Genomic DNA, 288,358 nt, shown 5'->3' on the forward strand with positions numbered 1-288,358 from the left:
AAGTTTGTAGAAAAGTAAAAAACATTAAATACATTAAAAAATGTGAAAAATGTGAAAGCTTAAGAGAAATAGGTTTGACGAAACGTAAAAACATTAAATACATTAAAAAAATGTAAAAGAAGCAGAACAAAAAGCTATGAAAAAATTAGAAACGAACATACTTTATATTATTTAATTAAATATAAATGTCGTCAACTAAGATATACAACACAGTCATAAATTAGTAACGAAGAAGGGAAGTACAAAACAGCATATAAACTAAACGCTTAAATAAGCTCATCTAATTTTGAAGTTCGTGAAATGAAAGTGATAATTTTATAGAACATTGGTAATTAAACAAAATGCAAACGCTAAAATACGGCTGTAATATCACCAACCTCTGATTATGGTAAATTGGCAAACAATACACCTATACATAATTACAGATCAGTAAACAAAATTAAACAATATCCTTGTTTACAGCTGAAAATAGACACTTAATGATGAGAAATAAAGAATAGAAAATATAAATGTGCTTTGAGCTACTCTACTTGATAATCTTCATGTCATTATGAATAATATACAAATAGGCAATGAACATTTTTACTTCAGTTATAGAGGTAAGGTGTGTGGCTATCTTCAAGATGATTTTTGTAGATGACCATTTGGAGAGCACTGTCATATTCTATACATTTTTTGTTTTGTCAAGTTAAATGCCTCCCTAATTTATATAAGTTACTTTTGCAAATCAGTTTACAAAAAAATAGTTCACTAAGTGGTCAAAGGATAGCATATTTAAATACTTGATATCTTTGATGACAAGATAATAAGGATCACATTGATTTAGTTTTCCTATCATAACTATCTCTCTAAGTTATGCGTCCCTCAAAGATTCACCTCAGACGGACTTCACTGTTTATGAATACAGCCCATAGTGAGATAGCAAAGTAGCATTACGAGAGCCAAACGACGGAGCTAAGAGAGCGAGAGACAAGAGAAAGCAAATCAAAACAGGGCACTGAGCATAAGAGAACGGGGGATGATTATCTCTCGACAGCATCCCACCAAACCACCCGGAGATTGGAAGCCACCGACTGCTCAGCAGAAGCGCACACCGAAGAAGAAATGGCTCTCCGATGTTGCGTGCCCCCGGACCAACGCTGCCGGAAAGGTGTACCATCGAAAGCACAATTGACACCCGCGAACCGCTTACATGGTCGCCCTCACGCCGCCATCCCACCTGGTGGTTGCTATAACCTCCCGTACATGTTCTTCCCCAGCGTACTAGGGTATCTCCAAACTCGCCTCCAAAAGTGGCGTGTGTGCGCGTGGGCGGTATGGCGTAGGTTGCGTTGTATCGTACCACCTCCCCCCTCCCCCACCACCCTCTTTAGGACAAAATTCGCTCGCCCTCAAGTGTGTCTGCAGCGCCCGAGGCGCCCTTGCACGGAGAGAGTGTGTACACGCTTGCTGCCGTTTGGCTGGCAGCATTAAATATTTAGCGATTTCGGTCGCTTCGGAAACCTGCATCTGATGACGCATGGGAGAGGGGGGGGGGGGGGGGGCGGAACGCGATGTCTGCCGTTTTCGTCAGCAGCGTTGGCGAAGGTTACGGATGCGTGTTTGTTCTCCTGCCTGACATTCCGCGGACAAAAACGGAAGAAACTGCATGCTGCGACATCGCTGGAGGAGGCGCTCCTTGTTTGACTGATTTTTTTTTTTGGAGGTCGGTTGTTTGTTACCTCTTAGCCTCTTTTTAGCTTGTCTTTTTGACACATTTGTTTAACACATGTTTCTGAGAATGGGGTGAAAATTATGTCACGTTTTTATTGCAACTGGAAATGATTTTATTTTGAATAATACTAGCTAACTAATGAAGAATATGATACATAATTAAATACTCAAAGTACTCGACGTAAATTAAATGCTACTTTTAGTTTGACGAAAAATATTCCAATCTCTCCAGCTCGGACAGCTCTCAGACATGCGAGAAATACTGGCCAAGCAAAATTAATCGTTACCTCCGCACATAGCCCAAACAACGCCCGGCGGAGTTTGGCCGTAAAATAGAGCAGCAAAAACAAAACAAACAGACTACGAAGCGTCCCGCATCCAACAGCAATGGTACCGGGGCCATGTGGAACCGTCGATCTTGCTACGAGTGGCTTTCGTGTAGGAAGCGATCAGTCCCAAAATAGAAATAAATCCGATTTTCTTATCTGGCGGCTCCGAGCAGTGGGCAATATGTGTGTTCGTGTGCGTGCGTGTGTGTGTGTGTTGGGGGAACGAAAGGGGCGTTGAAGGCTAGAACAAAAAAGAAAAACCAAAAACCCTATTACGTTCTTGCTGCTCTGCTGGCTGTGATCTCTGGGTACGTGGGAAAGGGAACTGTAAAACCCAGAACTCACTCCCTCTAGTGCGGTCGTGACTGTAAATGGTAAATAAATCAGCAAAAGTGCGTTGCTTTGATTGCGGTTTCCGTGTCGATCGGTTAGCGGAATGAGCGTGCGAAACGATTTGCAAGCCGTGCCGGGTGTGGGTATGGGTACGTTGTTTTACATTGAACTAGTCCAGACTGTTTCGACGGTCCTACCACGCACATTACATGGAATGTAGCCTGGGAAGTTGAAATTGTGTCACTCAATTAGTGTTGTGAGAACGTGTAAGGCTTTCTTGAGGCGTTCTTGGGAGTTGTTGGATTTTTAATCAAGGTCACTTTCTATTTCAAGACTATCACCGAAATATGCGACAACATTGTTTTGTATCAGATGCATTGGAACTTGGACGACTTCAATCATATGAACGGTAATAATTGCGCAGATTTTGAAGAGGTTTTGGGGACATTAAAAGGATGCTATTTTTGGGAAATATCAGGATTTATCTTGGAGTTGAACATGTTGAAGCTTATGCTAGTCAAGAGAGTGCATTATAGCCAAACACCGTACTTGGAATCACATCATCAACACTACCTCTGGTCGGCGGCTGCTTCAAGAAGTCTGCAGACGCAGAAAGTAGAAAATTGGAGCAGTGGGGATGAAGAACTCCCCAAGGATCGAACAATCATTCGGCACTTGGTGTGCTTTGTGCCGGAAGCAGTGACTGCTGCTGTAGTGCTCCAGAAGGACGCCCGAGAGGGAGAGAGAGCATACCGGGTTAAGTTAATAATCAAGCTAGAACTTTATTTCAAGTACCTCGGTACCTCCTTCCTTTTCGTTTCTTTCCTCATCCACGCCGGGCAAGCGAAATGACCAAAGCAAAGCTTTTGTTGAAAAGTTGCCACATTGTTGGGAACGGAACACGACCGTCTTGAATGAATTCTTCGCTCAGCGGTGTCAAAGGGCAACCGTTGGCCCCCCGTAATTCCTGCCGTCCTCGGCATCTTAGGGCTACGCGCTTGGCTGGTGCCACTCCAGCAGCAAAATTATACTGCCGCATACTTGCGAGCCGCGCACACTGAAGGGTCTTATGCAAGCGAGGTCTTTTACATTAGATCCTTTTACGGGCACACTGCTCCTGAAAGCCTCAGTACGTCCGCTCCCGGATCTCGTTCCCGGGTCTCGGTTGTTTGCACTTGGCAAAAGTATAGGCAGCAGTGGATGCTGCTGTTGCCCAGGCTGCCTGCTAACGACTCAAGCAGCTCAGCGGTACGCAAAGACTGCCGTGCCGGTGCCGGTACGATAATGCTGCCATGGATCGCTTCAGAGCGTGACGCCAGTGTGCGGCGAAGTGGAAACAAATTACTGTAACATTAATACCTAAAGAATGTGCAAGCGAACGTGCGGTCACACACTCGGTACTTATGGGTTTGGCCCGTGCCCTCTCCCCTTTCGGTGCACGTGTAAGGGATAAATTTGTGATGATTATTTAGCAATTAAGAGCATCCACCTCACTGTTGCTATAAAGTATACAGTCCCGTTTTATAGCGTACGATGGAGGTTGGGTTTTTCCATGAGAGGTGTTCTCCCACGTACCAGATGGATCAATAAGGAACTAAGGTTTATGGTTCGTGTTTTAAGCCGTTAACCGATATTTTACGCAGCTCCATATTTATTCCAGGAAACATTATAAATTTGAGCTTAACACGGCTAATGATGTTGTTATTTTTGTTGCTGTTGTCACAACTGAATATATGCATTGTCATTTATAAAGAAGTTTTAATTTGAATTTTCAGAATTCAGATTCGATTATAGGTTGAAATAAGAGTTGAAAAGAATTGAACTTTGACTTTTAGAGTCTTATACTTAGCGTAGTGGCGATATGCCTGAGGTATGGTTTGTAGAGTAATCACAGCTATGTTTGGTTATTTTCTATAATTTTCCGGTATTAGAATATCCAGCCTTTTGCCTTAGACATAGATAACTGACGTAGAGAAATTATCAACATATATCATAAATTGGTCAATATCAAAATCGACACTTCTATCGTACTGCAAGGGATACTCAGTCACTGCGAGACATTAAAAATAATGCCTATATTAGCAACAACTTGCAACGCCACAAACCAGCAGTAAGCTAAGTGTGAAAAAAGAACACACCCAACATTGCTGCTTCTGGCATTTTGCAGCAATCTTCCTCGATGACTTTCTATTGCAACAAATTTCCTGATTTCCCGTTTGCACTGTCTACGAATCGATCATGTTCATGGTGTGCCAACAGTACCAACCGGGATCTTTTGTAGAATGCACTTCACCCCTATTCGAAACGGTGACCAACCATTAGATCTTCATTTGCTGGATTGTGCACGTTTTCACGTTCGCTCTCCATGTGAAAGGCTGGGACCGAACTGCCCGAAGATTAATGCTTCAGCATCCTACACTTCTGTCAGGCGCTCCCTTTAACTCCCTCCCCGTTCCATTTCACATTCCTTTCCACTCACCATTCAATTACATTGTCCGCATTGTCTGCGTTGAAAGTTCCATGCGTGCTGCGGTACTGCAAATCGGTGCACTGTGCGCTACCACATTGCCAAACTGCCGGAACTGTCTGCCAATAAATTCTCGAATATAATCACCGAAAACTGGTCGCCCCGGCCGGTACGGTAGGCGCGCGAACCCGGCTTGATAAATGGTGATGTTGGCTTAAACGGTGGCTCATGCGATTGGAGAGGTGCGTCCATGGGAAGCCGGACTTTGCAAACGCAAATGAACCGAATCCCGATACCGTTCCCGACCGTTGCTGTGCTTGGAGTTTTGCAGAGCAGGATATAAATGTGCTGTGTGCTTGGAGTAGACTAGGATATCCAGGCATTCTGGAAGTGATAACAAGAATAACAGAAAAAAACGGATGAAAGGGTTGAAGCGTTTAGGCTTTGTTCTTTTCTTTTCACTTGAGTCCTATTTGGGCAAATTTACGGCATTGAATTTGGCCCTGAATGGCTTAATTACTATTCAAGATAGAGGATTACTGTAATCTTTTCCAACGTGCAAAGTATATTTAAGAGGCAGGAATACAGTTACCATACATTAATTTAAACACTTTCAAACTATTTCACTGCTATCTATATCACAGTATTCTTACAGTATTCTACTTCATGCTTCCGAAACCACAACTCGTCTGCCCTAGCATCATACCGCAGTCTTGGCTTTGGCTAAGACAGATTCGGGAAGGGGTCCCGTGGTCTTGAGATAAAGTGTGAAACCCTGTAAAAATATATTATTCCTTTTTCTATATATTAAGGCAATTTTATATTGCACAATATACGATTTCACTTTGTGGTTTGGTTTGAGGAGTGTAAAAATTGAAAAAATAAATAAAAATGGTCAAATTTTTATTAACATATAAACCCAAAAACCAATCATCCATTTTACGATCCATAATTTCGTTTGATTGTGCGAACGTAATACGAAGAATTTTCCAATACCTTCTATTAACAACTCTAGCTAATCCAATGAACTGTCTGAAATGCTTATTGTTTTCTTTTTTTTTGCAAATATTTATAACCAATTTCAAATTCACATCAAACCCGTTAGAACACGTGTCGAAAGTAAAGCTTGTAAAATAAATTCCCCTTTATCCTGATCCGATCAACCCGATCGTTTGCCCGAAAAACTCACACGACAGTAATCCTGCTTTATGGTCGATAATGGTGCCACACTTCACTCGTAAATTAATAACTTTTCACATCGAGCAAACGAATGCGTGATGGGGTTTTCACTGCTAGGGTTCATTTTCTCGATTGCTTTCCGTAGAAAACAAAACTGTCGTCCTGCAGCCGAAAAAAGGACACGGGACTGTAAAGTCTACCCAGCGAATGAGTTCCCGTTTCCTTGCCGAAAAGGAATCAAGTAACAAAATGTAGGGGGACACCGAAATCGATCGCAAAATGGGCAGCAAAGGATGGTACATAAAGGAAACAAACCAAAAAACAACATGAGGAAACTACTTTGGCCTTAATTAAAAACTTTCTTGGCAACGGGCACTCGGACACCCGCCTTACCGTACCTGGACCGGGCCCCGCTTCCGGCGTAGTGTATCTCCCTGACGCGTCAGACTGGTCGCAACCGATGCCAAAACCCTGGACGCGCTGGTACGTGTGATATGGGACGGTCGTTTTGTGCCGTCTAAACGGCGGCACTGGATGTAAAATTGGCAAAACTATGCATAAACTTATCTATACGTTTTATTAACGATGGCAGTTTTATGCCCGCCCGGTCGATGGGATGCATCTGCCCGAAGGCCAAGAATTCCAGCGGAAAAAGACGGAGAGAGAGAGAGAGAGGATCCCGTGGAATGGCAAGTTTGCTGGACGGTGGTGTGTGCATCGTTTATCCAAACGTTTCGAAGTACTTTGAACAAACTTTGCCCAGACCTCCGGCTTCTTGCTCGCTTGTTCCAAGAACCTTCTTTTGCCGTGCTGCTGTGCACTGCAGGGCTCGAGACGACCTGTCTGGATATTGCCCCTACACCGTCGTCCAGCAATCTGTCCGACGTCTTGAGCCACGGCGACTGGGGGAGGTCCTTTGGAGCACGGAAAATGTAACGCACCTCACACACACACACACACTCACACCACCGCTTCTCCTCACAGGGGGGACGATCGGCAACAGCAGATCGGCGGGAATGGAAGCAAGAAGCAGCCAAAGCAGCAGGTAATTTATGCAAAGCAAGATACTCGACGAAAACCCGGGCGAATTTACGATTCTCTCGGTCAAATGTACCGTGACCGGTTTGTCGTTGACCGGGGCCAAAGAGGAGCTTCACAGGTGAAGAAGAACCTCACGGTGGAAAGGGACCGAAAACGGGGAGGTTGGGTTTTGGCTTTGACTTTTCCTTGAATCCTTTGCGTAGTCCGACTTTGCGTCGCTACCGTGTAGCGTATTGTTTGGAGCAATTAAATTCTCGTTCAGTGTCCAAGAGAGCATAAACACTGGAGATGTAGTTAATGCTCGCTTCTGCTTCAGGTTTCTGCAGAAGACCGCCATGTTGTGTAGGTGGTTGTTTGAAGAATTAATATGGCCGGCAGTGGAGTGGGCCGAGTGAATGGCGTTCGCTTTAACGAAAGAAATATAATCAAAATGTCGCAAAGCATTTAATATTCTGCAAATGAAAAGAACTTCCAGACAGTCCTTAAATTAATTCTGCGGAGGGAAAATATGATTTAATAAGAAGCTTATCAAGAAGAGTTTTGTGATTGGCTCTCAAACATTTCATAATTTGCTCCACAATTTAAAATACCCCTAGAACTATGCAATTGTATATGCAAAGGAGCAGTCCCGGCAAAAGCTTAACACTTTTAGAATCTCTATTAGTGGAGTGTTCCGGTAAATAGTTTTTAATACTAAATAATCGGTATATTTCAAAGAAGCCTTTGATTCTGTCCTTTGAAAAACTCTAGTATTTTAGGGATCCCCAAGGACTACTTACTGAAGGCATATTTGAGAGTTCTTATTTATTTAGTTCGTTAATAACGACGACGCTCACGGAATGCGGACATATTGAACTTGTACAGGTCATAGGCGTGGTTGAACGCGACACACATAACGTTAAATGTCTGAAATTGGTTCGATAACGTGAAATATGGAAAGTTTGATGTGGTCTGAGGGATCTTGTCGGTGCAGAATGGATTAATTAGCATAGTATACTAGGTGCGTCAATCGTGTTGTTAAGGAGACTGTCTACAAAGAGACATAAGCCTATTTGGTTACGAGTGGCTAAAGACTGAAGACTAATAGTGGACAGCTAGCTTCGTTCGAAGGTCGAGGGTCTCCAGCCCTCCAGGGAAGTAGCATTATCGCATATCTGATAACCTTTCGCTGTATCGATTCTAGACGTGCAGACGATATGTCTGAGGAAGGGCTCCGTACTATGATAGCATATTCAATAATTGGACGAACAAAAGAACAATACAAAGCTCTAATAATCGTAGGGTCGCGGAATTCTCTCGTCATTCGTATAATTAAACCTGACATTTGGTTTGGTCTTGATATCACAGATTCACATCGTGTTCTAAAGCTGAGACGGCTGTCAAGTAGTATACCCAAACCGTGAATGGAATTGGTCCTTTCTAGAGTTTGATTATCTATGCTGTAATTAAAGGATAACGATTGTTTAGCCCTAGCAAACGAAATAACACTACACTCATCAACGCACAAGGATAAGGCATTATTAGTGCAGCACAAGTTGAAAACATTTGATGCTTGTTGGAGACACCTGCAGTCTTGTAAATCCTTCGCCATAGCGAAGATTTCATCAGCGAATTTCAGCATTCCAGAATTTCTTCATGCGAAACATACAGAACCTGAATTAAATTTCAGGAGTTTAACTACCCGTGGTAAAGACTGGAAGGCTTTTACTGAAGGTGTTCAGCATTGTTTGAATGTCTTGTTTGCTAGTGACAGGTAATTCCAAGTCATTCAGACTACATCCTTATCTAGGAAAAACGATTAGCTACGGAAGCAACAGAGTAACCAGTAACACTCAGGAACGGGTCATGATATCGTTAGTTGTACATGATATGACGTTTTGATTAAGGTAAGCTTTCGAGATTGGGTATGATAGAGTAAGATCTCAACATGTAAATTGCATGATGTCAAGTCCGCTCAACCATGCAAATGAATGAGATTGTTTAAAGATGAATGATATTGTTACTAGAATGCATTCGAGTAACTATTTTTTGATAACGATAACGGTCCAATCATGTGGTGCATTAAATGAGTAAGCTAAAAATGGAAAATCGGATAAAGCAGCTCGTTGGGAACAAAAATCCACCAACCAAACGTTAAATCACGCCTAGAAAATCCATATCAATTAGTTCCATATCTCGCTTATCCTTTTCTATCCCTGCCTCGCCCTCTCATTCTCCTTTCTCACCTACACCTAACGGAGAAAAATTATTGCCATCTGTAAAATTTAAGACCACATTAATTTTCCGACCGTGGTGCCGGAAAATTATTAATCTCTTTGGCCGCGCGCGAAAAGTTTGGCCCGGCTCCAAATGAATTGTTTCCGGCCGATGCTGATTGCTTTATTTCCCATTTACCAACTTATCATTCGAGAGGCGACGTTTGAGCTGGAGGAAAAATGAATGCTTAAATTTATTGTTTTCCCCGTTTGTGTTTTTTTGGGTTGTCATTTTTTTTTTTTGGCAATTTTTGCCCTTTTGTTATCATTATTCGACGGTGATGCGTCATATGGGCCAAGAGGGCGGGTGAAGTTGCTGCGATAATAAAAGAGAGTGTTGTTATTGCATCAAAAACAGCTCACTCCCGCCTCGCTTACCGTTTAACCCGAAATCACTCGGCCACTCGGGTCTGATTATCGCGCTCGACCGTTAATGCTTGTTGAATTTTATGCACGCACTCTTCAACCGACATACATCCCAGCTCCCGTTTCGAACCCCTCCCATCGCAAGGAAGGGTTATGTGAATTTTAATAAAATTTAATTTTAATTTCATAACCGTCAATAAAGATCAATCAGCTCAATCGATGGGCACAGCATGAGTCTTTCCATCGTCTGATGTATGCTGACACCAAACGGCATTGGAGAAAAAAGCTCCACGCGACCACAATAAAGCGTGTGGGAAGTGGACCATTTTGCTACGTCCCATCCAGTCCCGCTCCCTTGTCCCTTTCCATTTGCAGCAAAAAATCTATACGTTTTTCTTTTTCTCTTTTTCTCCCTTGTTTGCTGTCATCAAGCGACAAATCGATTGTTGTGTATGGTGATGAAAATTATACAACAAATCAATGAACAAAAACACACCCATACACAGAAGGAGAAAGCAAATCAACCGGGCACTACAATCGTATCCGAGAGTACAAACTGAAGCACCCATGATCGGGCATAATTGCGAAATTGGATTCATTATTCACGCTTATCGCACGCAGCAAAGAGATTATTGTTAAGAGAAAGGGGACAATGGAGGGGAAAGAGCAGCTGAAGTGAAACATTAAACTAGCGGCAATGCAAACACTCTGTTGCAAATCGGAGGTGGAAAGCTTTGGAAACAATAAACTCTCATCGAAACAACAATAACTAAATACAGTCAAATCGGACAGCATGGCATGCGATTGCAGCGACTAGACAAATTTGTCGCTGCAGTATGCAACTGGGATCGATTTCCATTTGCAGCATAAAATGTGCCCCTCGTGAGGGGTGGTGGTTGCATACCGTGTATCAATCTAATATGTGTACCGTGTGCAAATATTTGCATCTATTAAGCACTCATACGCGTATCACATTTACATTTGTTCAGTGCGTGCGCGGAGAAGAGTAGTAGATGCAGTTTAGTGTATTTTGTTTTTGCTTTCTTACTGATCAATTTGGCTATCTTTTATTTGCTGTGCATGTGTATGTGAGTGTGCAAATTTTGATGCTGGAATTGATATTAATTTAGCAGACATCGACATAGCAGAAACGGATGAATTTTGAGCGGTGTGCTCTGGTAGGAGTGTATACAGCAAATAACATATTGCATTAAGCCTGTCAGATAACGATTGAATTTGTTTTCAAATTAATTGGCATGTAGCCGTCATGCGTTATTGCAAAACTGCACAATAGCGTGCACCATGAAAAGGCTATGAAATAATCACATTTGATGTTACAGTCGTTGCCGCATATTTGCCCACCAATTTATCAATGTTTGTGTCTAAAGCATTATTAATTTTGGTCTGTAAATCGATTGATTTGGTTGGAATGTTCTACTTGGTTGCCGAAAATATGTGTGTGCCTCAAAATTCATCAATGAGTTATGGGACGTAAAGTTATGGGGTTTCATTGTATTACAGATTTTTTTCATAAATATACCATAAAAGTTATCACAACTCTTCAAGCTGAACTGATAATGAATTAAAAAGCAATGAAGCAAGCACCGTTGACCTACATCAGCGATGTCTAACTCATTTGACTCCGTGGGCCAAAATGCCTCTTAAAAAAGGAGCACGGGCCGCATCCTAGTTTTTCTTTGATATTATGGTACATATGATACAATTATGATACAGATATGATACAAAAATCAGATCGTTAGGAGTTCTTTTGGAATTTTATTTTTGAATAATAGTTACGTTACAAAAGTTTAAACTTTATACCTCTGATATTGGCCTCCGATATTTGCACAATTTGCATAGTTTTGTAGCAAGCTAACAAAATTCAGTGCGCAAAAATAATGGCAAAAAATGACCATAACTTATAGCGATGGTATATCCAATACAAAGTAGTAAATTTTATAACGTAAAGTTGATATTGATTATCATTTTGATTATCAATATCTTTTAGCTGGCATTGATTGTAAACTGCATTAACGTACGTTAAAACAGTGAATTCTTACTTTTGATACTGTCCAAAGTCCATAAATAGCTACAGATCGGTTCGTCCAGTTCAGTTCAGATCTTCATTTTACAGTCGGGGAGTGCAAGGTGTTCATACAAGTCATTAGTAATCGTTACACCCTTCCTTCCAATCTCCATCATTCATTATGACGATCAAAACCAGAGTCATCATAAGGCCATCTGTAGTTTATCTAATCACAATGGTCTTGGAAGGTTGCCTCATAGACAGCTTGAGATCGTTTGTACAATCCGATTAAAAGTAACACGTCTTAGTGCTGATATCTGATTTCTTCTGATTTCTAAATGTTTTGCAGAAGTATAATGTCGTAAGCTGCAACCATACCTAAAGAGGTATGTAGTAATGTTCAAGCACAACATACAGATGAGTAAGACATTCACGATTTAAAGAAATGTTTATCAAATTTATTTTACTAACAAATGTATTCATTGGGAAGGGCATAATAGAATTTTCATTGATTTTAAACCATTTTACTAAAATTATTTGGAATTGAATGCTAAATTTCATCAAAATAAATATGGTTGGCTTTCCTTCTAAAACTTGGACAGTTTTTGGAATTCTGATCTTTTTTATGCATACATGCGTAGAGAAAAGGTAGGAAAACACACAGACAAGGTTTTATTACAAGGTTACTGACATGTACTATTGAAGCAGAAAGATGCTTCTACAAATAAATTTTAGCTCAAACGGTCGACTTCGCTGGCCACATTTGGTCCGCGGGTTACCAGTTTGACATCTCTGTTCTGCAGACAAGAATAGGAGCATTACAGTAAACAAACTAATGCACACTATCAAAAATAGGTCCGTTAGAGGCAAACTTCAGCGACATTGACTGTGTTACATCTCTTGAGCATGTCATGTTTGAGTATTTTTACTTAAATTAATGTCATATCCACAAAGTGTTTCACATTGAGCCACAAAACAAGGTTTTATCTGAACGACAAACATAGTTGAACTAATACCCATAGCTCATGTTTTACTTTGTTTTACGTTTGTATCGTTTTCGGCTGCGTCTAATTGAACAAAACCACAACAAATCAATCAACGTTTGTAAAACACCCCTGTAGGAGTCGAATGAAAGATATCCACTTCATGTTCATGGTGAAAGAAAGTTTCCACAAGTTTGAACCGTTTGTTTAACGCTACCTTAATTTTCAATTCACACCCAGAACTCCACAAACGCCAACCCATCACGCCCAGAAAATTAAGATATACTGTCTACTGACGGACACGCTTCGGGCAATCGTACGTCAAGGCAAGGCACCCACACATTATGACTTTCCCTGCCCTGCCCTGCCCAGCCCAGTCAGCAGCTTTCGCACACTTTTGCATGGTCAAATTTGGGCGATAACTTCACAATTTTGCCATCGCTACCATGTGGGACGCTCGGACGAAACCCACATGGAGCGTCAGAGAGTTGCAAAAAAGAGAATGGAACCCCCACTTGGACTAGCTAGGGTGAGAATGGTAAATAAATTTCCAACGTACCATCTTACGGATGAGGTAAAGCGGTCGCGATGCTTGTTGCATGTGTGTGTGTGTGCCATACCCTATCACGGTACAGTGAAAGCGGAAAAGCTTGCCACAGCTTGCACATAAATCCTGGCCCAGCGGCGGAACCATGTCTGCCCGTTCGGGGTCTGTGCAAACTGTGAAGATCTTTCCTGGTTTGGGAGAGAAAGAGAGAAATATGAGTATCAAGCCACACACACATACAAAAAAAAGCTGGAAAAGTGATTACGAATCGAAGCAACAAAAAATGCAATCTGGTTAAAACTCTATCCAAAAAAATGCCCAGCAAGTGGTGCAAATGAAAGCGAACTAAGTGAAAAGGATAAAACCCCAACCCTCCCGGTACGACTGGTGCAAGTGGGTGGACTCGTATGGTGAAATTAACACACGCGTTCAATGTGTTCGAATTCGGCGATTGCGTATGACGATTTTGGCGAACAATTTCGCGAACCGCGTATGAAGCAAAACGAGTGCAAAAGCATTGTGCAACCGTATCGTACGTGACGCGTACGTGGGTTCAATGTTCTCCTTTTTTTTGTATGCATTTGTGTGGTCACTTTTCCACACTGTACCGTAGCACCCGCGCGCCGTAACCCACAAACGAGTGAGTGGAAATATTTGCACAGCAAGAAAAGCTCGTTTCATAGCATTCGCTCGTTGTTCATTTTCTGGTTTTTCTCTTTTTGCATGTCTAGATGTTTAGATTATTCGGCGAATTTCGCACTTGGACGAAATGTTTAAATTCATTTTTGTATCAAAAGAGCTTAGTTGGGATTAGCTAGGGGGAGAGAAAATGCTGCTTACAGTATTAAAAGTACGATTTTGTTGCGCAGTTTGCATACATTGCAAAATTTGTGCACCTAATTGTATGCAATAGTGTCCCATAAAACGCTTCTGCTGACTTCTTGGTGAGTAGTTATGAGCACATTATCACCTTTTTAACCTGATCCTACAGTATATAATAATAAATTGCAGTGAAACTTATAATTAGAACGCATTTCTAGGCATTCATATTTTATTCGGAATTGTGTTTCATTTTTAATGATTTCGCCGTAAGATAAATCCCATACGGAACCATATTATTTTACACACATTCACCATGCTCACCATTTATCGTACTTCTCGGTAAATAATATCACACGCGCTGGACCATTTTCCACGTCCAGCATCCGTTTCCGACGATTTGCTCCGCCAGACATGGCGATTTCCTGCCTCCTCACGGCGCCAAAGAGGAAAATAAGTAAAGGTAAAAATGAGAAAATTATTCATCCTTGAAATTTACTTTATGCTCCGTTTGCGTTCAGCAAGCGCCATCCGAACCACCACCACCACCACCTTGCACACGGTGACAAAACCTCAACTGCTCCCCAAGAGTGCTTCACTGGTGTCATTTCCGGTTTCAGTTTCGATGATCCATCAGCTCAACGCCCTGCCATTCCCCCATCCGACAGGGAACTGGACAGCTGTGTAGAGAAAGAGAGAGAGAAAGATAGAGAGAGAGAGAGAGAAAGAGAGAGAGAAAGAGAGAGAGAGAGAGAGAGAGAAAGACAGAAAAGCCTCCACCCTAAAGCGTGGTGGGAATTAATCCGATCCGGTGCTTAACAGGATCATTGTCAATGTCCGCCGAGGCTTAGCCCGGTATTGAGTGTGGCGAAAAGCGAAGACAAAAAAAAACGCTACAAAGCTCCGTCTCCACCTTTCCAGCTACCTTACCCCCCGGGGGGATTTTTCAGTACATGCGCCGTCACCGGCGAAGCGTCATCCTGGAGTACATTTCGTCAGAAAGCCATTACCATATTTCTAATGCGGATGCGTTTCCGTTTCGTGCAGTTCGGTAAAAGTTGTGGCCTGCTTTTGCCCGAGGTGCGTTTTTCGTCCACGTCGTCATCGTCGTCGTCGTCGGTTAAAATAAAAGCTTTTTCAAGAGTTTCAGTGCGGGTGAGGATGAGGCGAAACGTAAAGTTTCGCAGCGATGGGTTTAAGCAAAAGTTATTTTTATGAAATTAAGCTTCATCGCATTCCATTCCATTTCCCTGCTAGCTGCAGGTTCCGGTGGACAATGCAAACGCTTGCCACGGAACTTAAACAGCACAATGGCCGAGCGTTGCTAAATGAACAGAGGGAAAATCTTTTTGCTTTGAGCGCAAAGTTTCGCATCGTGCCCATGACGAGTTTGCCTCGATAACAACAAAAGGAGCTGGTCAGCGCACTGGAGAATCACGCTTGGAGACAAAAGTTTTTGTTTGACTTTTGTGTGTTGGAAGGAAGATTTAATGCTGCACTTGTTTTGCCGCCTGCCGTTAAATGGTTTTTGAGAAGTGTCTGTTCTGGCAACAGCATTTTCACTTCAAACGTTTTGTTGTGTTTGTTTTTTCTATTCATCAGTTTCTTCTCATTGTTTGATGTTCTAAATTAGTTAAAACGGATGAGCAATTTATTAGTAGACCAGATCCAAAAAATAACCTGAAGCAATATCCTCACACCATTCGGCAAAGGTTTGCAATTACCCTCTATGCAATCGCAATAAGCAGCATCGTTTGAATGCAATGCTAGATGAACGTTCGCACAAGCTTCGGTGGATGATTGAGACAACTTAAAGTACCGAAAGCAATCCAGTCGAACGTAATCGGAAATTTAATTTTACGAGCTCAAACAATTTCATCCCACCCGAGCGACGAACCCTCACAGTTCCAACCCATGGTCTGCTCTCATCTGCTCTCATGCAAGGTAATGTATGAATTTTCATTAACTCGGTTTGTGGCATTCGCAGTAGAACGATTGCACCTTTCCCGAGAACCGAGCGGAAAAGCGTACGAGTGCCACACATTCTGGTACGGTGCAATCACTCGCTTTGCTCCATTCCGTGCTCGGTGCCGTGTCTCATCTGCAACCGAACGGTGGCTGCAACACTATTATTGAAAACCCATAAACCGCTGGCCAGAGTGATGTGAGAGTGAGAGAGAGGTGTAAGCACAAAGTAGCAACCGGCAGCTCGGCATTATCTCGCAAGAAAGGAGCATCAGCATCAGGGATGAGGAGGATGAAAAATGGAAACCACAGAACCCCGATACAACTCATACGACCTCTGTTTGCATCTTCACGTGTCCAACCAGGTACTTTGTGCCATCTTGCAAGTCAGTTTGGCTAGAAGCTAAGCCGGAGCTAGGACCGTCTTTAAGTTCGAAGTCTGGGCGGTGTTGTTTTTTTTTTGTCTTAAGATTTATGCACCGACATTTTGCTGCCAGCATGGAATGTCTGTTGAGGATAATGTCTGTTTGAGGTTTATCGATTGCAATATACAATGTGAACGGCTTTGGCACGGTGCAGGTGCTTGTTTTATCTGTACTTTATGTTGAAGAATATTTAGAATCGGAAACAAAAACTAGAACAAAGAGCCAGTGTTCATTTAAGTGTGTTGAGTCCATAGAGAGAAGAACGGTTAAATGAGATCATTTCGGAGGTTGTCCCCTGTTGCAGGTTAAACTTCTAATGTTCGAAAAGTCAGAGCAATAAACCGCAACACACGAAATCACAAACCCACACACACTTCCCGCATTCCCTTTATCGGAAATGCAACGGAACGCTACTCCCACAGGAATGGAACTCATCCTCAACGACGGTGTCGCTTCAAATCGGTTTACATTTGTCGCTTTTCATTGGCGTTGGTGTCCGAGTTTCCAGCGTGTGTTGCATCTGCACTAGTGATGGGTAAAGTTGGCAAACATCCGGAGTCGATTCCGATCCGACTCCGATAAATTCGTAATCGACTCCGGAAGGTAGATCCGCCCTGCATTATCCAGAGTCCTTCGGAGTTGCTCGGAATCGTTCGGAGTCGTCCGGAGTCGCCCGGAGTCGCCCGGAGTCGGAGTCGTCCGGAGTCTTCTGCAGTCGCCCGGAGCGGTCTGGAGTCGCCTTGTGTCGTTCGGAGTCGTCCAGAGTCGCCCAGAGTCGTTCGGAGTCGGAATCGTCCGGAGTCGTCCGGAGTCGTTCGGAGTCGGAGTCGTCCGGAATCGTCCGGAGTCGTTCAGAGTTGTTCAGAGTCGTTCGGAGTCGTCCGGAGTCGCCCGGAGTTGGAGTCGTCCGGAGTCGTCCGAAGTCGCTCGGAGCGGTCCGGAGTCGCCTTGTATCGTTCCGGTCCGACTCCGATAAATTCGTAATCGACTCCGGAAGGTAGATCCGCCCTGCATTATCCAGAGTCCTTCGGAGTCGTTCGGAATCATTCGGAATCGCCCGGAGTCGTTCGGAGTCGTCCGGGATCGCCCGGAGTCGGAGTCGTCCGGAGTCGTCCGCAGTCGCCCGGAGCCGTCTGGAGTCGCCCGGAGTTGTTCGGAGTCGCCCGGAGTCGGAGTCGCCCCGAGTCGCCCGGAGTCAGAGTCATCCGGAATCGTCTGGAGTCGAACGGAGCCGGGCTTCGAAACAAAGGCCTGTATACGAAGTGCACGCGTAAAGTGAAAGACAAAAACACAACGAAAGGAAATGCCTGATCACAAGCACATTAAATCATACGACCCGGGCGACTCCGAACGACTCTGGACGACTCTGGACGACTCCGGGCGATTCCGAACGATTCTGGGTGACTCCGAACGACTCCGGGCGACTCCGGGCGACTCTGAGCGACTCTGGACGTCTCCGGGCAACTCCGGGCGACTCGGACTCCGGGTGGATCTAATGATTCCAACTAGCCGGAATAGGAATCGGATTAACAATAGTCGGAATCAGATCGGAATCGTGGGTGCGCTCCAGAGAGCACATCACTAATCTGCACCATGCCAAAACTGCAGCCATATATACACACTCTGGGTGCAATACGCTTCGTTCCATGTAGCGGACACTGCTGGCCAGAAGTACATTAAAATTTTATTACAAATCGTAAAAACGCTACACTGGACACCCGAGATGGGAATGTGAGATGGGAAAGTTGTATCCATTTTGGGTGGGATTAAACTCGTGCTGGACTATCTCAACCGTTTGACTATTTGTTCAGCTCAAAAGCGAACGGGACGGTCTAGCTACTGTATTGAGTGAGCTTTGGCGGTTCCCGTTTGATTACTTTTCAATTTCTTTCTTATTTTATGTTTGATACACAGTAGCGACGGGTACGATAACTTTGCGCCATCGTGTCAAAAATGTACATGGGTTCGCTGCATTCAACCCTTATCGCGGTCCAGACCGTCAACCCATTTTTTCGGTCAGTCAATGACGTTGATGACTTCTTGCCCTTGCTATCAGTCTAGAGGCACCCAAGCACAAGGCTCCGTACGGCAAAAGCTTCCCATCCAACCCAGGCACCGCATCACTATTTGCCACCTTCGCATCGTACAGCCCAAAGCCCCAATCGCGAACGTTTCATCTTGGGATGCGCTTTGTTGTCTGCTGTTGTTGGACATCCGCCGCGCGCTATTAGCGAAACAATGGAATCATTTAACCGTACCTAAAACACCATCTACGGTTTCCAGTGGGGCAACAAAAGCGATGTTGCAGACCCGTGCAGACAGTATGGCCTTTGTCTGGCGGTGCAGAATGATTCGCTCGTGTGCGAGTGTAGAATGTCCCATCGGTTCAGCATAGTGAGGTCGGCGGGTGCAGGCCCATTTGCTCCCCTGCATAGTATGCAATTGGCATAACAGGCAATGTGTATATTTTGGCATTTTGTGGGTTCGATGGAGCGTTAAAATAAAATATTGAGTCATGTTGGAAGGCATTACATGCAAAAGGGAAAATGTACAAAAGGTATTAAAATATGGAAATAGCATTCAAAATAAAAATAAATAATTTCTTTTTAAATGGAACTGTCGCATCCATGTCAAGCAAGTAAAGTAAAAAATTTAAAATGCAATCCTCTCGACGCTAAAGCTGTTACATACATTCAGCTATATTCTGTTATAATATTTATAATAAACAATATGATATATTCATAGGATGATAATATTCATAAATAATAAACAATAAACAATAATATTCGTCATTTTTATGCTCACGTCATTCCAACCCAACACGATGTGATGTTTCTATGATGATGCAATACATTAAAATATTTCCAAAAGCAACTGGAGCGCGTAAAACGTTCATCAATAGAAAAAAACACATCCATTTTAAACATTGTACCATACATGCTCAACTAAAACTGCACAACACACAGTAGAGGCAAATCATAAGAAGCAAACGGAAATAAACAACCAAACGTGCAGCAGCAGCAGCAGCAGCATCAGTCAGTCCAGCGGACGAGAGCAAGCAACAAAAACAACACTCGGATGCACTGAATGCCATCGGAGCTGCATTGAAATGCATACCGGAGAGAGATGCATGTGCCCTACACTAAAAAGGAATAAAGATCTACCCTTTCCCCCCACCGAACGGTTCTAACAACGGTCGGGCGATTGAAAACTCCGACGGCTTCCTAGTGCAAGACAGTATATTTGTATACAACAGCATGTGGGGGACGAAACACGAAACTAACAGACTATTGAAATCATGCATAGATTATGAAAGTCAGCTACGTGTGTGCCGTTTTTATTCACACAATAGCATGCACGAAAGAAAGCAACACATAACAACTGCATCTCCCGAAGAGAGATGGAAACCATTGCGAGTGGCGGAAGGAAGGAAGGGAAGGAAAGCGTCAGCCAGGGAAAAATGATTTGTTTGTGTTTGCTAAACTTTTTAAGTGCTCTCCGTTACGGTAGTTGGTCCCGCACACTCTGTGCAGGGTGAAAAAATTAGCCTCCGCTGGCGCTGGGGTTAAAAATACATGCCCAGTTTGTGGTCGCTCCGGACAAACTTGCTTCCGTTCGCTGCTGCTGCTGCTGTTGGAGTGCCCAAACATAAAGACAAAAACAATATCCACGTACAATATGAAATAATAATAATCCCAGAGCATCTCGCGATTTGTCGCCAGCCAGGTCGTCGTTGGCTGTCGTTTCCGCCGGGGCGATAGCAGGAGGGTGGCACACATGTATCATACCAACTTTGAGCTTCCAACGGTACCAAGTCTGCACAGACACATTAAGTGCATTATTATCGTTCGCGATTCTTTCTGCACGGTGGGGATTGTTTGGGGGCGCAACCTTTTCCCCGGGAGTGGATAAGAGAGAAAAGAATGGAAAGAAAAAAAAGCAACACAACAATATGCTACAATGTAAGTGCATTTCCGTGCCAGCCTTTGGCCCGACCCAGTGCGCCACTAAGGTGCGAGCTCACGTAAGGTTTATGACCTTCTGCCAGTGGTACTTGGGAGGCTTTGGATGTTTTCTTTCGCTCTTCACTTCGCAGCCTCTTCTAGCATCTATTTATGCACTTGCCGGGCGTGTACACCTCTTTCACATGCCGGTTTTTTTCCCCCACTAGTTCTTCGCTCCAACATCATAATTCATCGCTCCGGGAGATCATTAGTTTTTGTCGCTCCTCTCCAAGTGTGCGGAGGAAGGACTGTGAGGTGGGCCAGAGTCTGCGAAGTACCAGGCACAGACATTGCCTACGCTGGTGAATGGAGATTATTTAGAGCACGGGTACAACAATAGTTGAACCTGGCAGGTACCACCCGCCGCGGAAGGGCGACTGACTTTACTTGAATTACAATTTTCCCTACACCCCCCCCCCCCCCCCCCCCAAACACGATGTTCCGCTGCAACTAAGGGCCAGCAGAGAGCATGAACATGATCGTGCTAGAATGAAGCCCTGCTTTTACTAACAATAAACATAACGCCCTCAAATAGACGTACACATTGGAGACGGCATTACACTTTCCATTCTACGGTTGAATGTGTACTTTCTCGTCTTAATGTGCTGTGACCCGGGCGCATGGGGAGGGAGGTATATTGCTGTCAAAGAATGGTGTTGGTGGTATTGATGGATTTATGGTGCGATAAAACCATCACAGCTGGAGCGGTGGGAAGCCAAAGGGAGTGGGGAGTCTGGGAAAAGGATTAAACGCCAATGGAGCGCGGTAGAGCAAGCGATCGGTAAAAGTTTGGGATTAATAGCAGCAGTTTGAACTTCTTTGGCAAACAATTACTCTTTTTAACTCGCGTTTGATCGATTTATTGCACACGGTCTCGAATTATGACACCCAATTATCGGCTAATGCTGTTTGTTTTACGGTTTGAAATGAGGCTCCAGCCCATCGGTCACGGTATGGTCTTCTACGAAAATTCTACCAGAGATTTATGTTATGTTATTAGCTGTTGATTGTTTTATTTTTTTAAAGCTCTTACTTCTTACAATAGGTGTTTTTTCTTAAAGGAATCCCTTTTTTGTACCTTACATACATTTTGTACGAACCTTCTCGAACGAAGCGTTATAAAGCTATTTAAACATAGAGATATTCAAATAAGGCTTCATCGATGAATAACGTATTGCTGAAACTGTCTTTTTTCGATAACATTCCAATTGCAATAGGTGCAGGTGAAGTTTCAGGGCCGATAAGGGTTGAGAATCCGTACCAGGGCCGATATAGGTTCAGTATCAGATCCTGAATCGGAATATGGTTCTGTATGTTCCAGAAACAGTGTGAGTACAATGAGCAGAATCAGTTCCATGGATTTAGAATCAGTTCCAGGGCTGATAAGGGTTTTGAAATCAGTAGTAGGTCTTGTACGGGCTTCACGATCAGTTCCTGGAATCATTATGGAAATGGATTTAAAAGTCGTTTGTTGAACATCTCGAAAGCGAAGGGTATTTGGAAAAGGTAATTAAATTAACTAATTTTAACAAAATGTTATTTTAGAAGATGTCCGCTTCAATTTGTGCAATACAAATTGCTTCCCCCAGTTGGAGGCATTTTGGAAATATTTTTTTGAATTACGATTCAAAATTGAATAGTGCATTATCGGTTAAAATTGGGCTTACAAGAAAAGGAATTGGTCTGCCATTATTTAAATAGCAGCAAATTGCGTAATCATTTCAGAAAACATGATAATTGTGCCGTCTTTATTGTGATCTTTATTTACAATACATGTTACGTTTCAAAATTCTTGACGACATTCCGATTATCCCGTAAGCGTTACGTTATTGCTGGATGACGCCTAATTCTATTCCGAGTTTTTATTGCCTAACTTTAGGCGTCATTACATCTATCTATTGTATACATATCAATTTCAGCTGCCGTATATATTCACCATCTCATTTGGGAACCACTTTACCTACCAGTCAGAAGAAAAGCCTTCGTTGCCACTTCATTAGAATCAACATCAAAATTTAAACACTAACCATTACCGGCTACCACTAACTGGTATGCTGCATTTTATGAGAACGAACAGAAACTGTAAACAGACGGGTAAGTTTTAGTTCACCCAAATGGCGCAAATGAAGAGCCGGTAAATAACAAACAGCTGCAAGAAACTAATCCACTGCCGATCGGTTCGAAGCACAACCAAATTGCTACCGTTCTGTTACTCTTCTACTGTTTGCCACTGCGCGAAGAAATGGCAACGCTCCATTCGAATGGATAATCGTCTGTAGGTTCAATAATTCAATGAATGCACACCAGGCATCAGGAAATGCAGCGATAGGAAATCGCCCCAAAACTGCCCTCAATTCATTCGATTTGGGATCTGTGCTCAGAAGAAGAAGATGAAAAAAAAGAAAACAGATTATCAATTCTTTTTGTTTAAAAGCTCCTTCTGTGCAGCTTCAGTGGAACAAGGGCCAACAACAGAGTGCCGCTGAGCTCTCGAAATTGGTACTAAAAAATATATATTCCAATCAGTAGCACTAACATTTTACGATCCACAATTCTACACCGGTGCCGCATTCATCGGCAACCCGGCTTGGTCTTAAACTCTCAACCCATTCCAGAAAGGCCTGGGACCACCCGGGATGCTCCAGGGAGGTGTGTGTTAAACCACCAACCCACCCAGACTGTTGCACATTCTCTCACACACAGCATGCAGGAAGTATCGATTTCCTCATTCTTTCTCTGCCCGGCTATGATGTTCCACGTGTCGAAAGATCGGTTGATGGAAAATGAACAACACAAGCACACACATTCACACTCACACTCGCAGATGTTCTTCCCGTTCTTCGCTCCCAATGCCCCCCAATTCCCACCCCGTGCCGAGGGTAAAACTAGTACGTCGTCTGCCGAGGTCACATATTCACACTGCTTCCTTCCGGACCGTATGCCCACTCCCCCAACCCACGGGGTGGGAGATTGTATTGAAACAAGAAACAGCTCTCTCTCACAATCGGTCAAGAAGATTCCGGTGTCGATGGTGTTGATGCGGGCAAACGGAAACTTAAAAACTCACCCTTTGTGTGTGTGTGTGTGGGGATAGGAGAGAAGAGGTTTCCTATCCTGTGCCGGGGTAATCCGCAAAACCCATTCACTCTGCCTCGACGAGGAGTGTGACGCTTTGAGGAGGTATGGGTCGAATGGGTCATATGTGTGTGTGCTGCAAAAACAATCAAGAATGCGAAACACTTATCCGAGGAACCGAGCTCCACTCTTCCGTTCTGCTCTTCGCTTCTGCCAACCCTTCGTGAACTATGTTCGTTCCTATTGCTCGGTTTGTGGAGAGTTTTTTCCTCCTTTCTTCTAAAAAACTCCTGCGACCATCATGCCTGAAGGAACCCATTCGACCACTTTGCACAAAGAAGCGCATCGCACCGTTGTTGCGAGAGGTCGTGTTGAGTTTGATCCGACACAAACAGGTCCTTGTGGTCGATCGTGTCAGTGGATGGTGTTTCGGTAAATGAATGTCTGAATGGTCGAAGAGGTTTCACACTTTTTGCAGCCTTTAACCCTCCCTCCCGTAATATCCTTTTGCTAGGGAAATTCTTCCTTTGAAGCAATGGAAAAGCTTGAGCTGAAAAAGGACACTAGTGGGAAGGGAGGAAGTAGGATTCGCATTCGCACCGGGTGGTTGTAATCGAGGCAGTTTGGAAACCCCTAGCAAGGTGGGGAGACTGGTCTCTTGTTTCGACCAGGTTGTTACTAGAGTCGTCACGTTGGTGAGGATAGAGATCGGAATTAGAGCAGGATGCGGTTAGCATAAGGCGTGTAATGTAATGGAAAATGAAAAGTAGGGCTATTTACTGATACCGGGGCTCTAATCAATCGATGCACTTATCCCCTCACTACTCTCACTACCCTTCGTTGATGGAGAGATACTAGAGTGCTATTAACATTCCAGAAAGGCTCACTATCCTTACATCCATTCCATCGTTGCTCAATATTGGCTTGATGAGGAATGTTATGGAAAACATACCAGATTCAGGTATAAATGAAGCAAAGGTACATAATAAGCTCTTTTGTAACCTTTCCTTTATCGCTTAATAAACGATGCATAACATCTTGAAGCCTTCCCAACATCTTTGTTCTCTTTGGAACCACAGGAAGTTCTATTGCCTGAGAAGTTTAGGTAATGCCCTTTTTTATGCAATATAAGGAATTTGAAGTATCTCGGAGCTCATTGGACATATCAGTTAGATTGCATTGCTCTACTTGTTCGCACAATTCTGAGATGATTTTTGAAGAAGACTTGAAATCCGATATGAGCTATAGAATGGAATTCGAAGTATTCGATAGTATCATCTTTTTCAGATGACTTACAGAATTCTCTTTCGGCCGACTCTGACTGCACTGCAATACCCTTTCTGGTTCAAGAACTGCACATGACCTGCTGCCTTCAGGACCGGCACTGGAACTATGCAGGTTCATGAACTGATGCTGAGCCTAAACCGATCCAGGAATGAAATACTGATCATACCGGTCTTCGAACTGATCATATACTAACAACGGTACTAGAACTGATACTGAAACCATACTGGCCCTAGATCCTATCATGAACCCATACCGGAACTGAAAGCTATCATGAACCCGTACTGGTCCTGGAACCTATCATGAACCCATACTGGTCCAGGAAATTATCATACACCCATACTAGTCCTGGGACCTATTATGAACCTATCCCGGTCCTCGCAGCTATCATGAACTTATAGCGGTCCTGAAATTGATACTGAATCCGTACCGGACTTTAAACTGACACTGAACCCATACCGGTCCTGGAACATGAATCCATTAATGCAGCGTATAAATTAGCATAGGAGAGAGCGTAAGAATTAGCGTTAGAAATAGCGTAGGAAATAGCGTGGAAAGTTTAGTAGAATATGTACAGTGAATGTGAGCAGAAAGTAATACGACTGCTAATGACTACAGGTTCTTTGTTTGATTTAAACATCGAAGATTCCTACAAATTACACATAGATATACCCAGGATTAGGTTCTTGAGTCGTCTCAGAAAGTCGTCTCCTGAACGAATATTAGTGCGGGTGAAGATAATACCTGGGCCGGTTTCTTGGTATAGTGGTATAGGGTTCAAGCCTTGAATGGACCTTGCCCCCATACGTAGTACTGACTATCCTACTAACGGTAACCAATAACTCACTGAAAGTCAAGCCCACTAGTGGTACAGACCAACAATGACTGTTGTGTCAAAAAAGAGGAATAATAAAAAAACAATACAATTACATAATTTCTCAAAACAAAAACGTAATTAAGCAAGGACCTTGTAGGCAGCACACCAGACAGTACAAGACTTGAATGAATATCAGCTTACCTGAATGCTATGTTCTCATTATTACTCCTACGTTGAATAGAAGATTCATTTTTTCTTACACAAAACCCATGAAATCTGCCCACCCAAAGCAGTGAAAAGATCACAGCTTTCTAAAAAATGATACAGCACAATCACCGGCAACTTCAACTCGTTACGTACGCCACACTGACACTTGCTCCATCCTCCTGGGGGCCCGGGGTGGCGCACATTTGTGCAGAATTTTTGTTTGCCCAACCTTGACACAACAGTGGCGCAGTGGTTGCTTCACCCCCAGGGGTGTCATTATCAAATTAAATGCAGCCCCAGTTGCCCGCCTTCAAACACCAAGCATTCGGTGGCCCAAAAAACGTGTGCAGAGAGTACCTTTCCCCTGTGTCACTCAAAAAAGCGTTGCAGCGTTGCGCGTCAAAAAACTTGCTCCACTGTGTGACTCCACTGTGCAGACAAAGGAAGTGCGGAGTAAAAAGTGTCCAAAATTTCATAAAAAATACCCTTTTGAAGGGGCAACTTCCCGGTCCTGCACCATCAAAGTGGAAAACCACTCAAACAAAGGCCTAGGGCTAGCGGGTGGCTCGCTGGACTCGGGCCGGTTTGACTTCCGGTCGGTCGGGCAGGCACTTCGCGCGCTCGTTGCCGTGCATCGCTGTGTTCCTCGCTGTTTGTTTTCGAGGCTCTGTGTGTTGACTTTTCGAGCGATGTTTGTAACTTTTGTTAGTGTCGCCCTTTCCGGTAACGCTTCCGGCAAAGGAAGTGCCCGAACGTCTCTCGCTCTGGCCCGCTTCCTCTTCTTTGACTGGCTCAACCATAAAAAACAGGGGACAAGCGAGAAAAACTAGAATCAAAAGAATCATTTTTCTTTCCCCCTTGCTTCACAAACTGGCAAAGAGATGGGCAGGAATGGGCACTAGTAGTAGCAGTAGTATTTCACATGATGGCAGTAATTGTGTTTGTATGTTGTGGGAGCACTCGTGCTTGTGTTGGCTTGTTTTTTCTTCTATCACTTCCAAAAAGGTTGCCAAGGGAGCCTTTTTTTGGAGGAGGAGCCAGCCGTGACCCACACTCCTGTCGATCCCATTTCTCATGAGGCTTGGGACCTTTGCAGTGAAGCTGTGAGTGTCGAAAATCCAACGAAAACTGTCACACTACACAATCGAGCGAGGGAGAGATAGATACACAGAACAAAAACGTTGGAAAGTTAGCTGGAGGAAATGAAAATAGATCAAATGAAATAAAAACCCTCCCGTCTAACGCTTCCTTCATGTCTTTCATCTCGGCGCGGGATGGTTTTCCACAGCTGGATTTCTTTTTTTTTTATTGGCTCCCGGCAGTGTGTGTGTGTTTATATAAAACTGTCAAGTGGTGCTGTGAGATGTGAGCTCCAGCAGCAGCAAAAACCGACCACAGAATTTCACACACATGAAGGAAAGAGTGAGTGAGCGCGCGAAAAAAAAACAAAGGCCCATCAAACCCCAGCTAAAAGCGACAAAGATTAACTTCTCGGGGAAGAAAGTCCCTATCGGTAGTCGGAAACTTTTCCCAACCGCCATGACAATGGAGGGCAAACAAAAAACGGCTTCAGTTGGAAACGAAAGACGTTAGAAACGGGGAGCGAGGTTTGTTTTGAAGTATTGAAAGGAAGGGAACCCCGAACGCTGAGTGGCATTTGTGCCATTTGATCGTGTGCGTGTTTTTTGTGTCATATGTGGATGAAAAATGAGGAATGAACTCTTTGTGTCCTTTTCCCGGTATCCCGTTCGCCCGGGAAGAATATGCTCCTTCCCTCACAGCAAAGCAGGAGAGAGCTGTTAATTAAGTGCACTTTTCCCCGTGCAGCGTTGCTAGCGGGTGAATGGGTAGGATCAATTATGTAGCACCAGAGAGCTTTTGCACAGGGACACACACACAGACAGGATGAGCTTTTCAGCTTTTCAGCTGCCAAAGTGCGGGGTGGAAAACTAAATCCAAGTTTTGCAAAGGAAAACTTCTTGGTGCATTGTGAAGATGGGCGGCAATTAAGAAGCATTACGAAGAAGTGCAGCACTTGCAGTGTTTAAATGGAATCGGTTTTCTTTTGAGGGCAATGGGTAGTGAGTGTGATTATTCAAAATTTGTGAGATAATTTAAGGAGTTGATTAAACAATATATATTAATGCGTGTATTAGTGAGCATTGGAAATAGAATGGTTTAAAATTTAAAACTTGAAATTTGAAATAAACTGTAGATTATAAAGACAACCAAATTTCATTTCGAACCTGTGGCTAATGGAATTATATTAAAATTATCTGTTTATCAAGAATGTGTCGATAGAAATCGATTTTATTTTTGAACATCATCATTTAATTATTACACATTGTATTGATTGCATCATTATAGAATATTATGAAGGATTCATAAATAGTCGTTTGATGAAATTAAATGCAATTGAACAACAGTAAAATGAACAAAGAGTGCAAAGAGTAAAAACATTATTCCAGAAGGAATATAGTATAACCCCTTTACTTCGTCAAGTCAATGAAGACAACATAGTTATTTTATTTAGAGATCGCGTTCTTCAGAGCGAGGAAACTCATTAACTCCATAATATATCGTGCTCAGTATACTTCGCAGCACTTCCCATATAAATATGAGGAATAATAATTTAAATTTTAGAATTGGCTCAGCTTCCATTTAGATATTAATCGTAGATATTAATTTTTGTAGCAAAGAAACGCGTCGTATTAGTAGGATCGTCGTTTGACGGAATGTGCTGAGCACGTAGTCGTGCTCCTGCTGCGATTTGTTGCCGTGGATTTGCCACCCATTGCGGTTGACGATGCGCGTAATGTCGTCGACGCGCCGCTTCGTCTCGACGAAGATGATTCGTCAAAGATGAAAAGCATCGAAATGAATCGAAATTTAAATGATCCAACTCGATCAATAACGAAGGTTTTGGAAATATATAGATATTGGGGAATTTTAGAGATTTTTAGTTGTTGCTAAATAGCCAAAGTCATTGTTTGGTTCATTGCTTATAAACTTATTTCAATGAAACACATTCGGCGGAAGGGTCCTCTAAAAATTTGTAAATTCATTGGATTTAATAGCATGCTCGTCATGGGTTCAAGCTTGATATGGACCTTCCACCTGTAATAAATATTTGACTGTCCGGTTATGTGGTACTGAATAACTCTTCAAACCCAAATAGAAGAAGAAGCACTTTGCAAAGTACACTAGTAGAATAAATCTTGGAAGTAGAACGTAGACTTTGCCGCACGGATGTTGTCTAACAGAACAGATTTATACTCCCATGCGAACATACGACTAAAGAGTTTGCTTATACTAATAAATTATATGCTAAACATCAATCACCATGCAAATGGTTAAAACATGAATTGGATACACCTTCCCTGCTAAGACCCTTCGATAGTGCAGCTTACTGAGTACTGTACCAAGATGCACACAGTATGAAGCTAACGATCCTTTTTTATGATAAAACAATTTAAGGACTAGACTGATCATTTTGAAATTAACTTCTCGACTAGTTCGTATGAGACTAGCTTTTCATAACTTTTTAATTCCGGTGATAAAAGGTTTTAAATTAGTATTTGAATTTTGAATTCAAGAAAGTCTAATAAGTGGGTGTAGCACTAGTATGCGGGACAATTATATTAAATAAAATAATAAATTTCGTCCAGAATAATTGTCAAGATGATGTGATCTGCAGCTCGGAAAGGTTTTTTTTCTTTATATCTCACCTCGCTTATTATTTATTGAAAAGAACTTTACCAATCAAAAGTACATTGTGCATAGCTTTAGGCGCTCCGAGCTGTTGAGCTGATTTAGATGCAGAACTGTTAAAAAACCAAACTTTGCAACCAAAATCCAATATTATACAAGCATGGTACCAGCTACAAAACACTAGAATAGAGCTGGAAAGCCTGGCTAATCCTCGAGAGCATCGAAGATTTAATTAAAAGAGTTTTTTCCGAATCATTGAAATGATGATAGCCCCAAATACAATGCTTAAAAGTTTATGAATGACCTTAATGACTGCATTTCATGTTGTGTCAAAATCGGTGCTGAAAAATAAAATTCAATGACGCACGATAATTAACGCACCCTCATAAGCTGCTGTCCCTTTGTTTCTGCTGGCTTCAAACTCACACCGAACAAATCGAACTTTTCCCCGTTTTCAAGTTTGTTAATGGTTTTTTTTTTGCTTTGTTTTATCTATCCCTCCCCATTTCATGGCACATTTTCCACACTAGAAATCCCATTTAGAAAGCTGCTTAAAATCAATTACCCTAGCGCTGGTAGGCTGCCTGCACTCTCTACATTCGTCTACAACAGCGGGACAACATGCCAAAGCCAATCGTTCCGCCTAATCCCCCGACCGCCGCCTGCCTTCCCCGCTGTTTCCCGGTAATCAGCTAGGATATCGTGCCACAGTTCGAATGGGTTCGAATTCCCAATCCGTACCACTGCCGATTTCGCTTGTAATCACTTAAATAATTCCACTTTAATTATCCGTACCACAAGGCACAAGGGTGCGCGGGTTCACCTGGAGGCCAAAACCAGGTCAGCAGTGAACCAGCGTTGTGGAGCATCAGCATGAATGTGCAAAGTAATGGCGCACAGGGCTGCGATTACATTGTGCAGTGTCGTCTTGCCGATCGAACATCGAGCGGTGGTTGCATCGGAAACCCTAGGTTGCATCCGAGGTTGGGGTTTAACAAGCGGAATAATCGAGCGCAGGGCTTTTTGTGTGGTGTGCGCACAATAGGGTTGTTGAGGTGGCGTAGAAAACAGTGTGCGGAAAAATTGCAAACAAAACTAGAGAGGAGAAATAGAAAGTCCAAATGAAAGGACTCGTACACCCACTGAGGCGCAGCTGATTCGCAAATGATGCTGATTTGTCGGTAATGTTGAAGAAACATTGCTCATAAATAGGGGAGATTGATAACAACTTATACTACAGCATAAAATTTTATAACATTTTGTTTGAAAAAAGATCTGCAATTATCTCTTTTTATGTAAAGACGTCGCATAAGCACATAGAATTAGTAATAAAACATGTTACTTGATGGTCCAATTAGGAACGGTGGTCCCTCTTGCACCAACTCACCCCTATTCAAGAGGTGCAATCAACCGTACAGCAGGAGTGCCTCATAATTTCACCAATCCTTCAACAAAGCTTCAACATCCCTAGAACTCCAACACACACACACAGCTCCAACCAGCATAACCTGCACAACGCAACAACAATAATGGGTGCAATCAAGAGAATGGACCTCTTCGCTTCAAGCGGAAACTTCTGCCTGCTTCGCAGCGCACTGGCGCACGGCTCGACTCGCTGACTTCATAGATTTCGCCGTCTCCCGGGGCAGGACTACGCCGGCCCATCACAGGCACCTTGTCCGGGTTGGGATTAGCTAGGGTTTAGCTAAATGCCCCGGATACCACAAAACCGTGCTACACAACATACCAGCACAATGTTCACATACTTCCGTCCTTTGGCGTACCTTTGGCGTGCCCTTTTCGTTTCCCCACACAGTCTGTGCCGCAGTGCATCGTTGGTGGTGGTGGCTTGGGAAAGATTATGGAGCTAAGAATGTGCAACGTTCGCGAAAACCGCCAGCAACCGCCCACCAAACAATGGTAATCTAATTAAACGTACACAGACACACACACACACACACACACACAGATAGATGCAATGCCGCTGCAATGCCGCGTTGGGAAAGGTCGCTCGTTAATTGGGAAATTTATTGGGAAAGTGCACAATGCACAGGTTGAAAACGTATAAATTTATTACCAGAATGAAGTGTCGTTTAAACGGGGAAAATGAGGCCAGCGGGATAGTGGGCGGGGAGAGAAAAATGTGCCGCCAAATGTCCGGTGATTTAACTCCCTTTTTTTCATTCGCTTAAATGCATTCCAATTTCTGTTGGAATGACCAGTTTTCATTGAATTTGGAGCATTGCAGTGGGTGGGGGAGAGTGGGGGGATATTTCAATCGCTTGCGATTGTGTGCACGTGTGTTTGTTCAATTTGATCGCCAATCCCCAATCGCCAATCTGATTGATAATGGATGGTCTTTTCATTGTTTCAATTTTTTTCTGTAATTTTTTGCGTTGTTTTTTTTTAATTTAATTTAAACCAATTTATTTAATTGATTTAAAAAGTTATTCTTTATGCGTACACATTTGATACTGTTATTGATAGATGCTTTTGTTTACTTTTGTTTCCATTCACTCTTTCATGTCTTTCAGTTCAGTAATTAGTTAACTGTTGTTGATTACTCATTTTTTTTTTGGTTTTGATTGGCTGTTTTTTATAGAAATTTAAATTCAAAATTAAGTTAACGCGTTTCCATTTCTCTTCTTTTACTTTTTTGTTATGCTTACTTTTTTTGTATTTTCAGGCAATAATCAAACAGTATTCTACTTAATTGCTAGTTTTTGGTCAAATATTGTGAAAAGCTTGGGATAGTATTTAATAGCTATTTTTTTAATGTTTGTATGTGGTGTATGTTACTTATCGTAGCTTTTCTTATTGACATCTTGTCTCTTTGTCATATTTTGTATAAAATATCATATTCCAGGCAATCGGGCTTCCCGGGTAGCCAGCGACTTTGGAGGCTTATAACTTTTGAATGCGTAATCCAATATCGATGCAATTTTCTGAAGAAAATTTAATAAACTAATGCAGTTTCTATAACTGTGCATGGATTGGTTCAACTCCCTACCGTATTTATGTTATAGCTTAACAAAGTTGTAACAATTAAAAAAAAAACGTAAAACATTTTCTCCAGTTCCTTACAAAATTTTCACAGCACAATGCCTCTAGGTAGTTGTAAACACTGTGTATTACACGTGTTGCTTAATTTTTTTCAGAATTGTTTTACTAGTAATTAAAAAAATCTTTATCTTTTTATCTTCAAATAGGAACTAGTTTTAGTTTCTAGTTGAATAAAACCGTTACATTATGAAACTTGCTGGTAGAAAGACGTCAAAATCAAATAAACTTCACATATAATGTTTAAATTCAGTCTCTTTGCAATGTATTTTCGACATAACTTACCAATAGAGACCATTTTATTAAGTTTTTGCATTTGTCGCAATTGCGCATTTTATTAAATTATGATAAAAGGTGTGTTGTAACGGATTTCATTCAAATCGAAATTCTTTTCTATTTTTTATGGTTCATAGAAAAAATCTTAAAAATGTATGCAAGACTTGTAATGCATAGTTCTCACAACTACTAGAGCCATTTTGCTGTGAAAATGTTGTAAAGTACTGAAAAAAAAAGTTTTCAAAATTTTGTTTTTTTTTACCCATTTCAACTTTGAAAAGCTATAACATGAATACGGTAGCGAGTTGAACCAATTTATGCACAGTTATAGAAACTAAATTAGTTTATTCCTTTTTTTTTACAATATTAAATCAATATTGGATTACGCAGTCAAAAGTTATAAACCTCCAAAGTCGATGGCTACCCGGGTAGCCGGTTGCCTAGAATAGGGTTAAAGGCATTCTTTCCTCTTCAGTGTTTGTCACACTAAAATATGTATGCTATGATGTGAAAATTTATTTTTTTTTTTAAATAATACACGAATCTGACCCATAATCATTATTTAACGCAATAATTAATTAAATAAATATCAAATCATTATCTCAGCTGATAATCCAACTACAAACTTATTGAAAATTATGAAAGAAAATATCTAAAATCATTATAACTAAAAGTAATAAAATATTACATCGGTCAGTATCATTCACGCGATCAACCCTGATGCTGCACTTCCGATGGAACCGGTTTCAAGCGATACCATGATGATCAAGAAACGCTTCATGTTAACCCTTACGGCAAAGTTTCGATCTTTTCGTTCTAATTATTACATAGTTCAGCGATATTTGAAACGACTTGTTTCACAAATGGCAGTATTAAATAAAAAAAAGTCAGTAAAAGAACAAAATTGTGCTAAACATTTTGTTGGTGCTATGTTGTTCATAAACGCATTAAGCCAAATAGAATACGATCATCCCTTGCACTGCCTCAATTTCCCATTTGAACACCATTAACAGATCCCACCCGGTCCCGTGTGTCTTCCCGATCCGCTAACGACATCCTAATCGTCCCGGTCCTGTCTGACCGGCAGCATAAAGAAATCGCCCGCGTGTTGCCGCCCGCAAGTCATCAAAAGCCGTTACTTCAAAAAGCAGAGAAAAAGGTGTGCCCCGTCTATGCTGCAACAGACCGAAACAAGCATAACAACGTGTGTATGTAGCGAAGCAAACAAAAGCCCCGCACACACGCACACACGGACACGGAGCAATTAGCGTCGGTGTGGTGGTGTTGGTGCAATCGATCCGGGCAGCGGCAGTGTGTGGCAGCGCATACCATACCACGCCATACGCCCTGAAACGCACAAAGTGAGCTGCGGTCGCAACGCTGTGGTGTGTCTTTCTGGTGACAGCTCGTGTTTGGGACGGTTTTCTTCGCGTTAGTTGAGATAAAAAGTGAGTAAAACAATAGAGTAAAGGTGTATTTCGAAGGATAAAACGTGTTTCTTACGAGTGCAACATAGAAAGGGGAAATAATTGTGTGTAAACCGTCATGGAAAGTTAGGACACGAAGCGCACCTCGTGGTTCGTTCGATCACCTACCACGCCCTGTGGGAGAAAAGCTGTGCTTGAAAGTTAGCGAAAACAATACACCGCAAAGAACTGTGTGTGTGTGAAGCATGAAAGTAAAACGACAACAATAATAAGCAAATAGAATGTAAATGTGGTTCTTCTGGAAGATTCCAGTTGCGTGTAACATTGATCCTCTTTGAATGGAAAAGCGTGTGATCATCAGCAGCATACAACGCCCAACGTGTGTGTGTCAAAAGATGGCTTCATCCAACAAGCAGACAGGGCGCGCAACCGTTCGTCGCCTAACGCAAACGCGCGAGACGAGAAGGAGATCTTTTTTAAGTTCAAGAAGGTTAGGGGAGCGGATGATCATACGCACCCCGCGGCTCTTTTAATTAAATTCCGTGCCCTTAGTGACCAACCAACAAAACAGTGACGCATCGCACGGTAGACACGGGAAAGCTGCCGAACAAACGTATCCATCCGTCCGGCAGCAGCAGCAGCACACATTCTTGCCCAACACTTGTGTGTTTGCGACAACGAGAAAAAAAAGAAGATAAAACTTTACGATACATCGGTGTGTTGGTGTGGTGTTTGGTTAACCCAACACAGCCACAATCAAACACACGCAAAGTGCGCCCTAACGTCAGTGAACGGCTTGTTTATATCGCGCGGTAGATGGGAGAGATGGTAGTAGGCGTTGGAAAGTTGTATCCAAAGTGTGTCGGTGGCTGGATATTTCTAGTGTAGTGGTGGTTGGCAGTCAACAGGTGGCTCAATGGTCTAGGGGTATGATTCTCGCTTTGGGTGCGAGAGGTCCCGGGTTCAAATCCCGGTTGAGCCCAGATTTCCTTTTTGTTGCAGAGAGCCTAAATCTTTCGCTTTTGTGTATTTTTTACATTTCATATTTTTGCATTTTTGCAATGGGCACAACAGCGAAGAGATTCAATCAAAACAATACAATTCAAAACTTTGCCATCGTTGCTTGTGATGTTTGATTGCATTTTAAATTTATTTAGTTTTTGAAAAGTTGTGAAATACTTAAACGATGAAACACTGTTTTTTAGATAAAACGGTAAAAGTAAAGATTCGCCCATGCATGCCGGCTTACTGGTTGTAGATGCTAAAGAACTCGAGGGCTTAGGATAGTTTGTTATTGATATTTCCCATATTTTTTGTATGAATATTTTGAAATATATATATCTTTACACAAACAATTGAAATAACAGAAACGGGCAGCCACATTTTAAATAAAAAAATAGTTTTAGTAAATTGTGCTCAATCAACATATTGCATACCTTCAGGCGCTTTGTATAGCCAGCGAGGTTTGATCGTTACTTTTATCGATACAGCTTTATTCAAACGGCAGATAAGAGATCGATTTTTGATTACATTCGTCTGAAAATCAAGCAATTTAAATAATTGATCACATATGTAAGCGCCGTTGCGATAGATTCATATCAAACACTACAGTTGTATTCAAATTTCACACATATTTCCATGATCGGTAGGGGCGGCTTCTGTCTACCAATAGAACTTGAATCAAAAAGCCACACCAGAAGTGAAAGCAAACATTGATTCGACAAATTTCACATTCCCTTTTTACACATCGTGTGACACAGAGACCCATCGTGTGTGGCCAATTTATCGATGCACATATTTAATTGTTTCGTTTTTCGTTTCCCCCCCTTTCCTATGTAGCGTGTGCTCAAAGCCCCCTATTCCCAATCGGATCCTGTGGACGGTTTTGCGACCGGGCAGGTATGGTGTGTTAGGTTTACCATGTCCACCATCGAGGAGCGTACAGCGTACCTAGACAATCCGTACTTCAAAGGGCACATCTACGGGAACTTTAACCCGTTCTACGTGACCATCGCCGTCTGTACCGTGCTCGGCGTGTTCATCTTCGTGCTGAACATCGTGTGCGGCTGCTGCTCGAAGCACAAGCAGTACTGGCAGGACAGACATACGGGTGAGTAGCCGACGAGGATGGTCCATTGCAGTGGTCGTTGTGCTTGCATGTTTCATATCTCGGTGCGTATGTTTTGTTTTTTAGGCAATCGTTGGTTAGTGTCGTTTTGGTCGGCCACACCGCACAAGCAGCCGCCGCTCGATCTGACGGAGCTGAAGGACGCTAGCCACTTCCAGCCGGTCAATGTAAGTGAAGTTTAATGTTTAATTTTAGCGTCAAAATTTGTTTTAAGCGTTTGGAGCAACTCGGCGAAACCGGTCGCTCAACAGTTCCATCACAAAGGCCACCAATGCAATGGCATACCCGGCGAAAAGAAGGTACAGAAGCGATGCTAACTCACCCCAGCCAAGCGTTTCCTGTACGAGGATCCTTCGCCTCGCAATACCTTCCAGCTGATGCACGTAGATTGCACGCCAATAGTGCGCCAGCCCTGCCTGCTGCGCCGTGCCAACGAACTGGATCAGCTGGTCTGCGATCGGGCTGTATCGGAACACCGAAAAGCCATCCAGATGCTGCCGGACCGGCTGTTCGAGTGGGTAGTACGGTACCCGATAAACATCCGGGTTGACGTTCAGCAGCAGGTGCAGCAATAGTTGAGCGTTGCTGCACGGCATCAGCAGGGCGCAGCGACCGTTTTGCACGTTGTCCATGTGCTGGGCGTCCGTTTCGGGCACGATCAGCTGTCGGTGACGGTGCAGCTCGTGGTAGTAGCTGGCTGCATCCCGGTGTACCACTTCGAGCGGTACGGAGGTTCGCAGGAACTGTTCCACCGTCCGGAGGTGTGGTTCGTTGAGCGAAACCATAAACAGGGCGTGCAGTTTCCCCCAGTACGCTTCGGTCAGGGTGAAGAGGAGTACACTGCCGACGGTTAGTAGACGGCGCTCGGCGAGCGTGTAGCGTTGGGCTTGATCCCCAAACAGTAGCGTCAGCAGCAGAGCGTTGGGAAAGCGTTGCGCTTGCAGCCAGTTGAGCAGGAAGCTACCAGCGGCTAAGAGCCCACACATTAGCCACACGGGTCGGGTGAAGGGAAGAAGCAGAAAGTAGAACAGACCTCTTTTGGACACTTCCGGTAATACGACACAATCGCCGCTAAAGCTCCCGAACGCCACGGGCTTTAGCGTGTCGCGGTACGTGTCGTGGATTTTGAGTGCAATTTCATAGCGCGTCGTATTCGGTTGCCTGTCAAACAGTGCCAGCGCGTTAATGTGCTTGGCAAAGGCGACAAAGAACCATCGATACACACCAGCAATGCCTTTCTGGCTAACGAGCAGGAAAGGGAATTCCATGCTCGTCTTAATCCTCACCGGGAGACGGTCAAGGTTTCGGTTCCGATCGTGCGTTAGCCATGAACGATGTTTCGCACCCGTGCCCGTCACGGCGTACACCCGGCTGGTGTTGTAATCGCACACCAGTGTGTCGATGATCCCCCGACGGTATCGCACTACCGCCCCGTTCCGTATGCCGAGCGGTGGAAAGGCACGGAAAACGTTCACCAAGCTGGCAAGCGTTGGGCGATCGTTGATCGTTACGATGTAGTGGGCTGCCGGGTTCCAGTTCCGCCCGGCGGACACATTCTGCAGCAAGCCGTACAGATGTTTGCCCTCGATCAACGGTGCTACGATGAGGTAGACCGAGCAACGGTGCAGCTGAACGTTGCGTTGGACAGCGTTAAGAAAGACTCGGGGATAGCTGGAGAAGTGGCTTAGATAGCCGTCGACAACGGAGCTCCAGTAGGGATCGGTTGCGTGTGTGACGAGGCACAGCTCGTACTTGGCGGAAGGTGTTTCTATTTTATTAATACCCTTTGTGATGTTGACCAGTGTTTCGACTGCATTATTTGAAGCACAGCAAAGCTCCAAAAGCGATATGTTAAAAAGTAAAAGGCAGAATATTTTCACACACATTTTGATCCGCTTACTAGACACTGGTGTGCACAGCACAAAACAACTTTTTCAAGTGCTTTCTATCATCCATGGTAATGATCGTTCGCTTAATGCCTCATTCGCTGTAATTGGCTTTTAGCTTTAATTAAACTTTTCCACAACCGCCCGCAAGCAATTAGCGCAAAGTGAGTGGCAATCTCCATCACAAACACGCCGGCCGACACACCGTGCCCCGCCAGCAGCAAATAGTGTAACGAAATCAAGTCACGCATCGTCAACGTCTTCCGGTAGCGGGTCGAACGGGACCGCAGCGAATGTATCCGCTTCACGTACAGCCCGTGCCAGCAGTTCCACAACCCGGCCTGTGTAATGCGCCCAGCAAACTGTGTCAACTGCAACCGTACGGGGGAAAACTTCGATACGCTCCATCCATTGATACGCCAGCCGACAAACTCCTGCAGGATGTAGTAGCGCACCGGAAATTCGTCCTCACTTTCGTTCAGTATTTCGTGCACCAGATGCTGCGCATTGCCACAGTCGAGCAGCAGCGCATGCTGACCGCGTCGTACGTTCGCCAGGTACGTGTGCTTGTCGCTGACCAGTAGATTGTGGCGCAACTCTTCCGTGAGCAGCGTTGCGCGATCACGCTGCACACTGGGCAGCTCGAGCGTGATGCCGGACGCAGCAAACTGGCGGATCGTGGTCAGGTGTGGCTCGTTCAGGGAGCGGATAAACTCCGACAGCAGCCGGGCGGTGTAGGCTTCGCTGAGGAAAAACATTACCAGCACGGCGAAGAAGATGAGCCGTCGTTCAGTTGTTCCATAACTGTTCCGCGTGTCCTGGTCTCCGAACAGGATCGTTAGCAGGATGCTGTGGCCGAACCGTGCCGGACACTGGCAATTTAGCACGATCGTTGCACCGACGAGACAGCAGCACAGATACCATAGTGGAGCGGTGAACGGGAACAGCAGGTAGTGGATTAAACCGGCCTTTGGCTTTTCCGGCACCACCAGACAGTTGCCCGTGAAGGCGCCATCCGCCGCGATCGGTACACTGAGCGCGTTCGGTGCTTTAATGCCGAGCAGGATCTGGTTGTTGGTCGTATCGAACGTTACGCGCACGTTGATGTGTGCGGCAAAAGCGTCAAAGAACTGCCGGTACACACCGGACACTGTGTCGCGCGTGTACATCAGGTACGGATACACTACCTTCTTTTCGATCACGAGCGGCAGCTGATGAAGGTTGCTGGTTCGATCTGCTAGAAGCTGGCGATAGCGTGGAGATCCAGGGCGGAAGGACTGTATGAATCCTCGCTCGATGCTCGCAACAATTGCGGAATCATTGGCTTCCCTGTTGGCCACCACAAGGATCACGTTGTGCATGCCCATGGTGTAGAAAACTTTGAAGAGCGTTTTAAACTGATCCGGTCGCTCACTCCACCCCGTCAGCAGGATGACGTGGGCGGGCGTGTTCCAGTTGCTGTTGCTGGAGATTGCTTTTAGCAGCAGGAATAGCTGCCTGGCCGATGCGTTCGGTTCGAATAGGAGATAGAGCGAGCATTTGGGTAACTTGACGTCGGACATTTCGATCGATGTTAGCACTCGCGGATAAAGGGGGAACTGGTGCAGATAGGCCTGCAGGACATCGTTCCAGTGCGGATGGGTTGCGGACGTTGAAATGCACAGCTCCTGGCCGGCCGAGGGACGTTCGAGAAACTCTGCCCGAGTTGTCACGTGTCGGAGGGTGATTAACACTGACTGAGACAGTGTGTCGTCGCTTTGTGCCTGGAGGGCCATTGTGAGTAGCGCAAGGGCTGCAAACATGACTTTGACAACTGTTGGGGTAAAACTCTGATCTTTATTCCACAAAAGTCCTAATATAGCATACTGCGTGCGCAACTGCTGTACAGAATAGCAGTCAGATTTAATTCAATTAAATGGATCAAAATCCAATTTCTTCAATTGCCAATGATATTGCTTTTAGTGCCGGTCATTACAGATTCAACAATGTTGTAACGGCCGCTGCATGTGTGTCTTGTGCAATTATACCACAACAAATGCTTTATTTCGATCGATCTGTTTTCGAAGACTTGTTATATAAATTGCTCAGATATTTCCTGTCTCCAATATTTCCTTGAAGTAAGATTTCCCGTTTAAATTCCGGGTGCAATTTCTAGTTTTCCTGCAATTGGTGGGTGAAATTTGAGTGCATGAATTGTGTTATTTGATTGGCTATGCTAAAAGCTCTCCAGAGACCCAACTAATGCACCTAAGCACGATAGTCCCAGGGCGGACATAGGGCCTTAAAAATATTCTTTTTTTTTTAATTTATTTTATATTAGCGTTTTTTAAGGTAAATGAATTTACTGGAATGAAGGTAGCTACTTTGTTTTCAATCAAAACATTTTTTTTATTTATTTTTGTTGATTGATTTGATGATTTGAACTGGAGAAATGTGTCAAATTGTCATATGTGGAGAAATACAATAATTCTTCCAATTGTAATTATTCCAAAACAAACACTTGTAAACAGCAAAACAGCTCATTTGAAAAGGTTTTTTCCCCGCTCATTACACTGAATGTGGATGAAAGTTTAGTTTTATTGGCTGTAATTCGAGTGTTTATACACATTTTTTTAAAAAACAAACTGCAGAAAACTTGTTTAAAGTTAAATATCTCGATTATTTTTATCCTGCCATCTCCTGTAGGTGAAATTTAGCATATTATTGAATCAATATTTTGTTAATATTTGCTACAAATTGAAGCTGCCACTAGCTGCCCTTCTTGAAGTTGTAAACGTTTTAAATAAAAAAAAAATTCACGTTTTTATAATCTATTTTGCTTGCAATGTATGCGTGGGAGAGTAAAACTGAGTTGATTAAATCGTTTCTTACCACGAAGTTGCTTCATGTAGCGGAACTTGGGGCAAGTGTGCCACCTTAAGCATTTCAAGTTATAACTCATTAAAACATGTTTTTCAAGAGCCGATTTAAATCTCATAACCATTTTACATCTATTTCCTCACTTATAAATGAGTTTCGCTTGAAAAAAGTGCAAACAAAACAGTTTTTGAAGCGTTTTAAAAAGGGTCCAAAAAGACGTTGTTTTTTGGGCTATGGGGCAAGAGTGCCACTCGTATGGGGCAAGACGGCCACCTGGTTAAAATAACCGTATTTCTTAGATAATTGGAAATTATTACGTTTGTACCACTAGTGTATGTATTCCTACATGTATTTAGTCACCAATGAACCCTTTTTGACCACCAATTGTACCACAATATGGTTTGTTACTGTTCTGTTTTTCTGGCGTGGAATCCGCTCACAATAGCGCACCATTCCGCAGCACGCTACAACAATGTTTAAGTTTTTTTCAACTAACCCCACAAAAAATTTCACGTTTTCTCAGCTATATGGTGGTGTAAATATTTTCTCGGTTGATTGTTCGCATGATTTTTGAGAGCTTATTTGGTTGGTTTAAAAAATTATAATATTCTGCTCTATTTTGAAATTCAATATAAATAAGTTCAAAACAATGGGAAATATCGATTGGTCTATATGCAATTAGGCTCAGAATACTTAGTCATTGGAAAGCAACCAACTGTATACACAATTGTTCATTAAACTAAAGTTTTTAAGGAAAAATGCTTGGTGGCACTCTTGCCCCAAATTCCGCTAGGTGAAAGCGGAGCAAAATGGACATGTTACGGATTTTCATCTGTATCTTATTGGTTAGACTACTTTACACTGATATTTTGACGGCAATCGATACTTTAACGTCTTATGCATGGAACACAATCGGAAGTTTACGCAATAATAATTAACATAAGCGTTTAAAATGAATTTTAAAAATCAACGTCAAAAGTCGTGAAATTGTATTGTGCGGGGTAAAATGGTCTTTCTATGGGGCAAAATGGTCTTACACGAAATGGCAAAACACATCAAAACAAAGGGGCAAAATGGACCACAACATTGGACTTTAGGCTTTGGTTTAAGCTCTTGCCTCTTGGTAGAATTGTGAGAGTAAACAATGAAGTTTTGTATTTAAGTGTTTTGTTGAATAATTTAGCAGTACACTGCTAGAATATTTCAATAATTCACGTGTTGTCAGTAATTTTTCTTGTCGATATAGTATACATACAGCACAATTTTGATGCATGTACAGGTGTCCCCCGAGTTTCGACCTCCTCGAGATACGACGATTTTGATTTTTACAGTTATAAGTTGTAATTAAGAAGAAATTGATGTGTTTTTTGAATTTGTGTGCTGATCACCGTTACACACACAATTTCAAAAAATCCATAACTACCCGTTCTTGAATATCAATATCGTGTAAACGGCTTTTGGAGTAAAATAATACATTATCAAACATTATTTTAATAAATTACACAATGTCATAGATTCCGACTATTCAACTTCGGTTATAAACTCCCTATTCACAGATATTCGACATACGACTATTTCGGCCTTGCTTTGAGACATTTTTTCGATCCCAAATATAGTCGCATCTCGGGGGACACCTGTAAAGCTAGTAAATTGTAGCGACCTTAGCTTATACCACAGACTCATCATGTTGGTCCTGTCAAAACATACCGACCATTTTGCCCCAAGTGAAACATTAAAAAAAAACTTTAACTTTACATTAAATTAAAATGGTTACTTTTTTTACGTAAATCATAGATAAATAGCATGTGCTTGGATACACATTCATTTTTTCTCTAAATACGTGTTAAATTCTTACCAAAGCTTATTTTCGAGACGGTGAAAATGACATCGTTTCTAGCAAACACTTTATTTGCTAATTTATTCAATTATTTTGAAATCTTTGGTTATGAAACGTTCATGGTGGGCTTTAAACATTGTACTTGTTGTTTTTAAATCACTAGAAGTCATTATAAACGTGTTAATTTACCAATAATGCAGGTGACCATTTCGCCCCAACCAGATATTTTGCCCCAGGTTCCCCTACACTTATTTTGCATTGCTTCGAGCGTTCAAATTTAATAACAGTATAATAATTTACTACACTTTTCGATTGCAAGTGTTGGTACAGTGCACAAAAGAACACACTAAAAGCGCACACACATAGGCAAACGATACATAAAAACCATGGCAAAATCATCAATTTCCATCCACTGCTCTGAGGGGAACCACTGTGCGACGCGTCCTCTTACACCGTCGTACACATCCCATCATCACCTCCACCCCGAACACGATCGCGGCGCTCCCATAGCCCACCGTCAGCACGTACTGGAGCGATATCAAATCACCCATCAGCAACGTTTCCCGCTGGGACAGTTCCTTCCTGGCCACATTTCTCAACTTCTGTACGTACTGCTCGCGCCAATACTCCCACAGCCCCGCCTGCCCAATCCGTCCAATAAACTCCACCAGCTCCCCGGCAATCGAGCTAAACTTCGACACGGAAAACCCATTCATCCGCCAACCAACCATCTCGCCCAGGATGTAGTACGGCACCCGGAACACACGCGTGTCGCGCATCTCCTTGTGCAGCATGTACTCCGCGTTGCCACACTGCAGCAGAAAAGCGTTCCGTCCCGCCCGCATATTGCGATAGTACTCGGGCTCATCGAGCACTTCCAGATTGCGGTGCAGCTGCTCGTACCCCTCAATGTCCTCGTAGTGCAGCACACCGATCGGAACGTCGGACGCACCGAGCGCACGGAGCGTGCGGATGCGCGGCTGATTCAGCGACTCGATGAACGTGGACAGCAGCTTGGCGGAGTAGGCTTCGCTGAAGAAAAACATGAGCACGATCGCGAGAAAGATGAGCCGCCGCTCGGGCAGGGAGTAGCGCTCATCCGCCGCTTGATCGCCGAACAGCACCGTCAGCAGGATGTTGTGCTGGAAGCGGTGCGACCAGCGCCAGTTCAGCAGGAAGATAGCAGCAAGAAAGCAACAGCACAGATACCAAACCGGCGACGAGAAGGGCGACAGCAGAAAGTGTACCAGTCCCGCCTTCGGTCGTTCCGGCACGATCACACAGTTGCCGGTGAAGCTGCCGATCGCGTACGGTTGCGTGAGCGTTTCCCGGTTGTGTATCGTCATCACGATCTGCACGTTCCGATCGCCAAACACAACCCGCGCCTTGTACTGTCGGGCGAAGGCGGTGAAAAACTTGCAGTAAACCCCCTCGATCCGCGATCGATCGTGAATGAAGAAAGGAAATTCGGCTCTCCGAGCCACCACGATCGGTTCACTTTGCTGCAGTCCCAGGGAACTATGGTTCGCCAGCAGCTCACCCACATCGGACACATCCATCACGTAGTCGAGCGTCCGCTGGCGACAGTTGGCCAGCATGGTGAAGGTGCGGTTATGCTCCGGGACACTCATCAGCACCAGCCCGTGCCGTACGCCCATCAGGTCAAAGTTTTCAAACTGATTAAATATTTCGCGCGTATGCGAACGGGCATTGATGAGCACGGCAAACCGGGCGGACGGATTCCAGTTGCCGTTCGTTGAGAGGAACTGGATGCGCAGGAACACTTGGCGCGCGTGGGACGCTGGCTCGAAAAGGAGATAGAGCGAACAGCGGTGCAGGGGGATGTTGTCGCCCAGCTTGGTGCGTGTCAGTACACGGGGTAGCAGTGGGAAGTGGTGTAGATAACGCTCCAGTACATCGTTCCAGTAGGGGTCGTTTTCGGGCGGTGGTGCAATGCACAGCTCCTGTCCGGCGGCTGGCCGTTCCAGCGCTGTTCCCGGGTGTGCCGTAAGGTAGGCCAGCGATGCGAGGGCTGCATCCGCACTCGGGGAGCTGTCTGCCGCCAGCAGACCGAAGCGGACGAGCAGAAGGGCCCAATCGATCGGTGGTGGAACCATTGCGAAGGTTCGTAGCTTACTGTGGCTGAACTGAGCTGATAGTGTCCCCAAAACTCCCCCCATATTACCCATTGGCTTCTCGGGGGACTCATCGCGCCGTGTGCACTATCGGAGAGGCGAAAATTGGCCACCAGGGGAATGGATAGAATCGAAATTGTTGCACTACGGTTAAGCAAACAAAAGCGCGAGAGCTCTCCTTACATTGGAGGGAGTGGTGTTTCCCTTGTGGCGATAAGTTTCCCAATGAAATATAGAGTTGCAATTTAATTGTTCTGTTCGCCCCACATTGTAGGCCTACTTAATGCGAGCGCGATGCAATTTAATGCGCTTTTGCCCCTTTATCAAGCTCAACTCGAATTTCCCGTTCAGTTGGGTAAACTCATGGATCCTGGAAAAGAGGCTGGAATTGGTGGGCTGTGTTGGCCCACCTTGCCGCAAATCTCGTCCCCGGCCCTGTGGTGAACTAACAATTAAATGCGGACGGGGGAGGAAAACATTATTTAATTAAAATTCTCATTTTGTTTCTGTCTCTCTCCCATCCGTTGTCGGACCGAGTGATGTTGTTAATTTTAGTGTGTAAGATACAGGGTTTCCAAGGTTTTTTTTGTTGTTTTCCGAACTTCTTGGTTGCTTCCCATATTTTTAGGTGTCTATTTTTTTTTATAGAGACTTTGAGTCGATTGGCCTCATTTGCCTCTTTTAATCGGTGGATTAATTCTTTGTGTCTTGCAAATACCTTATACCGGGTAGTCTCGGTTTCTTAAAATTATGTGTAGATTTTATTTATAATGTTTGTCTGTTTTACATGTGGTTTTGGCTAGAGTTCTCTATAAAGGTTAGTAATACGAAGGAATTTTAAAAGTTTACGCTGGCAATCGATGTCCGGTGAGAGGATGGTGTCGATGCTGTGGTCCAATTTACAGGTGATGCATTACGCAGTGCATCCATGGCATTCGGTTAATATGTGACGGACGGTGATGTTAACGCCACAGACACTGCATAGTGGCGGGCTGTGGTGAGCCTGGTGTGTCCTATCCGAAGTCGTGATAGGATTCTCTGGTTTTGGTTTGATGGATGGTCTTTCCATGGTGGTGTTGTGGTCTTGATGGTTCTCAGGAAAGAGCGGCCGCTGCTAACCCAATAACCTTTCCAGGTGTTGGCGATGATGGTTTTGCTAAGTCGAGTAAAGTCACGGCAAGGAAGAGCGTTATGGCAGCAGGGCGGGTTATTATGTACTGCGTTGGCTAGTCGGTCTGCTGTTTCGTTTCCCTGAGTACCTGTGTGACCAGGAACCCAGTAGAATATGACTTCTGATGAATTCGGTATATTGCAGAGTAGTTGGATGTTCGGGTGCTTTCAGATTCAAGTGTTTGAAGGACACTTGCACTGTCTGTGAAGATCACGTTGGGTTTGTCTCTACGCAGACCTTTGTCAGCTTCAATAACCAGGGCTATTGCTTCTGCAGTGAAGATTGCGGTATGGTCTGGTAGTCGGATGGCGCTATTGCCAATGCTGGAGTAGATTCCACAGCCAGTGGAACCGTTTTGTACTGATCCGTCTGTGAAGATTAGATGGTGGTTATTGTATTTTTGCTAAAGAAGTTCGGCAAAATGACGGTTAGCAATGACACTATTGCTACCAGCCCGAAGCTGATTTTTGATGGTCCAGTCTATTTGTAGTGGGCGGCAGTACCAGAGATGACTAACGATTTGGATGAGTTTGGTGACTGAGGGGAGTGTTTGTTGGGTTAGCATGGTGTTGGTGGCCCTTTGTATAAGGGCATCGGCTTTGATATTTTCCTCCATCATTCGTCCTGCAGCTGCTGCTACCTTGTCGATTATGATGTGGTCCAAGATCAAAAGTCACACCTAGGACATCGGCTGTGCGTGTGTTAGGTATTACTTAGTTATTGTATGTTATGGGTTTTAGAATATGATTTTATGATTGCAGATGTGAACTAGTTTGGATTTGGAGTGTGAAAATGTGTAACCTGTCCAACGTGACCATTTCTGAACTATATTGACTCCTTATATCTACTCAGCATACATGAACTATATCATCAGCATACATGAAACATTTAATGTTACTAGGTATTGGGCGGAAGAGGAATTCTATGGGATACGATGAATACAGGGTTTTGTGATAAAACTCAAGACTGCGGGACACTTTGACGAATCGTCGTGAGTCAATCGCAAGACTGCGGAACGTTCCGTGAAAACGTTGACGATACCGAAAGGTGCGGATTTTTTATCGCAAGACTGCCGCATACTTTTTCGAGCACAGCTAGGATCTTTTAATTTCAAAAATTTTGGGTGCCTGCTGTTTGGGTTTTGGAAAAGCAAACTGTAATGGCTTTTCATTTTTGTGAATTAATTGTCCAATTAAAAAGCGTCAGATGAGCCCAACAAATTAAGCGAACCATTCAATACATTGTGGGAAACCCTGTAACGCTCTCCCAAATACACTGTAACGTTTGGTGATTTGGTGACAGGGTGAGAAAGAGGAGATGCAATTGCGGCCCATTTTGTGTGTGCGCCGATAGGTTGTTGGATAATGCGATCGGCCAAACTACTGCATCACGGCATCAAGGGAAAGGGGAAAACCAGGACTGGAGAGCAGGAAAATTGGCCAATGGCTTTTTGCAAGCGCTAAAAGGAGGACAACGCCTGCAACGCCACTGTGAGCCGTTTAAAATTTGTGACCCTTTATATTAGCGTGCTCGGGTTGATGGCGGTCACAAATGGACCAGAGAGAGAAACAGCACGTGGGAGAGAAGAAGGGAAAGGGGGTGTGAAAACAGCATATCGATTGGCTTTGTGTCGGGTCCGTTTGGCTGTTTGGGAAGCGCTAATGTTTTGCAAGTCACCACTGGGCGCCTGTTTTTTGTTGTTGTTGGTCACTATTCAATTACGGTAACACGTTCTCATCTCTACGTCGGCTTCCGCAAAAGTGTGAAGCGGAAAAGTGGATGACATTCGACAGTACAAAAGTAGGAGAATCTGAGTAAAAAAGAACACACTGTGCGAATGATGAAATCTTTTTTTTAAGGATATAATTATTATATATTTCAGAAATGAAGCATCTGATTTGAAGGTGTGGCAAGGTGGACTGCTACATATATTAAGCTCTAAACTCTTGATGAGTTGTCATCATTATGAATAGTGGTGAGAGCTCGGAATCGGACCTACTCGATTCCGATTCCGTGTTCGGAATCAATTCTGAAGCCAATTCCGTGTTCGGAATCAATTTCGGAGCCGATTCCGCAGTCGGCTCCGGAATCGATTCCGCGATCAGAATCGGCTCCGGAATCGCAATTGGCCCCGGTAACGGAATCTGAATTTACTCCAGAAATGGAATTACCTCAGAAAGGAGAATCAGGTCCTTGAATTGAAATAAGAAGTTTCAGAAGCGAAATCAGTCCGGGAATCTCTATGAGATTGGATCTTTTACAAGTAAATTTTGATTCTTTGTGGCTATCAATACGTAGCATCATTGGATCCAAACGCTTATGCTTATTGAGATCCCGAAACCGACTCCGTTTAGAAGCCGATCCTGATTTCGGAACCTAACCCGATTCTGGAATCAATTCCAGAGCCGATTCCAATTCCTAGACCGGTTTCGATTCCGGAGCCGATTTCGGAATCAATTCTGGAAACTGATTCTGGTCCTACTCTCCGGAACCGCTTCCAAAAAATTTCATTTTTCATATCACTAATTCTGTCCACAACTGAGTAAAGACTGGAAAATAAAAATCAGTACAAAAAATCGATAATCTGGTCGTTTAGGCATCATTGCACCACCATAGTGGGAAAAACGGTTACTCTGATATTATCACACAGGTATTATCAATTTTGATTCTGCCACCAGTTGGAGAGTGAGAATCGCCAGAAAAATTACTTAAATAAGAGCACAAGAAAGTCATGAACTATTCGACAGTTAGAGAACACGTTGAAATCTTCGAGTTTGAGGCTGTCACAAATTATGTTGTTCCTGCAAGATGCTGATCAGGCAACTGACGTTCAAACGTTCAATCTTGCCACGACTTGGATCACTTGCTTCTGCGTTCAATCAACAATAAGCAGATACGACATCCTTCAGGAATAAGAAGTAAGATATTCAGTCACTTTCCAAAACTTGATTGAATTCGGAAACGATTGTAGCGTTTGTCAAAATGAGATAAAATTGAAGTTTCATTTGATTTATTTTGAACATTTTGCCATATTGTACGCATAACTGATCAGGATACTCATGAAATAAATTAAAGCAACCGTTGTATCTAGGCAACGGCAACTATCGTGCCTCGTCGATCGAGTTTGGGAAAGTGGCTGGTTCTCTAGGATTGCAAAGATCGACGTTTGAAAGTAGGACTAAGAAAAATGGCTGAAATTCTACAATTCTAACAACAGCCAAACATGCTAAGGTTGCGAGTTTGAGTAATTTTCTGAAGTGAAATCCTAAGCTGTCCTTCCGTAAGATAAGAGGACCATCTTATCATTGCATATCAAGTGTCCGTCTTGCCTTAACATCCCACAACTGCTCTAAAACAACCTTACAGCGTTTTCTAGGAGTTCTCATAACTGTGGGACACTGTATTGACTCTTTCTTATTTGAAATGAACTTACTGTAATGGGAATTGGACTCTCTAGCACCCTTGTTCGACAAATCCAATAGGAATTTAAAACGAGCCTGTCCAAAAAGGGTGCCATAGAGTTCAATTTCCAACGTATGAAGTTCACTTCCAATGGGAAAGAGTCTACGAAGTGTCCCACAAGAGTCTAGGAAGTGGTTCCCTATGAGAACCCCTGGAAAACCCTGTATATGTATAATGAAACATTTTTTTTAAAGAAACTTTCGAGTTGTTACTCCTTTTCTGATGAAGAATGGACTAAATTATGGACTGCATTTATGGCATAATTGCTGTATTTATGCTTCTTTAAAATATATCTTAAGGTGTCCATCTTTACCTACTTTCCCTTAGGTTTTTAGTCTCTTCGAAATGAATTATCCAATTTTTGAAGCAAATTATTTCAAAAGATAAATGTTAACCATCATATGAGCATTGAAGTGATTGCACTTTTGCAACAAGCACTGTAAATAATCATTCTAACAAAATCATCATTAAATCACCACCAGCGCTAGCGTGTGTGTGTGTGTGTGCCGATCGTGCCAATAATGGACGCAAATTTTCCGCACCAACAAAAGCGAACGTGTTGCTGCAAAAACACGCAAAAACCCAGGGAGAGACCGAAATTGAAATTAATCCCATGCACACCGAAATAATACGGGGGGTGGGATTGACAAAAACGCACCGATGCTGCTGATGCTGCCATCGCGTTCGGGAATATTGGGAATTTGGAGCGCATAAAGCTGTGTGTGTATAATTGAACGAGTGAGGAGCGCGCCGCTGGAAAGTGGAGCAAATGGAGGCTTTTCTCGTTGGATTGCACCGGGAGAAAAAGGAGGCACCCATAATGGCAATTGCTGCCAAATGCCCGAACAGAGTCAGGATTGTTCGGATTGCGTTTTGCAGACGGAACAACTCCTTTCCGATTGGAATGGCTGCATCGATAGCATCGAACGAAGAAATATAAGCAGATGATGATATGCGTAATGAAAGGCAGTTATGCACACACACACAGACAGCTTGGCAGGAGTTTTCTAGTTGAGCCAAAATGGGGGATGAAGAGGAGGATTGCATTATTGAAGCGTCTTTCTTTCCACGATCGACTGTGGATGCGAACGATGGTGGATAATTCATGCAACGGCAAGGATATTATCGCACGGCTCACTGCTGGCTCAAGCTGCTGGATGTAGTTGAGTGTAGAGGAAGAAGGTCTGCTTAAAAATAGATGCTGAACTGCAAAACTTAAGCTTCGGGTGGTATCGAGTTGTAAGTGCTTTTAATTTTGCAAATGTAGGGGCCGGTAAATGACGTTTGATTAAATTTCTTCCGCCTTTTATCGGCATTGTGAATGCGTTTGTTTTGATTTGAAAAGCTTCCTCTTACTGCAAAAGCCAACGCAGCTGCACTTCCGATGAGACATGCGGCCTCAGCACAATTTTTCGATCGAAAAAATTCGATCGATCCGGCTGTCATTTTGGTGTCATTTGACACTCATTTCGCCGCCAAGGTGTTCATTTTACTGGTCTTTTTGAAAACTGGTATACCATGACACTCACGAGCAAAATGAACTATGCTACAAAAATTCGATCGTTCCGCTTTGTATGGCAAAAAATCCGCAACTCATTGAGCTGCGGAAATTTTCGAATATCAGAAAAATGCCATAAATCAAGGTTAATGGTTTTGAAAAACGTTATGTAAAAGCAAGTTGGTAATTGTTTTGGTTCTTTTTCAATATTTTGGGTGATAAAAATTATTTGTTAAATATTTAAAAAAATGGTTAGCCTACACTAAATACTGAACTCGATGGGAATCGACTTCATGTAGGAGTATGAAAGAAATAGTTATACTGTCAGTTTTACGTGAGCGCCTATCGAATTTTTTCGATCGAAAAATGGTGCTGAGGCCGATGGTCTCTTTTTTTAGTAGCAAATACCTTTTTTCTTTCTTAAGAACCCATTAATGTGTTAAACGGATTAAATAAATGCAAAAGCGTCACTAATCCAACTCCATCTTTCGCTTTTCTCACACACAGCCCGACGTCGAACGGCCGGTAGAGTATACCGTGCAGCATCACCGTCCCCAGTACCAGTATCCACCCAGCCGTGGTGCTTCCCCGCAGGGCTACCATCACCATCACCAGCAGCAGCATCACCGCGAGGAGTACGTCGAGCTGCAGAAGCGCGAAAGTGACATTTAAAAAGGCGGCGGCCAAAGAGACCCGCTGCTGCGTGAGCTAAACACGATGGCTTGGTTGGTTGCGTACCCGGCAGTGGCCATGCTGGCCATGTTCATCGTGCTGGTCATCATGCTGATACTCCGGTTCGGTGCACGGTTGTGTCAGCTGCGCCATCACACCCTGCCGGACGATCAGGATTTGCGCGACCAGGCGTACGATCAGAAGGTCAGCTACGCCTGACCGACGAGACCCCGGCATCTGAAACGCCATCAATGACGCCAAAATATTGCTGACGGGAGGGAGGGATGGTGTGTGGCTTCTCACTTTTTTATTGTATTTCCATTTATTTTTCACAATTCCACTAAGCAATGTTTCATTCTTTTTATAACGTGAATCTCGATTTTCATACCGATCGGTGAAGAAGAAACACAAATGATGCTTTTGCCCCCTTGCAGTTCGCTAGAGCTAGACTTTAGAGATGTGTACTACTAACCATGTGTAGTGTTAGTTACACATAGAAGATTATTCTTTTTTTTTTAATTTCCACAAATGACAGCTAAACGTAAGACTTGTAACTACTCTACTGTGCAACACATTCCGTCCAGAGAAGGGAAAGCTTCCCATAGTTTTAAAAAAGCCGTCCGTTACGAGCGCAACAATGTGTTTTTTTTGTAGAATGTTCCAACACAACACGAAGTTTTCCGAAACAATGCAATGCAGTTAACACATACAGAAAAGAAAACAATGTGCCTTTTATACACAAAACTTTACTAACATTCCTTAAACTTCCACTCTCACTCACACAAAACCAATCGATTTTTAGAACATTTGTACAAGAAGAAGCAATATGTAGTAAACGATAAAATAAATAAAAATCCTTTTTTTTTATTTCTACAAAACCCAACCCAGCGATTTGTCTTTCTTTTACCGGAGAGAAAAAAAGAAAACGCTTTCGCACAATAAAACACGGACCCGTTTTATTCAGTAAATATAATTTTTCACATTTTATTTCTCAACGTTTGTTTGTTTGTTTTTTTGTTTTGCGCATTTTTTTGTATACGCATTTTCTCCCTACCCTCCTGCTACAATTTTCTCTCCTCCTCCTTCTCCTGCTCTTCTTTTATGTCAAATATAGTTTAACCTTGTCTGAGTTTCATCATCTTTTCACCCTTTTTCATTTTCAGTGGATGTTTGTCTCTATCTCTCTTTGTTTTTGTTTTTGTATTCTGCTTCGTTTCTCTCTTCTTCATTATCTTAGTGCATTATTTGTAGTGTATTGATGTATCATTTTCCCTTTCCTTTTTTTTTTGTTTAACTTTTCCATTTTCCTTTTGCTTGCACACCGATGCTCCCGATGCCTTTCTTTTGTGTGTTCCTTTTCGGTTTCCTGTGTTTTGGTTGGTTCGGTTTGTTTGTTTTTGTTGATGTTTATTATTTTTTTCCTAACAAATTTTGTATTTTTCTTCTCCTTTTTGTCCATGGCTAATTGAAAAACCGAAAAATAAAGCAAGGACGCCCGTGTCTTTCGATTGTACCATGTGTTGATTATAGTTTTGTAAGTTCTAATTTTTCCTTCGCGTTACAGGCGCAGTTGTTTTGGTTGCTCAGTGGTGGTGGGTGGGAGTAGTGTTAGTAGAAAATTGCCAGAACAACAAAAAAAAAAACGCACCAACCAACTCCCGCACAATGGAAACGCGTACGTAATGTGTGTATGTGTTTCTGTACGTTATCAAAAACTGTGTGTCCATTCAGTCCGGGATGACCAAAAATAAAATGAGATCAGATCGCGGGTTCTTGCATTATCACAACGGAGGGATGATGATATTTACGATCGTTTCGTGCTTATGTCTGTGTGTGTGTGTGTTCGAGAGACAGAAAACGTAGAAAAAAAAACTGTTCCGGGTAGTGGAACAGAGGGGGAAGGGGTAAGATGCTTTTTAAAAACGTAAAACAAAACAGAAAAAAAAACAAATACGAAAAGCTACCATCGTTTCAGTGTTGCTACACATTTAATCATCATCGTCGTCGTCGTCGTCTTCGTGCGTTGCTGCCTTTCTCGGCGCGCGATGCTAGAGGTTCGCTTCATATGCTGAAGCTATCGAAATAGAATCTACACGGCCATATTACACATACAATATATTTTAAAAGGTAAGTATTCTATGCGTTATTTTTTGTTTTGTTATGTAAATAATATTTTTTTTATCGCGCCTTCTGCTTGACGCTGTGGCCTGTTGCACAGCAGTGTCAGCCGGCTATAATAAGAGTGTAGAAATGATTGTTGTTTTCTTATAAACGAATTCCAAGAGCGTTTGGAACAGAAGTGGGGGGAAAAGGTAAGGCAAAAAAAAGGAGAGAAAATTTTGTTAACAGGGAACAGAACGGAAGTAAAGTAAAAACAGAAAAGGAAAAAAACATAGAACATTATGAAAATTTATGAAAAGCAACTCAACTAGAAGAGTTCTATCAAAAAAGGTAAGCAAAGAATGAAACCAAAAAAAATAAAATAAAAAAAGCAGATAGCTTCCAGTTCTGTTGTCCGACCGGGTCGGTTCGCCAGTGGAAAAGTCCAACAAGACAATACATCAGGCCCTGATGGTGACAACACGACTGTGCCCAAACTGGAAACATAATTGCGCTCAACAAGCACTGCCTTTCCTCTATCTGTCTCTGTTCCACTTCATTTTTTGATCTACTTTCTTCGTTTTGTGCATATTTTCCGCCACACTTTTTCGCCTGTTTTCTATTCCATTTTTTTATACAAATATATCTCTGGTTTAATTTATCTTGTTTCTCTCTCTCTCTGTCTCTCTCTTTCTCTTCTGTTGTGTTTTCTTTTCGTTTTCAGCTACACCTGCACGTTCACATGCGGCTGCTGCGTATTATAATGCGTGCGCCCTTCTTACGCGACACGCGCTGCATCTCTCTCTCTCTCTCGCATGTGTGCTTGTTGTTTGCTTGCTTGCGTTAAATATTATTTGTCACAATAAAAAGTCTTTTTTCATGTTTTACCTTCAAATAACCAACAAACACGGCACAGCTCCACTCCGTCAACACCGCCGCGCCTCTCTCTCCTTCTTTGCCCAGAGTTTTGTCATTATGTCCTGTCGCGGCTTCGGCCCACATCCTCCTGTGTTTCTCTTGGAAGTATATGTATGTGTGTATATATATATTAGCTTTTTCCCCCTTGCCTCCACGTCTGCCATTGCTCAACGTGCGGGTGGTGTTGAGCGTGTTCCAATCTTCAACTTCAATTAACATTTTCCTCTCCGTCGCTTCGTTTTTGCGACTTTCAAAATGAAAACAAACACAAAACACATTTGCTTCCTTGTTTGCACGATGCCGATACTATTCCACATTAGCGTAAACAACCCGACATTGCAAGCTGTAACACATCACTTAGCGCGAGGGGGAAAGTAAGTCAACCTTACTAATCTACTAAACAACACCAGTCACTTGTCGCCATTAAAAGCTGATCGTCTTTGTTCGGCCCGCGACTAGTTGTTATTGTTGTTTTAGTTAAAATTCCACTGCACTTGTCTCTTACGAACAGTTTTTATGCACACAAAAAAAAAGTCAGCTGCTATGTGCACCACAAGTAGTTTTAAGTTAAAATAAACTTCAAATTTCTTCCCCAAAAAATCCAAAACAACACACACTTAGTCAAGACTTGATCGCACCACAAAAAAGGAAAGAAAAACAAGTGCTTTTAGAAGCAGCAGTCTTACGTTTGAGAAGTTGTACTACAATTTTCCGATACACATTTACATTCTATAGCGAGACAAAAATCAATTTCAATAACACAGCAAAACAATGTGGAAACAGAAAAAATTAAAAAAAAATATATATCCCAACTATACCTTTCTTTACTTTTGTTTGTTTCTGTTTTATCACCCTGTTGGTTCGCTTTTTCGTTTAAACAGAAATCCTTAAATCACCTAAAACGCCTATTTCATCTCAACCTTAAACTAGCAAAATACGATCTTTCTTTTTTGTAAGTGTTTCCATAACGGATCGTTTCAATTAACAGAACATCAGAACGTACACTATTTGCATACCGCCAGCATTATATCCCAGGAACTGTTAATGCCGTGTTTTGCCTACGTTGTGTGTGTGTGTGTGCAATAACTCGATGCACGAAACAAACAAACAAAAAAGCTACCATACTAGAACTCCATTCGGGGCAAATCAATTGGAGCCTAAATAAATCACAACTTAATCGTGGAACATTAAGCAACAAGCGGGACATAAAACAGGAAAGGGTAAAGCGGTTTGTAGAGAATGTTTGCACAATTATAATTCACCAGGATGCGGTGCTGCGCCCGCCCATCGGTTCAACTCCGCTCCAAAAGCTGGAGCAGATACAGTGAGCGAAGTCCGCCTTTTTCCTTTTTTTTTTAGTATATTGTTGTATCACAAATGATAGTCACACCACTTTGAAGTCGTTGTTGTACATACCGTTTTGTTGTAGTTGTTGTTGTTGTTGTTGTTTCATGCATTGTTTTACTATCGACTGTATAGATTCATCAGTTTTCTTGCGTTTTGTTTCTTTGTGTTTCGATCAGTCTATAACTTTAACACGCTTGCGTGACGCCTTTGCGCCGCTGTCAACAAACAATGTACTTTTTCCCTGTTTTCGAACCATTCGGTATGGTGGAAGATTGCCAAAAAAAAAAAAATAATAATACTCTCTCCTCCTTTCCTGCCACAAACACACTATACCACTCGGTGATTGGGCGAGCATTATTGGCGCATTATTTCATGTGAATTGCAGTTCTGCAAGAAAAAAAAAATAACGAGAGAAAGAGAGAAAGCTCATTGGTTGAAGTTAGAACCAAGTACACGACACAACCTAATATAGTAACTGTAGGAAAAGACGGAGAGATCGGACCGTTTTGGCGGGATTTTATGGGAGGGGGAGAGGTAAACGCGGGCGTAGAGAAAGAGCAACTGCACTGTACACACACACACGCACGAAAAGGTGAAAGGAAGATGGATGGAACGCTGCTGCACGCCAGAGCAGCAGCCAGCCTTCTTTCGCCCTTCATCCGGTGCAGCGTGTGGGGGGCGGCGGCGACGGCGGCGGCCATGCAGTGCCGGTTGGCCACTAGACGGAACCTTCGCTCGCTGCTACCAGCTCGGAAAATGCCTGATCGAGACAGTGCTTCAGCTCAGCATAGGTCACCACTAATACTGATTGTTCGTCACGGGACATAAGTTGAACCTGGGGCGGGAAAGAGAGACAGTTAACGAATGCTGCTTCGAAAGCTTGCAACAGCCGGTTGCAATGGTTACCTTTTCCATCGTGCCAGCATCCAGCTTGTTGAGGCACTGTACGATATGGGACTGGTTCAGCCACGGGCGGCCATCCTCGGTGACGGTGTGGAAGAGATAGTCCCGAAACAGTTTCAACATGTAGCGATCGCCTGTTTCCGACCACGTCACGTCCAGGTTTAGCCTACGAAAAGGGGGGAGGTGGGAAAGCGACGTATTAAATGGTGCCCGGTGTGTTCGACAAGCTTGGCTGTCGCTCCGTGCTTACTCTGGCCGTTCGTTGATGCAGCCGAGCTTCACGAGCAGCCGGTACAGTCGGCCGTTCTCCATCTCTTTCGCCAGTTCATCCTCCTGTATATCACATTGGGCTTGGAGTGCGTCGAGCTGCACGTAGAATCGGGCACCGATCATGGGCATGATCTCCGTCACCGAGCGGCGGGTATTCGTGTTCAGCAGACATCTAGTGGGACGGATTGGATCGGAAATGCGTTAAGGCGAACACAATCGAGAGGATTGGCCAACTTACATTAGAATATTTCTAAGATCAGAAGAGTAGTGACGGGAGACGAGCTCGACGCTGCTTTGAATTTGATCCCGCTGGACCGACTGTAAGGAACGGCAAGCTAACGCCAGTATTAGCTTTCCCAGTGCCAATAGATCCTCCTGAAAACAAAAACAAAGGGAAGTTAGTAAATTGTTTAAATAAGGAAGCAAACCGCCATACCTGCTGGTGATGATCTAACACCGTGAGCGGGTTTGGTTGGTTCGGGTCGAACGAGAAGATGTCCGATATGCCCACACAGCTGTACCGTATCCGTTTGCCGGTCACAATGATTTTCGTCGGATCTAACGTACTGTGTTTAGCACGAATTGGGAATGGAAAAAAATAGTACATTGTACAATCGCGCACGAAAATCTCACCCCGCAGACACGCCACTTACCGGCACGCTAGCCCGGCCTGGTGTATCGCACGCAGACCCGCACTCAGCTGTATGATAATTGACCATATTTCATTCTCTGGCAGGAGTGACGTGGCGGCTGTACGATGTAGAGAACTTTTGTGGCTACGAAAAGGGAAACAAAAATGGATATTTTGACCTGTTTGCACTCTGCGAAACGCGTATCAACATCACCGCTGAACCATACCTGAAGGGACGAGCTTCGCCGGCGAACGGGTCGGTGTAGCCGTTCGTTTCCGGAACGGATGTGAAGTACTTGGAGAGCAGCGTCTGTGACCCGGGATGATAGTCGTACACCATTACTAAAGCTAAAGAATGGAGAAGGGAAAGGTGCGATAAAAAAAAATAAATTACACAATCGATTCCACACACGAAACACGTTGAGTGTCCCCAACCACAACACTCACAATTATCACCGAAAGTTTTCGTGGTAAAGACTTCCCGCAGCTGCACAATGTTTGTGTGCTGCAGCTTCTTCCACTTATCCACCACCTGCACACATTTGGTGGACTGTAGACGGAAACCTGACGAGCAAACGAAAAAAAAACGGCAGTCAAAGGGGTTAAATCGTTCAGCTTGGAAGGGAAGCGCGAGCAACCGCACAAACTAACCATGAAGACGCCGCAGGCAGTACTTGACGCCGGTAACGGCATGCGTTGCCCGGTACGTGGACGACGGTGCCAGCTTTGTGTGCAGCTGTACCGACTCGAGCAAACACAGCGAGTGATAGTTTTCCACTTCCAGAGGTATATCTGCAAAACGAGTCCAACGCGATTAGTAGTGCACACTTGCGCGAGTACGATGTGGCCAACTTCGTACCTTGACCGTCGCTCTCGATACTGTTGATGAGTTCGTTTCGCGCTAAAATGTCGTTCCGCAGCTCGTCCTGCATGAAGAATGCGGCCGACACTTGTGCCTTCGATTGCATGTTGATCACGTGCGATGCAGGTCCCGGGTAAACATGTCCTGCGGCAAGAAAGGAGAGAAGAGGAGAGTGGGTACAAATTAGAGCTAATCGGTTTTGCTAATAAGTTCTCCTTGTCTTACCTGGATGGGTGTAACTTATATTAATTTGTGAGCTTGCTATGTGGACAAAGGAGTTATCAGTCGTGTTAACTGTACTGCTCGACGACAGCTGATGGTTGGCTGCCGTTGGATAGAAGTACGTAGTGCCACCAACATTTTCCTGCGGCGCGCCAGATGACGAGTGTTTAGGAAGAGAATTACAAGAAGCGTTAGCGCGGTTTGTTATTGATTGGACGACATGTGGCACGGACAAGAGTAGTGGGTGTATGCGTGTGTTTGTGTTTGGTTGTGGACAGGTTTATGCTGCAATTTTAGACCTATACAACAAAGGTGCAAAACCTTCCTTTCGTGGTGCGAGTTAATTAAAATGACCCTTTTTAGCATTTTCGACGTAATGTACCTACAGTGGCTTATCAAATTGATGATACTAGAATATTGTCGCAGTGTATATTTTAAATACATTGGCTAAAGTTAGATTTAAGTTTTGGTTTCCACCTTTTTTTCCATTTTGAGCATCAAAAGCACCCTGATATGAAGACCAACAATTTAATGTAAACTTAACATGTTGTGGCCGAACGTACCACCTTCAAGGACATAATTTAGTTATCATGTGCAATAAGGGTGCCTTCTCGCTCTACACAAAAATAAAAAAAAAAACTTGTTTTGGCCGATAAGCTAATACAGGGTTTCCCACGATTTATTGGTTGGTTCTCATCAATTTTTGGTGGGTTCCCATATTTTTTTGGTGCGTTCCCACGATTTTTTGGTCGTTTCCCAGAATTTTTTGGTCCAATTGTATTGATATCCAATCGGAAAATACCAATAAATTATGGGAACGAACCAAAAATCTATGGGATACGACCAAAAAATCGTGGGAACACACCAAAAAATCATGGGAACTGACCAATAAATCGTGGGAAACCCTGTAAGATAAGCCTTGTACCAATAAGAATCGAAGAGTATTAATTAAAATTTCCTATAGTGTAACACTCTAGCCTCATTTCAATCTACGAACAGCGGACAAACGCTGGAATGGAATAAGTCTCATCAAATCCTATCTTATTCCTGCATTTTCAACATTTCATTCTTCAATATTTTAAGCCCGGATTACAAGTTTCAGTGAAATTGAACGTGCCTTTTTGGGATTTTCTGCTATATTTCATGAAATATTAGTCACAATATTGCTTATCGTACACCAAAAGAAAATAAATTCAATTTCCCAACTATTTACATCTAATTCCCCAAATATAAAAACTGTAAAACGTATTGAAATAATAAATCACATATGAGCATTTCCTTGAGATTCCCCGGTTTGTTCGCGGTGAAAATGAATTTGAGGGGAATTACATGGAAATTCGTTGTATTAATTATTTCCAATATCTTTTACAGTCTTAATATTTGGGGTATTGAATATCCTTTCTTTTGGTGTACGATAATATTTTGATCAATATTCCATGAATTGTAGCAAAAAACGAAATTTCACGGTCTATTCTAGAGGTACATGTTAAACCAAGTAATTTTGATCCGAGTGGATCTGTAAAACAATTTACAGTTTACAATTTACAAACATAAGCAAACTGTTCAAATAAGACTCAAACATTTGTACGCACAGTACAGGTTATCATATGGAAGCATCAATTTTTAAAATTCACTGTACATTTTAACCAAAACAAAATTCAAATTTTATAATCATAACACGAACGACCTTAGATAATAAGCCACGAAACATCAAATCAAGCTCCAGATTAATAAAATCCTTAACAAACGGGTTTAAAAAGAATGATGGCCACATTAAAAAAAACAACAACAGCACAGCAAAAGCAAAAGTAGAGTAGTGGTAGTTTACTTGATGAATGTTGGTGGTAATTGGCGGTGGTGAAGGTTGGGGCGTAATACGGGGAGATGTATTAGTACTTTGCGGTGATTCGTTTCGCAGCATGTTTCGTCCTGTTTGGGGGGAAGAAAAAGCAAAACAAAAGAGAGAAGGTTTAGCAAAACAGGGTTCTCAACCTTCAACCTGTCCCGTTTACCCACTCGTACTTACCCTTGATCGGTGTGACCGCAAAGGCGGATGTGCTGCTCAGTGCACCGGCCAGTATGTTGCCCGGTACGGGTCCGCCGCCACCCGGCCCAACGTAGCCACCGTTGGTGACGACCCCGCCGCTCTTCACTACCGAGGACAGCACCGCCGCCGGTACGACGGTGGCCTGCTGGGACGGCGGTTGGGCGGCGACAGCGGCCGTACTGCCGTTGCTGCCGGCGCTACCATTGCTGCTGCTAAGTATCGAGTAGGACGAGTAAAAGTTCGGCGACGAGGACGTGCTCAGTCGATTGTTTGGAATGAATTCGGGCGACTGTGGTGTCACCTGAGAACAGAAGCGAAGCGAAGCAGCAAGTTAGAGGAAAATATTTAGCAAACAAACCGGTCCGCGAGGCTACTACGATCTATACTTGCCTGTGTTTTTTTGAGCGATATGGGAGAATCGAGCGTTATCTTGGAGAGACCCATCGGCAGTCCGTACGCGGCAGTCGTTCCGTTTTGACGACTCTGGAGAAAAGATACGATCGATGGAATAGGAATTTAGTTAACTTCCTGTGTGTGTGTGTGTGTGGTGTGTTTGATGTCCAGTCTTACTTACCATGTACGTTGCCAGCTTGCTCTCTGAAGGAACTCCATTGGAGGGAGAAAAGAATATTGGATCCATAGTCCACGGCGAGAACCTACGGTGAGGGGCGAGAGCGAATGGGAGGAAAATAGAGAAACATTAAATATGGTACGGAAGTGAAACAGATGTCAAGATAGCTTAATATCGTTTACAGATGTGGAATAACCTAACTTCCCCTCAGATGCGGTCATATCATTACTAGCTCACACATCTGGTGTCTGATTCTCTGGACAAGAGCAGCCTCACCAACGCCGACATGCTTGGAAGATCTGATGAAAAACTGTGTTTGGTAAAGCCATTAATTGCATCAGATCTTTAGCCCTCTTTAAGTTCGTCAGCAGAAGATATCCATATTCGTGTTCATGAAAGCCAAGATGACAATGATTTTCCTAAATCCTCTAAAGCGGAGAGCATAGAGGCTTTACCCCTCTCGTGGTGTGAGCTGAATGTGAGGCACAAATCGCTACCCCGAAAGACACAACCGGCAGGTGCAGCAGCAGCTGCTGACAAAACCATGCCCATCGCCAAAAGCGGTGCGAAAAAAGGTAAACCAAAAAAAGAGAATGTCGGTCACCGCCGCAGCTGCTGGTGGTAGTGACGGCGGATGCTTCAACGGTTACTATGATGTTGTCGCTCTACATTTTGCCATTCTGGGTTTGGAAGGGAGGGTGACGGTGTAACCGGGAGCTTCAAAGCTCTCTGCCACCGAAACCAAAGCCTCATCCCGTGTGCTGTGGAACAAGCCTACGCATACAAGCTCCATTTTGCCCTCCAATAATAGACACGAAATGAACACACATTGTTGTGACTTTGTGAGGTAGACGCGTAGGTGGCGTGCCTCGCTCAAAGGACGCCCAGATTTATGCATCCCACGCGTTTGGTTATGTTGCAGCAAATGGACGGAGCGAACTGGGAGCAGAGCAAAAACAGGATCAATATGTGGGTAGATAGTCGCGAAGACTCCCTAACAGCATATAAACACTGCTGTTGCACCACCATTCCCAACATCTGGGGGTTCTCGTTGGAGCGTTTAACCCTCCTGGCCGGCGTCAGCAAACAATGGGCCGAAACAACGCATTCAATCGCTTTGTGTCTCTCTCTTTCTCGCTCTCGGCACGTTGGCTTAAATCCATTAATTAGCCAAGAAAAAAAGGGGGCGATATCATTAGACGGAAGGAACACACGGACTACCACGGCCACACTGCAAAAACAGCGCCGGTTGATTGTGTTTTCGCCTGGGAAACAGGTCCGGCAAAAAGGTGTGTGCTCAATCAGAATCTGGTTCAATATACGGTCGCAAAGTGGAACAATTTCGCACTAATGAAATGATTCTTTTTGCTTGTTTACTTGTTCCTGCGAATGAAACTATTATTAAAAGTGCACTGTCAACACGTTGTCCTCTTTTCCCCAGCTCCCTTCTAATTGAACACCTTTTTGGCTTATTTATGTTTTCCAGCAAACGGGCATCTCGAACGGACGACGGAATGACGAATTCGGGGTTTCGTGTGTCCCCCCCCCCCAACCGGTGGCTGGCACACACGCGCCGACGGCAGCCATTTTTGTTTGCGTTCTCTTTCCGTGAAATAAAATCAACCCTTCGCGCTCCACGCTACAATCTCACGGACACGCACACACACACAATCACAGCACTGTATACAAAGAGGTGTTTTTGATCGTTCTAGCAGCCCTTCGCTTCTGTCGTAAAATGTAAACAACAAACAAACGCGACCAAGGAAGCGGAGCGTACGTGACGCATGAGCAGCTGACAGTGCACTATGGGTCAGTCGGTGGTCATTTGGAACGGGTAGTAAACTTTTCCTTTTTGAAGTACAACGAGGGTAAATCGTGTTCAAGTTTAGTTTTGTTTCGATAAAATTGTCATTTAAATATGCTCTAATAATACCAAAAAATGTCAATATTTCAACCCACTTTGCGACACCATTTTCGACTGCCAAAATGTCTTCCAGTGTCGAAAAATTAATTCGAAAAGTTAGTTGAGTGTTTAAACTTTCATAAATAAACCAAAAATGCATGAAAAAAGGAGGAAACGTTTTGTATGCTAAGTAAACAGACTCTACTAGCAGGCCTTTGGAACTTATTGAACTTCGGAGAGTACATTTGATCCCATGGATTGTTGAACGGAAATTAAGTGATTTGATAATGGTGCGCTTTTGTGAAGAAATGTGCAATGGATAAAAATAGTATGATGGAAAGACTGATTGAAGTTTGGCAACCATATTTGCTGAGAATAATGTTCAAAGTAAGATAAAAATCAAACATTTCCTCACGTGCCACTGATTATATGACGAGAGAAACCCCAGATATTGTTACTATTTAAATTACAATGATCTTTTATAGCGCAAAAATGCAGAAAATCCGTTTTTTGGCATATAACGATCTTCGCGATCATACCTGCCAATGCAGACTTTCGTGATAAGACGTTTTCTAGTTGGCATGCTCTTTAATTGAACGCTCGATTGTTTGCTAAAACAGTTCAATTAAAAACATGGCACTTGGAATGAAAACAGTATGGAAAAACATTGCACAAAAAAGGTTCTTCTAATGGCTTAAAATCCTACATGGACATGCTCTGGCCTATGTCCAGCCTTTCGAGACTTTTTCAGAGCATCACGTAGCAAGGACTACGGGGGGACGGTCCATATGAGGCTTGAAACCATGACGGGCATTTTACTATAAAGTCGTACAATTAGATGACTGTACCACGGGAGCGCTCTCATGCACAAAAGCACAAATTCTGTTGCTGTTTGGCAGGTAATAGAAGTTCAGCTAGTGAGTTCAGACTGTCAAGTATAAAGATAAGTTGCAGTCTTTTGCTACACATGAGGAGGATCTGGATGGGAATCGATTCTGTCCGGCTTTTCAGGGGCATAGAATAGGCTATCCGGACCGCGTACTAGTGAAATGATTGAAATTGTATCAGTTTTCAAATAAGCCATAGGTCAACATTAACCCAAACCTACGGAGGAACTGGATTGTGCTTAAAAAGTAGAACACTTACAGGGGTTTTCAGGGGTTCTCATAGTTGTGGGATACTTCCTTGACTCTTTCTTATTGCAAGTGAACTTCCCATGATGGAAATTACACTCTATGGCACCCTATTTGGAGGATCCTTGGAAATTCCTGTTGGATTTGTCCAACAAGAGCGCTATAGCGACCAATTCCCATTACATTTTAGTTCATTTCACGGAAAAAAGAGTCAATAAAGTGTTCAACAGCTATGGGAACTCCTAGCTACAACACCAGTAAACTTTAAACCTGTCAATGAATTCACTGCAGTTCTCTTCTTGTGCAGTTCACTAATGGTTTTTGAAAATAATTCCGTCCAACGTACGAAGAAGGCAAAATTGACCCTCACTTTTCAACGCCTCTCAAAACACATCAAAATGCAGCCTCTTCGAAGTGCGAGAATAAACCCCCGCTTAATGTCCCTCTTGGTGCTATTTCCGAGCGCATGGTGCAGTCAGTGGCAAGGTTCAACTGCGAGCATGGCTGTGGGGCCGTGTGTGTCGTTGTGCATACCACACACAACAAGAAACGTACCACACCACGACGGCGGCCCCACACAACACGAGAAACGATTTCTATGCATCAGTGTGTGTGTGTGTGTAAATGTTTGTGCGTCCAAGTGACGGCGTATGAAACAAGGTCAATGTACAAAACCATACCTGAGTGTGTTTCGTTATAGTTCACTTCTTGGCCACTGCTTCTTCGCTGACTCGCGCCGCGCTTGCAGAGGGAAGGGTGGCGCGACGATCGCCGCCCGTGCAAGATCGGCCACGGGGCACACGGGTTGGGCGGTGTGTAGGTGGGGAGGGGTGTAGCGGGGAGTGTAGATTTTGCTCGCTCGCTCGCGGCCTGCTGTCCCCGCTTGTTCCAGTTCGTCTGGTTTCGTCGGTACCACCTCTGTGCCCGGGAAGGGACGGAGAGCGTGGGACAGGGGGCGGTCGCGATTTTGAGGGTGGTGAGTGGCAGCAGGTCGTACACACGGTGCGGTGGGGCGCTGTTAGTAGCGGTTTTGCCCTCCACGTTTCACACACACACACGCCGCCGTGCGACAGGCGTGTGCCGCGGGCTGGTTTCCCCCTCACACCTCTTGCTTTGCCTTCCCTTTTGGCAACAGTACACCTAATTCGCTGTTGCGGTGGCGGTGGCGGCGGCGATGCTTTCTCTCACGTTGCTCTCACTTCACTTCTGGCTCGTTTCGGTCTCCTCCTCATCGACCGACAAACAACACACACACACCGTGTGGCGCCCCCGTGGAGGTGGAGATGGCGATGATGGAGGGGGTGAAGAAAGGTTGCTCTTCTTCTTCTTTTTCTTTTGCTATTGCCAAAACTTTCTTTCTCTCACTCACGCTCGAAACATATGCACTCACAAACACATAGAGAGAGAGAGACACACACACAAACATACACCTTTCGTCGTCGTTTATAAGTTTCGTGGCGCTAAACCGCTGCTTGATCGTGCTTCACTGCTTTCACAACACAAAACACAGCGGCGGTGGAAACATGGAAAAAAGGTGAACAAAAAGGATGAATAATAATAAAAATAATAAAGCACGGTAGAAAATTTCACATTAGCACATCAACGTGGGAGAAAGTTCCAAACAAAGGGAGGAAGCGAGTAGAACAACAATTTAGGTGCAAAATATCACACAACACACGCACATTAACGCACAACTCAGCTGACAATAATGTAGCACACTGTAATTTTTTTTTCTAAACCACCAAATCAAAAACAATAAAGAAACTGAAAAACAACGGTACTTTTAAGCAATCCTTCTTGACGCGATCAGTTCCCCGGGTGGAAAGAAGGATGTGATGAGAGCATTTTCTTTCGCCACTTTCATCCATCTTTCGGGCACACGGACACGCACACACACACACACACACACACACAAAACCAAAAGTAACCCCCTTCACCCCACAAACAGTTGCTCTCTTTCACACACACGCACACGCACACACTATCGTTCGCCAATATTTCCTCCGTCAGCACCTTCTCCAACCCAACACAACCAACAACAAAACCACGGTACAGCACAATATTGTGATGATGCTTTTCAATCATCAACCAAACGGCAGTAGGCGAGATGTGTGAGAGAAAGCGAGTACGAGAGAATGGGACAGAGAAAAAGCGAAAGAGATAGGGAGGGAGAGAGAAAGAGAGAGGGCATCCGCGTTCACTGCACTTTTTTCATCCCCTATTGCAGAGTATTGCACCGAGCGAAAGAGTAATGGGTTCGTTCTGAAATTAATTAATGCCGACTTCACTCCATTTTGACCATCGAAACCATCATTGCCCAATCTCGTGTGGGTGGAAATTTGTCCATTATTTTTTTCTTAGGTTTTTTCAAACCAACCCCCCTCGCCAACAGGTGGTAACACACACAAGCAGCACAGCAGCAGCAGCAATCAAGGGGGGGGGGGGGCAATAAAGAGAGCATTTTAATCGCTTGCGGAGAGGGTTGCTGGAGGTGGCGGACGAGGAGTAAGAGGAGGAGAAAGGGGAAAAATGGGGGGTGTGTGTGCGGGGGGTGTATGTGTGTTGTAAACAACCCCGTCCGGCTCTCCTTGCCTCGCGCGATAAGAAATCACGCCAACAGACTAAATGCAAGAGCAAAAAGAAGAAAACATTCATCCCTTCGCTGCTCCGCCTTTACACCCTCCTTTCCAGCACTAGGCGGCAGGGTCATTTCTTGGTCCAATCCCACCACCCAAAAGGTATGGGGCCAAAATTTTGAAACGCAGTATTTTGTTGCTTTGCGACCTCTTCTACATCTTTCACGCGCAAATCAATTCGCCTGCCTGCGGTGTGTGTGTGTGCGTGTGTGTGTTGGTTTGTTCCATGGTAAAGGAAAAATGCAACAATCACAACCTGACGCTGCTGTCCCTTTCCCGGCCCGTTGTTACCGTGTTCGTTGAGGGAGGGGGTATAGAACTTTCCCAACATCCCCTCGTTTCTACCGATTTGGAAAATACACACACACACACACACCAATTGGAGCGCACACCTCCAACCCACACACACACACACACGCTAAGCGCACGCACACGCACGAGCACAGCGCCATTGTTTGAACGAGAAAGACGTTCTCTATTGCTTCGACGGGGCAATGGAAAAGGACAAATTTAACAACGGCAAAAAAAAACCCTCAACCGGAACAATATGTTGTCAGTTAGTCGCCGTACTTCTCAACATGGCTGGCTGGTGAAACACACACACACACACACACACACACACACACACACACACACACACACACACACACACACACACACACACACACACACACACACACACACACACACACACACACCGGCGGAAAGAGGAACCACTGTTTTCCTTCCCATGTACGCCATGGAACCTTTGCTGCATGGAGGAAGAACTTGAAACGTCCATCGTAGCAGGCCGTACCCAGAGGCCCGTGTTGCTATGTTTCGCTTTTCTCGCAAGCTATTCACTTTCGACGGCCATTCGAAGCACATACACGCACACACACACACGCAGACACACGGTAGGCCCCGTGAGAGAGCTGAAACCGCTACGCAATTCGAAACGAAAACAGACCCAACACGGAAAAGAACGCGAATTGTGGCTGGAGGAAAAGATGAAGGCAAAATAACAACAACAAAAACACGTCCGTTGACACACACACACACACACACACACACACATGCGAGCACACGCGCGCAGACCGAGACCTCCTGCAACGGTGTTGAGCTGTGTGTGTGTGTGTATTTTTGTTGTGTTGTGCTGCTGGTTGGCCATGTATTTTAGTGCGTCGTTGCTACTTCGCACTTTCGACGGTGCGTCCTCCTTGTGCGCCCTTGTACAACATCACACGCACACACGCACACATGAACACACCACCGCTAGTACCTTTCCACCAGTCTTTGCGTACACATTACCCCCCCTCCCCCCACGAATACGGTGAGAATGCGTGAGACGACGCTTCTTGCCACAGCACAACACAACAAAATCACTTTGACCCGAAAAAAAGAAACAACACACTCTCTCGCACCACAAGGACACACTCATGCAAACCACGCACACACACACACATCCATCGGTCGCGTTGTGCACGTTCCTTTCCACCCCTTCGTTTTTCGTTCGTTTTCGTTGCTTTTGCTGCTGAATGCCACCTTACTGAAGGGCTGGGGAAATTAAAACACTTTCCACCGTGGGACGCGTACGTTTAGCGGGCATGGAAAATCATCACAAACACGCACACACACACACACACAATTCGATGGTCACGGTTTTCCCGAAACGCTCACCATTTTCGATCGCGCAGCAAAAAAAAGAAGCTGCACATCCGGAGAGCTGCTAGTTTGTCTGGCGCACACACCAAAATAATGCACGACTTGTTTGGCAAAGCGGATCACCGTTTCAGCTTACGATATGTGTATGCGTGCGTGCGTGTGTGCGACGCGACCTGTCAGTTGGCAGCTGAGCGGGTTGTCTCGCTCGTGCAGCCGCCTCCCGCTGCGGCCATCTCGCTTGCCCTTGAACCGTGCTGAGAGAAAAACGCGAGCAAATTCGCTCTCTCGCAAAAAAAAGTTTGTTGCTTCGGTGCGTTTATGGTGCCGTGTTGCAGGTCTGACGTTTGACGTTCAGCTGATGGATGGGATATTTTGGTAATTTAGGTTTTCAAATTGTGGCCGTTATTTGGAAATTGCCCACATTCATTCATATGGCAAGATAATCCTCTCGTAAAATTTAACGCGTTGTGTGATATCTAAATACCCTTTCGGGGAGCAAAAAAGAACCGTTGCAAAAGATGCATTTTCTTTTTTTTTTATTTGGAAATGGTTTATTATAAATTAAAAAATCTGGACATCATTCGTCACACATTTCTTTCTAAGTTTCTTTTGTTTTTACTTTTTAACCGTTTTCATTCACGCTATGACGGAACAGCCAGTTTGCAAATATTCTAATGTTTTTTTTTTTTGTTCTTCTTCGTGAATTACATGTTACGTCTCTTTGCAGCCGGCTGCGAATGCTACAATGCTGTAGTTTTATTTCCCACATTTTTGTTTAATTGATTATATACGAAAGCTTCTACAAAGTGTGTGTACATGTGTGGTTTTGGTTTGCATTTTGTTCCGGCAGCCTTCATTTGCGCCTTGTACATAGTTTTGTTGTTTTTTTGTCTCCCCATGTATAACTAGTTGTCCTATGTGCTCACGCCTTTTTATGACCGGCAAGTGCAGTCGTGTTTGTAACGAATAAACAAAGAAAGATAATATAAAGTATTGTGTAAATAAATTATAAAGTAGAACAATTGTTTTGAAGTATTGATGAAAATAATGTCTTTTAAATTTGAATAAAAAGTTGATAAATTGTCTAGTAAAAGAACTGAACATGTTAACCATCTAAAACTTTTGTAAAACTCTTATTAACTCTTGAAAAACAATGTAACGAAACAAATAAAACATACCAAACAGATAAATATCCCGTGAAACGTATCGATTAAATTCGTTCGTCAAATTCAAGCAACGGTTGGTTTGCTTTCTGTTTTGTGTGTGTGTGTTTGTTTGCACTAAGCTTAGCCGCAAGTACTACTGAAACTGTTTTCTGTTTGCCTGTTTACACGTATCAATAGCCAATGAGATTAAATGTTCGACTTTATAGCGTCATCCATCGAGTGTGAGAGAGAAAAAGTGAGAAAGTTCGCCCGAAACGCGTCCCAATTCGTCCACTCAGAGCTGAGCAATTCTATTAACCTGACTAAGGTATATGCGCATACATGTACTAAACGTGAACGGGAGTCATCACGACCAACCGTGCTCTCTCTCTATCTCTCTCTCCATCACTGTGTATTTGTTTGTTAGTGAACACTAGTCTACGACCGCAGCGAAATATGGAATTACATACAGCCCCTGTGCACGCACACACACTCATCCACGGCACGGGCTGGTGTGCCTTTGCTGTACGGGGTAACACGTGACAACGGGGTGGAAAATGTAGTAGAAGTAAAACCACACAACCACACTTTTTTTCATTTTCGGGTTTTCGGCACTCTCTTCACGCACAGACCCTACTAAACCACCGACCTAATAAGCCTAATCCTGGATTGAACAACGTTTCCGTACACTACAAGCAACGGTTTAGACTCCGCTGAATTGGCGGGCTACTTAGACTGTAACGCGTATCGGAGTGTAACGCATTGTAACGGTTATATTTGGATTTGAATTTCAGTAGCGGTGCAAGTTTGTTCTTAAAAAGATGTGATTTTGTTTATGTGAGATTATACGGATCTGGTTTCTGTTTTTGCAAGTCGTTTAAAACGTAGCTCTATCTTTTTGTCTTCTTCCCTATATCAGCTCCCGCTACTATCAGCTAGTGTTGCGCAGTGTGTGAAAGAAGTATAGCTTAAAATCGATTTACTCCGGAGGGATGAAATCTTGATCAGAGCGATCAGAGACACGGTGATGAAGCAACAACCGTACCGCTTGTTGTAGTAAGGATCGTTAAAAGGGTTCATACATGTTTTAGTAAATTAAGATCACCTCCTGCTCGTCACTCGCCAAGTACGTTGCTTTGGTTTCTGTCTGGGCGTTACGCTTTACCCCGTTTCGAAGGAAATAGTTTTGACATGCTGGCAACTCACACCAAAAAACAAACGTTCGCCATCACTTGGGGGCAGTTTCGTTATTCCATTTACCTTACCGTTTCAACAACCATGTTTGATCTCTGATAAAGAGTTGCTAATCTAAACAAACACGCCGTGGCGCCAGGAGAGGCGTTACACGCGCGTGTGACGAATTTCACGGGACTTGCACGGGAAATAGCATCCCTACATTTTTTTGCTACCCTGGATTACATGGTAATTATGTACGTGTGTGTGTGTCTGTGCATGTGTTAGTTCGGTGTGTATGTAGGCCTTATGGAAACATATATGCCAAAACCATGATAGTACAGACTGGTTAATGGGGCGCGGGGACTGGCTAGGGAGGGAAGCTTTTTGGTATTGCTTGCTCCCGAATTAAGTAGTGGGCCGAGCGGAAAAGGGCACTAGTGTGTGTGAGTGTGTGTCTGACTGATACATTATTTCGGCACCTTTCTGTGCACAATGCAAAGTTGAGCTAAGACAGGTGTAGATGTAGCTGTAGTAGTAGTAGTAGTAATAGTAATAGTAGCTGTGGTTTTAAACGTAACATTATTAGTAGAACTGGCTAGTGATCGCATGGAAGGACATTATTGGATCCAGTGCACCAGTGCTGTTCGCGGTCGATCACATGCAAGGAGGATCCATTGTGGAAGTATTGTGTCAAAACTCACACTCCTTTGCGCTCTTTTTTTCTCTAACTGCTGCTGCTGCTGCTGCGGCTGCTTCTTACAAACAAATGTTAAAGGAATGATTGAACCATTTGCTAAGGAAATGTCCCTGTTTTTCTTCAGTGTCATTACTATTACTTTTCCTGCATTCTTAAGATTAGTTCCCGTGCCCGTGTTCGTACCCGCGACGTTAAACCACCGATCGAGACCGTCCTTCCTGTTTTACGCTACCGTACCATACTAAACTCGATTACTTGCTTACGTTTACTTCTGTGTATCATTACTTATTGCAGTACGGCTTAATGCGCTGCTCCATTTTTCCTGTCCCTATTAGCTTGCCTAAGTTAGCTTATTAACTTTGTTTTATTTAACTTTTATTCCAGCTTGCTTTTACCTGTGTGTTTGCGTCGTTTCGTGATTCTGGTGTTCTATTTTTCACTTATGTACTCGTTTCGCATCTGCGGGTTTTTTTGTTTTTCTTTTTCTGGTAACGACTACTAAGAGCATCGAACAAACATTTGTACGAAATGTTAACGAACTTACGATTAAATAATTATTAGCCTATTCTTTCACCGACTTCTGTGGTGTCTAGTTCATCATGCCACTGTATTGATTTTGCACAAAGGTTGTTTCTATTTTTTTTGGGAGGAAAAAACCGAAAGCTTTGCTAGTAGGACCCGGGACCGAAAAGGTTCGTTGTTGTTCCGCGACTGTTCAAGTTAATTTAGAATAAAAAATTAAGCATTCACATTAATAATCAGGACAAAAGAGAGTCGTGAATATTAAAACGCTCTTCTCTTTGCACAATATTCCAACTTAACAGCAAAATTCTACGGTGTCTAACCCAAACGCTACTAACAAACAGAGAGCGAAAGTGTTTCCCTATGTACATAAGTAGTGGCTAACAAAACTGGTTAGACTTTTGCATCGTTTCCCATTGTCTGGAGACTGGCATAACCTGGCAATAGATAATTACGCAGTCTCCCCCCAAAAACAAAGCAGCCGGTCTACTAACGAATAACAATGCGCACGGGTGGGAGAGGAAAGGAATTGTGTGGGGCCGCCTAATGGTGGGGTATTATTGCTTCGATGTGGGCAGGAGAAGAGTACTCACAACGCCCTGTCTCCGAAAAATGTGGGATGAGCTGTCGAAAACCAAACTGATCTGCTCTAACGATGAGATCGCACATTTAGTTTCATACACTGCTCCAGCATGCGATTCGGAGCAAACAATCCGATCCTGCGCGATTAGCTGGTGCAGTTGGCTACTGTTTTGTTTTGCATTTCGTTTAACAAGTTTCTCTTTCGCCCTTCGCTGTCTACTACTATAATATTTGGTTTTCATTTATTAAAGATTAAACATGCACACTTACTGTTTTTTGTTTGTTTGTTTGCTTACGTCTTTCTTCCCTTTTCTGTTTTGTTTGTTTATATGTTTCGTTTCTCTCTTTCTCTCTATATTTCCACTTGCCTGTGTGTGTGTTGCAATTGCAAGCATTCCTTTGCGATGCGTGCAAATAGTGTGTTTTGTTTCGTTTACTTTTACTTTTACATTGGTTTAGTCTCACTCGTTTAAAAATCTAGAAAATATAACCATACACGTGAAACTGCTGACAGGCTGGCGTACCTACAATCTCTATACGCCTTGGATTTCGGCTTGCGGCTGTCTATGTACGGCTTTTTGGCTCTCTTTTTGTTTGCAAGCGTGTGCAGTAGTAAGCGCTGCTTGCTTGCTTGCTAGTGGTAGCGGCCTGATGCGTTACTTCCTAACCCTGTCCTTCTGTCACGCCTGCTGTATCGCTAGTTTGTTTGGTAGTTTATACCATCTTCCATCTTAGCTTTTTGGCATGGTTTGCAAATATTTATCATCTAACTGTAGTCGCTTTGCGCTACTTCACTGATGCAGTTTCGGTGTGTTTTTCTTCTTCCTGTTCGCCTTCTCTCCCTTGTATATTGATTCCGATAGCGTATGAATTCGATCCACAGTATGTATCGGTTATTGGTGAGCCCTGAAATAGTGTGTTTGCTTAAGTACCGGAACCTTCATTTGCTGAAGTCCTCTCTCTCTCTCTCGCTCTATCCATCGTACTGCTGGAACGCAACGCACGTGGAGAAAGAAACATCGCAGCAGCTCGTCTTGCTGTCTCACTCAAAAGGTTAGTTTGTTGCATTCTTTCATGCCTCTCCAACACGAACGGTCTGCACAGTACTAGCTTAGAGCGCAACGTCGCCCAACAAACAGCACACAAACATTGAAAGATCTATTCGAGACAAATTGATTGATTGTTCAAAAGGTTCTAATGGGGGGAATAGGTTTTTTTTTCTCCAATCATTCTGCGCCTTTCTCCCACAAACACACATACACAGCCCACAGTTTTGTAGCAATGTAATTGAGTCTACCGCGCCGAGAGACACTACCCGAGAGACAGGCACGCGACAAAGTGGGTGCAGCAGCAGTAGCAGGTGCATAGTGTACTAGGCTACTAGCTGTCGAGATCTGCTCCCGCCTTCTTAGCAGCTAGAAGTTAATGCAGCTTTATAGCGGCGCTTTCTACGGCCTATCGATTGAAGTAAAACGGGATAACCTGTAAACACGCACGTTTATACTGTGTATAAGAGGAGTACGGCTATATGGCGCGGGCGGTATATAAGGGAGAATAAGATACAATGTTTGCCATCGCTGTCTAACGGCGGCCTAAGTCAGCGCTCTTCTTAGTGGTAGAAGTAGTAGTCGATAGTAGCAATAGCAGTATTAGTAGTAGTAGTAGTAGTGCAGTTTGCTGTCGATGGTTTCGCTTGAGTGGTAATTGTACGCCGGGAACTACCTTGCTCTAACCCTGCCGAATAAAAAGCGCGTGGTTTTTTTTTGTTCTCTCTTTTGAGTTCGCTGCCAACTACCCTAACTCCCTTATTAACCCTACTCCTCTGGGACTGTCCCGGGTTCGGGTCGGTACAGTTTAATAGCACAAAGTGTTTGTGTGTATCTGTGTGTGTATGTGTGTGTGTGTAAGTAAAGTTGATTGTACGATCGTTCGATTCAACTCTCCGGAATCGTGCTCACCGGCTGACCAGAGCAGTGCGCGTGTTTGTGAAGTCCATCCGTCCGTCTGTGCAGTCCTTCCCGCCTTAGTCGTCCGGATCCAGCCCGATCAGCTCCGCCTGCAGCCGGCCCTTCGTCTTGCAGCAGATCGTGAGGAAGAGGAGCCGCACCAGCAGCCGGAACTGCTGCGACATGCTCGTCATGATGATGATCTTCCAGAACGAGTTGAGGATGCCGATCCAGACGGCGCCGAAGTGCAGCAGCGGATTGTCGATCGTCTCCCCGGACACCAGCTCGTAGATGCGCAACCCAATGTACGGTGCCCACGAGATCCAGAAGGAAAACACCAATGCGAACGACATGCAGTGACTGGGGTTCGCTAGGTTCTCGGCGAGCGCCGTGGCGTACTCCTTATCGTGGATCGGTGCACCCGATCGCACTTTGCGCATCATCGTGAAGATGTAGCCGTAGTTGTAGACGATCGAGATGACACTCGGCCCCAGGACTAGGATTGCCAGCGTTGCGCTGTAAGCCGCCATGTTGCCCCACTCGAGCATACAGATGTTGGTGGTTTTACTGTAGTTGGCCTCGTTGTAGCCGAGCAGCGGTGGACAGCAAAGCATGGCTGCCGAGATCCACGTGAACGCCATCCAGCATTGGCATCTTTATCGGGAAATCGGTGGGTTGGATGGGAGGGGAGAAGTGAAGGGACAGGGGATGGGGGAGGGTGAGTTGGGGTGGGTAGGGGAGGGGTTGTTACGAGTCAGACAGAGAGCGAGCAAGTGGGTGAAGAAAAAAAGCGAAAGGAAAACGAAAAAGAGACAGAGAGAGAGAGAGACAGAGAGAAACAGAGAGAGAAAGAAAGAGAGAGAAAAAGAGAGAGAGGAGTTCGATCCGTTAGTACGCTCTGTTCGGACTGGCTTCGCTTCCAACCAAGCGTCTAGGCATTAATCCCGAATACGAATACGTTAATTACGGATTAAGGAATAACGCAAAATACGCAGCATAAGGCTTATCATACAGAGAGATACGGTAAAGAATGCAAACACAAAACAAAAGGAGAAACAAATGAAGAAGAAAACACAAGGAAGCGTTGTCAAACCCCCGTCCCACGTGGCGTGACAGGTGGCAGTAGTTAAGTGGTGGCAGAAGTTAGTGTATGGGCGGCTGAGAGGGGGCCGAGGGTGTGTACGGCACAATTGAAAAAAAAAAACATCTACGCAGCGCAACTACAAACACGACAACAGCGCAACGATAGCGCACGCGGCCAAGCTGCGTGTGTGGTTTACAACGTTTACGTGGAACGCAAACGGCTTGCGCCCTGCGGGGGGAAGGGGGGTCGTGCACGTGCCAGGGTGCGGCGTGACAGGGGAACAATTAACTACCTCTACAAACTAAGCAGTGGTGCGAAGTTGTATCACTTTTGCTAAACAGAAAGAGTGTAGAACATATATAGGAGGGGGTATGAGGTCGCTCAAGAAAAGGGGTAACGGGCAAGTTGGTTGATGGAGAGCGGATTGTTGTAACAGAGTGTATAAAAATGTATTGTTTCTAGTCATAATGATGAAGAAACATAATTTTAAGGGATTTTTTTTTATCAGCATTAACTCTAAGGATAGTATCGCGCGTTGCTATTAGAGGGCGCCACCGTATGAGTTACTACAAATACAGTAGAGAATCACTAATGGAGTTTCAGCTTCATTGGCATTGTATTTGAATACATAATTAGTCAATCTCTACTGTACTGGGATTTATCTGAAACGGCGAATGATTTTCATTTAGGATTATTAAACATTTTGTACACTAATTCGTTGAATATTTTATGTTGAAACATATGTATATAAACAAGGTAAATAAGTAATGAGTAAATCATTAAGATAAAATAAGGTAAATATATTAAACAGGTGTGTTGATGAGAGTTTAACAGATCTAGAAATGTATTCATAGTGCAATTGGTCGTGCTGGATTACTAAATTTTGCAAGGAACTAAGTATACTATCTACGTTAACCTCTACTGCGATGGTGCGGACTACCCAACGGATCGAAAGGAAAACTATTTAAATAATACATAAAACAATATCTAAACCAATATAGCTCTACTTCTTTGTACAGCGAAATGATAAGGAAATGGTGCAATGTACTAATTGTTTTTTCTTCTTCGATAAGTAGCAAAACAAGTGCTACAAAAGCAAAGGAATTGCAATGTCCAAAATAGACCGCATTAAGAAAAGAAAGGAAACCAAGTTTACCAAAGATACAGGGATAGTTTGCTAAAACAGGAAACCAAACTGGGCGGGGAGGAGCTCATTTTATAAAAATAAAATATTTATATATATAGGGAAAGTATTCAACTGGCTAAAGTATTCAAACCTTCCATTCCTAGATATTAGTATTAGTATTGAAGGGGGGAGTAGAACATCACACACGAACAAACATCGATCAATAAAGGGTTTTTCCGTTCCGTTCTTTCATTTTCTCTCTCCCGTGTGCACCCTCCCCACGCACAAATGCACACATACACACACACCCACCCACCCACACACACACACACACACGCTCACACATACACACTCTCACATGCCCACATACACACACATATACTCGCACAAAATTTTAAAAGTAATGGCCAGAGCATTCCACAGTATTAGTTTTGCATTAGTTTCATTAGTTCGATTATTCGATTTTGTCGGTGGTGTACGTGGGAAAGGTGATCAAGGGAGGATGTACATGTAAGTGTGTAAATGCGTGTGTGTGTGTGTGTGCGGGCGCATGTGTGTGTGTGTTTATCAGTGTGTACAACAGGCCACAATCGCATGTACGCGATCGGTTGTGCAGTTGGGAGTTGCGCAAGTTGGTGGAGTGTGTCGCGCATCAAAACCGCAACCGCCATGCGTTGCCATAAAGGGGATGCCATAAATTGGAGTGGGTTTTAGTGTGCCATCCAGAGGGGACGGACCCGACCGAGGATGTACAATCATGGGAAAAACGGAACGAGAGAAAGAGAAAGATAGAATAAGATACGGCTCAAACATGGATGATACGGAGAGGGCGGGAGATGGGATAGAGAGAGAGAGAGATAACGCAAAAATACAAAAAAAAACGTTTCGGAAAAATGGAAAAACTAACAAGGTATAAAGAGAGATTGTAACAACAAAAACAAGAAGAAGAGGAAATACATTTTCCAACCAACCAACATTCAAAAACAAGTTGAAGTTTTTTAGAAGAAGTGTAACGCAACGAGATTACAAAACTGTTAACAAAAGTTATTTAACAAAGTAGAGATAACACATTGCACAAATTGTGTGAGAAAATCAACTTCAGTCAAGCATTACTTCAACCAAATGGAAGTTTGTCTGGTTTTGTATTCCACTATATAACACATAACCATTCATTCGCGGGGTGTCAACAAACGAGGGTGAGTATTTAGTTAAGAAAAAAGATGTTCAGAAGAAAACCGAAACAATAACGAAATATATATATGAAGAAAAAAAAAACACAACAAAAAAACAATCACACTGTGAGGTACGTTGCACAACTACATCTTACGATACAGTACATCACGCATTGGTACATATATAAGTCATAGGCACACACACACACGCACACACACACACGCACGACAGCGAAACAGTCACACCAAAGTGCGATGGTGTTGGCAGACGTCGAAAGGGGGTGGGTGGGTGGGAGTGTCCGGAATCTGGGACTCTCCATGGGAAATCGAGACCCCAACTGTGGGTGTTGAAAGTGTTGTGTGGTGATGAAGTGGGCGCGCAGTATACGTATTGTATCAGTGTATTGTATCATCGGTATGTGTGTGTGTGTGGGTAATTTTTGCTGTGTGTGTTGTACGCGCCAACTCAGTGGAGCTGTACAGTGGGATCTTTCATGGGGTATGATAGGGGTAACAGGGTGAAGGATCAATGGAGGGGGGGGGGGACATCATCATCGGTCACCGGTGAACGGTGCCGGTAAGTGGGCCGCCTGTCCACCGAGCCGGAAGTGCAACATTTACCTCGTCTTGGTTTGGATCGTTTCGTAGCGCAGTGGCTTCCGCACCGCCAGATAGCGATCGACCGAGATCCACATGAAGGTGTAGACCGAGATCGACCAGAGCGTCACCTCCAGGTAGCCGACCATCCGGCACACCACGTCGCCGTATATCCATTCTCCGCTGAAGGCCGGATACACCGAGAGCGAAACGATGAACAGACCGCACAGCAGGTCGGCGACCGCTAGCGACAGCAGGTAATAGTTTATAACCTCATGAGGTCCTGCAACGAATCCAAACGTGGCCGAATGACGCGATGTCCGATTTCACCGTCCGCTGCTACAGCAACTCACCCTTAAAGTTAAGATATGTAGCTACTACGATGAGGTTCGAGATGACGATGGCGACCGCTAGGATGAGGATGATCGTGGCCTGCGTGAGCGCCTCCAGGGTTGAGCCGGTTTGCAGGTGACTCAGCCCATGCATCGTAACTCCTGAAACAGAGACGGGCGAGATAAGCATTGCACCCTCGCCGCATCACTGCGTCACCGGATCCGGGAGGACGGTTACCTCAGCTCCGGTCATGACGTGGCGTCGGCGAAGGGGGCGAATGCGTACCAGCTCCGAACCGTCGTCGATTGTCGGCGGCGTTATCGTCCTCGTTGGCGTGGTTCGACTTCGGGCGTTCGAGGGCAGCCGCTCATCTATTGGTGGCACACACTGTTTCCGAGCTCACACATTGAGCGCACCACCGGGTACACAGGTGTGGGGCTTTTGTTTTTAGTACAGCAACGTTAGTGCTAACTGTAGAATCATTCACGCACCGCACGGTAATGGAAGAACGTTGGATTTTACTGTGAGAAGTATCACGATACTTTTACACCGTTACAGAGCTGTGAAAAAAGAAGAAAAGGGGTACAAACATATTTTAGTACACATGTTAGTACAAGATGTATTTTTTAAAGAACATAATACATAATGTAGTTTGAAGTGCCGGTCTGGTAGTGCAGTTATCAACTCGTACGACTTAACAACATGCCCGTCATATGTTAAAGCCCCGAATAGACCGTGCCCCCATACGGTAGGACTGACTCTCCTGCTATAGGTAATCAAGAAGTCACTGACAGCCAAGCTCACTTCACTAGTGGGTACAGGCCAGACAGGCCTTGACCGACAACGGTAGTTGTGCCAAAGAAGAAGAAGAAGTTTGAAGTCGATTGTATCGATGATAATAAGGCAGGACTGATTCCCATCCGGATCGTATCCTGAAGTAAGGCCTGATTATCCGGCTGTGTGGTACTAATAAGTCTCGGAAGCCTGTATAGGCCTGCATGACTGCGTAGATAATAAGGTTGTTAATTCCAACATGAAGCTTAGTAAATATGTATAAATTTATAACACCGCAATGAGACCATGAAACAAAAGTCAAAAATATTACTCCTCTTTACATACTGTTGTGGACCAAAATTGCCTAAAATCTTGATTTTTCCATCAATTTTTTGCACTTTTGCAGACGACCCTCGGGTTTCCGCATCAAAATTTGCTATTTGTTCTAAGAACGTTTCCGTTTTAGATCACAACAGGTTTTAGAACAGAATAGGCAAGACCAAAATGTCGCGATTAGTATCATTTTTTCTACGGTACTTGCATTTCGCGACGTTACGATCGAAGTTAGCCATTCATTCGTGCTAAAACGTTGGTTGGATTAACCGAAAAGGAATGTCTCCTCAAAAATCTTTGAAGTTGATTTGTTGCTCGTATAGATTCAGTTGTAGAAGGATTCAACCACCATATGCAGTACGCGCATACTTAACAGTTGCTTTAGGAAATAATGAATACGGGTGCAGATTAAAGAACAAAGCCTTGCACACACCATTGAAACAGCTTATATGAATAAGTGGTTTTCCAAATAAGGAGGACAAAAATGTAATAAAAATAAAGGGACAGTTTGAAAATGTTAAAATGAAAATAGTAAGTTTTGTAGTCGAAATTCACTGTTTAATTATTGTCTTTTCTGGTTGTGTCTCCAAATCAATGATCAATAGCAAACAACCAAATTCAACGTCTTCAAGTACGACATTCAAGGACCACAAATTAACAAATATTGTGCAGTTTGAATTGGAAAGGTGACAATTAGGTTATAATGTACTAAGAATTCGAAAGTGCAGAAGATAGACACTGTTTTTATTTAAGTGTTCTAACAATCGTTTCCTTTGCAAAAACCTTTCCTTTTATTTCGTTAACCGTAATTAGTTACTCTCGATTCAGTTCATTTCGTGCAGCTTGTTTCACAGCTACGTCATTCTGTGCACATTCAGTATTCCGCTGGGCTCACACCTCAACAAAGGTCGTCCATAGAGGACACGACCGCTGGGTGATGACCACTCGTTTGCATGTTTAATGTCTCGGAAGGCCATCTGGCACCATTTTTGGCTGCCAGACCATCGTCTCATTTGAGACAATTATTTAATCAACGTATATCTGTTTGCGTCTGTGTGCCAGCATGGCCGTAATACTAACGTGAAACGTAAACGTAAAATTGCTGCGAATATAGCGATTGAAATTAATTTTAACACAATCGGGTAACAAAACACTTCATTTCACCTCGTAGCCCGCCCCAGCCGACTTGCAGCAATCTTTCCCGTGCTGCTTCCTACTTCCAAGTCCTGCTGATAATCACCAAGACACATTGTAAATCATTGTAATTATGGCGCGAATATATTCCCCAGCACACGATAAAAATCTTTAAAAAAAAACCACCCCACCCATAGACTCCGTGTTGCAGCAGTCCTTCGCTTCGCAACAAAGCGAATGGTGGACCGGACTTGCAGCTGCAGCATTTACCTGGTCAACCATCGGAGGGCACTCGCGCTACCCATCGGGCTTCTACATCGAACAGGAAAAGTGCCGTTTCCGGTTCAAAAGCACTTAATGAACGGCTGGCATTAAATGCAATTGTATAATTGTTAAATTATTCATGCAAGCTTTCCATCCGTTCCCTTTTGCGGGATAGCGACCGGTGCACGCAGCCCCGCAATTCCTGGGCTGGCCAGGCAGGTTGGTTAGTAAATAGTGCCCAAACGGAGTAGCGCAGGAAACGGAACGAAGCAGTAAACGTACGCCACCGATGGTTTTACATTACTAACTTGGCGAACGTCGTGTAAAGGACTTGGAGCACGCGTCGTCCTGGACGGTCGCCTGGGCATCGATCTGGAGGTATGATTTTATTGCATTCTGGCACGCGCAATGTAAAGCGTATGTAGGGGGGAGAGGGAGGAAGGTGTTGGGCCACGTATTTCATGCCACGTACGTTCGCATTATTATGCAGCATTGGCGCGTGAACGCAAGGGGGCAAGTGAACGATAACAAGAATGAATTAGGTTAGAGGTGAGATATTTGGCCCCGGGGTGGAAGGGCCTTTTTTTCCTACACCCTCAATTATATAAGTGAACTAGCAGCCAAGGATTGATTTTCCCGGGGCTGCGATCAATAAAATTTGGCTGATTTTCGTAGCACCATATCGGGAATGGAAAAATTTTGATTGTAGAAAAGTGCCAACAGGGCATAAAGTGAGTATGAAAAATGATTTCCGTGCGGCAATCGAACGGGTGGCTATAAAAAAAAAGTACGCCATCGCACATCGCACTGCCAGCACGGATAAGGTTGATTTAATATCCGTGTCTCGTCAACGTCCAGAAGCGCGCTAGCGGTACGTCGACCGGCCCATAAAACATCCACCTCCCGGCTAGTGAACCACCATGCGTCTCCATCTAATATTAAACAAGCGTGGCACAAGCGTGGATGCGAAAAAAAATCACACACACACACACACAAACTGTGTGTTGAAATATGTTCTCACCCTTCCCAAGGTCAAACACACATACACACACACACACATACACAGGCGTATCGTTGTGTGTATTTCATCGCACCAAAAGCGACAGCAAACATTCGACCCAATCAGTTATGGAAAACAGTTTTTAGGGCAGTTTTTACCTCTTTGATTCAAACAACATAAAACGTCATAGATAGAGACGCGATTTGCTGACAGGCTCAGCATTTGATGTATGATTTGGGAATTGCAAAGCTACGAGCCGATACCGACTACAACCTTTGCCTGCATCGCTAGCTCAATTATGCTGTAGCTGAGGGAGTACCGTGGGAAGTTACATCGATATTTGCCTAGTTTTGTGAAATTCAGCCACCATCCTCTCTGTCCCTTTCTGCCCATGTTTGCATGTCATTGTGTGTGTGTCAAAGCATACGCTGAACAGCGTGTCAACATGTTGCGCCTCGGAAGAAGTAGAGCGAATCCCAAATTCTGCCCCCATTATGATAAACGCGTTCTGCCCCGGGTGTCGATTGTTGGCAGTTCAAATTCAGGAGCAGCAGCTGCAACAGCAGCAAATGCCTTGCCTCGATCGATCGCCAATTCGATCGATACACCGTGAACCGTGGGGAGATGTCCGGTACCACGTGTTTTTATACTGCAATGCGTTCTCCCTATTTTCCGCTAGCCACTCTCCCCGTGGCTGATCAAACAAAAGGGGTAGCTTTTTATGTAGTAAAATCTCTGTCCCGCAGCAGCAGCCGTTTCCGACTATCGATTTTGCATGCGGAAACATACACAGCAAACAACCTGGGAATGTAAACACGTGTTGTGATTATGCCAATTGGGGAATGAGGCCTGAGAACAGGGGGAAAGAGATAATAATGGGACGACGGTCTGTGACTGGTGTTGCCCGACTCGAATGCCGAGTGTGTGAACGGGTGAACGACACACGTGATGGGTACAGATTAATCATTCCTGAAGGTGTTTATGTTGATGAGTGAGGCTGAGGCTTTTTTATGTTTCGGTTTGTTTAAAAGCGATCTGGGCGTGCAGGTCCGATGGTAGAGGGGGGTCCGATGTGTGGGGCAAAAAATGTTAAATAAATAACTTTTTTTTTAAAGATCTATTGCATTTTAGAAGCCAGTACATGGTAGCTTAGAAAATTCGTTATGATATAGTTAAGGATCATCATTGAAGTATGAGCTTTGACGCAGTATGAAGAATTTCCAATACGATTTGAATAATTAAATTTTAAAATTATTCAAAATGTACTTCTACAAAGGTTTTATTTACACAAATAAATAAAATAAATAAATAATAAATAAATAAATAAAAACATAAAGTATTTAACGTTTAAAAAGCCATCACGGCCCGCATTTTAGACTCTTGAGAGCCACATAGGACCCGCAGTTTGGAGATTCCATGAATTAGATCGAAATGCATTAAACCAAGGATTTTAATCCTTTTTATATATTGTATCGTATATTGTTCAGATGTTTATTTTGCAAATAATGTACTAAAGGTATCAAGCTCAATCTATATATCCTCATTTAGTCTTTATACTAATAACTTTATTTTAAGGTTAAACAAATTAATTAAAGAAAGTGCTCCACAACTAGCTTTACACAAACAAATGCTCTAACATAAATAATGAATCTGTTGATTGTTTCATTACTAGAGAAAATGAGCACTGAAAACATAGATTCAGAATCACAGTTAGCAATTTGACGGTTTGTATAATATTTTTTGGACACAAATATTTTTAAATAAATTTTTACCACAAAGCTTCTTTAATTTCCTTGTTCATAATTTAAAGACAACCTTATCATGTATTTTGCGAAAGATTAAACGTATACTATGATTTACAAATTTAGGCGTCTCCTTCGATTATAGGTTTGTCAATTAAAAACCTGTCAAAAGGTTGACAAACTGAGTATATAGCTAATAAAAATAACCAATAACAGAGCGAAGAGACGGCAACACCATGCTCGATGACCCTGGTTCCTATATTGGTACTTCATCCATTAGAAGTGTATACATGATCGTACGCCCCCAAAACAAAAAAAAAAAATCAGGACAAACGAGGCATCACTGGATTGAATCGGATAATCGATTGTGCTATCACAGGGAAAATGCGAAACAATCGTTTATCAGTTGTTCCCAGGCTTTCCCGTTTTGGTATGTTTTGCTTTTCCCACTGCGGCTGTTGCCTCTGCTCACTGTAGCTCAATGACATGCGTAGCACGTGACCACAGTGCTATCCTGGGAGGAAGCAGCAGCCAGCCAGCCAGCCAGCCAGCGCCACCATTATTGACCTTGGCCTAAAAATGTTTATGCTATCTTGCACAACGCACACATACAGACACGCACAGCCTCATGTTCGCAGATAAGCGCTGAACGGCACGGGATACACCGACACGTGCAGGGTACATGGAAATGCATAACCACAGCACAACACAGCTACTCTGTGCCCCAGTTACTTTCTTGAACGAAACACCCAAAGCCCACGGCCCGAAAGCTTTTCCGTTTTACGGACAGCACACCCTTGCCCAGGTGCAACAAATGGGCGGAAATGAGTTGCGCCATTTTCATCCTTCGCTTGGAGGGAACAGATAGGGCGCGACAATAACAATGAGCGGAGGAGAAAAGCGCTTCAAGTAGATGGTAGAGGAGGCAACAGCCTTATCGGGAAGCGCCCACAGCTTCCGCCCTCCGTTGGGTGGGGCGCTTGTATCTGTCTGTGTGTGTGTGTGTGTGGGTGTGTGTTTAAGCGAGAGCACACGACTACAACGTATGACGTCAGACGCGTCGTTTATCCCCGGGGCCGCGCGCACATTGTTAACGCTCCAGTGGAAATTCTCATCCGTCGCGTAATGAAAGAAAGGACCGCTGGTGGTGGGGTTGCTGTTCCGTTACAGTTGCCGGTCGCTGGATGGTCGATTTTGCTGGATGCTGGCAAAATATGTGTGTGTTCAGTGAGATGGAAATTGCTCTCCCTTTTCGCTCCTTTTCACTCCCCTCTTACGCCTCTCGCGTGTGATGTGAGCTCGAAGGCACGAAGGACACACTCGTTCGGGCGCGGTTTAGACACCCGGGAGTGTTCACACTGAGTGTGTGTGTTTGTGTGTCAGTGTACGTGTGTGATATAGTGCTGCAGCTGAAGTTTACTAATTATTTTTAATTGTTCTCCGTTTTTGCCACACCACTTGGTGCGACATTTGTATGGGGCGATCGGGTGAGTGCAACACGAAAACCTATCCTTCCAATTTCCCACCTTCGCTGCACGGTTCTCTTTGGGCTAGGTTTGTACCTATTATGTGGCGTATTTTTTTTTCGCTCTCTCTTGTCCCTGTTATGAGCCTGCCGTCGCCTTTGTTATGTCACCATTTTTATGGGTTTTCAAGACGCTATTCAGAAATTTGCTATTTTAGCAAGGAACATAGGCGTCATTGAGTGCTGGTGGTAGTTTTGTAGCGTAAGGGATTTTTTTGGTATGAGTTTTATGAAGCGAATTTAAAATGAGCTATTTTGAGTCCTTTTGTCTGTATTGTAAGAACATATTCTACCTTAGGTAAAGCAATGAGAAAATCTTGCTGATCATTTCAAAGGCAAATTAAATGTAATAGATTATTCTGAACAAACCAACTAACTTCGACTCGATCAATACTTAACATGAAATTAAGCTCCTTTGTATAAATATTGAGGAAGGGATATTAAATTAAATGAATACATTAAATATAGTTAAATTTGACTCATTCTCTTGTTGGCTAATAATAAATTGATTTATTAATCGTTTGATGCAATAAGCATCATATTTCAGTTTGCTTTTTTTTAAACGAAATTTCTTCCAAAACCTGATGTTTTGTTTGATATATTATCTCTAATCATTGGCTCTAGAACTTACTCTAATTCTTAGTTATCCATAGTATAGCGCACCTAATATCCCACGTTTGAAATTCGATTTTTAAGTTTTAATTTACATTTTATTATATTTTTCAAAGCAGATTCATCTGGGCTATTTTCCTTTTGCCAAATCACTTATTGTTCGTCTCGTGTGCATTGACCTCTAGCAATATTACTCGTGCTACACATAATGCAAACAGCTTAAGCTTAGTTTAATCAATCAGCTTAAGCTTAATAGATGTGTTTAGATCCAACACTGCAACAACTTAACAATAAATCACTTTCTGCATCTTAAAAACAAAATACAAGATCAAAAGCGCGGTAGCGCTCTCAACGAAATGATTTTGAAAACACACGAAACACACCCACTCCGGAATCGATTTAGTGCAACGATGAAGTCATTTGCAAAAACGGCCTACCAATGCAACACATCTCCACCCCACCCAACCGACGCTCCGTTGCTGCATCCGAACGATCATGTCTGTATGCGCTGCCCATTTCCCCAGCACACTCGATTGCCCGCCGAGCCAGGCGGAAAAAGGCGGAAAAAAGGGACACGGAACCATTTTTTGATCTCACCCTCGGTCTCCCACCCCCTGCCGGGTGCAATCCCAACAGGGTCGACTACGCCGACTAGCATTTGGCAAACGGCCAACAATCAGCGCCACAGCGAAATGCCCCAAGCGTCAAGACGACCACGGCGTTTTGCAAATCGATTATGCACGTGATTTGTACAATAAGATGTCACCAACTTTCGCCTCTCCGCACCCTGCATTGCGGTCCCTTCCGGACCCTCTCTCTCTCTCTCTCAAAGCGCGATTGCTCTGTTTTCGGTTGTGGACCAACGTTTTGCTCTCGGATGTTGGGCGCTTCATTTATCAATTATCTTCAACCCGACGACGACTTTTGCCCGGACCGGCCAATTGACAACATGCGAATTTGCAGGTTGGGTGGAGTGGGTTGGTGATTTAATTTTCCTAATTACCCCAAAAAACGACCGGCTCGGCGGGCACTGTGCCGATTGTTGGGGAGCAGGGATGTGAGCTGCTTGACCATATTGACCGTTTGGTGACATGGAAATTAATTTACGTAAAGCTGGTGCAAGTTGAGGTTGAGTTCGAAATTCAATTTGCTTCTTGTGTGACATGGAGGAGGAGGAGTGGTACAGTGGTAGGGGGCTGTGATGTTATTTATTTTCGTTTGATGAACACGATGACGAGAAGACTCTCCCCGGAGGAGATAGGCAATTCAAGGACCTGAGTGCAAAGGTGATATTGGTGTGGTTCTAAAATCAATCAATGTGGTTTTTTATATCGGTGGGCGAAGACAATAACTTTTTGAGAAATGGTTTTTTGGGAAGCAAATGGGATCAAACAGGGCATCTGTTTAAATGGAATCTGACATTTTTCAACTAAAATTACGTCATCACTCTATACGAAAGCACGCGCCAAAACTTCAAGTTTTCTACCTATTTCAGTAAGGACTAGTGGTGGAAGCTCGGAATCGGACCTACCCGTTTCTGATTTCGTGCTTGGAATCGATTCCGAAACCAATTCCGTTGCTGGAATCAATGCCGATTCCGGAGCAGATTCCAAAGCATATTCTGGAGTGTACTTCTAACCCGATTAAGGAGTTGACTCCAGAGCCGATTTAGGAATCGATTCCGGAATCGGAATTGTCTCCGCAATCAGAATCGGCTCCGGGTTCAGAATCGTTCTGGGAATAGCAATTTGCTCCGGAATCGGAATCAGAATTTAATCCATAATTTGAATTAACTCCAGAATGAGCATCAGTTCTTGAATTAAGATAAAAAGTTTCAGAAGCGAAATCAATCCCCGAATCTCCATGAGAATGGAACGTTTAGAAGTAAATTTGGATTCTTTGTGGCTATCAATACGTAGCATCATTGGACCCAAACGGCTATTCTTAACGGTATGGAGATACCGAAACTGACTTCGATTTCCAATATCCGATTTAAAATCCAGAGCCGACTCCCGAATCGTTTCAGGACCAACTGTCCGGAATGGATTCCAGAAAACTTCGGAGCTAGCCAGAATTGATTACGACGAAAGCTTCATTTTTCCCATCACTAGGATGGAAACATCTAAATGTCAGGCCATATATGATAGAACTTTTCTACTGCAGTCTTTCCTCAAGTTACGCGAATATTGCATTCTGGGGACATTCATGTAATTCGAATATCACGTTTAGCAGCTAGAATGTTATTGATAAATAGTTATTTTTCAACGAATTTAGTAGTCTTATGCACTTAACTACTTATTTAAGACAACTCGGTCAGAAAATTTGGATATTTCTGTCTCTTTAGCGATTTTAATCATTATTTATTTTGCCAATTGTTGACTTATGAAGTGTTTTTTAGATTAAAAAAATAACGTAACTCAAGTGTCGCGTAATTCGGGGAAAGACTGTACAGTATAAATATCTTTTTCAAAGAAGGCGAAAAGCGTAAAATGAGGATTATCGAGACAGTAAAAAGATTTTAAACTTTTTAAAGTGTAATAATGAAACGATTTGGTTCAGTGCATGATTATTTGCACACAATTAATTCACTCTAATATAGTGGAAAGTATGTATCATTTGGATATAGGAAATTCAACCCAGTTGAAGCATATCTCCACTGACACAGCCTGAAACACCATCTTTCAAATTTAACCCATCAAAGGGGCCATTATTAGAAACGCGAAAACCAGCAGCCTCTTCCATCATCGGCACGAATTCATTCTAATGATCATTCACTGTCACACATGACTCCATAATTAGATAGTTGACCGATCGATCGATAATTGATTGGTGAACCGTCATGTTTCCCCTAAAGGGAAAGGCTTCACATTAAGAGGCACATCACGTAGCGCCGTAACTGTACAACGCTTCATTCATTCAATTGATTCGTTCTGTTTCGGTTTCCTTAAACTCCAAACAAGCGCCACTCGTACGAGAAATGGCATGGCGCGCAGAACGACCCAACTTATCCATCACACCACCGATCGATGCAACAGCGACCAAATGGTCAGCATAAAACAGCACTCGCTTGCTTCAATACGTCGCAATGTGTCCCAAACACGGCCGCGGGACACGATGTTAGACGGATGAGGTCACACAAGCGTGCCGGAGCACGCTGAAGGTGAATTCGAGTGAGGACACTATCAAAACACGACCTCCCCCCCCCCCCCCCACCAACACACAGCAACGGACGGAATCGGTAACGGCAAGAGTCAAGTCAGTTAATTTTGACAACGCCCGGGACAGGGAAAATCGATTTGGTTCGGCACGCAACCGGCAACGACCGCCAGTCCGGTCAGTGGGTCCTGCCAAACAGTGCTCCGTTTGCCGGTGGTTGTCCTCGAGAGGAAAAGGTTTTTCATAGCAACACGCGGCAAAAAAATTGGGCGTTTTCTCCCCAAATAGAACGAAAAAGATAGAACTGAAATTTATTACAAAGGGAAATGTTCAATACCCTGTTCATTAAATCCTTCCTTTCCATGCTGGTGCAGCACAAACACACACATTGAAAATTTGCACCACCGTACGAAGGCGCCGCGGCATTTCCTCGAACATTCCAACCTCGGCAGGGAACCACACACATTTACATAACACCAACATTTCGGTACAAGCCAAGGTATGCAACGGTGCGGGAGTAACCGTTTTTGGCAAGTAGCCAACCCTGCTGGCCCAAAGCCGAATGCCGCAGAGGGGGGGCGCAGAAACGGAGCTTTCACGTGTCGTGCGGCGATTCCTTGGACCCGCCGGAGCATGTCGTGCAAAAGGGTAAGGACAGGAATGCAAATTTGTCCACCAAGCGTCATGTTGCGACGTTCCGGCGTCGTGGTCGGTGGTGTGTGGTGATCGAAACGCCTGCAGGCTTCTTCTTCCGGTTTTTTTTTTAGCTCTGGCGACTGATAACCGAATGCCCAGGCCAGGCCAGCAGAGCACAATAAACGCACCGGGGGCGCAGTGAAGCATAATGAGAAAAGTTGCTACCTCTTTTTTTTTCTTGCCTTTACGCTATGTCGCGCACTTGCTTTTAATTAAACGCTCTTTGCGGGGGGTTTTGCGTGTCGTTTTATGTGTGCTGTAATAAAGAAGCAAAGTTAAAAAGGATTGCTTGAGGAGATAGCGTGTAACCGAAGCTAGCGGGCGACATGCTTTTCCATTTCTCATTCTATTGCTGTGATTAACCATCATGTTACCTTATCTAAAATTGCTTGCTGAGTCTTATATCACGTATATTCCTTGAGAAGTGTCCTTTAAAACACAAACAAAACGACTATCCAATGAATCCAATGGTCATGCTTAGCCTGACGTCAATCAATCCAATCTCTAGACGGAACGCCAAACACATCCAGACCGTCGAAAGCTCCACGCCCTTCTCGCTTTTCGGCAAAGAGGGCGAATCGAACAGTCCAAAACTCGAGCGCAAAACCGCACGCGACGAATACTTACAGTGCAATGCAAAAAACGGACACCATCCGGAAACTAATCCACAAATCCTTGACAAACGGGAGTTGACTGGTGGCGTGGGAAAATGGAAGAGCTCGGATCTTGCGGACAATGCGTTTGTACCAGGTCAAGGCTTCACTGTACGATAAAACCACAACAGTATCCTTTCCTTGACGATTTTCCAAATATTTTCCGCTCACTTATTCACTCACAACATCCAGATTGTGCTTGACGTACACGACCGCACTGTGTACTATTTTTCTTCACTGATAAGCAAACGAATCTGCGTACCACACTGTAGCCACACTGCTGCTGCTGCTGCTACTTCGATGGGCTCGGGAATCGATTCCAACTCAGCAATCGAAGCTCGACCTCAAGAGCAAGAGCAATCGAGCGTGATCACGCTCTCCGCAAGCAGCTCTCGCTAAGCGCGCACACACTCTCTCACTCACTTTCTCGCTCTCTCACTGCAAGACCCCACTTTTGCTCTCCCTCATTTAGGGGTGGCTTTTCTTTCAAACCTTTTTTTTGGTGTGTGCGTTGGGGATGCTTTTCTTCGTTTTCCCACGATGTACCGCGTTTTGCTCGCTTTTAATCACTCTCTTGCTGTGTTTTTTCTTCCTTAATCACGCACACACACTCTTTCTCTCGCTCGCTCGCACTCGTTTTTATTCACTCTGTATCCTGCGCTTTTTTTTGTTGTTGTTGGTGTACTCGCACTACTGTACAGCATACGGATTCGCCTTTTTTGCTGGGCTGTACTTTATACCCCCACAGGCTGTGAAAGGATAACATGAAATATAAGAAATGGAAAACACACACACACACACACACACTCATACAGAGAGGGAATATCACATTCTAACAAGCTCAATCAAAGCAAAGATTCCCTTCTGTACAAAAAAAAACGACTTGGAAAATTGGTGAAAATTCCCCAACCAAACGGTGAGCTCTTTGATTTACCATTGAAATGGGAATGAAAAACGAACGGTGTGGATCAGTGACGCAGGGACAAAAAGCAGTGAAAATTTAGGGGGATTGGAAGGGGGGGGGGGGGAGAATGCCAGGATCCGTTGACAGATTGAAGAGACTTGCGTGAAGGTTTGATGCTTTGTGCAGCAAGTCCGTAGGAGGGACTTTTCTTTTACTCTGCACTATTTCTACTACACTCTTCTTTTGCACCAAATTCCAGAACAGGAAAAGCTACAGCTCAAGCTTGAACCAACGTCTCTGCCACACAAAATCACCACTGCATCCGGACGTTTCCCTACTGCCTCACCCACACAGGACACTTTCGCTACACCTCAGGACCTTTTTCCCCCTGCTCTGGCACACAGTCACAGTCCGTCGTTTGCCTTCGATCAAACAAAATGTGTCGTTTTCTTATTAGACTTTTGTTGCTTTTTCCACCAGCGCTACTGGTATTGCCTTGGTTTTCTTTTCCAATTCTTCCTCACCTCTCTCCTCGCTCTCTCTCTCTCTCTCTCTCTTCCACTGTGAAAGCGAAGGGTGAATCCCTGCGACAACTGTTAGCAGCCCGACCAGCAGAAAGCCCCAACACGGCCTCGACGTTTACACGCTCGGCTTGCACTCAACGTACTGAAAGGCGGCCCCCGAGCAGTGGCCCGACTGTGCCGGACGATCTCTGCGGGCACTCATTCGTGCCGTGCCAGGATACTGTGAGTGAAATTCTCATAAACGTGTGTGCGTGTGAGTGTGTGTGAGAGAGAGAGAGAGTAAGCTTCTGTACGTGAAGGCTCGTCCTCGTGCGGGCTTGGAAGCTTTGGCAGGTTGGCGTTGCGTAACAGGGTACCAGCAAACAATGCGGCTTTGGGGATTGGAAATGTCGTGTAAAAAGGGGGGGGGGGGGGGAAGGAAGGATGTGACGGAGAGCGGAGAAAAGGATGTTAAACTCCATCGCTTCCCTTCACCGTCGTTACTGATGGGAACACTGACCTCGGATTATGCGATGGTGATGGTGATTAGCTTTTTAGATAACCGTTGCACGATTACACACACACAGGGCATAAAGGATTCGTATGGGGGTAAAGGAGGAGGCATTTATCGGATGCGAGAGGGAAAGGACGGGAGGATGTTTTTTGTTCAATGAATGAAGCGCCTTTTTTGTTTGGTGCGGTGTATAACGATGTAAGTGATTTTGTGAAGGCAACGACACGGCTTTGTCACATTTAATGATTATTGACCAATCTGATTGGGTAGCCCATACAGATTGTATTACATTTGCATGTTTGTTTTGTAACTTTCGTTTAATGTTTTTCTTAAGAACCTGCTCAAATAGGTACATAAAACATTTAAAATAAAGGAAATTGTGCGAATATGCTCACAGCTTGAACTCTACATTTTGATAATAATAGTTATTTTGGCCTGGCTACAGGGCTACGCAACTAGATTTCAATTTCCCCTTTACTCTAAAGAGTGCACCAAATTTAATGGTGTCGAAACCAAATTAAACTGAGATACTTATGACGACCCCGTAAGAGACCTAAAACCAATGGTTCAAGAAATGCACATTAGCTAACACCGGTCCTGAACATGATACTGAACCTAAGCCGGTCCATGAATCGATACTGAACCCATACCGGTCCAGGAACCAGTACTGGTCATACCGATCCAAGAACTGTTCATGAACCCATGTCGGTCTTGGAACTGGTCATAAACCCATAACGGTACTGGAACCGACCATGAACCTATTTCGGTACTCGAACCTATCATGAACCCATACTGGTACTGGAACGATCATGATCCTATCTAGGCCCTAGAACGTATCATGAACCCATACCGGTTCTGGAACTGATCATGAACCTGTCCCGGTCCTGGACCCTAACATTAACCCATATTGATCCTGGAACCTATCATGAACCCATATCCGCCATAGAACTTATCATGAACCTATTCCGGTCTTGGAACCTATCATGATCCCGCGTTCCTGGAACTGATACTGAACGCATATCGCTCCTGGAACCGATCATGAACCCATACCGGTTCTGAAACCGATCATAAACCAATCCCGGTCTATCATAAACGCATATCGGTCCTGAAACCTATCACGAACCCATATCCACCATAGAACATATCAAAAACCTATCCCGGTCTTGAAACCTATCATGAACCCATAGCGGTCCTGGAACTGATACTGAACGCATATTGGTCCTGGAACCGATTATAAACCCAACACGGTACTGGAACCTATCAAGATCCTATCCCGGTCCTGGAACCTATTATGAACCCATACCGTTTCTGGAACCGATCATGAACTCATTCCGGTCCTGGAAACTATCTTAAACCTATACCGGCCCTAGAACCTTTCATGAACCCATACTTGTCCTGGAACTGATCATGAAACCTTTACCGGCCCTGGAACATGTCATGAACCCATACCGGCCCTGGATCCGATCGTGAACCCATACCGATCCTGAAATAGCTCCCAATTTTATTCAATTCCTGAAACATTACCTGGAACTGTACCAGATTCGGAACGATAATTGAATCTTGGTTTGGGTCTGGAACTGTTACAGATCCAGTTCCAGTCGACAAACCATACCCGGTAGCAAATGAGCAGCGTAGGAAAAAGTATAGGAAATTTAGTAGAACTATAATCTCTAGAATCGGTTGACGATTTTCAAATTCCAACGTTTCGACGCGGTACTATACATGATCTATGGTCCTTTACTTTATTCCATAGAAAAGAGATAGAAAGGTAAATAATCGTATAAACATGAACTAAGCCTAATTAAACACAACATTGCTCAACATGTTCCATTGCATCGTGTTCCAAGGACCTCTCAGACTAACGACAAGTGAGCTTCAACATTAAAATTTTGTAATTAAAAGCCCATTGTTGAATCACATCAAACATACGTATTTTCCCGTTTTTGTCCCCTAACCAGAATGTGGCATCGGCTTTCCTTCTCGGGAAACCCCAAGTTCACACGCATCGTCGCATCTTCCCTTATTATCGGCCGTTCGATAAAAGAGTAATTTCCGCCCGATACTCCACAGACTAGCACACGTACTGGGGGGCTGTAAATATACGACCCATTCACGGCATATGTAGCACACCTGTTCCGATAAGCAACGACTATAAATAGAAGCTATGCTATGATATTCTTATCACGCTACGGGGATAACAGTGTACGCTTCCCGCGTACAGTAAGCGGGAAAAACTCGCAGCGACATAAGGAACAGGTTGTACAACGGAACACACCGGCGATACATGTCAGTGATAAGGTTTTTTTTTTGTCTAGTTGGAAGACTTCCCTGTTCTGTTTGTTTCAATGTTGAGCTGCGAAGGTACGGAAAGGGAATGTAGTCGAGGGTAGGCAATGGGGGAAAAAAGGAAAGTCCATGCCACTGCTTTACCGTTTGTAGAGTATCGATATCGATGAGACTTTGATAAGCAAGCATATTTGTGCCAACTACTCTCTTACAACGGCATTCCCAGGAGCGATGCAAAAAGAGAGAAAAATAGAAGAGAGAGAGAGACGGAAAAAAACCTCGCCGGAACAGTGTTCTGTTACGGAAAACAAACCAGCAGCATGTTCGACTGGGAGCAAATATGTTTCACCAGACCACCACCATCAGGCCTCATCCCTCCGAGCCGAGCGCGTGTAGCAAGTGACACGTCCATTCACTATAACAAGCACCAAGATTAACCACGTACGAAGCCACTCGAGCTGAGCGTAAGCACGGAGCTCTCCAGCATTTTCCCGGGAGGATAGCTTCGGAAAGGATATAACCACCAACTAACCAATACTCGCACATACACACACACACACACACACACACACACACACACACACACACACACACACACACACACACAAAGCCACAGTTGAACGGAAAGTCACATCAATGGAAAGTCAGCATTATTTCGTGTCGAGTTCTCAAAGGACGGGACACATTCTCGCTCCAAGCTGAGATCCACTTCGGGCTGGAAACGCTCGCAAAAGCTCTCACAAAACCACCCGCGTGTACGAGGGTAGGTGAGGGCACGAACTCACCAATCAGTGACGTCATTCCAGTCCCGGGCAAAGGAAACAGCCGCCGAACCACGCGATAGACGGACATCACTCAAGCTGGATACACTCGTGCAATCACACGAACGATTTGCGATGTCTGATTTGCACCGAAACGCTATTATGCTATTAGCAATTTTGCTCGGAGTGTGCTTAGAGGTTGGGAGCGAAAAGAGCACTACGGGGCAAAGGCGCACTCACATTTGACAGTTAAGCGCACGGAGCGAGTGTGATTTAAATTTAGCGCCTCAGCAACCAATGAGCTTTGAAGGCTTTTCGGTCGCGACTGTATCCTCCTCAGCAGGCTGGGCAAACGATGGGAGGAAGCGCTTAGCGAGTTTTGTGTTTTTGGCGGGCATCAGACGTCTAAATTTTTAGTGCATTTCCCAACTCGTCCAATGAATCCAATCTTTCTCTACGGTTACACGGCCACCGGCATCGGGTTGGCCGTTTCGCTGCTTTACCTCGGCCTGTACAACATCTGCCAGCAGCGCAACCTGCGCCTGGTGCTGGAGAGTGCAACCTTTCGGCAGTTCTATGAAGGGTAAGCTGCAAGCGCCGTGGGTAGTTTTTGTGTGTAACAGTTCATGAAACCTTTCTTTTTCCTTTTGTAACAGTCACCGGCTCCATGCGGCGGCACAAAAGTACTCGAACCGCCATCGCACGAAGCTGATCACTCGACGCGCGCTGCACAAAATCAATCAACTCGCCCCGCGGGTGCATCTACTCTCGGAGGGTCCACGCTGGAAGCTGATCTACACTCCCGCCGGCGAAGTGCGTGCCATTCCCCTCTGACGCCATGTGGGAGTGGTGCAGTCGGAGAAAAGCAAAACTATCTGCAACTGCATGTGTGCCAACGGGCAATAAATCATACCGCACGGGAATGATTGTCGATAAGTGTGAACGTTCTTTTTCCCCCGCATACATGCAGGGAAATGCAATGAACCGGTCGTTGAACACACACACACACACACGCGGTACGTTTTGTTTTCAGTGCGAAGGATCCCCTTGGGAGCGACCGTTGGAAAATGTTTTCCGGCAGCATGTGGTGAGTGTATCGGGGCGTATCTGGCAAACGTCATCATGTCAATCAACGGCGGTCGGTTGCGGCGAAAGCGGTCGAATGAAGTAAGTCCGGAAAAGAAATAATTTATAATGTTAATTGTTTGTTGATGTTGAACACGTTGCGATTTGAGATGGATTGATTTGGAAAAAGAGCATTTTTCTGCGTAAATATTTTAAAGCAAACGGTCCATTTAATGATCCTGGGAAAGTGACTGTTGAACATTTTCTGTTTGAAACGCATATTTCGCATATTTTTTTATCAAAATATGATGACTTATATACCAACAGAAAGAGGTTTGGATTACTGAACAAAGTTCGTTTATAGTGAAAATTAATCTTCGGCCAGGACCGATGATAATGAAGATGATTAAAAGCTATGCTTAACGTTATATTTTATCATAGAAAATTATTTTTCCCACGCTACTGCTCAACATCAAATCAAAATCCAGCAAATGCTACATAAAAAAACATTAATGAGGAAAGCTTAAGAATCGAACCCATTATCTACTTACTTACTAACTTATCTGGCGCTACAACCGCTTTGCGGTCTTCGCCTGCCTCAGGAGTATCCGAAACCGCTCACGGTCTCGCGCCTTCGACTACCAGTCCGTTATCCCGGCTTTAATGGCGGACGCCTCCACGCCATCTTGAAACCTAATTTTGGGCCTACCACGCCTCCTCTGTCTTTGTGGACGGCCTAATAAGACTTAACGGACTGGGTCGTCCGTTTCCATGCGTACAACATGGCCAGCCCACCGGAGCTGATACGTTTGCGAGCTTGATACGCTGAACGACAGTGTGGTCGACGTACAGCTCGTATAGCTCGTCATTATAACGGGACCTCCATTGTCCTTCCACACATACGGGTCCAAATATCCTTCCGAGCATCTTCCTCTCGAACGCGGCTAAGAGGGTTTCGTCAGATTTGGACAGTGTCCATGTCTCAGAGGCGTATGTGAGTACCGGTACTATATAGGTACTATTTAGTCCCAGCTTCGTCCGTCGGGACAGGTTATTTGAGGTAAAATGATTTCTCAGGCTGTAGAAAAACCGATTGGTAGCCAGCATCCTTGCGCGCAACTCAGCTTCCATGCTATTGTCGTTGCTGACCTTTGACCCAAGATAGGTGAATTGTGGGACGACTTCAAAAGTTCGTTCATCTATCTGCACGTCACACCTACGTAGATTCTGATTATTTGTTGGTAGGCCCGCTGATGTTTCCACCATCAGTTTGGTCTTTACCTCGTTTATCTGCAATCCGAGGCTCTCTGCCGCCTGCTCGATCCCTTGGTAGGCTTCTGCTACATAGGAGAGCCGCAGACCAATGATGTCTATATCATCAGCGTATGCCAGGATCTGAGTTGACATATAGAAGATGGTATAGACTACGACTCCACCCTCGAGTCACGGATGGCCCTCTCTAGCGCCAAGTTAAATGGGAGACAGGCAAGCCCCTCACCTGGCAAGTGACGTTGGTCATAGTTATTCTAACTAGCCTTATCCGTTATCCGATAACATAGCGTTATCCGCCGTGATTCCAAAAGAGCTCATAGCGTCATACAGTTTTACCCTGGCTATGGTATCATATGCGGCTTTGAAGTCAATGATGAGATGCGAACCCATCATCACAAGGAAAAATTTGTAAAAACGTAATTACATTAACTACTACGAACCCGCACAAGCTCCTACTACTACTACATCGTGGAAAATGTTGCAAATAATTGGGAAATCGAATATCCTTTCTTTTGAATTTTTATTGGTCCATATTTTGATGAGTATTTTGTGTCAATTACACAACACATTCAATCACTAAATAGACCTTAAGCCTAGTTTATAGCTCCAGTGAAATCGAACATGAAATTTGATGTTTTTTGCTATACTTTATTAAATATTCATCAGAATGTGGCTTATCGTACACCAAAAGAAAGGAAATTAAATATTTCAACTATAAATTTTATCCCCAAATAGTTGCGGAATTAAATATGATTTCTTGAGGGCTAAAGCTAAATTCTGAGGAAATTTAATTATGTCCACTTTTAAGCAAGGTCTAAGCGTCCTTTAAGGTCCAAAGCGACCATTTTTGACACGATTTGAAAAGTCATAAATGATAACACACTCATACTCACTTACCAAAACCTAACATTTGGACATACATTTGTAGCTGTTCATGTGGAAATTGCTGAACAAATGGCACATCCCGTCATAAAACATATCAATCGATCTACAAACTACAAACTGTTGCATTCAGGGGCCAATCCCCATTTCCATAAATCATGCCCAACTGGCAGTCATGGGTAGCGCCATCCAAAGGGTGTCCATTGTTTGATCGAACCGATCCTTGTCTTAATTTCCTTCTCGACCTCCGAAAGGGTCAAAACACAGCACTCACGTTACGCTCAATTGACATTGACAGTGACCGGTGCCGTATGTGTGTGTGGCTTGTTTCCGTTTACTTTGCAGCAAGATGTTACAAGTGACCCCCCTCGCACACGCACACACTGGCAAGGCCAATACACCCAGTCTCCAGTGGCGCGAAAGTTCAAGTTGAGCTCATCAACCGACCACCCGTCCGAATGGTGCAGTTGCGTTTCTGTTCTTCGCCGTGTGATCGTGATTTCTTGCACACCGACCGAGCCCACCCACCCAGCCAGCCAGCCAGGCCAGCCCGAACGCTCCACGCAAGGTGTCAACGTGGTGGACGTTTTTATTAACCACTTTCTCGCTGCGCTGTGTGCAATTTATTCGTTAATGAACATAGCCGCCAACGATCGCATTGCTTGTCGCTGTTCGATTGACAGCGGAAGGGAAGGAATGGAGTGTCTGTTGGCTGCAAGAAATAACATTTGCAAAGAGCAAAACGATCACTCGCACCCAGAGAGTGATCGAAACTGATCGAGTGCGCAAATGGTAATTTCTGCACTTCCGGAAGATGTTTGCTCTTACGCGCTACACGGCGTTAGATCGGTCTTTGTTAGTTTATTATTGTCGTCTGCGGGTAATAAAACATTCGGCGTGTGGAGTTTCTAGGGCTATTCGAGGGCAAGAGATGTGTGCTCAGTGCCGGGGAGGTTAAAAGTCGTCGTAAAGTACATTACAACGCGTGTGTGAGAAAAGTGAAATATTTGCTATTACATGTATCGTCTCTGACTCGTAGAGGTTGAAGATCAACATTAATTAAGAAGAATTAATGTTTATTTACAGTGTTTTATTTGTAAATAACATTCAACGTTCGCTCTTTTAGTGTTGAGGATTTGAGAACTGGAATTGAAAAACATCACTTTTGCTAGGGAATAATGGTTTAAAATACTGATGCTCAATAGATTGATGGTACAACTGCATCGAATTTCCATATTAATATAGCTTGAACTGTCTGGAAATCTTAATTTATTTGACCAGCCTTGACCTTTCTGCCCTAGTTATATTGTCATTGCCTTTGTTAATTGATTTGATGGTTTGCTCAAATCAAAGCAGATGTTTAAGAATGCATTTCGTAAAATGCAAAATGACAAATTTGGCAAAAAATACACGAAGACAAGATAATGTAACAACAAATAGTTGAAATGTTACATTAAAATAGGATTTCAAATGATTTTTTTACTGCACATCTCGTCTACACGTTGGTGTGGAGCACAAAATGCTCGCAACTCGAAGAAAACTAAATGATGACCTCAAATGTGGCAGTTTTGTTCATCAATCATGTCTGTACTATGAATTGTTTGACTTTGCATTAAGGTAAACATTTGGGTCAAAATAGGAAAGACAGATTATGATAATATTCTACTTCCAAAACCAAATTAATGCTCAGAAAGAAAATCTATCGAATGGCATACTAGTTTAAAGTTTAGCTTGAAAACTGGCCAAGGTACTGGTAAATGGTTGCAATGAAGTTGAGTACACCATTAATTTATTGAACAACTTTGTGTGAAAACATTTAAAAAACCGTGAAACAAAAAAAGACAAATTGAAAAATAATAGTTAATTCTTGAAAAACAATCAACACAGCATCTATTTTGCTGCATTTACTGGATTTTTTTAAGAACATGGAAGAAATTTTCCATACAAATGAAACGTTAAATTTTGATGAAGAACTAGATAACGAGGACAGTTTTTTTAAGCAGTTGTTAAAATACTTGAATAAAATAATTTTGTTTTAAAATATGCCAGTTAAAGATAAAAAACTATGATTTACTTTTTTTAGAACATATGTTTTAGTACAAACAGCTTTAAACTGAAAATGTGTATCTTTATGTTTAAGAGATATTTTTTCCATTTAGCTTCGTTCATACGACGCTTTTTGCTACAATTTGCCTTGCTTGAACTTTGATCATTTCCTTTGCGCAACGCATTCATGTTTACCAACACAAAACAAGTTCTTTTCCCAGTGCCCCCGGATTTGTTTACCTCTTCCTGTGCCATTCCAGATGCACCAGACAGACGCCAAGGTCTGGCTACCCGGCAGCAGTCAGCCCAATCATAACGCCAAGCGCCAGCCGTCTTAAACTGTAAACAAATAAATAAAACCCTACGATCAGGAGGGAGGCTTTACTGCGTGCTTTATCAACGTCTAGTACGATAAAATTAGCAACAAAAAAAAGAACATGAAAAAATGGCTACACCCAAGCCTTGCAGACAGTTCGGATTTGCGGGCTGCATAAGCGCCAGTGTCTGGCTGTCCAGCGCGCCGGTATCATACAATTCGTGTCCACCATCACTCGTTGACAAGGGGTTCGTTTCATACTTGGACGCGTCAGTCCATTCGCAACGGTCGCCCATAAAAAAGGCGAACTCTGTGCTGCTGCTACCAGTTTAATGCGATTTGTTATAAAAAGAAGAAGCACGACCAGACACAGTCGACAGGTGTGGCAGGGTGGTTGTTATGTTAACTTTTACTTGAAGGTGTGGAAATGCAACTGTGGGTGAAGCTTTTCTTTCGCCCCTTCGCAAACACTGTCAATGAACGCACACACACAGTGGACAAATGATGATGCAAACAATTCACTCCACAATGGAGGACACCAGCAGTAGCAGCAGCAGCCACAACAGCCGTCAAACAATCAGTCAGAAGGTCATCCTACAGGTAGTTCCGACAGCAAGCCACGCGCTAACACGCTAATTTTTCGGTACCTTCCCCGCTTGAGTGCGGAAAGGCTCTCCGGTCGACCCGGTCTTGCCCATCTATGGGCAAGATTGCGCACCGCAGCGTCGCGGTGGGCACGATTTGATAACACACTCCACACTCGATTTGCCAAGAACAGGTTTCTTTGCTCTTTTTTTGTTGCTGCTGCTGCTGTTTACTCTGTGCTTGCGAGTCACGGTTGCGCCCGTGCAGCATAAGAAGGTATCGTCGATCTGGTCGACGCGCAGCATAGCGTGACCGACGATCGTATCGGAAGGCGTCGAGTGCATGGTACGGGAGAAGCAAAAAAAAAAAACGAAACAAAAACTAAAAAGCAAAAAAACACACTGTCCCGCGTGTGAGTGCTTGACTCAGACTCAGGAAGTGGTTGAGCAAGGCCCAGCCTCAGTGCCTTCGCCTTGTGCGCACTGGCACCAAAAACACTCGATCGTGAGCTGAACCGAGGTCAGTTCATCCGAGTATGCAGTCAGTTCAATCGGTATCGATGACGATCGCGACGATCTTGGTGCGGCTGTTTCAGGTTCGGGCTTCGGGTGGGATTAAAACGATTCCCGGATTCTGATTCCCGCCCCGCTCAGAAACTCTCGGCTGCCCGTGTGGCTTCGCGTGCAAAGGTCAATATCCGGTGCGTTGCTGGGGTCATCAGCGGGCTTTGCCTTCCCGTCCCGGGATGGGAAATGAGTCTAAACAGAGGAGGGAAATGCCAAGGAGAAATTGAATCCATTTCTATGGGCACAGAAAGCGCACAACACGATACCATTCTAGGGTGCCCTTCCGAACGGTGCGCCAGCACTTCTAGGGCAAGTCATCGTTTATTCAAACGGTCCGGAAGAAGGGCTGAAGCCCTCGCACGGCCAGTGGGCATTAGTGTTGCTAATAGGCATTTGCAATATGAAACCCTGCGATCGTTCGCACGGAACTTTGCACATGCCCCGTTAGCTTCGCCCGGGTTATAGGGGTTGTCAGTTTGTGTGCAATAAAATCTTACAGATCGGACTGGAAAGGGCCACAGGAGACACCGCCGTTGCTAATTCCAGAATTCCCCAGTACAGAAACTGGTTAACAGTTTTGAAATACACTAATACAGTACATGAAAAACAATTTCAGATAAACGTAATAACATAAAAAAAACAAGAACTTATAAATATCTACGATATTCTAACCGAAATAGAAAGACAAAGAAGATCTTTAAGTACCAAAAAATGATAAAAATAAGACTAAATACATGATATGAAAAATCCACATCAGTAAACTGATGAGTAACCCAGTAACAATATCAAAAAGTGAAACTAAACTAAAACTAATAATAAAAACCCAAACATTCTAACTGAAATATAAGCAAGAAGAAGAAGTTTGATCGCCCACAAATTTATGACAAAAGAAAATAAGACAACCATAGTAAATCACTGATATAAACAACGAAGAGGAGTAAACATAAAAAAATAAGAAATACGAACTCATGATATAAACATTAAAAGACCAAATAAACACACAAAACAATAAACAAACAAACAAACAAGAGACGGTCCCGTGGTACAGTCGTCAACTCGAACGACTCAATAACATGCCCGTCATGGGTTCAAGCCTAGAATGAACCGTCCCCTCGTAGCAAGGATTGACTATCCGGCGTGCGTGGTAATGAATTTAGTCTCGATAGCCTGTACAGGCCGGCATGTTCGCGTAGGACGTTACGCCAAATAGAAAAAAGAAACAAACAAAACGAATCAACAACAACATAAGGCAGAATGGATAAACGCTCTGAAGATGATATCCATACATGATATCGATTGCGTTCTTCGCCTTGAATCGCTTTTGGTCAAACACTTCACAATAAGGCTGAGCGGAAGTCACTTGTACCCTAAACCGTAAACAGGAACTACGCGATACCGCGAAACCACTGAAGGATGTGAGTTGTCGTCTCTAGAGAGAGGGAGGGAGAGAACAACGCCACATACGATCAAAACGGCCTGAATAGGCAAAACGAAACGACATCACCGTTTCCAGAATATAAAAAAACCTCTCAAACACACACGCCTCTGGCAGACGCAGTTGATCTTGCTCCCAATTCCACTTCTGTTCTGTTCGCGTGTTCTCTAATTCTGCTAACCCAACCCAATACGTGATCATAGACATGATCTCGCGACCTAGAATACCGTCCGTCCGCGTGGAAGTGTGGTGCACAATGACAACAACAAAAAAACAGACCACATTAACACAAATCTAACCGTAGAGATGGTGGGATAAAGGCTGCCCCAAACCAACCGGCGGCATTGGAATGGTTGGAAAATAAGGGGCAAAAAACAAACATCCATGTTTGTAGAGCAAAGACCGCTGGTTTACGCAAATGTAGAAGGAGAGCCAAAAAAGATGCCTCGACCTGAACTCCGCATTGAGCATTGCGGCAAGGATGAGTCAAGCTTTAATTGGCGTTCGGAGTGAACGCACGAGAGAGAGAGAGAGAGAGAGAGAGAGAGAGAGAGAGAGAGAGAGAGAGAGAGAGAGAGAGCGTTAAATGCGTATACGTTGAGTTGAGGTGTTGATGTAACCTCCAGTGAGGTCCGGCTAAGGGAAGTAAGTTCAGCTTGGGGGTGTGCTACAGGGCGAATAGGTTAGCCAATTTCCGGCAAACCAGAGTCCGAAGAGGGCCTGGTCGGAAGGTAAACTCGGATATGGATTGGCGATATAGAATTGATTTTCTATTGATGAGTTTCTGGAGCAATAAAAGTCCTTCAAAACTCGCAACATACAAAGACAAAGGCCCCAGCTAAGAGGGCGACAAATAAACCGATAAGAAACAATTCCCTCCCATCAACAGCCATAAATAAATAGTTTAATTGGCTCAGATTGTTCCCAGCCGGTGGTGGTGTTTAATTGGGTAGGTCGGCGCGCTGGCTGGCGCTTTGAATTTGTTGCTGCTGTTCCCTCTCTCTCTATCTCTCCCTGTCTCTTCATAAAATGTATGCCAGTGGCTCTTCTAAATCCTCAACAACCAAACGCTTCATGGTCGCGGGAGCAGTCGCCGCTAATCCGCGAACAAACGGCAAACACTGGCTCCTTCTCTCCTTCTTTTTACTATTCTTCCACAGTGTCTTAACCATGATAAGATAAGTGGTCAACAATCTCAGATGAATAAACAGAGCGATTTCAGAGAGGGGATGGGTAGAAGCAGAAATTGGGGTAAAAAGAGAAAGATATGCAAACACAACTCCCGCAGAATAGCATCGCACGTCGGAGCGTTGCATATAAAGTTGTTGCAAAGTAAAGTTCAAACGCTGCAAAAGGTTATGTGGGAGTGGGAGGGAAGGGTGCGAGAGAGGTCCGTGCTGTGCCTGTGGACGATTCTGTCTTGCCATGCCATTCATGCCATCGCCCGCACGATCGACGTTTACGTGCGTTTTCTTCCTGCTCGGGCGATTCTTTCCCCAGAAGTTGTCCGGCACATGCACACGATCGGGTAATTCTAAACCAAAGACCTTCCCCTGCACTGCAATGTGCCGGCTGTAGGTCGCGGCACGGCGGAATACTTTGTAGACGATGTAGACTGCGGCAAAGATGCATTGCGAAGGTGGCACTTTTCGGAGGATGCTGTGCTTCGTCTCACTCGGTATGAAAATAGGACAAGATGATGCTAATAATGATCAAAGGAAAATCTTAGTAAAGGCTTATGTGTTGTTTGACATCCAAAAATAGTGCAAAATAAAGTTTTATTCAGATACAGTTGATTTAGAATCTTTTAAATTCAATAGCGATCTGCTCGAATAGAATTAAATCAAATTCTTAACATCCCAAGAGGATTCTTATTGGAGTTTGAAGAAGAATTCAATAGGAATGTTTGCAGCAAATTGCAGCACGTAGGTTGTGAAATATTTTGCCTTTGTTTCTCGAGCATCTCACCAAAACTCCCATAGTGAGGTTGCAAGGCTCCTACCCCACCATCGCCATTTCCAGAGAGCGGTCGAAAGAGAGAGAGAGAGAGAGCACGACAGAGAGCAAAAAGCACTCCAAAAGAAGAAAAACAAAACCCATCTGAGACGACGGCGTCGATCGTTCTAGCTGTGCAAGAAACGCAGGGCGCAAATCCCCAACCCCCTCGCAATCACAAAGGATTCCAGGCGTGCACGTGTGTGCGAGTGTGAGAGAGTGAAAAAGTCACCCTTAAAAGGGGGGGGGGGGGGAGATTGAAAGCCCGCGGCGTGAAAGAGACACAACCAAGCAGGAAGAATCGGGCAGCGCAAACCAACACTCTCCGATGGCAAGAACGAGCGTGCGCGCACGCGAGACGGTTTAGTCCATCCGAGAGCATTGTGCAGGCCGGTGCTGCGTGTATTGTACGGCAGTGGTTGTACACGATCAGCACAGGGCCCCCCTTCGTGCAAGCAGGAAGCGCACGATCGTCGACCGCGTGCGCGCCTTGTTCGCTCGATCGACGACCACAAACGCGAAAGAAGTGGTCGAAGAAAAGTGTTTGTTTGTTTTGTTTGTCACCCTCGGTTTGATCTCGCCGGTTAGAAGTTGCAAATTTGCATTTAATCGTTTTGGGATAGAGTGCGAGTGTTTGCGTGCTTTCGCCCATCCTCGGAAGAAAGCTGGAAAGCGCCGGTAGTGATCGTACTGTGTGTGTTCTTGGTGGATCGAATACGGTCTTTGTGTCTGTTTGCGAAACCGCGAAAGAGGCATTGAGAGGCAGCCAACAACAAAGTTCACAAGAGGTCCTATTAAGAAGAGCCTTCCCCAGAAACCGCTAACGACGCTCGGTAGGGCTCTAATTGAGTGCGAGATAATTGTGCCCTTTTATCCATTGGTCCGTTCGCTACATCTGCGTGCTGATCTCGTAATCCCCGTGCCGTGCTTACGTGTTTCTTGGAGCAGTTTGAACGACAAAGAGAGCGCGAAAAAGCGAAAGGTGTGTTGGTGTGCAGGTAGTGGGCAGCAGTAGCGCTGGTACATAATAACAGTGGACACAAACGATGGGTCGGAAATTGGCGCACCATCTGGTGCTTGTTGGCACGCTGCTACTGCTCGCTGTCGAAAGTTTCTCGCGGGCACAGGCAGCGGCCAATGATTACCCTGCCCAGCAGCACCAGCACCTGAGAAATCAGCAGCATCACCAGCACCAACATCACCACAGGCACCGAACGGCCGAGCCGAGCAGGAGTCGGAACCAGACGTCCTTAAACTACGCGCTAATAAGTGGCCCCGGGAGCGTGGGTAATGGAGGGAGCGATTATCGGCCACCGTACCAGTACCCGGGCACTACTGGACAGCAGCACTGGGGGAACCATCACGGGAACCAGCCGCAACACCATCATCGCGAGACGCCACCGCAGCATCGGCGCCATCACCGCGGTCAGGCCCATCCTGCCCATTCGCAGCCGTCATCGCCGCCGGGAGCGGCTGGCTGGCGCAGGACATCCGGGAATGGTGGTGTGCCAGCGGCACGTCCGGTCACCCGTATGCTGACGCGCAGTGGGACGGTTGGAAGTGCGCGCCACAACAACAGTACGAGGTAGGTGTTGTTGTTGGAGTGGTGGATGTACTTTGAGCATCCGAGAGCTCCGAGACAACAAGAGCTTAGGAATTCCTGGAATCATTAAAAAATTAAAATTTTAATATTTAAAAAACACTTTTTGTGCATGTTAATCGTATGAAACGCCTTTTTACATCAGATTATAGATCTTATAGGTATTGATTTAAACATCCATTTCGAGGACCTGTTTTGAAAATCTGGCTAAATAATGACTTTGAACTGCTCAAGAATGTCCAGCGTAGATATGAGCTTAAGACTTTCTGAGATATGTTGAAATTCGGAATATTTATTTCGATCAATTACGTACTGTGCAGTTTTAAATGATTTAAGACCTTCTTAGAACAGTTTAGAGGTCTTTTAGATGTGATCAAAATGACAATCTTGAAGATCTGTTTTAGACAATTTGACAGGTTAATGGTTTTGAATTGCTCACGAATAAGAGATAAGAGTCTAGAACTTCTTGAAATTAATTGAAAACTACTATTGCATATGTAGGACCATTTACTTATTGTGCGATATAACGCTTATGACCTTGTTAGACCGTATTAGGGGTCTTATGGATCTGATCTAAACATCAACATTGATGATATGTTTTAGTCCATTTGACTTATTAATGGGGTTAGAATTCTCCAATATAGATAAGATCTTAGAGCTTGCTGTAATTGATCAAAACATGCGATTTGAATATTTTATTTCAATTACTTTAAGACCCGATATTTAAATATTAACTTTGAAGATCGCGTTACATAGTTTAATTGTTTTGGACTGCTTGAGAATGTCAAGTATAGATTAGAGTCTAGAACATGGTGGAGTTCGATGAAAACTGCTATTTAAATCTTTTTTATCAGTTACTTAAAAGGAATTATTCTTCGAAAAGTTCGTTTTAGTACAGAGTGACACTATCAAGCCATCAAACTGGCACAAATGTATGCTTCATGGCTGCTACATGCCATTCAATTTACAACAAGTAAACAGTCACAACAAATTGCTTCCTTCCGGTTGGCTGTAAATCGCGTGATGGGATCCTTCCAGTACCGAACCTGTCTACCTACGCCTATTCAACTCTTGAGCCTCACACCGCCAGAACCCGTCAGACAGTCTGACATGATCGTTTACCGTCTGTGTCGTATTAATTTTACTTATTCCCCCGTACACGTCAAGGATAAAGGCACTGCCTTCAAACTGACTCAAAACGTTGGAATATAGCAGGGTCTATAAGGAGGCGACAGCTTTGCTGCCCACGACCTCCACAGCAGGATGAGCACGCAAGTCGGAGAAGATTAATGCAGCCCGCGGTGACTGGTTGGCTGGAGCAAACGGCTTCAGCCTTACCACGCTGCTGGTGGGTCTGCGTTTTCTGTCTTTTCCTCTCATTATTATTGTCTTGCTTGCCTGCTGCATAAGCGCCAAACCTCTTTGGGCGCTGGAATGCAATCCTTCTGCACCGATCGTTACGGATGGATGCAAAAATAAAACCATCGCGGTATGATTCTGAAAAACACAACAGCGATGATAGCGTGAAGAAGATGCGTGAGGTGAAGATTTAGTGTCGGATTGGGGTGGGCTGTTTTTGCTGTATCTTCAGATTTATAATTAAAACCACAACCAACATCGCCGCACAGCACTCATCTGATTTGTTTCGGTTTGAGCAACCATTGGAGGGTAAAGGATGCTTAAAACCCGAAAACAGTCAACTCCAACAAAACAATGATCGTTCTGTTTGGCACAACCTTTCCTCAGCTGCTCGCTCGGCTGCTTTATTTATTTTACAATCCGATAGAGATCTAAATTGCCTTGTTTCCTGTACCACAGTCTGTGAGAAATGCATTCATCGTCCGACATGAAATTGGCAAATGTTTTTTTTTTTGTTACTGGATTTTCCTTGCCGGCACACCCATTCATGTGGTATTGGGTCGGCGGCTCCGTTATGCGTGCCCCATTTGTATGCAAATGCATTTTTGGGAGCCGTTTTCTGCGTGCGAATTGTTACGAGCCGTGAGCCGCAATCTGATCGATGGTCGCTTTGACACCTTGTTTCGCGTCGGGAGTAAATCTCTCAATACGAGATCGTTTATTTTGATGTTGATGGGGCAACAAAAAAAAAAAAAAAAACAAATGCCAGCGGGCAAATAAAGATGCAATGGCTGTGAGTGTTGTCAAAGTGTGACACTTTTGTGTTTACGGGGCCATGGTTTTTTATGTGATCTTGTTACAGGACACTCTGTCAATCGTCAGCGTGCACGTGGAGTGCTCAGCAGGTGCTGACTTTGGCGTTGGAGATGTTTGTGTCAGGCATTTTGTTAGCAATTTATGTTTAAACATATGGGATTGATCTCCACATTTTTAGTACATTTTAGTACAGCTTTTTGGAATGTAAGAGATTGTCCCTTTTGGGGATTTTAGGTAATAAATCTCGTGCTAAATTAAAAATGAACAGTAGTTTGAATGATAAATCCTTGTAAAAATGAAATATTCAACACATTTTATACAGTTTAACAGTTAAATATGCTGAATAGTATTTGGTAAGCGACAATGTTCCAACTAATTTCCCTGTCCTTTCCGGTATCAAACACATCCAACGGATGGAAAACCCACATGAGGCCAGCGCATTAAGAAATAAATCTCGAAATCACTCCCATGTTATCTTACGCAGGGAATTCCTACACCCTCACAAGCGATAAAACCGTTCTACCAGCGCCCATCAATCAAACCCTCCAAGCAAACCATTCCCATCGTTGCAATGCCGCCCGAGCCCATTAAAGACCGATCTAATGACAATTGCTGTGCCGGATTAATGAATAATGGAAGGTAATAAGTCATAGCGGAGCGGAAAACCAGTGCGTAGAACCAGTGATCGTGACTTCGCGCCATGGCTTCTGTGAAAACTTTCCTACCGATGCCGTTGCACATGAGTCAATAAGTCATTGCTGTACCCGTCATCGGGGACAATGGCGATTTGGGTGGATGAGCGTGTAATATGACTTCTCCATATGGATGGATCAGCACGTTCCTCCATGGAGGGTTTTTTTTTCGCTTCCCTCTCGAGTATGCTGCTCGTTATGATCACACCAAGCTGCAATGTGTTAATGCAATGCGTGTTTGTGCAAAGTGTTGTGCAGCGTTAATGGTAGTAATTCATCGGACAAGGTTTAGAGTGTTTATGACGCGATGTGTGTGTTTCGAGCGTTCTCAGTTCTATTCTAGTAAATTTTAATACCAAAAAAAGAAAACAACAGATTTATGTTTTTATCCTCATTTCGTGTTGCTGCTTTTTACGCTTACCCTCGTTTGCCCTTTTTAACCGCTCGCGCTTTGCTCGCGTAATCGTCTAACGAACCGTGTAATATTATAATGGCACAATCCAACCCCTTTATCCCACCCTCGATCCTTCTCTCTCTCTTACTCTGCCATCAGCCTGGTTCGGATTGCATTCGAACATAATTCACATCCTGGCCCAACCCCCTTGCGGCACACATCGTTGCTTGCTTGCCATCGTCATACCCTCCGGCAATGACTCATAATCTCAGCACTCAAACCCCAGACGCAACTTCCGCGCGAAGCACGAAAGAAGAACTAGAAGAAAACACAGCCCAATCGCACAAATACGATCGCACCGATCACCGTCACCTTAGAATGCGGGGTGGGGGAGATGGGTTTGCTTTCTTTTGGCCACCTTTGCTTGCACTTTTTGCATGGCCTTTTAGCTGCGAAGTCGACCATTGAAGGGGGGAGAACGGGAAAGAGGAAAAATAAAACTTGCGGCCGACACTTTCGCACGCGTCCGGCTATTAATAACTTTGTGGAGGGGGGGACCAACACCACAGCGCACCCCGCAGACCCCGAGTGGCTAGTCTAGGCAGACGGGTGACGATAGGAGACCGAAGGGCACTATACGCCTGTGAACATGTGTTTCGTATGTTCTTACAAAAAGCGAGCAACGAACGTGCATGGCCCTTGGAGTGCAGCGGAAAGGAGGGCGTGTTGTGTAGTAGGAAATGTGAAAACGCTTGTAGAGAGTAAAGATATTGTAGACGCAATTGTGAGCTGAGATTTGGGGCAGTAATATTACAATTTTAGATTATTACAATATTAAGGTTATTACAATACCATTAGAAAAGTTAAAGGTTGTTGGCATCATCCCTTTTATTGGAACCTACGGCACTTTTAAACCAAATGGAGAAATTCGTAAAAAAAACACCAGCTTTAAACATAAGTATGAAAGTTCTTCTCAAATTTCGATTATTTTATAAGTTCTTGTAAATAACTTTTTTTTTCTTCATATAGTTTTTGATACTTTAAGTTGCTTGTGATAACTATTGCTTTTTTTTACAAAATTTTGGTTGTTACACGATGTAGTGATTAAATAGCTATCTGAAGTCAGCGCTATAACATCGATTTCATTTCATGTATTAATTTCTTATTATCATTTTATCTTAAATATTGTATAACAAATTAAAAAATACGACCAAAGCCGTAATAACGTTGAATTCTATAAATCTTAATGCAAAACAAAACTGAGAATTTGATGATGCATGGGCATGCCTATCAGTTTTATCCATACTATTTCAAAGGAATCACTAAACACAGAATTACTGTTACATTTTTCTAGGTTTATGCTGTTGATCTATTAATTACTTGTTGCGTTTTTGCACTGCTCTATATATCCTCCAACAATATCATTTACACGTTACAATAGATATAATCTGATGCTTTCGAGCTGTGCCATTTTGCCACGGTCGAAACATTTGTATATGTTTTGTTGGATTATTAAGAAAATGCATCAATTTAACGACATCATTAAGATTAATCGTTTAAAAATACCACATCTTTAAAAATGTAACCCATTGAAGCTTCTACAATTTCTCGCAATATACAAAAAAGATTATTTTCGAACTGGTAGGAACCACATTTTTACGGCAAAATTTGAAAATCGTATTTATTCTAATTATATTTTCATGACGAATTATAAAGTTATGCAATTATACAATAAAACAGAAAGATTGTCCAGTTTCCCCTGCAGGTTATCTACTACCCTTAGTTGCACTGGATCCGGTTCGAAGGGCCAAAAGTCGACCTGAGCCTAAGCATGAGGCGAAAACATTGAAATATCTTTGGGATGAATTTATTGCCCATAAATTTTAAGCAAGAAACATAAATCAATGCCTTGCTCGTCCTTGGAAGATTGACTCAATCGGGCCAAACAATTAGTCATGGACTTGCAATGTATTTGATGTCCAAAACAGGTTGGTCTGGCAGGCAATCTTTGTGCAGTTGTCGTGTGAATCGAAGAAGGAAAACCATTTGAATAACAATGTAACTCTATATTGGTGTGAAAAACATGATTTTTGTACAAGAGCTTCAAATTCTTCCTGCACAGTTGCTCATTGATGGGGTGTAAAACGGGCTATTAATCACGCGTCTCAGAAAAAGCGCCCAATTCACACCTGGGAGAGCTATGTAGTAGCATCAAGCTCCACAAATGTATCTCTTCCGACAGCTAGATGAATAATTTCTATACGCTAACTTCCTGATTCCTGATCGTCCAAAGGTGTGGAATGGGTTAAAATGTATGAAAAATCGCTACAAACAGACATCGATCTGCCCGAAAGAAACCGAACGGATAAATCACCACTTTATCGCACTGTGATGCTGCCCCACTGGGAGGTGAAGAACACGGGAGGTGCTCGACGTTATGAGGTGCAATAACTTTGCACCCATTTATGGACATACCACTTCATCATATTTATGCGACAGTAAACCGAGAAATGAGACGAAACGACTCATCCGGAGTGTGTTAAGATGGAAGAGATGACGCAAAGTGTGTTTGGTTTATAGCTGTATCTATCCACAACCGGCTACCGCCGTAAAGTAAGGGTATACCTACCCCAACCCCCATTTGCATACATTTCGTGTGTGTGTGTGTGTGTTGTGTTATCATCACACCGATTCGCTCATCATGTGTGCATATTTGCGACGTCTTACGATGGCCTGGATGTGTTTGTGGCATTTTTTGTTTGCTGTTACCGTTTATTAGCCCCGGGACCAGCTCCATCGTAGCTCCAGTTCCCCATGCAAAACCTTCTGAGTCTTATTAATAGAGTCAACAGCTTAATGCTCCTGCTCACGGTAGAAAGTGGCGGTCGAGCTTCTTAAAATAATCGCCCAGTTTCTTCCAGCCAAAACCAACTGCAACGCCAAGCGTGAGGGCAGTTGCCGTGTGAGTCGGGTGTCGCTTCCCGCTCCCACTAATCGACACCAATGATGGCCTTGATTGATCGTTTGCAGTTGCGAATCATCAACGCGTATGCCGTCCACACTGAAAGCATAGGCAGCAGGTACCAGCAGCAGTCAAGGGAATGATTTATTGGCGCGCTTCGATGCAACAAGGACGCATCGCCAGTGATTCGGAGCCGCAGCGGTAACTAATGCCCGATGCAATTTTTATGCACTTCGTGCCGTGTCGAAGGGCAATGTAGAGGGAAGAATTTGAATGCACGGCATGCAGCCGCTCGGCTTCGGTGGTAACGGCTTAATTAAGTTTTCTATGCCCCCCACATGTGACCACGATGTGTTTATGGAAAGTAAGGTGATTCGTCCCGCACGGCTGTTTGGCATGCGAAAAATTGGACGAGGGTTCGTATTAACGGGTTGATTGCTTCCATAGAATGCACTTAAGATTGTAAATTGACGTTATTAAAATGGGTTTATTGGTGGAACCGTTGTTTGTTTTGGACGTGATCGAAGGATTGAAGGTCGATAAAGAAGATCGTGCTTGTTAAAAAACGTCTAAAATACGTTCAAGGCATAAGAGGCGAGGTGGACAGAGATGGGAATTAAAGTCTGAACTGGCAAAAGAACATCAGTGGTAATAAATGAAGATCTTCCTGGGAAAGATGGTCCATGGAATTACTTCAGACGTTATGAAGCTGTCAGTTCGGAGCACTGATAGCACAGCACATGATGGGCGAAGATGGTTTAATGAGTTTTATATATTTTTTTTCAATAATGCGAGGTCTTGTTAAGCATTAGCACCCAGACAACATTATTGATAGAGAAAGGCACTCTTAGTCACCCTGGAATACATTAGGCTGAATACTTTGGTACGTTAAGAATAGAGAGGAGATAAATATTGCCGGAGTGGAATCGTTCCGGTTTCGGTGCTAGTTGGAGTCGGAATGTATCTGGCTTTAGCTAGCTGGACGACATCGAACGACTCCAAAGGACTCTGGACGACTTTGGATGATTTCCGACGATTCCGAAGGATTCCGGAGCATTTCAAATAACTCCTGATGACTCCAGCTGACTCCAGATAAATCTGGATGCAAGCAGGAGTCGGATAGACTCTGATTTTACTAACAGAAGTGACCAAACAATGTCAGATCCAAAATTCGAATGAAACCAGACGACTTCGATACAGTCCGGAAGGGTCTAAATGACTCCAGATGACTCTGTATAGTAATCGTAGCGCTATTTGAAATGCAGGCGAATCTACCCAAAATCGTTATAGTGGCTTATTACGCCTTAACATAACTTCAATCAAGCCGTTTGGATCCAAAATCAAACAGACTAGATCAGATTTATTCGTTATGATTCTTCTGGAGTCATCTGGAAGTGTCCGGAGTTATCCGAAGTCATCCAGAGTCCTCTGGTAAATCCATATTCAAGCCGTAGTCGTTTGTAGTCGTCCAGATTCATCCGGAGCTCTTCGAATTATTCTTCAATCCTGTTGAGTCGTCCTGAGTCCTCTGGAGTCGTCTGAAGTACTCCGAAGTTTTCTGAAATCCTCTAGGGTTGTCGGAAGTCCTCCAGAGTCGTTCAGAATCGGTAACAGTTTTCGAAATTCTTCTGCACACAATTACTAGACCCAATTAAAGCGATGAAATTAGTTTTGAATTTGAGTCAATTTTAGTTTTTTTTAGGTTGGTTTTGGAGTGGATTACTCATCACTACAACTGGAACGAGATCTTTAGTGTTTGGAGTGGAATGTCAACTTGATCTAACTCGATATATTTGTTCTATGAGTGATAGAAAAAGGCGTCTAATTCTAATTCCGTGCCCTTTGTCGATTATTTTTATCCAAACAGAACAAAACCACTAATCCAACGCGAAAGGTCTCCACACATCATCTACCTTCTTCAATTGCACCATTAAACTTTAGACAAAACCCTATCTTTACTCACCGTAAACTCTATCCCACCGTAAGCAGTCCACCAATAGGGCAGCCTGCTTCTTTATCCGTTGCTTCTTTTTTTCTCGTGTTCGTTCTTCCCTGGCCCGATGCACGATGCCAATTGTCACGCAACTCACATTTGCGGCAAGCTGAACTTCAAACGCTGCACCGGGGAGGCACAATTCCGTCGTCGGCGAATGGCTGTCGCAGGCAAAACCGATGCATATTTATTGTCTGTCATTCGGGGACACCGGCAAACCGATGATCGGCAGACAGATGCATCAACAAAAATCAAGGCGGAAAAACCCCCTTTTCAAACACTCCTAGCCAATCTGGCAAATATCAGTTGTGCGGGACGGCCCACACCGATGATCGTATTGCAATCGTATTTATTAATAAACACGCGCAACAGAACATACCGATCGGCTTCGGGGAAGGGTAGCTGGGAAAGAGATTGGGGCACAGTGCACAGGAAAACTTCTGTTCTTGCTTTTAAATCAAACGATTTTCTCTCCTGTTTTATGTGCGTTTTTGCATACAATATGTACAGATCATCGGAACTAGAAATAATTTAAACAGTGACACAAACATTAAAACATACACCGCGCTTACATGCGCTGAATCGATGTATAGAAACAAACGAAAGAAAGAAAAAAAACACACACACACACTGATCAAACACTGCAAAACAATTTGCCGCACACACTTTACACGCAGAATTTTCCCACGCCGACACACACTTTGGCAGCGTGTGGCGCTTCGCCGACACTTTCTCGATTATGATCACGATCAGCGCGTATATTTGCATAAAAATAAACACCAACATTTCGCCACGCAAACGCGCGTCACACACCGCCACTCTTCACAACTTGACTGAATTTAATTACGGAAGCAGGCGGGCGGAAAATTGGGCCGCAATCGCAGCGGCAAAACACGCACCAACGCGTGGCGGATACGCTTTTCGGCACTTGGAATATTATTCGCATCAGCTCGTTTCCATTGGCACTAGCTGGAGCCAATGGCAGGTTTCGACAAAGCCAGCCTAACAACGAATCACTTACAGAATCACACGCACACCCGCCCGGTTTAATTGGCAATTTTGGTAAAACTAACACGGTAGCACACACGATCGCCCGCTTCCTTGCTGCTGGCAGCTAGAGCCGTCTCATCCTTGGGAAGTTTGTGAGATCACTGTCCTCGCGAACGGTACCGCGAGAGAAAGAGTGTCACTACGCGCCCCCCCCCCGTGTGCGCTCGTGGGACGATCATTGATGCCGACAGGGGGCGGTGGCGGTGAGGCGCTGTTAATTTTGCGGAAAAGTGTCTTAATCGTGTATGAGATGAGCAGAGAAACTGTCACACTCGCGGAAGGAAAGGGCCGCGAACACCTCTCCCGTTTGGGTGAAATGAGCTGTGTAGAGTTGGTTCTCACTCCCCGGGAGTGCTCTGTCTCTCTGCGCGTCACAGGTGGTGGTATAGATCGGGCTTCGGGGCCACTTTATCAGATGATTGGTAGATTAGAATCTCACTCGGGCTCGAGTCGAGATTTGAGAAGCAAAGAGCAGAGAGCAAACGATTTTCCTCGCTAGCGAGATTTGTACTATCGATGGGAAGCGTCGGAAAACGAGAGAAGCGTGATCACCGTCTCATCCCCCACGATCTTGCGGCTGAGGGTTGTCACCCGAGTTGCGGGGGAAGGAAAAGACCGTGTGTGATCGCCGGTAAATGTGTATTGACACATCTTATAGACGATCCGCAGGAAGTAACCGTTTAATCGTGCGATCCGCTCGGGCGAAGAGGCCGCACAGAATAGGGAGAAGCACCAGGAGGGAACACGAAGCCGAAGTGGGAATTATTTATTTCCTAAAATTAGCAAACCAATTTTAGCACCGTACCACCGGATCACGTTCGAAATACTGCATGAGGAGGGAGCAGAGAGGGTAGGAGGTTGAGGGATTCGAGGGTAATGATCGGTTGATCGTGGTCAATCAGTGGCCTAGAGGTGTTCGATATAGGGAGGAACAAATACGTTAACATCTTTCTGGCATATATAAAGGTAGTAATTTGATCGTTTGTGTTTGTATCGTGTTCATCTACTCTTTTGCCGTCAGGTATGCGATAACCAATGTGCAGAAATCTTTACAGTTTTTACTGGAGAAGTTTCTTATTTGGACAGATCCTTATTGGAAAATATAGCTTAAAGCAAAGCTCAATAACATACACATCTCATGGACCTTGTCTACTTCATATTAGCAACCTAAATTAGAACCTAGCTCATTTGAGTCTATGGGAGGCCTGTATCAATTTTCTGCTCATCTGCTGTATCAAAATCCATGCTTGGATATGGCTCAATCTCAAAAAAGCCTATATGTGGGATGGTATTTTCTGGACGAGATGACTATGGACTAGTTAAATTCTGGCACTGTAAATTCTGTTGCCGTTTCTGGGAGTGAAATTTGCCATTCTCGACGATTAATTTCCCTAATTGATACTAAAGTCTCCAACGCATTATGCAGCAATTGGTTGGAGATACTGTATCCATATCCTTTCTGGGCAATTCACCAATTTGTGATATTCTAAAAGTGTTCAAACGATTCGATACTCAAGAATGTACCTTAAAAACAAAGGACAAAACACTAAAATTCATTTCCATGTTTCGAACATACAAAGTTCAAACTGTCCCACACACTCACAAGAGCGACTCTCCTCCGGCACTGCAACAGACTGCGTGTCTTAATTGCGTCCAGCGTGTTTGCAAGATTGCAAAATGCCACGCATATGACATGGCAGCTCTCAATTAGAGTCGAAACAAAACGCAAAAGCGTCGTTCCCATGCGAATGCATTCACATAACGACACACAGCCCCTCCCGCCGACCGCTTAATGGTGGGGCGCGCGAGAAAACCATTAGAAAACCACACCATTGCGTCTGACACACCAGCCGATTCGATGGCCTTGAAGAGTGATTAACCGTAAACCGGGAAGTGCAGTTTTACTCCAACCGCGCCACAAACACACACGGACCGTACCCCGTTGTTCCATTCACTTACACCGTCGTTCAGCGACGCACTTTTTCCCACCCAATCTTTCTTTCTGTCGGTGTAGTGTTTGTTTTGCCCGAGAACCCCTTTTGCCACCGTTCATCCAAGTAATACGTGCCGTTTGGCGTGGCCGTCCGCTTAGCGCCAAGGATCGTTCGCTTTTGCTCATCCCCGTGCTCATGGTTTTGTTTATCCCTCCTTTTTTTCCTTTGCAGTGGCAAAAACGTGTGCACCGTGCATGTGTATCGCAAGTCGGTGATAAAGACGTACCAGGGAGCGCCCTGCCGGGATCCGGCCAACTGTTATGGACTTCGGTGAGTAAAGAAGGGGGGGGAAGGGAATGGGGACAGTCTAACGAACCCGCGCGTGGATGTGATAACTGTGCTGCCCTTTTTTCCCCCATTCCCATTAGAACGTACTCGGCGCCAGTGGCTACGCGGGAGGTATGCTGCCGGGGCTGGGAAACAACCACCACCGTTGCCGATGGATGTTTTAAGCGTAAGTGTGATGAGACTTCCTTCACAATCGAGTCTGGTTCTCAACTGATGCTACCATTACAGCCATTTGTCAAACGCCGTGCCGGAATGGTGGCCGCTGTACCGCACCGGATCGGTGCACCTGTCCGGCCGGCTTCACCGGCAAGTACTGCGAGCTGGACGTGAACGAGTGCAAGGAGCACAAACCGTGCGACCAGACCTGCTACAACACGGAAGGCTCGTACTACTGCACGTGCCGGGACGGCTTCATGCTGCAGAGCGATCGTCAGACGTGCAAAAAGATCGGTAAGCTCACGGCAGGGTACACCGGGAGCGATGGAAGATAAGAACGGTACACTGAGTCACCGGTTTTCCCTTTTTTTTGTTTCAGATGAAACGAACGACCTTGCCACGGAGGCGCGTGACATGGAAAACGATCTCGACGTCGATTACGACAGTCTTGACATACGGTTAAGGAAGCTGGAGCAGGTAATTGTCGGTTGCCGGGTGAAATTCGCAGACTCTTACGACTCGGGGTTCTTTTTGGTTTCCTCTTACAGCTAATGGCTTCCCGCGACGACCGCCAGGAGCTGACCAAAAAGGTCCAGTACACGATGGATGCAGTTTCGGTGCTAAAATCACAGGTCGCACGATTGGTAAGTGATTTTGTGGTTACAATTTTAACTTCTACAATACCGCATTAACGCGTTTTTGTGGGTCTTGCTTTTACCTTCCAGAACCAACGACTATTTCCACCGGTGGACTATGGAAATCGGGTTCACTAGGCAAACCGGAGCAAATGGAGCGAACCTGTTTCTAAGTTAACCCGTACCCCCGTACAGCCGTGCTATGTTCAATAGAATTGAAAGTCTTACATTTATTGTCCTTAAAATGCTATTGCCTGTGTGTGTATGTATGTGTGTGTTTGGGTGTAATTCATGTACGTGTGTGTGTGTCTGCGAGCTGTGTGTCTTCTATTCGTGTGTATGTGTCTGTGTGTGTGTTTGTACGTGTTGTCAAAAATAAGGAAGATTAAAAAATAGACTATTTACTAAATACCGCGTGTTGGGTTGTCTTCTTCTTCTGTTTGCCTGTTTGTTTGTTTTTTTGCTGAATTCTCTCTGGGCCGATTTTTTATTCCTGCTGTCTGTCTCGAGGCATCTAGTTCCTGTCCGAAAAGAGTTTTGGGACTGTGCCACTCACACCCCATCCACACGCACACTTACTCCGACCAGTTCGCCATCAGCTCCGGATAGACGTTGTTCTCCCAGTACTCGAGCGCCTTCTGCAGCTTCTTCATCACGAACGGTTTGTTCAGGTTGAACGAGTGCATGAACAGCTCGTTGTTCGTCTCGAAGTTCGGATCGGCCACGCACACCACCCCGGACGTCGCGCCATACATCAGCATATGCACCTGCATCTCCAGATAGTACTTCTCCTGCAGGCTCCCGTCCGCCGTGACGTACTTCTTCATTGTTTCGTGCGACCGGGGGCACTTGATTTCCACCACGTGCTGGGGGCAGATCCCGTCCGGCACGTTGAAGATGATCGGGAACGACGCGTTCATCGTGATGCGCGGGCTCTCGTACGTGCGCTTGGTGTACTTTTCCAGCCGCTGGCGGATGGCCAACTTTTTGCGCTGCAGCTGCGTATCGATCTCCTTGTTGCAGCCCAGTATCTTCTCGTGCAGCAGCGTCGGGGACGCGTTCGGCTGCGTACACTCGAACACCTTCGCGCCGGTAATGCGCCCGTACCGGAGCTCCTGGAACCAGGGGTTCGAGCGGGGCTGAAACTTGATCTTGTCCGCCAGCACGCCGGACGCGGACGCGACGACGGCCTGCGCGTGCTCGAAAAACTGCGCCACCGAGTAGCGGTTCTTCACCGCGCAGATGATCAGCTCGTGAATCGACAGGTTGGAGAACTTTTTGTTCGCCGACGAGAAGTTCCACCGCAGCGGACAGTCGATGTCTTCCGTCTGCAGGCCGTGCACGATCTCGCGGATGAAGTTTTTTGTTTTGGTTTTGTTGACCGGCGGCTTCGCCGGGATCTGCTCCAGCTCGGTGGCGAGCGGCGTGCGGAAGAAGCACTCCACGTCCTGGTGCGTGCCGGGCTGGTCCTGCGTGTGCAGCCACAGCAGCAAGCTGACCGTGTGCTGGCAAAACCCGAGCTCGGCACAGTCGCTGCACGCGACCGACTCCACCTTGTGGTTCTCCTCGTCGATCGTGACCGTCAGCTGGTAGATTTTGATTTCCATATTTTCCCCATCGTCGCACGGGCCGATCGTGTGGATCTGGCCCTTCACCGTGCAGTAGGTGTCTTCGCGCCGCAGCTGCACACAGCCGACGGAGTCGTCCCCGAACTCGGGATTGTTTTCCGCGCACGATTGTCTGGAAAGGGGAATCGATTTGGGTTAGAAGTGATTTTTTGTAGGAAAATAAAAACGGATGACATTTTTTTTTTGCTTTGCTTTGCTGTCACTGCATCAATCGGAATGTTTTGAGTGTGAAATAAAATGTTTGACGAGATAGCCAACCAGCCAGGCGAACGAACGACGTTAACATTTGACGGTCACACAAATGACAACCCCGCCGGTATATCTGCCACATTCAGATTGACGTTCCGCGAACGACACTAGGATCCGTTGACCGCGCCAAGCAGCGAGCAGCGACCGCAACACCGCGGGCAGACCCTACTTGCCCGACACCGTCGGAAACGCGTGTGAAACCGATCGCCCCAAACGCGCTAACCGTGTCCCCTCCCCATTCCCGACTACTTACAGTGCCTTCAGGAGACTATCGTTGCCGGACACGGCCTTCATCAGGCGGAGCATGTAGTCCCACAGCATCGGTCGCGTTACCGTCGGCAGGTTGAAGGTAAAAGCCTTCTGGTAGCCGGGCGCTAGCTGCTCCTCGAGATCGTTCGGCCGATCCATCACAAAACGCGCCTCTCCTTCCATGGTTTGTCGTTTCTTTCCGCTTTACCTGCGCTGTCAATGGGTTCGGGGGGAGTTTTGGACCACTTCGCGCCTCGTTGCGTGGTGATGATGTGAAGAGAAGGAGGTGATTTTTCACTGTTTCGGAGTGAAATTGTGTTTCCGCGATTGTTTACCTATCACCCACCAATACTGAATGACGCGATGGACACACACGCACACAGGCACGCAACCACACGAAAGCGGTACGCAGAGCGGTGCGGGAGAAGTGAACCCGGGGCGGTTGTAAACGGAGCCGGTTCGTTCGAAAATGAAACGCAATTTGAAATCGCGATTTGCAAAGTGACGGTTGCATGTTCGAAAAAGGGTAATTTATTTTATTTTCATGTCTTATTTAGGTGAAGAAAAAGGCAAATTTTAATATTGAGGCAGGGTTTATTAAATTAAAATTGGTATGCAATTTCAACTTAAAGATGAAAGTGTGGTTACGTCAGGCTTGCCATTTTTTATATAAAGGGGTCTTTTTTAATATTTGACAAAATACCAGCAAGTATTCTGTTGGTAAATTTCAACGAGTTTTCTGCCAGCTTGCGCATGTAACGGAATTTCAGCACCTAAAATGCATACTGACTTTGTCGATGCTGAAATAAAAATAAATTGCACAGATTAAGCTTAAAAGATCATCGTCTGTTTTTGGCTCAACAACCATTGTCGATCAAGACCTATCTGTACCATTTGTTGGGTTGGCTTTCTGTGACTTCCCAAGTGCCACAATCCACTCAACGACCACTAAACGGCTTCTAAACGACTCAAGTTCTCTACCTAAACGGAATATAGAAAGACTTCGTTTAGCAAACGGCAAACGACTCATGTACAGTGGAGCGCCGTTTATCCGGGCTTCTCGGGACTTGACCTCGCCCGGATATGCGAATAACACGGATAATTAGTCAAATGATATATTTTATCACCTATTCCTGATTAATTTTTGGAAAATTATCTTATTTTTTGATAAAAGGAACCCTGTTTTTATTAACTTGATGTTTTTCCCAAAAGAATACAGGCGATCCCCGAGATACAAGGTACCTCTTATACGCGGATTCGGAGATACGCGGTTTTCCAAATCTGACAGTTCTTTGAGCAAATTGTACTGATTTGACACATCAATTGTGAAACACCAAATAATTTCCGTATTGATCGAATTTGAAATACCATTGCAAAAGGTTTTAAACTGTTCAATTCAGTAGAAACATATCAAATAATATTTTTTTTGGTGGTTAAAATCTACCCCTACTTGAAAAATTGCACAAAAATTAGTGATATTTTGGCTGGAAATCACGAGATTCGACTTACGCGGAAATTCGAGATACGCGATATTTTGCTGCCGTTTTCGGTCCCCATTAACCGTGTATCTCGGGGACCGCCTGTATTTGAAATTTGCCTTGAATTATCGTGTCTTTTGTTATGACAATGTGCTCTTTTAACCGCTTTTTCAAATATCCTCCTCATAACGCAATGTCACCTTTGTATGGAACTGTCATTTCTCAACAGCACGGATAAGGTACCCGGATAAACGGCGCTCCACTGTATTCTAAAAATATAAAAAAAAAACTGGTGGCGCCATCTGTTGGTGAGATACCAAACCAGTGGAGCTTCCACGCTTGGAGTGCTTTTTCCTTCCCTCTGTACTGTTGTATGGTTTCGCATTGAAGGTATCAAGTTAGTATTTGTACTAAACTGTAGTAAATTTCGATGCAAATTATCAACAAAATTGTGCATTCCTATTTTACATCACAGCCGAGTTTGTTTACGTTTTTTCACGTTTCCACGTGAGCGATGCGCGTAGATTGTCACCAACACAACGAAAGGACTAAGTGGACGAAGTGTTGGAAGCGAGTAAAGGATGGCTAGAGAAAACGAGCGAGACGCAGCTATTTTCGAACGTCAAAAACCCTCGCCTTGCCGTGCGGGGCAAAAACAATAACAAATCCCCCCCGTGTCGTATGATTCTGCCTCGAAAACAAGGCGCAAGGGAAAGGAACAGAGTGTAGAAACTAATTCCGCGCCCACCCCCCTTCCGTGACACGATCGATTTGCGTTCTTTGTTTCCACTTTCGATTTTGATAAGATTTGACGTGAATTCGTTGTTTTGATTGGGCCCTATTTCTGTTGTGTGCTTGCTGCGTCGTTATCGCTGCACATAAGCGTACGGGCCCTTGTTTGGCCCCAAATCAGAACAGTGCCCACAAGGATAGTGATCGCAAGAACGGAACAACGTAAAAGCTGCTCCACACAGCAAAAACACACACATACACACCATGGAACCGAACGACGGGGACGAGAAAATCCCATTAAAGTTGGCACAAATATCGATCGACAAGTTTAACCAGACGATACCACAGTACCTGACGGTGCTGCGGAACCACAAATGCAACATCGAAAAGGCAGGCTCGCTGAACGATTGGGAGAAGGTCAAGCGGGAGCAGCTGAACGCGACCCGCATCGTCAAACAGATCCGCTTCATGCTGGTGGAGATCGATAAAGTGCGCCAGCGGTTGCGGGCCAGCGACTACGATCGGTTCGACGAGGGCATCGCGTCGACGAAGAAGGACGCATTCAACAGTATGGCCGAGTATATGGGTAAGTGGACGGGGTGGTTTGGTTGTTGGGAAATTGCTTTAACACCTTCTTCCGTGGCTTGATACAATTGCAGCGATGCAGCAAACCGTACGGGCACAGTCAGTCCGCAACTATCAACGCTCGCAGTACGACGAGGAAGGTGGCAGCGGGGACGGTAGTTCCGAATTTCCCACCGGTGGCCGGCTGGCCTACGTCCCACAGATTACCAGCTCGTTCAACACGGAGGAGCACGAACTGCGCCAAAGGGAGGAGTGTCTGCGCCAGATGGAAAGCTTGCAGCGCGAAATGGAGGACATCCAGGAGCTGTACCAAAAGGTGCACGAGCTGGTGCACGAGCAGGGCGAAACGGTTACCCGCGTCGAGGAGAACGTGGACGTGGCCCAGATCCAGGTGGAGGCGGGCGTGACGGCCCTGCAGAAAGCGCTCGCGTACAAGAAAGCCGTTTATCCGTTGGCCGGCGCCTTCCTTGGCTCGTGCATCGGCGGCCCGATTGGGCTGGTCGTGGGGCTGAAGGCGGGTGGGTTGGCCGCGCTCGGTGGCGGGCTGGTTGGGTTTGCGAGTGGCAAGTTCATCAAAAACGTGGACGCCCTTCCGGAGCCCGATGAGGCCGGTTCGAATGATAGTGCGACCGAGGCAACACCCGGCACGCCCACGGAACCGGGCGAAGCGGAACCGATTGCGTCGAAAACATGACAGTTGCTTAACCGGTGCACCATTCAGTAGGTCAAACGCTGTCGAACACATACTCACCCGTTAGCCGATGTGTTACTTTTACCGTTTTAATGTAATGTGCTGACACACACAATAGTCCCGGAACAAACGCTTTGTGCATCACAATTATATCCCCCTACAAGCACTAGAGTACGCTAACGTAAACCGCCGCCTGTCGTAGTCGTTGTCGTTGTTCTATAGCCAATAATGGAAATACATCCACGTTCTTCGTGTTACTTTAACAAAATCACGGTGCGTGTGTGTGGTTTTATTGCGCCAGCAGTGCCTTCCAGTTGTTCGTACGATCGATAAAGTGCATCCGTTTGCCGCGGAACTCCTTTCGTCGGGCGTCCTTGCCCTCGCGCACCATCTGCTTCTTGCGCTCCTTGCGCGGGTTGTACCACGCCGGATACTGGCCGAACTGGTCGCGCTTCGTTTTCACGTTGTACAGGTGCTTTACGTTCGTCTTCGGGTTGACCACCGTGATGACTTTTTCCCGCTTGGCCGTCACTTTCTGCTCCTTCTGAACGATTTCCGCCAACGTTTCTTTCTTCAACAGCTCTAGCTCCTATAGAAGGGGAGGGGAGTGTATGCAGTGATGTTTTGATTAGAAAAGTGCGTTTGTTTACATACAACCAATGCTGATAGCAAGCGATGAAACGCGTACGTACCTCTTCCTTTTTCTTCTGCTCGGTAATATCCTTCAGCTTGTCCATCAGATTGCCTTCGCCGACGTCCTCCTCGATGAAGCCGAGCATTTTCTTCAGTTTCTTTACCTCCTTCACCTTGTTTTTGGCACGGCGAATGGCGTTGTTCTGGTTGCGGCGTTTCTTGCAGCGGGCCGTCATGTTGGTGGCTGTGCGGTGTACTTTATTCACTCGAAAACGGTAAGGCAATGGAGATTACTAGCGTTTGAGGGTAATTTACGCTCGAAAGTAAGCGCTTTGCACCGCTAAATACGAACAAATGTATGAAGCAAACACGAAAACGTGGTGCCTCTTGTTTGTCGTATTTTGGAAGAGAACTTCAGGTGACGGAAAGGTAAGGTGTTTGACGTTTCGCGACAGGTTTGACGTTATTGCTTGAAATGTGGCGGCCATTGTGAAGCTTTGTTGCTGTGCTGGAAAAATTGTATTTTTTTATTTAAAGGGATAAACTGGATGAAAATCATATTTTTAGTTTTAAAATACACTATTTTTAATTGCACACGTGAAAATCATAGTTTAATTCAAATCCTCATCTGATTTATCAAAAGAATTCAAGTCTTCTTCAACTATGCACTATAAACATATGACGTTTCGTTTGAAATTTAAATTGGCGAAATATTTCACGAAGTTCACCGTTGAAATATGAAATTTGAACATAATCAGCAAAGCTCGAGAATAAACATTTTTTTTTGCTAAAAATGCTTGACATGACCTAACAAATTGTTAGCTATAATTTTTATTTAGATTAAAACCATCTTAGTTTTAACTACCTTACCTTAATTACTTAATAATAATAGATAAAGTTGGAGTTACCTTACACAATTCTAGAATACACATTTGTACTCAACCTAAATATGGATGAAATTGTTTGTTATATTGTGTCAAAAATTGAAGCAATACAAATCGATGCTCCAAGCAATTGAAAAAAAAATATTAATAAAAAAACTGTATAACAATCAAAACAAATAAAAACACCAAAGTTCTTGAAAGAAAATTCTCACGACGAAGGGTTTTCAAACCTTCTCCTTGCGTATTCCACACCGTCGACGCCCATTCGTTCCGGCAGCACCCGAGCCAGCCAATTGATGGATGAGTGGTTGGTTTTGCCGTGATTTTTGCGCCGCATTTCATTCGCTCGCCAGCGTCGTAGGCAGCGAACCGTGGCCAGTAAGCCATGGCCGATGCACGCCCTTCGTTCGCATTTCTAGGGATGCTTTTGACACCCTTGCACGGTGCTTACCCTACACGCCGGCCATTATGAGGGGTGAAACCGACACGAAAAAAAAATCCGACACCCCCTCATTCGTGGCATAACGAGCGAGAGCGAAAAAAAATCAATATGGCTGCCCTGCCGTTGCCGGTCTTCAGCACACATACACTGACGAATGCAGGACAGTGTAGGACATTTTTCTTTTCCAAATATTCCGCTACAAGAAGGGAAAACACTCACCAGAGGCAGAGCCCTAACTCCGAGTGCTTCCTTCGGTCCATCCGTGTGGCGTTGATGGTGTTTGGCCAATTGCACGTAGGCTGTACACTGTGCATGATGGTATTAGTTAGTATTTTTTTCTTCTCTTCACGCTGTTGTAACGCGTAAAACGGAAAGAAAATGCTCTTACCCACGAAGGACGACGATACAGTTCCAAAGAAATAATGAGGCGCTTTTCCTTCTACGCGTTGGTCTACATCAGCGCCATCTCGGACCAACTTGATTATCGGTAGGGGGAATGGACTTCCCGCTGTAAAGAATTTTCCTGTTCCTTTCAAGAGGACGATAAAGAGAAAGAGCGAGACAGAAACAAGGTATGCAACACAGAATAAAAAAAAAGTTAGAGGAAAAATGTATTTGCTATTCACTTGTATTTGAGGTGGACGGCGGCCATATTTGCACGGCTTTACAGCACCATTCGCAGCAAGGTAGCGGCACGCGTTAAGGAGATTTTTGTTAACGAGAGCGTTGTTTTCATCTAAATTTTTCATTCCCCTCCTGTTTCCCAGGGTAACTGTCGTTTCCCTGTGGAGTGGAGAGGATCTGGTACGTTACTTCGATGTCCTATGTGAGAGTGTGCTGATGAAGTTTCGGCTGCTAATTGAAAGTTTTCATGAGCTCCTACTAAAGCCTATTAAAGGGACGATTTGGTTGAAATAGAAATAAGATTAAGGTGCAGCCTCTCTGTGAACGGTGTCGCTACAAGATTAATAGTTTTTTTTTATTAGGATAAAACATTGTTTTGGCGCCATCATTTATTGTTTGTCGCTCAAAAGCGAATATTTTCTAAGCTGCATATGCGATTTTTTCTTTCTATTTAGTGCAATAACCGAAAGCGATCTAGACCTACCTTTACCACTGATGATAGTTGGCTATTAGAGGCTTATTTGATCACCCTAACATAGTGGGATAGTCGAGTCCTACGTATCGAGAGTACGGTTCATACTGGGACCTTGAACCTATTACGGACATGTTTTGAAGTCGTGCGAGATGACGACTGTATCACGGGACTAGCCGCAGGTGCTATTTGACTACCTACCACTCTTTAAGATGAATTTTGTAAAGGCAATTTTCTGCAATATTTTTGCTCCAACTCTAACAACAAATTATAGTGTATTTATTTTTTCAGATTTTTCTTCTTCTTAATTTTATTGTTGTGCTATACATTCGTCTAGGATAGACTTTTCTGATTGTTTGTGTTTTATTTAGGATTTACATAGGACATTAGTTATGTAAGGAGTTCGTTAAGCAGACAATTTGAAATAATCTTGAATTGAATCAAATTTGCATTGTGCTGTTGATGTCTTGTATACTTCATTGCAACGAGTTGATAGAGAGGTATCACATTACAGCGATATCAAAAATTGCACAGTTGTTGGCACATTCAACATTTTCTCCTTTTTTCAATTTTGAGGCCATTCGATACACAGTGTTTCTAAGAATTGAAGTAATTTTTAAAATGTACGATAATTCCCCAAAAACTGTTGAAAAAACACCATAAACAAACAATTGATTGCTCATCTATGGTTATGTGAGCAAATTTACAGTCTGTTCTCGAGATACGCAGTGTATGTGTTCCCGTGGCATCCGCGTAACTCGAATATCTGCGTAAATTGAATATTACGGTTCTCAACTGAAAAATAGTTGAAAAATTGGTATTTTTGAATAAATTTAGTATTGACATACACTGAACTATTCATCAAATAAGATTTGTGGAGAGCACTAGTAAATTACTGGTTTTAAGGGGTTTAAATATCAAATCAAAACTGTCAAGTTTTGAAAACTGCGTACCTTGGGATCCGCGTTAGTCGAGAACCGCTTAACTCGATAACTGTACCACAGTTTAGAACATAATTTAATGTTCACAAGCAAAAAGGGCCACTGATCTTCTTTAGCTACCATTAAATAAAAAAAATCTCTTTGACCAATTTGAGTGTCGTTAAATACAAAAAAGATCTACATGATTAAAACATTGATTGAAGTTTTTTTATGAAACAATCATGATAAGTCCCATCTCTTACCCCAACACAGGTTTGCGAAGGACGGAAGTATCTTTCAGATGATATTACTCTCATGGAAATGAAGAAATAAAATGTACAAGCATCGGCATCGGAAAATCCTCAGCATAATAATAATAATTTGTAGATCACTTCATTATATAAACAAGATGGAAAAAATCTTCAAACCTCTTTAAACAGCTATTTTAAGATTTTTTTCTTTTTTATCATTGTTTCTTGTAAATGTTCTCACATGTGTCTATTTTTGATTAGGTGAATCTTAAAATTAATAACACATACCAATAACAACCCAATTTTTGCAAATAGAATAAGAATAAATTAATAAATCAAGAAAAAAATATTTTATCTGCCGCAAAAGAAATATTTTCAGTTCATCTGTATTTGAAATTGTATAAGAAAAATAAATAAGTACAGTTATTACGTTGATTTGATTCATCACATCCGCTATTTTGTCTATGTTCGGGTTATTTACTATTTATTCACCCTTTACCATGTGTTTGCATTGATCCACGGCAGGAAGTACGTAACACGAGCGTACACCGAGGGCCTGCCGGAGGCACAGCCGGCTGCAGACACGAACGACACCACACCGATCTGCAGCACTCCGTTCGAGTCCACAGTAAGTGGCCCACCGGAGTCCCCGTTGCAAGCCGACCGTCCACCCGACGCCTTCAGGCACACGTTCTGGCTCTGGGCCAGCGCGAAGCCCCAGCTCGTAATACACTCGGCGTTGGTCAGGACCGGATTGCTGGTGAAACGTAGCGTTGCCGACGTAGCCTGACTTGAGTCCGTGGTGCGTCCGAACCCAGACACGGTGCCGGTAAAGCCTCCAAACTGGCGCGTATCCGTGCGGGCCGGCAAACGAATCGGTTGCACGCGGGACGTGTACGTTATCCGTGAGTTGAGCAAAACCAGCGCCACATCGTTCCTCAGGCTGGTAGCGTCGTACCCTGGATGTCGGCGGATGCCAGACGTCGAGAACCGGATGCGCTGTTGTGACAGCTCCACAATCATACGGTTTTGCGCTCCCATGATGGCAATACCCCCACTGGACAGGGCATTCCCAGTGCCACTAATGCAGTGAGCCGCCGTCAGGAGGAAGTTGCGGGTCAGCACGGATGCTCCACAAAGCGCCGTACCCTCGGGAAAGTCGCTCAGCAGTGCGACCTGGTACGGGAACTGGCCGGGCAGAGCCTCCTGCCCGTTGGTGATGCGGTCCGTTGAGGTCTCGTTACGGTAGGCCTGCATTTCCGGTGGCAGGCGGGCCCAGTAGTGATCGAACTCCTCGACCGGTCGCACCTTTGACCAATCGATGTCGATCTGTTCCGCCCTGGCAGCAGCGACGGCCAGACAGACAACTGCAAGCACAAACGATCTCATCTTGCTGGAGAGAATGATTGGGCGGTGTGTGTGGATCGACGGTTTTTATACTTTGCGTAAAATTTCGATTCGAAGGGGCTTCTTATCGTTGTCTTTGTTTTAAGTACTTCAACTTAGCAAGCAACTGTTGGAATTGGGACATCCGAACGCACGAAGGAACAGGACGCTGCTGTCCGGTTTTTACCACCAAAAATCTCCAAAATACGATGGTTTTCAGATGTAGGTTAGATAGCGCCCGATACGCAAACCAGTATTCTCGGCAGTAAATCCTTCTTCCGGAATTCGTACGGTGCATGCTCTTTGGGGTGTTGCAGGTCGCTTTCGGATACATTTCGATGCTTTTTGAATCATAATGCGAACTTTTTTTTTGCTTTAATTTAATTGATTGATGCCCAGGCATTAACCTTACCGTTTTCTTATGTTTAATGATTACCATGATGTACTGGAGTCAATTGCAAATTTACGGTCATCTTGTTCTGATACATGAATTCAATTTATGTTTGTCAGTGGCCATACCACCAGTTGTCAATGCTTTGAGTTTCGTTTTAAAAAAAATCAGTATTTTTTTTATTCTGTCAAGAATTTACGATTCTTTGTTTTGTTTTTTTTTTGTTATTTATATTCACATTCATGCATAAATTAACCAAAAATTAATTGAGTAACTCATCAAAAGAGTACCTCTACAATCGATATCGTAAGAAATGAATGCAATTGATGTGTCCCATTAAATCCCCTATCATCGGAAGGTAGTGCCCTAGAGCCAACCATTGACACTAGTGGAATTGGCCATATGCATGTTGCAGTTGTGTTCCGAGAAGTAGTGCGCCGGATCCACTAGTTGGTTCTTGGCGAGCTACGTAAGGGATACATTAAATTCTCCTGTTTCGGAAAGTAGTGCACTGGAGCCAGAGACCCTGGAGTCAGCGGTTGGCACTAGTGGAACTGGCCATATGCATGTCTCAGTTGTGTCTTGATAAGTGGTGCGCCGGATCCATTTATTGGTTCTTGGCGGACTACGTAAAGGATGCTAGGGAATGCCATTGTATTCGATGGAGTACGACCCGTTTTTTCTTGATGAAACTATGTTGGTCATCTTGGGTGTGTGTATGACTCGGACGAGTTCCGAAGCCACCACTTGCTCGTTTTTTTATTTCATAACAACTATTAGAGTAGAATTATCTTATAGATACTTTGTCCTTCTCAAACCTGTGTTAAGGTAAGAGGTGGGACTTATCATCATCATCATCATCATCATCATCATTCACAGTTAATTCCCTATCACATTTCGATGTCTCTCGTGCAATCGAAACCGGATTGAGGTTGTGTTCTTATTATCACCATATATTTTCATTGATCCACGAGAGAAAGTACGACACTCGAGCGTACACCGAGGGCCATCCGGACGCACAGCCGTATGAAGATCCGAATGACACGGTGCCGATCTGCAGCACTCCTCCCGAGTTCACCGTAAGTGGCCCACCAGAGTCTCCGTTGCAGGACGATCGTCCACCGGTCGGCTTCAGGCACACGTTCTGGCTCTGGGCCAGCGCGAAGCCCCAGCTCACAATACACTCCGCTTTCGACATGATCGGATTGCTGGTGAATCGAAGTATTGACGAAGGATACGGACTAGCGTCCGACGAGCGCCCGAACCCAGACACGGTACCGGTGAAACCTTCAAATTGGCGCGTATCCGTGCGGGCCGGCAAACTGATCGGTTTCACCCGGGACGTGAACGTCATTGGAGAGTTCAGCAAGATGAGTGCCACATCGTTTCTCAAGCTGGTATCGTCGTACTCGGGATGGCGGCGAATGCCAGTAGACGTAAAGCGGATGCGCTGCTGCGAAAGCTCCATTGCGGTACGGTTGTGTGCTCCCATGATGGCGATACCGCCGCTAACGAGAGTGGTGCTGGTAGCGCTGACACAGTGGGCCGCCGTCAGGATGAAGTTACGCGTCAGTACGGAACCGCCGCAAAGCGCCGTACCATCGGGAAAGTTGAGCAGCAGTGCGACCTGGTACGGGAACTGGCCGGGCAGAGCCTCCTGCCCGTTGACGACGCGGTCCGTTGAGGTATCGTTACGGTAGACTTGTAGTTTGGGTGGCAGACGGGCCCAGTAGTGATCAAACTCCTCGACCGGTCGCACCTTCGACCAATCGATGTCGATCTGCTCAGCACGGACAGCGGCGGCACCCAGACAGACAAGTGCAAGTACAAACGATCTCATTTTGCTGACCGTCTGGAGCGGTTGGAAGGTTTTTATACTCCGACACCAAAAATTGCTTCATCGAGTTTCTTCCCCGATGAGTTTGTCTTTGTTTTAAGTACCTCTTGCTGGAATGGGGACATCACAACCAAAACGGCCCAAAAAAGATGTAGGTTAGACTGCGCCCGACAGGAAAACCAGTATTCTCGGACAGTAAATTTGGGCAATTCGTTTTTTGGAACGATGCAACGATGCAACAGCCGGTTTCGCTTGCTTTCTTTTTTGAATCTTAAAAGATGCTGCAATAAAACGGGAAGTGTTTATATTTTTGAATTCAAATAATCAAGGTTCTGAGTTTACATTTTATTGATATCTTTACAAATAAATCAGTATTATTTTATCAGTAAATACAACTACCAACTATTGATCTTACTTTATCCTACTATTTCTGTCCACTAAAGTTACGGTTGGGCCACAAAATCGGAGTTAATCTCAACCCAGTTCAGATAGAACGACACTCGCGAGTATACGGACGGCATACCGACCTCACAACCACGAATCGACACAAACGATACCACGCCGATCTGGATCGGTCCACCCGATTCCACCGTGAGCGGCCCGCCGGAATCTCCATTGCAGGACGAGCGTCCTCCCGTTCCACTCAGACACACGTTTTGGTCCTGGATATTAGAGGAGCCCCAGCGCGTAATACAGTTCGCATTGGTCATGACCGGGTTGCTTGTGAACCGTACGACCGTCGAGATGGATTGGCTAGCGTCGGTCGTACGCCCAAATCCCGACAGCGTACCAACGAATCCACCAAACTGACGAGTATCCGATCGGGCCGGCAAACGTACCGGTTGGATGCGGTCGGTGAAGGTGATGGAAGAATTCAGCAGCACCACGGCAATGTCATACCGCAGCGTGGACGAAACGTACAGTGGATGGTACCGAATGCCGCTGGCCGTGTAGCGGATCCGCTGCTGGGAAGCTTCCTGGATCGTACGGTTGTGTGCTCCCATGATGGCGATACCGCCCGACACCACCGTGTTCGTTCCCGACACGACGCAGTGGGCAGCAGTGAGGATAAAGCTGCGCGTCAGCACGGAACCACCGCATAGGGCCGTCCCGGTCGGGAAGTCACTCAGAAGTATGATCTGGTACGGGAACTGGCCTGGGGTCGCTTCCTGCCCGTTAGTGATACGTTGGAAGGGACGCCGCTGACGATAGATCTTCATTTCCGTCGGCAAACGATCCCAGTAGTGATCGAAATCTTCGATCGAACGTACCTTCCTCCAATCAATTTCGATCCAGTTTGCACTGACAAGCGTGGCCAGAAGGGACACGGCGAACAGGAACGTTCTCATGCTGGTAGAGAATAAAGCGAGCCAACGTGTGGTACGATAGGTTTTATACCCGTGAAATTCCAGCATTGAGGTTCTTAGCGTTGTCTTTACATACACTACCGCGGAAGGTGGTGACCAAAGTGATATGTAAATAAAATGTACAGTATAGATGGAGAAATTGGGTGACAACGGTTGAAGAAACCAGTTCTGTTCGTAATAAAATTGTAAAGCTGTATTTATGGTAGTGCGTGAACAGATGTATATTTTTGGAAACATCTCGCTACATGTTTCTTGCAATTAGGCAGTGGAATTAATATAAAGGTTATAAATGGAAAGCTATTAACGTTAATGCTGCAATTCCTTGTCACTGGTTTAATGTACTAAAACAGATTTTGTTTTTAAAAACTATGGGTTTGAAAATTTTTGATGTTTTCCCTAACTATTGCGATTATTATGAGTAAAACCGGATTTGGAAAATAACGCTTTATACCGTACCAAAGGATCTACACGTTTCAGTTTAATTGATTTGTAACGCATACTACAGTCATACCAGTAATTAATTCTAATTGATTGTCATGTTGTACTAGAATCAATTCTTGACTTTACTGACATCTTGAAGGCACTGATTTCGAGAAAAATAAATATTTTCTCTCTGTTTCTTTACCAACGGAGGCATTCTTAAATCTTTTGACTCTTCAAATAATATTCATTGTAATTTAATCGGTTATCCTCATTGATATGGACTAGATCCTTTGGAGCATATTGTAGCTGCTATAGTTGTTCACGTGAAAATTAGCATAGTTTTATAAAACTTTGCTCTGAGTTTTACAACAACTCTTATTTAGCTTTGTTCTGATTTTTTTTATTCAGCGTTATAATGGCTTCAGCCGTATTTTAAATACATCATGCTTTGACATATAAGTCATTCTTCTGACATTTAAACTCTGTGTAAAAGTCTTACTCGAGATAATTGTCTAAAATTTGAAGAACAATGTTTTATTTGGTTAAAATTCTGGAAAGTTGGGAAAAAATGAGTTTGTATGATAGAATCATTATATTTGGCTTTGACGATTGGATATCATTGATGAAATAAAGAAGATTTGACGAGAGGTTTTCGTTGGCGATGCAAGGATGATTGGATGAATAACTGTATACAAACAGAAAAATAGTACTAAAACCTTGCTGTCGGTCAACCAACAACGAATCTAACACTAGACTGCATTGGTGTATCATTGTAGTAAAGGTTGAAATATCGTCGAAATGAATAAAATTTATGAGCCAATACTAAACTTCCTACTCTGATAGGTAGTTCCTGGAAAAGGTTTCGTTTCCTAGAATATTGGTGCGCCGCTTAGTCTGCATTGCTAATCACCGTAGACGCATAATCTATGGCAATTGTTAAGCCGTCTAATCGCACCGTGCTAACGACGGTTGAACTTACTCCTTCTGCAATAAACGCTTCGCCTAAACTGTTTCTTATCGATAACACTGTCGAATTATGATGATAAGAATTTTGTTTCCAAAACATTGGGTATAAAAGGTTGCGGTTTACCTTCTCTAAATCACACTACGCTTCCAGCAGAGGCAGAAGAACTCCTTGGGAGCCAAAGTCTCTATCAACCGTACCAACCCCATCACTCTTCTGACAGGATGAGATCGTTCGTGCTTCTATTCGCTGTTCTGGCCGCCGTTGCCAGCGCCGAATGGATCGACATCGATTGGTCCACGGTGCGTCCGATCGAGGAGTTCGACCACTACTGGGAGCGTCTGCCAGCTGAGCTGCAAGTCTACCGCGAGAAGCTTCCGTCGCACCGCATCACCAACGGGCAGGAGGCGACACCCGGCCAGTTCCCGTTCCAGATCGCTTTGATCAGTGAATTCGCGTCCGGTAACGGTCTTTGCGGTGGCTCCGTCCTGACGCGCAACTTTATCCTGACCGCTGCTCACTGCGTCGTGTCTGGTGCCTCGACCCTGGCCTCGGGAGGTGTCGCCATCATGGGAGCGCACAACCGTAACGTTCAAGAATCAACTCAGCAGCGCATCCGCTTTGCGACCAGTGGAATTCGTCGTCATCCGAGCTACAGCTCTAGCACACTTCGCAATGACATTGCCACGGTTCGCCTGAACTCGCCGATGACGTTCACCACGCGAATCCAACCCATCCGTCTACCGGGTCGCTCGGATACTCGCCAGTTCGGAGGATTCACCGGTACCGTGTCTGGATTTGGACGCACTTCGGATGCGAGCTCTGCTACCTCGGCTGTGGTTAGGTTCACTACCAACCCGGTGATGACCAATACGGACTGTATTGCCCGCTGGGGCTCAACTGTAGTTAACCAGCACGTGTGCCTGAGCGGAGCGGGAGGACGCTCGTCCTGCAACGGTGACTCTGGTGGTCCGCTGACCGTCCAGTCCGGTGGAACGATGCAGATCGGTGTGGTGTCGTTTGGATCCGTTAATGGCTGTGCCATCGGTATGCCCTCGGTGTATGCTCGTGTGACGTTCTTCCTGGACTGGATCGTGGCCAATTCGGACTTTGTTCCGCAGGCGTAATTTCGTTATCGATCAAATGATTTGACTAGCAAATAAATACATTTGTTTGTGAAATATGAGCTAGTTTGTGTACATTTTTGATGGGCTTAAACGGCTAGAAACGAAAAACAGTTTTGTGATATTGTTGTATTTGAATGGTTTGGTTTTGAATTTTGTAGGAACATATTCCCAAGCTCACGTTGGCTTTCAGTGATTTATCGGTTTATCATAAGCAGAACAGTCAGTTCTACGAATAGGGGCATGATCTATTCAGTGCTTGACCCCATGATCAGCAAGTTTTTTTTAAGTTGTACGAGTTGACGACAGTATTACGAGACCGGCCCTAATCAACCTTGGTTCTTTGTTATTCTCTTTGTTTAGTAATAACTTCATGCTTGTACTACCTAATGACTCATTTCTGTTAAACGCTTATGATATTAAACTCTTCAAAAACAATACGTACTCATTAGGATTATGTTGGGTCACATGAAGATATTGATTCTTTTTGTTTGTGAAGTTTAAAACTAATAATATCTAAACATCCGGTATTCATGGCTGTATGGTATCATTCCATCACTTGAAACGACGGTATGTAAACCATTATCATATAAAAGAAATCCAACTACGACGTCATTCGTCTGTAAAGGTGTCGAACTTGAGAAAACAGGACACATGTTAAGGACATCACTGATAGTTGTTTCCAGCAACAATCTGCCGAATTCAGAGGTCCTTTGTGTTTAAAATCATTGTAAACTTGTCCGGTTCATACTATACTACAGTTTTGCTGAGTAATGTGCTCTCTCTCTCTCTCTCTGATGGCCGGCTTACGATAGAGGACGTCGAAGTGACATGGCCTGGTGAACAATCATTGTTTAGGATGTTCGGGCCTTGGCTGCAGCCTCCCATCCATGTAGACACTCGATCTCCGACAACTCTCGCTTTACCTGATCCAGCTGCTGATTCACCATCGAGTTCGCAGTGCTCCCCTGCGCCTCATGCTGAACTGGGGATCGCCTTCTTGGTGGGGTATGAGTCCGGCGTTCTCATAACATTCCCCAGCCAGAGCATTCTGCCAGCCTTCACCGCCGTCAGGAAGCTTGGTTCGCCGTACAGCTCAGCAAACTGGTTCATCCTTGTTCACCAATTTTCTTGCTCGAACACACCGCCAAAGATAGTCCGGAGGATGCGTCGCTCAAACATGCCCAGAGCAATGTGGTATCTCCAATCAATAGGACTTTGCAAAAAATATATGCTGCCGAATGGAAATTAACCAAAGGTATGTTTCGTTGCTTGCGTTGGAGAAATAAATTAAATTTTCCCGGATACCGTATCCGGTGTCTAATGCTCGGACTGCAATGGGTAAACAAATCATTGTCAAATCCAGTAATAACTATAATAGGCACGGTCTCGGCCTGCCTTACAGTTACACCAATAAAGAAAGAGAAAAATATATTATAAATTTTTACGTGCTATATCTTATCAGCTATCTACAATTTGAAAATCTGGTGGCAAATATAAAAGAATGTATAGTAATGTAACTGGTCTCGATTGAAGAATAATTAATTTTTAAAGATAAATAAGATACTAAACAATTAAATAAATTCATTTATTTAAAAAAAGCAATCCATCTATACCAAAGTAAGAATTAAACAAAAATAATTCAAAAATATCTCAATTAACGATTACGTGTAAATAAAGCAAAATATGAACGAATACTAAACATGGTTTAGTTTAATCTTTTTCATTGCATCAATCTATGTGAAAAATCCCGCATAATTTGTATAGAAAGGGCACCAAATAGTAATGGAGTCAAAACGAAGCTGGATTAAAGGATTAACATGAAAAGGTTAAAAATAATTTATTAAATATATCAAGAAATCATTCCATCGTTGATGAAAAATTGTCTAATATTTTTAGCTTGTTTTATTTTCAATACATCTCGAACTAAACATTAAAACTCTTACTTTTTTGAGTGATGTGGAAATATTAAAAAAAAAAACAACGAAGAAGTGAATAAAATGGGTTTATAAGCTTATAGTAAACTCTCTAATCTGATAGGTAGTTCCTGGAAAATGTATCATTTCCCAGAATAATAGCTCGCCGCTTAGGTGTTTTGATAAAGAACGGTAAGTCTGCATCGCTAATCACATTAAGGGTTTTCTAATCACCTAACGATTATCTATGGCAAGCCACTATAGCATATCGTGGGTAACGATTGTTAAAACCACTCCTCCTACACTTACACTATCTTATCAATAACGTTGCTGAATTATGATGATAAGAAATTTGGCTCAGAAACTTTGGGTATAAAAGGTTGCGGTTTACCTTCTCTAAATCACTCTACGCTTCCAACAGAGGCAGAAGAACTCTTCGGGAGCCAAAGCCACTGACAACTGTACCAACAGCAACCCCATCACTCTTCTGGCAGGATGAGATCTTTCGTGCTTGTATTCGCAGTTCTGGCCGCCGTTGCCAGCGCGGAATGGATCGACATCGATTGGTCCACGGTGCGTCCGATCGAGGAGTTCGATCACTACTGGGAGCGTTTGCCAGCTGAGCTGCAAGTCTACCGCGAGAAGCTTCCGTCGCATCGCATTACCAATGGACAGGAAGCGACTCCCGGCCAGTTCCCGTTCCAGATCGCTTTGATCAGTGAATTCGCGTCCGGTAACGGTCTTTGCGGTGGCTCCGTCCTGACGCGCAACTTTATCCTGACCGCTGCTCACTGCGTCGTGTCCGGTGCCTCGACCCTGGCCTCGGGAGGTGTCGCCATCATGGGAGCGCACAACCGTAACGTTCAGGAGTCAACTCAGCAGCGCATCCGCTTTGCGACCAGTGGAATTCGTCGTCATCCGAGCTACAGCTCTAGCACACTTCGCAATGACATTGCCACGGTTCGCCTGAACTCACCGATGACGTTCACTACACGAATCCAACCCATCCGTCTACCGGGTCGCTCGGACACTCGCCAGTTCGGAGGATTCACCGGTACCGTGTCAGGATTTGGACGCACTTCGGATGCGAGCTCTGCTACCTCGGCTGTGGTTAGGTTCACCACCAACCCGGTGATGACCAATACGGACTGTATTGCTCGTTGGGGCTCAACTGTAGTTAACCAGCACGTATGCCTGAGCGGAGCGGGAGGACGCTCGTCCTGCAACGGTGACTCTGGTGGTCCGCTGACCGTCCAGTCCGGTGGAACGATGCAGATCGGTGTGGTGTCGTTTGGATCCGTTAATGGCTGTGCCATCGGTATGCCCTCGGTGTATGCTCGTGTGACGTTCTTCCTGGACTGGATCGTGGCCAATTCGGACTTTGTTCCGCAGGCGTAATTTCGTGATCGATCAAATGATTATCGTGATCGACTAGCAAATAAATACATTTGTTTGTGACATATGAGCTAGTTTGTGTACATTTTTGATTGGCTTAAACGGCTAGAAACGAGAAACAGTTTTGTGATATTGGTGTATTTGAATTTTTTGGTTTTAATTTTGTAGGAACATATTCCCAAGCTCACGCTGGCTTTCAGTGATTTATCGGTTTATCATAAGCAGAACAGTCAGTTCTACGAATAGGGGCATGATCTATTCAGTGCTTGACCCCATGATGAGCAAGTTTTGTTAAGTTGTACAAGTTGACGACAGTATTACGAGACCGGCCCTAATCAACCTTGGTTCTTTGTTATTATCTTTGTTTAGTAATAACATCATGCTTGTACCACCTAATGACTCATTTCTTTTAAACGCTGATGATGTTAAAGTCTTAAAAAACAATACGTACCCATTAGGATTATGTTGGGTCACATGAAGATATTGATTCTTTTTGTTTGTGAAGTTTAAAACTAATAATATCTAAACATCCAGTATTCATGGCTGTATGGTATCATTCCACCACTTGAAACGACGGTATGTAAACCATTATCATATAAAAGAAATCCAACTACGACGTCATTCGTCTGTAAAGGTGTCGAACTTGACAAAACAGGACACATGTTAAGGACATCATTGATAGTTGTTTCCAGCAACAATCTGCCAAATTCAGAGGTCCTTTGTGTTTAAAATTATTGTAAACTTGTCCGGTTCATACTATACTACAGTTTTGCTGAGTAATGTGCTCTCTCTCTCTTTCTCTCTCTCTCTGATGGCCGGCTTACGATAGAGGACGTCGAAGTGACATGGCCTGGTGAACAATCATTGTTTAGGATGTTCGGTCCTTGGCTGCAGCCTCCCATCCATGTAGACACTCGATCTCCGACAACTCTCGCTTCACCTGATCCAGCTGCTGATTCACCATCGAGTTCGCAGTGCTCCCCTGCGCCTCATGCTGAACTGGGGATCGCCTTCTTGGTGGGGTATGAGTCCGGCGTTCTCATAACATTCCCCAGCCATAGCATTCTGCCAGCCTTCGCCGCCGTCAGGAAGCTTGGTTCGCCGTACAGCTCAGCAAACTCGTGGTTCATCCTTGTTCACCAATTTTCTCGCTCGAACACACCGCCAAAGATAGTCCGGAGGATGCGTCGCTCAAACATGCCCAGAGCAATGTGGTATCTCCAATCAATAGGACTTTGCAAAAAATATATGCTGCCGAATGGAAATTAACCAAAGGTATGTTTCGTTGCTTGCGTTGGAGAAATAAATTAAATTTTCCCGGATACCGTATCCGGTGTCTAATGCTCGGACTGCAATGGGTAAACAAATCATTGTCAAATCCAGTAATAACTATAATAGGCACGGTCTCGGCCTGCCTTACAGTTACACCAATAAAGAAAGAGAAAAATATATTATAAATTTTTACGTGCTATATCTTATCAGCTATCTACAATTTGAAAATCTGGTGGCAAATATAAAAGAATGTATAGTAATGTAACTGGTCTCGATTGAAGAATAATTAATTTTTAAAGATAAATAAGATACTAAACAATTAAATAAATTCATTTATTTAAAAAAAGCAATCCATCTATACCAAAGTAAGAATTAAACAAAAATAATTCAAAAATATCTCAATTAACGATTACGTGTAAATAAAGCAAAATATGAACGAATACTAAACATGGTTTAGTTTAATCTTTTTCATTGCATCAATCTATGTGAAAAATCCCGCATAATTTGTATAGAAAGGGCACCAAATAGTAATGGAGTCAAAACGAAGCTGGATTAAAGGATTAACATGAAAAGGTTAAAAATAATTTATTAAATATATCAAGAAATCATTCCATCGTTGATGAAAAATTGTCTAATATTTTTAGCTTGTTTTATTTTCAATACATCTCGAACTAAACATTAAAACTCTTACTTTTTTGAGTGATGTGGAAATATTAAAAAAAAACAACGAAGAAGTGAATAAAATGGGTTTATAAGCTTATAGTAAACTCTCTAATCTGATAGGTAGTTCCTGGAAAATGTATCATTTCCCAGAATAATAGCTCGCCGCTTAGGTGTTTTGATAAAGAACGGTAAGTCTGCATCGCTAATCACATTAAGGGTTTTCTAATCACCTAACGATTATCTATGGCAAGCCACTATAGCATATCGTGGGTAACGATTGTTAAAACCACTCCTCCTACACTTACACTATCTTATTAATAACGTTGCTGAATTATGATGATAAGAAATTTGGCTCAGAAACTTTGGGTATAAAAGGTTGCGGTTTACCTTCTCTAAATCACTCTACGCTTCCAACAGAGGCAGAAGAACTCTTCGGGAGCCAAAGCCACTGACAACTGTACCAACAGCAACCCCATCACTCTTCTGGCAGGATGAGATCTTTCGTGCTTGTTCGAGATCGATTGGTCCAAGGTGCGTCCGATCGAGGAGTTCGACCACTACTGGGCGCGTCTGCCGGCTGAGTATCAGTTTCTACGCAACATGAACCGAACGAACCGCATCACCAACGGACAGGAAGCGACACCCGGCCAGTTCCCGCACCAGATTGCGTTGCTTAGTGAATATGCAACGAGTACTGGACTTTGTGGAGGATCTATATTGACTCGGAACACTATCCTGACCGCTGCTCACTGCGTCGTGTCCGGACAGTCTACACTGGCCTCGGGAGGTGTCGCCATCATGGGAGCACACAACCGTAACGTTCAGGAGTCAACTCAGCAGCGCATCCGCTTCGCCACGAGTGGAATTCGGGTTCATCCGCAGTACAACCTTGCCAGTATCCGGAATGATATTGCCACGGTGCGCCTCAACTAGCCGATGACGTTCACTACACGAATCCAACCCATCCGTCTACCGGGTCGCTCGGACACTCGCCAGTTCGGAGGGTTCACCGGTACCGTGTCTGGATTTGGACGCACTTCGGACGCCAGCACTGCTACCTCGGCAGTGGTTAGGTTCACCACCAACCCGGTGATGACTAATGCGGACTGCGTTGCTCGCTGGGGTACCACGATGGTTCAGAATCAGAATGTGTGTCTGAGCGGAGCTGGAGGACGCTCGGCCTGTAACGGTGATTCTGGTGGTGCACTCACAGTACAGTCTGGTGGAACCTTGCAGATCGGTGTGGTGTCTTTTGTGTCAGTGAACGGCTGTGCTGTTGGTATGCCCTCAGTGTATGCTCGAGTGTCATTCTTTTTACCCTGGATCGAGGCTAACTCGGACTTTGTTGCGCAGCCGTAAACTGAAAATGAACCGAATGATTGAACGAAACATTAAATATAGCCCAACGCAAATCATTTAAACATTGCTTTTTCCTTATGAAGTAATTAGCCTTATTTCTATGGAACGATTTCTGCTTGAAAACTCCTTTCAAAGTCATCATTTTCCATGACAACGGAAAATCGATAAAAGTTCGGCTAATCTTAATTGTGTTATTTCTGTCATCCGCTGTAGGGTAGATGGCATAAATCTTTGCTTGTAATGTTTTGACTGGTGCAAAGAAAATTGTGTATTTTGGTATTTAATCTTTAGGATCCCAGCGCTTTTGAGAACAATCGGAACATATTTTTTTGTGATTTCCATATGGTGAAAACAAATGTTAATGTGTATATGATTCGCGAATCTTTTTTTTACGATAAAAGGGAAAAGATTGGCCTTTAAAAAATTGTTCCGTCGAAAGTTAACTATTAACAATCAAAGGTCTAGAAAACCACTCGCATTGCAAAAAAGGTATCAGAATACCTATACCATTCACATCGTCTACGGTCTCTACAAACGGTTTGTTGTTGACACTGTTCTTACAGTACATCGTACCACCCAGATCCGCTATGATGAATCACATGATGAGCTGGTTCCATCGCGCAGCAGGGGAAGAACTTTGGCACAAATAGTAGTGCAAAAACCACTTCACTTGCGAGCACGATTTACGGGGTGTCCCGGTCTTGCGGGAGCGAAGGGGCTTGATTATGGATCAATAAATTAATAGTCCCTTCAACGTAGGTGGCTCGTCGGTACCGGATCGAAAACCCCGGCTCTTCCAGGCCATTGCAAGTTGGCTGTACGTACGCGCCAGCTTGAGGAGGCGTTTCGTTTTTCGTGAAAATATATTGCCCCGTAATGAAGCGTGCTTTGGTCATCCGGTCGCCGGTGTGAAGGAGATCGATCGATCGCCGGTTTCGAGCATAAGGTGTGAAGTTTCGCTTTTCCTCACGATATAATCCCCCTTTCGTTGTGCCATTTATGCCGATCATAAATTACACAGAACGAAGGTGACTAAGTTTAAGGATGAGTGTGATGGAAGATTTGTAATTCGGTTTATTTCTTTTTTTTTATAATGTTGCAGTACAGGTGGCTAGAAGGTTGTAACATTTGTTTGATGAAAGAAAACCGCAAAATGATGATCGATAAATTGAATATTTTCTATTATGATTGAGTTCAATCAAACCTTAACCCTTCAATCCATGATTCCTTTATACTGAATCTGATCTTATGGAGCAATGTGATTTGTAGAATGTAAATTTTGTTCGTTTTTGTCAGTAATTCTAGTTAATTTTTGTTCGATATTTATTATATTTAAAACATACCACTTTAATCACGAAACCTCTTTTGGAACGATAACTTTTCTAAGCAAATCTCTATTCTGAGCAAATGCAATACTCTCCTTATCAATTGAAAGAAGATAAATGCCAGTGTCTAGCAACAAGTGGAGTTTCAAAAATTAAACCAGAAGAAGAAGAAGAAGCGCAAAAACGTTAAAACTGTTCATATAAAAATATTTAAAATAATGCAATCCATAACTTATGTTACGAAAGCAATGTGATGGCTGTAACAGTTTCATGTTCGTTTATTTTAATACATTCACACTGAATTACTCATTTTTCGTGTGTTTTATGTTTCATAATTCCTAATCTGCGATTTGTGTTTTAAGTCAGGTTGGTTAACTTATTTTTTGCCTTTTTTACGGTATTTTTGTTGAAGAAGGCAGTTCTACTTTTAATTATTGATTTTTATGTTTTTAGATTCTTGTTCTTTAATTTTCTCGTTGCTTAATAAATTGGACATTTCATTAAGACTAATTTAGCGTTTTTATGGAAGTTTAACATCAAAAACTTTATAATATGTTAACGTTTTGCTTATTCTTTAAATCATAACTATTGCTGGTTTGTTGTTATATATGACAGAGTTTAAAATTTTGCAGCAAAACCTGACCTATAACAAAATAAAGATATCTACTATTTAAAAGTTAGTTTTAATTCGAAAGACTTGCCTCACATACTGGTTTCTCTAAAAGATTTTACTGATCAGCAAAGGATCGAAAAAGCAAAACAATTATTGTCAATGAAATATAAATAAGAAATAATGAATAATAAATAAAAATCGAGTAAAGACCTTGAATAAAATTGACGTAAATCATAGAAATATATATACTTCAACAAAATGAACACAAACTAAACCCCCATTAATAAATTCACGGTTAGGACGAAACGCTTCACACATCCAGAACATGCTTCCTGTCCGGGGTACTGAGAGCTCTCGAAAAAGAAAACCAAGGCCAACGTCCTACACGCAACCTGTCCGGTGCCGCAAGTGGTTGTTGAAAATCGCGGCAATCATTATGACATTACAGCCCGGCGAAGCAACGCTGTTTGCAAATATCCCATTTTCAGTTTCACTTCGCGTTGCAAACATTGTGTGTGTGTGTGTGTGTGTGATTGGATGCACAAGATCCCCCCCTGTACGTTAGAGTTTCGTCCGATAACTGCACCCCTAGCCGTAACCGTTTCGTTATAAAGCTGTTGAACCAAATTATAGCTCTGGCTGGAGGATGATTACGGACAGGCGGAAACTTTTGCCCGCCGCAGGGCACCGGGCGGGCGAAGTGCTTGTGCAAATTTGTCTAATATTTGCAAGTGCGCGAGTAAAACTGCATCCCCGATGCAATCATCATGATGCATCAGATTTTGAGCTGTTTGTTGTTTTGTGAGGTGGCTCGGGAAGAGGTGGCAGTTTATTTACATACTTTGTGCGGGGTAGGGCTTTTCGAATAGCGGCTAAACGTTTATCTCCACCCCTCACTGGCTCGGGCCGCTTAATCGTGATGGCGTGACAGGTTCCAGCGCTCGGCACCTCCTGGGAGTGGCCACTGTGTTGTTTTTTCAGAGCCCCAGAATGATGGTGAGGTTGTCCGCTTGCCTGCACGAGGGGTTTGCAAAGTGTAGTTGTCTCGTACAGCGGGAGTTTCGAAGCAACGGCAGGCAAAATTAAAGGCCCACAGGGCTCTTCAAAATGTAAGCGCGTCCGTGGCGTACCGTGCTGTTTGGCAGTGCGAGGCAGGATCATGCGATCAGTTCACGATTGAACGGTAGGGAGAGAGGGAGAGAGAGAGAGTTCTATCCCGACAACGCTTAGAGCTGCAAGCGAGCAACCCGACCCAAGATCTGGCAGGACTTAGCAATTTGTCCATCCCACACGAACATGTGCAAGCGTACAGGACCCGGACCGTTCAATCATCTCTCAATCATCCGTGGCACCGTACAGAAAGAAAACCATCCGATAAGTGAGCTGTCGCAAGGGAAGCGAGGAAGGTGGAAAACTCCCTCCCACGGGGGTTGGTTGGACAAAATGAGATGCTTTCTTGGCTGGCTGCATTTATTGGAATTATGTTCATGCCGCCATGCAACGGCTTCATCTGGTGCTGAGGCCCGACGATTTCGGCCCGATAATGAAGGAGGCCGGCCGATGTGTCCGGTTCCGATAATGATCGACCCCATCGGTGCCAGTGACCGACGGGTTGACGGGTGGCACGCCGGCACTGCTGTCTACACGTTGCCCAGCTGGTCCAGATCTGCTGTTATGCATGTTTGGTGCTTCTCTTATTGCTGCGAGAGATTTGGCCCGAATCGCCTTCTGCCATTCGGTGGCTCGGATGATTTCGCTCGGGCAGCAGGCGAACCCGTTTGCGTAACCATTCTGCCGCCGGGGGTTCGTTCGCTACGTTTGTTTCACTTTTACTTTTCTGCACGGAATTCACCGCACGTCCTTACCCGAACCGGACGTCCGCTTTGGTGGTGTGTTTGTGGATGTGTATTACTTCGCAATCGCTTCGCCGGCAGACTTGGCAAACGTGGCAAAATCAAATTAAAAATTCATTCAACAAAAGAAATATGTACAAAAAAAAACGCACACTTCAACGACCAACGGCTAACACCAACTGCCGTATGGTTGCGTTTCGTTTTGCGCTTGCTCCTGCGCAAGTGTTGCGCCGTAGCGCCGGGCGGACTGGCTCGTCGCACAGCAGGACAACGTGTCAGGTGTCGGGTGCGCCTTGTTTCAAGGTTCCAGTGCGCAGGACCTGTCGATGTCTGCTGCGTAAGTGGCGTCTTTTCTTCACCGAAACGAAATAGCATTTTTCTTCATTGCAACAAGTAAGAAAGCAACAGTCAGCAAACACTTGTAACGATGTGTCGTTGCTGACGTGTGCTACTGCATCTATTTTCGGTACCGTTGTTATGATAATTTGTACATCGCCATCAAATGCAGCGTGCACGCGATTTGAACGGTGCCACAGTGCAGTCGGACAAATGAAGAACCGGAACGAAATAGACAGGTAGAGTTGTCTTTTTTGTGTGAGTTTGTTGAAATTATTTTAATATTTATAGAACTGTTAACGTTGCACCACAAATTAGTCATTGCATTATGTTTACTTCACTTTGTTTTTCTTCCTCTACGGAATATGCTTGTTCGCCTGTTTGAAGGATCATTTGTGGATCGCATTTATAAAGGGTTGGTATCGTCTCGTTGATGGCTTTCATTAAATATATGAAATATTCTGTACATCTTGTAATTTTTGAGTACGTGTTGTAATTGGTACTGCCGATGAGCATTTCATGTTCGCATTAAGTAGATGAATTTATTTAAACCGAAGTGAGTCGTTGAGGACGAGATAAGCTGTCTTTACTGTGCGCAATTTTCGTGAAAAGCCCGTGTCTTTCTTATATTTATATACTTTTAATTTTTTAGTATTTTTTTTAAGTTGTTCAATATTTGGTTGCTTGAGTTTTGATTTACTATTTACTATACTGTTGGCTTTTAAGTTATTTGCTGTTTTTCTTTTAATTTATGAGTTTAATGTTTTAAATTATTGTACTTTTTGCCAACTTAGATGCATTAGTTTTTTATTTGTATTTATTGTTTTGTCATTTATAAGTTTTCAGAGCAGTATTTTTTTGTTTTATGGTTAGTTTGATGTTTAACTGTTTATGTTTTTAGATATAGTTATATGATTATGTTTTCAATATTCATATTTATTAGTTAGATAGTTCGTGGAGTTTTTTTCCCTTTTTGATTTATGCATTTGATTTTTATTATTTATAATTTATTCTTACTTTGTTTCTAATTTACACCTGTTCTCACTTTCCTCTGAATCGTTATCCGGTTGCTATGGATCGCAATCCATGAGAATGGATCGCAATCAACTACGTCTGAATCGTTTGCAACTACGTCTGAATCGTTTTCAGCAACGTTTGGATCGCTCTCAGCTACGTTTGGATTTTACGGTAGCTCGCGCAAATTTCGTTTTAACGCACCGTTTATTTGGTGACCGCGGGACACATTTGCACCCCAAAGAAAAAACTAAACAATTAATGCATTCAATTATAAAATCTTATCGTATTTTTTATATGAAGCTTACATCACCATTCATACGTTTTTGGTTATTAGACCAAGTTTTCCAAACAAACCAGCACAATCTTCTTCTTTTTAGTGTAACGACCTACGTGGTCATTTAGTCTTGTTCAGGGTTTCGAGGTATAGCCGGATATTCCATCTTTAGAATGGAGGAAATCTGTTCTGATGCGTAGAAGCCGACAAATCTGTCAAATGTTGTTCATAGCTCAAAAATTGGTTTTTAACACATATTCTCAATTGGGTTCAAACATAGAACAATATGAAATTGTTGCTTTTCAAATTGTCTGTCATGAACAGAATCGTGAGGTACGCCGAATGGTCACTAAATAAACTATGCGCCGCAACAAAATTTGCGCTAGGTAACGTAAAATCCAAAGGTAGCTGAGAGCGATCCAAACGTTGCTGAAAACGATCCAAACGTAGTTGCAAACGATTCAGACGTAGTTGATTGCGATCCATTCTCATGGATTGCGATCCATAGCAACCGGATAAAGATTCAGAGGAAAGTGAGAACAGGTGTATGTATGATCTTGTTACCATTCGTAATATTTATTTTATCACATTATTCTTCTGATTCATGTTATTCTTGAAGAAAGCTAACGTTTTGTGGAATACTTTGAAGCAAAATGATGTAAGAAGCATGTACATACTTTATATTATAAACCCCGGTTGTTTTAACGAGAACGACGATTTCATGCTGTTGCTGTTTACGAGTACAACGATTAATATCAAGAAGCGATATTGTTCTTGCATTGTTATTTTTTGACTTATGTATCACACTATTGCCCTTCTTTTGGCGATCCTCAAATGATTAAAGGATACAATTAGTTTTTAAGTAGGTATTATCAATTTTTAACCATGCTTGGATGACACAATTATAGGAAAACAGCAATAATACCAATCGCATTGCTTGATATCCATAACAAATTCTTTTGTTTCTAAAATTTTATAATGTAATAATTAAAGCACAATAATGGAAAACCCGCATTCTCCTGGCCATTTACTAAATTTGGCCCTTTGCCTCAAAAGTTTGCCGACCGCTGCTTTATAAGTTTTATCGTCTTCTTATCCCTGCCAACAAAATAATCCATAGTAATTATGAACGGGTTTGCGGATGCTGCAACAAATCGGATCGCTTCCAACCGCTTCGGCGTGCGGCGTGTCGGCCGAAAGGTATAAAGGTATAAAGGGCTACGGTAATGCACGCCAAATATTTGAATGATTACACAAACACACAGACTCTATAACACACACGCTCATTGTACTATGAATACAAACAATGGCACAGTGTGGCATTATTCGATGTTTGCTTCATTACTGGCGCTCCTTTCGCCACCCAAAACGCCCGTTCGCATCTTTTAATCCCCCTGTTAGCTACCTTCCTCCTCGAGTTCCGAGAGATTTGATTAGATTAGCCAAAGCGCTTGGCCGTAGGTAGCGCGAAAGGGAACGTACTAGAAAGGGCCAAATAAAATCATAAAACTTTGATACATTACAACGGTTTTCTAGTCCTCCAATCCGTAGCTCAAATGTACTCCCAAAGCAAAACCAATAACCCTCCACCAACCCGTGTGTGTGTCACCTCGCACGTTGCTCTTCATTAAATCTGACATTTCGCGAACCGGCGTTTCGGTGTCGGTTCCGATTCATAATGCACATCACCTTCTATGCTAAACGTTTGCTCACGATCTGCCAACACGTGGGTCCGTTGCTGGTTGCACACTTTTGCTCGCAGTATTCGCACCCGGCCCGACGGCAATTCCAGCGTAGGAATTCGTGATGATTTTCGTTCCATCACGCTCGCGGGAGTCGAAGTCGACCCACCGTCTCGTAGGTCTCACTCGCGCCCCAGTGTGCCGATGTGTACTTTGCTAATGTTGCGCAAATGTGACGTGATCTGTGGGAGGAACAGTGGTGGTGGATTAAGGTAAACAGTGGAACAGTCGAATTAAAACTAACACACACGGTGGTGCAGGGCCACGGCGGGCCATCGAAATCTACCCACCACGATCTCGGGCGAACGGCGGCACCGGCGGCTCCCTCTCTGAAGGTGTCGGGAGGATAAATTGTGCAGGATATATCAATATCAGATTCAATTATGCTCTGCCATCGAGTGCTGCTGCTGCTGCCTGCGAGAGCTTAGATAATTTGTTTGACACACGGCACCCATTCCCAAGGATCCGAAAGGGCCTGCTGCCTGCCGGCTAATCCGCTGGCTGTCTGGAGTTCGGCAAAGTGAACCAAAAGCGTGACTGAGCGTGACTGGTGGCGAGACCCACTTTTAAGATTCACGTCCCGCGAGGGCTTTATGGCCTTTTGCAGTGACGGAGGGGCCGGATTCGGTGACTTTTGTCCGTGCCCGTGCCATATGTGTTTAGGCTGCAACACGGTGTGCATGGATGATTCGCGGTAGCGATTAACTGTTTATTTATTGTGCCACAAACAAAAAAAACGGAACCCATGCTTCTTAGATTGTCCATGCTAGATGGTCGGCGAGTGAATTTGCATGCCAAAAGTAATTAAATGCATACAACTTCGTTAGGCCGTTTGGATCAGATAGTGGCGCGAGCACATTGGTAATCGTGTAAAGTCATGCTGAGTGGTTCGTTTGTTTTTTTTGTGTGTTGCTGTTGAAATTTGTATATTTTATGTTTTACCTTTTTGTTAGTAAGGCTCGATCTATTTCTTGTTTAAAATGCAGAAAGAGTCTTTACGAGTAGCATGCCCTTTTCAAAGCAGTTGACATGATGGTACTTAAATTTAAATTTTAAAGCAAACAAAATTGACAGACAAAAACTGCAACCTCTTTGTCTGCCATTGGCCACACATCAATGATTCACTCAGCAAAAAAAAGGAAGAAAAGAAACCAAACACAACAACAAAAAAACCCCAGCCGACAGTAATTATTACATGGAATCTAATTATTTTATTATTCGCATACGCGTTCCACCACGTCACCCGGGCGCGGCCCGGGCTGGCGCGCGATGGTTTTCCAATGAAACAATTTCTGCAAAGTGTTATCGCTCGGGTAATTAATTTCATCAAACTGTAAAACCCATTTTATAGCCCTGATGCGCCGGGGGAGACAGCAGCAACAAAAAAGGAACGCTCCCAGGAGAAACACACACAGCCACACAAAAAGACGATCGCACACAGCGTGATCGCAACTGTACGTGGGACGTGCAAAAAGGAAGAGCGGCGCATTAATCTTGATGGTTACAGTTGAGTTACATTTACTTAATTAATGTTTTGTAAAGTAAAAACTCCCCGTTTTTGTGTGTGTGTGTGAGTGTGTGTTTTTTTTTCGGCGTACGGGTTTGCTGTGTTTGCTTTCTTTCTGCCGCGAAATACGTGGAAAATGTGCATGCCGGACGACCACCGCCAGTGCCCGATCGCGCCCGCGTAAGGAGTGGCGGCCATGCAATCTGCAATCGAGACCCGAAACTCGGCTGAGCTTGGGAGAAGGCTGGCGGCCCGCGGGAAGGTGATTGCGAGAAATCATTATCGACGGATGTGCTTTTCATTATTGTGTTACAGCTGATATCATTATTATAACTGCGAAATAACGGTGGTACGGATAGGTAGGGGGGATGAAGGAATAAAAAAAAATGAAGCAAAACTCAACCTCCGGGTCCGAGGCCAACGAACGGAGTCGGACGGAAAAACCTTTGGCCAATATCAAACTAATTAACTTCACCCACCTACCCACCCTGGTGCGTACCGTGGCGGACGGTGGCTTCCGCGAATTGACCTTCCTGCCGGCACGGTTGTGATACGGAATGTGTGTGTGTGTGTTTTTTTTTTTGTTCTTGGCATGGCTGGGTACCGTCATGACCACCCGGATGGATGCGGGGCATATTCTTGCCCGGCAAGTGGCTGCAGTTTCGGTGCGGAAATATGATGAGATTGCATTTCTCTTTCTTTATTCGCATCACACATACAGCCACAGAACGCTCTTGCATGCGTGAATGATGCAGCCAGTTGGGTCTTGTCGACATTGCACATTGCACCCTGCAACCCGGTAACACTGAGGAGATGAGAAAAGTGGACGTCCTTTACTTTTCCTTGGAAACGCATTCTTCGCAAAAAGAGAAAGAGAAAGAGAAAGAGAGAGAGAGAGAGAGAGAGAGAGAGAGAGAGATATATCCCGAAAGCGATTCTTCTCCAAAAAAGAGTCCAGGGGTTGGAAGGGCATACTTTCGACATGAAAATTATGGGGATGCGACAAGACTGTTACCCTCTATGGTGAGGGTTTGGTATGGTGCAGACACACTCACACACACAGACTACATGCACTTAATTTAGTGTGTGGCGCTGCTGTGAGAAAGGGCACAGGGAGGGCCAGAATCACAGGCTGTCCGGCCAGATGAGGCTGCGGGTTTGCTTTTTGTTTTTGGTGTCCGGGTGAAATTTTTGTTTGACAAGTTGGCTGTCCGTTTTGCTTCGTTTCTGATTTATGAAAGGAGCGCGATGGATTCATGTTTCGTGCTTTTTTTTTTTTTGTTACTGCAACGTTTAAACGGTTTCGCTCAAATGGAACAATGGTATGCAAACGCCCGCTTTGGCAGCACATTGTGTGGATCTGTGGCTTTGAAAGCCGGTTTGCTGCGTACCATATGTTAGCGGTTTGTATGGGTTTGACTCTCAAAAAAAAATCAATGTACAAAAGGGACATGTTTGACTTGCCAAATGAATGGATTGTTTGGAATTGGGGTTTAATGATAATGGTTTTGCATTGTTGGAAATTATGACTTTTGGATAAAGCTGTGCTAGTGAGGAATAAAATTTGTATCAATAGACTGGACAAAGGGAAGGACATTGTCCTCGCTGGAATATATACGTTGGCATTTGTTTCAGTGATTTTTGTTTGTTTTTGTTGCTGATCCTAGTGATGTTGCGATAACTACAGCGATCATAAAAATAGGGCATTCTCTCACATTCTAATCTGATCAGAAGATATATTGAAACTTCGTTCAAATGTTTTGTTATTGCTATCAATTTAACCCTAGGATTTTCTATACATTTAAGGGATGTCAGCAAAAGACAGACACCTGATATGGGTAGAATCAACACTTATCGAAAGACATTGAAAATTGAAGCGATATGATGTATCTTAACATTACATGCAACTTTGCGTTTCCATGGTATAAAACAAAACATTTTATGTTCATCTGTAAAGAAGATGTGCCGTAAATTTGAGGTCTGTGAACGAGTCTTTCAATGAATCCCAGAAAGCACGAAATCTTATTGACAGCTCTGGCACGAGCAGCATAAGTTACTTCAGGTCTACATGAATATCGCATTTGTAAATCGCAAAATCATTCAAACTCAGCTCAAACTTAGCGTACAAAACAGGCTATGAGCGACTTTTTTCCATCTACCTATTCAAAAGCCAATTTTGACAAGGTTTTATCTTTGAAATACCATAGACACCTTATTCTAATAGCAAAAGGCGTCGAGAACGAATTGAACAAGAATTGAGCTTGCACTTTCACTCAATGGCTTCTGTCTTCTGAAAGACCTTGCGAAGGAAATTAGCCGTCATCTGTTTTTCCACTATTGATGGCAGAAGCAAAATAGATCAAACTTGGATGTCCGTTTTTGCACTTTAACCACCAAAATGCAAGCTCCACAAGATCCACAAATTTCATTTGAAATCTTCTACGTTTGTTAAAGAGTTTTTACTATTGCCCACTATTGCCCAACTTAATTGCCTACAAAAACCTTTGCGATGTAAGACCTTTGAATGACCCGCAAAACTGTACTTTTTGTTGAAAGTTCGAGGACATTCCAAACCTGGCAGATGTTATTGTAATCTTATTATAGTGATTGCACATTCTTGTTATGAATTGTAAATTATAGCTTGAGTCATATTCCCCTTATCACCGTATCTTCGCTAATTTCGCCCCATTAAAAAAGCTTTGTTAATGATAATAATTTCGGATAAAAAGTACTCTAACTGGGCTCCACCGGTTAATAAGCGACAGATCCTCATAAGCGAAATTAATTCACTAAATTAGGTTATTAAAAAGCAGAGAGCTAACGATCTGCAAACAATTCCTTAATTGACTTCAGTTTTGTTGTGAAGCTTTGTAAAGCTCATACGTCCCATTTCGAACAAACAAAAAAGCAAAGCCACAGTCGGACTAACATCCTCCGTTTTTTTTTGCGGTCGGTTAATGTGCACGGGAACGGTACGGAACGCCGTATAAGCTACAAGATCAAACCATGTCCATCGACATGTTGCACAACTTTATTACGGCGACGACGGCCAGCGTTGAGTGTGTTTTGTGCTGTGTGTCTGCACATGATTTACGAATCCACCTGACCCGATCCTTTGCCAGCGCTTGGTCCGCGTCGTTTGAATGGTTCAGGAAGGGCATAAAAACATACGCGCGCAAGATCTCTACCACCGGTCGGTACCGTTTAGCGGAAGAGAGCGCCGTCTGGGAAAGAGCTGGCCACGGTTGCGAAAGACAAATGCAGCATCGGGTAAAGTGCATGTGTGCATCGCGAACACATCGCACTGGGTCTGGGGAACGACATGAAGGTTCGGAATAATAAATGAAACCGTCACCGGCCGAGATGACCTCTTGTGTGCGGGATCTCTGTGCGCGCGCGAATGTACAACATGCGCTGTCAGCGTTTCTTCGTTTCACAGTGCCGTCCCCGTCCGTCCGGTAAGGATCGGTTGGTGTACGATCGTTTGGTTTGGATCGCAGGTACGCTAGCAAGGAAAATGCATGCTGCACGCGGGATGGACTGTGTGCGGTGAACGAAAATGGTGTCAATTGAATCAACCCCACGACTGCTCAGCCTAGCAAACGGGTAGGTCCACATGTAAGGTGGACTAAGACGTCGCTTTCGTCGACCGTTCGACGCTGATCGCTGATGACATCGTCATTGTGCGGGGTCATGCCGGTCGCAGGTTAACCTAATGAATCAGCCCAAGACCTCCCGTTGGATGTAGCGGTACGGTTGGATTAGAGCGCTTTTAGCATGAAGGTATTGTAGAAAGGTAAAAAATAAAAAGGCTAGATATGAAAGGAATTAATATTCAAAGTAAAACACAACCTAAGCAATATATAATGATTACTGATATATATTCAGTGGAAACAGAACAAAATAAGTAAGGTAATTGCAAAACAAGATAATGAAAATTAAACATAAAATCAGTTTGAATATAACCAATTTGGCAGAATCTCTGAGATCGGTCTCTCCTGAATAATAAAACGAGAAATTAGATTTTAAACTGATTATAATGTTTTTTTTTTCAACAATCCCAAAAGATGGACAAATTTGAGCAAATCGGTAAATGTGAAATAGAACATGACGTGACATGACATAAAAATAAATCTCTTTTCGTCATATTTCGACATAAACGCTGACCGTTGAAAATTAAGCCACCGGATCACGCATACCAACCCGTCCGCACAAACGCACGCATTCCAGGCAGCCGGAATTTGGAAGACCTTTTTCGGTTAGCACAGCCAACAATCTGCCATAATCGTTCCTGGTACGGCCGGGGAGCGTCCCAGGCGAACGCCAGGAACGTGGAGCTAAATGTCGCCGTTTTTGGGATGCGTAATTGGACTCTCGTTCGAGTTGGAAACAGGCGAGTTGGAATGGCAGCAACGAGGGGAGAGGAACGCAAAGCGATAAATAAGAATCGACAGCAATCATAATTTCATCGAAACATGATACATGTAATTGATTTTTTTTTCCTCCGCTTACCTCGTCGCTTTAGGGCGGAAGGATTTCGAACCGGCAATCGAACGCAACTGGCGCCGAACACAACCGCGGATGGCACCGAATGGGGTGTGTTTGGGGCGAGCGGGTACGAAACATGATGAGATCAAATTGTACTGGACCCCAGCCGGACAGGCCAGGATGGTACGGCAGCGCAGGAGAATGGCACAGCAGAACAGGTTCGGGCGGAAATAAAGTACAGAATTTCAATGACCTACTTTGGGCGTACTTGGGTCCGGAGCAACGGGCGCCATGACGAGATCCCACTAGAAATCCTTCGGGGAATAGTAAAGAGTGGCAACACGACCAAAGGTGGCTCACATCTTCAAAGAAAACAATAAAAAAGGAAGCATGAGCCATCCGGGTTTGCTGACATGACAATTTTGCAATCATCGACAAAGTGGATCGATTAATATCCTGGTGCGTGCATTCCCGGTGGTATTTTGCGGCAGTGGGAACAATTGTCCGGAGGATTTTTTTTGGGAATACGAACGTAAGATGAGTTCCAGATTTTGTGCTTTGGCTCCTCTGCATCCCTTGTTTTTGCGAACACTTTTATTGGATTCGTGAGTTAATTTATCATCTTGCTTTGTGGCTCTCTCGCTCTCTTCTGGTGTGAAGGATGATAATAATAAAAAAACCCTCCAAAGAAAGAATACACAATCACTCGCTATAAGAAAAGCAAAACTCTTACCATTGGTTTCTTATCACTTTCCCATTATCGATTATGGAGTGCAGCAAGTAGAAACTTTTGCACGGGCAGTGCCGAAGCCATTCCCGAGCATCCCCTTTTGGTGGGGTCGAATCGAAATGATGTTTTCTGTCCGTCATCAATCATGCTGCTACCGTGAAAAAGGGTGGAGGTGGGGGGATGGGGTGGCATAGCAGAGTGTGCACCGTTCACCTTGCACTGTGCACAGCAATGACCTTCTGAAAAGCTCTGGCTCGATTTTATTATTTTCGCCACGGCAAACGAATTATTGACACGTTGCGCTGTGCACGCAACGCAACAGAGGGAAGGAAGCGCATCCGAGGCAAAAAAAAAGGAAAGGACCTTTCATTATGTCGTTTCACCCCGGCAGAACCGAGGCAGCAACCGGGCCCGCAACAGCCAACACAGTGGCCGGGGCTTTCGAAGTGTGATCGTGACGGAGCCGTAAAGCGAACGCATTAGCAATGATAACGGGCTAACGGTTTATGATAATAAGGTTCACGATACGCGGGAGCGTGTATGTAATCAGCATACGTGCGACGGGAGTAATGATGAAGCGATCGCATGTGTGTGTGCTGTGCGGAACGGTAATGGTGGTTGGTTATTCCTTTATTTTTCGGGGTTCGTCGTTTCATGTTCAGGAAGATTTTTGTATTTATGTTACATTGTTTGTGTTGGTTTTGATTTACAGGTGCATTAAGGGGTGTATTTTGACTACAATTTGAGTGTGAAACAAAATGTATTTTATCACATTTAATCAGATTATAAGTTGTGTAGTAATAAATAGGCAATACAATGCACTTGAAAGACTCTCCAAGCTACTCTACAACCCCACTATAAAATAAAATACTTTCAACATTTTGAAGAAATTCATATATTGTGACAAGAATGTTCTTGAGGCTTTGATCCTTTTGTACAAAAGATGGCAGTTAACGGTGGTTTGTATCCAAAAAAGCATGGATACAAAATTTAGTGCAGTAAGTATGATGATTATTATCATGTTACTATTATGTATTAGTGTTTGCAAAATTAAGCCATCGAAACAAATTACAAAACCATTCCTAGCATTAAGAAATCTTGAACCTGAACAATGGGCCGGTCTGGTGGTACAGTCGTCAACTCGTACGACGTAACAACATGCCCGTAATGGGTTCACGTCGCGAATAGCCCGTGCCCCCATACGTAGGACTGACTATCCTGTTATGGTAACAATAAGTCAAAGAAAGCCAAGCTCACTTCACTAGTGGGTACAGGCAGGCCTTGACCGACAACGGTTGTTGTGCCAAAGAAGAAGAAGAAGAAGAAGAAGAAGAGAACCTGAACAAATCTTTTCCAGAACTGATTGAAAAGAACGAAAGAAATAAATACATAAGTAGCTACAAATGACATTAAAATATGAGCAAAATAACGGTATTTAAAAAATGTGTAAATTATATGCGATTTAAAAAATTGAACTTAGTTTGCACTCCTTTTTTTAATCAATACAAATCCGTTTATATGCTTACAAACTATTCCCTAACTTATCATGACCTTCAACGTGTTTTTATTCGTTATTTGTTTTATTTCATTGTTTTCTATCAATTCTTTGTAGTTTATGAAAAGACTAATGATTTTTTTGCCATTTTGCTTATTTATGCCTCTCAGTTCTAGTTTAGATAATTCGATGAATGCAAGAGATTTTACGTGGTACGATTCATTTTTTTTTGAAACATTTCCCAGTAATCTTCAATTTGTCTGCAGTTTTTAAATTTGTGTTCTAGTGTTTCAGTAATTCCGCAAAATGAGGAATTTGGACTGTTAACCGATTTGTAATTATGTTTGAATTTCTTATCCTGAGTATTATTTTTTTCATTTACTAGTAAATAGTATAGGGTTCTTTGTTTTGAGTTGAGTTCATTGGAATTGATATTTCGCCATATTTTGCTCCATTTTAATGCTGGGTATGTATTTTGTGTAATTGAAGGAGGAGGAATGAAGTTAATAATTGTTTTATCTATTCCACTTGCCGTAGGGTTCTCTATCATTCGTTCTGTTAGATATGCACATTCTATGGTTAAAGTTTCCAGACATGGATGGTTTTTGGGGATTAATTGTATATCAGGGGGATTCTATGTTTTGCGTTTAATTCTGGATGAGAAGGCCATACAGTGTTGTTCTTTTCAGTATCTATTTGTTATCAACGATGGTAGCTTTAATTTTGGTATCAATAGATTTAATCCCCTTCTAGATTTGGGAAGAGCAAGCTGATTCATGCTTACTCTCAATCCTCCTTTTGGCCACATGAATTCACCTAATATAGATTTCAGTTTAGCTGTATGTTTTTTGTTTCAGGATATAACTGACCCTATAAACCACAATTTAGATGTAAGGAAGGTGTTGGCCAAAATAGCTCTCTGATGGAGGTTAATATTTCTATGTTTGTGGTGCCTTATTAGCCTCCTAGTGTGTTATATGTGACATACATCATTTGTAATATTGGTTCACTGGAACAATAGAGATTGATGCGTACATCTATTATCTGATGGAAAACGTACACTGTTCTAACTGTTCTAACTTAAGATTGTTAGTGTTATTTTTATTATTATTATTTATTTAGTCGAATTATTTTACTACACTCGATATGGCTATTTTTACATTTTTAGATGGCTTCGTAATTCCCTACAAACTATAATATAAACAGTTACTGTGTATAGTTGCTTCAGTCACCTTTACATTTCAAAAGCCACTACCAGCAACACACCGAGTAAAAGGAAATTCATATTTTTCCACCCAAGATAAACTTATACACCTCAGCACCGGAGCGGACGCTTAATTCACCTTTAATTACATCCATTCCCCGCATGCGAACGGGCCAAATGAATGTGCTTCCCGGTCGCAAGGGGTCAGGAATGTGCATGTGAAAATCTCGACAGCAAAGCCCTGCGCCGCCGCGTCGGACCTTATCGCAGGTGTTAATACCGCTTTCCACATTTCCACTATCAGCGCTCGGGTGATCGAGTGTGGCCTCTCGGAATGCCGCTCGACTCCACCTTCTAGACGCAGGCACTTGGGAGGGCCACCGTCTCAACCGAGCCACCCACCCGACGGAACCGTCGGACGACACTCTGGGACCGCAGATTGTAGCTTAACCTTTTGCCTGACCCGTGCCTTACCCAGCGATGGTTTATAAGAAAATATAAAGCCTCACTGATGCATCTTCCCGCGCGCCCAGCGGTTTCATTGCCTGCTTTGCGCAATGGTTGGTTTAGAGCGCGTTGATCAAGTGAAGAGCCGTAATCGTTTGCGACTTCGGACGAGTCGGTGTTCGCGAATTAGAAAGGGTTTCTTCGGCGGTGCATGTAGTCCTCGGTTGAGGGCTAGCACTCTTGCTAAACGATTGCGATAATTCAAAACACATGTACATAGACAACAAATTATCGTCATCATCAGTTTATTGCACCGTTTGCCGTTTTGGAAGCGACGGCGGCGGTGAACGAATCGCTTGGTGATTGTGCGCCGCAGTTCGATGAGCGTTCGATCGAGCGTTTACTCCCACACGTGAATTTCCCTTCGAGGTTCCCTATTTTTTGAGCAGGAAAATCCCGCTCGTTTACTGCAGGCACTCAGCAGTAATTGCGCTGTGGGGGGGTTTAGGACGGTGCGGATTAAAGGTAAACCACTGTGGAAGTATTTTTCATTGGATTAAGGCCATTGGAGATAAATCAGTGGGTTGAATTGATTAAAGGAACGATTTAAGAGCGGTGACTAAAAGTGATTGCTTTTCAAATGTTTTTCAATTAAAGATGGAAATGATTGGTCCTTTGTAACATCATAGCAAAATGTCTATGGGATGTATTGTCTGGTGCAATGCTTATGCAAAATCTCAGAGTAACACACCGCCAGATGCCACAGAGCAGTGGTAAAACAAAATTGTCCCGCAACCACAGAACGACCAGGCTCGTATGATCGAAAACCAAAGTTTTGCCTTAATGGTCATCTTGGTGCGTCTCGAATCAATTTCACCGAACGTTATGACACACGCTAACACCACTAGTCGAGCGTGGTGACTTGTACACGCGCGACAATGACGAACCTTGCGGATCCGGCCCTTACGGTTGTGGTGTGTTGCAATCAGTAAAATGCGATGGCCCGATGAAACCCTAGCCCTTAGCAAAACCAATCAAAAATACCAATCCGAACGAGAGGCTGTGCATAGGACGGCATCGGACGACTCGACTCGACAAAATTACATACGCCCTCTCGCGCTGGTGCGCGTGGTGGTCATTACCGGGCCGGGCTGCATGCGTTCATTCATAAAACGGCTGCCATCTGTGGGTCGTAAAGTGCGACTGGAAAGGCGAGCTGGGTGGGTGGTTGTTGACTAAGTGCGGTACGTCGCAAGGTTGTTGGCGAGGGACTGGTGTATGTAAACGATCGTTGGTACGTATCCGAGCGGATGTAGGTGATCGTATAAAGTTTATGGCAGCACGACCAACAACGACGACCTGGATGATGATGATGATGATGATGGGATATATTGCAGTCAATCGGTGGGTCAGGTCCTGTGGGGTGAACAGGGTGAATACACGTACACGCACACATACACACAATGTTGCACAAGCAAGAAAGGGAGGTTTGGTGTTGTTTGGATGTGTGGTCAGGTGCTAAAAATAATTCATGACACTATTAACCCTTGCTGCTTGTGCCTGTAAAGGTGGAGTTGGATTTCAATGGTGAGATAATATGGCGTTTTTGAAAAAGAAACAATCCGACAACACAAAACTTAATGCTAATGAGGTTCATATATAATTCAGGAGATTTATGCAAACCTGGCAAGCAGCCATGTCCACAAACTCCAATTAAACACTTCCGTGGTGTTTGATCTAGTCAGAGCAATCAATAGACCAATGCAGAATTCTAGCAGCACTTTCAGCATGGTTTAAATAATTTTAAACAATTAAAAAGCCTGTTGATCATTACGCATTTATCATTGGCTCTGTTAATTTGCTGCCGTTTGTGTACTGGCCTGGAAATGAAGCTGATTTTTAATAAATAAATTGATTGACTTATTGATTCACACGCTTGTACTTGATTCGGCATGATACAGAGCATACGAGCAATGTAATTAAATTTCACATTAGCTCAACGGACGCACACCCAATGCAATTTAATTAAAAATAGGAGGTTTGGTCCATCACCAATGGATGTTTGTTGAATGAAATCAAAAAGGATTCGATTATGATTCCCTTTTGATATGGCTTGATGGGTGGCGTTTGCGATTTGCGACAACTGAGTTGTTAAGTTTGATATTTTAAGAAACATTTTCATGACAAAACAACCAATAAAATTTTGATATTTCACAAATGTGGAAAACGCACAAAGTGGACACAAATATTAACTGTTTTTGTAATTCTCAGTTTTGCAAGGTACTACACCGCGAACTTGCAATCCAGTTTTCCAGAGCATTCAGAGTTATAATTGAAAATAATTTAATAAATTAATCATTTTATTTTCGGATTAAACATCGTAGTTCCGTTCATTATTATCTTTCCTTATTATTATTTAAACATCGCCAATACAGCCTTTTTGTCAGTGAGAGCTTTCAGCAGTGAATTTATTTGTAAACAGAGACCATCTGCACCTCATCTCATAATCATCCGTTTGCCCCAAACGCCCTGTTAAACATTTTTAATGCCACAATAACGTGAAACGCTTAACGGTATAACACAGAATAAAACACCTTTCTGCAAACATCGCTACTCTTCCTTTGCACAAATAAAAGCAAAAATCGCTTCTTCCCTTTTCACCACCAGTCACCACAGGATTAAGCGAACCCAAAAACTACCGGTGCGCGATCTTCAAGTGCTTCCAGGTGGCTAACCATCCAGTTAGTGATGGGGTTTTTCCTTTCTGCTTTTTTGCACGATTAACCATTTCACCATTCCACGCGCACGCAGCCTTCTGTTTTGGCTGGTATAACCTTCGCAACAACAAAAAACAAAAAAAAAAACGGCGAAACAAATTGCACACGCCTGTCCCGTGTCCTGTCGGACGTGGCGCGGGCCGACGTCAGTCCGCACACACTTGCATCGCAACGGGGAAGGCACCTTCGCGCCAGCAACAGCTTGAAGCTCTCTGTAATTAAGCAGTTTATAATAAATGTTTTCAAATAACGATTATTAAAGTGGATGTTTATGGTGACCGCTGCCGCCGATGGCCCGACGGCAGGCAACGGGAATGGACACGGGGATCACCCGTTAAGGCTGCCAACGCACCTTCTGCCTGTCACGATATTGGTTTTGTGGTGCTTTTGGGACCACCCTTCCGAAACAAAATCACCAAGAACGTACCGGTCGTTCTGGATGATATGCGTTTCAGCTGACGCAAGAATGTGTTTTTTTAATCTTCTGGTGAACTGATGGCTACAAACCCCCAAAAAACGGAGGTTCTCCATCTCCGCGGGTCAACTGTGATGCGGTCCCTGTTGCTGCCCGCGTTTGATGGGCTTTTGATTGACGGAGTAAGTGCTGGGTGCACCAGTGTCTGGGGTTGGAACCTAGGCGAACGCGTTTGATTTATTCCGATGGGCGGTTTTGTTAAAGCAGCGTGGAAAAATAGCGTGAAGCCCGGATCGTGTGGAATGTCTCTGTAAAATTGTGAGTAAAAACAAGGAAACTCGTACGAGAGGTGCGAATGGGTGCAGGTTTGCGTGCCGTTGGTTGGTGATTAATTAGTCTCATTAGGATGAAGCTTGGGACGAGGAACTGGGAGTACGTTGTTGTAGCGTCGCGCTTAATGAGGTGGTGGGATCTCACGAGATGAGGGTTGGAACAGATAGCTTCATCTATTTGGGCATCATTTGTTTCTATTAGTGTTCGTCAAACGAGAACGTAATTGATTGTAACACACCGCGCCTGATGAGGTTGTACAGAAGTGCCATGTCGAATGAAGAAAAATGTAGTTAATTATAGAAGAAATACTTTATTTATCATTAGTTGTAAATATCTATGCACTTTTATTCGGTATTTTTAAATATATTTTATCATTTTCGGTTGGTATCGATGTAATGAAGAAAACAGCAAGCAAGCCTTACCATTACAACACCTCCCATATTGTCTAGTGGTTAGGATATCCGGCTCTCACCCGGAAGGCCCGGGTTCGATTCCCGGTATGGGAAAAGCGAAACAGTTTTTTTTGTTATTATGATCTCTGTAACGAAGCACTAAACAAAAAAATAAATTCTCTTTCTTATGGTCAAATTTTATTTTAAGAGCTTCTATTTCTAATTTTAGTTCGTAACGAATGCGCAGCGCAACTCTCGTACAGCAGGCGCAACGTTTGCCGTCGGCAAAACATTTCGAAAGGAATGCTGATTTTATGTAACGCTTGTGTAACGCTTCTCGTCCGCAGCACGGTAATTCCCATGATGAAGCGAACGTCACACGTTTACGCGTTGAATGCAATTTTCAGCGATAAGGGTTAGAAGATGGAATCCAGTTTGAAGAATAGGAATTGTATTGGTGCAATGAATGTATTTACACTTTGTTACACTTTTTTCAGAATTATTTGTTTTCTAGTTGTGGTGAATCATAATTCCTTCCTTTGTAGCCTTAGACATCGTCTGACTTTACCGTATAAAACCTTTAACGTAAATACAACGAACTGTTTATGTTGTTGCGTGCGGAAAGTACGCTTGCTCTGTCACTAGAGTTGACCAGACAAACAACCAGGCCGGTGGGTTAAAGTTGAGGGTAAGCAAAACAACGTCGGCCACTTCCTTATCAATGCTCAATGATACTACGGTTTGTGGTGATGAGTCGAAGATGAGCGAAAGTCGCACGAAAGTCGTCAGTTTCATTCCGAGCGCTGTTCAAGATGGTTAAACTGTGGGAAATCGTTGTGTAAGTATTTCGGAAATATGTGTAGAAGTTCGGTATTGGTGTTCTTACAGAATTAGACTGTTGATAAATACGTTACCATCGTTCATAAAATTTGTTCATAACACATGAAGGATTTGTGAAGTGCTTCTGAAAAAGTTTTTGTTATGATTTGTATTGCAAATACCTTTCACAGTGATTGAGCATTACGACAACGTCAGCAAAATCGCCCAATTGATCCAAAACTCTCCAAAGGTACTAACTAGAACTTAATTTCTTCACTTCCAGAATGGTAGCCATTGCGCTACTCCGAAGCACTTTCGCAAAGCAGCTGAGCTGCACAATGGAGCTGGACCGTAGCTGCAGCCTGATCGGTGCCAAAGTGTCCTCGGACGAGATTCTAACCACCACCTTTGCCAGCTCTAATCCCTCCACCCTATCCACCGTCCAGTTTGCACGCTCTTCGCTCACCGGCATCCCACCGGCCATGTTCCAGACCTTCCCGAAGCTGGAATCGCTGAACGCAACGGGCAGCGACATCAAGCAGATTCAGTCACGCAACTTTGCCGACGCAAAAACACTTCAATCACTGTACCTGCGCGGTAACAAAATTCACGATCTGCCCGACGTGGCCTTCTTCGGTGCCAGCCGGCTGCAAACGCTTGACCTTTCGGATAATGCGATCGCCACGATCGAAAGCACCGCGTTCAAGCGGCTGCGTGAGCTGAAAACGCTGCTGCTGGGAAGCAACAGCCTAACCGAGCTGCAGCCCGGCGTGTTTGACGATTTGTCCGATCTGGAGCGGCTAGAGCTGCAGCAGAACGGGCTGGGCTCGATCGACGATCGGTTGTTCCAGGGATGTCATTCACTCACGGCACTAAACGTCTCGCACAATGCGCTGAAGACGTTCAACGTGGCACAGTTTGAGCGGCGCTGGAGCTTTGATTTGATTGACGCGAGTTACAACAAGCTGAGCGTGGTTAGAATTCCACCGAACCTACGTCAGCTGGTAGCGATCGGGAACGGAATCCGCACAGTGGAAAGCACCGCCACCAACGGGTCGGAGCTGATCCTGCTCAAGCTGCCCCACAACAAGCTGACGAGCGTGGACGAGGTGCCGGTGTTTGAGAAGCTGATCTCGCTCGATCTGTCGTTCAATCGGATTCGCGAGTTCGATTTCCGGTCGGCCGCCCGGTTCGGTAAGCTGGTGCTGCTCAAGCTGGACGGCAATCAGCTGGAATCGGTGAGCAACAGTTTGACCGCGCCGATCACACACCTGAAGTACGTACATCTGGCCGACAATCAGTTCACCCATCTCGACCTGAACGTGCTGCGGACGGTGCCGCGCATTTTGAAGCTGGATCTGCGCCGCAACCAGCTGGAACGGTTGGCGGTGACGGATTTGGCCGGCTCGTTCCCGGTGATGGTGCGCATCATGCTCGAGGGCAATCGGTTCCGGTGCGCGGACAGCCGGCCGTTGCTGAAGGAGCTGAAGGAATCGATCACGGCGTACGCGATGACGCGCAACGACTGCCGGAAGGAGGAGAATCTGATCGATGGCATTTGCTGCTCGTAGGGCGCATTAGTGGGAATGAAGTTTGATAGGATTGGTTTCTGTTTAGTGATTTGCAGTCGGTGTTTGATTTCAAGCATGTTTTGAGTATAAATTTCAGAAAACTATTGCATTTGATTTTGGGTAATTTTTGAAATGCCTAATACAGTTGTTGCTGCTAAATTTTGTCTGTAAGTCCCAAAAATGCCTCAAGTTTACTCTCTAAAGTATCAATGTTTCATTGTTGGTCAACCTATTCAGTAAAGTTAAGAATGAATTTCATAGTTTCGTAAAATATGTGATCAGAAATTCTTCATAATCAACCGTTTAATGAATAGTAGTTGAGCAATTGAGATTCCCATGATAAAATTCAAATCTCCAATAAAGACTTATATGTCGACAGGCAGTTTTAAATTCTAGTATGTAATAGCAATTCGATCAGAATTAAACATATATGTAAGATGTCAAAAACATATTATTTTCCATGTAACCTTAAATAGCATTACACTATAGGCCACAATGTTGATTTACAGAGAAAAATTGATGCACAAAAGTAAAGTACGGTACTACAGATGCAGATATTGTTGCGTACTGACAACATTTATTAGCTAATGGGTAAAATTTAGTGAAAATGACACTTAGAAAATAGAAAATTGCTAAAACTGCTTGAATAAAATGTCGAAACTGCTTTCAACATAACTATCAGCTGAACAGAATCCTTTAATTACGTTCTTATGAAGCACGTTATCTGGTCGTTCCGAAACGTGATACACACAAAACAATTCATTTAACTAGCACCAAATTGCTTCTCATTACACAAGATCTTTCCCGATTTTGCTCATCTCTTCTATTTCTCTTTTTTCTTTCCTATCTAATTCTTCTTTTTTCTCACTTAAAGAGACAGGTTTTCTTTCAGTTTTTTAAAATTATTTATAACGACGTTTTCTTGATTTCACACAGATTCTTTCTCCTACGAAAAAACACAACCATACTCGAAACATATCTTGGAATCACAAATTTGTAAGCAACTTTTACGAGCACCTCTACCACGGTCTTCACTGTTGGACAATATCAAACGGAATAATTGCACTAGCGAGGTGCGAAGCAAAGCTTTGTGAACCTTTCGTTGGGAATATTTTCTTTCTATGCTATAGCAGGACGATTAAAACGAGTTTGCAATGTATTTGAATGTGTGTATAAAATGAAGGTGATGGGCTGAAAAAAAGAGTACAATTGCAAATGTTTTCCTTGTCAAGAAAACTGGTTTTCCACCCAGTAGGATGCGTTACGAAATTATCCCTTCCGTTCAGTGGCAGCTCCCAGCCGAAGGGCTGCGAGAAAATTTGAATAAAAAGGAATCACGTTCCGCGTGTCCTTCCAGCCTAACTGAATGCTCTCTGTTGAACCGCTCCTAACACGGAAGGGTTAGGGTTTTGTGATATAGTTTGGAGGTAATGAAGAAAAAAAAAACCTCTTTCGCCGTGATTCGTCCATGTGCGAGAAAACAAATGCTTTGACCCCCGATGACTGTAGTTGAATGTCCTGCGCCTGTTGCCCCCTTTGTTGTGGCCCGTTGTACCCCTTTTATCGGCTCTCCAGCTGTCAGGCCGGGGCTACACAAATGCATCCGAAACCCAAGCTCCGTGGTTCGCTCGGAGCATCTCGGTCCAAGGAGGAAAAGGGTTGAGGCCGTAACAAAACAAAGCCAAAAACGCGGTGGCCGACCAGAATGGGAAAATTGAATAATATCTAGATTGATAATAATGCAAACAAAGAATGTGTGTGTGTGTGTTTTGTGTTTTTTTTCTCGTTTGGTTCGTGGTTTGGACCCTGGTTGGGTAAAAGATTCTTGGCCGTTGTGGAATGCAGCCAAAGGGAGTTTGTTTGCTTGCTTGCTTGGGTATCTGGTGTCCCTCTTTCGCCGCATCTGCGAGATCGTATGTCCAGCAGCTACCGAAAGGGTTAGGACAAACGTGAAAGGGGTTAGAAACGCATTCCCTTTCCGTTGGCAGGAAGCGGAATGAAGTGAAGCACTCACACACACACACGTGCAAGTAAAAAAAGCACCGGGAAATAATTTACCCACTCAGATTTACGTAAAAGGACATTCCCTGGTGGACTGAAGCTTGAATGAACATTTACCTAATTTTAGGATAAACTTTTTTTCTGATTATTTTTCGTTAGGCAAACGGGTTAATCGGACCATCCGGACCTTTGTTGTTGGGACAGGCCAACGCAACAGCTGATTAGTGTTGCCAGCTGCCAAGTTCGTCGTTGCTTCCAGGGATGCTGTACCGTTGTAGCCCGTTGGTGGGGCAGGATTTTCGAGCAGGACGGCCGACGGGGACTTCGGTCACCGCAATTAGCGAACCGTACCGTTTCGCACCGTTTCACTCGGTACGGCCGGTTCTTTGGACAATGTTGTATGAATAATTTAGCTGCCACCGTGTTTCACTGCGAGAGGGACACAAGATCGCCCTGACCGTTATTAGACCTTCCGATGCTCAGCATCTCCCCTGCGGTGAATGAAGTGCGCTGACAGCTGCCCAGTGTCTGGTTAGTGCCGTTGGTGGCGTTGGGTTTGGTTGTTGGGTTTTTTTGTTCGTTTTATTTTCGGTAACGCTCACGAGATTCGACACGCGATCATTAAACGAACATGTTTGTGCGGCGGATCGGAGGCATAAACGGTGATGGTGTGCTGGGCATTTAATATGGTGCAGTAATGCACATTACACGCTGCCGTTAATGCTACGCTATCAGGTAAAGCTGATTACATTGTTTATAATGGGTATTTTCGTACCTGGGAGCTATCTTCAATCGGCAGCCCGGCCATTTGTTCGACTGACTCTTGTAACGTTTCCGATGTATGTTGTCGATAGCCGAAGCAACAATAACAGATGTGTTTTAACGCTTGGAAACTTTATTTTTTAACATGCAATGAAAAAATTGGTTTAACCAACATGACTTTTTATTTCTGACGAACATAAGTTTTGATGTTTCTCTTTTTGTTAAAATAAACTGTTTTATTTTGTAAGATAATAATCTAAATAAAATATAAATTGAATAATCATGGTTCCATTAATATTTTGGTAAGAATTTGTTTACCGATTCTTTTATTTGTGTTCAGTAAATTAAAATTCATTCTTCCCAAACTTAACTAACAATTGCTGTTTTTTTCTGATAGCTGATTTTTATGCTGAACTTTTGATAGGAATTCGATCTAGTTCGTTTTTCAAGTTCACATTAAATCCCTATCAGCTCTGACTGTGTTAACTGTTTGACTGGTGTCAACTTTGTTACAGCTCTTACTGTGCTAATATATCATTAGTAATTAAAACCTGTTACTGGACCTATCAGTCAACGTACAATAATTTGCCACAATTTTAATTAATTTTTATTAATTACTACTTTATTGGCGAATCTTCAATGGGTCTAATAAAAATGAATTGCAGTACAAAGTTCCATAGAAAAATCAAACCTTTTTTCACAATTTGCTTTGGACACTGTGGAGTCGTGTTTTGAAGCCATTGGTTGAAATATTAAAGTCAATATAATCAAAAATAGTGTTAAAATAGTGTTGATATGCCATAGGGTCGGACCGAGCAGCGCGAGAGCGAAGTTGAACAATCCGTAAAATCTCTAGGCCTAAGTGGTTGGTGGTTGGGATGGTGCATAAAGTTGAATGATACTTACTTATTGTATTTTCTATAAATGTTTCTAAAAACTGGAGTAATAGAAACGTTAATTACTTTGTAAAGCTTAACTGTATGATGTGAAATTGCAACACTCTTCAATCTCGTATGTTTTATAAGAATATTTCCACAATCGTGTTTTTTGTACTGTTGCACATATTAGTAGATTCCTGAGCGTTTTATGTTCCACGCTTAAAACATTCTTCTACAGCTTGTGTGTGGTGCATAGACTTAAAACCCTAAATAAAAAGTGTCCATGGCATTTGAAAAAGTCGTCTATTCTGTGAGCAATGAGCAGTGACTATGAGGATTAAAAAAGGCCAACACACATATACAGACACCTCCACGCCCGTAGCGTACCTGAGCAGCAGCAGCATGCATTAACCATAAGTGTAAATTACAAATTCTTAGCCAGAGCTCGAATGAATCGGTAAAAAACCCCTCGGAGCAGAGCTGTTTGAGCTGAGCAAGGGCAACTAAAATGCAAATAAAAAGAAATATTCCTTAGAAAATATTCTGGCTGGAAAAATTGCGCTGCCAGCGAAGCAAACCGGTGAGCATCCACTCGCAATCACTCACGGTCTTGGCTGGCTAGCTGGTTGGCCGTGCTACAGTACAGCGGAGAGAGGGTTGCGCTTCATTTTCCTTCCTAGGTTGGCCGTTTTGCAGAGTGCTAGAAGTAGTTATGCTGCAGCGTCGCCATTTTTTTTTTGCATTTTACCACTGTACTTCTCTTTCTCCCTGTTTCGCACTTGCCAATTTGTGAAACTTTGTGAGGGTAAAACCCTCCTCTCCGAACAGGGAAACATATCCTTTGTGCTGGGCCTTCCCAGTTGGGAGGTTAAACTGCACTGCACGAATGCATCGACCATGTGAGTGAATGTGTGTGCGCGAGCGTGTGTGTGTGTGTGCGCACGTTTGCAGAAAACAGCCTCAAGAGTTACTCTTGCGTGAAGTGCAAGGAAACCCCGTTCGTCAAAAATCCGTTGGACGTGGCCCTGTACCTTTGCTGCTCAAGATCCCTCCCGACCGTTCCCTGCACATTGCGGATTGCAGCAGACGCACGCAGAAAAGCAGCGTACGTGTGGTTTTTTGGGGTGAGGAAAGAAATGTTTGCTACTGGCCCGATCGGTGATCGGTGGACGCGCCAGCACCCGGGACAGATAAGCAGAGGTGGCCAAGGGGGTTTTTTTTTTTTTTTTTTTTTTTTTTTTTTAAACAGCGGATTCTTTATTATATTACATATATATATATATAAAAAAAAACCCTCTCCCGTCCCCTACAAACTGTCCCGCGAGGGCTTTTTTGTGAGGGGTTTGTGGTCCATGGACCTTACACATTTGTGCAATACGCACTTATTCCCCCTGTATTTCCCCCTTTATCTTTTTATCTCCCATTTTATCCCATCTCGGTGTAAAATAGCCCCCATTATGCCACTATAGATGCTTCGCCGTTGCAGTTTGCTAGCGGGAAGCGACATCTGCCTCGATCGCTGCTGCCATTTCTGCAGCACTGAGCCCACCAGCTGACATTACACCAGATAGTCCTTCTATAGTAGGTGCGAGGAATCTGCCATTACCGTCATCGTCTTGGCTGCTCTCGCTGCTGTCATCCGTTGTGGATTGCCGCTCCGGATCTCCATAAAGGCGCTGCAGGTCCCTTCCTGTTTGTTGTCGCCGCCTCTGTCCATACCTCACCGAACTCGGCCTGTTTGTCTCACGGCGAGCTGCCGTCGTTGGTGACGCTGGTGGAGCTAGACGAAGCCCTGTGCTCTGTTCTTCCCTGCGTTGCGCTCTAGCCGCTCTCCGTGCAGCGTTGCGTCGTTCGTTTCGTGCTGCTGCTACTGCCGTACGACGCGCCTCCATGTTCACGATTTCTTCGTCGTGTTCGACTATCACCTGTTCTGCTCGGTTAGCCCTTTCCTCATCCCAGCACCGCTGAAGCTCAGCCGTTATACGACGAGCGGCTTCGCATACGCGGCTCCAGCTGTCCGCATCCCGCAGCAAGTACTCCTGCAACGTGTCAGGTGTTACTGGGTCCGCCCCTCCCTCGCCGAGCAGTTCTTGACGGACTGAGGCAAATCGAGGACATTCGAAGATGACGTGCCCGGCATCCTCTGGGACGCCAACGCACCACTGGCAGTCCGGGGACGACGTGAAGCCCTTGATGCACAAATACTCCCGGAAAAAACCATGTCCCGAGAGCACTTGGGCCAGATGGAACGACACGTCTCCATGTTTCCGTGATTGCCAGGCGTCAATGTTGGGTAACACACGATGGGCCCATCGCGTGTATCGACTGGCTCCGACGCTGGCGGCGTCATCGTCCCATTCTTGTTGCCAGTTGGTGATGGTCTGCTGACGCTCCGTCCTTCGAATCTCGTCCCGTGTTTCCGTTCGTTCAGGTGCATGTATGCGGTTATACACGCGGGCATCTTCTTTTACCAGGTGGCATATCGGTGTCAGACCGGCGAGCAGGGTGGCCGTCTCGTACCTTACAGAACGGAATGCTCGTGCCACCCTGATTGCTGTCTTCCGTTGGACACGTTGCAGCAGCCGACGACACTCCCTGGTCTCGAGCGCCTCCGACCATATGGGAGCCGCGTACCTCAGTATCGACTCTACCACATGCGCTAACAGCCTCGACTTGGCCGTCCTTGGACCGCTGTGGTTCCGCATCAGTCGCGAGACAGCGACCGCAACACGAGTCGCTTTCTCGGTCACCTTCCGAACGTGTGGCAGCCAGGAGAGGTGATCGTGCAGCATCACGCCGAGGTACTTAATGGAGCGCGACGATCGTACCTCTACATCTCCAATGCGGATGACCACTTGTCGCGGGCGCTTCACACTGGCAATAAGCACGGTTTCCGTTTTCGCCGGAGCAAGTTCCAGACAATGCTGCGCCATCCACTGCTGTACTTGTGCAACCGCCTCCTCCGCTGCTGCCTGCACCGCTTCCGTTGACGTACCCGGGACCAGCAGCACCAAGTCATCGGCGTATCCGACGATTTCTGTCCCGGACGGAAACTGCATGTCTAGTACCCCGTCATACATTATATTCCACAACGTGGGGCCCAATATGGACCCCTGTGGAACTCCGGCGGTGACGGGCCGTTCGACGGGGCCCTCGCTGGTTTCGAAAAGTAACTGGCGATTTTCGAAGTAACTCCTTATGATGCGCTGTAAGACCATAGGAACTCCTTTGTTCCGCAATGCTTCGGCGATGGACTGCCAGCTGGCCGTATTAAAGGCATTGCGGACGTCCAGCGCGACCACTAATAGGAAGCGTTCATCCCTCCGATTCGTGCGGCGGAACGACATCGCTCTCTTTCCTGCGTCGACCACTTGTTGAATCGCGGTAATAGTTGAGCGCCCTTTCCTGAAGCCGAACTGGCAGTCGGAAAGCTTCGGCTCAGCAGGATCTTCCAGGTGCTCGTTAAGCCGGTTTAAGATAAGGCGCTCGAGTACCTTCCCCAGTGCATCAAGCATGCACAGGGGGCGATACGAACCACTCTCTCCTGGAGGTTTCCCTGGCTTCGGAAGAAGTACCAAGCGCTGCCGCTTCCATTGCCCCGGAAAAACGGCGCGGTTGAGACAGTCCTGATATAATGCTCTGAAGACCTCCGGGAACTCCATGATGGCGGTCTTCACGGCGGCATTAGGTATACCGTCCAGCCCTGGAGCTTTGCGGTTACTCATTCGACTGGCTATGAGTTTTAGTTCGATCTCATTTACCGGAGTCACAGGACTGGTCGATGACGTGTCTGTCTCTGCTGGATCAGTGGTCTCGGGCCACTCAAAGGATGGGCGTATCGGGAAAAGGTCGGACACTATAAGCTCCAGTCTATCTCGTTCCGTCTCTGGTGGCGTTCGATTGCCACGGAGGTGAGACATAACGACCTGAAAACCAGTGCCGAATTCGTTCTCCTCCGCAATATTTATTAGCTCCTGGAACTGTGTTCTTTTGCTGACTCTAATTGCTCGGCTTAGCTCACTCCTAGCTGTCCTGTAGTCCGCCGATGCGAAGCTCCTTTCCTCCAGATCCATCGTTCTCTGCACGCGATCTCTCGCTGCTTCGCAGTCCTTGCGAAGTTGCGCCAACTCCGGTGTCCACCAATACATATCGGCATGCGGGTCTCGGTGGAGTTTAGATGCGCGCTGCATTGTTTGATCGCACGCTTTCAGCATGATTGCGACCATGGTCTCATGCGTAACCGCACGCTGCTCGAATCGTAGTGAGCGAAGTGTCTCTATGAACGCTTCAGCGGAAAATTGTGTTGTTTTCCACCTCCTGCCGGCGTGCTGTAGGCGATTTCGAAATGGTGGAATATCATTGCTCTGTTGTGAAGGCTGATGGTTTGGTGGCAATCCTGTTTGCTGTGGCTGTGTTCGCTGTCCGGATGATGCTGATGCTGTTAACATAACAGAATAGGACACATATCGGTGGTCTGATGCCGTATATAGAGGGCTCACTGACCATGTATCATCGTGGGTGATGGACGAGCTCGCGAAGGTGACGTCGATGACACTTGATCTGATCTCATCATAGCTCCGAAATGTAGGAGTGACACCGCGATTTAGCACTTGGAGACCCAACTGCTCGATGGTGTTGAGAAGCAGATTTCCTCTCTCATTGGATCTAGTGCTTCCCCACTCCTCGTGCCATGCGTTGAAATCGCCGGCGATAATGACTTTTGCGTGGGAACAGGCTTCAAGCTCCACAGCTTCCAGGTAGCACTCATACTCATTGACGTTGAGGCGAGGAGGAGCGTAGCAGCTGATGAAAGTAATGCCTCCAACCTCCGCTGCCACCAGGCCCGAAACATCACTAGTCCATACCCGTTGTATCGGATATTGGCCAGTGGCAACTATTGCTACGCTTTTCAGCGGGTCAAAAGCCCACCTTCCGTTGTTCTCTGGGGGCCTGTATAGTTCAGAAAGCACGACGACATCAATGCGTTCTTCACGGGCGGTCTGGAGCACCAGATTTTGAGCATCACGGCCCCCGCCTAGATTCGCCTGCAACACTCGTATTACAGGGAACATCTCAATGTTGGACGGACGCATGAGCTGTGGCCGACGCGATGATCACCACCGCATACAGCACATTTAATATCGGCCTTGCAGGATTTAGCCTTATGGCCCTCGGTCCCGCACCTTATGCACGTGTTTTGTCGGTCGACTGTTGAACGGCAATCGCGAGAAATGTGTCCCAATTCAAGACACCGATAGCAGCGCAGCCGTTCTACGGGAGTGGGTGGTGCACGTTTGATGTTGCTGATGCACCCACCCAGCTTTACCTTCTTGCCGTCGATGGTTATAATCTTTTTGGCCGGTAGGCGTACCCGTGCCCGTTGAGTTCCGTCCGAAAGCCGCCACATGTTGATAGTAACCACTCCAGCGTTACCTTCTAGCTCTCCGTCTAGTGCGGAAATCACTTCCGCTTCCTCTACAAGCGGGTCAATATGGCTTACGATGACCTCGCCCATCTCCGTTACCAAACGGGCCACTCCCCAAGAACCGATAATTTCTCGTACCTCGGCAAGCACCAATGCAGAATCCGCAGATTTGCTGATCTTTATTCTCAGCAGTTCAGCCCGAGTGCGGTTTCCAATACCGATGTGATCTTCGAGTGCCTTGTGCAACGGATCTTGCCGGATCACTCGCCGGATCAGACGATACACGCTCTCCCAAGTTTGACTTTCTTGGGGGGTTACCTCAATGAGATCAACCTTAGGCCGACGCTGCGTCCGCTTTTGCTGCTGCTGCTGGTGCTGCTGCAGCTGCTGTCCCTGTGACTGCTGTTGCTGCTGCTGCCGCTGCCGCTGCTGCTGCTGCTGTTGTTGTTGCTGCTGCTGCTGTTGTTGTTGCTGCTGCTGCTGCTGGTGTGCGCGTGGCTTACCTGTGCTCTGCCCGCGGTATTTACGACGAACAACCTCGGAGAAACTGCCCTGATCATCGTCCTCGTCAGAGTCGATTAGTTGCATCGCATTGGAGCTACGCGTTGAAGTGGACGACGTGGAAGGACCGGGCTCCTGCTGCTGTCGTGTCCCTTGTTGCTGATCCCGATGCTGCTGCTTTTGTCCCTGCTTCTTGCCAATGGCTTGAGCCAAGAGCGCATTCAACGACTCGCACTCGCGTTGATGGTCAGCCCTAAGTTTCTCTTCCCGACGTTCGGCTTCTTGTTGCCACCTCGCGAGCAAGAGACGCGTCTCCGCCATCTCCTGATGTAGACGCGCGTTCTCCGCCTGTGATACAGCAAGCATAGCCTTCATCTCTTTCACCGCTTCACGGAGTTCAAGCAAATCCGGGGAAGTTGCTGACTTCGTAGTGCCAGCCATGCTAGGACGCTGGGAAGACGACACGGTGTTGCTGGTTGTCTTTGCCATGGTTGCGGTACATGCACTGGTTTGGCGGCCGTCTGAAGAGAGGCCACTGGATCGAGTGCTTCTCCCAAAAGCAGCCATTTTGCCTTATCTGGTTTTCTTATGAACCGCAGAAATGTCTGGCTACCACCGGCGCCACTTGAGAGACCTCCATTCGACGGTCACCAACTCCAAGCGCTACCGATTTAAACAGCTCCCCAACTGCCGATTCAAAAATTCCCCACTCCTTCTGGATCCTCGATCTGATCGTATAAACCGAGTTGGATCTTTCAATCCTGCGGTTTGTTTTGATTTCCTCCCAGTTGTGTGCCGTGTGTGTATGTGTGAATGTTATTGAATTTGCGCAATAATATTCACCAATTTATATTGAGCTATTGCATTGCTCTCACATAAACTTCACCTTTCTCTAATTCAGAATACCATTAACTATCGATTTTGACCATTCAAACGTAAAACTGGGTCGATATTCGCAACTTTTCATCTACTACAGTACGGAGTCAAGCAAATACACACCGGCCGCACCTCTGACATACAGTACCCACTGTGGCCAAGGGGGTGTTGTGCCTTGACGTGGCTAGAGCTCGGGTAAACGATGGGAGGGCGCAATGCATGTTTGTTCACGCGCTACCACTTGAGTGTTGAGGCGACGAATGGATGAACCGATTTTTTTTACAGTTCTCTCCTCTGTACCCTTACTTCCTACCGACTGCTTGGCACACCGATTGAACAGCGGGAGCGGGGCAAAAAAATAAAATGGCAGCAAAGATGCACTGACGTGTGACCTAGCGTACGTGCTCGGAGGGTTACGGTATGTTTTTGCGGCCCCGGTTTATCTTTACAATCTATCCGGACCGGTGGTATTGCTTTGTCGAACGACGTAAACAAACGGTGCGATAAAGTGTGGAAAAAAGTGTATATATCGAGCAATATAATAAAACAAAAATATTACACCAATTACTTCGTCGCTCGAGCAATATCATAAACGAATTCTTGGAGGTTTTTTTTTATGTTGAGGTGGTTTTTCTGTGGTAAACTGCATTTAGCTGCAAACAGATCATTAAGCCTGGGAGCGTTTAATTAGCTGCAGTAAGGGTAAAGGGTGTACAACAAATCGCCAATTTTAGTTACAGCTGTAAAATGAGTATTATAAATAATTTAATGGTAAAAAACAATTTTTGCAAAACGGCTGTTGATATTTATTAGCTTGAAATATTTTTCACCTTTCGTAACATATTTGGGAATGTGATTATTATTTGCAAATTGAGGAGAGACGATTACAAACAAAAAAACAATTATATTCTATATTTAATTTGTGTGTGATACGCAGCTGATGGAGTGTTTTCGAATGTGTTGAGTACGACAACCGAAACATACAAACGTATGGCACTCTATGGAGGTGCCCAAATCAAACTTGTCAAACGTAGTGTAACATGTATCGGAAAACAAATCAATATACCATCTATACACCTCATAAATCATGTTGTTGGCATACCTTCCATATGCACCTCTTGTCTTAAAACATGCCATATATGCTGCAACCCATGACACACGATATTATGAAAACTAGCCAAAATGCGATCGCTTTACCATTTTCGAGCGCCAAGCAATTTGTATTTGTGCTTATAATAAATGTATTTTAGGTTTTATTCAAGATTTGGGGTTTGTTGGTGCGTCTCGAAAGCTACGTAAGAATATAAACTAAAAATGTTGGACGACATATTCTAGAGCACTCCCTTACTGAGAGCCTAAATGCAATCTCTCACCATTAAGATAAGTTTTACTGAACTTCAAAAAGATAAATTATATTTAATCGAATATTTATTTATCAAAATCAAAATCAGTTAAAGCTTCAAGAAAAGATTGTACTAAAAGTACTTTAAGCAGCCAAAGGTTCTAAATTAGTTAAACCCTTACTTAGGGCTTAAACTTTAGAATACATTTTTAATTTAAGGTTTTATTTTAGTTAAATTAATTAGTTTATTAGATTTTAGTAAGTTTTAATAAATATAAACAAAATGTTCTTGATTATGATGCCAGAGATATAAAGCGGATTTTATATTGTTACCATCGAACAATAGTAAAAGTAATTGCAAAAAATAGTCTCACACCTGGCTAGCTGTCTCAACCCACAAAAAAATCTTCACCACTTTACAAAAAACTGTGCATTAGTGAAGAAAACATTCTGTTCTTTAGAAATAATGACTTTCTAGAATAAAATCGTTCCCCACGCAAACCAGCCGAGGTTCAAGTGACTACTTCCTGCGTGGTTACTTCGGTTCCTTCTCCATGCTGGTATGTAAAAATTTTGCGTTCTTAACATTTGTAAAGTTTTTCGCAAGAAGAACAAAAAAAATCAAATTCACGGCAAAAAAAGAACATGTCAAAGTCCATTAAGTTCGGATCTGGGCAAACGGCACAGCCAAACCACTTGAGAGGAAACGAAGAGGTGCGCGTTGCGGTGTGTACGCGTTGATTTCCATTTGTGACTCTTCCCGCCCTTCAACTCCCTCCAATTCAATTCCGTCCGGTACGTCCTTCGGTCCCGTGCTAAACGCGAACGAACTTGCCGCTAGATGAGAGGACGGTTAGCAACGACCACCGTTTTCTCCTCCTGCTGCTGCTGCTGCTGCTTGCCGGGGTGGGCGGGTGGGTTTGAGTCGCAAACAACCATATTGACCACCCCCGTTGGTCGTAAACGAGCCGCGCCAGGGGGTAAAAGTAAAAAAATAAAATGGATCTCGCTGAGTCGTTCATTATCGTGCTGGTTGGATGTGTGTGTGTGAGGGTGATTTTTTTCTCCATGCTCTTGCATTCATTTTCCACCGACCGAGCCATTGGAAATGGCTCCTTGTGCAGAGGAAACCATTTCCGGGCGCATTTTCCCGATGGCTTGTGGATGGGCGAACGTGAAGTGGTGACGCGAGGCAGGATTACCATTTTCCTTTTATTTCTCCTCCCCTCCCTCGTTCGAGGGGTTCTTCTTTTTTCCTGAAGGAAAACAAAATGAAGTTTAGAAGCATTTCGGGTGACTTGTGCGGATGTTTTGTTTGGTTTGGCTATAAGCACATGAAGGTAGGCGTCTTGAAGGTTTTCTTTGGCATAGGGTGTTTCTTTCCGCTTTTCCAAGAACCATTTTGATGCTTCAAACACAAGGCGAAATAATATTGGACGGTTTCTCGTTTCTCAACGGTCATTGATGTGCTGCTAATAATTGAAGATTGTGAAACGGGCATCATTTGCCATTTGGGAATGGTTTGATTAGTTTTCGTTTTCGCCTGAAAACAGGGAAAAAAGGAAATCATTTTCGAGTGAATGTATGAACCTGATGTTTGAATAAAAAGTCTTTGTAAATCATTGTATATAAAATTTTTTTTTGTTGCTACTATTTAAACAAAATATTTGAAAAACCTTAGGTCTGCTAGAATGGAACTCTTTTGAAATGGTTACGTTTAGATATAAAGAACTAAAAATTCTTTACAAACTAAAAGTGTTTTGAATCAAGTTCTATTCCTCTAAACACTGGGATATTCTAGTGAAAGCAAGAACAAGAACTTCTCTTTAACCCCCAGGTCCAGCGGCTACGTACAACCGAGCGCACAAATAAAATCCCAAATTTCAAACACTGCCCTCACCCTCTAGCCGGGAACGAAAATTAGATTTCGAATCACTAATTGAATGAAAATTTATTACGTTCCATCCACAAACCACCACTCGCCCTGCTTCTCTTTTTTTATCCACCTTACCCTGGTAATTTCTCGGGCCAGGGGTAGGAAAACAAGCAGCAGTAGCAGCAGCACGAATCTCCGGTTTGCTTTGCGAGAAGTTTTTTGCCCACCCACTTCCGGGGCCGGGCGTTGATCGAAAAATTGTCTTCCCGCTTTTGCTGCGAGAGAGTTTCCTCGCACTCGGCCGTGTTCCCGGTGACGAGACGAGAAAGTGTGGGGTACGGTGAGGTGACCCTCTGGCATGAGGTGGAAATTGATTTTCTATCCACGGGATCTTGCACAAATAATCCTCGCCAGCGTAGAAAGAAAAAAAAACGGTTTCGTGGCGAGCAAAATGGCGCTGCAGTCGCTTCATCGCGCGGCGTAATTGGGTAGAAATGAGATTATGATTTTTATGACCAATTGCATAAAATGGCTTACCGACAAGCCGCCCTCGGTGATGATGATAATAAAGCGAAGGTATAAGACAGGAAAAAACACAGAAACATGCTCTGATCGATAGTGGGTTGACTTTCCTGTTGGAACCTGTTCCTTTCAAACCGAAAGCATCCGTTGGGCTTGGGCGGTTTTATCTACCACGGACCACACAGGGCTTTCCCTCGCCGTTCCGTTCTTGTTAAGGGAATTGATGGTACACATAAACATAAATGAACCCACGACATTCCATGCAAATTGGTCTCGGTGCAACCTTCCTCCCGGTTCGATTAATCACCGCATCGCCCGCATCAGTTAGTTCAATAACTTAATCAGTGTTTCAATATTGGAACAATTAAATACGCTCTTCGATCGCGGTACCAGGCCGGATCGAACGCGTTTGCGATCGATTCGCGGTTGTCGATACAACCTTTGCCATGGAATCTGTAACGCTTGTGCCGCTCGCCCTGCAGATGCAACCGACCGCGGCCAAGAAGTAGCGAGCCAATTATGGGATCGATTCGGTAAAGGCTTCCGAATCGGAAACTCCTTCACCTTGCGGTCCTGTCCTTGAAGACGTCGTGGCGACACACACACACACGCGCGCGGCAAACGATTGCTTGTTAGCTACCGGTGTGCTGAGCTGAGATTTTCTTACACCGAACCGGGCGTGGAGCGTAGCGCGCATTAATCAATCCATTAAACGGTGCCATTTATCAGCCGGAGCAGAGGTAATTTCATGTGCAATTTAACTAAATTGATTTATGATGCCTCCGCCTTTTCTGCGCCGAGCAGCTGCAGGCCTACAGGTACACTCACACACGGCACACGATGGCCAGCTATTTTTCCTCAATTTTCCACCGCGTGTGTCGGTGGTTTTTTTTGGGATAATCGTGTGGGTCTTGCGTGGTTGTGAAGGTGTAAGCTAATCGATGAAATCTAATACACTTGCACGATGTGGAGAGATGAGTGTGGGTAAATGGCGTAAACAAATTGCTCGATATTATTGCTAGCGTCTCGTAGTGGAAATTGGCTTGGCAATTGGTTTTTGTGGCAGAACCAGGAGTACATTTTCTCTCGTGGGAAGCTTGTTTGGTAACTAGACAGTGGGAGGTAATTAATTTCAATGTTGTAATTAGCTTTTCATGGTGGAAAGCTTTTATGTGATCATTATCGAAGGTTTTTATTGAAATTCCCTATTTGCTTTCAAAACCAAATAATATAATCAAATTTTGAAATACCTAAGCAGATGTTTATGGCAATACAACAAGTTATTTTACCAACATTTTAAGAGAGAAAACAAATTGCCTAAGATATGGGATTTTCTATTATCTTTGGATGATTTTCACAATGTTTAACTGTTTTTGGTTGTTTGTTTAAGCTAAAGCCGGAATTATAAATCTTTCAGAGCTGTGGGTCACATCTGGATAAAAAAAATATATTTATTGAAAGATCGCATGATAACTATTCTCAACACGATATACACGTGAACTTTCAACATAGGTATTATTTGTATATTCGGACACTATGTTCACTATGACACTATGTATGTTTATACGAACGCAAAAGCCTTTACTGTTTGAAACCATCAGTAGTGAAAATCTTGTGCGAATGTTGAGTAATGACGTTCACATTAGAAACTGACCCGGAAAGCATTGTAAATGACTTTAGCCTTTATGCCAAATAATAATTATGGGAATAATATTTCTTTTCTACGTTTTTTGTAAGTCTTAATTCTACAACAAACTTGTTCGAAGCTGTTTGGAAGTACATATTTCACCACTACTTTAGTTGCGTTCAATAAGAAAGGAAATATCTTATCCAAAACCATAATTTAACAACAACTTACGTCAAATTAACGTGAATTAACGTTTTGTCACATTTTTAAGCAGAGTGATATGGCAGAGTGATTTATGAGTGCACTTTCTCTAGAGAACATTTTCTCCAAACAGCAGAACTATGATTTTTTCACTAGTTTGCTCAATTTGTTTCACATATTCACAATTTGTATTGCACTTCATCAAGGAGGAGAATATGAGCCTCTTCTTGTACTCTTGACTGTGTTTGTGTTGAATTTAATAGCATTAAGTTGTTGTTGTGTAGAATTATAGAAGATGTAGACCTCATATGTCTCTATCGCCTCTTAAAGGGCATTGACGAAAGGGAAGCTCGGAAAAAGGGTAGGACGTTGTGAAAGAGATTTTAAGGTATCCCACACCTTTTTACCTCCGATGTAACATTTTATTTGACATAGTTAATCTACAGCTCAGTGGATATCATTGAGGGATTATCTAGGAAACTTAAGTAACTTTTTACTTAATACACTCTTTGTAATCACATTTTCAATTCTCCTATTTAAAATGTATTTACAGCACTTTGTATATCACTTGTGTGTTTTTGAATTCCGTTATTTCTCGATGGGCTCAGGATACTCATGTCTGTGTTAAAGCACGACATTATTAGTTACAAAATCTTCTTAAACTACACTCTAAAACACTTCGAATATAATTTTTATTTCAATGATCGTTTTAATTTTTCATCAGGAAAATTATTGAAATTATCATGCAAAAAATAAAGCTCCTTTTCAAAGTAGAGGCATTTTTCATACAACAATGTTTTTTTTCAGGTGTACATGAGAGACAGGTCGTTGTTTGGACTCAACGAGACATTTGAAAAGGCTTGAAATTACAACTCTTCACCATCCCCAGCCTCGACGCAACGGTTGGAAAATTTCACATTTTCATAAAACACCTCAAATCGACAAATCGAAACGGGAACAAGACGTACACAATCCCACTTCCCTCCATTTTCGCCCCTTTATGCTGCGGATAATAATTATGGTGCAAATTACACCACTTTTGAATACCAGCTCGCTCAACTCAAACCCCAACCGGCCAGCCAAAGAGCCGCCAAAACGTTGACGTCCTGTAGATGCAACCACATACACACTTGCACACATGTTAGCTAGCACAACCGAATGCAGCCGTTTTGATCGAAACCACTAGAGAGCGCTAGAGTGTGTTGTGTTCTCTGTTTCAGTTGTTTTTTTTTTATTACTGGGAGTTTTTGTTTTTGTGGGCGTGAAATGGTTGGAAAATTACTTACTCTCCCCCCCCCCCCCACCCCCTTTCACTCTCCCATTGCTAGTGCAAATGTGTTCTGACAAAACAATGGGTTTTCCGGTGACAACATGTTAACAATGAAGGTAACACGAGTGGGTGCACCGGCTGTCGAATGCTAGAAAATATGGCGAGAGCTTTGTGCGCTTTGTTTTATGTGAGCAAGTGTGTAAAATGCAGCGATGCATTATTTTTCAAGAGAGAAAGAGAGAGAGAGAGAGAGAGAGAGAGAGAGAACAAAATAGAAAGAGGAAAAATCCCGTTCGCCGGAAAATCGTGCTTTCTGATGGGTCTTAAGCCAGCGTTATCGCAATTAGCATTTGTATGCAATTTTTGCACTACACTTCAGCACTCGTGCCAAACCCTTTGCAACCCCGTTTTTTTCCCTAGGTGGATTACATAGCATTTCAAACACACACACACACACACACACACACATATGACATGCGAATTCACGAGAATAAAGCAACCGTTACGACGCGAAAGCAGCACCATCCGGCAGCACTCCAGCCGGAAGTGTTTCCAGCCGAGTGACGAACCCGGCTGGAGCCTCCAGCAAAGCGCAATTGAAAAATCTTTTGAATTTATGCCACCCGCACCCGGCCACCCTTCCGCTGGCACCGTCTTCCTGTCCCCCGATGATGATGGTCCTTCCCTTCATTAGGGCGTCTTGGTTGCCGCGCGGTTTGATGAAAGTGTGCACTGGTCCACCCTATTGATGGTGCTGCTGCTGCTGCTGCTCGTCAAAAAACCGTCAACCGGCATCTTGAGGGGCCTCATTAGCAGACGAGATCCACTCCACACTCTTTGCCGCTGGGACCGCACACATACACACACACACACGTTGAGCTTGCCGGTGCAGACATCAAGCCTACAGCAGGATGGGCATCCTCTTGGACAACCTTGGTTGTGTGGGGCCCTGTCCTTGGGGAGGATAATGCTGGCAAAGGATTTACGGCAGCACCGACTGGGATTTCCTTTTTTTTTGGTTTCATCCTTCTTTAGCAGTTTTTCTTTTCTTTTTCTTTTGCTTCTCGACGACTTGTGCATAGACTGACTGGAGGGGGGGGGGGGGGGGCTTTCCATTGAAGAGCATTCGTTTAGACAAAAGCAAATGCTTTGACTTACGTCACAGTTGCATGCTTGGACTTTGGAGACAAGTACATACAAATATTGTTTAAAATATATAAAATGCATTGTGCTAAATTAAAGTTTCGATTTTTTAGTTATCTCATGTAATTTTCATTATTTAGTTTAGTAAGCCTAATACATCTTTATTTTCATATCTTTATTTATTATTCTTTTATTTTCGTTTCATTGCATTAGCAGATGTAGATTACTGGATTTAAGAATCTTTGTTATTTACTTGACACTTTAATGTTTCATTTTAGAAAAAGATCACTTCAACTTCATACTTCATACTCATTATATGGTTGAGTTATTTTATTCTTTTTGTAACAAGTTTGAGCTCAATGTCGATTTTCCCGACACATTAAAGTTTTTACGTAAGTTCAACTTATTTTAAATGGTTTTGTAATTCTTTCGAAAGCATGAAATAATAAGCAGACGCTTCGAAATACATTTGCCAGTACCATTTCCAAGAAAGCCATTTCCGTCGCCCTTAATCCAATTTAGCCATTTTGCGCTAGCACTTTTAGCGAAAAACTGTTTCTCCGACTTTACGGACACGATTTTTCCTTTCGCATACGCACATTCCATCTTTGGCTGCAGATTATTGCGTGCGTACTAATAAATAACAGGAAAAGACACTCCATACCGAAGCCATGCTCGATAGGGCAGGAGCGTAACGAAGCGAAGAAGCGGGAGAAACAAACACGCCACACAGAAACGCCTCAATTTTGAAGAAACCTCACAGGAAACCTTAGCACTGGACGGGAGAATCGTGCTTTATTACTTTTTTTTTCTTTGCACTCTCCCTCCTATCCCAGCACAATTTTCCCTCATTTTAGCAGGACGGCTGGTGCTGCATGCCCACATCGGCCAACTGGCATGTCGTCGTGAACAGATACAGAACTGAGCATTCCAACCTTGTTCTAGGTGCGGGTTTTTTCTCTATATTGTGAGTTTGCTATTATTTGCTGTTAGTTCCTTAGACATTTACGATCATGATGATAGCGATGAAAATGATGATGCATCCGATGATGATGATGATGCTGGTGGTGATGGGCAGAGGGAGGGTGGAGTTTTCCCCTCGCTTTTTTTCGTACTCTTGTTTCTGCTAATTAATGTACATGTTTCGAGTGCGAAACATTGCTCGACGCAAGCGCGAAACTGATGGGCAAAGACTTTCGTTTCTGAAAAAAAAAACTCCATGGCAAAAGGTAAGTGGTTGGACGCAAGTGATGGAGCAAAGCTAAAAAAAAAGGGAAAAAAAACAGAATACTGCATCCAGCTCTAGTATCATTCCATCTGGAGCCTGAATGTCATTATGTATGCATAGAAACGCTGGAACGAGCTTCAGATGGAAATAAAGTATCACCCGAAAAAAAAAAAGATGCCGAAGCAAACCAACCCCGACAGGGCGTGCAACTCATTATCAGTAATTATGCCGTCGGGAAACGAGACCGAGGCGGAGGTGAGGCTCATCGAGCGCATAATTCGACGTGGTGTAATGATAAAAGAAATATGTGAACTGCATACACGAACACTTGGGAAAAGGGCAAAGACAGAACTGTTCTCGATCTTGAGTTATTTTCAGGGATAGAGTAGAGCAGCAGCAGCCAGTGGACAAGCTGTTGGCAACAGTTTCTTGTTCGCACAGGCTTTCACACTATTCCGTCTGCCTATTTAGCTTCCGGATCCGTTCCGTTCGCCGTTCGAATGACACCTTCCGGACTTTGCTTCCCGTGTTGGGGCCCACCGACACGTAACGGCAAGCCTTATACGTGTCTGTATTTGTCTGCCTCCCTGTACCTGTACCAAATTTGTAATAAACAAACTTCTGGCGTTGTAATATCGTTAAGAAAACTAATTAAAATTATGAAAAATATGTAAATTTAATTATGCCCTCCCAGGCCGTCCCCAGCCAACCGGAGGGAGAATTCAATTTCACCCCTTGGATGGGGGCGGGGGAGAAGCAGGTGGGCAAAGTGATGGAGAAGAGGTAAACTTCTTCCTCTTTCTAGGTACAACACGATAAAGACACGATACCGAAGCCGGTGCGCACAGCGCGATGGCTTGGCGCTGATGTTGCGCTGATGTTACGGCTGCTGTTGTTGATAATGATGATTTATGTTGTACATTGATTGAGCTGCATGGGCAGCGGAAAACAAAAAAACCAAAAAATAGGAAAACAGCCGGCCGGTGCTGCCTTCACGGATGAGTTGTGGCGTGCCGGTGCAGACACACACACACACATGAGCGTGTTTGTACCGGGCGCCAGGGAAAGGTGTTGGAAATGGCTCCCCTTCCCTTTCTCACTTGCACGGTACACGGTGTTGCTACATGCAAAACCGCTCCGGACACGCGGTTCGCGGTCTTTTAATCGGGTTAAATGAGTTTAAATTGTTTGCTGATGGTGGATAATGGGAGCGATCTCCGGCGGCCAGCATGTGCAACGGGAAAATGGGAAAGCGGGTGGGCTTTGTCGTGTGGAGAAAAGTGCGATCGTCGAGTTTTCTTTCTACGTACACCCCGGTGGTCGTGACTTTGTTGGTGTTTGGACTGATTGGACGTGATGCTGCCTGCTGTTATTGAATGTGATAGCCGAACATCTTCTTATGTTCATATTCTTATGCACAAACAAGCTTTACCATGTGAACGATCTGTGAAAGTTATTTATATACATACACAACTGGATAGTCAGTGCATCCTGCCCATGAGAGGCAGGATTGGGGGGATAATGGCATCATCAGGAGTATGAATAGCATTCGTTAATCATAGAAGAAGCTTAGTAAAGAAAAAAGCTAAACATCTAGATTTCTTTTCAATATATTTGCTGAGTTTATTATGCTTTATATTAAAGTTTGAATAAAACTGCATGAATAAAAGTAACATCCTGAAACCATAAAACTGGAGTAAATAGTTTTGTTCATTACACCAAGTGTAACGATGGGTAAGAACGATTGCGATTTTAAGGATGTAATTAAGTAACTTTGTTTCAACTGAACTATTGTCTTCAATGAGTTTGCTTTAAAGTATGTAATTTTTGGTAAAACTGCGAGTAATAAAAATTACTCGGATTGACAGCCTTGGATTGACAGCCATTCTATAAAGAACGATTAAATGCAGGAGGATGGTACGTTTCACAAAGGCTACTTTGGATTGATAGAAATCAGCTGCCACCGTGCTAGTGCTAGTGCAACCGTACTTTGATAAAACTCCCATAATTTCGGAACCGTCTAGAGCGGTCCGGAGTCACCCGAAGTTTCCTGTCAACTCCGGCCGATTCCTGATGACGCCAACTCCGAACGACTCCGGGTGACTCCGGACGACTTCGGACGATTCCAATTCCTAAAGACTCCGGACGACTCTGAACGTCTCGTAGCGATTTCGGACGACTCCGGGCAGAACTAGTGGTTCCGTCGGATCGGAGTCGTGGGTGCGATGATTCCTTCTATATTCTTTCTAAGCAATACGTGATATGGAGAACACGAACTCAGCGTTGTGTAAAAGTTATAATATAATCGCCGAGTGCTTCTTCTATATTTGCTCTTTAAATAATTTTAGAGAACGTCTGAATTTTATGCAATTCACGTAGTTCTGTGTTAGTTTGTATTTGAACAATGTGCATACGTCTTTATTTATGCATGCAGTGGCATCATGTTAAAATAGTCTTTTGAACTAAATGAGGCTTTTTGTAGTCGGATGAATAACATTTAAAGAAATATACAAATAAATTAAAAAAACTTTTCTATAAAAAAAGATAGTTCCGATATTTTTTCAAGATGTTCCTATAAAATAATTTCGCATTGTTTTATCATAAGGCTGCCAATAGCAAAATGTGCTATTTTTGTAAAAGTTGAAATTTAAATTCAGTACTTTTTTATGGTTTAATTCTTGAACATTACCAACATTTGAAAATCAGTTGCTGGTCTTTCGTACTATTCTCCTACATCAGTCCAGCAAGGACATTTTCCAGTTATGTTACTTAAAATATATCTTACGACCCTAAGATGTTACTTATTTCGCTACATGGATGATCAACTCTGCTTATAGGGTAAAAGTACCAATAGTGGGGCAATTTGTAGAGGTACCGATGTGTTTTAATGGATTTGAGTGACAGGAAGGACAATTTCTGGATATTTTAACAAATATGTTTTGGAATATGGTTTATCTTTGCAATCACAGCCATTTTTATCATGAAACACATCAATTTTACGAAAAAATACATATTTTTGTGATTGCTTTGTTGTACCTATAATGGTGGTATGGTTCCTATAGTCGTCGTATTGTGTTCCTATAGTGGTGGTAAACAAAGATGCATAAAAAACGGTGTATAATATCAATGAAACTTAGTTTCGAAGCTGTTTTCGTATGAATAGCAAGGATTACTGCCATAATATTGGTTTCTTGCGTAATTTGATTGTAAAAAAAATTATAAATTTGATTAATGAAACTATTCACTAAAGTACTGCATCACACCTGTTGTCAACCTACACCCGGAAGAGTGTGCTTGATTTGAAGTCAATTTTTCATTCAGCCAGATAAGCGAATGTTGGCCTGTTTTTGGTAAATTACCTACATAAAACTCATTTCTGTTGCTTATTTTAGTGAAAACAGTACGACATGTCAAAAATTTCCTCAAAAAAATCTAAAACGACCTGTATTTATTGATTTTATAACTATAACCACTATAGGAACATGCCTTTTTTGTGTACCTATAATGGCACTATGGTAAAAAACATTTAAAAATGCATAAATATGGTCAAAAGGCAAATGATTTTAGTAAAACAATAAAATTACATAACAATTATGCTGAAAAACTAGTAATTGCGTGATTATGTGTTAGTTTAGAATGTTAACAGAAAAATGAGTTTCGTTATGAAATCCTAAGGATTTTGGAAAAATGTTGACACATTTCACAAAATAATGGATTTTTCGGTCACTAAGTAACGGAATGGCCCCATTTAACTTTTAAATCCTTTGTAAAAGGCTAAAGAACATTTCACACTAACTTTAATAACTTAATTACTTTTAATTTGTCCTATGAACCGCATTTTAGAGCAATAGCACCACTATTGGTACTACCACCACTATAGGTACATTTACCCTAGTTGAAATATACTTCGATTAAAGTGTGTTGAAGTATAAACTTGTTTGTGCACCTTTTTGTCATAACAATTAAATTAAAGACATCATTATTTTAATTTAATTTTAATTTTTGCTTGTTATGGGTATAAGTTATTTTTTAGGCTACTAAGTATTACTTCAATTAGATTCGAATTAGATTTGAAGCGTTCCTTGCGTAGATCGTTTCGAGTCTGCAGTTGTATCAGTTAGATTAGGGGAAATTGAAATTAATTTTTATCGAAGAGATGAAATTGAACTTGAAAAAATACACAAAAAAACCACTTAAGATTGTATGTATCGCGAGATGAAATGAATGTAAAACTTTTCATCATTAAAACCCGTCCCGATTGTTTAACTCTTTTCGATCAGAAACATTGAAAAAAAAACCAGGATAGTTTTTCTAGCCAACCAGCTCATACCAAACCTTAAAAGCATTCCGTCCAACCAGTCAACCAGTATACTTGCACAACTTTTAATCCAAAAAAGAAACCTTTTCCATTGCACGTAAAAGTGCTACTCAAACAATAGACGCTCAACGAGGTGAATCCGGTCGCCCTTCTGCCAAAGGGAACAAAGGGGGCAAACAAAATGGGGAAAAAATGAAACCAATTTCATCACTTTGCTCAACATCTTACAACAAAGACAAATTGAAAGAAAAGCTATCAAAGAAGATTACGGATCAGTTCATCAGTGGCCGTGAAGCAGCAAAAGTAATATTTGAGACGAACAAACTAACCCAGGTTCGCACATTTGGACCAGCACGTGGCTCGGTCCTGCCAACTCTTCTAACTGCGTGCGTTCCAAAAGCGTCCCTATGATTTGCCTGACAACAAAAACAAAAAACGAACATTTACCATCGTCTAGCAAAACAGCAAACAGATCGTGTTTTCCCCTTTTTTTCCTTCCACCAACATGTGTAAGGCACAGAGAGCAACAGCAAACAACGGAAGAAGCAAAAAAAATATGAAGCGAATTTATCGATTTTTTCTCACCTTCTTCTCTTCCTGAATGGAATGTCCAGCCGAACCCTTTGCTTTATAGTTGTTGTTTTTTTCTGCGCGCTTCTTCATCCAATCCCTCCACTTCCCCCCGTTGACCGCAACCCAAAACAGTCACTCTCGTCGGCTCGTTCAGCTGTGAAAATCGCTCCGGACACTTCATCGTTTTTGCCGTCCGTATCCCTGTCGCGTTGGTGATGGTGGATGGAGGAGGTCCCCCGGAGAGGGAGGCGAGGTTTGCTATCGTTATCGCGCCAACCGACCGAACCAGACCGACGTCCAGAGACCGCTCTCTCGAGGGTCAATGTCACTCCGGTGACCTGAGCGACTGCGAAGGAAAGCAAAGGCGTGCATTGCGGGTTGGAAGGAAGATAGGTGGCCTCGGCTTGTCTAGGGCACTTTAGCGACGAGAGGCGTCTATTCGATTTACCAGCCAATTCCCGGGAAGCGTTGGTACTAGCCGCAAGTGCGATTTTTTGTTACGTTTGTTCGCATGGTTGGCATGTACGACGTATCAAGTGGAGAGATGTTGTGGGAAGCCTTTCATAAGCGGATCGTTTCCTAGATTCGGATGTTGTAGAGAGAGTGAGAAGCTCAGTGCCGCGTGTGTTTTGCTATAGAAATCCCCCTAATAAGTAAATCCCAATGCTCTTGAAGGGGTTGGCACAAAAGGGTGATGGAATATCGCTAAAAACAAAGCAAAAAATAGAGAACAATGTTACACATTTTTTACCCCATTTTTCAGCATTACAAACTGTTTCATTTTGCATTCATGTCGAGCGTTGCAGATTGGTACCAAACGTCCTGCCAAAGTATCCAATTTCCAGTTCGGTCAGCGTGTGTTTGTTTGTGCCGGTTGTTTGTGTGCTGCTACACTTCTTGAAACTGCGGCAAATGCTCAAACATCAATCACTCACAGGGGTTTAATCACATCTTCCGGCATGTTTTGTCCTCCCCCCTTCCCACGCGCCGGCGAAAGATTCCTTAAAACTTGTCCACTTAATTTGAATTCTTTGTGGAGAGAGAGAAAAAAAGTACCAAAAAGGAAGTGAACCAACGCGAAAAAAAAGTTCAAGATTAGTAAAAATCCAGCCACTCTTATCGGCAATGAGCCCATTTTTACGCGCACGAAGGGCGACGAATGGCACGTCGAATGGAATCCCCGGTTAAAAGGGTTAAAAGGAAATGGTGCTCGGAAGTAGGGTTAGAAAAAAAGCATTATGCACCATTGCCAAAAAAATCGATACCAAAGTTGTGTCGTTTTCCATCACTGTGAATCGCGTTTCTTTTTATTTTTTTTTTGTTGAAGACAGTGGGTGAGCATTTCACGATGAGTTTGCATAAGTTATTCTATTTACTCGAAGAGAGAAAGCGAGGAAAAAAGAATAAGCTAAAAGAATCGTCGTCCGCGCCCAATGCTTTCACTCTACCAGGCCTCAACGGTGACGGCTTTTGTTTTCCATTTTCACCCGGAAAATGATAAATGGGGAATGGAAAGTAGACATTCATAAAAAAACGGATTGAAATGGTGCTCCGTAATCTAGCCGAAAGTCCGGTGATTTTTTTTGCGTCCTTCTGCGAAAGTTTTGAACCTCTGCAATCCTTTCGCTGTTACAGAAAAGGGTAGCTACAAACAACTGGGAAGAATACAACCCTTTGGCCGTATCCTTTCATTCAAGGGGTTACTGGTTAATGTGAATCTCCCTGTTTTTTTTGGAGAAAGAAAAAATACGTCCTCATTTCTCATCTGTCACGTCAAGACAGGCCTGTGAGTTCTGTGTGTGCACCGATTTCCTTCCACGCCATGGCGTGGTTCCTTCGCGTTCCCAGTGTCCAACTCAACTCTCCAGCAGGTATTATCTTACCTGAACCTGCTGAAGGTGCGGTAATTTCGTTCTGGCCCACACCTTGCGCGAGCCATGCAGCACCCAATTTTAATTAGACTTTCGCTACTTTCACCAAGAACCGGAGCGCACTTACCGGTTCATGGTCTGAAATTCGATCTGAAGACCCTCCCCCCCTATGGAGTGCAATCCTTTCACTTCGATTTTGTACCAAAGATTGGGTGTGTGTATGTCTGTTCCGGTGACAGGTGAAATGCCGCTGCATGGATAGCAAGGTTCTTGGTGTTTCGTGCGATTTTGGTGTATTATTTTACTACTTTCATGTGCGTAAAGGAGCTGACTATGCGTGCGGCTGACTGTGGTAAGTATTTGTGCGTGACATGGGATTGGATGTCTTGTAGAACGTTGTAAGCCAAAGCTCACATTTCATTGCATGAAAAGCAAAATCTTTCGTTGAATTTCATTCGGTGTAATGACGAACGCTGCAGGAAAAGAAATGCTTTCTATAGTACTAGGGTGCGTTCATAAAACTTAATTTTTTAGTTCGCTAAACGGCCGTTATTGTGACACGTTATTGCGTTAAAAAAGGACACCATTGGGATTTTAAACTTCACTTCCAAGCAGCCCTTTCGATGCTCTACTCATCCCGGGAAACTCTGCTTAAAGTTTTAATTACATCCACCAACCCTTTTCTTACCAAATTTACCACTCATCTTGGCCGGTCATGAAATGAAAAATCGATATCGAGGAATAAATCTCCCAACTCTTCCCGGTTTCTTGCATTAATTATACAAAAAAGGAAGAAGAAGCGAGCAATGCTTGATGCCACCACCGGCTGATGCTTCTTCGCTGGAGGAAAATCTTATTTCAAAGATATTTCACTGTCAACACCCTTTTCCCAGCGCGTTACGGTCCGAGAGCAGGGCAAATAAAAGATCCTTCCCAGCCCACCGCGGTTCAGTGCTGGCAAGGATTAACCCATTCATTAAAGTGAGCCAGTTTTTGGTGGCAGTGTTTCAACTCGAGCTCGACGCTTGACGGCGAAAAAGCGGAGCGCTACAGTTGGGAGTAGTTTTTGATGGTGTAAACTTTAAAATTCATTCAAGCGTGTACCGGTTTTGCTGGCTCGGCAGTTTCATTTCGCTAATGAATATTCTCAGTAGTTTATGGTTTGTTTTTTTTCGGTCACTCGGTGAGAAATTGTTGCCTAGAACACGAACTCGTAGTTAGTGAAAGTGGTGGTAGTAATTAGTGTGAGTGGTTGTGGATCAAAGTTGCTGATGTTGGAGGAAATTTTCCTTTGATGATTTTGTCTTTTTAAAAAGTGTAGTTAAAGTGATACAAGCGTTTTAAATTATGTAGAATTGATGTGTGCAACTTTTGCACCTTTCAGAAGTAATTCAGTAGTAAAAAAAAAAGAAATTATAAAGGGGAAATACAAATGCTCGTACCAGCCCGATGAAGATGTCAGCCTGTAATCAGATTGATTCTGACATTTTTTGACATCTCCAAACGAACATCATACTAACTGAAAGCGAAACAGCATGCAAAGAAAAGCGACTAAAAAGTTTGATGCACACCAAAAAAAAGCCCGACACACACCGCGCGTTACAGTTGGATTCTGTTCCAATTTATCGTACAGAGTCACGTGATCCTATTGTTGAAAGAGGAAGCAACAAAAAAGTATCCTTGTTCACTTAAAAAAACGGACAAACCCAAATGCCACCAGAGGGTTGAACTATAAACCATTGAGAAGAAGAAAAAAAAAGCATTCCCATTTTTACATTGACATGGGTTGTTCATTCGTTGATGGTTAAAATTGATAAAATTCAAAGTGAAGCTTTCGTTAAAATTGTTTAAATACCACCCAGCGCCGGAGCAACTGTGCAGGACCCGGCAAAAAGAAGCTACAAAAAATGGAAACAGAAGTATAAAACTAAACTAGCATGCAAAAAAAATCCGTCTCCTTTTCATTAAAATTTATTACAATTAACCAGGATTTTTTTTCTTCACTTGGTGTTATTCGCTTTGCCAGCGAGTGCTCTCGTTGCACCGAAAACTAGTTGACTTCCGCCCGGGGTCACCCAGAGGGATGGCGGCATATTCTGCCGTTTGCGCCAATTCGCGTTCCACTGAACACCGGAACGCCATCAAAGTTAGACACGGAGTGAAAAGTGTAGCTTTTTTTATATATGTCGGTGCTAGATCCGTTTAACTCTCCGTTTCGTGCCGTTTGCGCCATCATTATCGGGATGGTTGCGTTATAGTTGGTGTGTTTTCGGGGGGAGAGAAAGCAAAAAATAGGAACACACACGATGTCACACGGAGGAAAAGGGCTGGCCGGGGTCTCTGTGTGTGATAGAATTATGTGCGCGCGCGCAAAAAAAAAGCGACACGAGTGAAATGAAATAAACCGTACGATTGTAATAACAACTCTATGATTCTAATGAGAAAAACTGGCAAATGGGAAGAGAAAAAAAAAAAAAAACAGGACACACACACTTTAAATTGATAGGACGGCTTGTGTCGCTAGCGACAGGGCAGCGTGCTGATGGGCGGCGAAGTAATAAAAATGCTGGCCGCTGCTCGAAAGATGTTTGACATTTGCTGTTGATATGAAATATGAATATAATTAAATTTGCTTCGCGTTAGTGTCGATGCCGCTCGTGCGACCATTGCGCGAGCAGGACTGTGAAAAGTGAAGAAGGAAATGAAGGTTTCATTTTCGGTTGTTTTTTTTTCGTAGAGAGGATGTGTCGCTGTGTCGGATAAATATCGCGAGACGACTTTTTGAAGAATACAATCAAAAGAAGGAATGATCTATGAACATGGCAGCTTGAACAAGCATGAACAAGCAGCTATAATTTGATTTTGTTTAGGTGTGCACATGTAGCATCAACTTAGCTTGAAAGATCGTCTTCTCTTTGGCGTAGCTTCCTACGGAGACATGCAGGGCCTTTTTGCCTTTAACCAGGCATTCTAGATTCATCCAGTACAACACAGCCGGATATTCAAGTCCTTTGCTACAGGGACACGGTCCATAAGAGGCTCGAACCAATGATGTTCATGTTGATAAGTCGTAGGAGTTGTCGACGGTATTACGGGACCGCCACCGAGGATATGCCACTGTGTGGTATAAATATCTCGAGACGTCTTTTTGAAGAATAAAGTCAAAAGAAACAAAGATCTATCAGTCCGACAAACCAACTTATAATTCGATTTTGTTTAGATGCATAGCTTCGAAGATCAAAGATTTATATTTGTGTTATCAAACAAGAAATATACAGAGACTATTATTAGGATTTGATCTTGACGGACTTACTATTGGTCAGTCTAACATACACTAATTGACGAATGATTACAGTTACTGTGGACACAACACACAGCTCTTCAATTACTTAAATCGTTAAAGAGTTTATTCATCTTGATATTGATCACAAGCTTGAAAACTGTCTTGCACTGTTTCCCTTTGCTTGCTTTATGTTGCGGTAATATTATTGAATAAATGATTTATTGTTGTGCTCCAAAGGTAGATCAGGCTCTGTGCCTTAGAAAAACAAAACCAAAGAAAATCATAAAATAAAGCGACGTTAAAAGCGTTCCATCGTGCTCCAGTGCATACCAGATGGCATTCCTGCGATCGAGCCGATCTTGACGTTTCACCCTGCTGGGCTATCATGTTACCGACGGTGCTGTCCAAAGCTATCAGCAAACCTATCATCGCTTGGAGATCGGACCATGCAAAACCCGCTTCCCGCAGCCACAGTCTCCTTGTTCCCTTGCTCCTGGTGTGCATATTAAGAAAATTGCACCTCAAAGCGGCAGCAGCTCCTTTGCACGTTGAAAGATGCACTTTGGACGCATGCAGAAGAGTTTGTTGCCTCCGCTACCAACTGTTGCTTTTGGCTTTTGGACCTGCTCAAATTTGTTGCCGAAATTATATCATCACCTCAAACGTTATCCTGTGTGTGTGTGTGCTTGGGTGACGATTAGAGCGAACCGGGTGGATTAGCTTCAACCGTGCGTGCGTTCATCATTTCATCAAAACCAGATCGGGCATGCAATCGACCCCAAATGAGGTGCGGTCGTGTTTTTTTCGGTCCTTCCTTCCACAACCGATCGTCACGGTCGATCACTTACCAGAGTTTCGATACCTATTTTGCATTATTTATTAGCCTCTTGACTGGCGCGCACCCTCGAGCTGCATTGATTTCATCAATAGAGAGAGTTTTATGCACACGGTAAAAGGAAAAAAAGCCCACTCTCATCGGCACACGATCAGCACGATCAGCATAACAAAGATCAGTCCCCCTAAGCAGGGATTTTATTAGCTGAGCAGAGCAGCACAAACCCTGAATCAGGGTCTGGCCTGGCCTGGATCAATATATTTAGAGCTCGGGCGATCAGTTTACAGTGCTGCTCTGTGGTGCTAATGAGAATTGATTGATCGGAACTCTCGGAGATTTGCCGTCCAGGGGTGACGGTTTTTTTTCTCTCTCTCTCTTTCTTTTATGATTTACAAACGCTATGATTTTTTGCCAACAGTTTATGCTGGCTGTCTGGGCAACGGACTGGGGGAAGCTTTTATTTACTCACCTGACAACGGCTGGTGAGTGATGCGTATTAAATGTGATGCTGGCAAAAAGGTTGGTGCACCTGAAATTGGCGTGCAAAGGGAAGAAGTTATTAATGGGATTAAAATTGTTTATGAAGTGTCTTCTCCTTCTCCTGTCCGATGGTCACAGGGTTTTGGTTGATTGCAAGGGAAACCTAAGATTGAAACATTACAAAGGTTGATCAAAATATGGCTTCTGTTATTTGGAAAATGGTTGTGTTTTTTTGTTGTTGGCAGAATCTCTTTTTAACATTCTACAGCCATTTGCTCATCTTGTTGCTTTAATTAATTATACGAACTTTAGAAGAAAAAAACACTCCTCCTCATCGTACCATTTGAAACGTTTGCTGGTGAACCGTAACCGTCCTTAATGAAATCATTCCACGCTTACCATTTTGTGCCTGATAATCCTGACAGATTTCTATATAAACTAGTTCACGAGTGGAAATAGTGGGCTAGAGAGCAAAAAAACAACATCCAACCAGCAACAATTGCTTCACAGCAGGGAATAATGAAATGTATTTACAAAAAAGATCGTTTAAAATAAAACAGGTAGTAAGGAAGAAAAAAAAAATCGGACGCACATCTCCCAATACAAAAACCAGTATCTGTTTCCTTTCCCGTTAAAAAAACGTAATTGATGGAGGTTGTGATGGTCTAGGTTTTGGGTGAAAACAACCCTACGAGATAACTATTCCCTGTGCTGTGAGCGCGCTGATGATAAAAGGGATGAAAATGGTCTGTGTGAAATGTATGGACAAAAACAAAAACCAAAAAAAACGATCTTACATAAATTCAAGTCAAGGATTACTTTAGGGGTGTCAAACGGTGGTCCCATTTGCATTTGCCGTTCGTGTATGCCACTGGTTCTGCTCTTTTATTTTCTCACTCTCTCTGCTGACTGATACTGATAACAATGAGACCTTGACGCACCGAGGGAACATAAAGCATTGGTCACATGTTTTGTGAAATGAAAAAATAACAATTCTGGGCAAAAACAAAAAAACTTCAAATCGTAAAAATCGTACTATTCCACTTTGTATGGGTTTCCTTTTCGCGGGAAGCTGGCAATCTTATTTGAATAATAATAGAGAAATAAATAAATAAATTCTAGCCTGCATGGGTAGTGAAAAATTTAAATTATTTCTTGGCGAACTTTCGGGTGGCCAGCGATGTCCACGGGGGCGCGGCAAAGGAAACAAATTGAAAGAATATTAATGGCGCTGTATCTACTCGAACGAGCGGTTGGCGATTCCTGTTCCTGTCTATCATTTTCCAATTAGTGCAAAAGTCCATCCAAGTAGGACGCTTTGGGATGGGGATGGGATGGGAGCTGGGAAGGGCAGGCACAAAATGGACAGGACAAAATTAACATTTCGCGAACAGACGACGTGGAGGGGACAGAGTTCGGGGACAGAGGGCCTAAATTACATTTCTGATGGAAAAGTAAGTTCCTTCCGTCGTCCGATACTTCTCAAAGTACGTGATGATTCGTTTTAGTAGTGGCATTGGGAAAAAACAGACAAAAAAGGCAAGATGAAACATTTTTCGGAGGAAAAACAACCGCCAACCATGAATATTTGAGCCGTAGCCGAAATTGTTTTATGTCCTTTCGAGCGCAATCGGGGCGTATACACACTCTGGGCATGGCAGGAAGATGTCTCTCCTATAAGCCCGAACGCTTACCCTTAGCCTGCTCAGTTCGTTCACTTTGATACAAGGAGGGCTTGTGTGTGTGAGTTTGTTTTCTTAACAAACTTTTTATTGTTGCTATTACTTTTATCATCCTCCTTATCGTCGTCATCATGGCCATCATCGTTGCAATTCCGTTTCGGACCAAAACCAACAGAAGGAAGCAAAAATATCGTACTGCAATCGTAATTTCGCTCGAATGGAAATTGTCCCCGAAGGAACGTACAGCATTATCAGGAAGGTGAAAAGGGAAGGAGTGTTTGGTAAGAGCAGAGAGGGTGGTAGTAAACGACATAATCAGTGGTGGTGTGCGGGGCAATAGCGTCGAAGCGCGGGACTGCTGCGAGCTGTACAGCCATCAAAGTGGAAGGTGCTAGAAATGGACGCCTAACGAGGTCCTATGGGTGAAATATGGGGAATGGTTTTGGGTGGGGTAGAAATGGAGGATTTTTTTGGTTTTCCAAGCTACAGTGCGTCACAATTTTAGGCAACACTTTGTGCTAGCGTAGCGTTTGTATAGCTTTGGTATTTATGACTTTTATATTTAAAGGCTTTTGCTTATTTTTGTCCTATTTTTCCATTGTTTTCCATTATTGAGTAAATGTTTAGTATGTTCAGATATTCAAAGCACATAAAAATGTCAAACTTCAATAAACAGTTACATTTTACAGTAGGAAAGATGATAAAACTTTTAAAAATTTGTGAATAACGAATAAAACACCAACGAACTGTGCCTCGTTCCGACGGTTACATGTATTGGTAACGTGTTTCGAATTTTTCCATTATTTTTTTCCACCTTCTTGACCACCGTCTCAGTCTCCCACACTACCGTCGTTTCAACCACCCAACCCCCGCCTCTCTTACACTACGTTTTACATTTTTTGACTTAATTTTCCCACACCCCCAGCGAAACGATTTCCCACTCTGCGTGTGGCTCACTTCTTTCTAAATGTGTGTACCGCTGTGCGCGTGTAGTTGTATGTGCGCTGGTGAGGGAGGAGTTTTCCACGAATGATGGCCGCGGCGAAAGAAAGGTGGCGAAACTGGGAAAATCGCTAAAACGCACAACGGGAGGAAAAAAAAAAGTATGGCGTACTTTTCCGGCCATACTTTTCCGCGCGGGTTCGCCCGCTGCTTCGTTCGGCTAGTTCGATGTGCGCAGGGAAAGATTTTTCCATTTTTCTGTGGTGTGTGTGAGTTTTTTTTGTTAGCTTCATTTGAGGGAGGGGCCTGAGACGTGGGTGGTTGCCCCGGGTGCTCGGACGATGTCGATCGATCGATATTTTTCCTCGCTTGCGCGTGGTTTGCGTGGACCATTGCGGACGTTTGTTAGCCCAAGGGGAGCAGAACAAGGGGGGAAGGGGGGGGGTTCTTCTTCACTTCTCGTCTTTTTATACATCCCGTCTCCCGTTTCATACCTCCTTCACACCATGGGTCCCTTTTTTCTTGTAGCTGCCGGCGCTGTCTTCCGTTTATCGGTGGGGCTGGGAGGAGAAATACTAACACGCCGACGCCAACACCGCCTTGTGGGGATGGAGTGGTATGAAGTAGTGTGTGTAGGATTGGGGATTTGTTCTAAAAGATTCATTCGTTTTTTTTTCGCTCGAGTAGGAGGGGGTCAAAGCAGGACGACCGGACATTTGAAGCGAAAACTTTTTTCACTTGTGCAAGTAATGAAGGAAAACAAATGGAAGATTGTGTCGTGTGTCAGGTCAATCTGCTGGTAAAAGGAGGAAGAGAGGAACTTTTTTCAATCAAGAAGCGTTTAATTTTAGCTATAAATAATGAGTAACAAGAAATAAAACGATTATTTCAAAAGAGAAAATATGACTTAAAGCTGCAATCTTTGATAATTTTACCATCATGTCATAATTATTATAAGTTTCTTTAGAAAATTTGTTTTAGAAAAAAAATCTTTTTACTAAAGTTTATTTTTTATTAAACAGGGTATGTGGAAATTTCCGTTTGGTTTAACTTATTGGTTGAAGTTAGCATTAGTAGTAGATTTATTAGTAATAGTAGTAGCAGTAATAGTAGTCTAAAAGGAGATATTCTCGCATGCAGCAACAGATATTTAAGAATATTGTTATCATCATCTTAAATGTTTTCCATGATTTGTTTTTAGTTGAAATTCTCGGTAGTTTATGAAATGAAAATACCGAGAATGAACATTTTAGGGATACCAGTACGTTTAGATGTCATTAGAGATTCTTGGTCACTATTAGCCACTGTAGAAAAATTAAACAGGTTTTAGCTCCTTAACTACGACTATTATATTGTTTCAACGAACATACTAGTAATGATGCACACATTTAACGAGCTCTTCATTGTTACGTTACAAATGCGAATGGTTGTTTCTTTTGGCTAGATGAAGTTCGTAAGGTGTCTTTTAAACACCGTGTTAAACGCATATAACAAATAACAAAAAGGGCGATACAGTAGATACAAAATTGGTTTGTAGATGCTCCTAACATGGTGTTTTTTATCATGAAAAGTGTGTTTTTGCGGGAAGATCTGTTTTATTATTGACCTTATGGAGAAAACTTCTCGGCCTGAAAGCTAACATCAAAGTATAGACTCTTTTTTTATGAACTAAAAATATGGTAGATCTCTGATATGGAGACAACAAGTGCTACTGATGATGAAGCTAATAAGCATTGGAGCAAGTCTTTATTAAAAAAGAGCTAGAATACGTCTACCGTAAGTCTAACACACCTGTATTACTTTATTGGAAGTTTATGGTAGCTTTATAGAGCTCAAACTGAAGCAACTTGTCGGAAGTAGTTGGTAAGGTTTAACAGTGGTAGCTTTTGTAAAGAAGGTGAAAAACGTTCTGGTGTAAAGAAAATAAGAGGAAAGACAACTACAGGTTGAGATGAAAAACTGCAACCAACTGCAAGACTGCCCGTCTGAAAGTTGTCCGATTTATACTAGTGACAGCTCAGTATGTTGTTTACTAGCACCCAAGAGCATTTTAGCATTCAAAAGAGTTGCTTTCGTCCAAGCGAAGTGTGGTGATGAACTGCCGAATTTGATTTTCTCCCATGAGAAATCATTAGTTACCCAGTAGTTTGTGAACAATAACATGATTTTGTTAAATTGGCAGAGTGAAAACAAATTGCAACTTCGGTTGGCCACCAGAACCTAAAAGCCGGTCAGGGTGATGGTGTGGGCCGCCATAACCGCCGATAGTCGCTTACCTCTCGCATTAATCGTTTGTAGGTTCAAAATAAAGCGCACTCTACCGCGAAAATATTTTATGGAAAGCTTTGAAGCCGTGGACACATTTTGACCGCAAACCTTGGAAAATCCTACTGAACTCAGCACCGACGCGCCACCCCACGAATGGCAACGAAACGAGGTCCCTCGATTCATTTCAACCGCACATGGACCATCAATACGACCAGATACGAATCTGTTGGTCTATTATGCGCTTTGTTTTTTTGGATAGCGAGGATGGCTCCAAAAAAATAGCGAAAGTTTCAAACAATTTAAGCCAAAATCGGGCCGTAGAAGCCACTTTCGGGCAGCTTGCGATGGTTTCATCTGCCATCTGAAGGCCATAATTCGTGCTAAAGGTGACCAAGTTTCGGACAAACATAAATTTATTCTGATATTTGATTATATTTCCAACACTTTTTGCTTTCACTTAATAACATAGAAAAATGAAATTTTATTTTGTTGCAGTTTTTTTCATTTCGCCCTGTAGAGGTGTTGCTAGAGGAAGGTCTCGTTAAAAAACACACATTCTAAAGGCAGCTGGGATATATCAGCAAGTCATTTACCACTATTGAAAAGAATGCAAATGAACTGAAAGAAAGGTAATTGGGTTCCATGCAAAATTATGGCAAGAGAATACGAATAACTCTTATTTGCATGTAACCAGCTAGTCCTACATCAATAATATCTACCAGGTGTATAGCCCAGACATTGTTTCTTGGGTTTACTGTCTGTTCAGGTTGATGAAGCATGATCTAGCTGACCAAAACTTCTACAATTAGGGTAAAAGTAGTGCCCTCGCTTAGACACTAGAACTCTTAGATACTTGTTAAATGTTTGCTTCGATACTAGAAAATTTACACTGTTATAACAGACGAAATGCATTGCGTTACGTTGAAAGTTGTCCCGAGGGGTAATCATGGATATTTTCATTTACCTCGCACAGAATGTTTTACTTTTTCTTTCATATTTTTGAGTGACATGTGTTCTTCACGCATGGGAACCAAATCATGTTTGCCTTGCTTACAAACCTTACAAGGGCACTGATATTGTAATAAAATGATATCCAAAGAAGGAAACAATTCCCACCAGACTGCTCAATTGCCACTTTCTTCCTGTTTTGTTTTTTTTTTTTTCGTTGAATGAGATGTTGGACATTAAGTAGTGGAAAACAGACCCCTATTTCTCACAGCAACGAAAATCCTATCGTCCTGTGTGAGGACGAGCACGATTTAGCGCGAAGAAAGCAAATAAGAAATTCGCCCCGTGCTCACAGGCAGGTATACCTTTCACTCACCTTTTGTAACCCGCTAGAACATCCAAAGGGCAGACCGATTGTGTAACCCTTTACCATGGTTCAGCGCGACAAAAGAAAGAAAGCAAAAAAACACCTCAACATCATTTGCATAAGAAGATGAGAGATGCTGCCGTGAGACCGCTTCCGTGTTACCGTGTGTGTGTGTGGTCTTGGACTTGGACCAGGTTCCTGCTTGGAATAAGAAAAAAAAAAGGATCACACACGCCACCCCGTCAAGACAATTCGTTCCGCACCGGTTCGTTCCATGTGGCCTCGGCCGGCATGTTGTTTTAATGTTGTCCGCGCGCGCGCTCGCCTTTTTTCATATTACTCGTTTCACCGAAACACAATTACTACTGTTATAATTATTATTGTTGCAAAGGCGGGCGCACTCACACACACACACATCGGTACAAAACCGGTTTGGCGCGACGACGACACGCGGAACGATAAAAACGACGACGTGGCAGAGAGACCCTGGCGTTCATCGGAAGGATAATAAGGATGCTGATGAATATCACTGCAGCAACTTCCGGCCAGTGTGTGAAAGAGTTTGTGTCTGAAATGTTGTTGTTTTTTTGTTTCTGTTCCTGAAACGGTTATAAAATTGTGTTTCACTCTCTATCGGCAGGCGACAGGCGACCCGGAAACAATCGTCCTTTTGCTACGGACAATCTGTGTGAATTTGTTCTTTCTTCACTACCATTCTGTGAACAATGCAATAGTAACCGGTTTTTGGGCTGCCTTTTTTTTGTAATCACAAATTTTGACAAAGAAAAAGGTCACAAAAAACAGGTTGTGCTGACAACTGTTTGATAACGCAGTTAGAATTTCTCACCTAACTAAAAATTGTGATCAGCGTGAGATTTGGTGCGGTTTAGGGACGGTTGGCAACCGAACGTTGTGGGTATGGATGGGGAATAAAAGCTCACAGTGGGTCACACTGTGACATTGTTAAAACATTAACATGATTTTGCGTAGCCGAACTACTTCTTGAACTGGTTTTTGGGTGATTTCTATTTTCAGCGGAATTGTGATAGAAATAATTCAGGTTTTTAATATGTAATGTATCAAAGTCCCTCTTCAATTTACTCTCTACCAAAGCATTTCAATGAGGTCACACGCGAGGGCATCTCACTGAGCAAAAACAATCCGTTAATCCTGCTTGGAATGTGTCGTGCCATTCGTGTGTTTGTTTTTGATTTCACTTCCTTCAACTACACACACGCAATATTCCTTTTATGGTTTCAACAGCCTGCTTCAGGTCCAACTGCTCGAGAAAAGAAAGAAAAATACAACACCATGCATGTGCGTATAAAACGTGTTCCCCATTTTCGCACGATCACTCACGATCGTACAGACTGACCTCCCGCAGCCGCTTTGGGAACAAACAGCGAACCTTTAAGGCAACAACGAGGAAATAAGGAAGAAGAAAAAAAGGATGCATCTTGGCAGCTTTCGCACTGCCGTCCTAGGGCTGACCGGCCTGCTGCTGCTGCTGCTGCTGCTGACCGGCCGGCAGGTGGCTAGCAATGGTGACTTTAGCTATTTCTACGGCACCATCGCCCCGTCCGACCGGCTTTGCGCGAAGAAGGTCGTCGGCATCGGTACCAAGACGCCCGTACAGGTGGATTACAGCAGCACGGTAAGTGGCGGTGGACCCCCAAAAACCCCCAGCCCATTAATAATAGTAATCATATCCGTGCGTGCGTGACAGCGCCCGATAACAGCTGTCAGTCTCGATGCGTCGAACGTGGCGTACCAGGGCTTCAACGCGCTCATCACCCGCGGTGCGATCGGCCAGCAGGGCATCACGTTCAGCCTGGCCGGGCCGTGGGTGCTGCCGTACTACATCGAGCTGGACTACTACTGCCGGGCGCCGGACCAACCCTGACCGGCCTCAACCGGTGCTGCTGCAAAAAGGGTCAAATGCAGCGCTGCCGACTAGCAGTGGCGGTGTGTTTCCATTGCTGTGTGGATTTTATTTATTCCCCTCCGGCTTGTTTTTCCTCGCAGTTAAAACCGACACACATACACAAACCTACGCACACACACACAATAAAAAGGATGCAATAAATAAATCGCTCAACTGCAGATGCAATTGTTATTTAAAGGTTCCGTTGCCGAACGGCCGTTGCCGCTGCTGTACGCCGTTCAGGATTTTTGCACCGTGCCACCGGTCACCATTGTTCGTCCCTTCTGCGCCAGACACGGGCAGCAGCAACCGCGAGCGCCGCTATCTGGGGCAGCAGGATGTTTGGTCCCATGGTCCGTTTTTTGCCGCCCTTGCATCTCTTGCACGTATGCAGATGCACAATTTCCTTTAAGATTTTTTTTTGTTTGTTTCCCTGTTTGCTTCCCGGCCCTTTGTTGGTCCTTGGTTGGTCCCGGCCGTGCACGACATGCTGCACGTTATGTAATGCCTTTTTAATGCCCCACGATCCACTCCTTCCAGTCCACTTTGACCCGGCCGGTGTATCGGGACGGGACGTTGGTCAGATCTAATTGAATTGTGGCTTCGCACAAGCACTGGCAATACGTTTCGTCGCTCTCTTTCTCTTGTTGTGTCGCAGGGAAATGGCAGATTGATCATCGTAATTAGAGGAATTAATCTAGTTTGTGTACAGGTGGATTGGATATTAATTGACCCGGGCGACGGATGGCGATGGATCGCGTTGAGCACTGCTGGCGCAAATTGAATGAGACAATGTTTCACTAGTTGTGGGCACTGGTGAAGGTGGATTTAGTTGGTGGTTTGTGGAGATGTTTTGGGATGGTGAAAGCATGTATGGTGTAAGAAGATATGTTTTTAAATCTGTACATGTTTGAGTTGATATTGCTATAAATAAATTATATTATTGAATGTTATGTTATGTTTGCCGAGGAGTTATGTTTTTGATTGTTATTTGAGCATGTAGTCCAAAAATGGGGACACAAGTTTGAGAAAAAAGGTGGCTTTTGCAAATATTTTTTTATCTGTGGATAGGTCTATTTTATGATTCAAATTTATTTGACTTAAACAATGTTCATGTTATGCAAATTTTCTTATATCCTTTTTGATCTCTGGAAATAAAATATATGTATAATAACCCAGTGCCTATTTATGACAGAGCAACAACCATATATTCATTCGGATGATTTTCTTTTTATCAATGCTTATTAATTCGACTAGAATGCTCAATAACATCGTTCAAAGCTATTATATTATTATGAGGAATATTAAAATAAATAGCAAATTCAAAATTGTATTTTTCAGAAATTTACGGTTATAAAGCAATAATAAGGCTTTTCAAAAATAGGGTGCAATCACTGTGATGCAATAGAAAAATAAATTTATTGTTGACAAGTAGCTGTGTTTTCCAATCAACCGGTGTTTTACTGTGAAAATAAAACTACCACATTTTTTACAATTATTTACATCCGTGCATTAAGCGCAATTTTATTATCAATGTTTTAATTTTCTATATAAGTTTCGAGTATGAAGGATTAGGATATGCTTTATGAATTAATGTTATTGAGCTATGCTGTGATGGTGATGCAAGCTAGTTGGAGAGCCCATTGAAATAAAAATTTGAAATAGAATTATTACTTCAATAATTTAAACTTTTTTTAAATTTTATTTACGCTTATGTGTAGCATGTTTGGAACAATTTTTAATCCTAATTTTTAAAAATAGAAACCAGACCTTGTTGTTGTTTTGCACGCCAGTTGCAACCACAATCCTTTCACGTTTTCTTTGCAAACTTTTGCAAACGTGAAGTGTGCAGCGTAATTCTGGTGTAAAAGTAAACCCGGCAGCGAATAAAAATAAATAAAGAAGAAGTCTGTAAGAGGATTGTGTGTGTGTGTGCGTGTGTGCGTGAGTGTGATTAAGGGGAAAGCGCTGTTTCCCCTTTTCAATGGCGGCGTGAGGGATGATTTTTCGAAATAGGGTAGAATCGGAAGCAGCCCTGCTTTGAGTAGCTACGGAGGGGAAAACGGTGAGCTCAGGGCTGAGTGCCCTGCGGTGTGCGTCTTGGATATTGCACTGAATATAGTACCCAACGATAGATGTCGCTAGCAGTTGGTGGAAATTCGACCGCACAGTGGTTGAACATTTCATTTACTGGACAAATATGATTGAGATGTTCTTCATGCTTCGTTTTAGTTTTATTTAAAATATGCAAAACTACTAAACATTAAGGATCCCGCACTGGAAAAGATACATTAATAGCTCTTCTTTAAAAACCAGGACGCTTTGCAGCAAGCTCGGCGGAAGCGTTCATCACTGGGTCCACACGGCGACAAGTGTTCTTTTGACACTCGCGCGCATACCCTACCATGTGGCTACAGCATCGTAAAAGTTGGCACACATTAGCATTAAACCATACTTTGTGGACTGACTGCCGGTGGTGCATAAAAATAAATTACTCCCGGTTTTCGGTGTCGGAGCGGTCCCAAAACACACACGGCCACTGCACGCTGCACCGAAGTGAACGACTCGTCACGACCCCGCAGACGAGTCACTATCGTTAAAAAAGCATTAATACACCGATCGTCATCGTATTGTTTCGCGTTTTATGTCTTCATTTATAAGCGCACTAATTGAAAGCGCATATCCCACGGCTGGCGTGTCCCGTGTGCGTGTGCGTGTGCGTGCCGTGCGTGGGGAAATGACTACACCGTGGTGGCGGTTTAAAGTGCATCATGAAACACCGTTTCGCGCTCCCCGGCTGCACCTTGCACACAAATCGCGCACAACCGTTTCGGGGCTGGTTTTAATCGTGCTAATCTGGTTTTAATGGAGTGATCTTTCTCACTCTCTTTCTCTCTGCCTCTTTTGCAGACGTTGTCCTTTACTCGACGTTGTCGCATGGTACTGGTATCGACTGCAAGGGTCAGATCATAAATCGGACGGGAAGATAAGCGATCGATGAGTGTGTGTGTATGTGTGCGATAGTTAAAAGGTATTAATGAGTGGCCACCGCTTGTGCAATGCATGTTAAGGCTGCAACCGCTATTGGGTAGGTTAATGAATATGGTAAAATCTATAAAATGATGCATAAAAGTGAGCTGGACAAGATCGTTTATTTTTGCCTTTATTCCAAATGTAAATTGCAACCGTTTATGGCGCAAATTCCAGAGTGTAAGTTACACACCTGTTTTAATTTCGTTTGTGCTAGATGTAAGTGAGTAAACAATTATAAAGCAAAATTCAAGGGAATTTAGTACGGTAAGTCAACATGCAAGTGTGTGCATTAAACGCATTGATAATTCTCATCCAACCTGTCAGCTGACAAAACATTCTGAAAAGCACTCCCAAGAGCGTGTTTAATTCACCCAACCAGAACCGTAATAAACAACCCCCTCTTCCACTAGGCCACAAGCTCAGGGTGAGAAAAATACATAATTGATTCATAAACCACATCCGAGAACCATGGCAGAACATTCACAGCTTTGTTCAGTATTTGCAGCTCATCAAAAAGACACGTTGCACGTTGACAATCTCCGCCAGTATCGTGCTAGCCCGGGGAGGCAAACTACTGGAACGACTGCTTCTTTCCGTTCCACAATCCCTCCATTGAAATGAGTGTCATAATTTGCACTGCTAAAGACCACGCAAAATTTGTAATCATTAATTAGTGTGAAATTGCTCGTAGCATTCGGGCTGGCGGACGCAACAGGAGGACGTTGTTCTTCGTCAGTTTTGGAAGGGTAGCGGAAGATTTAAAGACATGTTATGACTAATATATGTTACACTCTTTTGGTAATACATTTGAATACATATTAACAGCAAAATGAAACATTTTTGTGTCATTTTTCTCTTCTTTGCATGAATCCATCATCCACAAACGCATCCTAATGTTGCCGCCATTCGTCGCTAAGAACTCCAAACAGTGTATTTGTGTGTGTTAGTGTGTGATATTATTTATCTCTCATGTACATGTTAAACCCTTCCCACCCCCTGAAACAGCTTAAAAGAAATATCTCTCGCGACACAAAACCTAATGTTGTAAAGGGAAAATTTTTAGCAAAAAAAGTGGAAGAAAAAAAGGCGTTGTAACGAGCGAACGCAGCGAGAAAACAATTTTCCTTTCAAATTCCCTACCCTGTCTCCTCTTTCCCCCCCTTTCCCCTCCCCCCTCACCGACCTCATATAGGGTTGCAATTTTGGTTCGTTTCAAGAAAATGCGCCCAAGCTTGCCATGGAAAAAAGGGGACGTGAGCAGCACCAACATACGCGCATAAGTATGCGTGTGTGAGCGAGTGTGTGTGAGACTGTGTGCATTTGCTTTCTTTCTCTTTTTCTTGCTCGCTGCAAACTTTCTTCGGTGAGTTGCAAAACTTTACCCACCCCTAAACGGCACCACCCTCCCCCGGTCCGACGCGTGCGAATGGGAAAGCATGAAAATTCCATCCAATTTTTCATATGCTTCAGTGAGTTTGCAATATTCATCGCAAACATCGTGTATGGTGGTTGGTGTTCCCCTTTGCGTTTGCATGTTCTGTTTCCCACTCCTTCCCAAACCAACGCCTCCTTGCGACGGAAAGGGATGTACCTTTTTTTTTTCTTTCTCTACCTTCTCTTTCACGCACCGCGTTGCTGGGGGTGAGATGGGTTTTATGACGGTTTTTTTTCGCGAGCATTTTTTTTTCTTTTTCCCTTTTGACTATGCATGTGTGCGTATACGAAGTTAAAGTAGTGTGCGCGTGTGTGTGTGGGAAAGGTATACATTTTCCCGAAAAAAACCCAACCACCGCTTCACACACATACGTACCGCGTGCTGCGTATGTGAAGGGCGAATGTGTCGTCGTGAGGTGGAAGAAGGACACACCACCTTGCAAGCCCGCCCTTATCCGCGTTCTGAGCAGCGCAAAAGAGGAAAAAGAAAACACACAAAGGAAGAAGCATAAAGTATGGAAACGGACAAAAAAAACTTCGCAAAAAAGTTAATGCAAACGTACAGAAAACAGGACACAAAGGACACGAATGTTGTGCGCGCTTAATGTACGGATGTAAAGATCATCCACGGGGTTATTTTCCTTAGCGTGTTTATGGCGAGCAAGAGGGGGGTAAAGGTGGGGGGGGGGTTAAAACGCATTCAAACGTTGTGAAAGGACAGATAATGCCATGCAAAGTCTTTCTGTGCGGCCTAAGCGGCCTAAGACGCCGGAAGAAACGAACCGAACGGAAGAAGACAAGCAACGAACCTTCTTTAAAAGCAAAACCTTCCCTATTTTACGGTGAAAAACTGAAGCAATTGCACCGAATGGAGGAGCGAAGGTTGTTTGGGGTGAAAAAGTAAACGAGACTCCCGCGAACTTGGGTGGTTGGGGTAAAGATTTGCGTTACTATTTTCCGGCCTGGAGTCTTGTTATTCCCCCTTTTTGTACAGAAAATATCCTTTTTTATATTGAAAAGAGGCTTGTAGCAGAGTCCATGGCCGGCAGGACGGCACAAGATCGTAGAAAATCGATAGCAATTTTACGCATTCGGTGCGGAATGGGGTTTTTCATATGGAAATATGCTGTCTGCCAGACGAAAAGAGAAAGAGCATGTAAAGAAGACACACACAAGCATAAAAAAGAAGCATCAAAGGATGCGTTGCTCGTGTGGCACTTTCTTTGACTTTTCGATGTTTTTCTGTGTGTATGTGTGTGTGAGTATGTTTTTATAGTATCGGTGCTTTATGCAGAGGGAGCGTCATGAAAATTTTACGCCCGTAATATGAGATAAGGGAAGGATGGTGACGGCCGGCAGACGACGACGACGGCGATGGCCTGTGTACTGTTACTGATTGTTTGTTTGGTTTGCTGCCGTTTAATGACTGTTGTTCGATTGTTTTTAATCGCCGGTGTCCATTACCGGTGTGTGCAAACAGTGCACGGTACATAAATATAAATGACAATCAATGCCCGTTTGGGGAGTTTAGCGCCGATTCTGGGTGGGATGATAGGGACTAGCACGCATTGCTACAACGAAGAACACTACAGGAAACGTTATTTTTGTGATATTTCAATTTCAAGCTAAGTAAACCTACATGTTTATTCAAGCAAAGGACTTTAAAGTTCAACTTTATTCAGTTCATCGTTGTTTCTTTCGTCCGATATATTTCATTTACTTAGTTTTGGTTACTTGTTACACTCCTGCCATTTCTCTGTCCCATTCTAGACGCTTTTGAACAATTTCAATATCCATCTTGAGTCGTTGTTTCATCAAAAGCAGCTGTTTGTTTTTCACCTTCAACTCTTTCTGCTTCAAAAGGCACAGTTTTCTATTCACCTTTGTTAATTTCCTTAACTCCTGCAACTGAAGCTCCGCTAAACTTCGATATCTGAGACGACGATTTCTAACACAGCCTACAGTTGTCTTCGTTTCCGGCTGAGGTTGAGGTTCTGGCGGTACAGGTGGCTGAGATGGTTGTGGCTCGTTGCTTACAAACTTGACAGGAGACATATGTGGCAGACCCCAGGCCCTTGTGTTTGGTATAGGCTGCAAAGATTTCACAAGACACATCATGTCGATGACACGCTTCTCCAATGGCGTAAAGTTGGTCAAATCCCATGGATATTTTCCCGTATCTTTGTTCTTCACATAGTTGTCGACCAGTTGGGCTTTCAGGGTGTCGCAGTAGTCGTCCCAGAGCTGCAGATGACATTGTACAAAAAGAATGCTAAAATAATACACCTACATAGCTGAAAAGGAACAATTACCTCTTTCCATTCATTTCGATTGTGTATCGGTGGACCTAATGCGTTGAGCTCATTGGCAACGGCGTTCCAGTATTTGGCAGTTCCTAGACTCCGCCTGGCGACAATCTGTTTGTTGCTCGCAATAAGTGAAATAAGCTGTTCGATTTGTTCGTTGGTTGCGTTTACACGGTTTTTCCTGTAGCAAATAGAGAGCTGATATGAAGAAGTAGGAGTGTGTTTTCGTTTATGTTACACTTACAGCCATTCTGAATTCTCGCTTGGTGCTGTTAGAATTTGGAAGGACCTTTGTTTTACGATGTACTGCAAACGCTTTCGATGGCTGGCAAACTTAAACTGGATTTGAACTTACTCTTCGTTTGTTGTTTTAAATGAAAATGTTGTCCCGTTTAGCTTTACCCAGTTGTGTTGGTTATCCATACCCTGGTTGCTTTACCTGGTTGCCCTGGTGGCTGGAAATTTACCCAACGAAATAACACTTGCTTCGGCACCTATTCAAGAGCAGCTTTAATGCTTTTCCATTTGGTAAACAAAAAAAAATCTACCCAGAAATTATCTGGGCTTTGCTTTTACACCTTATTTAGTGCATTAGCCTCTTATTTAGTGGAGTTTTAGTTGGTCTTGTGAAAGTGAACCCGTTCGTGAATGTCCAGAGCGAGTGATGTTGTAAACAACAAGCCGTTCGGTACTGTACTGTCAGACCAGAAGCAGGCTGTGTAGCAAGGTGTATGTAAATAGAAGGTGAAGTCATTCATTACAAATTGACAATTCGCGACATGACGTAGCAATACTGGGGGCTCTGGCTAGGTGTAGGTATTGAGAAGATGAAGTCTTGTAGCGTTTGCCTGATCTCCATCCTGATCCTGATCCTGATCTCTAGTACAAAAATCGCTCAGGACTGAAGGGAGTAGGGGAAATTGTATACGTTTTGACATAACAGTTCTCAATCATGGAGATCTGGCAAACGATACACCTTTATCTTCTCAATACATACACCTTAGTTGTGCAGGTCGGAAAGTCCGGTAGCCGCCATTATCCGGGAAAAATCACGGATAATCGAGAAAACGGTATTAGCGCAATCGCGTGAGCGCAAGTAGTTCAGCGAGTAACGGAAAAAAACAAAGTAAATTATGATTCTTTTGCAAAATAGACAATAATGATGATCGAAGTGCTTCTGAAGTATTTTTTTTGCTACTCAAGCTACACCCGTAACACCTGCCATAATATATTTTTTATTTTCTGAAAGATTTGTTTCCTTTACAAAAGTTAACCTGTTCGTGATTTCAGCGCGCTGAGTGTTTACCACAAAACGAGTTTCTTTTCCTTGATGTTCTTCTTTTTTTGCATAATTATCTACGTACGGTCTCGTAGCACAGTCGTCAACTCGTACGACTTAACAAAACATGCCCGTCATGGGTTCAATCCCCAAATAGACCGTGCCGCCATACGTAGGACTGACTATCCTTCTATGGGGGGAAATCAATTAGTCACTGAAAGCCAATCCCATAAGTGGTACAGGCAGGCCTTGACCGACAACGGTTGTTGAGCCAAAGAAGAAGAAGAGAATCTACGTACGGTAGAACCTAGACTTTCGGCTTTCCTGGACTTAAGTACCACACAATCGTATTAGTTCAAGTCAGTCTTTTGCAACGGAAGGATGATCCAGATGAGAAAAGATCCAGTTTAGTCGTGAAGGATCTAGCAGTTTGATGGACTTGTTTTTAAACGATTATGAGGCATTATTTGGCAAGAATCAACACAAACCAAAGTCCATTTCATATTATTTATTCAATCCAAGAGTTCATTTAGCACTATTTTTGCGAATTACAAAATCTCTCGAATATCTCAAAAGATTTAAATTAATATTAAATTACGTCTTTGCAATTGTATAGACTGTACTGCTTTCAATCGCTTCCCAAGATCTGATTCTTGGAGAAGGATTGTAAGTTCGAAATATAACTATTTTTGTTTGGTTATCAGTTGATTTCAATCGTAGGTTATTTTCCAAAAAACTAATCAGCAATGCCACCGATGTACTTCACAGCAGCATAACCTCTTATGTTAGAATTAGCACTGTACCTGCATTGAATTTGATCCAATAGTTCCATTAAGTCTTTCAAACTAGTTTTACGATAATCCTTCGTAAACACGCATGGATAATTCGGTGGAATGAATAGCCCATCACACAGCGAGTTCCAAAAACTCCACACCACTTAAGTAATAGGATTGCCAAACCAGACTCTCACACCCTCTATTGCCAAGTCAAACCTCCCACGCACGAGCAAATATTGATTCAAGTTCAATCTTGCGTTTGCCACGATGGCAATCGAATGAAAAATTGATGAGTTATAACAATGTGAAAACCCCTGGCGGGAAACGGAGGATTGAGAGCAGATTCGTTCGCGCGGATATTATTTCCCGTTACGGGAGTTTCCCGAAATGCCTTCCTGATCGTGCTGGGGAAGCCGAAAAGTAGAAGTAGCAGAAGAAAAAAGGAAACATCAGAAAACATTGTCGGCGAGTAAATTGAAGAGGGAATCACTTCTGATTTGATTTCTACTACCATCCTTTCCTTTTTTGTTGGTGCTGTTTCAGCAGGTCGGGTTCGATTCGGTAGTTGATTTTTTGGATATATTTTTTGAGTCCAATTTCTTGTTTTTGCGGGGATGGAATTTGCAAAAAACCCCGACAAAGATAGAGAGAGAGAGAGTTTGGAATTTTTATTTTCCTCCAAAGCGCACACAGCATTGGAGGCAGCCGGGCAGGGCTTAATCGAAAAGCGGGGGAAGGTTTTTATTTGAAATATTTTCGGGAATTTCAACGACCGGGGCTGTGTGTTTTATACTTTTTTATGCCGCCCGGGTGTATGAAACCGCGTACCACCGCCACTCGAATTGTCACGCCAATAATCCTTTCGGCTGGCCAGCGTGTTGCGATGCCGGGAGTGGGTGAAGCCGTTCCCTGCGTGTCCTGTGCTGCCGCGGTTCAATCAAATTTTATCGATCGTGAAATTTCAATCATACCAGGTCCAGGTGTGTGTGGGTTGGCAAAGGGTATCAATGTGTATGTGTCCGTCCGTCTGTCTATCGTTTTTTTATTTGCGCCATTCGTCCACCCCATGAGTGGGCAGCTTGGGGTCAACATGTGGTGATATGATGTTTTAATCTGATTCTGCCGACGGTTGATATTTTCCCTTCTTTTTTGTTCTATCATTGATTTTCCTGCCCCAAGTCCCTCCAAACCAGCCCCCCCAAACAGTGTGGAGTGATATTTTTTTTCGCGGTTGCCCGTTATGATAGGCCACCACCGTTCCCCCGGAAGTAGTTTCACCGGAGGGGGTGGCTTTTGGCTCCGACGCCGCGGCACGGAAAATAAATAGCACACCGTCGCCGGCCACATCTGTCTGGCAGTGCTTTATAGCGACCCTGCTCCCTGCTGCCCTGATGGAACAAAAGGGAACGCGATCGATTCCGACTCAGTTTCAATTTGATTTAATGAATATTTCAGCTCGCTTATGACAAATAAAACCCTCCCAGCGGCAGTGGCCGTAGTGCACGTAGACCCATCATCCAGGTAATTGATAGCACTCGCCTTTTCTCTCTCTCTCGCTCTTGTCCGATTCGATTTGCGGGGCAAAAACGCATTCCGAGTCACAAGTCGGCTCGGGCTGCTGTGACTGATTGGGTCAATATTTAACGATACGGCGCATGTGGCGCAGAACGGACGGAAATCCCCACAAACCCTTTTTGCGCCCTTAATGGTGTGTGCTCCTTCCTTTTTTTTTCGTGTGTGTGTGTGCCGTGTTTTGTGGTACAACCTCGGGGCCATGTTGACAACCTCGGGAGCCATGTGTATGTGTGTGTGTGTATGTGTGGCAATTGGTAATTACGCTCGCCCGAGATGCCCAACCGAACGGCCGATAAGATGGAACGTGCTGATTATACAGCAAAGGATAACGGCGACTGGACCCGGTGCGCTTGTACACACTTCTCGCAATTGCTCGGGTAATTGGGCGCGTGTATTATTTGCCTGGACGGGACATTTGCTTGGTGACGTTATCGTGCGGTGTCTGTTTGCATTTTTGGTGTGCGTTTTTTTGTTTGTTTGTGTGGCTGTCTCAGGCACTGTAAGGTGTGTTGATTTCGTCTGATTGGAGTGTCCTTTATCCTTACTCAGTTTTAGAAAATTTATCAGATCAGTGTTAATGTGGAGCTTGAACAGGATTTGTGGAATTTAAAACACTTTTAATTGACGAAGCTGTGAAATTGCTCTAGCTTGTTAAAGTTATTTTTTTAAATATCGGATGGAATCGGAATCAGCTCCGGAATCAGCATCGATTGCCAGCATCTCCATGAGAATTGTCGTTTGAGACGTATGCAACAACGATTGTATCGATAGCTGCAAAGAATCCTAATGTACTTTTAAACGATCTATTCTCATGGAGATTACGGAACTGACTCCGGTTCTGTAACTTCTGATTTCTGTTTTGTTCTGCAGACTTGCGCCCCTTAACACAAATTTCGTCGTCAGCTACCAAGCTGGGCTTGTTGGAGGCAACTCCACCACCTACTATTTTTTTACTCTACGGCAGATCCTCCAGAAGCGCCGAGAGCGCCCAATCGCTACGCACCACCTGTTCATCGACTTGAAGGCGGCCTACGACACTAACGGTGTGCAGTGCATGGTAAGTGTATCGAACTTGACGTCGGAATCGTTCGAATCTCACAGGGGTCTTAGGCAAGATGACAGACTCTCCTGTCTGCTCTTCAACATCGCTCTGGATGTTGTCATTCAAAGCGCGGGTCTAGATAACGACATCCGTGGCACGATCCTCTACCGGTCTCTCCAATTTATTGGCTTCGAGGATGACTTCGTCAGCATCGGCAGGACAACAGCGAAGGTATGTGAGGCGTACACCCGACTCATACGCGAAGCAGCAAGAAATGGATTGAGAGTCAATGTTACGAAGACGAAGTACCTGCTTGACGGAGACTCAGACCATCTGCGAAGCTGTGTATTAGTTGATGGCGACAATCTCGAGGTGCTAGAAGAGTTCTGATATCTTGGGACAGTCTATACTTTGTACAACGACATCAGCAGCCAAATGTAGAGCCCATTCCGGAGCCTATTACGAACCTGACTCCGCTTCTTTCTATCTCTCTCTCTCTCTCTCTCTCTCTCTCTCTCTCTCTCTCATCTTGTTGGCCTGCTCACGATAGAGCACGTCAGTGTTAAATGACCCGGTCAACAATCATGCTGGAATAGCACCCTTAAATGCTTAAATGCTATAACAATGTGAAATGTTCCTGCTTATTGTTTTAAATTACATTAGCTGACAAAATAAAACCAAGACTGCAAAAAAATCGTACATCTTCTTCAAAACACATACAAGACTCCGCACACTCCTCCACAGCAAAGCATCACTCCATCGTCTAACCTTCACACTATCTCGCGTACGACGGAGAAACAAACTTTATGCGCCCGCGTGAAGGCAAGGGATATTTAAAATTCATTTATCATATCGAAAATTTGTTTGCTGACATTTTCCACATCACAAGCTTTGCTCTTTCGCCGATCGGTCTTTCATTCTTTGTTGCTGTAGTTCAGACACAACAGTCTGCTCAAGCCACTGCAGTGGCAGGGAAATATTGTGCACAACCGAAAGATGCTTTATCCAAGACGAGGGAAGAGGGTTTCAAGATGCACGGCAAAAAAATCAAAGAAAGATCGCCGTTGTCCGGAGTGGGCAGGGAAGTAGTAGACGCAAACCCGCCCGCCCGGATTGTGCCTGGAGCGTAAAATGAATGATGAGAATATGTCTGATGAAAAACAAACATTTTCCTTTCCCATCCGCTTTCCAGCCAGCGCTCCGTTGTTGATGGCTGTACGACGGCTGGAAGAAGCTCGGGAACGCTCCGGTGCTTCCGATGATGATGTACGACGTAAATATCGGAACGGAGACCAAGGATCCTGTCCAGCGCGGAGCATTCACATCCTTATCAAGCCGTGCCGCGCTCAGCAGCCCTCACTGCGTCAGTTTTGGAATGGAAAGCCATGCTTTTATGTGGAAATATGATGCACGTTTTCCTTGAATTTTGGCACAGCACAGACAAAATCCATTTTGCTTTTCTGTGCCGAAGGACCGGATCGAACATCGGGCGCATATTTGTTGCGTACCGAGAGTTGGGTTATGTGTGTGTGTGTGGTCGTCCTACGCGCTTTTCTATTTTTCCTGCTTGCAAAACCCTCCCACTTTCCCAACCCAACCAACGGCACTAATCTGGTGTGGTATAATCCAGTTCCACCCCGCTCCCTGTTGGGCCGGTGGAAAAACTTTATAATCTTGTATATTCATTTCGTTTCATTTTTTCGACAGTTATTAATGACTTTCATCTACGGTTGAATGGTGCACCGTCGTCGACGATGTCGTCGCTTTCCCATTCGCCGTATGGTGCCGCTTCCCATTCGGCGCTGTCGTCTTGTGAAAACGCAAACAAATCTTCATATTTTTCTTTCACAAATCTGCCCGCAAAGTGAGGTGAGTAAGGGAGCGATGGGACAGAAAATGGTCAAATGCTTGCCAAACTCATTGCAGCAGGGAGGTTTGCTCCTTGGCGGAACGGGCGTCCCCGTGCGGGCGATTGTTTTCGAGTGCCGAGCCTTCGGGGAGATAGTAATGCTCTGTTTTTTTCCTTCTCTCCTTGGGATTCGCGCCATGTTGCACACGGCATGCAAGGATGATTTACGCTTTCGGTTGGCGGCGAATATTTATGCTCATTTTGTTTCGCTTGCAATAGGATGAGGTGTGATTGGTGCGGGTTGAGTCGTGCTGGGAGGAAATGGATGTGTTTTTGGTGGGTACTTCTTTCAGGGAAAAGATTAAACCTCATTTGGAGCGTTTCAAATGCGGATTTTTCAATTGATACAAATGACTGTTTTACACTGAGTTCACTATATTTGAGCAACAACGCACAACACACAGTGAGCTGTAAATAAGGAATAGTAAAAAGGATTTGAAGGAAGACTTTAAAGTGAAAAACAATACCAAAATATCATCAATCAAAGCAATGCTATGTCAAAGATGTGGTTAAGAAAATTCGTTAAAATAAATGAAATTTTGGAGAACCTCAACATTGTCCAAAAATAATGTAAAAACATATTAACATGACTTAACGACAATGTCGTCCTTGATGGCATTTTCTGTGGAGTTGACTTTTCCTTTATACTAAGGAAAGGAAAGGGTTTTCCAGGCAACAAACATCAAAGAGCAGAAATCATGAAAGGTAAGATGGTTGTTCTAGCACCGAATTAAGCCGTGTAAAATTCAATTTTCGAGAACAAATATTATCCTTACAGTATTGCAATAAATTATTCTACCCCGAACGAACCTTGGTGCCTGATAATATTGACGTTTATATGAGCTCATTGCCCTTTCAGAAAGACTATCATCTTTCTGATCAACAGACGTTCTGCAGCAAACATTCCAACATATTGCAACATTATGCATATCTTAACCTTTTGCGCCCTTCTTTAGAGCGCCTTTCTTCTCATAAGCAGCAATATTTGATCGAAGGTTCAATACCAAACCTTTCCTACGAATGGTTCATTTCTTTTGCATCCCTGTTTGCCCTGCTGAACCAGCACCAGGTAAACCAAACCCCGTACCGGGCAAACCATGGGAACGTGTACCGAAAAAAAAGTGAACAATCCTTCTTTTTTTGCTCTGCATCAAGTCGTTCGATTTATTGATGCACATTGTAATGCAAAGCGTGTGCACGGCCAAAGAGCAAAACACTATAAGCAAAAAAAAGGCAACGCACAGAATGGCATTATTGCAAAACACTCGATTTGTTACGCCTAAACGATTGCCTAAAGTGAAAAGTCATCGATAAGTATGACCCACCGCGAGACCCTTTTGGGCACTGGTTTGGCAATAGGAGCCAGCCGAAAAAAAGGGTCCTTCTCATTTGGCCGTGCCGCATCGTGGTGTGCGATCGATTGTCATTATTATTGGGCTGGGTGGGGAGAGAAGAAAGAAGATTCGCATGTATTGGGATTGCGGAAAATGCAAAACACAGGCAAGCTCATGCGAAACGAAGGTGCAAAATATTGACTCTACCTTTGCGCAGCACATACCTTCAAAAGGGATTGTGTTTGTTTTTCACGGATGAAATTTGCATAATTTCTGTGTGCCATGTATATGCGTGTGTGTGTGTGCTTTTATCTATTTATGATTTAAAAACCGATGTATGCAAAAAACGGATGGTGGCGCCCTTTTTTTTGTTTATTTACGAGACGTGCTTTTTATGACGTGAGAATGTTAGGTTATTATTGTGTCTCTCTGTCCCTCTTTCTCTCTTTCTCTCGCTTGATTTGCAGGCTAACGATGTGGATGGACATCCTTAAGGATGCTGATGGTGTTTTTTTTTTTGCTGCTGTTTACTTTCGGAAGCCGATCAACCCAGTAACTATGGGAAAATTTGATTAGTTCCAATGCGCCAACAAAAAACACATTTCCAGCTGGAACGGTTTTGTAATTTGCATACTAATATTACGTTTTTTTTGCTCACTCTTCTTGGCGGATTTAAGCAGCGGAATCGAACAGGACGTGACGGTGCGGTTGATAGGAACATATGGTCGGGTTTGCTAAACCGTTACAGCATGCTGAGCGCCATCAGGTCGGGTTCATTGGGAGTGCGAAACGTTTGTCAACTTAAAGTAGTCGCTTTCAATCCTTGCTTGAAAGTCAAGTCAACTGTTTTTATCGATTTTGTAGAAGAGTTTATGAAGTTTGCTGAATTTTTCAGGAACAATATGCTCAATCATCAAACGCTGGCGTTAGCTACCAGGAAGCGGAATTGGACTTTGGTATAAGACCTCCGGTAAGATTGCGATTCACGGATGAGATTGACGGTTCCGGCAAGCGTTTGATTGGATAGATTTCCTTCCTTCCGACGGAAGTCCGTTTGATAATTCAAAGTCTTATGGTGTCGTGCCTGGACTACATTGAAGATATAGAAAATAGATGAAAATTTCAGAATGTAAACCTTTGTGAATAGTGTTAGAGAAAAGCGTCAAAGAAAAGATAACTAAAGTAGCTACGCTATGAAATCGTTTGATATTCAAATGATCATAAAAACATAACTCAAGACACATAGCTTGGGGAACTCTTCTCACAACGTCTGCCAAAGATAGATAACAATCGATTCCTTTTATCACGACAAATCGCATCTTCTACCTTGAGATTTTGGGCCACACCGACGTACCGGAAGAGCCGGAATAGTGTAGCAAAGGTGAGATGATCCCAGCGCGCCACAATCCCAATAAATAATCTCATCTTCATATGCAAATGCACCAAAAACCGGGTAAAAGGGTACTTGCAGCTCCCTGGGCCCTGTGAAGATGCAGCATTTTCCGATCCGATCGCGGAAGCATAATTTAGTTCCTTTGCCATACTTGATTCGCTTCCTGGTCGGTCCTTTGACAACCCGTTCCACAACACTTTCCCATGGATTTCTGACGTTTTTTTACCCTTTCTTTGTGCTTCGTAACGGAATGTACAATCACGGTGAGAAAAGATGCAAAGGTGTTTGGTAACAACGAATGGTTCGGGTATGAAGGATGCTGTCGTATGGTCGAAGATTTGCATAATCAATATGCAAATTAGCAGCATGCAGTGGCATTCAACGAGAAGCGGCACTTGGGAAGCGCAAGAAAAAAAGGGATGAATGAAAGATGTCTTGCAGGATTTTATCGGGAGCAGGATCGGTAACGAAGAAGGGGAAGAATATTTTAGAAAGATGTTCCTGAAGACGGGCTTTAAAGGCACCGAACAGAAGATGTTTTGATGCGAGAGGTGCCGTTTTGATTGTGGTTCGGGGAAGAATTGCAGAATGCGAATTGGCTAGGAGTGGTTTATTGCATTGAAGGCTGTGGTTATGATTGTGCCAAATAGTAAAGATGCACGGGTTTTGTACAATATCTCAAAACAAACCATAATTTTAAGCTGTAATTGCATCTATTCTTGCTTCGAAGCGTCACTACAATACATGAGTTTGATCAAAAAGCCGCATCCTCTAGCTAGTACATCTGGCCGGTACATCCACTTTAAAACGGGCTAATGAAACGAAAGAAGCAATTTAAAAATCCACCCGAAACAAAACGCGTCCCTCAACCCGAACCGACCGCTCCGGCTCTCCGCCTATCCTTGTAAAACTTTCCTTAATCTCACACCTTATTAACCTACTTTCAGCGTCCAAGGCTACACCCGATGTGCCTGTCCGTGGAAACTTTTCTCACCGCCAAGCGCTCGGCTCGGCGGGCAAGGGGAAGCTAATTTAAATTTTAACATTGACCTTGTTCCCAAGCTCCTCGAAAGAGAGCTCATTTTACAGTGTCTGTCCCGTCCCGCGGCCTTCGCTTCACCAACCAGCGCCGCCGCGGCTGCTGCGTCTCCTTCTTCTCGGAAAACTTTCTCTTTTAAATACTACGAATTAAAAGCGTAGAGCAGAAACAATTTCACTCTCATTTGCTGTGAATGAGTCGTCCTCCGATGGGCGAGCAAATGCTCCTCACAGCACAGGCTTCCCTTTTCTCTTTTCTCGCACAACCTCTGCCTCCAAAAGTTCATTATATGGCGCAAAAACCGTCCTTCGATGCTCTATGGCTGGCCTCGATTTCCGTACAACTCCGTACAACTTAATTAATTCCATCCCGGGCTTGCCGTGCGCTTCCTTTCCTCCCTGTTCGTCCGCTTTTGCACTTCTGTGGATGGTTTTTACGAAGAAATTTTCCATTTTCTTCACCCCCCCCCCCCCTCCCTCTGGTGCTGTACGTGTGGTAGTGGTGGTGGTATATCCTCTGTGCGCATACTATTTTGCGCAGCAGCAATAGACAGTATGCAAGAGGAAGCGCTTCCGTTTTTGGTCGATTTTACCAACACACCAGCACGCAAGAAGCACGCAATAAGAAAACCGTTCTATTGCGCACCGTAAAGATGTGCCTCCTTGCTACTAAGATCCACTACAACCTTACACTCTGCAAGGTTGGCTCTGTAGTGGTGTGCCGTGTATTATAAATCCCCATAAAAGGGCCCCTGGTTTTGCTGGTGTTTGTGCGGGCCGATAGCAGAAGGAAACACCCCGGGAAAAACGTTATTAAATCAACCGTACCAGGGGGGGTTGCCACCAGCACTAATAAGAACCGCTGCCACCGCACAGCATCCTTCGTGTTTCGGGCCAAATTTTGTAACGTTAATTTTAAATGGAAATTAAAACAGCTGAGCGCTAATCAGTGGACCGGGTCAAGCGACCGCGTGTGGAGGAATGAGCGGGTAATGGAAAAGGGAAGCCGTCGTCTGGAGCCGTTGTGGAACGATGGTGATTTGCGGAGGAGGAACAAAAAAACAGCCAGGCGGAAGTCGACTCATTTACATACTTTTTTGTTTTGCTTTATAATTTTCACGCCAGACGCCCGGCTCTCCCCGTCGCCAACCTTGCTTTCGCTCTGCCTCCATTGCCATCCTCGGAGAGTAGATGAGTTTGTTTTAGTGTGCCTTTTTTGCTTGCCTTCTTCCCGCTGCCAGACATAATATTAAGGTCGTCAGCTGGTTCGGGCAAGCAATCGCGATGGGTGTGTTTGGAGGGAAAAACTTTTTTTAAGATTGTATAATTAAAAGACCTTGGCCGTTTGGTCTGGAGGAGGGCCTGTTACGATGGCGGTGGGTTTTTTGCTCCAGTTAGCGGGATTTGGTGCTGACCTGCCCCAAGGATGCGATTTGAGCGGGATCAATTGTGGTGCAGAGGTTTTGTTTTGCATCGTTTTTCATTAGGAATTGGAAGGCTTGTGGTGGGGGAGGATGTAAATTAGTACATTTTATGGAATTTATGATGGTAAGAGAGTTTACATTGATTAAGATAATGGAGTAAACATCACCACAATATTTTGTTAACATATGTTCATAAGTTTTACGTTCAAGGAATATACAACAACGATAAATTTAAAGAAATGTTTGAAGAAAAGTTTAAACTTTTGTAAAGATCCCCGAAAACATAGAAAACATAGAAAAGTTGAAAATAGATATAGCAAAAAGGGAAAACTAACCAATTAACATTGAAAAAATTAAAACATTGGTTAAAGAAACGACAAAAGATAAGAAATTTAAAGTAAAACAGAGCAATAACTAAAAGAAATAAATCGTACAAAAACGATGAAACTTGATTGTTAAAGAATCCAATGGACATTTAATTAAAATAAATGTATAAGTTAGTGAAATTAATAAACTCTTAATTGATTACGGAGACGTAATGGCAACGTAAGTAAAGCTTAGAAGCGAATTATCTGTTCATTAGCCTGTCCAAAACATAATCTATTTATTGATTAACTATCTATGCCCTAAAGTTGTCTGCATATTTCATTAGTTCTCTTTTATTTTCATTAACCTGATCAGCTTACTTTCATTACAACAAAACACATTGTCACAAATGCATCGCCAACTCCATGTAAGCATACAACCTGTGCCCTGTCCATTGCCTGTTGGTAGGGAAATTAGAACGAAAATTTGATAATTTCCTCCACGTGAGCACGTTGCACTCGATGGTAATTGTTTGTTTGCGTGTGGTTTGTGCGGTTTTGTGTGTACGTGGTGTGTAAAACGCAGCACAGGCCGGTAGCAGTTGGCCCGGTTGATCCATCTCGCCACTTGTATCGCCTCTCGGCCGCTTTAATCGATCGAACGGGAAGCCTCGAGATGGGTATCTGGGTGTGGAAATGGAGCAAACCAGGCAAAGAGGTAATCCTAAATACCGTTCCCATTTGGCCCGGTCGATCGGGGGAAAAAACGAACCAAAAACAAAATGCCTATTAATCATCGGTCGGTAATTGGATTTCGTGTGCACAATTTATCAGCTGTGGCTCGAACCGTGTGGGCTGCCGGGCCGTGAGCCGTGCGTTCTGAGTAGAATTTAATGTGCGCGATAATCAACCTGTTTATTTATTATTAAAAGCCCTGTCAGTGGCATGGGAAGAGCAATAAATGGGAGCCAACGGAGGCAAACCGTATCATTTGGAATTGGTTTCGTCAATGGTTAGAGGTTGAGGTTGTGGTGCTGTTGCATTGGTGAAGCATTCTGTGGAAGGTTTTGTGTTACAAATGAAGCAAAACGCATCGCCAACGCACGGTTTTCTATGGAAAGGAAAAAGATCTGTTTATTCAAAGTGTATCACCTGTTTTTCTTTAAGAAAGATGTATTTTTTCGCTTGCTGCCGAAACGAACATCACAACAGCTTGTGGGGTTTCGGTGCAAACAACCTTACAACATCGTTTGTTTGCAGTTTGCGAATGAAAATAAATATCCAACAGAATCGAGCAACATGTTTTTCCTGACTCGGGCTACTATTATTTTCAAATCACAAACAAACACAAACAACCGGCTTCGTTCGTGCGATGGGGAGGAGTTGAGCCTAAACCGAGAGCCGCAAATTATGCGTCACCATGTCAGCCATATTTTCATCTTCATCATCATCATTTTCCCGGGCACAAGTTCGTCCTAGTTGCCGACGCCGTTGTCGTTTGTCGGGGGGCCATCGTTAATGGGATTCTGGTGAATAAATTTAAAATTCATTGCAATACCAACGCACAAACAAACAGGCAACCGAAAACCGACTGCTCGTTTGCCCTCCACTCCACTTTCCTCCCTGTTGGGAAAAATGGCGAGGAAAACTCTCGAAGCCCCCAGAAGCCGCCGTTGGCCGGCGCAACAAGATTGCCAAACCATGAAGAACACATTTCTTGCCACATTCGTGTGTGTGTGTGTGTGTGTGTGGGTTGTATAAGCTATCTCCCTCGAGGGTTGGAAAACGGCCATTGCTTCCCAAAGAAAAGGCAAAAAACACATAAAATCCCCGCGATCGAGTCGCACCGAAGATGAAACTTTATTTTATTTGGCGTTTTTTCCAGCGTTTCCACGCCACTGGCTGCGGCTGTTTATCCACTTACTCGCAACCTGCCCTCGCGTACAAAAGTCCCTCGAAGGCTCGTTACCGGGGACACACTGCTGTCCGCACCGAAGGGACCAAGGCCGATGGTGTAATGCCTTATTGCAGAGAGAAATTACTTTCCTAAATCATCTTAAAAGCTTTTCTTCCCACAAAACTGTGCTTGGGTGCGTCCTTATTTTGTGCGATTTTTTTGGGGTTTGTTTCGGTCAACTTTGGGCGGCTTTTTTCCCTTCACTCACTGGCGGATTGTGACCCCACAAGCAACCCACTGGGAACCAATTCCTGTGAATGTTTCGTGAAGTGCTCCTGGTTCCTGGGCAATTGGCAAACCGTAGCAACCAGGCGCCGGCACATAAAACAAAGCAATCCTCTCTAGCCATCCCTATGCTTTGTGTCTGTAAGTATTTGTATCCACAGCTGTGTGTGTGAGTGTGCGGTTTATCCCATAGCGACGAGGCTTTAACGGCCGCTTTTCACCATCGCCTAGGATATATTTAGAAACGTAAGTACACATTATTTCGCAAATAATAAATATCTCTTATGCGGTGGATTTATGCCACGCGAACCACCGAAACCATCGGACCAACGACCACTGGCGATGCACTGCGGGCCCCATTTGTCTTCGGGAGGAGATGTGGTTAGGCTCGGCCAAGAATGGACGAACCGGGGACAGGCCGACGGTTGCGACGCTTGTCTGCTTGGAAGAAAGCCCGAAGTGGAACAAACAAGAATTTATGATTAAATTTCATATGCACATAAATTCTGCTTACTTTCTTCTGCGCGAATGTTGTTGCGCTCCTGTTGCCGCTTAATATGCGGGGCGAAGAACAGCGTGTGGGGAGTGTGTGTGTGTGTCTGTACAGCTTTAGGCTTTTCTGATGTTGCGAGGTAAGGTAATAAGGTTGAAATGTATTGTTTGGAGGTAAAAAAAGGATATTAAAGCATGTTGGTATACTAGAGAGGAGTACTTGGAACGTTAACTTGATGAATAACGTGGCATATTGTAACCAAACTATTAGATTTAGACGCATGAATACGCTTGAAAGGATCCTTAGGTAGCCAATAGAATTTAAGGTCCAAAAAGCATGTATACTTTACTAGTTGGACTCATAAACAAACTAGGTATCGTTCATTGTTTTGCTTGAGAAATTCTTCATGATTATACTCTCAAATGAAGAAGTTCTCGTTTTATCAACATACAAGACTACACAGCTATGCTATACGCTTCAATGTTAATCGAAACGCGACTTTAAGACTTCATATAGAACACAATATTCTTGAATATGGTAGTACACGTCTCCTACGACAGTGTTCAGCCCCTCGACACGAACAATGTGAAACATCGGCTCCGACCCGGTTGTTGCCTGCAGGAAGCTTTTTTGGAAGTTGTGATGAAAGCCCTCACAGACACCTGCAAAACACGAGGACGCTCGCCAATTTTCTTTCGGATAAGCTTGGAAAACAGACCAAAAAAGAATCGCATCAACCATCTTTCATCCCCAGCCCCGGTGGTGGTGCACGTCCGTGATGATCTTTTCCATATGAGAGCTTTAGGGCAGGGGTGGCAAAAAGGGAGAGGAAAGCACCATTGTTATTATCCTGGGTGGCAGGGATACCACCGAGAGATATCACCATCGAACTGTACGGTTTCCTTTTTTTTCGTTGCGTGGTACAAACCGCCCAAAACCCACAACTTAGTCACAAGCTGGTGAGCGGGAGGATGAGGCACAAAAAGCAATCTTCTTTCATGCTCCAGGATGTGGGGAAAATGGTGCAATCTAGCGCTCGCAGCAGCAGCAGTAGCACTAGCACGCATATCCTTAACACACAAAAGCCTTCGACAGATGCGTTCATGCCTCCGGCAGTGTACCGGGACGTCTCTTTGTCCGTGGCATGTGCCGTTCGTTCCGTTCCGGGTTTCTGGTACAGCTTTCGGTAAGAGGCGCCGTTTCCTCTCCCTCCCCCCCTGGGGGCACCGATCCGTGGAATATACTCTCCCGTCTTCTCTTCTGATCCACATCGATTCTACGACGGTTCGCCTGTTTTTTTTACTCGCGTTGCAATGGTGGGTGGCGTTTTGTATATATGTACCGGAAAAGGTACATAAAATACATGCATAGCAATAATGGATTTATTTTTCATACATTATGAAATTGCTTTTTCGCCATAAAATGGGAAGGCGAAGGAGCAGAACATGCGGAAAGAATCCAGCCCCAAACTGCCTTGGCAACCGGGAAAAAGGCAGGCAGGAAGGTGGCCATATTTTCTCCCCAGCGCGCAAGCACGAAACCGTAACGAACTTCGAGCGTTCAAGTTAGTCCAAGACATCCGCAAGGGAAGTCCCTTACCGAAGGGCAGACAGGCAGGCAGGGAATAATCAGGCATGGGGTTGCTAGCCGTGGGTAAGAAAAGGATAAAGATTGGCGGAAAAATCGCACGTTTGCTAGTAGTTCGTGGTGGTGGTGGTGAACTTTTTTTTCCGCGTTGCCTCCTTTTTTGTTCGCGGTGAAACTCGCCCTGGGAAAATGTTTCGGTTCATGGTTGCGGATTTGCCTTCTTTTTTTGTGGCAGGCAGAGTTTGAGTTTCAATCTGATTGGTTTCGTTCGAATGAAGTAAAAGTGCTGCAGTTGCTCTTTGCAGAAGGAACAATTTAGTTCGTAGCGAATGGAATTTTGAAAGAAAAAAAAATCATTGATGATGAAATGGATTTAAATATTTTCGTGAGTTTAAAGACTAACAAGGCTCTAATGCAGTAGTTTCCACAGTATTCACATACTAGTTGGTTGCTGTCATTGTTCAGTAGCTTTGTGTATGCATCGCTATAACAAACCACAAAAAGCCGGGAATATTAATTAAACCATTCGTTAAAGCACACAAACTATGTGACAACTAATCGGCGAACAACATTGGCCAACAATTATTGCTGCTGTTACACATAGCGGCACCAAACACTCGCCCATAAAAGAGGTGTCCAAAAGCCAAAAGTTAGTCGGTGTTGCGAGCGAGCTGAACACAAATTCCTTCCGCTTTGTCGAGCGAATTAAAACAGAAAAATGTTTACACTTCTCACCTGCAGTGCAGAGCAAAAGCGCGAGGCAAGCTTCAACTATTTTTTGTTGTCTTGTGTTGGAAATGGAAGCTTTCCCGTTGTATCGCGAGGAAGATGCACCAGCAGCAAGTGTGGGGCTGCAGACGGGAAAAGACATATTCGACACATCAGCCAAGGCGAGCAGAAAAGGCGTTCCATGGTGGCTGGTAATTGAATTTCATACATCACTTTCTCCCTGCCCAGTTGCGCCTTGTTGGCAATTTGTTAATTAATTATCAGCAACCATCCGCAACAGTAGCGCCTAACATGCGAGTTGGCATGGGAATATGTGGGTTACAACGAGCAAAAAAAACATATAAAAATGCTGCCCTCTTTACGGTGTTGAACCTGTAGGTGAATAAATTCGATCGTTCCATCACCTTCGGGTATGGGCTCGCGAACCGGTTAAACGATCGGGATGACCCACGTGATCGCGCCAAAGCATTGTCACGGTATGGTGCGACAAGGGGCTGTCCAAATAAATGGGCTTTTAAATTGAAATATGTCAAGTGTAATTAAATTAACATAAAGAATTGATAACCAATCGAGCCCTGTTTCGTGCATAACGTTCGATCGTGTGTTGGAGAAGTGTTGTTTGAGTTGTTGTGAGCCGGTGCTATTTTTGTGAGCGCCTGTTTCTGTATCCCATTGTGCTTCAACACGGAACAAACGGAAATCTCACATTGGGAAGTCAACGGTGTAAATGATGCCCAAGGCGTCAGTGCATTCAAACGAAGGAAAGAACCTCAAACTGGTGCAACACATATTAATGTAAATTACAGCCAAATTGCAGCACGACGACAAACTGCACATTAGGCTCGAGGTGCAAAGACAACAGCAGCCGTTAGGAACCAAACATAAAATACAGTGTTTTTGGGGCAGAAGCCTTGGAGCGATTCACGAGCGAAGCAGGGTCGAAGCCAGATGCAGAAAGTGTACTTCCTTAATGATGTGAAAAGGAACCGCTTGTCGTGTGGAAGGAATGATAAAAGTGTTAAAAAGAAGGCATAGTTCCATTTAAAGAAAGAACTTATCAATAAATTTCCAAAAATGGTTTTCAATAAAAAATGAAGTAAAAAAACTAGAACACCTTTTCCCATCCAATATATTCTATAGCAAAAACAAAAACAAAATAATAATAATAAATATTCCACTTCGCTTGGTTCAGCTGTTTGCTTTTAATTATTGCAAAAATTATAACCTTGTCCGAACGGTTTGCTCACAACCCGGGCTGAGTTATTGCTCAACCCAAGGTGAGTGTAAAATATGGCCCTGCGAAAAAAAAACTGCAATAGGGCGATCCTCAAACTGATGCCCCTTTGCGTATGATGAATGGGAGCGATAATTGTACGCCCGGCGGGGATTTGGTAGACAACGTTTTCTGGGCGTTGGATTTGGGGAGCTTTCCATCAATCTAGTTTTTTGCAGGTTGGAAGTAGCAACCAGGTTTTGGAGGGCCAGGCTCGTGCAAAAGTTGATGTTTTTGATGCCTCTAAGAACGACTGCCTGCACAGCTCATAGCCGGAAGCTACATCCACTGCTCGGGTGATAAATGTTTACTAATGAAGACAAGAAGTATGTCACCTGTCAGTGTGCGGTGGGGGTAACGAACGGGGAAACTGACTCTTGTGTGTGTGAGAGAGAGAGAGAGTGTGTGCTGGACGTGAACTGGAGAAAACGCGGCCTAAAATAAACATCCCAATTTTTCGGATGACGGGGCTGTAAAAATGCATAAAATGCTGCAGTTTGCTGTCCGATGCACCGCGGTCCGATGCAGTGAGTGAGATGAATTAGGATGGGTTTTTTTGTCCTCGGCTCGTCCGACTGCTTCCGTCGATCATTTCGGGCTGCATTTTTGGTGTGCTGATGCAGCTCGGCCACCGTTGCGCTTAAGATGCACTAGTTTTATGGGATCTGTCGGGTGTTTCTTGTGTTTTTTTTTTGTTTGCAAACGTGAACAATTTTGAGCACAGGAATGTGTTGCTCGCCATCGCGCGGGTTTGGTGATGAATATGCGATGAGGACGGACGCACTTAACTGCACATACCGGCAGACTTGCTGGAGCTGGATCCCGTAGTAAACCGGCAGAACACCCCTTTTGCCTGCCCACCCCATCGGAGGTGTGCTGCCAGTTTTGGTGGTAGCTCGTAAAACACTAAAATGATTGCTTTCATCCTACATTAAACAAGACACTTTATGGTAAAGCGCAAACAGCATTTTATTATGCCTTGGGTCGGGCGTTTTTTTGTTTTTCTCTTTTTCGTTGGTTTGTTTTTAGTCTCTAACACAAGAAAGCCTACGTTTCGCATGCTCAGGTTGGTCTGGCAACTGTCGCGGGACTTGTTCCCGCGTATCACGGGATGCAGCACATTGATGTTCCAGTATAAGTGTTCAACTACTTGCTCCAAAGGTTATTGGACGCTGTGCTGGAAGGTGTTTGCATACACGTATCGTTTAATGGATCTGTTGCTGCTGTTTGATCGTTCACGACACAGGTTTTATGGTACATCTGTCGGTCCTATGGTTATGTTTATGTGACTTTGCATGCGAGTAATTTTATGTGTGTTTTCAGTCAACGTTGATTTTTAAAGCAATTTTTAGAATTATTTATGTACACAAATATGAGCGAAAGAGTTTATTTGAATAACAAACAAACAACGTTCAAGAATCACTATAAAACTATAAAACTCAAAACAGTGCTATGTAATGCGCAATGATATTTCTTACTTTTTATTTAGTTTGTATCTAGTCAATTCTGACACAGAAATATGACATAGATAGGCTAGAATCGAACAACAAAGTGCGTGTAATTTTGATTAAAACTACTGCAACATGACATCAATCCAGGTAAGTTGAACTTTCAGTCCTTCTATTTAACACTGGCCACTGTTTAACACTGATATTAGATCTATTAATGCAATAATGATCTCAAATAAATGTTTACAATTCTATAGGTTATACTGTTTGAATTGAAAACTAAGCAACTTAACGAGGTTTTTACACAATACAGTTTAATGTGTTTCACAGTCAAGTTAGTTATTCATTTATTTTTCTATTGTGAGTCTATTATGATGGAAACACTAATAACGTTACATATTGTGTTCTGGTTCATAGTTTTGTGGTTATTTAAGTTAAAAAAAGATTATGGTCAATTTATGGCTTTTTGTATGGAAAATTGGTGTATATAGTGAAACAAACGAAGGGATAGATGTCCAATCCAAGTATTATTATACAAAAAACCTTGAGAAAGCATTTTTTTTATTTCTCGTAAGAAGGACCCAGGTGAACGTATCGTTAAAAAGAATATGTATATACTCACTCAAATTTTCAGAAAACTATCATACTCCCTCTTTTTGAACGTAGACAATCAACAAATTTTTAGCCTAAATGGTCTTACATTTACAACAAAATAGTACACTAATTATTTGTGAAAAAATAAGAACGGTCCGTTATAAAATAGTCTCCACATATATAAAGAATCAGAGATTTAACTAAAACTAATAAAAACTAATCATAAATAGCGGGCCTAATATCGTGTTAAGGAATTAAACAAAATAAATACAAAACCAATACAAAAATAACGATGAATAACGATAAAATGTGACTTTGAAAGCAACAGTGCGTGTACAAATGATACCATAAAAGTGAGAAACAATCATTGCAAGCGTACTTCAACTCTTACTTTATCAGAAATTTATTTACTTGCAGGTGAAAATAATCAACTCGCTCCTTGAACAACTTTCCCACAACAACTCCCTTAAACGTATCGTAATGACCCGACTCTGCCCCCCAAGCTCTGAAAAATAATCAACTACCAACTTATGCCACCCGCATGACCTCCCCTCCGAAAAGGTAGGCAAAGCAAAAACATTATAAAATATTCCAAATAAACTCATCGCAGCGTAATCAATTCAACATTCGTAGCAAAATAGAGCGCACACAAAAAAGGAGCAAAATGGTTACTTGTTCCGTGTTTTGGAGCAACTGTATCAACCAGGCACTGTTACACTAGAAACTACGGCAGAGAAATTTATGAGAAAAAAAGATTTTGAAGGAAGGAAAGTAAAAACAGAAAAAAGGATAAAAATGTCTGAAAAACACATTTCGCTACAGCACAACACAACCGGTGTACGGCGGTAAAAATCCAAAAACCGCCAGGATCAGGCTCTTCGATAGGCTCCGGACGGTGTGGCCTCGTTTGTTGGCTGCCCCTCTATCCGACCCTTGCCATTCCGAGCTGCCCAAAAGGGAACGGGAACTCTGGCAAAACTCCGGTACAATATCGCCATCATTATCAACAATAATTCACCAACCTCGAATACGCGGAGAGTGCGCCCCCGTGCCCCGTGGAAGGTTTTTTCCAATGGATGGAAAACTTATTCGTCCACCCAAGGCGAGGGTTGAAGGTGGAGCTTGTGGAACTTTTCACCATGGATGTGGCCCTCCCCTTCCACCCCCCCAAGCGATGTTTTCTGCGAGGCAATGCGAGGAAGGCCTTCGAGCGTGAGTGGTTGAATTTGAGCCCGCCGGCTTGGAGCTGCCATGTTTCTTTTTTAACACCCTCTTGCTCGACTAACCCGAAACCGCTGCCTTTTCGCCCTCCCGCATACATAACCCAACAAAATTGGTGGAGTTTCGAGTGCCCAAGTTTTGCATACTACGGGCACACAAACCACCGTGGCGTAGTTCGTACCGGTTCTTTCGCTGGATTTCAATTTAAATAAGGCCGTTTTGGCTTCTGGAAGGTGCAAAACTTTGGCACATGGACACGGACCAAAGGGGAGCTAAGTATTGGGTTTGTTGGCGTGGTTGGCAGGTTGGTGGGCAAGGGGCAACAAAAAAAACAACGCGGAATCCATTCTTCCTCGACATCTTCCTCCCGTAGTGTCTCCCATGTTCAGTCATGAATGTCGGCTACAGTGGCACCGGTAATGACATCAGGATACGACGCGCGCACCCACCAGGATACACCCAAACAGCCTAGACGTGTGCGGGGCAGACGTGAGAAGAAGAAACAGACCAAAAGAAGTGATAATAAAAAATTGGAACCTTCGCTCCAAAGGCCCCCGGAACGCTTTTCGCCACGGTCGCTGACAGGAAATATTCTCTCCAGATTCAATCCGATCCAATCCAATTTCTTCCAACCTACCGGAGGCCGGATTCGGGCATGAAGGATGTATCTATCCCACTCTCTCTCACTGGCACTCTATTCTGCGACACGGGCAAAGCCTTTTGCTTCATTTGTCACACTGGCTGTAGTAGCGCCGGTGTGCCTTCGGTGTCCGTGCTGCACCTGAAGCTGGTCGGCAGCGTACAATCGCAACGCACTGGGGAATGGAGAGCATCCAATCATCTATCTTCACCAAAGTTGGAGCTGCTGTTCGAGTTTGTGCGGCAGGAACGTGTCCGACCGGTGTCGGAAGTGTGCAAAAAAGTGTGACGGAGCCGGGAGGACGAAAAAAGTGAACTGAACTGAAAACAGCAAAATTGTACGATGTCATCATAATTTATAAGAAACGGGAATTTGAACGTGATTCGTCGGTTTTAGCTGATTTCAGGTGTTTCTTCCCAGTTTTTTTTTCGTCGACCGCCGCCGCCACTTCGGCCCATTCCGTTCCGCAGGGACGCATGTGCCCTGTGTGTGAGTGTCGCTGTGTGTGAGTGTGTTTGGTTGTCCTCTTCCGGTTATGTCCCCGCGGTGGTAAAGTGAGGTAAAACCGGAGCCGGTTCGTTAGTACGCATTCGAAAAAACTGATGGAACAGAGCACGGGGCACGGAAGTCGGTTTGGTATTTATGGGATTTATCTGTACATATTTTCTTACCCAGCCATCGGAGATCTTGTTCGGAATAACAGAGCGAAAGGAAACATTCAAAAAAAAAAAAATCTACCCGAATGTTGCAGAAAGAAGGGAAGAAACGAAAGAGGCGCAGTTGTTAGGTTTATCAACTGATTGAATGACTCTTCATCGGTTCGTTCGAATGTGATAAATTTGGTAGCCGGGCACACGGAGCGAGTAAATGTAATCAAATTTAGTTTATTTATTGTGTTTTGCTGGAGATGATTTTGAGTTTTTTTTAGTTTATTAATTTACAAAAGGGTCTGATAGCGTTAGTTAGGAATTTAATCTGCCGAAATGGGTAGCAAAATAAGAACATTTGCTGGGAGGTAATAGTTTCGTCTATCGTGAGGCATTCCTGCATTTTTTTACATTGAACGACAATAAGTTAGCATGTATTAGTTGGTTTAACATATCTTTTACTTTTATAGCTTTTAAATCATTGCTAAAATAAACTGAAAAAACCTCTATGCTACAGCTTCCTTCTTTATTAAACTGAAGTGCAATATTAGTTTTTACTTTAACAAAACTGTTCGAACTATTTCTGGTACTTTTCAAATCTGTTGCAAATATTGACGAGTCTAGGCAGCGGTGGATATTAACAACACGTTTTTTAAATCTTTTTATCCTCAGATTTGTTCCGAAATAGTTCTGTTTGCGTTATCTAAATGCATAGTTCAGCCGCTTTTACATTTTTTCTTGTTTATGACCATAGTATTTTTTTCTTTTATCATGTTTTAACCATTTTATCGTCGATTATTGGTTAGAGCTCAACTCTATTGACAATATTGCCTATACACATTCCTACAATAAATGCAATTTCGTCAATCTTAAACTATTTTAATTACATTGGAACAATGAATCCTTCATATTGTTGAATTCTAGTAATTAGATAACATCATTAACAACAACATCAAGGCCGGTCTCGTAGTACAGTCGTCAACTCGTACGACTTAACAACATGCCCGTCATGGGTTCAAGCCCCAAATTGACCGTGCCGCCATACGTAGGATTGACTATCGTGCTATGGGGGGAAATCAATTAGTCACTGAAAGCCAAACCCACAAGAGGTAAAGGCAGGCCTTGACCGACAACGGTTATTGAGCCAAAGAAGAAGAAGAAGAAGATAACATCATTAAAATGAACTTGTGCTTAAAAATTTTGTCACCCGCTTATGATGGAATAAAAGTAACTAAAATAACACTTCAATGCCCTCATACGTGATCGGGTTCGAAGGATCACTTCCATTACAACAATAAATCTTTTAAAAATTTTCCAGGGTTAAACATAAATTTGTTTCACTTAATATTATTTGAACGAGTCTATAGTAACGTTAAATTTATTTGCCTGTTAATGTAACACCAGTATCAACCTTACTTCAGGTTGCGTGCGTAGATCACTGTCATACTTGCTTTTGCTCCCTAACAACAGTCGTGACGACAAACACTAAAGACTCCATCATTAACATCCTCACCCGGTCTCCCAGCCTGTGGCCGCCAGTGAAATGATTGCGTTAAAGACGACATGATCTAATACGAGCGCTTGACCGGTCCGACCAAACCGGATCAGGGTGCGTGGGCACCCCCAAAAACCACTGGCAGTTAGTTATTTATTTAACCTAGTTAGTTAACGTCACCCGGTCGGTTGTGCTTCCTTCCCTTTCGCCCGCTTTCTACTTCCCATCTGCAAGAATACTGCTGTCACCCGGAGAAGAAGGATGCCCTAATTTAATTTTCGCTCACTTTTCACCATTAGCCAGTGGCCGGGCGTCGTCAGACGGGCGTCGCCGGGGCTTCGGTAAACGGTTCGGGCATGGTGAAGTTTCAATTTTCATTCCACAAGCTCGCCGGGCAGAAAGTTCCCGGCTGCAAGGCTGTAGGCAGCCGGGAATGGAAGCGACAACTGAAGCCTTCCTGAGGCGACGGGCAGCACTTGACTTTTATGTAAAGCAAACAAATTAAAACAATTTCCAAGCAGTTTTCTGCATGCTGCGTCCGTCCGTCCGGAGTGTCGTCCGTTTTCTTGATTTTTCCGTGACTGGTTTTCCTTCTTGTTACATTTTCCTTTTGATTTCTTCGTTCGTCTCTAATGCAACACTAACCTTCTGCTGGTGGTAGCGTTTTATTACTACTGTCCAGTTCACTTTGCTCAGCCCTAACGCTTGTCGGGGGTGGCAGCAAACGAATCGCCGCCGCGAAGAAAGGAGTCAACCGTGGAAGGACTAAGAAAGAGAGTAGGAAATTCTTTTAAGTACTTTGTCCACCACTGAACCACTCGCAGTCGGGATGCGAAAGAGCTTCCGGGCAGTCAGTGACGGAGTCAGCGGTCTTTTTAACAGCTGCTCGGAAGCTGCTGACCCCACCGCAAACGATGATAATGACGACGACGAAGACGAAGATGATGATGAGGATGATGGTGATGCTCTCGACAAAAAGCAATTAATTTCTTGACCTAGGACGCAAGATCCCCGAGAAGGCCACTATCACTTTCGCTTGCTGCGGGCTCGGTCGACGATGGTTCGGTTGGCTCATTTTCCACTTTCACTTTTGACTTTACGTCTTTCGAGCTGTGTTTTCCTTGCTTTTCTTTAACGCTTCTCTCATTCTTGGGAAACATTCATTTGTACTTTACGTCATTTTTTCACAGCTCGGGGAGTCGGGTGGAACTTTACTGCCCGAGGTGGGTAGCTTCTTGCGTCCTTAAACTTAAACCATTCCCAGTTTCTTCGATTGCTCAAGCCTGTGATGCAAAGTGCGGGACAGCTTTCAAGGACAGTAAAACGGTAGAATGGATGAACATTGAACACTGGGCGAACGGATGGGTTTAATGAACGAGCTGGATGCAATACCGATTGGAGCACTTTAATGGGAGACGTTTTCCAGTTTGATTTTATCGATTTAGAATTAATGAAGGAAAATTAAATACATTTCAAGGTGCAAAGTTTAATCATTTTTGCTGATATGTACGGCAAGACATGAATGGTTCGATTTATTGGATGGTGAAGGTTGTTGCTTAAAGTCAATGAAAGTATAAACAAATGTTAAGTAACTGATGTATAATAGATTCTTCAAATGATAAAGAACAGCAATAGAAAACATTAATGTCCGTTTGAAATGGTGTTGAATTAACTGATGCAATTTTTTTTTATTTTTTTTTATTGCTTAGCTTTAAATAAATAAGTTTTGAATAACATAAAAAGTTTTCGTGCAGTTTTTGATACGCTTAAGTCATTTCCAATACTTTATGGTATATACAATCCGGAATATTTTATCCTGCTTTTGAGCTCCTTTCAATTCAATGGTTACTTTATGAAGGTAAATCCCTCCCTCTGCGTCCTTACCAGGATAATAATCATCGCCTTCGTCCGCCTCATGCTTCACTTTTCACCATCAGCAGCAGCAGAAGCGTCTTACGTTGAACAAAAGTTTCCAATCGCGCCCGTACGTATCCAAGAAAATCCATAGAATCCATTCGTTATCCCGAAAATGGCAATTTTCCCAAACCATCGTACCATCCCTCCTTCCGGCTTTCATCAACCACCGTTCCACCGGCAGCACGTGAACCGGGACGGAAGGAACACGCCTCGAGACGCCCAACGCGTCCAATGGAAATCCGTATGCTCGTTAGTTCTTGCCACGCCATGCAACGCACGCTTCCGGCGGGGTTTGCCAGGATGGCGGGGCAGCAGTTTTCCATAAGATTTCCACGCCAGATAACGAGCACATACTTTCGCAGGGTGAAGATGGTTGTGTGCGGGCACTAACACCATCACAGTGTGCACCAACACAACGAACGGCTTCAATGTTCACACTCACACGCGCGATTTTTCCGTTCGCCTAGTCAGCAGCTGCGTTGGTGTTAGTGTACAAAGTCTTAGTGTAAGAAAACTCACAAAAGGAAAATGCGGGGGTTTTTTTGCTCGATTCACCGACTACGTGAGTGTTGGTGAACCACCCTCTTATAGGCAGCCAGGGCTTACACCAACACTTGCACGCAAACTTCCCCTCCTGAGACGAAGTAGCGCACATTTCTTAACCACCGTTTGGTTGTGTTTGTACGGTGTTGGGGAAAAAATGTGCGAGGGAAAAATGTGTCTGTATGTGCGAAGAAGAAAATCCCCTATGGCGTCGCTGTGTGTGTGTGTGTGTGTATGTTTATGTCTGTGTGCGTGACTGCCTGTCGGTGTCGGTGTAGGGGTGCGTAGCGTAGGGTGAAACGACTCGGGTGCTCGGGCGGAAAATCCGGTGGCATTGGCTTTCGTGCACGAAATGGCCGAAGCATGGAATGGAAGCGTCGTTACACCTCCTCACCAAGCCCATCTCCCAGCAGTATCCTCGATACACACTAATGAACTGCGCCGAGGCCAGGGTGAAACATGACCACTTGTCTTCGGGCACGATTTTCCACCCAAAAACAGACAACAACATAATTAACGGGTGATTCGGTAAATAATTTTCACTTTCTACGGTCACCTAGACGACCGGGCGAACCAGGAAGACGCATCCTGACCTCGACCCGAGCGCACATCTCACACCATCACATTCGCACCCGGTTAATGACTTTTCCTCTGCGCTTTGGGTGTAACGTTTCTCTGCTCCAGTTTTTCCATTTTCGCAGACGCCGACACTGCTGCTGCTGGTTCATTTCAGACAAATAATAGCCGGCATCGCGAATAAATGAACACATTTTAGCAGTCGTTTAAAGTTCATTTTGGTTTAACCGAGTTCATTTGTTGTTCATTCCTGTTAAAATAAACGACCGTCAAAACAGTTAACGACTGCTCGATATCTCATATAGGCAAACACGGGTAAAAAATTCGAGCAGTATAATTAAACGACTGTTAATTTGTATCGCATACGCTCTTGACAGTCGTTTGTTTAACGACAGCATAGGACCAGTCCTTAAAATTAACAAATGAACTCAATGCGTTCGCGATGCCAAATTCTAGCAATTTTTAACGACTCTGGTTAATTTTTAACGACTGTTAATTTTAAACCAATTCTTTCGCGATACCAGCTAATGTTTTATGTTAATTAGCGTCTGGCGAGTTTGCTGTTTGGCGGCAGTGGTGGGTGTGGTAATTAAAGCGTAAACTTGACCTAGTTCAATCAACGCACCGCTGCGGAACAAAACGTTTCGGGAAGCCAATGAGATGAAATTAATTTTACATTAAAGCGGATGCTTTCATCAGTTCAGTTCATCACTGGTGTAGATGACGGAGGAGCTGTTCGACGGTGGAAAGATGCAATACAGTTTGAAAGGGTACTTTTTGATTTCATCTTCACGAATTTTCCTGTTGCGAATACTTGCAACAAACATAAATAAGGATGTAAACGTAATTGTATTCTTCGTAGCGGTGTTTTAACTGTTCATAAAACTCGTAGAATTTGTATCTTTGTATCTTTTATCATACTCAATTTAAGATGTGTCACAATACATTCTGGAGTGTGTTGTATTACAAAATAACTTGTTTGTCATATAATTTGTTACTTAGGAATTCTTAGTATTGAACATTTAATGAACAACTTTTTAAATGATGTCAAAAAACGAAACATTAAGTTGTTTAATAGTTTCGAAGTGAAAGACGACCATTCAGAATTCCTTTATCAATCTTCATCTATTTTACCATCCTTTGGCTTTCTTGTCATTTCTACAACAGATAAGAAACAGCTTCTTTTCAAAAAAGTGAATAAGAAAAATAGATGAGTTATAATGAGATTAGTCGTAGTGACTAACTGACACTTTGTTCACAGGAGCGATACTACATGAGCTGAACATTGCACTTGGAGTTCATTATTTAATATGCCGTCGGTACCAGAAGCTTCTTTTGTAGCGAATACATTCGATCTTGCATAGAAAAGAGAGGCCAAGAACTGTTAAAATACTTGCTTATCTGTTCTTTATCAATGATTCTTTTTTATTTTAATTGCAGTTTTCAAATCCGAATATGTTATTTTAATTAAATTGTTTTGATTGAATGTCGTATGGTGTAGAATTTATGATGATCTATTTATTATTTAATTGATTGAAAATATGCTTATTTTCTGTATAGTTTGTTTTAAACAAAAATATTTTTAAGCGCTTTGCACAAATGTTGAGAAGGTAGATGTTTCCAATAGATGTACAATTTCTAGTGGTACCGATATGTTTTAATACATGTTAAGTGTCAATAAAGCAGACATATGGAAATTCCAAAATAAAGTACTGTTCAACGACTGTAGACAACCCAGAACGGGTGATTGATTTTAAAGTCAATTTTTCTCTCAGCTTCATGTGTAAGTTTTGGCCTTTGTTTGGTAAATTTCTTGCAGGGACATTATTTAAAATGCCCTTTTTACTGGTAACTCTAAAGGTGTTACAATAAAAAACACTTTAAAATTAGATTTTTTTTGTAAATCAGTTACATTTCATAGGAGGTATGTGAAAAAATGATGATCAATTATATGAATGGAATTAAATTCGCTTAAATTTTTTTTATAAAAATCAAAGGATTTTAGAAGAAGTAGTAGACTTTACAAAATAATAAGTTTTTTAGATGCAATGTAAAATGGCAACAACTTTTAGCTTTTAAACCCTATGTAGAAGAATAAATAACATTTCAATCTAATATGAATAATAACATTATTTCTTAAACATTCTTTGGAACGAATTTTAGTTCAATAACACTACTATGGGTACTACCACTACTTGCTTTTTAAATATTGTTTGTATTACGGAGTACATAGTATTTTGAACACTAGTTCTGAGAAAAAAAAAACGATTTTTTTTTAAATTTTTGTAGAAGAAAACAGGCTTGAATACTGCATGATGGTCTGATTTGTTTTTGATAGCCAGACGTCTGCCATGGCAGTGTGGTACAGTTCGTGTAGTATCTGCATGATTTCCATTATGTTGTAAGTAACGCAATTTATATGTTATTCATTAAACATAGTATCTTTTCCATCCCATCTTATATCTGGTATCACATTTCACTGCCAATGTTGAACGTAGCTGCAATTTGTGTACTTTCCATCATATTTTCTTCAATTCAATTTTTCTTTGCTTTCACTAATCCAACGCACTTCTATTACATCACTATCACACAACACCTTGCAAGCCGCCAACCATGCTCCAACGATCTCTTGCGTCACTGTGCAGCCCACACTCACACTGCAAAAGTTTCCCGATACGAAATCTCGATCCCGCGGCTGCGGCTTGATCTCAAACCATCATCCAACCAGCAAAGCCTTGCGCCGACTGAATGGTGCTACCGTTCGCGCGCACTGCGGATTCTGAGGATCTGCGGATAGTCAGTCACCTCGGCCCGGTTCGACCGGTGAGTGGAAGGGTTAATTTCACTGTCGGCTACGCGCAAGCAACGCCATCCTCATTACCTCGCGCCCGACAACCAACCGTGCGTACTGCCTTGAGCCAGCTAAAACAACAATGAAAAAAAGAAGAAGAAGAAGCGGACAGGATTTGAAGGGCTGCCGGTGCTGAAGGTGCCGCGGAATGAATGGAGATTATGCTGTGCCAGCATAAGTCCAACGGCCCGGCGTGCTGGAGCGTAGAAAATTGGAGGAAAAAATTTGAATGTAAATTAGGATTCTCACGCGCCGCAACCCAAAGGGCCAAGCTGCCGTGCTTCCGCATTGATGCCTTACGATCGCGATCGCGCGGACGGGGAAACGGGAACGCTCCGCTGCTCGGCCGGCTTTTTGCATAAATAATTATTTATTTACATCCGCTCGCTCGCAAGAACAAACCGGAAGCAGGGCAAAAGGACACTGTGTGCCTGACAGACACGGGGAGGGGGAAATAATAAAAGGTAAGCGGTAAGAGTGCTTATGAAACACCGAGATTGTTCGCATTGTTAGCGTATGAGTTCGTGTCGCCGTTGTTGCCGAGCGGGAAGAGTAAAAAAAAAGCAAGGACTGGCAATAGACAACGGAACAGCAGGCCAAAAAGGGACAGAAACCCATAACCCTTTTATGTGCAGAGGGAACACTCTGGCAGGCCGACTAGAAGCACCAGCGGCGGGTTGTTCGTAGGATATATCAGAATTTATGCAAATGCGCAACGACCGTACGGCACATACACACACACATCTTGGTGTGGCGCATTGTGCACTGCCGCTGCCGTACGGTGTGGCGTTCGCTTTTTCCCGCAGAACATAATTTCATTTTACAGCGTGTGAAAGATTCCGATCCCGGATGATAAATCGCGGAACGAAGCGTCGCATTATGACAGCAAAAACTTTCATTCGTGGCAGATGAGGTTGCGGGAAAGGAACACGCTGCTGGGGGGGTATGCATAAAAGCGAAAGAAAAACAGAAGTAAGAACAAAACAATCATACCTTACTCTAATGGCAACTGGATTTCGATCGTGTATGTGTGTGTATGTTTCATTTTGGTTGTTGTATTTTTCCATTTCTTTTGCTCAACCCGTTTTATGTGATTTATGCAAATGACGTTCCATCAATGTCGATTCCGTGTCGAAATGAGGCAACGAAAAATGCTCGCGAATCGCATGCAACCGAGCGTGTGAGCGATGCAACGGCAATTGCAGCTAATGCTGCCTCTGAGCCACTGATGATGATGATCGAGCGATCAGCTCTTTATTATTCAGGGAACAATGAAAGTCTTACGAAATAGTTAAGTGTGGTTCTGTTTTAGTTTAATGGCAAGCTTTAGACGAAACAATTGATATTTGCTTTAGTTTATTTTATTATTTGCGTTAATTGAACAATATTTTTTCTAATATTTAAGCTAGCACTGTAAGAAGAGCTGAAATTGCTCTATGTGTAAACTTGTTACAATATAATGATTATTTATCAAATTAAAACACTCCTTTTAATGCTAAAATGCAGACATCATACTACTTTAAACCTTAACCTTAAACCATTATAATTTGCATCTTTTTACATTTGCTTTACTGAAGTTTGCTTTTTATGTAAATGATTAGCATATAATAAAAGTTCTCTCCACTAATAAGCTGTATTTTTCAGCATTTAAAAAGCCATCGCCTTCGTATGAACATTCAGAACGACATTATTTCCACCTTTATGAGCAATAAATATTTTCCCCAAAGAAAAAAAAAACCACAAAACTACATCTCATCAATAGCTTATTCACACGTCCTTGGGGGACTCCAGTCCAGCTGGGACGATTCCCGGACAACACACACACAAACAAGCCATCCTAGCCGGTAGCCGGTGGCAAATGAACAACAACATTTAAGAAACACATTGCCCTCCCATAAGAACCATCGCCAAGCACCATTTAGGGGCTAAAAGGACACGAAATTGAACGATAAATTGAATTCGGAACGGCCGCCTCCGCCCATCCGCTTCTCCAACGCTTCCTTCTCGACCCTGCCACGTTTGCACTCACGACGCAAGAAACGATCAACGGCGAGAAGCGATCGTGTACGTACGGCCGAAGCTAATAATTACAATTACATTAATACCCGGGCCCTGTCGAGAGCTGCACGGGTATAATTTTTATCAAATTATCCAGATGAGCACACGCATGCCTTCGAGTGGGTTAGCATGTTTGCATGTGTGCGTGGATAACGTCCTTCTAAGGAGCCTAATAGCAGTGCGCTTAGGCAGTGGGAAAGACGCTCGGTCGGGGCATCTTTTCACTGAGCATAATCTTGCACCGTCGCCGGCGCAAAGCCGTCGTCGAGTGCAATGAAATGTAGTGCAGGCAGCCGAGTATCGCTCGCGGGAGTTGGGTTGTGGTTCGCTGGGCTGATGATATATTGTTCATTGCGTTGGATGAAATGTGCAGTTTGGTCACTGTTTTCGGGTGTAGTTTCGGATGAGATCGTCTGGCTTGCGGCACCGTACAGGTGAAGTTGATCCTTTTTTTGGTGTTTCATTTTTGTCTTTAAGCATTCGCAACAAACTTTGTTTTCTCTCTGTCTTTCTTTCTCTGTTACGACACTAATCGAAGCAGAATCTTGCCCTGCGGCTAATTGAACGAAGGAAGGTATGAGCAGCATCGATGCATGTTTCGTTTTGTAATTCTAATGGGAACAGATGATTTGGCAACCGAATGATGCAATAATTCATCGGGAAATAAGACACCAGAACCTCCCTTAAATCTTCTTTCAAATGTATTCCTTTAGTTATGATATAGCACTATCAATTCAGATTCATTGCTGAGAAAGAGAAGGAGAAGTCTTTTAGGGTGAATAAGTTCAAGATTTAAAAGAGTTTGTGCAGAAAAATATATAAAATGGCAGATATGTTGTATGTATGCAATTATAGCTTAGTATAAATTGTTTCCAAACAATAATTATCAATTAGACACAAGATAAAAATCAATGCACGGATCCGTTTCCCTCACCGAGCGATGTTGAGCACTGCAAAACATAATTAAAATGGGACGGGAAATTGGTAATTGTTAAATAAATAACTCTATCCCACCCAGGCGACAGTAACGACGCCGAGGGAAGGTTGGGATTGCGCACCGGCGTGTCAGTGTGCAAAAAATTGCACACTCCACAAGGAAAGCCAAAAACCGGGCCTATCAATAAACACCGTGTGAGGCGCCTGGCATCCGACCGATGCCGCAGGGGTTTGCGTTAAAATTTGCATTACAATGCAAACAAACAGCAACAACCTATAAACGCTGTAGTGTGCCTCCGTTACATCGGTGCAGGGCGATCGTTGAATGCACCCGACCACGAACAGAACAACAACAACACACATACATACACATGCTCTGGAAATATCATTAATTATGACGGGTGGTAATTTTTGCACGTCAAAAGCGACTCGGCAGGTAGCACCGTTCCGGAGGGTTCGCTTTTCCGCTTCCGGTATCTGGAGGAAACCTCCCGGAAGTGCTAGGTGGGACACCATCAAACGGTTGCTTTTGGGCGCAGGATTTACGGGGCGAGCCAGAGCCATAGAATTGGTGGAACGGAAGCATATAATTAACGTTGACGATTGTGACAATGGAATGATTGGTGGTTTTCTTCGGCAGCATGTTTTCTTTGGAAATGTGTTTAAAATGTTGAAACATTTGGAATATCTAGCTTTTGAAGATGCTTTCAGTATTAGAAGGTTTGCAGATCCCTCCAACCGCCGCTCTGCGAGTCAACCAGAAGTCAGCGAATAATTACATTTCCTGTGCCGTAAGGTGCTTCCTTTAATGTGCGCGTTTCATTTACATCTCCTCACCACCTCCTACTAGCATCGCTTGTACCGCAAAATTAAGCAAAAGGTCAGCCATTGAAACGTGTCCACGAAGCGAGCCAAAGTAAAAAAAAATCCCCTGAAAGAAAGCAGATCGTAATAAATGCTACAGGCAATGTAGTGAATGCACAGAACATTTACCAGACATTAAACGCATCATTTTGACTTCAATTAGTGCAAAATCCCTCCAAAAAACGGGACCGTTTGGGGTGTGAGTTTGAAAGCAAAAGCAAAAAAAAAAAAAAAAAAAGAACGAACTAGAACACCATCACCCCGAGGGCGATGAGGCGATGGCGGAAATGAAGCATGATCCAACGACCACGGTACGGTGGTGGGTGGTGTTAATCCTAATTACATTCCAATTACGACACCGCTGATCCGGACAGTTGTAAGCCAACGGGCAATTAATGTTTAATGCGGTCAAATGTCACTAATTGACGTATTGATTAGCATATGGGAGAAGTTTAATAATACTTACCGAAAGAATTGTACATCAACATTGAAATTGTCTGTTCATATAATTTATAAACATGATTGAATTAATTTTAGAATCCTTTAATCATTTTGCTACCGCCATCTGTATCCTGCTAGCCGAAGCTGGCAAAACCGACGTTTTTTTCACCACTTTCCACCACCCGTGAGCGATTAGCTTCGTCCTTTTCGTCCCTATGGCCTGTGCTCATTGCCGATTGCTCGCACACCCCTCGCATAGAACCAAATTGAAGGTTTTCAAAGAAAGAATGAACGAAAAAAAACGGGGATGGGACAAGGCACAATACAAAAGGCAAAAAAAAGTTTATCCTCGTGCAAAGGGAACGAATGCCACTGATTCACCCCTGGGCTGCAAAGGGACGGCACACAGGGACACACCGAAAATCGTCCAAAATTGTACGGTGGAAAAGAGAAAGCAAAAAAAAAAAACAGCCACGAGATAATAACAGCAAGAACGGTGAGCAGTAAGAAAACCAATCGTCCTTGCGGTGCTATAGGACGGTTGCTGAGCCACAGGCCCCACCCCTCGAGACCGGTGGAAAAGCCACCCCTTGGAAGAGGTTCCCTTACGTGTGGTGGTGGTGCTGGTAGGCTGAGGAGTTTTTTTTTCTTCTTGCATTGGCTCGGTGGTTCTTGCGTCTTTGCGTGCGTTGACTATACATTTTCTTAAGGTGAAAGGTTTTTTTAACGTGCACGTATCGGCTTGGAACACGCACGCTGCTGCGATTGTGTTTCCGTTTTCGTTCCTTTCCGTTGGAAAAAAATACTGATTGTTTAAGCATTGAATGTATTTTTTCCATTTCTTTTCCCATCCTTTGCCGTTGTTTTTTTTGGTTTCGTTGATTTTCCGAATAAAACCCCTGCTGCTGGTTCGTGGTCTTGGATCGATGGCGCGGTTTGAACAGGCGCTTATCTGTCGTCGAGTTATAAATAAATAAGCTCGACATTTCGTGCACACTTAATGCTACTTTGTCGCTAGATAGGGGGAAAAGAGCACAGTATTCGACTTACCGGTGAGTAGGGATGAGTGGGGAAAATTGGTAAGGTGAGCTAAAAACCTACCAAACAAAGAGTCAGGTCTGTCTGGTTTGGAACAGTTTGTTGAGATTGTTTCAAAGGATCGATTTACAACCAAAGTGTTGTAATCAACGGATGAATGTTCATTTTGTCTGGATGAGATAGAAAAATAATTAAAATTTATGGGAATAATATTTATTGTATTGTGTTTCAAAGCATGCATTATGGAGGCATGGCTGAAACAAAATTAAACAGCTAAAATTGTATGCCCTACTGGATCAACCTGTACTGCAATGAATTTGCTAGGTAATAGATCGAAAGAATTTCATGTAATTGCATGTGTTGATACAATCTTCAATGTGTTTTCCTGTATAAAAAGAGTTAAGGGGTATACTGTAACATGTTAGCATAACAGGTTGGCTGATTATTATTTCGCCTATGATAGTAACACACATCGGTTTGGTTAAATTATCTTTTCATATTCAGCATGTATCAATTCGAGAAATAAATACACCAATTAAAGCGGGTTTCAACTTTTTGATGCCACTTTTGTAGTTTGATTTGTCATTTGCCTCAAAATAGTCCTCAAATCCCTTGACAACGAGCATTCTTTTAATATCTGAGAACAGTAAATAGTCCCTGGGAGTCGGATCTTAATTATACGGTGGGTGAGGAAGCAATTCTTAGCCCAATGCGTTAAATTTGGTCATTGTTTTCAATGATTTTTGACTCAACAACTCGTTTTTGATTTTGAAAGAATGTGAGCTCGCGCAGCAGTCTTTTGCATAGAGATATGTCGTATTGAACAGTGGTGAATAGCATGTGAAAAACATTCTTTTGATATCATTTAGGTGTTCTGGATCAACTTTATTTAACTGTTGTTTTTCATTATTCTGTGGATTTTTTTATGTTTTTGACCCGGTACCCGGTTTCACCTCTTTTGGGTACATTCCCTATTCAACGTTTTCCTCCATCGCCCCTTACAGAACGTTTTAATATAGCATATCAATACTTTAAGGTTGATTTTGATGAAACAGTTTTCCGGAAACTCTTCATCAAGCCAATTTTTGTTTTTCTATTATTTTTTCATAACACGAAAGTTACTTCGTACAAAATGCTATAACTCACGAAATAATAGTCCGATTGCTGTCAACTTTTGACAAAAATAGTTATAAGGCTGATACACAATAAAAAATATGGACTTAATTGTAGTAGTGCTATCTATGTGTAAATAAAAAAAGCCCACCTAATATTAGAATAGCTTAGACAGCTATTAAATGATTCGTCCTAATGAACAAAGTAACATAATTTCCGCTGTCAAATCAAATGCATAACTTAGTAATTCACACAAAACTAACCATTCATAATGCAATATATTCATTACAATCGTAGCACGTGCCCTAGCTATTCACTCTATCCTGTCTCTTGTAAAACCTGTTGCTGCACCCCGATGCATCAGCGAATGCACAAATGCATCGAATAATAAATTTTACCCTAGCGAGATCCCTTTGGTTTGCAAAAATAAGCATCCCCGTCCCACTTAAACTAGGGCACGCACCATCAAACGGGTTTTGTCATCTTTTTTGTGAACTCGTGTGCAAATGATTTGTGCAGCAGGGCTTTCGTGAACAAAAAAACAGGGGGTACGAAAACTAGAGCGATCGATCAACAGGAAACCGTAAAACCGTTCCTAATCTGGTGGTTCAAGCATGGTGTAACCCTTCTTTTAGCGAGCAATTCTACTAACAAATTGCACACCAATGTATGATATGAGATGAGCGAAGATGAGACGATCAATCGAGTAGTTAATGAAGCCTAAAGAGGCTTAGCTTGTAAACAATCAGATCAAAATGAGCAATCCAGTGGGGCCAACTCTGCAAAATTCATAAGGAAGTGAGATTTAGGAATAAATGATAGTTTTTACATAAAAAAATACATTTTCTTGCAAAAAATCACAACCTATTATAGTGATTTGTAACTTAAAACATTTGCAACTTATTATTTGGGAAAGTACAGTGTTACAATCGTCAACTCGTACGACTTAACAACATGACCGTCATAGGTTTAAACCCCGAATGGACTGTGCCCCCATACTTAGGACCAGTGTTGTTAATTGTCGACATTTTGTTATGATATTCGCAGTAAGCGGGTGTCAAAATCATTTTTTATCATGATCTTCATGGTTACCATGACACGACTTTCCAAAAGCGACAATCATTTGTGCTTTAACAATCAATGCTTTTGCGACGACATGATTGCAAAAAATGTAGAATGAATGTCATTTGACATTTTTCAGTGAGAATCCAGAACTACTTAATCGTGCATTTACCGATACTAAGCCATTAAACCACTTGATATTTTCACTCAATGAACCAGGAAAATGGTGTTCTTTTACAAGAGTATAGAAATTCACGCGAAAACACGAAAAAAGGACCCATTTTCGATGAAGATCTAGTTCACTTGAGGTACGGCAAAATCAAAAAGTCAAATGATTGTAGCAAAAAAAATATCATCGTGTCAAATGATATTTTTTCCGTGATTGTCGAATGAATGCGTGGATCTAGAATGCGATGCTTCAAAAAGTATCATTTTGTAAAATTTTATGTCGACGACTATCGCCGTTCGCAACACTGCTTAGGACTCACTATCCTGCTATGTGTAATCAGTGGTACAGGTAGTACACCAAACCCACAAGTGATACAGACAGGTCTTTACCGACAACGGTTGTTGTGCCAAAATAAGAAAAAATTCTGGCTGTGAACAGTGCTGCCAAATGCCTCTGTTTCAGTCACCAACACTCATGATTGAAACGAAGCTCTAATCAGTTCACATACACAACTGAGATGATCGGAGGTAAGACTCATACAATTGATGGACCAAACATATGCTTGATGACATTTTGTTTAGCACCCAACTCTTGATCACTCACTTGGTCACGACATTTTGTGTAGGTGATAATCACGACATTCTTCGAATACTCTTGGCGTGTGGTCCCCAGCAGCAAAATGAGCATACTTTCTCGCTCTGTCTGGTTTGATGGTCTGTCGGGTCAAACAGAGCGAGAAACCATGCTCATTTTGTTTCTTGGAACCACTCGCACGCACCGCACATCTTCCATGACTATCGGGATGATCACCGACACAAAATGTCGCGACAAAGTGACTGACCAAGAGTTGGTCGCACAAAATGTCACGAAGCATGCATTGATCACACCAATAGTTTTGAGTATCTCCTCTGATTATCAAAATTGAGTACATGACGCTGATATGGGTTTTTTTTTTCAGTCAGATTTTTTTTATGGGATAGACAGTGACCATTAGCAGCACTGATTGTATATGTGCGATCGCGATCGTACTGACGTGTAGCGAAACGGTGACAGTCAGCTTGAAATCACATGAGCACATTCTGACGTTATGTCTGTTAAGGAAACTTTCTACAATGAAGGAGCGAAGACATGGTATAAAAAAGTTTCATTTTATTTTACAGCTAAAACTACTCGAGCGTATACTCTCCGTTGCTTTTGTAAAAGTATGGTGATGATGTACCAATCCTCTCTTAATTTGAATTTGTCGTCGCACTTCCTCCGTAAAATAAGCTCCCCTTAAATCAAGGGAGCGATGGTGCCGAGAGCCCCGTTTTTTTAGCTCTCTACTTACAGTAAGCGTCACAGTTGGCAGCGAGCTTCCCGGTCGCCGAGGTAAGCACAATGCCGGTCTGGGTCGTAGCGCCTATACCACCGCCGACGAGTTGCGCATCAAACGGATGCAATAGCAGATTGTTGTAGCAGATGACGTACGTCAGAGCGGTCTGCAGAGAAAGTAAGGCACAATCACTATCCTGCTGCCTCAGCATTGGTGTCGTACACACTTACCGCCGGAGTAAAAGTAAAGGTGCGTGAGGTGAGCGGTGTCAGCGTTTTCACGAGCACGGAGTTCGAGAAGCAGATGGTGCCGGAGAACGAACCAAACGTGATAACGTTCGGATAGTTGAGCGCCTCTGGCGGTTGGGCCCGGCCGGGCAGTGATCCGTACGCAATGAGCAGCCCAACCAGCAGCCAACTGCCCGGTAACGTAAGCCGTAACGCTGGGCAGGACATTTTATTTTCACGTTCACGATCGTACTGACCTGTGTCGAAACGATGGGAACCAGCTTTATATCGCGGTCGCAGACGCTGAACGGCGCTATCAGTTGAAAAGTGTGTGGTTTTCACTTTTGTTTTGGGTTTTTTTGCACAAGAAATAATATATTTTCGAACGAGACGCATCGTTGGGGATCAATTTGGACTAATTAAACGACACCAATTTGCTTGCTATCGTTCCTTGCGCATCACCGGGCAACTGGCAGGTTGGACAGAGTTTATTGAAGACTTCAGAATAACACCCAAAAGGGTACTTCTTTTCTTGTTTTTTTATTCACTACCAAAAACACAAGACGCTCGCGCTCTGCTTTCTCTTTGATCTTGACCATTCCGTGTGTACTTGACCATGTGTGTGTATGTGCGTGTCAAGCGCTGGTTTCCAAAATAATTATGCCGTCTTTTTCTCCTTGTTTCACTGCATCGGAAATTAGGTCAATGCAGGTTGTTATGTTTTTGGGTGGTGGTAAGTTTTCAAGGTAAGCGTCCCAGTTTGTGGTTTTGGTGGAATCGAGAAACTAAGTGGCTGGTGAACCGGTTCGTCCTGAATTTGGAGCGCTCCTTGAAAGTGAAGATCATAACGGCTTTGCTCTTCCGTAGAGAAGCCAGGCAGAGCGCTCTACTAACTGCGCTGTTTATGGGGCGCAAAAAAATGTAACAGTTGATTTGAATGGTATACCTTCCGCAGAGTTAACCACAACCGTGGTTATCGTAGGATTACCCGTTCCTATACCGCCATCTGTTAAGGAGGATGTGATTAAATTTTGCGCAAAACTTACTACTTTTATGTGTTGAATCTTCAACGGACCGGGCTGAAAATGATTGTGCAGCGGAAATTAGAAGGTGTCGTCACTGAGCATAGAATACATTTCTTACCGGTGGAGTGTAAGAAACACTGCGATCTGTTGGCATATTGGTGTTGCTGGTGGAATATACTGTTTTAGTGTAGCATTTGATAAACGTCGGTGAGAAACTCTCGTAGATTTGATCATATTTTGTTACTCTGGTATCGGCATTTTAGATTGCCGAATTGATTGACGAATGAATGTAAAAGCAAAAGAAAAACGAAAAATTATTACAAACCAAACCAAACAAACCGGTAGTGATAGTTTAAGTTTTAAAATCAAGATTGTGATAATCAATTGCTGATCACTAGCTCATGATAGTTTCTTTATCATGAGCACACCGCAACTTATGTTCCGCAGTATGCCAGTATTTCAGCATTTAGCCGGCCACCGTAGTGGGCGGTCAGCGCAATACTGATCGGTCGCAACGAAGTCATGCTGAGACTACCCTGTATAATCCGGGCAGAAAGCAGTTGATGCATTCGGGAAGTAACTTTGATATATCTGACGGCCATCTGTGAAGATTCCAGGGGGAGAAATGGCAAAAAATTAAAACAAAAATCTTTCATAGAAAATGCAAACAGTACTGTAGGTTTGTGAAACTTACTTTCGGTGTGAAGGTAACTACCCTTGTGATTGGCAGCAGGCTGAAAAGATTCGCTTTTACTGATGTCGAGTAGCAATGCGTGTAGTTGGCGTGTTTTACCCCAATTGTGACAGTCGATCGGGAACCATCGAAGTCGCAAACAAGTGGAACGACGTAGCACAGCGTGTGTAAAAGAAGGAAAGTAGAACAAGCATTACTTGATCGTGCCATGGTTGTCACCCGAGTGGACTTGAATTTTTGCACATTGATTGCTTTTATACGCTTGGATGGTTTATCATTAAAAAAAAGGGTTTTCAATAAACGGTTAAGGTTCGTATGTCATTACCTTACGGCGGAGAACTGCAAAAGATCCGGACGGCCACATTCAGGAGTCCTCCGTGGACCGATGAAACGGCAATATCCGTTGACGAAAGAATGCCTGTTCCGATACCACCGTTCACGATTTGTGCGTAGAACTTATTGAGGTCAGGTGACATGATCTGAATGTATCGCACCGTATCAAAGACCTGTGAAGAAGGAAGGAAATCAGTTGAGTTCCAAACGTAAATCGTTCCACCTGGCACTCTTACATCAGGTATAAAGCTGAACGTACGCGTAACAGGCTTCACACTTATTGCTTGTGAATTGATCGAGCTCGAATAGCAGATCTTAAGATCGGACGTGAAGGAACCATACGTAAATTCTGTCGCCGGAATAGAGTAATGAGCACACGCCAACGGAACAAACAGCAACAGGATCGATTGTGAGACTAAAGGCGGCACCGAGCGCTGGGCCATGTTGTGTGTTGTGAAACATTCAACGGGCACTGTGATTAAGAATGATTCTTGCGAGCATTTTATAAGCAGCCGCTGTAATGCAACAATCAGCTATGAAAGTTCCGATGCGCTTTTGATGACCTCAAACACCAAAAATCTCCAGGAAATTCCAAATATAAAGGTTTAATCAATGGTAATGATGTTACCGGTTGGTGGATCTTAATGGTCCCATAGTGGCTACGGGAATTTCCGTAATTTATTTTTGGAACATACACGCAGCAAAACCTGTTACAAGGCTGGTCGGAGACTGACAGGTGTGGCAGAATCAATGTTAGCCCGTGAATTTCGCTGCGCAGGCTGTTTTGAGAAATGCATATGTGGGGTGAATTGGTAAATTTAGTTGATTAAAATTTGGATGAAACGCTATATGCTCATTTCGGATGGAATGGAAATGATAAAATTTGAGACTTGCTCGATCCGTACATAACAACGTACGGTATTTCATTATTTTGGTCCCATCGCCTATAAAGAACCACTCTGGGCTAGAGCTATGGTATAGAACAACTGCAATTCCAATGATAACATGTACAACGATAATCCATGGAGATGGCAGCAACAACGATGGCATTGTAACAAGTCATGAGGAGAAAAAAACATGCTATCAGTGTTAAGCTTACTAAAAACGCCTTAAGCGATATTGAGTAGCTTTGCACAAAGTCCATGGTGTGTGTTTATGGTAGTTCAGTAAAGTGTGCATTAACAATTGAAAAAAAAGATAGGCTTTACCATTTGCATTAGTTATTTATAATACTTTTCTAGAAGGCTGAACAACAGTATGCCATTACGTTACTGTAACTAACTGCAATAGATCCGAATAGACACATTCAGGAATCCTCGGTGGAGCGATGAAACAACGATAATTGTTTCCACCCATCTTTCCTATACCACCCCCAGCGATCTGTGCGTAGAACTTTTTGAGGACAGGTAACATGATCTGAATGTATAGCAGAATACCTCTAATGAGCTGTAAATATTAAATGGATTAAGTTGCTTTCTCCGCTGAAACCACCGATTGTTCCATTAGGCATGCTTACACGGGAATCAAAGGGAAACGTACGAGTAACAGACCTCACGCTTACGTAAATTCCGATGTTGGAAAGCTGGCCCCAGATTGAGCACGCGCCGAATAATGAAGCAACGAAAGTCCACTAGTAAGCTTCAGAGTGGTGTGTCATGTTGCGACACACAAAAAATTCAAACAACACTGAGATTGGGGATGATCTTTTCGAGCATTTTATATGCAACCACCGCAATAATCAGCAACGATGGTTCTGATACCCTTTTAAGGACCTCAACAATTAAAAAAAACCTTGTGATCAGCAGAAATTTTCTAAATAAAAACATTACTGATGGTAACGATCATGAGATTTCATTGCGCTTGACCGGTTTGAACAGTTTTGAGTGGCTTAAGGCCGGGCTACATTGATCGTACTCGCAAGCGTAATTTTGATTTTCACTAGCGCATCTGGCGGCGGCTGACCGAAGCATTTTTCCAAACAATTTGGAGCCGCTTCAGAAAATATGTTATTTTTCCATGTTTTTTACCTTAACTGGACTGAAAAAGCTTTGTAATTGGTAGATGAATATGTTGTGCAAGTATTTCAGCCATTTTCGCATCAAAAAACGGTGAAAAAACAACTTAAATTTGAGATCCGGCATGACTATTCCCTTGAAGACCAAAAAAAGCTTCCACCAGCCGCCGCCAGATGCGCTAGTGAATATCGAAATTACACTACGGAGTACGATCAATGTAGCCCGGCCTTTAGGAAATTCGGGGAATATTTTTAGAACAGTCGCCCAGGAAACCTGTTACAAGGCTGATAGAAAGCTTTCGTACATACGAGAACTCCGATTGATTGATTGTGTCGTTGCGCATGCAAGGGTATATTTATAATGATAACGATTCGAATTATGGAGAAAATCCTTTTGTTTTATTGATTTTCTGAACAATTTACCTTTCGGATTGTATTTTGATTTTGGTTTTCTAAAAGTTTAAAGGTCGGGCTACATTGATCGTACTCCGTAGTGTAATTTCGATTTTCACTAGCGCATCTGGTGGCGGCTGGTGGAAGCTTTTTTTGGTCATCAAGGTAATGGTCGTGCCGGATCTCAAATTTAAGTTGTTTTTTCACCGTTTTTCGATACGAAAATGGCTGAAATAAGTGAACAACATATTCATCTATCAATTGCATAGCTTTTCCAGTCCAGTTATAGTAAAAAAACAAGGAAAAATAACATATTTTCTGAAGCGGCTTCAAGTTGTTTAGCAAAATGCTTCGGTCAGCTGCCGCCAGATGCGCTAGTGAAAATCGAAATTACGCTTGCGAGTACGATCAATGTAGCCCGGCCTTAAGACTTGTAACAGTATCCTATTACCTTCCTATAGTCCATCGCAATAGATTCGAACGGCCACATTCAGCAATCCTCCGATGACCGATGAAACGACAATATCCGTTGACACAGGAGAAGTTGCTCCTATACCGCCGTTAACGATTTGCGCGTAGAACGGGTTGAAGTCAAGTGACATGATCTGAATGTACCGCACTGTTGCGGTGGTCTGTAGAGAAGAAAGGTATTCAGTTTTTCTCCAAAAACTCTTTCAGTATGTTTACCGGGTTTTTATTTGTAGTGAAGGTGAACGTACGTATTACAGGCGTAGGGCTCATCGATTGCGAATTGATCGAGCTCGAATAGCAACTCTTAAGATTCGACGAGAAGGAACCGTACGTAAATTCTGATGCACTTGCCAAAGAAAGAAGCAGTAAAAAAGCAACAAGTAATGCTTGCTGAGGCATCGAAAGCTTTTCCTTATGCATCTTATTGATTATTGAAATGGCACTAAAATAAGACATGTGTTTGGCGAGGATTTTATAAGCAGCCGCTGTAATGCAATAATCGGTACAAAAACGCATGAAAAGCTTTTGTTGGCGCCAAAACCCACGGCACCAAAAACTGATCAGGAGAAATTCCGAAAGTAAAAGACCAATTGACCGCAATTATTCGGATACGTCTTTGCACTTGACCGGTTTGTAACTCTGGTGCGTTTCGTGTCGTTTGGTAAAACCTGCTTCAAAGCTCTTGTACATTTTCATAATTGAAATGAGAGAAATATCACTTATTTTGCACTACAAAAAGCGTCTTGTTTATGTAACCCAATGGATGTGTTTGAAGAGTGTTGAAACATTAACTATTAAGTAGTCCGAAACGTCTTGTTTGAGGCCCACATATGACTAGGTCTTGGACCTACACGAACTGCCATTTTAATATATCTGTCAAGTAACTGTGAAAATTTCAACCAGTGGAATGTAATTGGAATATGATTTAATCACAACATTGAGATAAACTTACATCTAAGGTGGGGGATTATTTTACTGTTCTGATCGCAAGCAGACATGAAAGATTCGCTTGAAAGCACGCGATATGACGCACATTGTGTGTTATTTCATATTTCGTGCAGTGTATTTCGCTGAGTGATCGTTACGTTTGTCAACTTTTATACACAGTTATTCTCAACAAGAAAACAAAAAACGTTGGATAACTAAATAGATGTTTTGTGGTTTTTATTTCACTTATTTTACCATGCTGAATTTTTTAAGTAGTGACTAAACAATAGATCCGAACGGCCACATTCAAATATCCACCGTGAACCGATGAAACAACTATATCCGTTGACGTTGCAGAGGTCCCCCCTACGCCACCGTTAGCAATCTGCGCGTAGAACTTTTTCAGATCGGGTGACATGATCTGAATGTACTTTATCGTTTGCGTGCTCTGTAAAGAAGGATGATATTAGGTTGCAGTAGAACGGTCAACCGTTCCAATGTGTTTGCTTACACCCGGAGTAAAGGAAAACGTGCGGGTAACAGGCGTCAGGCGGATCGATTGCGAATTGATCGTGTTCGAATAGCAAATAACAAGATTGGACGAGAAGGAACCGTACGTAAATTCCGACGCGGGAAAGTTGGTCCCCGTTTGAGCACGGGTCAGAGGAAATAGCAGCGAGAAAGCAGCCACAAGTAAGGGTAGTAGCGGCGCTGATCGACTGGCCATGTCGCGGCTTTTCGATTGAAGCTATCGAAAAGTACTAAGCCGTGGACCGATTGTCACTTCCTTTTTATAAGTGGCCAAAGCTTTGCAATCCTGGTGACCTCAAATCAGCCAAAACAAAACACACACACATACACACATTTACGTACCATCCGCCAGTGGATAGTTCTACACGATAAAGGCTCAAGCGATGGCAATGATCTTGGACGCTTGTTTGGTTGTTTCCTTGCACTTGACCGGTTTGTTTGTCATACATTTCGGAGCTTCTTTTGGGTACAACGGGTTTCAGGGGTAATTATTAAGTGATACAATTATTATCACGTTTTCTGCACGTTCGTCGCCTGCATTCGATGAGCGTTTTTCGTTCGCATTTTCGAAATATCTGCATTAATTTTGCGAGCAATTAGTTTGGTTGGCTACACTGTGGTTACTGTAATAAATTGGTAAATATTTATTTTGTTACAGGGTTTCCCAAGGTTTTTTGGTTATGTCGCGAAAATTTGTGAAAGCTTCCCATAGTTTTTCTTGGATTGTTTACACGATTTATTCGAATCGTCACATTGGAATAAGTCTTAGGAGGGACTCAAAAACTAACGGGAATTAACCAGTACAAACCCTGTTCGAGTCTCATTTAAAAGTTTCTATTTAATCGTGTGCATCAATTACTCTCGTTGTTAAATATCAAATAGTTTCAAACAGACATCAAGCAGTTAGCAGTATAGCTATTGAAGTAGTCAGCGAAATGTGCAAATTTTACTTTGATTACTGCAACGTAAAATCCCTTTTGTTTCTATGGCCGCAGTATTAATCATCCATTCGAAAGAACACATTACGGAGGCGAGGAGAGATTTCGCAAGGATTGCCATTTAGTTCCATTTTCGCTCCGCTCTGAGGGAAAATGTGCAAGAAGGAGAGATCTTGTGGTGAAAAGTTTCTCATTTGTTATTTTCGGCCCTTTTTGCTTTTTTATAGCAAGGCTTTTTTACGTACGAACGCAAACGACACGACTAGAAGTCCTGGACTATGCGCTCTCGGATCTTAAGATCATCCTTGCACACGAATGAATCTTTTATTAATCATCGGTCGCTGTTTGTTGCTCACCTTTTTTCTTATATTTTTTTGCATTCGTCTTTCACTTGGTCCCTGTTGACGAGACGCTAATTGTGTCTTAGATTGGAAATGATAAATACGAACGGCCGGTACAAATGGCTGAAAATCAAAATTCCCTCGGCACGAGCTATCTATTGTTATAGCGACGGTGAGCGTCTTTTCAGGCTATGCCGAGAAGCTACTCGCAACAAAAAACTGCCCACAAATGTCGATGGAAATCAAAATCCTACCAAGATAATACCGAATGTTCGCCTCCGCCCAGCCGAAAGACGTGTGCCACTTGAGCTTTGTGAGGCGGGGGGGGGGGGGGGACGCATTGGAAAGAATTCCAATTTAGCGGAGCGTTTCGAAATTTAATTTAAATACGAATCTTTTAATATCCGTGTCCACCGACGCCAAATTCTCCCGTGGCCTGTGGGATCAACAGCACAGGAGCCGAATACGTGTGTCCTGCGGGTTTTGGGTCTTTTGCGAGTTTCACCATTGTGGATTGGAAGGAAATTGGCCAATGCTCATTGAGCACGCACTATTCGTAGCGGCTGGAGGGGGTGGGCTGTGGAATGTTTCGCTATGCGCGTACGACATAATCGGTCAAAACGGCACGTTTGAAGTGCTGCATGTCGAGCATTAAGTAATTTATGAGTAATATCTTGGAGCGAGGGTAGTTTTAAGGAGTTTTTTTACTATTGTGTGTATGCATTGCTCCATCTCTAACAATTTTCATAAGGAAACATAATAGTGTAAACCATCGTTTGATATCACAAAAACATGTTTTAAATATTCAAATTATTTAGAAGAATTATTGATAATGTTTACATGTGTGAAACTCAAACCTAACATACAATAAACGTAAGTTGATCAAAAACTCAAATGGTTTTTACTGTTTTTTAATCATGTTAAATTGCTATTTTTGGCTTTGCTTTCCACATTGTAGATCAAGCAATAACATAGATAGAATAATATTATGTTCCTACAGTTCTTGCATTTTGATGCTTAGATGAATTGTGAAAGATTTTGATGCTTCTTTACTGACAATTTATAACAATTGTTACAAATTAGAATAACTTTTAAATTTATGCACCCAAAAGAAATACATTCTTCCAGCAACCATCTCACGGAAACCACCATCATTTTTTTTTCTTGCTTTATGTTCTGAAATTTGAACAGTCATTGTATTGTTTTTTTTATGCAACATATACTTTAACCCAAACCTAAAAAACAATCTTTTCCGACAGCTATAAAAAACACGATGATCCACTCAACGAGGTAAGCTTCAACGGTTTTAAGGTAATTTTCATGTCTCGAACGTACACACAATAAAAAAACTATCCTAACTAACCGAAGACATCAACAACAAAAAAAACCTGATTTCATCCTACCCCAAAACCGAAAACCGTGCGTACGTGCCGTGCCGCTCGGTCCAGATGTCGTTCCTTTCATGCATTACCCGTTTAAAGGCAGCCAGGGCCTAGCAGCGTTCGTGTTGTTTTATTTAAATTTTTTTTGCTGTTGCTCTCGTGTCCACATCGCCTGTCGTCGTCGAAAACTGATATCCGTTTTTCTCGAAAATAACCGGCAGCTCAGTCCCGTATCACGAACATTTGAATAAACATCGACGCGAAAGGGTGCGTCTGACATTGTTTTCCCCACATCTGACGCATGATAGTGAGCGGTGTATGTGTGTGTGTGTCGATTAAAATAAAGTTGAAAAAAATGATACCACAGGAAAAAAATCTGTAACACAGCAGTAACGAGAGTCCGAAAAAAACAATCCCTTTCGTTCTTCCTTCCAGGCACGTTAGTGTTTAAGGACATCCGCTTGTGTTGGCTGGCTGGAGGACAGTTCCTGCCGTTAGAACGTTGGTGTGTGTTTTTTATGTATGTTCTCTCTCTCGGCTCATATTTGTTGAAAGTTTTTCACTTTCAGCAGCTCATGACATCACGCTTCCGTAACGGGCACGCGTTTAATCCACAAATAAATTACTACTCATCCAGGGCTAGAATGAATGTGCCCTGTGCGTTAGGCCGGATATGCAGATGGCGATTGATTGCGTTAGTTGCGTGCGTAGTGCGTTGTGAGGAGATTCCATTTTTTTTCATTCGTGTAGTTGCTGTCGCCAGTTGTTGCCTCTTCAAATTCAGTTATCCGGTTAGGCAGAAGCAAGGCACACCGTGTGATACGTTACGGGCTTTTGATCAGTAACAGAGATCGGAGTTGAAAGTGCGAATGAAAGTGAAAGTGTAATCAAATCATAAATGAACAGATTTTAGTGTGTTAAAATAAGTTTAAAATATGTCTTGAAGATGTACAAAAGATGAAATTTAAGTTGAAGATAGAAGTTTCCTCCCGTACTGTTATCGGATTTTTTTTTTCAAAGCCTGCGTCCATAGCTTCCGTTCCTTTGAAGTGACAAATTACATCTTAATTAACATAAACTGCCACGGCCTCCCGTTCCACGGACAAAAGGACTTCATAAAATCCTCATTGCGCTGGTTTGAAAACCCCTTTTCTCAAAGAACCCAACGGTAAAGGTGAACGCGAACGAAAGTGAAAGCGAAGAAAGGTCCTCGCTCCTTGCTGCATTCATATTCAAATGCATCTCGGGCCTCAGTTTCCGGGCAGTGGCGTTCAAGCAGAATAGAATAGAACGTGTCTTGGAAGGGGTCTCTAGCAAGGTAAGAGATTGAAGGGAGGAGAAGGAAGAAGGAGTAAAGACCTCGATGGGAACCAGGTCCACTCGGTACATGACGTAGCACAATCGTTGCGAGGAATTTGTGCTACAACAAGGACGAACAAAAATTGAAAAAAAAATGTATGGCCAAAGTGTTATTAATTGAATATGTTAATTCCCGGGTCCAAAGAAAGGCCTCCCGGAGACGCACTGAAATTATTCTTCGATTTCGGTTTGTTCAGGATTGAGTTTTTTTTCTCACACAAGCTATTGCTCCAATACACAGGGAATGGGAAAAAAGGCGCGTAATTGTAACAACTGTTGCGGCCGGTTGTTGCCACGGGAAGAACTTTTACTTTCCACGCGGGCAGCAACTCGCAACGCAAACGTATAAATCACTCAGCACCGATCAAAACAGCCTCCGCAGCTGATGGATGATGGCACAGTGCGAAGAGCAGCCCGAGCCGGCCCGAGAGCGGTAATTTACGGTGGCAGTTGCTTGACGGTTCAAGCTCTTGCTCTGCACTCCCCATTTGTTGGCCCCTTCCGGAGGCTTACGTAATGAGCATTTCTTGGCTTGCGGGAGAAAAGATTTTGTGCATAATTTCTACCTTGCCAGCAACAGCTGCTGCTGCTGCTGCTGCTGCTGCGAGGGTGTGGAACTGTAATCGTTTGTGGCCAGTTTTAATTGCAGTCGTTTTGCGGTCAAGAAATCTGGCTATTGGGGGAGAAGCTTTGTTTGTTGCGAAACAGATGTTGCCGCAGGGGCGGGAGCTTCTTTTGTGTCCGGTTTGCTGGGAACTGCACGTTGCCGAAGGAAGGACGGTGGCATTACAACAAGGATTAACCTACAAATGAGGCAAGTTTTAATTCGAGTACGGGCATTAGGGTAAATTATGAATTTAAATTAGCCAATCAGCTTAATAGTTGACGGACTGCGCTAGGTTGGAGATTTTATTCTGCAGCTTGTTTTGCAAAAAAGGATCCTTTTTAATTGAATCTTATATTCATGAGGACGTAAGAATGTTTTTAATTCGATGTCATCGATACATGGCAAATTGAAGTCTCTTTTATCGTTTCATTGCGTTGGATATTATCAGTGTTGAATAAAACAATTGTATTATTATTAAATTATCTTTATAATATTCATCATGGGATTTATTCATCATTTCAGCTTGCTTTCAAAATACCTTAACACATAACTTATACCAATTTAAACTCGTAATGCTTAACGAACGATGAGTGCAGAAAAAATATATGTATAAAACACAATCCTGCTATACTCCATTATCAATTTAATTAAAAAAGTCAATAAAGTAATCACATTAATCACGCACCTCTACACACCTGTACTCACAGCCCGACTGCTGATTGCCGTAACCTGTCACGAAACGACCCGCAAAACCGCATCTTGCAGCCCTCTTGTAACCCCTCGGTTTCGTTCATCCGTTCGCAAAATCCAATGCACTCCCGGCCAGGCACTCGTTGTTCGCTCCTTTCTCCTGTCACAAAAGAAAGCGGTAATAATGATGGGATTTGTGGTGCAAATTACGGTTGCATTCCCTGCTTCTCTTTGTATTAATACTACACACGTTCTGCAGACAAAACGCATTGTCAAACCCCTTTTTGATTTTGCAAAAATAAAACTTTTACAAACTGTGCAAACAAACCCCTCGTTCCGGTTGCTCGTAGTGAAAGGGAACCGAATCCTTTTTTGTGTGTTGCCTTGCTTCAAGTACTTGCAAAGGTCGTGCATGAATTGGGAGAACTAGAGCAATCTTTGTCGGTTAGTGTTGTTGATGCTGCACTGGTTTATTTGTTCGTTGTTGTGTGCTTTTTGCACAAACCCCTGTTTTGTGCCATTTTCTTTCGCACTATTATTCCGGTCCTTTATTCTGCACTCATATGTCACCCGTGCTCTGTGCGTGTGTGTGTGTGTTGTCCTGATGATCGCACGATGAAAAGGGTTAGGGACATTCTTGCACATAAAGAAATCTGCACCACTGCTGACTGGAATACTGATAACTTCCTGATTAAGATGAAAAGAGGGCTAGCTGAATGTTTAATTCTTTCTCTTCTTGCTGCTGACTGTCTCCTCCAGAAAGGGACGCTGCGAAGCGACCAACTCGGGATAGCAGGGAGCGTGAGAATTGGAACGTGGTGCAGCTTTCCCGTTGTAGTTTTTGTTGTTGTCAGGTCAGGTTCTGAGGACGTGATCTGAAGTAAATTAAGCAACGATCAGCGTGATCATTTTTGTCGCGAGACAGTTCCAAATCGGTCGGTGGTATTATAATGCCAGCCGAAAGTTGATCCCTGCGTGTCGCTGTCTGATGGGGAAAAGTGTCCTTCTCCCGTTTTGGAAAAAAGCAGTAACACAACGGGAAAGGTGTAATCGATCCGGCAAAAAGGTTGAGGCAGAGAAAGAGATACGGTCCAATTTAGGCAGCTAATCGGTACCTTTTCATATGATAAAAAGGCTCACACATAAAGGGACGCGCAGACGACACTGAAGGATTACCATACTAACGCACCGAAGCTATCGCAATGGACAGCGGCGGTCCCTGGGCGATAAGCGAGAGAGAGGACAATTACGCTTTCGTCGTCGGGCATTGCTAAAGATTAAATCGCGAAATGGCGCAATAGGGAGGCCATTTTTTTATGTTAGCTTCATTTCACCACAAACACTCCCGTAACGTGGCACCGGTGGCCGTAGAGTTTCGGGGGACTCACAGTTTTTTTCCCTATCGATCCCTCGCACTTTTTTTTGGTTCATCCTTCATCCTCCTTTTCAGACATTCCAGACAAACGCACACGCGTGTTTTTTTTGGGGAAATGAAATTTCCCAAACCGCCCTACGCCTCAAATGGATAGGGAAATAAAGCACGAAATCAACATAAAACGAATGGAAAACCCTCCCCGCGGCAAAGTGTGCCCGCGTGAGGGTGACTGTACCGGCGTCACACCCTTATTGGAGAGTTAAAGAGGGAATGGGGGAAGACAGAAAAAAAACCAGTCACGATGGAAAAAGAAAACTCACCCTCGCGAGTGGTTGTTTACTTTCGCGGATTAGCATACGGTTCGCTGTATAAGATGAATGTATGGGTGCGAGTGGTTTGTTGTTTTTTTGTTCTTCTTCTTCATCTACTGGGTGTGCGTCCTCTTCTCTATCAAACCGACCGAACAGATAGTGGCCATTTTTTTCTCGCGTCCTTGCGTTCTATCACTGTAAACGGTAATAGAGGGTGGGTGGTTTTTTTTTTATGTTGGTTTGGTTTGTTGAGCCTACCTTGGAGAGGCACAGTCTGACGCTTCCGGTGAGGGTGAAAAAAGTAATGGCTATCTTTTTTTCTCCTTCTTTAGCTTGCCTCAACTATACGCCACTTTTATTTCGTTTCTGTCAAGATGCGATAAACGAACGATTTTTCGTTTGGTGTCTGTTTGGGCTGATGTACTGTATCGATCGATCGAGTTGTGTAAATATTTGTGCTGCGAAAAGCACACAACGGCAAGGTGTGTACGCCGTTAAGACGGTCGATCAAAGAGGCATTGATTTATGTGGAATTGTTCAGAGACGGCACGGAGTAGCACAAACTAATGGATTAATGATTCTGCCAAGAGAGCTCTTCGTAAGAATGCTTGTGAATGATCATGACGTTTGCAATAGTTGTTATTGGTGCTTTACTTACGGATCTAAATCTTAATGTTCAATTTCTTGATTTTAAGGGTGATCCAGTGGTACAGTAGTCAACTTGCACGTCTTGAAAACATTCTCGCCATGGGTTCATGCCACATATGAACCATCTCCCCGTAGCAAGGGCTGGTTATTCAGCTTAGTGGTACTAAATAAGTCTCTAAAGCTTGTACAGTCTTTCCCCGAGTTACGCAATATTCCGGCTACAGTTTAATTTTGACAGTTTGTATGTCTAATGAGTACACGTTTCTCCAACAATTGTTAAATGTAAAATAAATTGAATTATTGTTAAATGGTTGAAATCACTAAAATGAGAGAAGCAATCTAACCTTCTATACGATTTGTATTAAATATACAATATAGTGAATAAAAACACTAAATTCAATGAAACAAAACATTCTTCGACAATTGTTTGACTGAAAACGTGATATTGAGCTAACGCGAAAATCCGAGATACGCGAATGTCTGTGGATCGCATTATTCGCGTAACTCGGGGAAAGGCTATATAGGCTAGCATGACCGCGGAAATCGTTAAGCCAACAATAATAAGAAGAAGATCATTCAATTTTAATTTTTTAATAATCCAGTGAAATCCACAGATTGTCACGAAAGTCTCAGAAAGCCTGAAATCGGATCTGTGATGGATAAAATTCAACATTTGAACCCTTGAAAATATCAACATAAAATAAAACACCTCACCCACACTGATCGTACTGGCCATTGATTGATTTGATCTAACGTGCTCGCTCGCTGTTTCAATGCATTCCTCCCTTTTTCCCTCTCGCATCTTCCAAACATTCAATCGCTTCCGAACGTGGAGCGCGTTTCGGCTGATAAAAAGTAATAAGGCCTTTATTTATGTCATTCACGTTTGGAAGTTTGAAGCCCAAACAAACAAGAATCTCATTTTTATGAAATAAATAAAATACGCCACCTTCATCCCACCTGCACCTTCGAAATGCCACCCAATCGGGCCCGTCTTTAGGGATAGCCGGGGCAACGTGTCATACCGTGCCGTGGATGTTTTGTACGGAAAATAACAGCCCTCGCGCACGCAGCCCGACCTGTCACTGGTAGGCAGTGGCTCCACCAAGCAAAAAAAAAAACCCAAAAGCGAAGAAAAGTGAAAGTCGGATAGCGCAAGATGTGTTGTGCACCCCGAAAACTTTCCACCGCTCCACCCGAATTTTTTCCCTTGCTCGGGAATAATAAATTTCCCTTAAATTAGATAAATGACATTTTTCTCCCTCGTTTGCTTCCTAGTTTTGGCTCGTTGTGGCCACCAAGTGCTCTGGCAATACTGACGGGAACACACACAAACACACACACACAGACAAAGATATGCAGTCATAAAAAAGGAAAAGCAATGGCGCGGATGTTTCGGACGCGCAAGGAAAAAGCCTACCATTTTTGCCATTCTTGTCCGTCCAGCGCGGAGCATTGTCCCCGCAGGCGGGGTGGAAAACACACGGAGCACGGTTGGGACGGAAAAATCGTCATTAACCTGACGCATTCCGCTTCCCACGGTTGGGAGTGTGCTGTGTCGCTTACTGTTCCTCACACACACACACACACACAAATTCAGCGTGAGCTGGCGAATATTTTCGATCTCGTGCCTGATGGATATTAAAAATAATACCAACAATACGCATTATAATATTTTATGTTTATCCACCTTTTCCCACCCGGGTGAGGTAGGCGGTTGGTGGTTTCTATCTCCTGCACCCGCACGCGCGGTAGGTTTCATCACTCCTCCTAGTGTTCGTCGTTTTTCGATTCCTTCTCCCCCCTCCCCCTCTCCCCGCTCCCGGGAATGGTATCACATTACGCAGTGGCCGCAGCCGCTTGTTTGGTACACAACTGATGGAAAACCGTTTGGCTGGGCTTGTCCTTAAGAAAACGCGAAGGCGATGAACGGCCACCGGTGCTGCGGCTGTCGATGCAAACAATGATTAATTGTTGTGGCACGTGATCAATTACCGGTGTGGGTTTGTGGTCGGTTGTACTGCACGCCGGGGAACCGAACAGCGCTGCCGGACCATGTTTCAATAAATTTTGATCGGCTATCAGCGTACGCGTCGCTGGATCGTGGGAGTTTCAAAATGTGCTGCCATTAAGTTTTTCAACTGATAACGGGAAAAAAAACATGAAACATCAGAAATGATTGGTTTTGGAGAGAAAAAACTAAAAAATAACACGTTACTGCACACTTTTAATTCCCATATTAAACACAACCAGCATATATTGGAAAGGATCAAATTATCAATAATATACCTTTATTTAAGCGCTGGACCTTGAAACCGGTAGCTAATTTGTTCAAATATATTAGCACACACATATATAACATGAATATTATGACATGGTTTGTTAATTTTTTTAAAAAAACTTTTAAAAAACATATAAGGTAACCATTTTACAGTTACATAAACTACCAGTTTGCTGTTATTCAGTTACGTATTGGGCTATCAATGCATTTACATTTTATAACCTAAGTTGATTGTATTTCTTCTTTTGTCGTCTATTCGGTTCTTGATTATTGCTCAAACTTGCATATTTGTTGTCATAAAAATTTAATAAGTTTATTTTTTAACTTGTTTAAAATTTTGCCCTAAAAAGCCAGTAATTGCACATGTTTTCTTCAATTTTATTTTCAGAATATTAGTTCAATTCCTATTTTATTATTTCCTGAGTTAAATTGCTTTTTAACTGCTAATTGTTAAATTAGCCGGTCTCATGGTTCAGTCATCAACTCGTACGATTTAACAACATGCCCGACATTGGTTCAAGCCCCAAATAGACCGTGCCGCCATACGTAGGACTGACTATCCTGCTATGGGGGGGGGTAATCCAAAAAAGTCACTGAAAGCCAACCCCACAAGTGGTAAAGGTAGGCCTTGACCGACAACGGTTGTTGAGCCAAAAGAAGAAGAAGAAGTTAAATTGCTTATTTATGTAGAATATTACTTATTCAAAATGTACACAGAAAATTTTTGGTAATTCTTATCATTTTGCAGTACTGTAGAATATAACAAAAAATCAAATATCTGATTATAGTTTGATCTGCAATAACATCATAACAAGTACACATTCCCAATGATTTAATTACTTTTAATTTACATTCATCAATAGTTTATCGTAAAAGTGCATTTTTTCCGTACGTCCCTGATTGGAAATGTTTAATAGTTAATGAATTGGATTTATCATTCTTGTTTTCACCACTATTCGTGTTAATTATCGTATGAATCATACGTTACGTGGAAGTTTTTTAAAATTAATATACTTTAATCAAAATAACGCAGTATTGTAATACATCTCTTCCCTAGCCACTCACGGGTAAAATATTGATGGCGAACAGTTTCTATTTAATATTAACAAAATAAATTCATTTCCTATTCAAGTTCCTAAAAAGCACGTGCATTTAGCAATGTTTCCTACATACTAGTAACTACAACAACTAATCCGATAATTGGATAACATTTCAGACACAATTGGTAAACTTTTCGATTGATTCGAACGCCAAATGAACATGCAAGCATTACATAAGATTTAATCTCCGATATCCGCAAATAATCTCCTCGTGTAAATTGATTGAGTGAGATATATTTCAAAAATTCATTTTTTGATATGTTATTCAAAATATGCCTCAAAATGTATGTTTTCCTGATTTTTTTAACTTATATTGGTCAATTCAAGGCATTTTTAATGTTGGGTAACAAAGTGCATTGAATAATTGTATTAATATGCACATTTGAATCTTTAAGCTTTCAATTTTCCTTAAAACGAAACAACAAACTCAACACAGTGAGCAATTTTAAAGACCTTGTTCAGTATTAAGTAATCTGTTTCCTTAACATAGAAAGCTGAATTACATGCAACATATTTTAACGGTAGCGAACGACATCCATTATCTTCGCTATTCGCTTCAACTCCAACTGCAAGAAGAAAAACGCGACACAGGCAGCAGGATGTGATCTGTCGAAATAATTATCCTGTCAGAAGCAGACCATCCAGCGAACGGAACCAACCGAAAGAAAAACAACGCACCCGGTAAGACAGGAATCACTCATCCATGGCCACTGTTTGCTTCTAATGGGAACACTCCACGGCCCACCCTACCATGACGTGCGCGTCTTTCCATCGATGCAAAATAACCAGACGCGGTCTACGTACCGGGCTTCCTTTTGGTTGGGAGCGGCCGTCCGGCAACCGTAAATGTGCGGTGTGAAGATGCTTACATTTTTCTACACTTTGCACTCATTTGCCTAAATACATCATCCATCTTGTCTGGCCGTACGGTGCCATCCCCTGTCCGGGGCAGGCGTGCGCCCGCTCGCGACCTGTCCGGACAGTGAAGCCTACCGGCCTGTGGATTGTCCGTCGAATGGCAAATGCAAAGCATAAGGAACCCCTTACGGACCAGATCCAGATCACAGATCTTACAGCACAGGCCTAGCCGACCCGCTGAGTGTTGAGGCTGTGCAAACGAGTAGTAGCAAGAAAAAAACCACGCTAAAGGAAAATTAAATTAAGAGATGCTATTTTTCTTTCTCCTGCAACGGTGCATTTTGTGTGGGTATGTGTTTTTTGTTGCTCCTGGCTTGAATGGTGGAGATTTCGGAACTGCTATTAAAATAAACCTGTCCACGGGGCGTCCGTGGTTTGTTTTGTTTGCAAATACTGGATTTTGGAGATGGGAGTTCTTTCGACTGTCGGTCCGTTAATATTCGGAGTTTTTTGTTGTAACCTTCAAGCGCCAAGCTTTTGCTTCTTTTCGGAAACAGCAAAAAAAAACAGAACCTTTCCCAAAAACTGTCTCCTGTCTCGTGCAGACGAGCGGACGAATCTTCTCCATCAAATGAATGCATCATCATTATCATCAACTAGAGCCCTTGCGCTTAGCTTGCCGAGCCGGCCCATCACAGCAAGAAGGAAACCGGGTACCTTCGGGCCGCACTGAAGGGAAGGAGCATAATTATTTGTCAAGGAATTAGAAGGACATCATTTACAGCTTTGCAGAGGCTCACAGACCCCCAGCCACGGATACGCTGCTTTGCGTAAACAAATTGAAGTTTCGTCCCATTGTTCACGGTTTGCTGTGGCTTACGTTTCGCCCATTACCTTCGAGTGGGGCGCTTGAGTTTGGAAGGTGAAGCAACACATTAAAGAGCTCACGGTTCGGGACCGTTTCTTCAAGCATAGTTTACATTTAATCCTTCACATTTACCCACCGCGAGTCGTTTAGGTAGAACATATTTCATAAAACTAGAACCAGAAACCTTCTACGCTCGGTCATTCATTTTCTTTCGGTAACCATCCATCGCTGGCATTCATCTTGGGATGCCCTCTCAGTCTCAGGACGGGGGGCTTTTGCGCTGAAGCGCGCAGAAATTTATGATAATTAAATTTCACCCAAACGAGCGCGACACTATGTGAAGTGATGAAAACTGTCGATTTCTTGCCGACATTCATCGGGGGAAGCGAAGTGACGTACAGCAAGTGGCACATAAACGAGCAAATTCATCAGTTTCCCAACGAGCTCTGCTCACCCTCTCACCCTAGCCTCACCCGCAATCACACGAATCGGAAAGAATGTAATCATATTGATTGTCAGGCAGGGTTTGCTTTTTTTTCATTCGCTCTTCTTACTCTGCTCGCTGGCTGTGAATTGGTCGCTTGGTAGTATGCGTCCGCGAGCTTTTCGGCATTTGACAAGTTCCGTTGGGTGGGATGATTTCCCTACCAGCCAGCAAGCCAGCGATCGTTCGGGCACCAGTTGGATGGAGCACCAGTTTTGCCCCCGGTGACGGTTTCGCCAAGAGTGGAAAAATTAAGCGGCAGAGATGGCGGCAGTGCGTACTGTCGAGCACTCATTCGGTTCGGTGATTGAGGGCCCTTCGGTCGGTGAATTGATTATTGTTTATTCGATGAGCTTCGAGTGGGAAAATGGCCGATGAGCTGTAATTGGCTCTTGATGTATGACTTTCGCTTCCCTCTTTCGATTTGATGTTGTATCTTTTGCGTGACTTGATGCTGCAGCCGAGAACGAGTAGAACATTTTATTTGAAAACTGTTCTGTACATTCTGTGTTACATTTGCTTCCTAACATGAGCGGCAGTTTAAAGCGGCATGATTTTATGTTCAAGGCGGCCCGTTTGTACCACCAGCGCACGGTTGATTGTTGAAGTGTTCATTAAAATACATACGGTTCGTTTGATCTGTTGAATGATTTGTTGGCTGGGGCTTCCAATTGTTCAAGCTGTCAGATAACGTCTTTTTGCACTGTGGCACAAAATCCTTTCGTTAGCGAAGTGAATACGTGTGTTGCAACGTAATGGAACATAATTATTTTATTCAAAATTGAATTTCCTCTGTGTTGTATCGTTTCTAATGGCAATTTGAAATAAATTTCAAATCATGTCCTTGCTAGCGATGTTTTGCAAGAAATATTTCAGGATACATATGTTTGGTTCACACTATCCCTATTCTCCGCTAGATGGCGCTGAAAAGGATTCAGAAAGACAGAGAATATCCTTACCGGTTCAAACATAGACAAACGGTTCTATCTGAAAACTGCTTAGCCGATACACAAACCAAGAGCTACTAAGCTTACCGGCAAAGTGGAGGAAAACTAGAGCATTCCACACCGAACAGCTTTAAAGCTTTCAGAAGGAATGTGTTGCTGGTGATGGGAGGGGTTAAAAAGAACCCTTCTTGTTTGGTTTTGAAAAAGCCGTGACGAATTGTAATCCCTTCTTGTGCAAATATTTTTTCTAGAATTATTTTGTTTTGCTCAATTTTTGTCATTCAGTTAGTTTTAAATGTTTTGATTAAGAAAACATCTGTCTGTAACCATTTCGTGAAGTAACTTGAAATAAACATTCAACACGCCATTCTGACTTCATTAAAATCTTTGAATTCTTTTGATATTTTACATCTGTGTTAATTTATTTCATTTTTAATTTTCTAGTTTAAAGCCTTAATCAACGTACGTTTGTAAACAAATATTTATTTATGTTATACAAGGCTTTTTTAAGGACAATTTATGGCAATTGAATTTGAGTTCATTGCCATGTTGATTTTCTTTCTTTTTTTATAAAACAAACATAAAACACAGAAAAAGTAACTTTTTTACAGTTTACACACCAGATCACCAGAAACACAAGAAAATGATTAGGACATAGAATAAGTATTTATTTTATTTGTCCTTTTATAATCTGTAATACAATTGACAATAGCGAGTCTCCGAAATAAGCTTTATTGATTTGATCATAAAACAAAAAAAGTTCGTTAAACACCTGTGAACACAGCGAACAGTTCTTTCATTCTGATCTCTTGCATCATAGATCCTTCTGTATTATCCTTTCTTTAACCGCGCACATTCTTCCTGAAGCAGAACTCTTTTCTTAGGCGCAGTATTCAACGGCTTCAGAAAAAGGCAGATGAGCTGCGTCGCATCTTCCTTCAAAGATCAGTGTAAGCCTACTTACAAGCGCACGTTCGTCACATCGAACCCTTTAAATATACGAAAAGGGTTAGCACGCATAAATAATTCACTAACGTGCGCGCATCTTCGTTCTGGGAGAGCAGCAATACAATCGATCGAAAGGGAGAAATAAAAGACGGTAAAAAACGCACAGACACCCTAAGATCACGACACGAAATGTGTTTTGCCGACGAATTTTGAATGTTCGTCTTCAACGACCCGTTTTGCCTGTTGCGTGTTGATCCCTTCGGCTATAAAGACGAAGCTGCACACGATCATCCAGCACAAGAAGTCGCAACCGACGCAACCCTTTTCTCCGCACAACATTTTCTTACACTCAAGAGAAAACCCTTTTTGATTGTACCGAATGCTTAAAGCCAGTGTGCATGGGATTTTTGCTCGAAAACCTTCTATTACCCCTAAAGCTGTGTACCAATTCGATCGAACGGTAGGAACGTTTCGTGAGAAAACTCAATCGTCCGGTAGGCAAATGTAGCCAAATGTCAATAACCCGGACGGATCCAAGGGGCTTCCAACGGCCAACCTCCGGCGCCTCCCGTTTTATTTGCATACAATTTTGCCGGTGGTTGCGTTGATTGAATTACGGCTCGAGAAATTTAAATCACAATCGGCTCACGCAGCGCCACCTCACACCAGGCTCAATCGAGAAACGCAGCCTGGTGTGTAAGGAGTCTGTTCTTCCCGAGGCGTATGCAAATTCACGCACCACACGCTAGAAAGTCAGTGCATTTGAGAGGAGAAAGGGGACTAAAACGTCTAAAAATCCTTTGCAAGCATCACGTTAAAATCCTAACAATTAAATTTGTGTCATTTGTTCTACTGTTTCTGTGCGTATAAGCGTTAAAGAAACGGAGTAAAAACAATTATTAAAATGTCAAACTTTATTGGAAGTTTTTCTATACTTTGTCAGAGCTGTTTCTTGCAATTTTGTATGTTATGAGTTTTGCCAGTTGATTGATCTTTGTAATTTAAAACTGTGTATGAGTTGGTTCCCAAATTCTGCAATCAATTATACTACCTCTTTTTAACCCTTTTGCATTTCCTAGAGGTCGTCTTAAAGGCACACTCAAAGCGGTTAAAAAAACGTAACACGACGCACATTAATCATATGCAAAATCAAACCCGATTCAAGCACAGATGACATTTCTTCGTATGATGCGAATGATGCCTTTCGTGTGAGAATTGCAGCATCTTGTGCCCCTGCAGGGACGACGAAGCAGCTCGCTCGGTGCATCTCCAAGGGGAAGTTGGGAAAGTCAATTCGATACTTTCGATTTCCGTCCGGGCACAGGCGTACAGGTAAAGAGGTCCTTGCCCGAGGAAGAACACACGGAGCAACAAAAAGGACACGGGAAAGGAAAGTGGGAAACATTAACCTTCGATCCCGGGATGTATTTTCTACTGTTGCTCGTTCTATTCAATTGTCTGTGGCACTGCGAGCGAAGGCACAAAAAGGGGTTTCAAAGTGCGCCGGTATGCATAGGATGCATCGGTTAGGAAAAAGGGGTACGGTAATGCTTCAACGGGCAACAGGACTAAAGGGCAACCCGCGGAATAATATGCAAATTAATTACATTGTGTGATGCATCAGCGTACGCGTGTGTGTGTGTGTGAGTTAGGATTTGATGGTTCAGCTAGGATACAAGCGGAGCATAATTTATTTAAATTATATTCCATTCAACCGATCGATTGCTGTGCGGCGCGGCCTAGCGCGAGGCTTTTTTATTATTGGGAAGATGATGCCGTTTATGGCCCAACGGAATCTTCACCAGCTTGATTTATGCGCTAATTCAATTAGGTAGGGCCGGCTAGAAACGTTTCGAGGTTACCTTGCCGGTTCGATTCGATCTAGGCCGGTGTGTCAGCTGCTGTAGTCGTTTGTCGAAATCGATCATAAATTATCGACCGTCGAAACTGAATCCCGTGTCGTTTGATTCTTCTCGGACAAAGTTCGGTGACAGTGTACCGACGAGCTTATCAGTTCTAGTGAGTATACAGAGTTTAGCAATTAATATCCTTGCTTATAGGGTTTAACTAGGCACCAAATTTAACTGCGTTTGAAAAAGTTTGTCTATTCTATTTTTCTTCAAACTATCTTTTCAATCAGTTTGATTCAGTATTCTGAAACCAATCTCAAGTCTGTAAAACCATGTTGAGCATGTGAGCATAACTATGACTTGGTGAAATGTCAACGTTTAACAGATAGTGAATTTTGAGCTGTTCATTCTGATACAATGTCGGTATGAAAGATGAAATATTAGTCTATCCTGTAACCTTCTGTTACTGTATTCCTTGATAACGTTTCATGCATTCTCAGAGAATTTTCCTCAATTCTAATACAATCGAACTGCTACACTTTTCCCAGTTTGTTGAATAAATAGGGGTTTATACCTAAGTTTCTAGCATTCCTGGGTATAGCGAACACGCTCAAAAGATAGTAAATTTACAAGCCACAGAGATTTTTTTGGAACAATGTTATAAAATGGTAACAAGCAATGCCAATTTAATTCGTTTCTTATAAAATCATAAGCTATAATTAATAATACATGCGCCAAAATAATCCGTTTCCAATAAATATTCCACGGAAGGACTACAAACAGTAATAAATACTGGACAATAACAGTCAATAGAAACGCTAACATTAGACAAACAATGTCCTGAAAGAACGAAAATGTACTAAATTGCATCTAATACACCGTGTCAACATCTATTTCATTATATTTCTCATAATGTTCTGCACCATTGTCACATCTTCACACTCTAAATTGGCGCCAGTGATCTGGGCAAATTTTATGCGAATTGTTTTGAACGTCAACCGATTGAAACAACCAAAGAAAAAGAGGAAAACAACAAAACATCACAACCCATTACACTCGAATGGATCGATTCGGATCGCTCAACCGGTGCTTTTTCGATCGAAAAATTGTTATTTGATTGTAAGCTATGAGCGTCTCTCAGTGTCGTTTTATTCGGGTTCGCGCGTACATGTGCTTCTGTCTGCCGTACGAGCGAGACATGTTCGCTGGGCGTCGTTGACATGCACCCGGGACACAACGGGTGACATAAAATTGAATGTAAACTTCAAATAACTGCAAATCAAATTACCATAAAAAGAAGCATCACGCGCGGTAAGGCGGCACGAATAATCTGCTTAACCGAAACCCTCCCCCAGCTGGCGCCCGGAAGTACCCGTAGTGCACGAGCATTACGGGTTTTGGGACGTATTATTTTACAACCCAGCATCAAAATCATGTTCGAACTATAAAACAAAATAGCACGGCAAGTTTTGGCGAGAGGAGGCTACAAACCGTGTCCCCCTTGATCGGGTGAGGCATTAAACGAAACTCCTTGCAGTCAAGTGTGTCTTTGTGTGTGTGTGTGTGTATGTATGTCGTGTGGCTTACACATCTCCATGCAACGGTATTTCGGGCGCAGGGAGAAAAAAAGGATGCTACTTTGGCACTTTTATTGCCATCAATACTTTCACGGAAACCGTGTTCACTCGAAAACGAAGACGCGCTGAGTAATGCTTCACCGTGAAGCGTAAACAGCTTGGCCCGTTATCCACTATGCCGGGACACCAGGAACCACGAGCCAACTGGCAAGAGTGGAAGGCAGCATTTTCGTCCCTCTAATATGTGCGCCATTTACGCAGCCAGGCAAAGGGGACTACTTCAAATCCATTTCCTTGCGCCGTACCCTGTAAGAAAGTGGCAGCAATTTGTGGCACTGACAACGGCGGCAAGTGGAGCGGGCTTGAAATGATGTTTTCCAGCCGAACTCTTCATCCAATCGCTCGACAGCACAACAATCCTTTGGGCCCGACGACGACGGCGAAGACGACGACCATAGCGACGACAACCGGGGCGCGGAGGTGGCAGTGCAATAAAGTATAATATTTCATTTTGCAGCGCAACATAAAACATCCATAAAACACCCTGGGAATGACGAAAAATATATCACATTGTCAGAAACAAGCGCGACCGGGTTGTGCGCCCCGGCAAACGGAACGCTTTCGCGATGTAAAATATCGCGCTGAAGGGAGCTGAAGTGAGCTGCGGAATGGCGGAACGGCAGGCGGGATCGTCCTGAAAGGGTTTACGACGCACGCGGCAAACGAAGACGACGCCACCGACAGGGCTGTCGAGTGGGATCGATTCCGCGAACTGGTTAACATGTGCAAAGCAGGATGGGTTTGGAAAAATGTCCTTTCTCGTTGTGTATGTGTGTATGTGCACTCGCTCGTGCGACCAGCTTTTCCTTACACTGACGCGCGCACGAAGGAAAATGGGAAAGCAGGCGGCGTGTGGTTCCGTCATCCCGTCGTAGCCTGCAAAACAGCAAAATATGTGGAAGAAATAGCGAGAGAGAGAGAGAGAGAGAGAGAGAGAGAGAGAGAGAGAGAGCGGTACACGGAAAGAATGTTGTGAAAAGTGAAGTATGGTTGTGTCAGCTCACTTTATTTCATTTCTATAACAGAAGCATTTGCAATAACTCACGTACAAGGGGAACCGAAGAAAGGGAATGGCGTCGAAGGATAATAGTGCCACACAGTACCTACAGATGTGTGTGGGTGGGTGTATGCCTATGCAAATGTGACTCCTTGCTCAGGGGCGTCTTGTCACTCAGTATTGAATGTTTCTCCCTCCGTCCCTCCCTTCCCGTTCCCCGCGATGGAAAATGTGAACCGCATACGAACGGAAAAGCATCAGCCGTGTACAAATTTGATTGGGAATTACAATTTCTCAATCAATCATTTGCCATCAATTCCAACAGAGTAGGGCGAGTGGAGACGTGACGGGAAGGGAGGTGGAAGATGATGGATTCACCAAGAGGACAAGTAAGTTTCCTTGCCCACCGTGACGGTTCAAAACCGGAAAGGATTCATCACAAGGAAAAAGCCAGAAGCCTCTAAACAACAACTATCTTGTACAATGTGTTCGATATATTTTCCAATTCAACAGTTCAATGAGATAGAAAACTCCATTTTGTGTAATTCTTCACTGCATATTTTATTATTCTTTGCTTAAATCCGAAACTGGGCAAAGCCGTCCCTCCTGAATAAAATAAAATCCAAAATTGTTCACTGTGTATTCATAGATTATCGCTTACTATACGCCAAATAGACGTTCTAACGCGTGATAGCGGCATAGCGTAATTAATAGCACACAGGCGTATTGACAAGACAAACCTCAGTTCTAATCTCATTGTGGACTCAACTCTGCCATATGTGCACAGTTAATGAAAAGTCTATTTTCCACCTTTTAAGTACAAACACAACTGTAAAGGAGACGTATTATGTATCTACAATGCTATTTACATCAATCCTGAGCTCAACACAAGTGAAAAGCTACGCCACCCATATATAATAGCTAAACGTTACGACACAGTTTCACAACATACAGAAACATCGTGCATACACTTTCACTTCTAATTAATTAACATAATAATTACTGTACTGAAGAAAGTCATTAAAAATCACACACAAATCGCTTGAACCTGGCAAAAATCTACCCAACCCTCGCACGGAGCACAAACGATGGCGTTCCGGCGGAAGCTAAACCGTAAATGAATTGCGTTGACCGAGGTCGGGAATGCCCCGGCGCGCGCTGTCCCGAATAAATGATTCCCCTTCGCACGTTCATTACCTCAGGCTCATCCTTCCCCAAACCCCACCACCTTGAATTCCAAGACTCTTACACTACGAAGCGTGTTTCACTGATTGCTGGAAATTTTCTCGCAGCACACGAAACAAAAAAAAACAACCTTCCCCTAGCCCAGTGTGCTTTCTCCCGTTCGTCGCTAACCGTGTCTGTGTCTGCGATGGGTTTTGATGAGCACCGGGCCGGGCGCACTCTCCACTGTTCCAGAGACACACAATTAACACACATTTGGCCGTTTTCCTCACTCCTTCCCTCTAGCCGGCGCTGCTCCCATTTCAGGGGGGTTTTCTATGCTGTGGCACTCATTTTCCTCAGTATCTTCCTCGCTCTCTCTCTCTCTAAAACGCTCGCTCGGACCATTTTCATCCACCTTCTCTCTGCTTTGATGCGCGGGTACTTGCCGGCCGGTTTCGCCGCCTAAAACAACCTTCAATAATTATGCACCGAGATCATGGCCCGGCACTAGGTTATTATTACTCGCGCGCGAGTTAATTCCGAGTTCACGTACGTTGCTATCCTTTTTGCACTCACGCGACACAGGGACGCGTGGTTTTCCAACCCCTTGCGCATTTTCCATCGCTACGCGTGTGTGTTTGTGTGCGTTCGTTTCTCGTATCAACGAAGCAGAAAGGATGTGCTTACTTCCAGTATATAGTGGGTTTTATTCCTCACTAATACAGCTCACATTTCCCTTTATGTACTCTTACACCAACACACAGAAATTGCGTGGTACACGTGGTTATGTCGCGCACCAAAAAGGGGGTTCGAATCCACCCTGCACCACCTCCTTTTCGGCTTCCTGCTCGCTACGCAAAAGTACAACCAAAACACACCGTACACAGTGATGGCTGAACGTGGTGATTGTGGCGCGCCTGCGCACGTCCGTACGTTCGCCCGTCTGGTGCCTGGTTGGCACGACGATGGTTGAGTGCCCGGTTACGGTGAATCCTTTCTGTCATTGTGCGTACACAGAGGATTAGAAAGAGGATGATTGGGTGGAGAATTGGTCCGCATGGCGAAGGAATCTTTTGAAGTAACTCGAACGTATTGATTGGAATGGTAGTATTGCTGAATTGTAAATTTCGTAAAATGCTTCATTGTAAAGTGTATATCAAAGCAATTCTGGTACATTGAAATGCTTCCAAATATTGTGAAACGTAGAGTTTTAATGTATCAGAATGCACTGTTGCTTGTATAGGTTTGTCCCCATCGGACTTCAGATCAAAAAATAGGCTTCAATTCCTATTCTTGTCGATAAGTTATCGTCAATACCACAAGCTATGTAGCTTCAAGCAATGCCTAGCAGCGTCTCTAGGATCTACTCTTTTATAGAAGTTTGTCTACCTTGAACTTGTGGGCCATATTGTGGGTTTTTTTTTTGTATCTCGATGAGACCATTTTTTAAGAACGACGGTCGTTAGCAGGTGGTTAAAGTTCGATTGAAATTACTTTCTTCGAATATCATTCCCAACGGACAGCCGCTCTGGATGTCGCGTAAGATTATCCACCATCCATCTCCTTCCCATTACCCAACATGTCGTTCGACGTTTCGATCATTCAACGCCGCTGACAACTGACAAGCGACTGGGCGGACAGACGGCACCACAGAACGAGACGATACGGCTGCTCGCAGCCAGGATCGACACACATTGAAAGTCAACAACCATTCTTCATTATGTCACTGTTCTAATCTAATATCACTTTCCGTTCCCGCATCGCACGCGAACGGGACGGAGAGTGTGCAATGTGTGGGCCGCCGTTGAGCCGCCACTTTCCCAGAAGAAACCATTGCCCGCAAAGAGGAAGGAAGCGTGGAGATCCTTTTGATATGGATTTCGGCTAAGCTGGGATCCCATCCAAGGCCTCTTCGCTGGAGCCACTCTTGAGCAGCTTTGCGCCCCCAGGGCGCTCCTGGGTGCGCTCCACAAAAGGACGTTGGCCCACTCGATTCCGCGGAAGCGGGCGAAACACTGTGATGCGTATAAAATTACGTCAAAATATCAATTTAATGGCTTAACTCGCATCGGTAATCAAATTGAAGCCAATTTCGGGGAGACCAGTGCGCCTCCGTTCGAACCGCATCTCAAACGCGCGTGACAAATCGGCACAACACACACACACACAGGCTGGTTTGGAGGATGGATATTACGCTTTTGTTCGCGTTGTTTCCCGAAGCCAGCGCTGGATATGCTTCTCAATATCAGAGACCCACCGGGTGCCTTTGTAACCTGTGCCGGGGTATGACTGATAAGATTAATTTGCCCAATTGCTTACGTTCTCGCTAACCTCCCGGCACACGGAGTGAGAGCTTTGTGGTGGATCAGAAGAAGTGGGAGGATTTTCAAGGAAGCTTTTATTTTCTTGAAACTGTACCAGTAGATGTGTCTTCAATGTGCTCATCTACTACAGTTGCATGTAACAGCAAAGAAATTATTGGGAAAAAATGGCACGAAACGTAGTTGAGCAACAAGTTTGATTCAAAGAACTATACTCATTTGAAAAGTGTGACAATCATCAAGATATTGAGCCAAATTGTTTGAGCTGATTCGTACATAATTTAGATATTTCAGTTCATTTCAGCGAAAAACATGAAAAATGGATCGAAGGCTGGTACTGCAATTTAGGTTTCAGTATAATTTCCAGAGGGAGTTATGTTACCAGAAACATAGAACTATGACAGTGGTTAAGATGAATAACAGTATGAGGATCAGATCGCTGAGCTGCATCCAGATCTGAAGCCATAACTTACGACCATTGAACACTGGCTGATAAACATGCTTAGTAGTTGATAATAAAGATTCAATAAGAAACATAAAGAGCTGTGATGAAAAATGAGATGATGCTGTGTATGCAAGATACTCAGAGGGCATTATTGGAGTTTACATATTGGTACACAAAGTTCACAAAGCTCGTCTTGAAATATTGTACGGCATAATTGTACTTCAATAATTTTCACATAATCAAATGAAAGTTTGCTTCATGAAAGGGGAAACATATGTTTGTTCAGGCGTCGAGATCATTTACCATATACGTTGAAGTCTCTCCAGATAGACCAATCAACACACGCACACGCTTCGTAATTGTGTAGCATTACCATTCACCAGTCGTCTTTTTCCTACAGAATCATAATCATTCCGACACGACAATCACACGTGATTCTTATGCAAACGGTCCAAATTCGACTCATGCAAAGTCAGAAAATGTCCACAAGAGTTTCTTTTCTTTTTTTCTGCAAACCTTTCTTTGCAAAAAAAGGCAAGCCCGAATGACTTTTCCCAACACACAAAATGCTCATCCAGGTCCCGATTCATCAAAACGGCTGGTGGCACACGTAGGGGTGTGTGTGTGTGTTCTTCCGTTTTATTCTGTGTGAGCAGAGAAGCTGCTGTGTGAAACGGCACGCACGATAAGCAAGCGAAATCTTATCTCCGCCCTGACGCACTGAATCCATTTCCGGTGCCATTAACTCGTTGATTTTGACAATTTTTTTCGAGGACCATTTGTTGGCGTGTGCAACTTTTTGAAAAACACACTTTCTTGGTGATGGTAGATTCTACGGGTTTAGCTTTTCTTTTTATTTTGACAGTTCGTTTGATTTCATCGGGTTCCACCCGTTGACAAGGTTTGGTAGGCTGTCGTAGGCGGTCGAGAGGCTCCCAGAATATAGATCGAACACACATCCGGGGCCTGGCTGTGGTTTAGTTTAGCCCACCGTAGCGGAGATAATCGATGCGCGAGGATAAACGAAAAAGCAATTACAGCTAACAAGCCCCGAAATTCAAATTGTTTATCACTACCACCCGGAGGTCGGTACGCGGTGCTTTTGTTTCGAGTTCCGCACCGGGCGGGATAAAATTGGTTAAGGTGAATCGAAAATAATAACGAGCAGCAACGGTGCGTCCCAAAGCGTTCGCGCGTGGGAAGCCTGGACGAAGCTGCTCGACGTCTCTTGAGGGTGAGGACCAATCCGCCGAATCCTTGCGCCGGAGCTAGGCGTGCTGGTTTACGAGCTGTTTTGAAGGAGGAAAGCTATAGAACCGCGGGGAATGTTCTTTGAAAGGAGTATTTTGAGGTAGCGTGGTATTACTTTAGAAAAATGGAAAACAAATGTGGAGATTATCATCAAGAGCAGTGTTCAGCAATGGTAGATGTGTTTGAGATATAAGGCACAATGTATTGGAACAAGAAATGTAAGAAAAGGTCTCCAAAAGTCATTTTTTAAGTTACTAGAAATGCAGTTATAATGATTTTGATTTTTTGTAGATATTTTTGCTATATTATCATACCTCAAACTGGATATTAATAAATACTTGAAGATGCCAATTGAAATGAAAGGGTTCTAGCGATGAACATAAGGATAGTTATCCTATTTATGCATTTGTTTTGGTTTTCAATTGCTAGACAAAGGTTATAAAAATGTTAGAGGTAATACTTCAAAAATTGGATTTATTTCATATACTCAGAGGCTTACTAACCAAAACATCTTCTTACTTTTATGCATTTTAATTTTATTTTATTCATTTAAACGTACCTTGCTGCTGATATCACTTGTATAATATTTGAAACACTTTCTTTGACCTTTTCAAATAGGACATGGCAATATATTTCATTCTTCTTGCTTAGTATGTCTTGTATATATATGTACAATGGTGGTTAATATAAATTAGACACTTGTTGAGAATTCACATCGGAATCCGGAGGCTTTTTATACTTTCAGATGGATTAATCATTGTCCTAGAATTATAAAAATGATTAAGGTAAACTGTTTATGAGGAGAGAGGATCAAACATATCTTATTTCTACAAAAGTAACTTAGAGTAAATGAAAAAAAAATCCTCGTAGTAGGAAGAGCGGCCCAACTCAATCGGTCCGATTTTGAATACCCAGAACTGTATCTAATGATATGATTGAATATTCTTGTTTATTGATTTTTGTTTTAACAATCTTGAATTATAAAAGCAATTAACGCAAAATACTTAATATTAAATAAACTTGTTTTTTTAAAAGAATCTCATATTCCTAACAAAATGGTTCAAGTATAATGGTTTTTGTCATAACATTTGTCCGCATGCTTCACAAACTCAGCACACAATCTCTTATCAATATTCAGATTTAAAAAAGCGAACTTCACCTTCCCCTAGGCAACCAGTTTCATCCAACCTCACCTATGACGTAGCTGGTGCTTATGAGTGCTCTCCTCTCATAAATCTAGTGAAATGTAATATTTTCCTATCTGGTTGCCCCATTTCAGGTTATTGCTTCTCTTCCTACTCCTCCTCTACCCTGGAAGATACCTTTCTTCCTGGTTCGCCGTGATGATAAGCTTTGTCACAGGCGCACACTGACAAAGGGAAGACATAAAGCGACCGAAAATTCAATTCCTTACCAAAATCTTTCACCCGCTCTACGATGTTGCCCATTTTGTGGTTTAAAGCTTAGAAATCGTGCGGCGGGATTCCTTGTCCGCTGTGAGGAGAGGACTTGTTATTTTGCTGAATTTTAAAAAAGCCCCTAAAAGAGAAGAGCCTCTTGCCGCTTCGTTTTGCTAGCTGAAGAATGATGTGAAAGGGTATTTCTTATTTTTCTCTTATCAAAATGTTTATACCTTACACCATACACCTTTGCGCGCACGCATCCGCTTTTTCTTTGTGGTGTTTTATTCCATTTGCACGGTGGGCTGCTCTCGCCGGCATGGTGTCAAGGTGCGGCAAATATGTTGGAAGGCGAACACGAACCGGGCTTCCGCGCCCAGCCCCAGGGGGAACACCCAGAAAGGATCAACCGTTTTGTTCCCTTTTTTTTGCGTCACTCCCCCCGCGGGGTGGTCCCGAAGCAGCGCGAAAAGGGATGCCGCTCAATGCTCAATCATGTCACCATGACGCCGCATAGGAAAAATATGTAAATGCGTATCGGGAGGAATATTCCAATCAGCAGTATTTCGCCCATTTTTTCCCGCTCGCTCCATCGGCACATAGCACCTTGGAATGCTTCTCCACCACCCAGCCCTATGGCTGATGGGAAACTAAGGTGTGTTTCGTTACTCGTTTGTACCATCCAGCCTACACACCTGTTTTTTTTTTTCGCAACGAGTTAGAAAATCGCACCGTTTGCATGTTATGTGATGTGCCCGCCCTGAAGCGCCAGTACAAGAGGGCCGAAAATAAAATCCAACCCAACTCCAAGTGCCATTTCTGTTCGCGTTTGCAAAAATGAGAATTTGAATTTATTCCCGCACATATTTCTATGTGTGTGTATGTGTGTGTGTGTGTGTAGTAACCCGGTTCCCCCTTGGGCCAGCAAGATTGTGAACCGTGGTGGAGGAGGATTAAGCGAAGCTGCTGGGTTTGCAGGTGAATTTTCATATCGTCCTTGAATAGGACAACACACCGCATAATAAGCAGCGCAGGCAGTAGGTAGATGCGGCTACCCGGCAACAAGCATTCGAGGGGAGATGAGCGCACGCTGTCGAATGACAAATGTAGTTTGGTTTGTGCGACACATTACTGGAATGTACAAGTAGCAATTGAATTTCCTTGCATTCCTGTGTGATATGCCATGCTGGCGGCAGTGTTGTTGATTTTTTTCTTCTCTACATTGGTTCAACATCTAAATTTGAAATGTAAAAGCTTGATAAACGATGTTTTTGGGTGAGTAGAAATCATTTTCGATTGTAAAGTGGTAATGTCAAAGTGGTAATGATTGCTCAAAGTGTCCTTGTTGCAAACCTCCTAACTATTTTTATTGACTACTCAAGAAACAAAGTTACGCATAAACACTGAAACAAGGTTTCTTGGACACTACGAACACTTCAGAATTGAGCTTAGAAAGCATTTGTGTAGCTTTTATGACACTTTGTTGTGTTTGTATGGCAGTTTTAACTCGTTCCATTCATGTGGTGATCGCAACACTTATATTAAATCTTTTAAAATCACTTTCCAGTTTTATACAATCTTGACATCAAATTATGACAGATTGTTATGTTCCGCAGAGTTTTGTAATTGCTTTAGTCATTGTGAAAGTCATGCAAATATTGTTAAAAAAAATAAAAAAAAAACAGTCAACTTTCTTCCCGAACTCGATAGAAATAGGGTGGTAGTTACAGTGGCCCAGATACAAAGGTTGCTTTAATTTATTTCATCAGTGTCCTGCTCGATCGTGTTTAGGAAAGTGGCTGAGTATCTTTATGAAGATACATCTCAATAAAGGCATAGCATTTCAAAGATTCAGGGAAGAATTCTTATGATACCACAAAACTATAAAGCTACTAAGGACTAAGAGGAGGCTAAAACAACGCAAACCGAAAACAACAACATTAAAACAAAACAAATAAAGCTAATGATTGATTATTTTTAAATCCGTTTATTTCTTTTACCATACTTTTATTCGATGTGTGATGGAATTTTTTTAACATTTCTCAAACAAAAACTTGGTTCATTTTTTACTACTAAACTGTATTGAAAAAAACAACACACATCTATTTTTTAAAAAAGGCTCAAAGAAAACGTCTTTTTAAAATAAAAAGGATAAAATTCAATCTAGAAATGTTGCGAAAACCCGTTTCTGCGAATAGAAAGAAACCTTTCCAGCGCCTTCTAAAACCGAATCCTTTGAGCAACAACTCCCACCCACCCTAGCTGGCGTGGGAGAGGAACGAGGGAAAGCAGGTATGGTGGTAGGCGTCTAAATCACCCGCAACGCAAGAGCCATCCGCAGAAGCACATCCTTTCCCATTTTCCATCACCATTTCCGGTAACAGCGGGAATGCGCGCACACAGAGCATTTGGTTGATTTGACACTGCAGGAAGGAGGAGGGTGAGGGAAGGTGGATAAAAGAAAGGGAGCAAACGTACAACGAACCATCCCACCCCTTTATCGTGTGGGAGTTACCGCCGTGCCGATTCTGCGTCAAGCCCGGATCAACCATTTTGCCTTTTGATGTTCGCCCAGCCATTTCTCTCTGGCTGGTGGAAAA

The 288,358-nt window shown here is 43.4% G+C and overlaps 15 protein-coding genes, 2 non-coding genes and 1 pseudogene across 24 annotated transcripts; 10 read left to right on the top strand and 8 right to left on the bottom strand.

Annotated features, from left to right (window-relative positions):
• Positions 1-34,216: 34,216 nt before the first annotated feature.
• On the top strand, positions 34,217-51,957 carry LOC120947551 (uncharacterized). Its single transcript, XM_040362964.2, has 4 exons — positions 34,217-34,330; positions 36,149-36,419; positions 36,504-36,604; positions 51,793-51,957. Exons 2-4 carry the CDS (start codon positions 36,230-36,232, stop codon positions 51,955-51,957), a joined length of 456 nt encoding a protein of 151 aa, XP_040218898.2. The 5' UTR covers positions 34,217-34,330; positions 36,149-36,229.
• Positions 35,220-35,291, top strand: Trnap-ugg (transfer RNA proline (anticodon UGG)). Its single transcript has one exon. It is a non-coding gene; the product is annotated as a tRNA-Pro (tRNA).
• Positions 51,958-52,002: 45 nt separating the features above from the next.
• Positions 52,003-52,660, top strand: LOC120947552 (uncharacterized). The gene has a single exon (XM_040362965.2). The coding sequence runs from the start codon at positions 52,003-52,005 to the stop codon at positions 52,174-52,176; it is 174 nt and encodes a 57-aa protein (XP_040218899.2). The 3' UTR covers positions 52,177-52,660.
• Positions 52,661-53,406: 746 nt separating this feature from the next.
• Positions 53,407-69,280, bottom strand: LOC120947549 (PAN2-PAN3 deadenylation complex subunit PAN3). Of its 5 annotated transcripts, none has more exons than XM_040362960.2 (17): positions 69,160-69,280; positions 65,545-66,350; positions 61,832-61,913; positions 61,648-61,740; positions 61,237-61,558; positions 61,039-61,139; positions 59,214-59,352; positions 58,986-59,132; positions 58,778-58,918; positions 58,574-58,690; positions 58,354-58,474; positions 58,149-58,271; positions 57,932-58,061; positions 57,734-57,870; positions 57,476-57,667; positions 57,229-57,391; positions 53,407-57,157 (listed from the first exon to the last, which is right to left on the bottom strand). In XM_040362960.2, the coding sequence occupies exons 3-17, from the start codon at positions 61,895-61,897 to the stop codon at positions 57,041-57,043; spliced, it is 2,109 nt and encodes a 702-aa protein (XP_040218894.2). In that variant the 5' UTR covers positions 61,898-61,913; positions 65,545-66,350; positions 69,160-69,280; the 3' UTR covers positions 53,407-57,040. The 5 variants fall into 5 exon arrangements, with proteins under 5 accessions (XP_040218894.2, XP_040218895.2, XP_049463193.1 ...); XM_040362961.2 differs by having other exon boundaries at positions 65,545-66,353; positions 69,160-69,275; XM_049607236.1 differs by lacking the exon at positions 69,160-69,280 and adding an exon at positions 69,076-69,094.
• A 634-nt stretch (positions 69,281-69,914) lies between these two features.
• On the bottom strand, positions 69,915-117,462 carry LOC120947420 (G-protein coupled receptor 52). 3 transcript variants are annotated; one of them, XM_049607239.1, is made up of 6 exons: positions 92,842-93,004; positions 91,388-92,162; positions 79,762-80,084; positions 79,545-79,685; positions 79,216-79,474; positions 69,915-75,866 (listed from the first exon to the last, which is right to left on the bottom strand). In XM_049607239.1, exons 4-6 carry the CDS (start codon positions 79,675-79,677, stop codon positions 75,290-75,292), a joined length of 969 nt encoding a protein of 322 aa, XP_049463196.1. In that variant the 5' UTR covers positions 79,678-79,685; positions 79,762-80,084; positions 91,388-92,162; positions 92,842-93,004; the 3' UTR covers positions 69,915-75,289. The 3 variants fall into 3 exon arrangements, with proteins under 3 accessions (XP_049463196.1, XP_049463195.1, XP_040218678.1); XM_049607238.1 differs by lacking the exon at positions 92,842-93,004 and adding an exon at positions 117,381-117,462 and having other exon boundaries at positions 79,545-80,084; XM_040362744.2 differs by having other exon boundaries at positions 79,545-80,084.
• On the top strand, positions 96,612-120,891 carry LOC120947419 (epidermal growth factor-like protein 7). Of its 2 annotated transcripts, XM_040362740.2 has the most exons (8): positions 96,612-96,964; positions 97,038-97,548; positions 119,575-119,673; positions 119,772-119,857; positions 119,920-120,141; positions 120,227-120,324; positions 120,396-120,491; positions 120,573-120,891. In XM_040362740.2, exons 2-8 carry the CDS (start codon positions 97,220-97,222, stop codon positions 120,618-120,620), a joined length of 978 nt encoding a protein of 325 aa, XP_040218674.2. In that variant the 5' UTR covers positions 96,612-96,964; positions 97,038-97,219; the 3' UTR covers positions 120,621-120,891. The 2 variants fall into 2 exon arrangements, with proteins under 2 accessions (XP_040218674.2, XP_040218673.2); XM_040362739.2 differs by lacking the exons at positions 96,612-96,964; positions 97,038-97,548 and adding an exon at positions 106,854-108,128.
• On the bottom strand, positions 120,688-122,995 carry LOC120947418 (uncharacterized). The gene is made up of 2 exons (XM_040362738.2): positions 122,613-122,995; positions 120,688-122,222 (listed from the first exon to the last, which is right to left on the bottom strand). The coding sequence occupies exons 1-2, from the start codon at positions 122,789-122,791 to the stop codon at positions 121,058-121,060; spliced, it is 1,344 nt and encodes a 447-aa protein (XP_040218672.2). The 5' UTR covers positions 122,792-122,995; the 3' UTR covers positions 120,688-121,057.
• Positions 122,996-124,653: 1,658 nt separating this feature from the next.
• LOC120950471 (syntaxin-17) lies at positions 124,654-126,362 on the top strand. Its single transcript, XM_040368523.2, has 2 exons — positions 124,654-125,404; positions 125,478-126,362. Exons 1-2 carry the CDS (start codon positions 125,083-125,085, stop codon positions 126,095-126,097), a joined length of 942 nt encoding a protein of 313 aa, XP_040224457.2. The 5' UTR covers positions 124,654-125,082; the 3' UTR covers positions 126,098-126,362.
• LOC120950472 (protein LLP homolog) lies at positions 126,349-127,147 on the bottom strand. The gene is made up of 2 exons (XM_040368524.2): positions 126,787-127,147; positions 126,349-126,683 (listed from the first exon to the last, which is right to left on the bottom strand). The coding sequence occupies exons 1-2, from the start codon at positions 126,961-126,963 to the stop codon at positions 126,384-126,386; spliced, it is 477 nt and encodes a 158-aa protein (XP_040224458.2). The 5' UTR covers positions 126,964-127,147; the 3' UTR covers positions 126,349-126,383.
• Positions 127,148-130,815: 3,668 nt separating this feature from the next.
• On the bottom strand, positions 130,816-131,709 carry LOC120961380 (brachyurin-like). The gene has a single exon (XM_040385092.2). It carries the CDS (start codon positions 131,707-131,709, stop codon positions 130,816-130,818), a length of 894 nt encoding a protein of 297 aa, XP_040241026.2.
• Positions 131,710-133,029: 1,320 nt separating this feature from the next.
• On the bottom strand, positions 133,030-134,139 carry LOC120950859 (brachyurin-like). The gene has a single exon (XM_040369228.2). The coding sequence runs from the start codon at positions 133,935-133,937 to the stop codon at positions 133,044-133,046; it is 894 nt and encodes a 297-aa protein (XP_040225162.2). The 5' UTR covers positions 133,938-134,139; the 3' UTR covers positions 133,030-133,043.
• A 238-nt stretch (positions 134,140-134,377) lies between these two features.
• Positions 134,378-135,539, bottom strand: LOC120952861 (brachyurin-like). The gene has a single exon (XM_040372409.2). The coding sequence runs from the start codon at positions 135,536-135,538 to the stop codon at positions 134,378-134,380; it is 1,161 nt and encodes a 386-aa protein (XP_040228343.2). The 5' UTR covers position 135,539.
• Positions 135,540-136,864: 1,325 nt separating this feature from the next.
• Positions 136,865-137,874, top strand: LOC120952862 (brachyurin-like). Its single transcript, XM_040372410.2, has one exon. The coding sequence runs from the start codon at positions 136,913-136,915 to the stop codon at positions 137,813-137,815; it is 903 nt and encodes a 300-aa protein (XP_040228344.2). The 5' UTR covers positions 136,865-136,912; the 3' UTR covers positions 137,816-137,874.
• Positions 137,875-140,120: 2,246 nt separating this feature from the next.
• Positions 140,121-141,164, top strand: LOC125906793 (brachyurin-like). The gene has a single exon (XM_049607241.1). The coding sequence runs from the start codon at positions 140,224-140,226 to the stop codon at positions 141,124-141,126; it is 903 nt and encodes a 300-aa protein (XP_049463198.1). The 5' UTR covers positions 140,121-140,223; the 3' UTR covers positions 141,127-141,164.
• Positions 141,165-143,394: 2,230 nt separating this feature from the next.
• LOC120949540 (brachyurin-like) lies at positions 143,395-144,478 on the top strand (annotated as a pseudogene).
• Positions 144,479-165,407: 20,929 nt separating this feature from the next.
• On the top strand, positions 165,408-165,479 carry Trnae-cuc (transfer RNA glutamic acid (anticodon CUC)). The gene has a single exon. It is a non-coding gene; the product is annotated as a tRNA-Glu (tRNA).
• Positions 165,480-166,086: 607 nt separating this feature from the next.
• On the top strand, positions 166,087-168,430 carry LOC120951172 (insulin-like growth factor-binding protein complex acid labile subunit). Its single transcript, XM_040369722.2, has 2 exons — positions 166,087-166,203; positions 166,468-168,430. The coding sequence occupies exons 1-2, from the start codon at positions 166,178-166,180 to the stop codon at positions 167,753-167,755; spliced, it is 1,314 nt and encodes a 437-aa protein (XP_040225656.2). The 5' UTR covers positions 166,087-166,177; the 3' UTR covers positions 167,756-168,430.
• Positions 168,431-212,738: 44,308 nt separating this feature from the next.
• Positions 212,739-213,879, bottom strand: LOC120950556 (uncharacterized). The gene is made up of 2 exons (XM_049607243.1): positions 213,678-213,879; positions 212,739-213,609 (listed from the first exon to the last, which is right to left on the bottom strand). Exon 2 carries the CDS (start codon positions 213,481-213,483, stop codon positions 213,103-213,105), a length of 381 nt encoding a protein of 126 aa, XP_049463200.1. The 5' UTR covers positions 213,484-213,609; positions 213,678-213,879; the 3' UTR covers positions 212,739-213,102.
• Positions 213,880-288,358: the final 74,479 nt, after the last annotated feature.

The sequence above is a fragment of the Anopheles coluzzii genome, chromosome 2 (genome assembly GCF_943734685.1).
Source record: "Anopheles coluzzii chromosome 2, AcolN3, whole genome shotgun sequence".
NCBI classification, from domain to species: domain Eukaryota; kingdom Metazoa; phylum Arthropoda; class Insecta; order Diptera; family Culicidae; genus Anopheles; species Anopheles coluzzii.

Coding starts and splice junctions, on each gene's coding strand:
- LOC120950471 (XM_040368523.2), top strand. CDS start 125,083: ATGGAACCGAACGACGGGGACGAGAAAATCCCATTAAAGTTGGCACAA. Junction 125,405..125,477: donor CAGTATGGCCGAGTATATGG/GTAAGTGGACGG, acceptor ATACAATTGCAG/CGATGCAGCAAACCGTACGG.
- LOC120961380 (XM_040385092.2), bottom strand. CDS start 131,709: ATGAGATCGTTTGTGCTTGCAGTTGTCTGTCTGGCCGTCGCTGCTGCC.
- LOC120947549 (XM_040362960.2), bottom strand. CDS start 61,897: ATGGATCCAATATTCTTTTCTCCCTCCAATGGAGTTCCTTCAGAGAGC. Junction 58,272..58,353: donor GGCGAAGCTCGTCCCTTCAG/GTATGGTTCAGC, acceptor CCCTTTTCGTAG/CCACAAAAGTTCTCTACATC. Junction 57,871..57,931: donor TGTTAGATCATCACCAGCAG/GTATGGCGGTTT, acceptor TTTTGTTTTCAG/GAGGATCTATTGGCACTGGG.
- LOC120950472 (XM_040368524.2), bottom strand. CDS start 126,963: ATGACGGCCCGCTGCAAGAAACGCCGCAACCAGAACAACGCCATTCGC. Junction 126,684..126,786: donor AGCAGAAGAAAAAGGAAGAG/GTACGTACGCGT, acceptor CCCCTTCTATAG/GAGCTAGAGCTGTTGAAGAA.
- LOC120950859 (XM_040369228.2), bottom strand. CDS start 133,937: ATGAGATCGTTTGTACTTGCACTTGTCTGTCTGGGTGCCGCCGCTGTC.
- LOC120947551 (XM_040362964.2), top strand. CDS start 36,230: ATGTCCACCATCGAGGAGCGTACAGCGTACCTAGACAATCCGTACTTC. Junction 36,420..36,503: donor CTGGCAGGACAGACATACGG/GTGAGTAGCCGA, acceptor TTTGTTTTTTAG/GCAATCGTTGGTTAGTGTCG. Junction 36,605..51,792: donor GCCACTTCCAGCCGGTCAAT/GTAAGTGAAGTT, acceptor TCTCACACACAG/CCCGACGTCGAACGGCCGGT.
- LOC120950556 (XM_049607243.1), bottom strand. CDS start 213,483: ATGATGTGTCTTGTGAAATCTTTGCAGCCTATACCAAACACAAGGGCC.
- LOC120951172 (XM_040369722.2), top strand. CDS start 166,178: ATGGTTAAACTGTGGGAAATCGTTGT. Junction 166,204..166,467: donor AAACTGTGGGAAATCGTTGT/GTAAGTATTTCG, acceptor CTTCACTTCCAG/AATGGTAGCCATTGCGCTAC.
- LOC120947418 (XM_040362738.2), bottom strand. CDS start 122,791: ATGGAAGGAGAGGCGCGTTTTGTGATGGATCGGCCGAACGATCTCGAG. Junction 122,223..122,612: donor GATAGTCTCCTGAAGGCACT/GTAAGTAGTCGG, acceptor TCCCCTTTCCAG/ACAATCGTGCGCGGAAAACA.
- LOC125906793 (XM_049607241.1), top strand. CDS start 140,224: ATGAGATCTTTCGTGCTTGTATTCGCAGTTCTGGCCGCCGTTGCCAGC.
- LOC120952862 (XM_040372410.2), top strand. CDS start 136,913: ATGAGATCGTTCGTGCTTCTATTCGCTGTTCTGGCCGCCGTTGCCAGC.
- LOC120947419 (XM_040362739.2), top strand. CDS start 107,590: ATGGGTCGGAAATTGGCGCACCATCTGGTGCTTGTTGGCACGCTGCTA. Junction 120,325..120,395: donor GGTTAAGGAAGCTGGAGCAG/GTAATTGTCGGT, acceptor TTCCTCTTACAG/CTAATGGCTTCCCGCGACGA. Junction 120,492..120,572: donor AATCACAGGTCGCACGATTG/GTAAGTGATTTT, acceptor TTTACCTTCCAG/AACCAACGACTATTTCCACC.
- LOC120947420 (XM_049607238.1), bottom strand. CDS start 79,713: ATGCTTATCTCGCCCGTCTCTGTTTCAGGAGTTACGATGCATGGGCTG. Junction 79,475..79,544: donor TACATATCTTAACTTTAAGG/GTGAGTTGCTGT, acceptor GATTCGTTGCAG/GACCTCATGAGGTTATAAAC. Junction 75,867..79,215: donor ACGATCCAAACCAAGACGAG/GTAAATGTTGCA, acceptor TTCCCGATAAAG/ATGCCAATGCTGGATGGCGT.
- LOC120947552 (XM_040362965.2), top strand. CDS start 52,003: ATGGCTTGGTTGGTTGCGTACCCGGCAGTGGCCATGCTGGCCATGTTC.
- LOC120952861 (XM_040372409.2), bottom strand. CDS start 135,538: ATGTTTCCAAAAATATACATCTGTTCACGCACTACCATAAATACAGCT.